This window comes from Schistocerca americana, chromosome 8 (genome assembly GCF_021461395.2).
Source record: "Schistocerca americana isolate TAMUIC-IGC-003095 chromosome 8, iqSchAmer2.1, whole genome shotgun sequence".
NCBI classification, from domain to species: domain Eukaryota; kingdom Metazoa; phylum Arthropoda; class Insecta; order Orthoptera; family Acrididae; genus Schistocerca; species Schistocerca americana.
The window spans coordinates 212,804,853-213,093,210 of record NC_060126.1 but is presented as its reverse complement, the minus strand read 5'-3'; the positions used below and the strand labels follow the sequence as shown (position 1 = coordinate 213,093,210).

At 42.0% G+C, this 288,358-nt stretch overlaps 2 protein-coding genes and 1 non-coding gene across 3 annotated transcripts; 2 read left to right on the top strand and 1 right to left on the bottom strand.

The window, feature by feature from the left end:
* Window positions 1-57,708: 57,708 nt before the first annotated feature.
* On the top strand, window positions 57,709-214,638 carry LOC124545281 (clathrin coat assembly protein AP180-like). Its single transcript, XM_047124164.1, has 6 exons — window positions 57,709-57,737; window positions 105,872-106,068; window positions 148,357-148,537; window positions 154,231-154,449; window positions 203,975-204,129; window positions 213,289-214,638. Exons 1-6 carry the CDS (start codon window positions 57,718-57,720, stop codon window positions 213,450-213,452), a joined length of 936 nt encoding a protein of 311 aa, XP_046980120.1. The 5' UTR covers window positions 57,709-57,717; the 3' UTR covers window positions 213,453-214,638.
* On the bottom strand, window positions 181,560-181,634 carry Trnat-ugu. Its single transcript has one exon. It is a non-coding gene; the product is annotated as a tRNA-Thr (tRNA).
* A 35,026-nt stretch (window positions 214,639-249,664) lies between the features above and the next one.
* Window positions 249,665-287,998, top strand: LOC124545231 (zinc finger FYVE domain-containing protein 21-like). The gene is made up of 7 exons (XM_047124102.1): window positions 249,665-249,953; window positions 250,033-250,083; window positions 250,314-250,482; window positions 260,912-260,993; window positions 265,805-265,899; window positions 276,019-276,146; window positions 287,606-287,998. Exons 1-7 carry the CDS (start codon window positions 249,834-249,836, stop codon window positions 287,648-287,650), a joined length of 690 nt encoding a protein of 229 aa, XP_046980058.1. The 5' UTR covers window positions 249,665-249,833; the 3' UTR covers window positions 287,651-287,998.
* Window positions 287,999-288,358: the final 360 nt, after the last annotated feature.

The following is a 288,358-nucleotide window of genomic DNA, read 5'->3' as shown; positions in this document are numbered from 1 at the left end:
ACGAGCCCTTCGTCAAGCAAGCGGTTGTGTATGATTGCTGAAAGTGGAGATATTTCATTATCATACTCCTAAAGGAATTCAACTGGTATCCAGTCTGGACTTGCCTTTATTAAGTGACTTGTGTAGCTTTGTTACACAGAGGGGAATTACTTTTAAGTTATCTAGGTTAGAAGCTGTTCCAGATTTGAATCTTAGAATACTTATTTCATCCTCTTTGGTGGAGGAGTTTCGGAAACTGTGTTTAGTAACTAGGCTTCAGTGGCGCTGCCATTGGTAACATTACGATTGTTATGAGCAGTGAACTTATTATGTCACTGGTATACTTACATATGACCAGAATCTGTTTGGATTTTCCCTCGGAATTTCGTTGTGGATGCTGTTAGTATCGTATACAATATTACTGTGCAATTTGTGAGTGTTAGATCAATGATGTTACCTACGGCTGCCTGAACGGTAGGTCCTAAAGTCTACGAGTTAAGAGCTAGGCAACCTACTGATCAGGAGAGGCTCGACATTGCGACTGAGGCCATATAACTAGACTGATGTAGTAATGTCTTTTCTTGCAGGATGTACAACGTCAGCTGCCTTGCTCGGCGGTACTGGCTGTTCATTGGTGGCGGTCACAAGAAGTGAAGCTGCCCACTGGAACAAGATGCGTGCTGAGTATCCATGCTGCAGGACCGGGGATGGACACTGCACTTGCCCTCAGACTCAATGGCTCCCAGATAAAGGTCTTCGCTCCCCACCAAGGCTACCTCTGGCGTATCGCTAGGTGGGAATACGTCTGTATTTTATCTTTCGCGTTATGTTTGTCAGAGAAATACACGAAGTACGTGAAATATTTTACTTTATCGAGCTATCCAGTCACGAGTGACGACCTATCCCCAATGCTTCACTTCCGCTCGTATGTGTCTACTACGAGGGTCACTCCAAAAGAAATGTACACTATTTTTGTAAAAATACAGTTTTCATTCTGCATGTGTGAAAGTTTTACAATGTGTAGATACGTCCTTCCCACTTGTTTTCAAACTTAGTTCAACCTGTTCCCGTGAGTGGCGCCGTCACAGCACGTTTTCAAGATGACTGCTACACTTGAGGTTCGTCAGAAGCAAAGTGTTGCCATAGAATTCCTGTGCTGTGAAAACGAGACAGTGGGAAACGTCCACAAGAGGTTGAAAAAGGTGTACGGAGATGGTGCTGTCGATCGCAGTACAGTTAGTCGGTGGGCAAGCAGGTTACGTGATGAAAGCGGGCACGGCAATATCGAGGATTGTCCTCGCAGAGGGAGGCCTCACGCTGCATACACTTCAGACAATGTGCAGAGAGTTAACGAATTGGTGACTGCTGACAGACACATCACAGTGAACGAATTGTCAAGCTACGTTGGGATAGGGGAAGGAAGTGTTTGCAGAATACTGACAGTGTTGGGCGTTAAAAACGGTTTATGCCACGTGGGTTCCCAGGATGTTGACAGTGGCTCATAAAGAAAAAAGAATTGTGACAGGTGATAAAACATGGCTCCATTATTTTTCACCAGAGACGAAGAGGCAATCAATGGAGTGGCATCATGCAAATTCACCCAAGAAAAAAAAAAAAATTCAAAACCACATCATCTGCTGGAAAAGTTATGGCTACAGTGTTTTTTTGATTCCGAAGGACTCTTGCTTGTGGACATCACGCCAAGTGGAACCACCATAAATTCTAATGCATATGTGACGACACTGAAGAAACTTCAAGCTCGACTGAGACGTGTTCGACCACATCGGCAAAAGTAAGATGTTTTTCTGTTGCACGACAATGCACGGCCACATGTCAGTCAAAAAACCATGGAAGTGATCACAAAACTCGGATGGACAACACTGAAACACCCGCCTTACTGTCCTGACCTGGCTCCATGTGACTATCGTCTCTTTGGGAAACTGAAAGAGTCTTCGTGGAACAAGGTTTGAAGATGATGACTCCCTTGTGCACGCTGCCAAATAGTGGCTCCAACAGGTTGGTCCAGAATTTTGCCGTGAGGGTATACAGCCGCTGGTTCCAAGATGGCGTAAGGCAGTTGAGAGAGATGGAAATTATGTGGAGAAACGAAAATATTGTTCCTAAAGAATGTATCTATACACTGTAAAACTTTCAGACATGTAGAATAAAAGATGGATTTAAAAAAATAGTGTGCATTTCTTTTGGAATGACTTCCAGATAAAAACTGTGCCCTGGTAGACAATAACTGTACCCTGGGTCGGCACACAGTTTTAATTTGGCAGTAAATTTCAAATCAGAAATCACTCCTCTGCAGAGTGGAAATTCATTCTGGAAATAAAGTGCACTACATAACTGTCTTAAGTGTGGATACTTCTAAAGGTCTGTATAGCTGAGCAATTGAATTAGAGATGGCTAATAGATAGCACGTAAGAATGCTCTTCTACCTGACGGTGGTGATCTATCGTGACATGGACTCTATGGGAAACGAAAAGACTCAAGCAATTATCCTCGTCCGTGACTGGATATTATACCCCATCAAATAAAATGTACTTTAAGAAATATTGCTCACAACTGAAAAAAGACTGATTGAGCTGGGTGGCAGGCATGCACATACTGATCGATCGTGTCTGAGTATTGCGCAATAGTAGTGACCATTTGAGAGCGGTATTGGTGGTTTGCGCAAGGTACTGGAGGAGACTGCAGAGCTTTAAAAATATTGACTGTCGCTCAATATATTGCCCAGTATATTGTATGGTATAACAATGACAACGCGCAGTATACGCCAGTTCCTGCGAAGATTTCATGATTTCCCGACGTGTAAAGAACTGATACAACGACGCCAGTGGATAATGGCACATCAGAAAAGACAGATGAAAAGGAATCGTCTGCTGCTTGATTATATATTTAATACTTATTCAGTAATTAACTGTAGAAACATTCGACAAAAGTGCTTAAGTGTAGGGAAGTAGCACTGTAACTCCTTGTTCGTTTCATTGGCTTGAATTATTTGTTGGAGAAATACATAACAGCGCTACCAACTGATCCACTACAATAATATAAGCTACTTTTCTCGGGTTTAGAGATCGTTTCCACCATTGCGGAAAGTGAAAACCAACGAGAATATGAACAGTATCTTTTCTGAGTAAATAATATGTACCGAAGTTCACTAATTTGTTGAGAGATTTCTCGTTCATCCTCACAAAATTTCGATCGCCATCTAGCTCTGCTATAATTTCTCTTAACATGTTAGTATGGCCATGTGTAGAACGCCTTCCAAGACACTTTTCCCACATCACCGTTTCCTCTTGTTTTTCTGTTCACAGCATGTAGCAATAGAAATCGCAATACAAGCAATTTCTACAAAATCGAGCTCTCACTTGTTCGCTACCAGGACCGAGTTCTAACTGACGCGTCCCTGGCAAAAACATTGCACAACAATATAGGGCCACTCTTGGCCTCGCACTTTCGTGCAATGTATTGACACAATATTATGGCACAATAAATATTGAGCACGTGATGCCACTTAAATTGCCTATCCTTGTCCATGACCATAAAACTACATCTCACAACTAACAGATACTGACTGAGCTGCATGACAGACGTGTACACACAGCGTTCCTGATTTGATCATTGTAATTGGCCAACTCCAGCAGCGTCATGTCCGTGGAGTGCTCATCATACCACCTTGTCACATTGTTTAGCTAAAATTACAGGCTGCCTGTAGACTGTTGGAGACGAACAGAATGATGCACATCATCAAAAAAGTACGTTTCTACGCCTGCATGCATACTTTGCAAATTACACTTAAGTGCTTGGCAGAAGGTTCGCTGAACGATCCTTCATAATAGTTCTCTATTATTCCGCTATCGAACAGTGCGTGAACAAAGAAGAACAACTGTATCTTCCCGTGCGAGCTCTGATTTCCCTTATTTTATTACGATGATCTTATCTCCCTAAGCAGGTCGGTGTCAAAAAAATATTTTCGCATTCGGAGTTGAATTTACAGCCTTAGATTTGACTGATTAATCATGTAACCGAAGTTAACGGAGTCCTTCTAGCACTCGTGTGGGTGACCTCACGCTTTTCATTATTTAGGATCAATTGCCAATTTTAGCACCATACAGATGATGGCGTCCTCTTGGGTAAAATATTCCGGAGGTAAAATAGTCCCCCATTCGGATCTTCGGGCGAGGACTACTCAGGAAGGCGTCGTTATCAGGAGAAACAAAACTGGCATTCTACGGATCGGAGCGTGAAATGAAAGATACCTTAATAAGGCATATAGGTTACAAAATTTAAAAAGGGAAATGGATAGGTTAAAGTTAGATATAATGGGAATTAGTGAAGTTCGGGGCAGGAGGAACAAGACTTCTGGTCAGATGAATTTAGGATTATAAATACAAAATCAAATAGTGGTAATGCAGCAGTAGGGGTAATAGTGAATAAAAAACAGGAACGCGGGTAAGCTACTACGAACAGCATAGTGAACGCATTATTGTAGCCAAGATAGACACGAAGCCCATGCCTACCACAGTAGTACAAGTTTATAAGCGAAGTAGCGCCACAGATGACTAAGAGATTGAAGAAATGTGTGATGAGATATAAGAAATTATTCAGATAGTGAAGGGAGACGAAAATTTAATAGTCATGGGGGACTGGAATTCGATATTAGGAAAAGAGAGAGAAGGAAAAATAGTAAGTGAATATGGAATGGGGGTAAGAAATGAAAGAGGAAGCCGCCTGGTCGAAATATGCACAGAGAAAAACTTAATCATAGCTAACACTTGCTTTAAGACTCATGAAAGAAGACTGTGTACGTGGAAGGGGCCTGGAGATACTGGAAGGTATCAGATAGATTACATAGAATGGGGAGACAGATATTTAGGAACCAGCATTTAAAGTGTAAAACATTTCCAGCGGCAGAAGTGGACTCTGACCACAATCTATTGGTTATGAACTGAAGAGTAAAACTGAAGAAACTGCAAAAAGGTGGCATTTTAAGGAGATGGGACCTGGATAAACTCAAAGAACCAGAAGTTGTAGAGAGTTTCAGAGAGAGCGTTAGGGGCCGATTGACACGAATGGGGGAGAGAAATACAGTGGAAGAAGAATGGGTAGCTTTGAGAGATGAAATAGTAAAGACAGCAGAGGATCAAGTAGGTAAAAAGGCGAGGGCTAGTAGAAATACTTGCGTAATAGAAGATATATTGAATTTAACTGATGAAAGGAGAAAATATAAAAATGCGGTAAATGAAGCAGGCAAAAAGGAATACAAACGTCTCAAAAATGAGATCGACAGGAAGTCTAAAATGACTAGAGGACAAATGTAAGGATGTAGACGCATATATCACTAGAGGTAAGATAGATACTGCCTACAGGAAAATTAAAGAGACCTTGTATGAATATCAAGAACTGAGATGGATACCAGTTCTAAGCAAATAGGGGAAAGCAGAAAGGTGGAAGGGGTATATAGAGGGTCTATACAAGGTTGATGTATTTGGGGGCAATATTACGGAAACGGAAGAGGATGTAGATGAAGATGAAATGGGAGACATGATACTGCGTGAAGAATTTGACGGAGCATCGAAATACCTAAGTTGAAACAAGGCCCCGGGAGTAGACAATATTCAATTAGAACTACTGACCGTCTTGGGAGAGCCAGCCTTGACAAAACTCTCCCATCTGGTGAGCAAGCTGTATGAGACCGGTGACATACCCTCAGACTTCAAGAAGAATATAATAATTCGAATCCCAAAGAAAGCAGGTGTTGACAGGTGTGAAAATTATAGTACTACCAGTTTAATAAGTCACAGCTGCAAAATACTGACACAATTCTTTACAGACGAATGGAAAAACTGGTAGAAGCCGACCTCGGGGAAGATCACTTTGAATTCCGTAGAAATGTTGGAACACGTGAGGCAATACTGACCCTATGACGTATCTCAGAAGATAGATTAAGGAAAGGCAAACCTACGTTTCTAGCATTTGTAGACTTGGAGAAAGCTTTTGACAATGTTGACAGGAAATCTCTATATCAAATTCTGGAGTTGGGCAGGGGTAAAATACAGGGAGTGAAAGGCTATTTACAATTTGTACAGAAGCCAGATGGCAGTTACAAGAGTCGAGGGGCATGAAAGGGAAACAGTGTTTGGGAAGAGAGTGAGACAGGGTAGCCTATCCCCGACGTTATTCAATTTGTATATTCAGCAAGCAGTAAAGGAAAGAAAAGAAAAATTTGGAGTAGGAATTAAAATCTATGGAGAAGAAATAAAAACTTTGAGGTTTGCCAATGACATTTAATTCTGTCGGAAGCAGCAAAGGACCTGGAAGATCAGTGGAACGGAATGGAGAGCATCTTGAAAGGAGGATGTAAGACGAACATCAACAAACGCAAACCTAGGATAATGGAATGTAGTCGAATTAAATCAAGTGCTGCTGAGGGTATTAGATTAGGAAATAAGGCACTTAAAGTGGTAGATGAATTTTGCTTTTTGGGGAGCAAAATAACTGATTATGGTCGAAGTAGAGAGGACATAAAATGTAGACTGGCGAAGACAAAGAAAGCGTTTCTGAAGAAGAGAAATTTGTTAACATCGAGTACAGATTTAAGTGTCAGGAAGTCTTTTCTGAAAGTATTTGTATGGAGTGTAGCCATGTATGGAAGTGAAACATGGACGATAACTAGTTGATACAAGAAGAGAATAGAAGCTTTAGAAATGTGGTGCTACAGAAGAATGTTGAAGGTTAGATGGCTGGATCACGTAACTAATGAGGAAGTCCTGAACAGACTCGGGGAGAAAAGGAATTTGTGGCACAACTTGAGCAGGGATCGGTTGGTAGGACATGTTCTGAGGCATCGGGGGATCACCAATTTAGTATTGAAGGGCAGCGTGGAGGGTTAAAATCGTAGAGGGAGACCAAGAGATGAATACACTAAGCAGATTCAGAAGGATGTAGGTTGCAGTAGTTACTTGGAGATGAAGAAGCTTGCACAGGATAGAGTAGCATGGAGAGTTGCGTCAAACTAGTCTCTGGATTGAAGACCACAACAACAACACAGATATCTTTTCTAAAACGTTTTGCAGTTGGTTTTCGTCTTCTGATGACTTTACTGGACGATAAACGACAGTATCATCTGCAACCAAACTAAGATGGCTGCTCAGATTTACAATGATAAGGAACAGCGAGGGTCTACAACACTACCTTGGGGAACGCTAGAAGTCACTTCTGTTTCACTTGATAATTTTCCGTCAGTTGCTACGAACTGTGACCTCTCTGACAGGAAATCACGAATCCAGTCGGATAACTGAGACGATATTCCAGAAGTACGCAATTTGACTACAAGCCGCTTGTGAGGTACAGTGTCAAAGTCTTCCGGAAATCTCAAAGCACAGAATCAATTTGAAATTCCTTGTCAACTGCACTCATCAGTTCATGTGAATAAAGAGCTAGTTGTGTTTCTCACGGACGATGTTTCCTAAATCCGTGTTGGATATGTGTCAATAGACCGTTCTCTTTGAGGTAATTCATAATTCCAAAATCCTGCTGCAGATCGATGTTAATGATATGGGCCTGTAATTTAGTGGAATACTCCTATTGCCTTTCTTGAATAATGGTGTAACCTGTTCAACTTCCCACTCTTTGTGTACAGATTGTTTAGTATGGCGCTATTGCATCAGTATATTCTGAAAGGAATCTAACTATTATACCGTCTGGACCAGAAGACTTGTAAGTAATTTAAGTTGCTTCACTACTCCGAGTATATTTACTTCTAAGTTACTCATGTTGGCAGTTGTTCTTGATTCGAATTTTGGAATATTTACTTTGTCTTCTTTGGTGAAGGAATTTTGGAAGACTGTCTTTAGTAACTCTGCTTTAGCAGCACTATCGCCGATAGTATTTCCATTAGTATCGAGCAAACGAGGCATTGTGTCTTTCCGCTACTATACTTTACATGTGACCAAAATTTCTTTGGATTTTCTTCCAGATTTCGAGACAAACTTTCGTTGAGAAAACTATTATAAGCATTTCGTATTAAGTCCGCGCTAAATTTCGAGCTTCTGTTAAAGATCGCCTATCTTGGAGATATTGCATTTGTTTATTTAGCATGCTTTTTTCGTTGTTTCTGCAGCAGTTTTCTGACCCTTATTGTGTACCATGGAAGCTCAGCTTTGTCTTTTGTTATATTTGGTATAAATCTCTCTTGCCGTCGATACTATTTCTCTGAATTCAAGCCACATCTGGTATATACCTACAGGGCATTGTTAATTTTGGAGGAGTGGAGATTGTATCTCAGGAAGACGTCAGGCGAATTTTTATCTGCCTTTTTGAAAAGCTACATTTTTCATTTATTTTTGAAGGATTTGGGAGTTCCAATATTCAGTCTCTCTACGAGAACCCTTTATTCGTTAGTGATATCCGTTTTGATGCTCGTTATTAGCTCAGGATTATTTGTTGCTAATAAATCAAGCGTGTTTTCAGAACCGTTTACTGTTCGAGTGGGCTCATGAACTAACTGCTCGAAATAATTTTCAGAGAATGGGTTTAGCACAATTTCGGACGTTGTTTTATACGTACCTCTGGATTGAAACATGTATTTTCGCCAACATATCGAGGGTAAATTGAAGTCACAGCCAACTATAATTGTATGGATCGGGTGCGTGTTTGAAATTAGACTCAAGTTTTATTTGAACCTTTTAGTAATCGTATTGTCTGAGTTGAGAGGTCGGTAAAAGAATCCAACTGCCGAGAATGACAGCTACCCATACTAACTCACAGGAACCGCCTACATCAATTTCGCTAGAAGATAAACTACTTCTAACAGAAACAAACACGCCACTGCCAACTGTGTTTAGCCTATCCTTTCTGAACACCGTTAGGTCCTTCGAAGAAATTTCGGCTGAACTTATCTCCGGCTGTAGCCATCTTTCAGTGACTATGCCGATTTGAGCACCAGTGCTTTCCATTAACGCTTGGAGCTGAATCCCTTTTTGTGTTTTCCCGACACCCTCTTACCTAAAAAATCGCCCACGCCATACCGCCTCTGCTACCCGTGTAGCCGCCTCCTGCATGTAGTGGACTCCTGACCTATTTAGCGGGACCCTATGGCGCAAGTCGAGGAATTTGGAGCCTACATGGTCGCAGACCCGTCTGAGGCTCTGAGTCAGACCCTCCACTCGGCTGCGTGCCAGAGGTCCGCAGTCGGCCCTGTCGATTATGTTGGGAATGGTGAGCTCTGCTTTCGTATTGCAAGCAGGGCTGGCAGCCTTTACTTCTGATAGCCACTCGAAACAAGGGAATCTCTTCCGATCCAATCCAAAATGACACACGTCGTTGGTACCGACGTGAGCAACCACATGCAGTTGGCTGCATCCTGTGCTCTTCATGGCATCTGGAAGGATCCATTCCACGTCTGAAATGATTCCACCTGGTACGCACACGAAGTGCACATTGGCTTTTTTCCCAAGCGCCGCAGCCATGTACCTAAGGAGCCCCATAACTCTCCTAACATTGGAGCTCCCAACTATCAGTAATCCCATCCTCTGTGATTGCCCAGATCTCGCAGTCTGAGAAGTTTCCCCTGAAACAGGTTAAACGACTGCATCTGGCTGAGCCAGCACTTTGAAACTGTTGATCAGACTAACGGAAGAGGCCTGAAGTTCGACCCCCTGGGAATTCTTTCGCTGCATGCCGCGCCCTGACGCGAGATTGCACTCGAACACGGGTGAGGGCTCAACGTTACTGCAAGCATTAACTGGACTAGTGCGGACCGATCGGCCGTCTCAGATGTGCTGGATGTCCGTTGGATCCCCATGGCCGGCCCGCAACAGATTGTGTATCGTTCGACGATGAAAGACGATAGCAGACGCATCATGAGAACCGTATTATCAAATGTAAAAATCCTGACAGGATATAACTTCCATTTCCTGCATGAACGGTACGCCGCTGGCATGCGGAATGCCTTAACTCGTGGTGTTTTCGACATACTTGTACCGAACGAGGTGGGGTTGTATTTAAAGTAAAACGCCTCGCATTCGGGAGAAGTGGGTTTCTAGTTTCCTTCTGGACAATTACATTTTGATTTTCAGTGGTTCCTCTAAGTGCCAAAATGGGTTCTTTGAAACGAAAAAGATCAATTTTCAACCACTTCTTTTTCTATTCCAATCTTGAGCTATTACGCTGTAGTCACTAAACATTAAATACTAACAGGGCTCTTCCAGCCAGCCACATTTTTCGATCCTTGAAGATTTAGAAAGTAGGGCAACGGTTGGTCACCGAGAATATTGAAGTAAACGCTCTGGTTCATGTTCACGTAAGCTGTATTAATGGGCTCAGATCATGGTATGAAACACTCCCCTAAAACATCACAGGATCACATCCTACCTGAAGTGGACCCTCTATATAACTCAACGATTTGCAACTCAGCTTGTCCTTTCCTAACAACTCACAACTCACTTGGAGATACGCACTAACAAGGATTGGCTAAAAATATGGAAACACTGCGCGAAACGCGTGCATGAACATTAATGCAGATTCTAGACAAGCCTGCAGGTTGCGCTGTTATATTTGACCATGAACGGCATCTGTGCAATGTCCTCAGTACATTGTATGTGCCAGTCGTTGTCAGAACAGCGTTCTGTGTAGTTGTGAGTGCATTATGTCGGAGCTAAGTGAATTAAAACGTGGGCACATGGTTGGGGCTCGCGTGGTGCGTGTTGCCATAACCGAAAGAGAGAAAATGTTTAGTGTTTCAAGAGGCACCGTATCAAAGATTTATACTGCATACAAGGGAAGCGAAATATCATCATGCCCTAAGGCATGAGTGGTCAGGGTGGACGATCATTGAAGAGCATTATGCCGAGAAATAAGAGTCACAGAAGAGCAAAATGCACTCGCGAATCCTGTCGGCCCCAAAACAAACCGAAGGGACCTCCATACGGAGGGAATTGCAGGGTGAGCTGGAATTTCAAAACTACTCATCACTGATGAAAATGTCCACAGTAGGAGAACGTGGTGTTGAAGTTGTAATACCTGGTATATGGAACAGTGGAAGAAAGTCATTTCATCCGATGACTCTTGTTTTACTGCTGACCGAGTTTACGCCCCAAGAGTGAAACATGGCAGGGTCCGATGACGATGTGGTCATCTGTATCGTGGTACTCCATGGGCCTCATAGTAACTCTGCCAGATCGCCTTACTGCCAAGGATCACGTGACTATTTTGGCCGATGAAGTCCATCCCATGACACAATGTTTGTTTCCCGATGGTGATGATGTGTTCCAAGACGACAGGGCCCCTGATTACACAGCTCGCATCGTCCAGGACTGGTTTTGTGGGCACGAGGATGCATTTTCACATCTCCCCTGGCCGCCACAGTCAACAGATCTCAATATTGCTGAGCCTTTGTGGTCTACTTTGGCGAGAAGAGTGCATGATGGCCATAGACCTCCACCATCGCTTCCTGAAGTTGTCACTATCTTGCAGCAATAACGATATAAGATTCCCTTGAAAACCATACAGGACCTGTATTTATTTAGCCAATCCGAGACGACTGCATGCTGGTACGAATGGGCACGGGGTTCCTATACCCCATTAGGTTTGGAAGGAAGGAGAAGGAAGATAAGCGCTGAACGCTCCGTCGACAACGATATCTTTAGAGACGGAGCACAAGCTTGGTTTGTTCTCAGGATGGGGAACGAAACCGGCCGTGAACTTTCAAAGGAACCGTACCGGTATATGCCTGGAAGGTCTCAGGGAAATCACGGAAAACCTAAATCTGGATGGCTGGATGTTAGGTTTGGTATTGTGTTGTGTTTTTTGTGTTCCAATATTTTTGTGCATTCTCTGTATTTCAACAATGGAGGGTCACATAACAGCCTGGTACCAGTCGCACACCATGTAGAACGACTCAAAGTGACCAGTTTGCTATATTAAGTGCTGTGAGCCATAGTACTTGGAGGACGAACTCTGTCATCTAAAAACTGCCTTCAGAAGAAACGGCTTCTCTGAGAAAGAGGTGAATAGAGTACTACACTCTATAAGATCTGGAGCTTCGAATGAAAAAGAACCAGCTAAAGGGAAAGTTTTCCTCCCGTAACTAAAATCAGTCTGAGACCGCGTCACCGGCCGCTGTGGCCGAGCGGTTCTAGGCGCTGCATTCCGGAACCGCGCTGCTGCTACGGTCGCAGGTTCGAATCCTGCCTCGGGCATGGATGTGTGTGATGTCCTAAGGTTAGTTAGGTTTAAGTAGTTCTAAGTCTAGGGGACTGATGACCTCAGAAGTTGAGTCCCATAGTGCTCAGAGCCATTTGAACCATTTGAATTACGAGGCGTGTTTTTTAAGTACCGTTTTGAAATGAAAAAAAGACGTGCTAAGATATCTCAATAATTTTATTTTTACATGAAAGCCTGTACCTTAATCTACTTTTGTACATAATTTCCGTCAATATTGAGACAAATGGTTCAAATGGCTCTGAGCACTATGGGACTTAACTTCTAAGGTCATCAGTCCCCTAGAACTCAGAACTACTTAAACCTAACTAACCTAAGGACATCACACACATCCATGCCCGAGGCAGGATTCGAACCTGCGACCGTAGCGGTCGCGCGGTTCCAGACTGCAGCGCCTAGAACCGCTCGGCCACCCCGGCCGGCTGAGACACTTGTCATAACTTTTTTTGAATACCCTCCTCACAGAAGTCTGCCGCCTGACTTGTTAACCACTGCATCACCACTGTTTTGACTTCGTCATCGTCTTGAAGACGCTGACCGCCCAGGTGTTTCTTCAAGCGCAGGAACAGATGGTAGTCGCCGGGCGCAAGATCGGGGCTGTACGGAGGATGATCTAAAGTTTCCCATCGAAAAGATGTGATGAGATCATTGGTCTGATTCGCCACATGCGGATGGACATTGTCTTGCAGCAAAACGATGCCCTTGCTCAACATCCATGGACTGTTGCTATGATTCTGGTGTGACGTAGGACACCCATGTTTCATCGCCCGTAACAATTTGGCTTAAGAAATCATCTCCGTCGTTGTGGTACCGCTCAAGGAAAGTCAGTGCACTGTCTAAACGTTTGGTTTTGTGCACATCCGTCAACATGTTCGGTACCCAACGTGCGCACAGTTTTCGGTAATTCAAGTGCTCGGTCACAATGCCATACAAAACACTACGAGAAACATTAGCAAAGTCATTCCGCAAGGAGGAAATCTTAAAGCGTCTGTCTTCTCTCAACTTATTTCCCGCTTCCTGCACCAGACTTTCATTTACGACCGAAGGACGCCCACTCCGTTGTTCATTATGCACATTTGTGCGGCCATCTTTAAATGCTCTCACCCACTTTCTTACCATTCCATCACTCATAATGTTTTCTCCGTAAACTGAACAGATCTCACAGTGAATATCGATCGCTTTTAGGCCTTTAACACTAAGAAATCTTATAACAGCCCGTACTTCACAGTCGGCGGGACTCACGATTATCGGAGGCATCTTAAACACTCAGTGCACAACGAAAACAAGGAAGAATCAAGACTGTAATGGCGTCTATGCGTAGATGAAGGTACAGGCTTTCATGTAAAAATAAAATTATTGAGATATCTTAGCACGTCTTCTTTTAATTTCAAAACGGTATTTACTTAAAAAACACGCCTCATATTTATCAACCTTTTCAAACAGTTACGTGAATGTATTAGTGTAACACCTAGACAACGTAACGGAAGGAAACAAGGTACGACAGAACATTAATGTTCTTGATACTGTTACAGTTGATACGCACGTTAGCGCCCGCGCAAGCGCACGAGGAAGTGGCATGATTCAGGTAAGTGTTCTATGCGTTCTCCTTCGACATAGGTTAGATCCCTTTTACATCTCTCTCCAATAAGAGCTGCTTGGAAACGATTATGAGAATAATCTGTATTAAGACAGAATACTCCAGGTGTATCATGTATCTTGTTTGGTGATGAAGCCACATTTACCAGTCATGGCCAGGTAAAACGCCGAAGATGCGCTGTTGGTCTCCTGGGCGTCCCCGTTGGCTTCGTTAGGCGGAACGTCAGCTTCCATTGAGTGTAAATGTATGGTGTGGGCTACGGTGTGGGAGAGTGAACCATCAGCTCATAGGCCCGTTTTTCATAGACGCAACACTGAACACGCACACGTCTCGCAGTCTCCTAACAGACCACCTTCCACGGATGCTAGAAGACGTTCTCTTGCAAACAAGGCGAAACCATGGTAGCAATATGATGGCTTCGAGCCCATAGTGCACGGAATACTGCAGCACGTTTTCACGAATTGTTCCCAAATCGTTGGACTGGACACAGATGACCTGTATCTTGGCCGCCCCGTTCCCCTGATTTGACGCCTGCAGAACGTTTTCTATGGAGAAAACTGAAAGATGTTTTCTACAAAGACATACCAACTACACCCGACGGTACGCAATGACGTATTACTGCAGCCTGCTCGGACATCTCCGCTGAAATGTTAGCATCTGTACAGTAGTCGTTCCATACCAGACTGGAAGCCGATATTGCCGCTGCCGGCAGTCATTCTGAATGCAGCCTGTGATGGTAAACTGTCTCGTTACTGGTCAGAATCCACATAACTACTTACGTAGTTCTTTTGTGTGCTACCACGGGTACTGTACAAGTGTGGGTGTGGGAGCGTTTCAAAATACTGACTCATAAACGACTCGCACTAGAATCGTACAGCACACACGAGTGACATTTTAATTTACCCTATTTTTAGTTTGCTAATGCCAATAGGCATTGTTTCTCTTAAAAAGTGTATGTTTACACAAAAAATACAGTTTGTAAGTATTATTACAATCTGTTGATTAACTTAAAATACGGGCCCCTGATTAGCAATCCGTTCTTTGGAAGACCGCACATTAATAGCACTTTCCATTTCTGCAATATTTGCGGTGCAAGTGTTAGGTGATTCACCCCGCACATAATCCCTTGTACACAGGGTCAAATGCACATAGGAATTACGATGGCTTTTTTTATTTCCAAGATCCGATCGGTCGCGAAATGGAAACCACAATGAAACTCAAAAATGTAACATTAACTGCTTCTCCCAGCTACCTCTTTACGAAGTAGCCGCTTTGACTTACACATTTGTCGTAGCGTTGTACCAAGTTTCCAGTATCCTCGTGACAGAAGTCAGCCACCTGTGTTTTCCGCCAATTCTGTACTCTGGGAGCAGTTCGTTGTCTGTGCTAAAACGGTTTCTGAGCCGTGGCTTTCTCATGCTATGCGCTGGGTTAAACCTTCGTTGCGATTCTGTTTTAGTCTCCCGCGGTTATCGCGATTATACTGTTATGCTCTCCTTCCGCGGGTGGCAGCAGCGGTGTGTATCGATATTCGCACACTGGACTATCTTTGACCTGGCGCTCACAGTTTCCGGCTGGGCGGTGTGCGACCAGTCGGTCGGTTGGCGTGGAACAGTGAGGATTTCTCGGGGCGTAGTTTGGCCGGTGCCTGCTGGCGGTCTCTACGCAGTGTCAGAGTGTGTGGCGCTGTTCCCATTGCTACGAGGTCCGTGCTCACCGATCCTGGCCGCGAAAGTTGTGTTTTGATTTCACCTACCAGCAAGCCACGACTGTTCACATGGTGTCGTTTGCAGTTCGTTGTCGGCTGTTGGGATACGCCCGCGAGCAACAACTCCGGTGGAATTTCACTGTATTTGATTATTTGAATTGAAGTGCACCAGCAGAATCTTCTGCCTTGTGGCCGTTAACGTTCTGGTTACTTGCCCTGGCCGTCGACGTAAATTTCAGGGAGTGTTGTGGCTGTCCAGCACGGTGTGTGATTTGACAGCTCCGTGTATCATTGCTTGTGGGCGCCAATATCTTCTACGTTGTTCCGTTCAACTCCTTATTGTGACCTGGTTGGGTGAAGTGGAAGTTATCTTGTCGGTGGGTCCTCTGACTGTCGGTCGGTTGGGTTGTCGTCGGATCGTGAATGATTGGCCTGACTGCCTGTCTCACCTAGGCGAGCGTTAGTGTTTGAATTGCAGGCCGACCCTCAAACATCTGGGTGCCCTTGTGTGGACTACCTTATTTTGTTTTAATTTGTTCTTGTTGTTGGTACTTGTATGGCTTCTAGCCGGTTTGTGTTTTAAATTAGAGTTGTTTTACTCTTAAGCCATCAGCCTAGTTTAAGGTACTGTTTAACGTAAGCCCTTTGGCATTTAAAATTTTTTTTAATTTTTTTAGTCTTCGGCCGATGTGAATTTAACTTGTTTACTTCAACCATTGAATTTTTAAGTCTTCAGCCTTCAGCCGGTTTAAGTTTCAGTTGTCTGTCCTTAAGGCCTTCAGCCTAATTTACAGAACTGTTTCACGTAAGGACTTTGGTATTTAAAAGAATAAATATTAATGTTTTGGAGTTTTAACTGCTCGGCCTTCACTCGATTTGAATTTTACTTGTTTACTTCAGCCTAACTAAAGCACTGTTTTAAGATAATGCTTGCCTTTTAAATTTCTGATTATGCTTGCGTTTTAAGTTATTGGCCTTCAGCCGTTTTTAAATTAAAGTGGCTTTCAGCTGGTAATTAAGTCACAAAGATTAAAGCTGTGTGTTTAAAAAAATTGTTTGGGGCTCTTGTAATGTTTGATCAATTAATAAAGTTGTAGGTTTGAGTGTAGCTGACAGCCCCTTATTTTGGCCCCTTTCCACAATATATTCTATCTGTCCTGTCCTGGGGGTTTAGCAGGGCGTTTAAGTTTCATCATAGCCAGAGCAAAGAGATGAAAAGTCATGGGGAGACAAGTTCTCATCGAAAACGCTGCAGGGCCGTCTTCGTTGCAGCTGCAGTATGGGTCCGAGCATTGTCATGGAGAAGGACAATGCCAGATGACAACATTTCTCTTCGCTTATTCTGAACAGCCCTTAGTAAACGATTTTCTCGAGTCGTCCCATCCGCTCACTGAACCAAATCATCGGTTGACACTCGCTTCCTTCCCTGACAACCTGCATCACGAACGTCTGTGCGTCCAGCTTCAAAGTTGCTACACCATTGCCACACTTTGCTGTCACTCGTGACAGTTACGTTATGTGCGCTGCATGAAATCGGGCGGAACATTTCAGTACGAATAAACTGAATGAAACCATGCACTTCATACTTGGAGGGAGACTATTGCTCTAGGCATCTTTATGTGCTCACTCTGCGCTCAGAACTGATGAGCGTGACGTGACACGATTGACGAAAGTACAAAGGGCACTGCGCAACACATCTGCACAAAGCTTCATCGGATTTTCGCTGTGATTTTCATTTCGTCACCGATCGGACCTAAAAAGATGCAGCAATAATTTTCGTTTATGCAACACGCATAAATCGGTATAAAAATGCACAGGAACTAGGAAGTCATCAAAACCTTTTTGCTGACATCACAGTTTTATCAAGATCGAATAATAGGAAGTACAGAGAGGCCATAAAAATTCAAAAACACAAAAACAATTTTAGCAGAAAATAAGGCGGATTGATTTTGGACATATTGTTTGCTTTAGTACTAAATTAAGCTCCATAACATACGTTAGCGCGACTCGACGATCTTACGCAGAGGACTGATGACACCACGACATGACCGTATTTCGGCAAGTATAAACAGCTCATAATGGTGGGCTCCATGTGGTTCCCAAGTCGTGCAGCGACCGTAAACCATAAAATTACCAAATATGCAGCAACCAGTCGCAAAATCATGTTGTATTTATTCACTTTTGCAAATCGATTTCAACTGATTATCAGCCATCATCGGTGCTACAAATACAAGAATAAAAATAATTAATAACAGTGACCAAATGAATAAATGTCTAACATTCTGTGTGGTGTCTGTTTGTTCTATATCGTGTCTCCCTACCACTTGCGCGCAACGACGCTCTGAGCGTGTTTTTTAGGGAATTGACTAGTTTGAACCTGGGACCTGTTGCTGGTAAGGAGACGCCAGACCACACATGACATGTAGAGTTCAGGAGAGTTCAGTGAGACTAGCGATGATATAACCAAATACTTAATGATTTCAGCGTCAGCTCCACTGCACTCCCTGTAAAAGAATCTTAATACTAACTAAATTTAGTGGAAGGGGTTCAAGGCTTTTCTATTTTTAGTTAGCTGGTAAAATAACGTCGAAAAAGCTGTTAAGTTTACCATTGGAAATTTTATTCTACTCACAAAACATTGTTTATAAATTGCACTATTGATAAAAGGAAATGTTTTAATACAGGATGGTAAAAACCAACTGCGTTCAACAAATATGTGAACGAATATTCCCTGAATGGGTTTCCAAGTTCTACAAGGGATCGAAGGATGACCTATGCCATATCACATCTATAATCTAGGTTTAAATTAAGTTTCACAAGAGAGAAAACTATCAAAATGGTCTACAGTGACCCTCAATTATCTTTAATTACTTATCTAACTTGTCGTAAATTACAGTGGCTGATGTGGCTTCTCAATAACTATATAACAGAAAAATGATCGCGTTTCACATTTTTACTTCAAGTGGCAAATGTGAACACCAGGAGCTTTAATTGACGATCGACACTAGTATTACGCAAAAAAGGGGGTGTAACAGATGAGACTTCTGCAGTTCTGACTGAAGCTTTATGCGCTGTTATGCGGCATCGCGTGTGTTCATTACCTTGTCGGTGTTCGTCAGGGGGCGGCGTGCAGCACAGCTCCGCTCACCTCGCCGTCTCGGAAGCAACCCTTCTCTAACTTCTCCTTACTACAATTTACCGAAGTTGGTTTAAAATAACTATCTGGCTGTGTTTTCATCTGACTAATCAGGGTCTCAATGTTAACCTTAAGCTCCGCCTACAAAAATTCTGTCTATCCAATGAGAAACGTTATACTTTTCGTGGTGGGGCAATGTTTTTAAAGTTTGCAACATAACAGAGACGCGAAAGAGTCTCACGCTAAAACTTGCAGCTGGGGTGGTCATTTTAGTGTTATCGTAAGATCTGTACTGTTCTTCTGGAGGGCTCTATCTTTTAACATGGGCTGGGGGGTGGTCCTGACGTAACAGGACGCGAAAAAGTCTCACGCTAAAACTTGCGGCTGGGGTGGTCCTAGCGGTTAGCTGGCGACGTGGGTGTCCGTCCCTTATTGTAGGGCCTTCTAACTTAACACGGTTCTGCTCTCGGCTTCTGTTCTCGTTTCTCCCCTCGGAACTGCGTCTGTCTCACGGTGGGAAGGTATGACATGCATTTAGGCATTCTTGTGTTAGTCTGTGGTATTCCATTTGCTCACTCGTTACTCGTATTACTTTGGTTAATTTAATGTCACGATTTATTCGGAGCTATGTGACATACTACTTGATTTGCTTATCATGTCAGGGTTTTCATGGAAGGTGTTGGATTTGCCTGACACCTTGCAAATGTACATAAAGCAACGTAAACCAATTAAATCTATATCAGTGCTACAAATACAAGAATAAAAATAATTAATAACAGTGACCAAATGAATAAATGTACATAAAGCAACGTAAACCAATTAAATATATATAGACGCATTAAACCATTTAAAATGAACATACAAATTTACCTTTAAACCAATATGTGCCCTGAGAAGTAGTACTGTCTTAAGCAGAGGTCAAACATAAAGTGATACATCGGGAATTGACTATGACAACGAGAAACCGTAAGGGGGTGCTGCAAAGCAAACCCGCCCTCTATGCGATAAGATACAGCTAAAATAAAAAATTTCATGAAAACATTTTAGTATTATATCATATTATACCTCACTTTGTATGTCATATCTCTTTCTTCTTCTTCTCATTCTTATTTTAGCTGTATCATTTCGCATAGAGGGCGGGTTTGCTTTGCAGCGTCCTCTTATGGTTTCTCGTTGTCATAGTCAATTTTCGATGTATCACTTTATGTTTGACCTCTGCTTAAGACAGTACTACTTCTCAGGGCACATATTGGTTTAAAGGTAAATTTGTATGTTCATTTTAAATGGTTTAATGCGTCTATATATATTTAATTGGTTTACGTTGCTTTATATACATTTATTCATTTGGTCATTGTCATTAATTATTTTTATTCTTGTATTTGTAGCATCCATGATGGCTGTTAATCAGTTGAAGTCGATTTGCAAAAGAGAATAAATTCAACATGATTTTGCGACTGGTTGCTGCATATTTGGTAATTTTATAAACAACTCGGCCTGGTGAACTTGTTTGAGGTTGTAACTGCTTTATGAGTTGTTATAACCTCTGACAATGTCTCCAGCATTGTAAGACGAAACGTTAGGCAGGGAAATATGCCTTGGAACACGACTTAATGCCCAAGAAACACCAAAAACACAAATACTAGCGTTGACAGCCGTCATTGGAAGTGGAGATCATTTCTTCTTGTACTACTGTCCTCATATCTCCATTACTCTAAGGCTGCAGTGCAATATTAACAATAAATTACATGAGTCAATAAATGTATTGAGAGTCTATGGTTAATATTAAACAGACACTTCCAAGATGTGTATGTGTGAACTCCATATATAGCTCTCATTACTTTCATATGTGCATGAATACTTTTTTTTCTAAGTAAGTAGTAACCCCAGAATATTATCCTGTAGAACATTACTGAATGAAAATATGGAAAATGTGTTAAGTCACAGATATATGCATGCTTCCAAAGTTGGTATTTATTCTGGCAGCAAAAGCATGTAGTATAAACATTTTAGCAGATCTACTAATGGATTTCCCTATTGACGTTTGTTGCTTAGTACACTGCGAGAAAAACGACCTCAAGGACCGTTCAGTGTCACCAGGGTATAATACATGCATACTGAGGGGTTTTAGTGTTAGTATTTCATTTGTTATCCTCGATTAGATGGCGCTCAGGAAGCCTGCCTGCGCACCCTCAGTTTTGTCTCTGCAGACAGCAACTGTGCTGAGTTTAGAGTTGAACAGCGTTTGCAATATTCATTCTAGGGTACCATCGTGTCCCACTAGCGAGTATGTACTGCTGTTGAACGACTTTAGCGATTTGAAGGAGATCGTGTTGTTAGCCTGCAGGACACTGGCTGTACGTATCAGCGGATTGCTACACGTGTTGTGCACAATGTATCATTGACGTTTAGCTGCTTTGAAAAGTGGTCTGTGAAACATTCCCACACCTATATACCAGATTCTGGACGCACGTCAAGATCGACGCACCGTGTGAGCAGTGATGAGCTATCAAACAACATCCAAGGAAGAAGTTATCAGGAGTCATTGGGAACAGTCTTTTTGCATTGGAACTAAGAACAGGTGCGAATTTGACCAGACTACCACTGATATCACCACACCGCCAATCAAGACTGCTCTGGTGTCGGGAAAGATTCGACTGGACAGTGAAATGGCGCTGTGATGTTTTCAGTTTTCAGTAATGAGAGAGTAGACTCTGTCTGTATGCGAGTGAAGGTCATAAACGTGTATGATGTGGAACTGGTGAGCTGTTTATTCCTGAGTGCATTCGTCCACAACACGCAGGTCCCATCCAGGCTTCGGTCGGGCGACGGTGGAGTGGGGGGGAGGTGGGGCATAAGTTACAGCTCGCGTTACATTCGGTGTTTCTGCAGGGTAAATTAGCCAGTACCCGCTACATTGCAGGCTGATAAACAACTGCACTGGTCATCAAAATAACCAGCTCTTGCGCCGACTGAACATTCGTGGGACTTGATGAAGTGGGAACTTGCTCGTCCTCCAGGACCGGCAAGACCCATTGCCGAATTGCAACAAAAGGTGCAAGATGCTTGGGACAGTCTATCGGAGGATGGCATTCGGCGCCTTTATGATCTTTTGCATGCGATAGTACACGCCCGGTTGCTTTCAGACGGGGCTGCAATGTGTAATGACGCTATTGTTTGGGCTCCCTTTACTGTGGCAAGCGAGTTGCATTTGATCTGAATTTTTTATAGTGCACTCCTTCAGTAATGAATTAACTGTCGCTGCACTTGTCAATGAAACTATCTTGTCCTTGAAGTTGTCGCATTTTTTCTCGGCAGTGTACTGGGCGATTTTTTCCACGGTGTGCAAACTCTAAGAATTGATCGATGAGGCGATACGGAACAAAAAATGTCTAATGAACTCATGTCCGGAAATGCATGGTTTCCATCCTAGAGACCATTTATTCAGTGATACTTTATTACAGAGACTGCGGTCTAATACACGCTGTATCATACAGCCACAGTTACAGCTGTTCCTCATACGGCATGTCCTAGTACCCTCTCCAGCCATAATTATTGGTAATGCTGTGTCCGATTCACTTCTCTTGCTGACACACCTTGTAGTCGATGTAATACAGCGCTGTACACAGTGGTTCAGTATCATAATAGAGAGCTTACGGAAAAGTAAATGGGAACGTGCGGCGAGCAGCAAGGTTGTATCAGGAGACCTATCCCCACCGACAACAACCACAGCAATCAACGTTTGCAGCACTGTTTCGCCGTTTGTCTGAGACACGGTCGTTTCAGGAAGCGGGAAAACATGAAGAACGTATCCGAAATGTTCGGACATCAGACTTGGAGGAAAATGTAATTGAGACTGTGGAAGGCGACCGCTGTGTCAATATCAGTAAGTTGAGCCACCAGAACAGGGTAAGCCAGACAACCGTGTGGCACATTCTCCATGACAACTTTTACTACCCTTATCGCTTACAGCGAGTGCACACCTTACTACCTTACTAGCGACAGATTCTCCACACCGGCAGCAGTTTCGTCACTGGTTTCTTCACCAGCCAACTACGATTCCAGGATTCGTGTCATCCATCCTGTTCACAAATGAGGCCATCTTTATACAGAGCGGTATCTTCAACTTTCATAACAGTCATCTGTGCGATAGTATGCAGAATCCCTATGGTATGGTGACAGCGAATCATCAACATCGGTGCTGCTGGAATGTGTGGGCCGGGGTAATTGGCGACCGTATTTTGATTCAAATGGTTCAAATGGCTCTAAGCACTATGGGACTTAACATCTGAGGTCATTAGCCCCTAGACTTAGAACTACGTAAACCTAACTAAACTAAGGATATCACACACATCCATGCCCGAGGCAGGATTCGACCCTGCGACCGTAGCAGCAGCGCAGTTCCGAACTGAAGCGTCGTATTTTGGGCCAGTCTTCCTTCCAGGTCGCCTAACAGGCCGGAACTATCGGCGTTTCTTGCAGGTGACTGCCTCCCCTGCTGGAGAAAGTGACATTGATAATTCGAAGGGTTATGTGGCTACTACATTATGGTGTTCCAACCCACGTCGGGACGCATCTGAATCGTGTCTTCCGTGGACGGATCGGAGGAGGTTGTCCAGTTGCATGGCCTACTCGTTCACCGGATCTCAACCCGTGTGATTTCTGTTTATAGAGCCATCTCAAAAGTATCGTTTATGCAGGGCACATTCCTGATGTGGAGACACTGGAGCAACATGTTCATGCTGCGTTTGACACTGTTCGGATGCAGCCTCCCCGACGTAAACGTCTGAGGCAGGACATGCTACGGCGCGTACACGCATGCGTTGAGGCACATGCAAACCATTTCAGCACATACTGTAACTGTGGCTGCATGGTACAGCGAGTATCAGTCCGTAGTTCAAATGTGTGTGAAATCTTATGGGACTTAACTGCTAAGGTCATCAGTCCCTAAACTTACACACACACCCATGCCCGGGGGAGGACTCGAACCTCCGAGGGGACCAGCCGCACAGTCCATGACTGCAGCGCCTAAGACCGCTCGGCTAATCCAGCGCGGCTTAGACCGCAGTCTCTGTATTGATTGAGTAAATGGTCTGTAGCATGGAAACCTTGCAATTCTGGACATAAGTTCATTAGACCTTTCTTGTTCCATATCCTCCATTTGAACAGAAATCAGATGGCAGTTATAAGAGTCGAGGGGCGTTAAAGGGAAGCAGTAGTTGGGAAGGGAGTGAGACAGGGTTGTAGCCTATCACCAATGTTATTCAGTCTCTATACTGAGCAAGAAATTTCTGAGGATGTACGTCTGGAGTACAGCATTGTATGGTGGTGAAACATGGACTGTGGGAAAACCGGAACAGAAGAGAATCGAAGCATTTGAGATGTGGTGCTATAGAAGAATGTTGAAAATTAGGTGGACTGATAAGGTAGGAATGAAGAGGTTCTAAGCAGAATCGGAGAGGAAAGGAATATGTGGAAAACACTGATAAGGAGAAGGGACAGGATGATAGGGCATCTGCTAAGACATGAGGGAGTGACTTCCATGGTACTAGAGGGAGCTGTAGAGGGCAAAAACTGTAGAGGAAGACAGAGATTAGAATACGTCAAGCAAATAATTGAGGACGTAGGTTGCAAGTGCTACTCTGAGATGAAGAGGTTAGCACAGGAAAGGAATTCGTGGCGGGCCGCATCAAACCAGTCCAAAGACTGATGACCAAAAAAAAACTGAGCAAGCAGTAAGGGAAACAAAAGAAAAATTGGGAGTAAAATCCATAGAGAAGAAATAAAAACTTTGAGGTTCGCCCATGACATTGTAATTCTGTCAGAGCCAACGAAGGACCTGGAAGAATAGCTGAACGGAATGGACAGTGTCTTGAAAGGAGGATATAAGATGAACATCAACAGCAGCAAAACGAGGATAATGGAATGTAGTCGAAATAAACCGGGTGATGCTGAGGGAATTAGATTAGGAAGTGAGACGGTTAAAGTATTAAATGAGTTTTGCTATTTGGGGAGCAAAATAACTGATGATGATCGAAGTAGAGAGGATATAAAATGTAGACTCGCAATGGCAAGGAAAGCGTTTCGGAAGAAGAGAAATTTTTTAACATTGAGTATAGATTTAAGTGTCAGGAAGTCGTTTCTGAAAGTATTTGTATGGAGTGTAGCCATATATGGAAGTGAACCGCGGACGATAAATAGTTTGGACAAGAAGAGAATAGAAGCTTTCGAAATATGGTGCTACAGAAGAATGCTGAAGATTAGATGGGTAGATCACATAACTAATGAGGAGGTATTGAATAGAATTGGGGAGAAGAGAAATTTGTGGCACGACTAGAAGAAGGGATCGGTTGGTAGGACATATTCCTTGGCATCAAGGGATCACCAATTTAGTATTAGAGGGCAGCATGGAGGGTAAAAATCGTAGAGGGAGACCAAGAGATGAATACACTAAACAGATTCAGAAGGATGTAGGTTGCAGTAGGTACTGGGAGATGAAGAAGTTCGCACAGGATAGAGTAGCATGGAGAGCTGCATCAAGCCAGTCTCTGGATTGAAGACCACAACAACAACATCCTCTCATCGATGAAGCCCTAGAGTTTGAAGACGGTGGAAAAAATCACCCTGTATTTCTTTGTTGGTAAAATTACATTCGAGTTGGTGTGATGTTTTTTACAGTACAAATCTGAATCAGCTACGGTTTCCAAACTTTAAAGCTGGTCCTTTCGAGCAATATCAATTAATAATTTTGGCAAAAGCATCATTGGATTGTAGTAATTATAGAGGGATATCGCTATTACCAGTATGTTCCAAAATTTTCTCGAATATTCTGCTAAGCAGGCTTACACCATAGGCAGATGAAATTGTGGGGGATTACCAAGCCGGCTTTCGGAGGAACAGATCAACTATAGACCAAATGTTCACCCTGCGTTAAATTTTGGAAAAGAAATGGGAATACAATAAACCAGTTCATAATCTTTTCATAGATTTTACAAAAGCATATGATTCAGTATTGCAGTCAAAATTGTACAGAATTCTTTTGTAACTTGGAATACCAAAGAAGTATGTTAGACTTATAGAAGCGAGTTTGAAAAACACAAAAGGTAGAGTACGCGTGGGGAAATTGGAGTCAGAAGAATTTGTAATAAAGCATGGACTTAAGCAGGGAGATGCCCTGTCTCCGCTACTTTTTAATTTAACCCCAGAATATATTGTACGAATGGCAGCAGATAATTCAGAGGGTGTGGAGTTAAATGGAAATACTAAGACATTAGGGTATGCAGATGATCTAAACATCATTAGCGATAGGAAAGAATCTGTAACAGCAAATGCGAATGCGTTAATCAAGGCTAGTGAAGATGTAGGTCTAAGGATAAGTGAAGACAAAACTAAATACCTGGTTACTACTAGAATGCCAACAGCAGTAGATCAGGAAGTGTTAAGAGTTGGAGACATGCAGTTTGAAAAAGTGAACACATTTAAGTATCTAGGCGTGGACATCACTTCGAGGAATGAGATTGAATCTGAACTGAAGAAGAGATTACGGGCGGGAAATGCGTGCTACTTCTCACGGAATAGATTACTTTCATCAGGGATATTGTCTAGGAATTTAAAGATTAGAATATACAAAACTATTATTCTACCAGTTAAGCTGTATGGGTGTGAGACTTGGTGTCTCACTGTGCAAAATGAAAAGCCGTTTCGAGTATTTGAAAACAAAATTTTGAGGAAAATTTTCGGAGCAAAAAGGGATGACATTAGCGGAGAGTGGCGAAAACTGCATAATGAAGTGGTTCACGAACTCTATTCAAGCCCTGACATAATCAGTATTATTAAATCACGTAGGCTGCGATGGGCGGGTCACGTAGCTCCAATGGATGAGGGCAGGGCAGCGCTCAGAGTACTGGTAGGGCACTTAGAAGGAAAACGTCCCGTGGGGAGACCGAGGCGTAGATGGGAGGACAATGTGAAGGCTGATTTGAGGAGCCTAGGTATTGAAGGAGAATGGAAGGAAATAACCCAAGACAGGGCAGATGGCGAAAAAACGTTGCTGCGGTAATGGACTCTCGAGTCCGGTATGACCAGTGAGTAAGTAAGTAAGTAAGTAAGACAAATGCGTCATGTGATCCTACTTCAAAATTGAAAGTGCGAAATTTTCCCATTGAGCATTGGTAGAGGGTGGATGAGCCTGTTTTTGTCAGAGAGCTGATCACACTGTGTGGTGACTGCAGGTGCTGCGACTCAGGACAGCCGTCGGCCGTGCTGATGTCGGGCAGTCGCTGGCTGCTGGTCACGGCAACGGGAGGCGGCTTCAGCCTCGAGGCCTTCACCTACGTCTCCAGGGCCAGCACCGACCTCCTGCCCCCACCACACGACACGGATAACGCTTCCGCGGTCGCGAAATACAGCGACCTGTGAGGAGAACTGTCTGTGCTGTAGCATCTCGATCCTGTAACTTACTGCTGACTTTCGCTTTAGTGCACCAAGAGCCTCGAATTGAGATCTGAAGTCTGCCCTTTGTTTCGTACACTATAATTTTCGCTGTCCTTGTGATTTGTTACTTTGAAGATACTCGCAGCTTTAAATTGGGGTAAATGTTAATGTTCGTAATAAACAGGCTTCAACTGTATCAGTTTGCAAGCAACCGATCATATTCTGTGTAGAGTAATTCAGGGTGTTTCATGTTACAGGCTTCTAGGGGTTTTAAAGGGGACTGGGCAGATAAAATTCTGATGAGAAGTCCATGTTCGGAAATGTACCGCTTGGATATAAAATAAGTGTGAAGATCGGATCAGTTTCATATATCCCTCTTCACAATACGCACACAAGCTGAGAAAAGGGCACCGCCGTCAGTTCCTGTTTTAATTATGACATCAAATACTATTTTCGTCGACTACAACGTCGGCTGTGAGAAACTGGTACGTTCACACCTAGGAAGGTTGACTGCGGTGCTCCACAGATGCACTTCACTCTCAAATTTGAAGAGGACGTCCTCCGTCACGTAGAAGGAACCGGACGACTCGTACTCGAAACATTGCTCATGCCATGGCCTCCTCCTTCTCTCCGTTCTGTGCCTACCGTGAAGTCAAAGATTTGAAAGTGATCCGTTTCTTATCAAAACTTTAACAACTAAGTTCCCTCTGCAACCACTAGAAGCCTGTAACAGGAATTGTCAAACATCCTGTATAAATGCTTACCTTGAAGTATTGTATACAAAACAGCAGCTGAGGAGTATAAGAGAAAAATCAGTGATCTTTTTGACAGTAGCTGCCTTTCTGCTCGTTATAATTCCCGCAGTTATCAATGTGAGTAAATCAGCTAGAATAGTAATTTGTTGTTGGTGTACTTTACAGAAGTAGCCTGCTGTGGCTGGTTCTCCCAGTTAAACCTTCAATCAGAACTATATTAAAACTCAGAGAAAAAATTATTTTACTGTTTTTTTTTCGAGTAAATAGGACTTCCTGAATTTAATGATGTATATTTATAATTTAATGTTTTATTTATTTGAGAAATATAGGATGTTGATTATTGGCAGTCATTTCTTTTCAGAGCCTAAAATATTAATAATATGTGTTTGATGTACTACAATCAGCTGTCTCTACTTTTTATATTTATACATACATTATGTTATCGATTTGAGACATCCAATTTCAGGCACCCTACTACAACAGAGATAACAGAGGTACCATAAACTCATTTCATTGAATGAATACACACAACGTCACTTATTAATAACATATGTCTTTAAAGTATTAAATTATAACAAAAAACCATCCTCGCAGTTGCCGGCTCAGATACTAGGTACGCTCTTCTCTCAACACAGGAAAGGAAAGAAATTATTTAAAATATATAGTTTTGTAAATAACTTAGGCTATTGCCTTTAGTAACGCAGTCGTAGCTATTGTTAGTACCCACTACTGACCTGGTCACAGAATAGCGTGCATGAATCAGTCACACAAGGCAACATGGATGTCTAAGCTCTTCAACAGCAAAAACAATACTGTCCTCTCTTCACTTCTCATGCACTTCCTCCTTCACTGTGACAGCTGAAAGTGATATGAGCAGCAAAGGTAGAGCCTCAAATATCGTTCGTCAATGAAATCAGTTTTCTGCGTAAGATGTTACTTCCTTTGGAGATAAAGTACTTCACTACTAATAATTTGCGTGAATCGTGTTACGGTAGACTTCCATATCCAAGAATGAAGAACAATTAGACGTCTGCTATATACCGTGTTAAGCGTGCCGCAGTTTTAATGGCTAGCATGAAACCTTTGCTCATTCAGCCGGGCAGTGATATTTTGACTCACTCAGTTGTCATAACGACATGCTTTCGGAAATTAAACTTATGAACTTTTCCGTCTCCATTGGACACAACTGGAAAGTCGCACGACTACACGAAAAAATTGGCCATGTGCGAATAGGACTTAGTTATAGACATTTTGTCAATTCTGGGACTCGAGTTCCTCAACGATTTTTGCATGTTATGGATACTGATACTGGCAAGATATCAGTCCCGGAGTTCAAAAATTTTGAGAATCTTTTAATTTTAAGTTTAAAGTCGGATAACAAATGACACCGCTCGACCGCTGCGGTCGCAGGTTGGAATCCTGCCTCGGGCATGGATGTATGTGACGTCCTTAGGTTAGTTAGGTTTAAGTAGTTCTAAGTCTAGGGGACTGATGACCTTAGATGTTAAGTCCCATAGTGCTTAGAGCCTTTTGAACCTTTTGTCATTTGTTCAAAAATGGTTCAAATGGCTCTGAGCACTATGGGACTTAACATCTGAGGTCATCAGTCCCCTAGACTTAGAACTACTTAAACCTAACTGCCCTAAGGACGTCACACACATCCATGCCCGAGGCAGGATTCGAACCTGCGACCGTAGCAGCAGCGCGGTTCCGGAGTGAAGCGCCTAGAACCGCTCGGCCCCAGCGGCCGGCATGATAAAAGAAATACGTTTTTCGTGTGATATAATAAGTGATTAACAATATTCTGTTTTTTTTCCGTGACCTGTATTCTGAGACCTTGTTTCTTGCTACATTTCGTGGTCCCAGGCAAACGGGAAGTGCTGTGTAGGTTTTGATTAGTGAGCTTGCTAGTATCAGAATATGTGATACAACTGATCGTATCATTTGATTGCATTAATTTAGGAGCTTCAATTTCTTACACTGACAAGGGACCGTAGGCCGTAGTGTGCGACATAAATTTCAACTTGATTCGTCTATCACGATTCTGACAACAAGCGTTTTTAACAGACGGACAACAACGCAATCCTATAAGAGTTCCGTTTATACCGACTGAAGTACGGAACCCTAAAAATCCCAGCAGGGTTGGGGCTGGACGCACGTCGCATCTATAGGCACTAGCCGTTAATTTCTGCGTACTGTGGGCGCCTCCAGTGCTGTGCTCGAGTTGACATCGATGATACGACATCTTGTGACTTTGTAAGACCGAAAATCACGCGACTGCGGAGGCACAGCCTAAGGGACAACCCGCTACCCGTGTAAAATTCTGAAACAGTGCAGAGACTTTCTTCGGGATGTGAATGTTATCTCACTATTCTAGCCTGCATGCGGGACGTTTATTACGCCACACGCTTTCCAAACGCTGTAAAAGCTGATGTGAAACAGTGTGTGAAATGTGCAGCTCTAATAGATAGGTTTCCCTTGGATTCCTAATGTTAGGTTTCTCTTAGATTCCTAATGTTCGTACTGTTTCGAATAAATTTAATTATTTTGGATTGTGGCCGATTGCTTGTAATGTGCTTGAGATATTTACAAGCAAACTGCGTGTGTACTCATACATTTGCGCAGACGGTTCAGACGTCTGGCAGCGCACCTCCTGATCCGTGATCCTGGAGAACTAGAGATATTGCCGAGACATCTGATACAGGGCAGGTTTAAAGCCATGCGGAGGCCGTAGCAGTGACAAACTGCGGGATTCATGAACAAACAATATGTAACCACTTTTCTTGAATATGTTTTCTATGGTTCAAAATGGTTCAAATGGCTCTGAGCACTATGGGACTTAACTTCTAAGGTCATCAGTCCTCTAGAACTTAGAACTACCTGAACCTAACTAACCTAAGGACATCACACACATCCATGCCCGAAGCAGGATTCGAACCTGCGACCGTAGCAGTCGCGTGGTTCCGGACTGAAGCGGGTAGAACCGCTCTGCCACCGCGGCCAGTTATGTTTTCTATATAAATTTTGAAGGTAACTTATAATAATTTAGGGAAATTAAAAATGAATACAACAATTGAAAACTGCTGTACCACATTGACGGAAAAAATCGCAAAGCCAAGAAATAATTTACGTAGAGTAGCGAAATTTCGGGAATACATTTCTAGGCAACATATTTAACTGACTAAAATTGCAAGATCACAGGTTAATTTAAACGCGTGGTAAGCCATTTCAAATGTGGCATGCTTGTACACTAATGACCAGTGTAATCGGCAGAATGTTGCTTGGAAGCATGCAAATGTGCACGAATTGTTTTGCGCAAGTCCAGGATGTCAGTATGTGTGATGGAATTCTATGCCTGTTGCATCTCATCCGTAACACGGGGATGGTTAATGCTATTTGTGGTTGACGCTGAAGTTGTCGTCTGATGGTGTCCCACAGGTGTTCGACTGGAGACAGATCTAGTGATCGGGCAGCATGTCGACAGTCTGTAGAGCACCATGGCTTACAACAGGGTGATCGTTATCCTGTTGGAGCACACCCCCAGGAATGCTATTCATGAATGCCAGCACTACAGGTCGCCTTACCAGATTGATGTAAAAATTTTCAGACAAGGTGCGTGGGATAACAACGAGAGTGTTCCAGCTGTCAAACGAAACCGTTCCCCAGACCATAACACCAGGGGTAGGTCCGGTGTGCAGCACACAGACAGGTTGGGTACAGGTCCTCAAATGACCTCCTCCTAACCAACATAGACCACCACTGGCACCGAGGCAGAACCAGCTCTCATCAGAAAACACAATAGACCTCCAATGAGCTCTCGCTTGACACCACTGAAGTCTGAAATGCCGGTGGTTTGGGGCCAGTGGGATGCACGCTACAGGGTGTCTGGCTCGGAGCTGCCCTTGAAGTAACAGGTCTGTAACAGTTCGTTGTGTCACTGTGGTGTCAACTGCAGTTGCAGACGCAGTACGATGCGTCAGAGCTATACGCCGAACACGACGGTCTTCCCTCTTGGTAGTGTCACGTTGCCGTCCAGAGCTCGGTCTTCTGCGACCGTATAATCTAGTGACCACCGCTGCCAGAAAACATGTACAGTAGATACATTTTTGCCAAGTATTTCATCGATACTACAAAAGGAATATCCAGCTTCTTGTAGCCCTACTGCACCACTTCATTCAGACTGAGGTGTCGATAATGGCGTCTTTGTCAGGCATTCTTGACTGACATCATCTTTCCACATCCGTTCTCAAAGGTAACTAACGCTCACGACCGTTACGTCGTATATTTAGAATAAACCTGATTTGCATCCTTACAGTGATGATACTAGCGCCACTCTTACGCGGCCGGCGCGAAATTTGGAGAGACGTCATCTTTCAGATGTAGAAACAGGCCTGCCAACTTTCGTTTCTGTCGCACAACTCCTTCTTAATATTGCAGTTTTTTTCCGACACTGTATATAATGCACAGTGACACATCGATAAGAACCGCAGAGAATACAAAAGAAAATTAAAAATTTTGATCGTTGCGCAAGCACACTGAATTGGAAGCCTGCGCATGCAGAGTGGTGTATAAGTGAAAAGTTCCGGGTCGTAAGATAATGTGGCGGAGCCCGTGCAGATGACATCAGGCGTTTTAGAGTTTAACAACTGCCATTCTATCACCACAGTGCACAGAACTCCTCGTCAGCTATGTAATGTAGCATCTCCAAATGCTAGCAACAGTCCCAGATGAATGGGCACTTTGAAAAAACTGGATGTTTCAGCAAACAATAAAGTGTCCACCGGCCACGTGTGGAAAAAAAAAGGAGAGAGAATTCGACGTAAGATACCAGCACGCAACTGCAAATGACACAATGACACAAACAACCGTGTAGCGTGTTGTTAAGGAAGATTAGGGTTTAACGTTCCGTCGAAGTCATTAAGGCGGAGCACAAACTCGGAATGTTTCAAGCACGAGAAAGAAAATCGGTTGTGCCGTTTTAAAGGAAGCGTCCGGGCATTTGCCTGGAGTGATTTAGGGAACTCATGATAAACCTAAATCTGGATGGCCGGACGCGGATTTGAGTCGTTGTCCTCCCGAATGCGGGTCGATTGTGCTAACACTGCACCACTTCGCTCGGCGGAATCCACAGCGGAAGAAACATTTGCTGCACATCCCATTGTTAGCGATGGAGCAACCTTGCGCAGAATTAGGAACACCCCAACACTGGGTATGGATCTTAAATCTGATCGTATTGTTTCATTTCTCATTTTACCCATTTTATTACAGCCTCCTACACATCTCACGAACTTCATCTCTGCTGCTTGCATATGTGATTTTTCCTTTTTTGTTGCTGTCCATGGTTCGGAACCATACACAAGAATAGGTACACCATAACTTTACAGAGTTTCATTTGAGTTTCTTCTCATGTTTTTCGTTCCAAAATTTTTATAATTGTTCCACAGATATCTCGATATTTATTAACTTTCTTTTCAATGTGTTTTTCATAGTTAAAACTAATATCAGATCCTGGATAACTGAAGTGGGATTCTTGTTCTAAGATTTTCTGATTTGTTATTATTTTCGATCTGATTTCTTCACTTTGAAAGCCTTTATCTTACTCTTGTTATCAGGTATAATTAAGTTGTTATGTATTGCGCTTTCGCTCAATCTATGCTGCTCTTTGTAAATTATCTTCTGTTTCCTGTATAATTATCTATTCATCATTATATAACCGAATACTAGGTACGTTAGATCCTGTTTCAATTGCTAAGTGTATTTCATATTGCTACTTCATAACTACATATAAATTAAATAAAGTGGGTGATAAACTGCATCCTTGTCGTACACCTTGGTTTTTTAAAATTTCATCTAACGTTCTTGAACCTGAACTTATAACGATTTTTGTGTTTGCATTTAGACTCTTTATGGTCTTAAGAAGATGTTTAGGAAAACCTTTTATTTCCAATATTTTCCACAAAAGGGGTCTTTCCACCTTATCACAGGCTTCCTCAAAATCAATAAACTCTAAATGTGTTTGTTTCTCAGTAATGTATCTTAATACAAATATATTATCAATAAATGAACATCTGTTTCTTGATTAAGAATTTTCCCATAAAGTTTATATCCTGCATTTAGTAAACTTGTTCCTGTATAATTTCATGTGTCTTTCCTATTGCCTTTTTTAAAGAAAGAAATTACTTAAGCTGTGTTTCATTCGTCAGTTATAGCACAGTTCTTCCAACACATTTTTAGGAAATGGAGGAAGTAAAATTCAAAAATGGTTCCTCCATATCTGATTAAATCAGCATCAATGCCTTTAAGGCCAGTAGATTTTCTATTTTTTGTTAATTTAAGGATGCTTTTAATTATTTTTTGCTTATTTGATGTATAGAATTATTTTCAATTTTTATGGAATAAATTTCTTCGCTGTGTTCATCATATCATAAATCTCTGTAATGGTGTATCCATTGATTTTCTATTATTTCTCTAAGGAATAAGCCCAATTATAGTAAGAGAAGAAATAACTAAATTATAAAATTGATAGTTCGTTGGAGATCCGCCCAGATATCACTCCTGGGATTCAGGGAGGCGCGCCGGTCCCGGACGGAATCTACCCTGCAGATTAACGAGGAGGGCCGGTGTGCCGACCAGTCTGGACACGATTTTTAGGCGGTTTACCACATCCCACTAGGTGAATACTGGGCTCATACCCATGTCCTGCCTCAGTTACACGATTTTAAAACATTTTGAAAAACGTTCTCGCACTTTCATATGGATGACGCTAAACGTAAACAAATGTGGTACACGATTTCTGTCCCTGGGGTAGTGGTAGAGGGTGGAGGGATGTGTGTGTGAAAGGCAAGACATCTGGCCATCCTCTGCAGTTAACTTTGCCAAATCTGGGGTTAACACGCCGATCCCGTAAAAATGAAGGCCAAGAAAAAGAAGACGAAGAAAGTGGGTTGGAGATTATTTATTCTGTGAACATAGCAGTTACGACCACTGGAAATGGAAATGTTTTGCAGCTGCAAGGGAAACACAGTCAACTTTATAACAGTCTGTGAACCTTGGGGACAATGCGAAAACCTAAATAATGAGTATTTTGTGCTCATCTTTTTATCGCCATGAAACTATCATAACTAAATTTTCTATAATCTGCTTTGCCAGTTCTAATCGTTTTCACTCTTCCTATTTTTCTCTTCTGCTGGTGTGGAGTGCAGTATTGTAGGAAAGTGAATTATGGACTGGGGGAAAGTAAAAAGAATTGTGAATCGAGACAACTAACATGTGGCATTACAGAAGGATGCTGAAAATAAGTATGCTGATAAGAGTAGAATAAAGAGGTTCTCCGCAGAATCTCAGAGGAGAGGAATATGTGGAAATGACAGACAAGAAGAATGGGTAGGATGGTATGACGTCAGGATATAGCTTCCATGGTACTAGAGGAAGGTGTAGAGAACAACACTGGAAGGTGAAGACAGATATTGGAATACATCCATCAAATAATCGGGGACATTAGGTGCAAGAACTACTGTGTGACGAAGAGGTGGTGGCTTTCCCGCCAGCTCCTTTCGTATTTCGTTCGTTCACGCGATGGGTAAGTCACTTACCGACTCACAGACGATCATTCGTAAACCGTTCCTTTCTGAGTGAGCAGTACGTCTTTGCTGAGATGGAAAGTGCAGGAGTCCATTGCATCAACGCTAGAGCTTTGCCCTGTGCAGGTCAATCAGAGTGTTGGGCGTGCGTAGTTCGGTTAGTCGCCTTGTGCAGTTTGAAACACAAAAGTAGTTTCGTCTCGTCTTCCGTCCTGGGCATCACAGCAGGGCAGAAAAATTCAGACTCATGTCTTGTGTGTTTGATATGGACAAATTCGACCAGCAACTTTCAGCAGAATTATGAGACTGGAGCAAGATGTCAGTATTCACGTTGTATTCACATGATTAAAAAGCCTCGAGAGTGTTGAAATTGTATAAAGTTGCCTCCTTTCGGGTTGTGTTGTGTATTTTGACTTTCTGTGGATAATGTTGTGCACTCGTTTGCGTTCCAATTGCTTCAGAAAATGTGGTGGTCGCAGTTAACAACCTATAAATTCAAGTGACTTACACACAGATACTAAAACCTTCTATTTACGTTTCAAATCTAGACTTCAATAATAAAATGGGAAGGTACTGTTAATCAGAACTCAGGGGAAGTTGTGATCTAAGTGATTTATTCATCCTTAACGTCACAAGACAACAAAATTGACTAAAGAAACGTCACACAAACATTTTTTTTTATTTGACAAACGCTTTCAGTAACATGGGGTCTATGGTGGACAAAGTTATCAGCTGGGGATCAACACATGACACTAACCGGAACACTAATCGCTTTATCGGACTTCATACACGTGAATCGGAGTTATGGCACAAAAACTACGCCACCATCAAGCATCCATATTCTACCATTCCAGAAAGAAAAATATGGTTCGAAAGAACAGGGTGCTGAGAAACACATATTGGAGCCCTACGCCATAGCAGCGAATACTTTACCCTCCTGCTCGTCAGGACGGCACACCACGATGAGTTCGGCGACTGAAGTCATGGACGGCTGCAATCTGTTATTAATGGCGCGCCCCCGAAAAATGCAAGTATGCGGTCTCACGTTCGGTTAATTCGGAACGCAGGTACTTTCCTATGAGCCTCTGAAACATCGGTGGACTCCAGTGTGCAGGTGGACCCGTTTGCTGATCTGCCAAACCAATTTGACTCCAGGCCACGACTATGCATGACGGAATATGCCAAATGTTTAGATGGCCGACTCAAGACAAATAAGTACACCCTCGCATCACTCATTGTGTGCATGATGCTAGAAGCAGAACCGCTGACGGTTCAGAAGGAGACTGGCACACGCTCTGAGTGACACACTAGCAAAGTGTATAAGTCTCACTGTTTAGGTAGTGACCTGCAGTTCTTTACTAGCGAAGCGCCAGTATAAGAGTGAGATCTCTTCTCTTCCTGTCCACTTCCACCTCAGCTCGGTAGCAAAGCACATTTACATCTTAGACTTCCCCCACTTTAGCACGAGCCAATCATGAGCTGGAGCCTGGCATTCGAAGGTGTGAGAGCGGCCTTCGCTCTGCATACACCGATTTGACCAATCAGACACTTTAAAGTTAATTGGGAGAAAAGGAAACAAGAGTCAGCTTCCCGGCCTCTTTCCCACACGTTTACCATGTCTTTTGCTAACAGTATGACCAGGATGGATCTATGTCCCTTCAAAAAAGCTTGTTATCTCTTCTGTTGCATCAAAGTTTCCAAAGAATGGCCATAAACTCGCTAAAAGCCTCGTGCTTTCACAAATATGTTTTGTAACAGAGTCTGGACGTCTGTGCGTCAGTGGGCATGTCCCACGGAAATTCGTAGAACGCTCAATGTCGTTTTGTCGGTTTCCTTCCTAACAACGGCCCATCCTCTGCTTTATTGCCAGTCTACAATGAGCTGGCCATTGGAGTGGCGGTTTCTCGGCGCTAGTCAGTCTACCTGGAAGACTGCCTCCCAACCGGCGCCAACCAACGCGCCTGCACAATGAGACCGCAGATCTCGGCCGTCCGGATATGTCACCCCTAGGTTCCGCAGAAAGAACACGCTTCTCTCGGCTCACCGTCACCGTGCGCTTTTACTGCAGTCGTTTAGATCGGCACCCTATTTACGCAGGTAAAGCGTACCGTTATTCCTTCCCTAGAGCACACAAGTAAGAGCATTAACTACTGCCCACCATCATCATGACGTATGAAGTCAAAATTGCAATAAAGACCATATTCCCTAAGAACATGAAGTGGCGTAACACCGAATCAAAAGTGAGAGTGCCCTGCAGTCTCTTAATATTATCATTTGTAAAGCTTTTTCTGAACTGTTTGTAAAATTATTACTACCTAATGTCGTGTTATAATTTTCAGGAAGGTTTTACATGTTGTTTACGATGATGATAGAAGCTGAAGAAATGAATTAATATTTGTGCCATACCAAGGGACTTGAACCCGGGTCTCCTACTTATTAGGTAGCTGCATTAGCCATTACATCACTGTAGCACTACAGGAACATCACTGTATGGCCTACCTTAGTCCAATGTCCTCCCTAACACAAAACTCAGCTAACACCTCCAGTCTATTTTCCCGTTCGCAAATCAAATTCTGGCGGCGGCACAAATTTTAATTAATTTCTTCAACGTCATTATCGTAAATAAAGTTGAGACTCACATGTCTCAATAAATTTAATTATATAATGTCTATGGATTGCATGTTATTAGTCGCTGTTTGTTCTTAATCATAACAGTTGATTTGTATATCAGATATATTCAAATATTATACTGAATTTTTCATACATTTGGAGTTTGCGAATTCATTGTCTTATACATTTCCTTTTCTCATTTCCATGCTTGTATATTTAACATTTATTTCATATTAGACGTGTCGTATTTACGTCTATAGAAATTTTCTCAGGATTTACGCTACGCATGTTTGCAGTGCTTGTGTTTATTTTCTGTAAATCAGGTAAGGAATCAGTAACGTAATTCCTCGAGTCACACGACGCCGAAGACATCATCATAAATAACTGCTTTCGCCACATAAGCTCTCTGTTTTCAGGTTGTTTGGTAGTGCAGGCAATAGACATAAATACATTCGTCCTTGCACAAGCACAGCCTGTTCAAATGGCTCTGAACACTATGGGACTTAACTTCTAAGGTCATCAGTCCCCTAGAACTACTTAAACATAACTAAGGACATCACACACATCGATGCCCGAGGCAGGATTCGAACCTGCGACCGTAGCGGTCGCGCGGTTCCAGACTGTAGCGCCTTTAACCGCTTGGCCACCCCGGCCGGCGCAGAGCCTGTGAGGAGCGATTTTAACACATTGAGTTCATGTGATAAGAGGTTCGCAGTTAATACCCACGTCATATTAAATATCTGGTATTTTAGAGCATAAACTGGGTTCATAATCTTGTATAATACTCAAATACAGTCCCAAAAGAAGTGGCGGCTTATAAGGTTAGCATAAGAGAGGAAGTGGAGATGGGCCACATTAACTCTATTGTTCAGGATGTACGTCGATGAAGTAATGGAGGAAGTGAAGAAAGAAAATGTGAAATTAAGGTTTAACGTTCCATTGACCAAAAATTTATTTAGTAAAAGGACGAGGCCATGAATGACAAGGTAGTCAGTTAGCGCTTGACAGTACCCGAGGAGTACTGGCCGTATGCTTTCTCTCATCAACTCGGCATTCATATTTAGAGAACCTAAATCTGGACGGCCGGATGGAAATTCGAAACGCAGTTTTGCCGAATGCGAGTCCAGTGTACTGACCACTGTACCATCTCGCTCGGTAAAAAATGATGGAAGTGGGACAAAGGATAAAAAGTGAAACAGCAGCATGTACCAATGCTAAGACTCGCAGACGACATGGCTGTGCTGGACGTGTGGAGCAAGATTTAGAAGACCTGTCGAAAGGGATGGATAGCATTCTCAGCTCAGAACGTGTTAGAAAGATAAATGAAGCAAAGATGAAATTGGCGAGGAGTACTGTAAGGAAGAATAATGAGCTGCTTAACATCAAAATTTGGAACTTCGACCATCAGATGTAGAGAAGAAAAAAGTTGAAGTGTAGGAAATGAGATCTACCGAAGAACGTTAAAGAGACAAAACACAAAATGAAGAAGACGTAAAAAGAATAGATGAAGAAAGAAGTCTATGAAAGACCCTTTGTAGAAGAAGGTACACATTGAAAGGCGGCTGTTTTTTGACACCTTTCTGCATAATCGCGCTCGAATCTATAGGATCTTGCCTGTTTCAAAGATTTGTAGTCACTTAGCCCTCTGCTAGGGTACGATACCCCTTAACAGAAATTGTGGATTATCTCTTAGTGTTAGCAAGCCGTTCGAGCTTTCACTAGACTGAATCAATTAAGAAGATTGGTAGCTTAATCCGTTCGCAATGCCGTGTGACTGGCAGACAAAGGATCACTCTTCTTTCTACAGTCGTGCCTTCCGTTTACTGCTGTGAAGTGATGTGCCGATTCTACCTCCTAGTGTAGACGCTTGTCTTGTGATAGTGAACTGCGCATGTTTAACCGGTTACGTTTTGTAGTATTGTGAGATGGCTGCTAGTTCACGCGCTTGTATTACATTTACGTGATTGTACATCGCACGGTTTTCAGATTATACAGATATAGACTGATCAACCAGAACGTTATGACCACCTACCTAATAGCCGGTATGTACACCTTTGTCACGGATAACAGCGGCGGCGCGTCGTGCTATGGAAGCAATGAGGCCTTTGTAAGTTGCTGGAAGGAATTAGCACCAAACCTGCACACACAAGTCACCTAATTCCCATAAATTCAGGGGATTGACCGAGGACATCGAAAGGGTGCAAAAAAGGGCAGCTCGTTTTGTTTTATCGCGTAATAGGGGAGAGAGTGTGGCAGATATGATACGCGAGTTGGGATGGAAGTCATTAAAGCAAAGACGTTTTTCGTCGCGGCGAGATCTATTTACGAAATTTCAGTCACCAACTTTCTCTTCCGAATGCGAAAATATTTTGTTGAGCCCAACCTACATAGGTAGGAATGATCATCAAATTAAACTAAGAGAAATCAGAGCTCGAACAGAAAGGTTTAGGTGTTCGTTTTTCCCGCGCGCTGTTCGGGAGTGGAATGGTAGGGAGATAGTATGATTGTGGTTCGATGAACCCTCTGCCAAGCACTTAAATGTGAATTGCAGAGTAATCATGTAGATGTAGATGTAGATGCGATCGACGGCACGTTCAGTCACATCTGAGATGTGTTCTACCGGCTTCAAAATCTTCCAAGTTGGGGTGGGCCAGCACATCGACTGGAACTCGCCACTGTGTTCCTTGATCACACTACTGGCCTTGTGACATGGCGTATTATCTTGCTGAGAAATGCCGCTACTGTCAGGAAACATGATCGTCATGAACGAGCGTTCGTGGTAAGCAACCAGCGCACGATACTCCTCGGCTGTCATGGTGCCTTGCACGAGCTATACTGGTCCCTTGGATGCCCAAGCGAATGTACCACAGAGCATAATGGATCCGCCGCTGGCTTGTCTCCGTCCCGCTGAACAGGCCTCATGGAGCTGTTCCCCTGGAAGACGACGGATTCGCGCCCTCCCAACGGCATGTTAAAGAAGGTGGCGGGATTCATTAGAACATGCAACGCTCTGCCTTTGTGCCAACGTCCAGTGCCGATGGTCACGTGCCCATTTCATTCGTAGTTGCCGATGTCGTGGTGTTAACATTGGCACATGCATAAGTAGTCGGCTACGAAGGCCAGCGTTAGGAGTGTTCAGACACATTTGTACTCCGCTCAGCATTAAAGTCTGATGTTAGTTCCACCACAGTTCGCCGCCTGCCCTGTTTTACGAGTCTACCCAACCTACGACGTCCGACAACTGTAATGAGGAGTGACCGTACAATCCCACCAAGTCTGAACGTGGTTTCACATTGGCTTTGCTGCGTGTTGAAGGCACTCACCACAGCACTCCTCGAACGCCAGACAAGTCGTGCAGTTTCCGAAATGCTCGTGCTGAGCCTCCAGGCCATCACAATCCGCACTCGGGTCAAACTGAGGTAGACCGCGCGCCTTCCCCGCTGCACACACGGGCAGCACACTCACTGATGCTACGTTCACCGTACGTGTGTCTGACGTGCAGTCATTCCTCGCTGTCGCCTGGATGGGTTTATACCGATAACAGATCGGCGGTCATAATACTTTTACTGATCAGTCCATATTTCTTTCTGCGATGCAACCGAAGATAACGTGAGAAATTTAAAGCCTTCGCTCTTTCACTCAACTTTTCAGAACACATGGACACGTCTTTTCAGTGTACTAAGTGTTGGCCGGCCGGGGGGGCCGAGCGGTTCTAGGCGCTACAGTCTGGAACCGCGCGACAGGTTCGAATCCTGCCTCGGGCATGGATGTCTGTGACGTCCTTAGGTTGGTTAGGTTTAAGTAGTTCTAAGTTCTAGGGGACTGATGACCTCAGAAGTTAAATCCCATAGTGCTCAGAGCCATTTGAACCATTTTTTTACTAAGTGTTGTGGGATATACAGAGCAAAAAACATTTCCATCGCATGAATTGCATTTATAACATGAAATTCATACGCATGTATAGTGAGTAGCTGCATGAGAACTTTGGTAACGATTATGGTTTCACTTTACTCTTGGTCAACTACTCTTAAACCTACCTTTAATTATTCCGTGGTGGATCGCGCAAGTTCTTGACACTGCTGTTGTTGTTGTTGTAGTCTTCAGTCCTAAGACTGATTTGATGCAGCTCTCCATGCTACTCTATCCTGTGCAACCTTCTTCATCTCCCAGTACTTACTGCAACCCACATCCTTCTGAATCTGCTTAGTGTATTCATCTCTTGGTCTCCCTCTACGATTTTTACCCTCCACGCTTCCCTTCAATACTAAATTGGTGATCCCTTGATGTCGCAAAACGTGTCCTACTAACCGATCCCGTCTACTAGTCAAGTTGTGCTACAAATTCCTCTTCTCCCCAGTTCTGTTCAGTACCTCCTCATTAGTTACATGATCTACCCATCTAATCTTCTGTAGCACCACATTTCGAAAGCTTCTATTCTCTTCTTGTCTAAACTATTTAGCGTCCATGTTTCACTTCCATACATGGCTACACTCCATACAAATACTTTCAGAAGAGACTTCCTGACACTTAAATCTATACTAGATGATAACAAATTTCTCTTCTTCAGAAACGCTTTCCTTGCCATCGCCACTCTACATTTTATATCCTCTCTACTTCAACCATAATCAGTTATTTTGCTCCCCAAACAGCAAAACTCATCTACTACTTTAAGTGTCTCATTTACTAATCTAATACCCTCAGCATCACCTGATTTAATTCGACTACATTCCATTATCCTCGTTTTGCTTTTGTTGATGTTCATTTTGTAGCCTCCTTTCAAGACACTGTCCATTCCGTTCAACTGCTCTTCCAGGTCCTTTGCTGTCTTTGACAGAATTACGATGTCATCGGCAAATCTCAATGTTTTTATTTCTTCTCCATGGATTTTAATTCCTACTCCGAATTTTTCTTTTGCTTCGTTTACTGCTTGCTCAACATATGGATTGAATAACATCGGGGATAGGCTACAGCCCTGTCTCACTCCCTTCTCTACCACAGCTTCCCATTCATGTCCCTGAACACTTGTAACTGCCATCTCGTTTCTTTACAAATTGTAAATAGCCTTTCGCTGCCTATATTTTACCCCTGTCCAACACCAGAATTTGAAAGAAAGTGTTCCAGTCAACATTGTCAAAAGCTTTCTACAAGTCTACAAATGCTAGAAACGTAGGTTTGCCTTTCCTTAATCTATCTTCTGTGATAAGTCGTAGGGTCAGTATTGCCTCACGTGTTCCAACAGTTCTACGGAATCCAAACTGATCTTCCCCGAGGTCGGCTTCTACCAGTTTTTCCATTCGTCTGTGAAGAATTCGTGTTAGTATTTTGCAGCCGAGACTTATTAAACTGACAGTTCGGTAATTTTCACACCTGTCAATAGCTGCGTTCTTTGGAATTGGAATTGTCACATTCTTCTTGAAGTCTGAGGGTATTTTGCCTGTGTCATACATCTTGCTTACCAGACGGTAGTGTTTTGTCATGGATGGCTCTCCCAAGACTATCAGTAGTTCTAATGGAATGTTGTCTACTCCCGGGGCCTTCTTTGGACTTACGTCTTTCAGGGCTTTGTCAGATTCTTTTCGCATTATCTTATCTCCCATTTCATCTTCATTACTGTCTCTTCCTTTTCCATAATATTGCGCTCTAGTACATCATCCTTGTATAGACCCTCCATGTACTCCTTCCACCTTTCTGCTTTCCCCTCTTTACTTAGAACTGGTTTTCCATCTGAGCTCTTGATATTCGGACAGGTGGTTCTCCTTTCTACAAAGATCTCTTTAATTTTCCTGTAGGCGGTATCTATCTTACCCCTAGTGATATATGCTTCTACATCCTTACATTTGTCCTCTAGTCATTCCTGCTTATCCATTTGCACTTCTTGTCGGTCTCATTTTTGAGACGTTTGTATTCCTTTTCGCCTGCTTCGTTTACAGCATTTTTATATTTTCTTCTTTCATCAATTAAATTCAATATCTCTTCTGTTATCCAAGGATTTCTACCAGCTCTCTTCATTTTACCTACTTGATTCTCTGCTGCCTTCACTATTTCATCTCTGAAAGCGACCCATTTTTCTTCTACTGTATTTCTTTTCCCCGTTATTGTCAATCGTTTCGTAATGCTCTCTACAACTTCTGATTCTTTCAGTTTACCCAGGTCCCGTTTCCTTTAATTCCTACCTTTTTGCAGTTTCTTCAGTTTTAATCTACCGTTCATAAACAATAAATTGTAGTCAGAGTACACATCTGCTCCTGGAAATGTCTTACAATTTAAAACCTGGTTTCTAATTCTCTGTCTTACGATCATATAATCTATCTGAAACTTTCTAGTGTCTCCAGGCCTCTCCCACGTATACAACCTTCTTTCATGATTCTTAAACAAAGTGTTACCTATGGGTAAGTTATGCTCTGTGCAAAATTCTACCAGCCTTCCCCAGTCCACATTCACCTGTTACTTTTCCTTCTCTTCCTTTTCCTACTATCGCATTCCGCCCCGCCCCCCCTCCCATGACTATTAAATTTTCGTCTCCCTTCACTATCTGAATAATTTCTTTCATCGCACCATACATTTCTTCAATCTCTTCATCATCTGCGGAACTAGTTGGTGCATAAACTTGAACTACTGAGCTAGGCGTGGGCTTCGTGTGTACCTTGGCTACAATAATGCGTTCACTATGCTGTTCTTAGTAGTTTACCTGTGTTCCTACTGTTTTATTCATTATTAAACCTAGTCCTGCATTACCCCTATTTCATTTTGTATTTATAACCGTGTATTCATCTGACCAGAAGTCTAATTCCTCCTGCCACCGAAGTCCACTAATTCCCACTACTCGTATATCTAACTTTATCCTATCCATTTCCATTTTTAAATTTTCTAACCTATCTGCCCGACTAAGGGATCTGACATTCCACGCTCCGATCCGCCTGAGTACTTCCCTCCCGGAGATCCGGATGGGGGACTATTTTAACTCTGGAGTATTTTACCCAAGCGGACGTCATCATCATTTAATCATACAATAAATCTGCATGCCCTCGGGAAAAATTACGGCTGTAGTTTCCCCTTCCTTCCAGCCGTTCGCAGTACCATCACAGCAAGGCCGTTTTGGTTAATGTTACAAGTCCAGATCAGTCAATCGTCCAGACTGTTGCCCTGCAACTACTGAAAAGGCTGCTGCCCCTCTTCAGGAACCACACTTTCGTCTGGCCTCTCAACAGATACCCCTCCGTTGTGGTTGCACCTACGGTACGGCTATCTGTATCGCTGAGGCACGCAAGCCTCCACACCAACGGCAAGGACCATGGTTCGTGTGGGAGGGGGTTGTTGGCACTACGGTACTTAAAATAAAGTTAGTCAGATTGTCTTTCTTGGCACTACGAAACTTAAAATAAAGTTTGTCAGATTGCGTTTATTCACATATGAGTCAGATCTTTAATAAAGAGGTAAAACGCAATGTCATAGTCTGTTATAAATCCGCAGGCTAATGAAAACAGTAGTGGCAGGCTTTCATGGTTAATGGGATATTGCATTCAGGAATAGTTATCTTGGAGCTGGAAGAAGCAGTAGAGATGAGGACTATTAGCTTCAAACGAAGACTAGGATACGTAAAATAAATTACAAAACACGATGAGTGTAGAAGTTACGTAGATATGAAAAGATTAATGGAAAACAGCAGAAGATGGGAGACGGTATAAGACTATTCGATATACTGATGGCATAAAAAAGAAGATGTGGAACCAACCTAAGTTCTTTTTCATTGTGACTCTTCCTGTCAAACTGCGTATACACAGGGTGATTCTGTGATGTTACATACTTTCAGGGTTGATGGAAAAGGATAAATCTATTAATTTGAGGTGAGGGTTCCTGGTCCGGAAACGACCGAGTCGAAATTTGTAAGCGACAGTTGTTCTGATTACACTGACAGTGGAATACACGTACTGGTACTGTTCCTGATAAGACCGTAGCGTAGGTAATTTTCAGAGGTGGTACTATGGACCAAACCAAGAAAAAAAGTCCTGTAAATATGGACAGTAGTTTAATAGAAGAGATGTGTTTCACAGCAGCGAAGGTAGAGAAGTGCTCATAGCTCTCAAGGGATGCATTTTAGTGTCCATGTTTACTGGACTTTTTTTCTTGCATTAGTCCATACTTCCACGTCTGAAACTCTCCTACCCCACAATTTTAGCAACAACAGAACCGGTACATGTATTCCACTGTCAGTGGTACCTGAACGATTTTCGCTTATAGCTTTCGATTCGGTTGTTTCCGGACCAGGGTCCCTCACCCGAAACTGTTACATTTATCCTTTTTCATCACCCCTGAAAGTTTGTAACAGCATGACTGTATCACCCATATTAGCGTGCCTATAAAATGTTTTCTTCCTGCCGACTTTAAGGAGGCCTTCACTTTTTCATTGTCTCTGTATCTTCACGTCTATACATCACGTAGATATCTGTACCTCTGCGGAAAAGTTATGTACTTGTGTCCTGTCGCCTTCTGATTCCCAGATTTTGTGGACATTTCACAATGGATTTTTAATTTTTTCCAGATTTTCGGACAGATCTATAACGTTGTCGCGTGACATACAACATTCCATATAGTTAAAATAATAATGATTATTTAGGGACACTGCAACTGACCAGAAATACTTCCGGGAAACTTTATTTTATTGACATGGCTGGTTTCGAGCCATTGTGCCCATCCCATACGCCTACACTTGTTTTAATGCTGTGTCATAATCATCGAAACCTTGCTATTTGTAGTGGTGAATAATACTTATCTACCAACGGCCTTGCCACAGTGGTAACATCTATTTCCGTCAGACCATCGAAGTTAAGCGCCGTTGGACGTGACTAGCACTTGGATGGGTCACCGTCCGAGTCTGCCGAGCGCTGTTGGCAAGTGGGGTGTACTCAGCCCTTGTGAGGCCAATTGAGGAGCTACTTGATTGACAAGTAGCGACTGCGGTCACGAAAACTGACAACGACCGGGAGAGCGGTGTGTCCCTCCTTATCCGCGTCCTTTGAAACCTGTCAGTTGAGGACGACATGGCGTTCGATCGGTACCGTTGGTGGCTTCCGAGGTCTTTTCGGACTGAGTTAAACAATGTGGCACTGTTGTTCATTAAAACTGGAACCCCAGGAAGAGTAAAGCAACGAAATTTTACTGGTTTTCCGTGTAGAGTTTAGTGTGGAGAATACATGATTAAATTTATAGGTAATTCAGGGGAATTTACAGCAATGAGCTGCCACCTCTGGCAGCAACAATGGTTCTAAACAGGCTGGTCATCGAGTCGAACTGAACTTGGACGACAGACGACTGCTACGTCATTCCGTACTGTTTCAACTGTATGCCTGAGTTCATCAGTCGTGGTAGCTGATGAGTAGTGGCGTGCCGGTCTGGTAGTTACTGAGTGGTGGCATGCCGATCTCTCGGCAGACCAAAACCAGATATCTTACTGTGGGTGACAGGTGTGGTGAACGTGCTAGCCATGAAACAGTCGAACATGCACTTCCCAGAGTGGGGGACTCCCGGCCCACAATGCCGTACGCTCATTTCCATTTCCGATTTAGGTCGCTCCAAAAGGTTACTCCAAGTTATTTGTCGCCAAAAGTGTAATGGTACAGCACTATGTCTCTTCTTCTATTTATGCACAGTACGTTACATTTATTTACGTTCAGGATCAACTAGCTATCAGCCGGTCGCTGTGGCCCGAGCGGCTCTAGGCGCTTCAGTCCGGAACCGCGCTGCTGCTATGGTCGCAGGTTCGAATCCTGCTTCGGGCATGGATGTGTGTGATGTCCTTAGATTGGTTAGGTTTAAGTAGTTCTATATCTAGGGTACTGATGACCTCAGATGATAAGTCCCATAGTGCTCAGAGCCATTTGAACCATTTGAACCATCAACTACCAGTCTCTGCACCAATAATCGATTTGCTGCAGACTTCTGGTGTTGTATCCTCTACGAACAACATTATGCGCCTTCCGACGATATCCAATACATATTTTATATACGGAGGCTCGACAAAAACATCGAAACACCAAAAACACACCACATTACCTTGCCTAACATGGTGTACGAAAACTGTATATAGTCTTTCCACCCTTCATATTTCCCTATTTTGCTTAGTACTGGTTTTCCATTTGAGCTTTTGATATTCATGAAGCTGCTTTTCTTTTCTCCAAGGTCTTGTTAACCTTCCCATAGGCGGTATCTATCTTTCCTCGTATAATCTTCTGTATCCGTACATTCGTCCTCTTGTCATTCTGCTTAGCCTTTCTGCACTACCTGTCAATATCATTTTTTAGACATTCGTATTCCCTTTCGTCTGCTACGTTTGCTGCATTTTTTTTTAATTTTCTCATTTCATCAGTTAAATTCAATATCTTCCGTGAATGTAAGGTTTTCTTTTATGCCTTGTGTTTTTACTATTTGATCCTCTACTGCCTTTACTATTTCATCTGTCAAATCTATCTTTTTGTCTTTTGCTGTATTCCTTTCCCATGTTGTAGTCAATCGTTGTCTAATGCTTGTTCTTAAGTCTCAACAACCTCTGGTTCTTGAAACTTAGCCAAGTCCCATCTCTTCAATTTCCTACCTTTTTACAATTTACTCATTTTTAATTTATAGTTCATATAAAATAAATTGTGAGGAAAATCCACATCTGCCCTTGGAAATGTCTTATAGTTTTAAATGTGGTTCCTAAATCTCTACCATTATATAATCAACCTGAAACTTCCCGGTGTCTCCATGTCTCTTCCACGTATACAGCCTTCTCTTATGAATCGTAAACCAAGTGTTAGCAGTGATTAAATTAAGTTCTGTGCAATATTCTACCATGCTGCTTCCTGTCTCATTTCTTTTCCCCAGTCCATAGTCTACTATTTTTCTTTCTCTTCCTTTTTCTATTATCGAATTCCAGATCCCCTATCATAATTAAATTTTCGTCTCTGTTAACTGTCTGCCTAATTCATGAATTATAAAGTGCGGCAATAAGTCGTCCTTCTCAGATTTTATTATGCAAATCCAGATTTCGGCTAATAGCTAGCCATTCTCAATGCGCTATTTTTTATTGTCAATGCACGTAAGTCCCTGTTGTTCGGGCGTCAGTATTCAAAGAACTGTGACTGACGCGAGAAGTGAATGCTTGAACATAAATGCATATGCGAGCTAAGCTTGCAGGTTGCGCTGTTGTACACTCCTGGAAATTGAAATAAGAACACCGTGAATTCATTGTCCCAGGAAGGGGAAACTTTATTGACACATTCCTGGGGTCAGATACATCACATGATCACACTGACAGAACCACAGGCACATAGACACAGGCAACAGAGCATGCACAATGACGTCACTAGTACAGTGTATATCCACCTTTCGCAGCAATGCAGGCTGCTATTCTCCCATGGAGACGATCGTAGAGATGCTGGATGTAGTCCTGTGGAACGGCTTGCCAAGCCATTTCCACCTGGCGCCTCAGTTGGACCAGCGTTCGTGCTGGACGTGCAGACCGCGTGAGACGACGCTTCATCCAGTCCCAAACATGCTCAATGGGGGACAGATCCGGAGATCTTGCTGGCCAGGGTAGTTGACTTACACCTTCTAGAGCACGTTGGGTGGCACGGGATACATGCGGACGTGCATTGTCCTGTTGGAACAGCAAGTTCCCTTGCCGGTCTAGGAATGGTAGAACGATGGGTTCGATGACGGTTTGGATGTACCGTGCGCTATTCAGTGTCCCCTCGACGATCACCAGTGGTGTATGGCCAGTGTAGGAGATCGCTCCCCACACCATGATGCCGGGTGTTGGCCCTGGGTGCCTCGGTCGTATGCAGTCCTGATTGTGGCGCTCACCTGCACGGCGCCAAACACGCATACGACCATCATTGGCACCAAGGCAGAAGCGACTCTCATCGCTGAAGACGACACGTCTCCATTCGTCCCTCCATTAACGCCTGTCGCGACACCACTGGAGGCGGGCTGCACGATGTTGGGGCGTGAGCGGAAGACGGCCTAACGGTGTGCGGGACCGTAGCCCAGCTTCATGGAGACGGTTGCGAATGGTCCTCGCCGATACCCCAGGAGCAACAGTATCCCTAATTTGCTGGGAAGAGGCGGTGCGGTCCCCTACGGCACTGCGTAGGATCCTACGGTCTTGGCGTGCATCCGTGCGTCGCTGCGGTCCGGTCCCAGGTCGACGGGCACGTGCACCTTCCGCCGACCACTGGCGACAACATCGATGTACTGTGGAGACCTCACGCCCCACGTGTTGAGCAATTCGGCGGTACGTCCACCCGGCCTCCCTCATGCCCACTATACGCCCTCGCTCAAAGTCCGTCAACTGCACATACGGTTCACGTCCACGCTGTCGCGGCATGCTACCAGTGTTAAAGACTGCGATGGAGCTCCGTATGCCACGGCAAACTGGCTGACACTGACGGCGGCGGTGCACAAATGCTGCGCAGCTAGCGCCATTCGACGGCCAACACCGCGGTTCCTGGTGTGTCCGCTGTGCCGTGCGTGTGATCATTGCTTGTACAGCCCTCTCGCAGTGTCCGGAGCAAGTATGGTGGGTCTGACACACCGGTGTCAATGTGTTCTTTTTTCCATTTTCAGGAGTGTATTTGACCGCGAATGACAGTACGTTGCAAGTGTCAGTGGTGGTCAGAACAGTGTTCTGTATAGTTGTGAGCGCCTTATATTGGAGATAAGTGAATTCGAACGTGGGCAAATTTTTAGTGCTAGCCTGGTGGATGGATCCGTAGCCAAGGCAGCCTAGTTGTTTGGTATTTCAAGAGGCACCGGATGGAACATTTATACTGCTTACAGGGGATGCAGGGAAATGTCATTTGCTAAGTCACAGCGCTGACGGTAGTGTTTGTTGAGTTATTGTGACAGATGGTCGTTGAAGAGGATTTTGACGAAAAATATGAGGACAGCAGCTGCAAAAGTCACTGCATCGCCCTCGCCATCTCTGGCAGCACGAAAACAACGCAAAGGGATCTCCATAATCTGGGAATTGTAGGGTGAACTGGAATTTCAAAACCACTCATCACTGGTGCAAATGACGTAGCAGGAAAATATGGTTCGGAAGGCATAAAATCTGGGCTATAAAGCAATGGAAGAAAGTAATTTTGTCGGATGAGTCTTTTTTCGCAATGTTTCCAATTTCTGGTCAAGTTCACGTCCAGAGAGTGAAGCATGGCGAGGATTGGGTAATAATGATTTGGGTAGCCGTACTGTGGCATCCTATGGACACCAGTTATTGCCAAATGTTATTTGTCCATTTTGGCTAACAGGTGCGTCCCAGGGTACAACGTTTGTACCCAAATAGTGATGGCACGTTATAAGAGGACTGGGTCCCTGTTCACACAGCTCGCATCGTGCGGGACTTGTTTTATGAGCACCAGAATGAATTGTCACATCTCTCCTGACCACCACAGTCACCACATCTCATATTATTGAGACTTTGTGGTCCGCTTGGGAGAGAATTCTGCTTGATCGCTATCCACCGTTATCATGATCACCTGAAGCTGCTACATTTTGCACGAAAACTGGTATAAGACCTATTAAAAACTGTAGAGGACCTACTTTTATCTATCCATTCCGAGACGACTGGTAGTTGTATTGAATGCCAACTGTTTTCGTACACGGTGTTATAAAAGGTAACTTGCTGTGTCTTCGGTGTTTAGATGTTTTTGTCGAGCCTCTGTACGTAAATTATGTAGTGAATAACGTCGGTAGCTGCGTAAGGCTGTTCATAGGAGATACAGTTGTCCATAAGGACGTAGCGACATCAGAAGACTGTAGCAAATCGATTACTGGTGTTGGTAACTGATCCTGAATGTAAATAAATGTAACTTATTGCTCGCACGTAGAAGAAGAGATCCTCTACTGTATGATTACACTCTTGGCAATAAATCACTGGGAACTGCAACTGCCGTTTAACACCTTGGAGTAACCATTGGAAGCGACGTAAATTGGAATATCACATAATACATACTGTAGGAAAATCAGATGCCCGGCAAAAACTTATTGGAAGAATCTTAAGGAAATCACGTCTTCTGGTCCAGACTGTATACCAGTTAGATTCCTTTCAAAGTATACTGATACAATAGCCCCATACTTAATAATCATATACAATCGCTCGCTCGACGAAAGATCCGTATCCAAAGACTGGAAACTTGCACAGGTCACATCAATAGTCAAGAAAGGTAGTAGGAGTTGTTGTGACTTGGCAGGACAGCCAAGTCACAATGAGAGGAAGCCGAAAGGCACGCGTTAAGCTCACGCAGATTGGCGTGAGGTCTGGAACAGTTAAAGGAATTAATAGTAGCAAATAAAGTACGTAGTTGATGTAATACTTAACTTTAATTCACAATTGTAGAACATCTCTCTTGACGGTACATGTTATAACCACAATATAAAATAATATCAAATGCTATGGCGCCTTGCTAGGTCGTAGCAAATGACGTAGCTGAAGGCTATGCTAACTATCGTCTCGGCAAATGAGAGCGTAGTTGTCAGTGAACCTTTCTTAGCAAAGTCGGCTGTACAACTGGGGCGAGTGCCAGGACGTCTCACTAGACCTGCCGTGTGGTGGCGCTCGGTCTGCAATCACTGACAGTGGCGACACGCGGGTCCGGCGTATACTAAGGGACCGCGGCCGATTTAAAGGCTACCACCTAGCAAGTGTGGTGTCTGACGGTGACACCACAGGAGTAATCCCCTAAATTTAAGGCCCTTGTCATTAACATCGATGTGCAGCAGGATTTTGGAACATATATTGTTTTCGAACATCATGCATTACCTCGAAGAGAGCGGTCTATTGGCACACAGTCAACAGGACTACTTCTTTACTCACACGAAGTGTTGAGTGCTATTGTCAGGGAATTTCAAACTGATTCCGTATTTTTCGATTTTAAGAAGGATTTTTACACTGTATTACAGATTCGGCTTGTAGTGAAAATGCGTGTTTATGGAATACGTCTTAGTTATGTTACTGCATTCGTGATTTCCTGTCAGAGAGATTACAGTTCGTAGTAACTGACGAAAAGTCATCGACTTAAAGAGAAGTCATTCTTGGCGTTCCCCAAGGTAGTGTTATAGGCCCTGTGGTGTACCTTATCTATAGAGACGATTTAGGAGAGAATATGAGCAGTTGTCTCAGGTTGTTTGCAGACGATGCTGTCATTTATCGTCTAGTAAAGCTATGAGAAGATCAAAACAAATTGCAAAAGATTTAGAAAATATATCTCTATGGTGCGAAAGTTGGCAATTGACCCTAAATAATCAGAAGTATGAGATCATCCATACGAATGCTAAAAGGAATCCGTTAAGGTTCGAATACACGATAAATCATTCATAAAGGCCATAAATTCAACTAAATACTTAGGAATTATAATTACGAACACCATAATTTGGTAAGAACAGATAAAAAATGCTGTGGGGAAGCCAAACCAAAGACTACGTTTTATTGCCAGAATACTTTGAAAATGTAGCAGATCTACTAGAGACACTGCCAACACTACGCGTGTCCCTTCTCTTTTGGAGTACAGCCGCGGAGCGGTCTGAAATCCTTACCAGGTACGACTAACGGAGTACATCCAGAAAGTTCAAAGAAGAGCTGCATATTTTTTATTATCACGAAATAGGGAAGAGAGTATCGCTGACGTGATACAAGATTTGGGGTGGACATCATTAAAACAAAGGCGCTTTCCGTTGTGGCGGAATCTTCTCATGAAATTTCTTTCCCCACTTACTTTCTCGAATGCGGTAATATTTTGTTGACGCCGGCCTACGCTCGGATTAACGAGCATCATAATAAAATAAAGGAAAGCAGAGCTCGCACGGAAAGATATATATGTTCGTTTTTCCCGAGCATTGGTCGAGATTGGAATAATAGAACATTATTGTCAAGGTGGTTCGATGAACCGTCTACCAGGCACTTAAATATGATTTGCAGAGTATCCATGCAGATATGGGATGTAAGTAATTCATGATATGTCACTGCCAAGGACATAGCTCGATGAAACTTGGACCATACATAGTAAGAAGTGATGTAGTATGGTGCGCAAGGTAACTGAAAGAAACACGCAATGAGACGAACAGAAATGACATTTTCATTCAAAGACATTAATTACACTGATGTCACCGCGATTCATGATGGTCCTCTGAAAATTAAAAAAAAAAGTCTGGAAATGGTTCTTAAAAGGTGCGTTGTTACCATGGACGACAGTACATGCTCTGGAACATGCTCCAATCCTGGCCACGAGGAGTTCTTGTGATAGAGCGCTCCATTCCTCCACCAGTGCGGTTGACAACTGCTTGCTGGTCTCTGGTGCATGTGAACTTACTGCAGTATGTCTCCACAACAAACCCGATGCGAGTTGGACGGGATTTAAGTCGGGGGAACAGGTAGGCTAGATTTGGCGAATATCCTCTCGTCCAAAACCTCCTCCACCCGCGCTGATCGATGCGGTCGCCCACTGTCAACCGTAAAAATGAAGCGAGGAAGGCATGCATCCCTGAAAAGACGCGCTACTTAAGGATTACAGTGTCACAATAACGTTGACCTGTGGGTAAACTGTATTCAAAGTTTTTCGATATTGCCAAAAGCTTAAGGATGAGACCAACGAGTGGGTCGCCTGCTCTTCTCGGCTGAGAGCAGATTCAGATTGAGTAGTGAATCTGGACGCTCCCTCACATGGTGAAAAGTGGTAACAAGTAATGCAACCAGGAAAATTGTCGAACATGATCGTTTTAGTGGTGCAGGTGTTATTGTGTGGGGAGGCATAATGTTTCATGGCCATACTGACCTCCATATCTCTGACTCAGTAAACTCATTGATCAGCATTATTGTGACACTGTAGTCATGCGGGTGCATTCTACCCTGACTTCATTTTGATCTATGGGTCGCGCGGTTCAAGATTGTAACGCCTAGAACCGCTCGGCCACTCCGGCCGGCGAATGTGGATTGGATTGGATTGGTTGGGGGAAGAGACCAAACAGCGAAGTCATCGGTCTCATCGGATTAGGGAAGGACGAGGAAGGAAGTCGGCCGTGTCCATTCAAAGGAACCATCCTGGCATTTGCCTGGAGTGATTTAGGGAAATCACGGAAAACCTAAATCAGGATGGCCGGACGCGGGATTGAACCGTCGTCCTCTCGAATGAGCGCACGTGGAAGAGTTCTTGGAACGAATTGATCTGGACTGGCCTGCTCGTTCCCCCCATCTCAATTCCATGAAGCGCGTGTGGGATGCGTTGGGGAGACTTGCTGCGGCTCATCCACACTCCACATGCGCCACCGACCATCGACCAGCTGTCAAATGCGCTGACGGAAGAATGTAACACCCTACTATAAAAAGCCCTTACCAATATTGGTGCCAGCATGGCAGCATGTTGCAGAGCATGGATTGCTTCGAACCATGCCATGCCTTTTGTAATGTCCAGGAGACAATCACGAATGGCGGTGACTTCATTGTTATTATTGCCTTTGAATAAAAGTGTTATTTCTGTTCATGTTATTACGTGTCTCTTTCAGTTACCTTCTGTACATACTGCAGTAGTTCTTTCTATGTACGGCCCAAGTTTCATCGACCTATAATAGTTGGCAGCGGTACATCAGGTAAAAGTTTTCGTCCTTAGGTTTCAGGCACCAGTATACTTAGAAGCGATATGAAATGGGGCGATTACGTAATATCAGTATTAGAGAATGGTAATGGAAGACTAAGATTCGCTTGAAGGATTGTGCGAAAACGGAATGCATCCGTAAAGAAAATCGCATGAAAGAGCTAGTGCGACCAGTTCTCGAATACTGTTCCGGTATTTGGAGTCTTTCATCTAGTAGCCATGACAATTCACAAAGGCGCTGCTATATTTACATCGATGCTCCGAAAGCTACCACGCGGTGCATGGCGAAGAGTAACCTGTACCATTACTAATCGTTCCCTATCTTGTTACATTCGTAAATGGAGCGAGGAAGAAACGACTCTCTACATGCTTCCGTACAAGTCTCTAAATATTCTCAGTAGTCTTTCACGCTGGAATATCGTCTTCGCTCCGTGGATTCCCATTTGAGTACACGGAGCATTTCCATAATGTTTCCCCCTCCTCGGTAGCTGAGTGGATTTCCCGGCACGGTAGCCCAGCGTGTTCGGTCAGAGGGCTGCGTCCTCACTGTAATAAATAAAAAAAACTGAGTCAAAGACTCAACGATAAAGTTGAACGGATGTCTTGTGAAGTCCGCCCAGACAAAACGCAAGGAACTACATTGAAAAAAAAAAAAAAAAAAAAAAAGAAGTGGTCAGGGTGACAGAATGTCAACCCTAAAGGCCCGGGTTCGATTCCCGGCTGGGTCGGAGATTTTATCTACTCGGGTACTGGGTGTTTTGTTGTTCTAATCATCATCATTTCAACCCCATTGACGCGAAAGTCGCCGAAGTGGCGTCAAATCGAAAGACTTGCGCCCGGCGAACAGTCTACCCGACGGGAGGCCCTAGTCACACTACGTTTGTTTTTATTTGCATAATACTCACGTGTTGATCGAACCTACCAGTAAGAAATCTAGCAGCACGCTTCTGAATGACTTCCATGCCTTCCTTTATTCAAGACTCACGGGGAGCTCGCTCTCGAGCAGCAGTCAAGTGTGGGTCACATTAGAGTTCTATAGGCGATCTCCTTTACATATGAGCTACACTTGCCTAGATTCTCCCGATAAACCGAAGTCGACCATTAAACTTCTGTACTAAAGACATTACATGGTCGTTCCATTTCGTGTCGGTTTGCAACGTTACGCACAGGGATTTAATCAATGTGAGTGTGTAAAGCAGCACATCACTAATTTTGTATTCGAATGACAGATGATTATTTTACCACTCGTCTTCATTAACTTACATTTTTCTACATTTAGCGCAAACTGGCATTCATCACATCAAATAGAACTTCTGTCTAAGTCATCCTTATCCTCCTATTATTACTCTACGATGACACTTTCTCAAACATTACAGCGTCATCGTAACAAGTCCGTGTAGCCCATACCAAAGTGTAACAGAAATGTGTGGGGATCTTAAATGGAAAGCCTTGTAACAAAGACAGCGCAGTTCTCACAAAATTCTGTTGGATAAATTTAGACAACCCGTATTCGACGAAGATAATATGACGATTCTGCAGCCACCTGCGTGTTTCTCACATAGGGATAATAAGAATGAGGCAAGAGGGACTTAGGGAAGTTGAGAGGAATACAGACAGTCACTTTTCTTCTCTCAGAACGCGGATGGCATAGATAGGAAAATTAATGATATTGGTACGATATGCCATCCGCAACGCACTGTAAAGCGGCTTGCAGAGTATAGATGTAGCTATAAATGATGTACATGTAGATGTTGACAGAACAGGAGAAAACTGTTGGATGGTTGAAGGAAGATTAAGGGAATTTTGCGCAGTTCAGCAGTAGAGATTCTAACTGTGGAGACCGTTGAGGTAGCATTGTGGGGTATCAGGACGGTATGGGCGCCCGCTTTACCACAGGGGGCCAGCCGTGACATGGGCGACAGGTGGATGGAAGAGAAAAGCGGAACAGAGGAAAATCGGCGGGCAGGGGCAGAAGATGCGGGCAGCGTCGAGCGCGCACCAGGCTGCGGGCTGCCGGGGGCGGAGACCCCCGCGCTACCACGCCCAGTGCAGGCTGCGACGTGGCCAAACATGGACGCGCTAAGCAGCAGGTGAGTGCTCAGTAGGAGTGGACGCTGCTAAAACACGTCGATGTTTTTATCGATGCAATATCGTGACGATGTGTGAGAATATATCGAAAAATATTTTTACGTTTCGAAATCATCGATTGTTATTTACAGCCCAATACGGATATATGTTGGGTAAGACTCGATTTGAAACAGAAACAAACTTTCATAATGATCAAACCTTTTGTTAGAAATAACAAAGAAAGTTACAACAAAAAATAAGGTTTCAAAAACCATCTCAGTACAATGATGATGACGTCCCATACTCCTCGACAGAGCGTTGGGGACGATGCAGGAGATCCGCACTGCTGTACTAGGCAAGGTCATAGCGGAGGTGGTCTGCCATTGCCTTCCTCCGACCGCAATGGGGATGAATGATGATGATGACACAACAACACCCAGTCATCTCGAGGCAGGTGAAAATCCCTGATTCCGTCGGGAATCGAATCCGGGGCCCCGTGTTCTGGAAGCGAGAACGCTACCGCGAGACCACGAGCTGCGGACTCAGTACAATAGAAGCTCATTATAAAGCGGGTGTCGACGGACATGCTTCACCACCGCATTATACAGCGTGTTACGAAACGATGCCGACAGACTTAGAGGGTTTGTAGAGGGCGTCTTGAGGAACAAACTGAGGATACTATTACGTGTCTGGAAAAATCATCCAAGAGTCTCGAACTTACAGGCGCTGAAACCTGCCGCTAGGTCATCCCCTCGGCAGTAAACGTGACTTTTTATACTGACAGATCGTAGGTGGAACATCTCACACTGTAATCTGTTACTAATTAAGCGCGACTGATTGCCACGATTTCCAGTGGAGAAGATGGAGCCAGCTGCTGCGTGAACAGTCCTATGAATGTCGCTGATGACCTTGCCGTTGGGCGGCTATAAAATCCACCCTATGAATGTGATGCTCTGTTGCCTCGGTGGTTAGCGATTTCGGACATGTGTTTTCATCCGCAGTTTATTTTTCTCCTGAAACCCTCTTAAATCTCCAGTGTTTTTCGTTACATAGGAGAAAAATAAACTGCAGGCTGAAACCTGTGTCCTAAAGCGTCATCCACAACGACGACAGAGCGCCGCATTCATAGGAGACATGTCTACGCAGCGGCTAGTTCCGTCGTCTTCACTGCCGATCGTGATAATCACTCGTCATCACTGAATAACAAACAACATTGCGAGAAGTTCCAGCTACCATCCGTCAGCGTACAAAGTCACGTTTGTCGCCGAAGCGGTGGCTAAGTGGCAGGCGCCGATGCTCTATAGCTTCGTTCTATGACTTTTCCGGGCACGAGTTCCTATCCTCAATGTATTCCTCAATACTCTCTCTGCAACTCCTCCAAGTTTGTCGGTATCGTTTTGTAACATCCAATGTAGTCGGTCTGCAAACGAAAGAGCAAGTAGCGCTAGTAGTGGGGGAAGTGTCTTGCACCAGACGAATGCCTTACTGGATGACTAAACCAGACTTCCTAGGAGATATGACAGAATTAATGAACGACAGTTTGGTCGAATTTTGTCACATATAGTGGATACTGAAGATTTATTCACAGGAATACACTGAGGTGACAAAAGTCATCGGATAGCGGTATACGCATATACAGATGACGGTAGTATCGCGTACTCGAGGTATAAAAGGGCAGTGCCTTGTAATTTGCACTCAGCTGAGTCGTGTGTAAATGTTTCTAGCGCGATTATGACAGCACAACGAAAATTAACAGACTTTCAGTGCGGAATGGTAGCTATAGCTTGATGCATACAACATTCCACTTCCGGAATCGCTGGATAATTCAATATTCCGAGATCCATAGTGTCAAAAATGTGCTGAGAATACCAAATTTTAGGCATTATATCTCACCATGAGCAACGCAGCGGCCGAAGGGTTTGACCTTGTGGAAGAGATGTTCTAGGCGCTTCAGTCCGGAACCGCGCGACCGCTACAGTCGCAGGCTCGAATCCTGATTCGGGCATGGATCTGTTTAATGTCTTTAGGTTAGTTAGGTTTCAGTAGTTCTCAGTCTAGGGGACTGATGACCTCAAATGTCAAGTCCCATGGTGCTTAGAGCCATTTGAACGACCAAGAGCAGCGGCGTTTGCGTACAGTTGTCAGTGCCAATAGTCAAGCAACACTGCGAGATATAACTGCAGAAATCCATGCATGGCGCACGATGGACGTATCCATTATGGCATTGCAGCGAAATTTGTCGTTAATTGGCTATGGCAACAAACGACGAACGCAAGTGTCTTTGCTAACAGTACACCGCCTACAGCGCCTCTCATGGGCTCGTGACCATGCCGGTTCGATCCTAGACGACTGGAAAACCGCGGCCTGGTCAGATGAGTACCGATTTCAGATGGTAAGAGCCGATGGCAGGGTTCGAGTGTGGCGCAGACTCCACGAAGCCATCGATCTGAGTTGTCAACGAGGCAGTGTGCAAGCTGATTGTTGCCCTGTAACGGTGTGGGCTATGTTCGCATGGAATGGACTGGAGCCTCTGGTCGAACAGAACCGATCACTGACTGTATATGGTTATTTTCGGCTAGATGGAGACCATTTGAAGCCATACATCGACTGCATGTTTCCAAACAACGATGAAATTCGCAATGACATCGGAACATAATTGGTTTGAACAGCATTCTGGGCATTTCGAGAGAATGATATGGACGCCCAGATCGCCCGACATGAATCCCATCGAACATTTATTGGACATAATTGAGAAGTCAGATTGTGCACAAAATCTTGCAGAGGCAACACTTCAGCAATTACGCACGGCTGTAGATGCAGCATGGCTCAATATTTATGCAACTGACTTCCAACGACTTGTTGAGTCCATGCGACGTCGAGTTACTGCACTACGCCGGGCAAAAGGAGGCTCGACACGCTATTAGGAGCTAATCTATTACGTTTGTCACCTCAGTGTATAGTACCAGGTCACTGTAATATAGTCGATGGAGGTGTTCTGTTGTGAATTCAAACTTAATTAGTTCTTGTCCTGCTATTTACTGTATAAATAATATGCAGCCATCTCAACAATGGAAGATACGACATAGTTGCATGTACGCAGACTGCAGCAACGAATGAAAATTTGTACAGTCTGCATTTCGAGCCCAGTTCCCAAGCGGGAAAACCTCCGACCCAGACGAGAATCGAACCCTGCTCCCTTCGATTAGCAATGTGCCGTGCTGAATGCACACCTATCGAGGCGGACATCCTACCATATTCAAGCATTTTTAATTCATCTTCGTGCCTTCTAAGAGATTCTAGGCATCTCTTATTAATTTAACAGAAGTATGTTCCGTGATATTCGATGCTACGTATAAGAGCACCTTTTCTCCAGAGTGGGTTTATTTGATTCTGCTAACATGGAATATGGTCTAACGAATTACAAGTCTGATTTCTCTGTCGTGCATGATTCAATCGCAATTCAGTATTCATTTATCCAAAAAAACTTTCTAAGTTTTGGGGTATATATTTTGTTATAAATTAAATATTGTTTGTGATCGTATGTGCACACACACACACACACACACACACACACACACACACATATATACACACACCAATGAAGAACAGAAAACTTAACGTCAATATTGCAGTAAATAAATAATTTTTTTGGCTTTATCTGCAAGAGAGCTTGTACTAATTGCAGTAGGATTTTCTGCATTGTCTTGTTTCAAGTCTTGTATTTCTCATCTTCTAACACTTCTGCTACTGGAAAAGAAGGAGAAATCTGGTAAGGACGACGTTAGGGCTTCACTAAAGAGTGAGAATAATGATATAACATTTATTTTATGTACAAGACTGTTGTAAATTTGTGTCACAGTTAGTAAACGAAATTTTAAAATCTGATGTCCTTTGTGATTGGAGGTGGAACTTACCATTTTGTCTTCTATCATGTTTGTGGACATTAAAGTTTTTATTTATATATAATATAGACAGAACAAGATGGCTAACACATGGAACATGGAGGAAATACGCGTCTTAGTAGAACGAACATAGAAATTTTAGGCGCGCCCGTTTTCATTGACAAACTAATTTGCGCACGAGACACAATCGACAACTGCCGTTGGAGACCGTTGAAGTCGCAAATCATGATGAAACACATTCCGTGTTCTGTACCACGCCGTGTCCACTTGTACAGCAACCATTATGAAAACCATGCCTGGAGTCCTTCACAATGACACACACATCCTATCTGAGGAGGGCTGGAATCAGTTTCCCAACTAGCAGTGCAGCGCGCAGCGTGCGGTGATTCGCTTAGATTCTGATGTTGTGAATTTCTTGCAAAAAATGATTCAAATGGCCCCCAAACACTATGGGACTTAACATCTGAGGTCATCAGTCCCCTAGACTTAGAACTACTTAAACCTAACTAACCTAAGGCCATCACACACATCCATGCCCGACGCAGGATTCGAACCTGCGACCGTAGCAGCAGCGCGGTTCCGGAATTTCTTGCGTTTGTTATATTAGTCACTAGTTTTGTATTATGTATTATAGTTAACGAATTTAGTGGAAAATAAATACTCCCGGGCGTGTTTGAGCATTGTGTTGCCATTTATTTAAAGGGCGCGCTGAGGACAGGCACGTGTCTCTTTGGTAAACTGTCTGTAGGTGCTTCTTGTGTCAGAGCATGGCAGAGAGAGAGTGGCGACTCGCCCGCTCGCTCTCAAGTTTACACCGAATAGCGTAACTGTGATGCACGGAAAGTAAGCTGTGGAATGACAAGCTCCATACAGAGAAGCTTGGAAAAGCACGTAACGCTATGTTATGATGTACTGTGTGTAGCAGTAACTAGTAACTCGCCCATAGGTCCTCGCAAGCCTATCGGTACCAACCGACCGCCATGTCATCTGCCGTCAATAGCGTCATTGGATGTGGCATAGAGGGGATTGGGTCAGCACACCGCTCTCCAGGTCGTTGTCAGTTTCGTGACCTGGAGCCGCTAGTACTCGGTCAAGTAGCTCCCCAGTTGGCATCATGAGGCTGAGTGCATCCTGTTCCACTCCTCCCATCAATTAAAAATACCACGTAGTACTGAGGATCGAACCTAGGTCCTCCACATGGCAGGCAGCCATGATGACCACTTTCTTCATTTCGTTCGTCAATATTCTCGTCATTTGATCTGTACGAACATCATACGACACTCCTCAGGTTCATGTTGAACACTTCACTGAGTTTTTATTTTTATTTATTTATTTTTTATTTTTTATTACAGAGGATAGCCAGCCCTCCGATCGAACACACTGAGTTACCTTTCCGGAACAACTGAGCTACGGAGGCGGACAAGATATATTGTGCAGTATTTAAACAACGTCAACAGTAAAATATTTAAAAATTTATCAGATACAGCAATTAGATAAACTTTTTACAACAAGAGTTGTGGTTGCAAGCTGTCGATGTTAAAGCGCCATTTCATCACAATTATACGAAAGTTATTTACCATTACTTTGGGCAGGATTTTAGGAAATTGCGAAACAGACTCACCATCAGAAGACCTTGCTTCTCCTTCAGTGCCGGTTTGTTTAATTTGATGGCGACATTTCCAAGTCGGAAACAACCCCCCGGAAGCAATAAAGTCTTTGTTACCAAGTAATTTTCCTGCTTGGGCTTCAATATTAACCCGGAAATCCACCTTCACTTCACTTTAGTAAAAACCACTTGTAAAAACATTCGTCAAGTTCACTTCCTTCCCTAGATTCGTCAATTTTATGACAATTTCCACATGACTTTTAACTGTTTTTGCGAAATTTCTAAGTGAACGCTTTTCGTTCATCACTCCCCTGACTGTGACTGTTCCTTGAGATACGCCACACTTAGGTGCTATACTTGTTTTTGTATCACCATTCTCCACACAATCAATGTTTAACTGATCACTCACAGCATATGCTTTCCGTTACCGTGGCATCGTAACAAGTACGCTGAAATCTAAACTTTGAATGATAAGGTATGTTGCGTGGAGTGGATATGTTTATTTCGATTGCTGTCGAGCATTATTGTGTTGTCCCTTTCTGGATTGTGTCACATTCTTATCTGTGGTACGTGTATTCAGGTTTGTATGCAGCGTCAGTCCTGATATAACGATAATAACACAAATCCTTATCCCTTTCAGTTACTGTTTTCATGACTTGAAGATTATGTTAGTAAACGATACTATAGAAACGCTACACGCTGACTGTAATAAGATTTTTTCACCGCATTGTATTCAAATCCTCGTTATATCATACTGTGGTATATCGAACTTTCACCTTATTTTTTTTTCTAAGTTTTCTAAAAACAGAAATTGATTCCATATCCTGTCCTTCGACTGATTTCGATTTTGAAATTATATTTAATAATCATTTATGATCTTTCCACATTCCCAACGTATTTATGTTTATTCTTTCGACAAGAGTTGTCAAATAAATTTACAAGTTCATCACAATAACTCTCTTCAGATTTATTCTTCTTATAATTAACGATGTACTAATGTACGGTGGTCATCCTCTCAGGTGACAAAAATAATTTTAGTTAGAATAACAAAACAAAAAAGAAAGTAAGTACACTCAGCCGATGTTTCAATTAATAAAAACATCGAATATATCATCGAAGCGTTAACAATAAATCGGTTTAATTCGGAGGAGCGATACTATACACCGAATGTTTTTAATACATCGATGTAAAAGGCTCATCACGGGGGTTGAAATCATGTAGGGACTTCTGGTGACACGATATTGTTTCGCTGCCAGATCACTTGGAACGCTACAAGTTTTTCATTCCACCACATCGTTTTCTTATTGACTGACATTTAGTTTTCCGTGTTTGTTTTCTGGTTTCGTCATATTGTTCGTCTGATTCCGACTGCTCGTATGTACTACACTCTTTAAATTTCGTTGTAAGTATGTTTTTCATATTTTGATTGTGTCCTGCTCGCATCCATAGTACTGGGTCGGTAAATAATTCCATATTTGTTTTCGGTTCATATAAAACAGCCTGCTCTCGTTGCCTGATGTTCTGTGGACTTATGTGTATTTGTTATTGTTTACGAATTTGTTTGTGAACTGCTGGATTTAAATGCACTATAGTATCCTGCTCTTATTCTACTTCGTTTTTGTTTGCATCCGTTTTCCGTAATTTCTCTCATTTGCTGGAGAATTCTGTGTTAACTGATTTTGAAAGTACTGGTATTCAACTTTGTTATATCTTGTCACGGAATCAGTATGTAATTCTGCTTTGAATGGTATTGATTCTTGCCAATGAGTGCTATGCATTTCACAGTGGATTGCAGAGGATGAATGGGAGATGCAGGTGAGTAGGTACTGTAGTCTTGGTGACGAGGGCATTCTTCCTTGAAAATGTTGAAAATGCGACAGTAGTCACGCAAAAATTTTCACACGTTGTTAACAGGTACTACAAACAGCATATTTTAGGAGATGTCAATGAAAATTTTGTGGTCGCCATTAAATGCGAGAGTAAGAAAAACAGATGGGAACAAAAGTAACGTAGAATACGAGCAGTATACTTACAATGCATTTAAATCGAGCTGTTCACACTCGGATTCGCAAGCAGTCCACACAATATCATGTGATGAAACCAGCTTCTGTTTTATATAAGACAAAAACAAATGTGAAATCATTTATCCCACGCAGACTTACGGATGAGAGCAAAAATTAAGCACAATACGAGCAATATATTTACAATGGAATTCAAAGTGTGTGATGCAGATAAGAATGTCGTAATCAGAAACATAGTTTCCGCTTAGTAACAGCCAAACGGTAAAAACTGCATATTGTGTTTTACAGATAAATGCACTTTATCACCAAACAATCAGAACAACCCATGAAGTGTAAACGAAAAATATTATCATCTATTACTCGTATTTCGCAAAGCAGGAATATATTTTATCGCACCATATTTTCCCGAATTCGAAGTTAACTGCTAGGACACTTGGATCGCTACCGTCCGTCCCTGCTTCCATATCGTTAACACTTGCACTTCTGTCTGATATTCTGTGTTCTGTGTCGTTCGTTCCTTGTTTTGCAGCAAGGCGTCTGCCCGCTAGCCTCATAGTTAAAGGTCTGCATTACAGCAGTTGTGAATGGGCGCTCCGTCTACAGTTCAAGAACTGCAGCTCCATCTTTAGACGAGCGCAAATAAGCGTAGGCCTCAGGCTTTCTGGGGTATCCTTGAAGATTCAGTAGAAACAACATTCAACATTACCAATGCGGAGCTGCACGTTATTACATTCTTCAAGCACTATAGACAAATTGAATGCAAATTTTTTGAGCGATACTTTTCTAAAGTTAAAAATCGCAGACTATACCCAGACAAGTGCAACCTTTTGGATAGGCGAAGATAATGTAAGAAAATGACACGTGTGATTTTCTCCTCCACACTTGCCTTATCTGACTTTGTGCTCCGACTAGCGACACCGCCGTCGACAGCGCGTTAAACTTGATTTCTTTTTATTTACTTTTTTGTAGTTGACCAAATCCTCGCTACTTTTCCTCCTGTGATGTAACCGGCCATTGATCTTTTATTCTCTTTATCTTCAAGATGTTAGCTATTCTGTTGGACAGCCTACCACCTTTAAAAATAACAAGTTGTGGAACACTGGCAAAATATTGGCTGATCTCGTGAAATAATACATTATTTGTGTGGAATTGTTCTTCCGTAAGGCGCAGTGCTTAAGACACTAGACCCGCGTTCAAGAAGACGGCGGTTCAAATCCCCGTTCGCCCATCCATATTTAGGTTCTCTCTCTGGTTTCCTTAATTCGTTTAGGACAAATATTGAAATATTTCCTTTGAAAAGCTCTTGGTCGATTTCTTTCCTCTGTCCTCCTTCAATCTCAGCTTGTGCCTCTAGTAACTTCGCTGTCGATGGTACTTCAAATACCTGTCTTCCTTGTACATATCTGCATCAGCATCTGACGGTGTGTGGAGGAGGATACTTCTGGTACCATTAGCTGATCTCCCTTTTCCTGTTCAGCTCGCAAATGGCGCATGGCAAGAATGGTCGGTAAGCCTCAAATTTCTTGAACTTTCCCGTCGTAGTCATTACGCAAGAGGTATGTGGGGGAAAGTAATGTAACGTCCGACTCTTCCTGGAAAGTACTCTCTCGAAATTTCAATAGCAAATCTCTTCGAGATGCACAGTGCCTTTCTTGTAGCGTCTGTCAGTGGTGTTTGTTGAGCATCTTTGGAACACTCTCGGGCCGACCAAACGAGCCCGTGGCGAAACGCGCCGCTCTTCGTCGGATCTTCTCTATCTCTTCTGTGTCTTACCTGGTAAGGGTTCCAGACAGATGAAGAATAGTCAAGAATCGGTCGAATAAGCGCGTTGTAATCCACTTCTTTCGTGGATGAGTTACGTTTCCTTAAGCCTGTTCTTGTGGATCTCGAAGTGGCATTTGTTTTGTCACTATTTCTTTTATGTGGTCATTCCTCTTAAGGTCTCTGTGGATAGTTACTCCGAGATATTTTACGGTCTATAGGCTCTACTGATTCCAGCAATTTATCACCAATACTGTAGTAGATTTCTTTTCCTATATATGCGCAATGTGTTAGATGTATTTACTTTCAGAGTCAACTGCCAGAGCCTGCACCGTTTATCAGCCCTCTGTAGGTCGTTCCGCAAATCGACACTGTCTTCCGATAGTACTACTTTATTACAGACAACCGCATCATCTGCGGACAATGTTAAAGAGCTTCCGATGCTTTCCAGTAGATAATTTGTATACAATGTATACAACAATCGTTTCATCACACTTCCTTGGGGTACACGCCACATTACCTTTACATTAGTCGATTTTGTTCGATTATCGCGGTGTGTTGAGTTCTATCTGCAGGGAAATCTTGAATCCGGTTGCAAATCTGGTCCGATACTCGGTAAGCTCGTTTTTTTTTCGCTAAACAGCAGTGCGGGATGGTGCCAAATGCCTTCCTGAAGTCAAGGAACTCGGCATCAACCTGACCGCCGTTGTCTACAGAGCAATGGATGTTACAGAGAAAGAGAGCGAGATGAGTTTCGCAAGATCTCTGTTTGCGAAATCCTTATTGATTTTAATAGAGGAGATTTTCGATCTAGAAAAATGTCGTAATTTCTGTACATAAAACATGTCCCACAATTCTACAACAGATTGACGTCAAATATTATTCCTTATTTTTAATTACGTGTTTCACTGATCACGTATCCTACACTCCGCATAAATTTCTTGGAACAACACGTAACTTGTGATTTATGATTGAGACTTTGTGTAAACGCGTGTACTTACCGAAGAGGTGTAAGCAGAGCGGGCACAATACTCAATAATTAACCGCCTGGAAGGCCTCGTCTTGCGCAGGGAAGAGTTGCAGCCGTTCATACTTTTCGAGTAAGCTGTACGTCAGCCGTGGACTGGCGGGCATCTACGTCGTCGCCTAGCGTCTCCCCTTGTACCGTAATCACTGGGCGATCAGCGGCAAGGCCGCGCGCTGCGGCGGTCATTAAGGATGATGTGGTAACTCTGGGCGCCCACCGCTGCACCTACACCTCCTGTGGATGCCCGAGGGACGGTTCTGCGGTGTAAATTACAAGCATCTGGAACTGATGCTATCTGAGACTGTCTACCAATGCTCTACATCCTAATGTGCACTCCGCAAGTCACCTCACGATGAATGACGGAATGTATTTGTGGTATCAGTGTATCCTTCCCCCTCTCTCGTCCATTCACGAATGGCGGAAGGGAAGAATGATTCTCTGTGAAACTTCGTATTACATCTAAATTCTTTGATTTTTCTCGTTGTGATCTTTACAGGAGATGTAGGAGGGGCATTCAATAAGTAATGCAACATTTTTTTTCTGACAGCAGGTTGGTTTTATTCAGGATTCCAGAACAAGATATTATTTCCCACTCTTTAGGCTACAAAATCCTATTTTTTAACAATATCTCTGTTCAATGCGGCGGATTTGCGCCACTTTACTGAGAGGGCGTTTATACCCGCATGATACCACACTACTGGTCGATGTCGGAGGCAACGTCTTGCTGCATCAGTAACCTCCCAAATCATGAACGTACTGCTTTCCGCGGGGTGCGTCCTACATTGGGCCAGACAGAAGGAAGTTAGAAGGTGCGAGATCCGTGCTGTTGGGTGTATCAGGAGGAACAGTTTAATGAAAGTTTGTGAGCTACTCTTGCGTGTGCAGACTTGTGTGAGGCTTTGAGTTGTCATGGCCAAGGAGAAAGTCGTTTGCATTTTTGTGGAGATGAACACGCTGAAGTCGTTTCTTTAATTTGCAGCACCATGTACTTCAGAGTTGATTGTTCACCATGAGGGAGGGCATCAAACAGAATAAACCCTCCAAACTGTAGCGCCTAGAACCGCAGGGCCACTCCGGCCGGAAATAAGAACTGTAGTAACAGGTCTATCTTAATGGCAAGTTGGAGGTATTTCTACAACACGACACAATAACAGGCTTTCTTATCTGTTATGTCTTTAACAAACAAACTTTGAAGACACAACAAATTGAGTTCCAATAACCAACGCCCATCGCTGTTTTGCTGAGCTGAAGCGCCTAGAACCGCTCGGCCACAACAGATGGCCCACTTTTACATCTGTCGATTTTGTTGCTTTAAGGACACCAGAAGAAGGATGAAATTCGCCCGTGGTCTAGGAATGCCGGTATGGTAGCTCAGAATACTCGGCCAGAGGACTGCCTGCCATCTGTAATTTAAAAAAAAACTGAGTGAACTATTCAACGCCGAAACTGAATGGGTGCTATGTGATGTCCACGCAGACCAAATGCCAAGAACAACGATGAAAAAAAATTAAAAATGGGTTAGCGTTTTCGAGTAGTAATCAGAACATCTTGGGTCCCGGGTTCGAACCCAGCAACTGTTTATATTTTAATAAAAGTCATCAGCAATGGCGGGCAAAGACTTCCAGCCTAAGCAGTCGCCTTCGTTCTGCCAGCGGCATTGTCAAAGGGGGCGCACGAGCACACAGAGTTTCCGGCACTTTCTTGCCATTGGGAAGGGAAACTACACCTAAAAGGTGGAGAATCAGCAATGGTCAATGGCATGAGGCAGCAGTAGGCAATGCATTAAGGACACATAAAGTGTATCCACGGGACATGTGACCTGTAATTGAGAAAGTGTCATGATGCTCTCTCCATTGGCTGAAGATTCCCGATTAGTCCTCCATTCGGATCTCCGGGGGAAGGGGATGCCAAAGGGAGACGAACATGAGAAGAAAAAGACAGAATAACAGAATAACCAACGATGGGATAACATTCTACGAGTTGGAGATTGGTATGTCAAAAGTGAATATTTGAAAAGTGAATGCGAAGGTCCAGTCTGGATATAGTGGGGACCAATGAAGTGTGATGGAAAGAAGATAAGGATTTCTGATTAGACAAATACAGAGCAAAACCAACAGCAGCAGAAAATAGCGTGACTGGAGAAGGATTCGTTGTGAATAGGAAAGTAGGACAGAGAGTGAGCTACCGTGAACAGTTTGGTGATACGGTTGTTCTCGTCACTTTCGGCAGCAAATCAAAGCCGGAAACACGGTAACGTTGCATGCAGAAGATGAAGAAATAGAGAATACGGAGTGGATAAATTGAGTATGTAATGAAAGATAAAAATGCAATAATGATGGGGGACTGGAACGCGGTTGTGGGGAAAGGAATAGAAAAAAGGGTTATGGGAAAATATGTATTTGACAATAGGAACGAGAGAGGAAAAAACCCAACTGAGTTCTGAAATAAATTTCAGAGGGCAATAACGAATATTCTGTTCGCGAATCACACTGCTGGAGTACATTATAGTGAGAGAGATTCCGAAGTCAGATATTGGATTGTAAGGCGTACCTAGGAGCAGACATCGACTAAGATCACAATTTAGTAATAGATAGAAGTTTAAAGGAATCGTTTAGAAGAACCATTGTGTAAGGAAGTGGGATGCTGCTGAGGTACTGGGAGATGATGAGACGCATTTTAAGTTCGCTGAGGATGTGGGTACTGCGGTAAGAAGTACCAGAACAGGCAGTTCAATTGGAGAAGCGTGGGCGTCTCTAACAAAGCAATTGCAGATATTAGACACTTAAACACAAGTACTAGTTAATTACGCAGAACCCTTGGGTAACAGAATAAATACTTCAGTTGATTGAGGAAAGTAGGAGGCGCAAAAATGTTATGAGAGAGAGACACGAATAGCCGGCCGGGGTGGCCGAGCGGTTCTAAGCGCTACAGTCTGGAACTGCGCGACCTCTACGGTCGAGACTGGCGGATACTCGGGGAAATCTCATCCACACAAGTTCGAAAATAGCAAGGGCAGGTAAGTGCGAGAACTGTTGCGCAATCAGCTTAGTAGCTCAAGTTAGTGACAAGGATAATATACAGAAAAACGGGAAAGAAAACTGAGACCACGATCGGTTTGGCTTTAGGAATGGTAAAGGCGCCAGAGAGGCAGTTCTGACATTGTGAATGATAATGGAAGCAAGACTGAAGAAAAATCGAGACACGTTCGTTGGTAATGTGTTCTGGAAACAGCGTTCGACAATGTAAAACGGTGGAAGATGGAAACTGGGAGAAAATAAGAGTGAACTATAGACGGGTGATATACAATATGGAGGACCAAGAACAAAGTGCTGGGATTGAAAAGGGTGTAAGACAGGGATGCAGTATTTCGCCTGTACTGTTCAGTCTATACGTCGAAGAAGTAATGACGAAAATAAAAGTTCGAGAGTAGGATTGAAATTCAAGATGAAAGGATGTCAGTGATAAGATTTGCTGATGACATTACCATCCTCAGTGAAGGTGAAGAAGAATTACATGACCTGCTGAATGGAGTGAACAGTCCAATTAGTACAGAATATGGGCTGAGAGTAAACCGAAAAAATACAAAAATAATGAGAACTAGCTGAAATGAATTAGTGATCACCAAGTAGGCGAAGTTAAGATATTCTGCTACCTTGGAAGCAAAATAACCCTTGACGAATGAAGCACGTAGGACATAAAAAGCAGACTAGACAGGCGATGAGGGCATTCCTGGCCAAGAGAAGTCTACTTATATCAAACATAGCCCGTAATTTGAGGAAGAAATTTCTGAGAATGTATGTGTGTTGGTGAATCATTAATAGTGGGAAAACCGGAACAGAGTGGAATCCAACCGTTATGTCGAAAATTAGATGAGCTGCTAAGATAAGCAAAGAGGAGGTTCTCTGTAGAATCGGCGAAACAAACGGAAAACACTGACAAAACGAAGGGGTAGAATGGTAAGACGTATGTTAAGACATCAGGGAATAGTCTGCGTGGTGCTAGAGGGATCTGTAGAGCGTAAAAGCTCTAGCAGGAGACACAGATTGGAATACACCCAACAAATAACTGAAGGCGATGGGTGCAACTGCTACTTTGAGATGAAGAGATTAGAGCGGGAAAAAGGAGACCTACGTTTCGAGATGTACCTGCACGGAAATATTGAGTCCATTCACAAATCTGGTCCGATACTCGATAAGATCCTATTTTTTTCACCGAACGGCAGTGGTGGACAGTGTCAAATGCCTTCCTGAAGTCAAGCAACATGGCATCAACCTGAGTGCCGTTGTCTACAGTAGTATGGATATCTCATGGAGAAATAGAGGGAGCTGGTTTTCGCAAGATTTCTTTTTATAGAGATTTTCGTTCTTCAAAACCATCATAATGCGTGAGCATAAAGCCTGTTCCAAAATTCTACATATATTGACGTCAGCGATACAGGCCCATAATTATGCACTTCTTTCCGACTGTCCTTGAAAACGGGAATGACCTGCGTTTTTTCTAGTCTCTAGGACCCTTCGTTATCCGGCGACTCACAATAAATTACTGCTGCAAGTTCTTCCGCATTATGTTTGCAGAGTCACACGGGTATCTTATCTGGTCCAACCGAACGCCTTTCCACTGTTGACCAGTATCAGCTCATTCTTCCCACGATCTCTTGTCTCAATATCTGCTGTTTCGGTGTTCGTGCGATGGCGTGAAGGACGAAACGTCTTATGATCTTCTGTAATAAAAAGGAAAAAAAATTGAAGCATGAATTCAGTTTTCGGCCTTCTCTTCGTCATCTTTCGCGTTGGTACCAGTATGGTGACTGAGCGACTGAACAGATGAACTCGATCCACTTACTGACTTAAGGTAGGACACAAACTTCTTAGGATTTTGGGTTTGGTTTGTTAGCAAGTTATTGCCTTCGAATTGAATATATTTCCCATTGGTCTACCGACAGCCACACCAGCAGAGGCCCCTCGACCTTTCGGACAAGACCTCCCGGTAAACAGATCGGGTGCACACTGGCCTTTTTTGCTGAACTGCTCTTTATTTCTCCGAGATGCTACTTACCTAGTTCATCAGAATAGAAGAAGAGGGTCGCTGTTTGGTGGGGAGTGTGCAGGCTGAAGGTGAGAGCTGATGCTGGGTGGAACGACGGTAGGGCTATGGGAATAGTGGTGTGGGATTTGGATCTTGACTAATGGAGAGGCTATGGAGGGTATTGTGAGTATATGTTAGAGAGGAGTTCTGAACCAAGTCACCTTAGAGATGAACGTTAGTATATGCTTGTCGGGCTAAAGGATTAATACAGGAGCAGAAATCGTTCATGGTTTGACAGATAGAGGAGGAAATTCGATTTGCTGATACAGATGAAAGTACGAGACGATAAATGGATGTGCGCAATGAAGAAAAGTGTACGGAATTCCCAAACGTACCGGGAGTAGTAGAATTTAAAAAATAAGTCAGTCATCAATCCGAAGATTGTTTTGAACGCTACAGTGCTTTCAAGGCCATGGTGCTGATGGAGGTGGTATGCCGTTCCTTTCCTCTGACCTACGATCTGACTTATCTACAGATTAACCTGGGTTCCGAACCACAGTGCAAGTTGGAATTTTTCATATCAACAAACACTGCGAGAGGTGAAAGACGTTGTAAATGGCTGATAAAAATAAAAATCCTTAGGTACTTCACCACTTTTTCTGTTTTTCGTTCTTATCTGTCTATTTCTCCGCCATTTTTGGTTAGTAAAATGGCTCTAAGCACTATGGGATTTGATATCTGAGGTCACCAGTCCCCTAGAATTAGAACTACATAAAACCTAACTAACCTAAGGACATCACACACATCCATGCCAGAAGCGCGATTCGAACCTACGATCGTAGCAGCAGCGCGGTTCCGGACTGAAGCGCCTAGAACCGCTCGGACACTGCGGCCGGCTTTTGGTTAGCAGTTCTACGTGGATGTCACTGGACAACACTTTCATTCCACAGATTTTAACTTCAGTCACTTTTTTATTACAGAAGGGGACCAGTTCCCTGAATGAACACGCTGACTACCGTGTCGGCTTGACACTGAGCCACCGAGAAATTAGGAGATATGAATGTCCAAGACACGTTGCTGGAGAAGAACATGTTTAATAAAAGATTTCTAAGCGTGGAGACAATCGAAAGGGAATAATTAGGAACTCTTACCAAGTAGTATTTGATGTTTCAGCAGAGTAGTTATATCTCATCCTGGGAGTTCTGGACACCAGCTTCCCATTGCAGGCTCACATTATACGTACGTCACGGGATTGTTGCAGACAGGCAGCCATTTGTAAAGGCTGAAACGCTGGTTGCGCCACAAATGTGATAAACCTTAAGTGGCCTTAAGTGGGCATTTGCTTCCACGCGGTGTGCTGCGGAGTGCGTGGCCATTTTTGCTTCAGTGGTATATATGTAGCTGGCTGCAGCGGCAGTGGCGTATTTCTTACAAAACGGAAGTGAGGCACCGGGTTAATAAATTTCATGAACGATCGGTCAGTAAGCTTTTATAGAAAAGGCGACAGCCCAACGGAGTTTGTTTAGTGGCAGAGGAGCCGAAAGAGCAAATTAATTATTAAAATAAAAACTTTGTAATGTAACACCATTTTTAAAATGGACTAAAAATATAAAATTATTTCTCCTAGCCCCATACAGATTCCTAACCTCAAATAGATACTCCTAAAAAATTATGCTTGTGAATTTTTAATAGGTGAACGTAACTTTAAAAACGTAAAATTTGAAGCGAAAAACGAAGCATGCGATAAATAGTTGATGCGTGAATAGTTCACCTAAGTCACTAACAATTTTATTGCATTGCGAATGATGTGAACTGTTGTGTTTTTTTTTCTCAACGACAACTGCTCTCCATACTATTACCTACTGCATGCGTCCCATCTTTTTCTTTTTAAATTTTACAAGTGTTGTCATAGCTATTAAAAATAGACAAGCGCAGTACTATCTATGTGGCATCAGGAATCAGTATTGCGCTACAAGAAATTATTTTACACTTTTTAGTCTGCTTTAAAAATGTGTTGCATTAAATAGTTTTTTATTCAAATAATTAATTTCTGCTTTTTAGTCTTGCGTGTACAACATTTTTCAATCGATTTCAAACCTGTGCTGAGATTACAATAGAGACCTTTCGTAAATTTCAGATTTGTTTCAGTTGTTCTTCATCTGAGTCAGTCAATATACTGCTTCCTCCCACGTACACCTCGTGAAAAGACCTTGAAGATAAAAATTAGATTCGAGCTCATACGGAGACTTACCAGCAATTTTTCTCATCGCTAAACATTCGCGAATGGAACCTTTGCAGTCGTACATAAAGTACCCTTCGTCACACAACACACAAGAAAGCGAGTCTGCATTGTACTGCCATACTGCTCTGAACTACGTTGAAAGTTTCAAGCCTCTAGCTAACTGGGAAGTTAGTTTGAAATGAATTCCAAAATTTGTACAGAACAGACAGATAGACAGAAAAACAAAGTACCTTCCACCGCACACTAGATTAGAAAGCGAGCTGATATCGAACTGAAAGTTTCAAGTCTCTAGCTCATCCAGAAGTTATTTTAAATTCAGTTACCAAATCTGTACCGAACAGACAAGTAGACAATGAAGCAACATAATAAAAACGTGTTAAAAAGCCAAAAGGGCATTGAATATCGTGTATTTTTCGTGTACATTGTCTGTAGCTGTTGCTGCTTCGTGAGGTTTAAGCAATAAATACTATAGTTTTATTGCTGTATTAGTCGACCACAATATTGTTGCACCTGGGAATGAGGGACCTTCGGTCGGCTTATCGTGAATTTTGTCGTGATATTTCGTGCATACACGCTGATCCACTTGCTAGTATATGCACAACTATCTTGAAATCATTCACAATGCGAAGCGTTTTCCTCAGTCACCACTGTACTTGTTTACATCTACATCTACATGAATACTCTGCAAATCACATATAAGTGCTTGGCAGAGGGTTCATCGAACCACCTTCACAATTCTCTATTATTCCAATCTCGTATAGGGCGCGGAAAGAACGAACACCTATATCTTTCCGTACGAGCTCTGATTTCCCTTATTTTATCGAGGTGATCGTCTCTCTCTATGTAGTACGGTGTCAACAAAATATTTTCGCATTCGGAGGAGGAAGTTGGTGATTGGAATTTCGTGAGAAGTTCCGTCGCAACGAAAAACGCCCTTCTTTTAATGTTGTTTGGCCCAAATCCTGTATCATTTCTGTGACACTCTCTCCCATATTTCGCTATAACACAAAACGTGCTGCCCTTCTTTGAACTTCTTCGATGTACTCCGTCGGTTCTATTTGGTAAGGATCCCACACCGCGCAGCAGTATTCCAAAAGAGGACGGACAAGCGTAGTGTAGCAGTCTCCTTAGTAGATTTGTTACATTTTCTAAGTGTCCTGCCAATAAAACACAGTCTTTGGTTAGCCTTCCCAACAGCATTTTCTATGTGTTTCTTCGAATTTAAGTTGTTCGTAATTGTAATACGTTGGTATTTAGTTGAATTTACGGCTTTTAGATTAGACTGATTTATCGTGTAACCGAAGTTTAACGAATTCCTTTTAGCACTCATGTGGATGACCTCACACTTTTAGTTATTTAGGGTCAACTGCCAATTTTTGCACCATTCAGATGTCTTTTATAAATCGTTTTGCAAATTGTTTTGATCCTCTGATAACTTTATTAGTCGATAAACGACAGCTTCATTTGCAAACAACCTACGACGGCTGCTCAGATTGTCTCCCAAATAGTTTATATAGATAAGGAACAGCAAAGGGCCTATAACACTACCTTGCGGAACACCAGAAATAACTTCTGTTTCACTCGATGACTTGCCGTCAGTTACTACGAACTGTGACTTCTCTGACAGGAAATCATAAATCCAGTCACGTAACTGAGACGACATTCTATAAGCACGAAATTGACTACAAGATGCTTGTGTGGTACAGTGTCAAAAGCCTTTCGGAAATCCAGAAATACGGAATCGATCTGAAATCCCTTGTCAATAGCACTCAACAATTAATGAGAGTAAAGAGTTAGTTAGGTTTCACAGGAACGATGTTTTCTAAACCCATGTTGACTGTGTGTCAACAGACAGTTTTTTTCGAGGTAATTCATAATGTTTGAACACAATATATGTTCCAAAATCTTGCTACATATCGACCTTAACGATATGGGCCTGTAATTTAGTGGATTACTCCTACTACCTTACTTGAATATTGGTGTGACCTGTGCAACTTACCAGTCTACTATAACGCCACCACGTATTTCCGATTATGGCCACGTGAGACCAAGTGCAACAATATATCGCGGTCGGGTGGTACTGTAGGTGGTGAGGAAGTCGTTGTTGTTGTTATTGTTGTTGTAGTCGCTGTGGTCTCCACCCGAAGACTGATGCAGCTCTCCACACTAATCTCTCTGTTCAAGCCTCTACATATCTGAATAACTGAACCTGCTTACTGTAGGGTAAAGTGCTTATATTTCGGGTGGATGCCTAATTCCGGGGAGCTGAATATCTCCCTTGCTTGGTGCTACACTCCGTAACTCGCTCCGACAAGCAGTAGCGAAGGTCATTCTGCTACGCCATTGTGAATTTGGTGTCTGTGTTGTTAACGTTTCGTTCTCCACAGGTATTATTGCATTTTTGTCAAGATAAAAATTTTCTACAGAGTCTACTTGGAACTTTCCCTCAAGCCAGGTAAGAAGTACTTTCAAAATATAGGGGTTGTCCGGAAAGTAAGGAACGATCGGTTGCAAAATGGAAACCACAGTGAAAATCAAAACTGTTTTCTTTTGCACATTTAGCTACACCTTACAGGTACTTCTCTACATAGTCGCCGCTCTGACTTAAACGTTTGTCGGAGCGTTATACCAAATTTCCAACACCATCGTCATAGAAAGCAGCCGCCTGTGCTTTCTGATAATTCTCTGCACTGGTCTATAGCGCGTAGCCTGCGCCCAAGTGTTGTCTTCGTATCCAGCATTTCATATGAACAGAGATGGTACTCAGGACGAGCCAATTAGGGCTGTGTTGTGGGTGATCGAACACTTCCCATCGAAAAGGCTGCAGGAGCATCTTCACTGCCCCTGCAGAGTGCGGCTGACAATTGCCATGAAGAAGGAAGTGCGTGGCAGTTGTGTTAGGTGGGCTGCATTCATTCAGGAGAAGTGTCTCATCGGGAACTCCTACTTGGCGGGGGACATTATTGTTCTAGGCACCTTTACTCGCTCACAGCTAAAAAGAGTGCCTTGATGCGATCGACGGGCATACTAGGGACACTACCCATAGGCTCGTCGGATTTTCACAGTGGTTCCTATCTCGCGAGCGATCGTTCCTCACTTTCCGAATAGCCCACGTATTTCACATGAGACAGTAGTTTCAATCATGCTCTTTCTTATCTAATTAACAAAAGTATCGTCCAGCGCTCGCTTAGTGGTTAGGTTGTGCCTAAATACAAGCAACCAATGGTCCCTAAATCCGGGTAGTGAGAGGCTGCACTATTTCGGGTACCCGAAATTTAGTGTGAGTTTATACAAACAAATGTTCCGAACTTTATTCCAGATTCCACCTTTGTTGTGTTTAAGAGACAAAGACGGTGGGCCATTGATGGGTTGTGCATATTACAGAGCTGAAACAGTAGAAATGCTGCAAATGCTTTCGAAAAATGTGGGATCTATCGTTATGACCCTCTGACTTTTCATCTGACTTTTCCTTACTGACGCCTAAATCTCTCTAAAAAAATTTTACCCTTTTCATTACCAAACTGCTTATTCCTTGACATCTCAGGTCGTGTAAAAAAAATTTTTTTTCTCCTATGATCGGACCGCTGGCCAACAGATGTCGAAGTATGTTTGGAAACTGTTTTTCCTCGCTAAAGCAGTCTGACTGCCATCGTTGATCAAATGGATTACCAGATGTTGTTTCGGGGTAGCTACTGTCCATGTTGGACGGCGCAACTAAAGACGCGAGAAGTGGAGGAAGCACTAACTTTCAGCATTTCTTCGCAACAGAAGAGGATTGTTTAGAATAGGCTGTGAAGGGGAATGAAACCTGCCAGGATCAAAGCACTCAATGAAATACCATCACGTGAAAACACATTTCAAATATACTGATGAGCCAAAACATTATGAGCACCCGCTTAATAGCTTGTTTGTACGTTTTTGGAAGGAAATGCATCACTGATTCTGTGCATCAGGAATCCGACAGTTTGTTGGTAGGTATGTGGAGGTTCAAAAATGGTTCAAATGGCTCTGAGCACTATGGAACTTAACTTCTGAGGTTATCAGTGCCCTAGAACTTAGAACTACTTAAACCTAACTAACCTAAGGACACCACACACATCCATGCCCGAGGCAGGATTCGAACCTGCGACCGTAGCGGTCGTGCGGTTCCAGACTGTAGCGCCTAGAACCGCTCGGTCACCCCGGCCGGCTATGTGGAGGCGTATGGCATTATATGTCCAGGTACAGGTCATGTAATTCGCGAAAACAAAGGGCCAGTGATTTGCGACCGCGGTGATGGCACCCGATAGCGACCCAGATGGGTTCCATAGAATTTACATCAGGCTAATTTATTCACCAAGACGTCAACATGATTTCACTATAATGTTCCTCAAACTGCTGTACAATGATTCTGACTCCGAGACACGGACAATTATACTGCTGAAAAATGACATCGCTGTAAAGGAAGAGATAAAGCATGACGGGGTGCAGGTGGTTCGCAACTGTCAGCGTCTCTTCTATTACTGTCACAGGTCCCATACAAGCGCAGCAGAATGTCTCCGACAGCATAATACTGCTCCCACCAGCCTATGTCTGTGGCGCTTTGCGCGATTCGAGCCGCCGTTCACATCGATGACGGCATTTGTGGAGCCAACCACCAACTTGTTGTTGTTGTTGTGGTCTTCAGTCCTGAGACTGGTTTGATGCAGCTCTCCATGCTACTCTATCCTGTGCAACCTTCTTCATCTCCCAGTACCTACTGCAACCTACATCCTTCTGAATCTGCTTAATGTATTCATCTCTTGGTCTCCCTATACGATTTTTACCCTCCACGCTGCCCTCCAATGCTAAATTTGTGATCCCTTGATGCCTCAGAACATGTCCTACCAACCAGTCCCTTCTTCTTGTCAAGTTGTGCCACAAATTCCTTTTCTTCCCAATCCTATTCAATACCCCCTCATTAGTTATGTGATCTGTCCATCTAATCTCCAGCATTCTTCTGTAGCACCAAATTTCGAAAGCTTCTATTCTCTTCTTGTTCAAACTATTTATCGTCCGTGTTTCACTTCCATACATGGCCACATTCCATACAAATACTTTCAGAAACGACTTCCTGACACTTAAATCAATACCCGATGTTAACAAATTTCTCTTCTTCAGAAACGCTTTCCTTGCCATTGCCAGTCTACATTTTATATCTTCTCTACTTCGACCATCATCAGTTATTTTGCTCCCCACACAGCAAAACGCATTTACTACTGTAAGCGTCTCATTTCCTAATTTCCTCAACATCACTCGACTTAATTCGACAACATTCCATGATCCTCGTTTTGCTTTTGTTGATGTTCATCTTATATCTTCCTTTCAAGACACTGCCCATTCCGTTCAATTGTTCTTCCAAGTCCTTTGCTGTCTCTGACAGAATTACAATGTCATCGCCGAACCTCAAAGTTTTTATTTCTTCTCCATGGATTTTAATACCTACTCCGAATTTTTCTTTTGTTTCCTTTACTGCTTGCTCAATATACAGATTGAATAACATCGGGGAGAGGCTACAACCCTGTCTCACTCCCTTCCCAACCACTGCTTCCCTTTCATGCCCCTCGACTCTTATAACTGCCATCTGGTTTCTGTACAAATTGTAAATAGCCTTTCGCTCCCTGTATTTTACCCCTGCCACCTTTAGGATTTGAGAGAGAGTACTCCAGTCAACATTGTCAAAAGCTTTCTGTAAGTCTTCAAATGGTAGAAACGTAGGTTTGCCTTTCCTTAATCTTTCTTCTAAGATAAGGCGTAAGGTCAGTATTGCCCCACGTGTAGCAAACATGTAATTCCCCTGAAGAGCCTAGACGTTTCCGTTGATCCACGGTCGAATCCCGACAATCCCGTGCCCACTGCAATCGTAATTGACGACATCGTTGGGTGAAGATGTGAGCACGGTGGGGTGGTCTGCTGTGGAGCTCCATGTTCAACCATGTTCCAAGGACAGTGTACTCTGAAACACTTGTGCGTGCACCAGCATTGTGCTCTTTCGGCAGGGATGCAACAGATCACCATCTGTCCTGCTTTACAGATCAGACAAGCCTCTGAACCCCAAGTTCGGTGAACAGTGGTGGACGTCCAACCATTTGGTGCCTAGTGGTAGTTTTACTATCCTTCTACCTCTTTCCGTAGATGCTCTCGATAGCAGCACGTGACAATTCGACCAGCTTCGCCGTTTTCAAGATACTCGTTCACAGGCTTTGCGTAATAATGATCTACCCATTATCAAAGTCGCTTATTTCAATGGATTTCCCCATTTGCAGCCCATGTCTTCATTAGAGTGACCCCTGTTGTGTTGGCAGGCGAGCCAACACCGTGTTACTAGTGGAGGCCGAAATGCACGCGTTTTAGCTCACGCAGGCTGGCGTCAGGAGGGAAGGACTATACTGACGTGAGGTCTGGAACATGACAAGGAATTAGAATTCAGAAAGCGGACGTAATTAGTTTGATACCTAACTTTAATCCATTAATGTTGAACGTTGCTCTTGACGGTACTTGATTCACAACATTATCTGTTCAGAATACATTCTTGTAACTGAATATGGCGCCTTGCTAGGTCGTAGCAAATGATGTAGCTGAAGGCTATGCTAAACTGTCGTCTCTGCAAATGAGAGCGTATATAGACAGTGAACCATCGCTAGCAAAGTCGGCTGTACAACTGGGGCGAGTGCTAGGGAGTCTCTTTAGACTAGACCTGCCGTGTGGCGGCGCTCGGTCTGCAATCACTGATAGTGCCGACACGCGGGTCCGACGTATACTGGCGGACCGCGGCTACCACCTAGCAAGATTTAATATTCACTTCTATAATGTAGGAAAGTATTTCACAGTTCCAAAACCCGCATCCAACTCATTGTCCTTATACTTAGTCGCTGACCAAAAATTTTAGCTCAGAGTGACACCAGTTTAAGTAACCTAATGTAGCGAAGACTGTTTGCCAGTGCTCTTTTTCACCGGAAAATACGCAATTCACTCATTAGGCTCCAATAGTACACTGTAACAGTAATTTCTGTGTGTATGCAATGCATGCGGATTGTGGAATTTAGTGGTGCTCTCTTGTGGGAAACTGTAATCGTTATGGAAGATAATACACCTGAATGTTTGACACAACTGGTAGGCGAAAACGCTGCATATTAACCAAACCATACGCCTCTTCTTCGTATCCTGGTGTGACATGAACGGGGGATTCTCCTCACATACCGCTACAGAGCTGTTCCTAGCACAGCTTATAATTGGCAAAACCGTCACAAACATTTGGCAACACTGTGACAGTTCAATCACGTCCACGTATGGTACTGAATTGACTCGCTAAATTCGCTTGATATTTCCTTTCCATTTGAATGACTCGTGCCATATAATCCTCATGTAAACTAAGACGCCGAGACTGAAAATTCAAGTTTTTCGCTAAAGAAATGCTGTTCTTGACATAAGTGACAACTTTTATTATCTTTCACGGTGTGTTACGAGGCTGAGCGACCAATACCATGATGAAAGTGGAGTGCTCGCAGCAGTGTGTCTGTAGCAACGTGGTACAGCCCGCGTCTCGTGTCGCAATGGCTCAATGAATCGTCAGTTCTAACCGTGGTAGGAGCCAGCGTGTGCGAGCTTTTTTTTCTGATTTATTTTATGGAGCTACGAATTTCCAGAAAAAAATTCTGTAACGAAATCGGAAGAAAAACCTTTACACTTCAAGTCCTCTTGGTAGCTCGACCCAGTAAGTTGTGTTAATGGTCATAGATCTTGGCTTTCTGACTGTCAAGCTGCTTCACAATACAAGCGTCTCTGAAGAACTTCGAATTGAGCGTCAACGATACGAATTTCAATCTTGTTCTTCACATAAGACTCACATGCCAGGGTGACAAGAATGAAGGGAATGAACCTCTTGATTACTGCAGGGCCACTATGCTAAATTTCCACAGTAGCAGTCAGGAACTCCCTGCAGACATTTACTAACAGCGGCTCTAGCGACTTACTTTTTCTCTGGGTAGCTTCAAATATGGGAAACTTTGTCGCCTTAAATCCAATTGAATATTTTAAATATCACTTCTGAACAGCGTTCACTTCTCCATTAATTAATGTATAGACCTCAAAACAAGCAATATGCCTGAGTAGCTATGTAGCAGGTTCTGCAAGGTATTGACACTATGTTTTGCATCCATTTACCAGAGGGAATCAAAGAAAGGAACCAAACACATTACACTGCATTTACTCTCTGTGCCTTGACTAACACATATGAATCCATGAGAAGAATAAATTATTTGAAGAATCTCTTGTGAAAGAAAAACAACAGGATATGACACTTTAATTATAGCGCACTGGATCACAATGAAATTAAATCTGTGCCAAATTGATGTATCGCATACTAGTGAAATAAAATACTCACCAAATAAAAACGGTTTTGTGCCCCTGTTGCAATAGAGTGTGAAACACAAATTGTAGACAGATTTTATGGGTCACCACTCAACAACATTAAAGAATTTCACATCGTCGAGATGAGGAGTGGAGCAGCCGTTTCCGGTAGAAGGCAGCACAGTGCCTCAGCGCCCGCCGGTAGGCAGCACACGGGTCCCAGAGAACTCAGGCGCATGCGGTGTTCAGAGGCGGATGGTCGGCCAAGAAATCTCTCGCTCAAATATTGTTGAACCAAACTGTTATTACCAATGTGACAGAAAGTGAAATATTTTGTAGATTCGCTTGAAATACACTCATAGCTTCAGCAGCGAGACGAAAGGGGCGATAAAAATTATGTCAACGTGTGCTCTTGGTTGCCAGATGTCGTAGTAGCTAGTCCTGCGTCTTACCTCAATACTACAGTCGCAGTGGAAAATGATGCACTCAGACTGCACTCAAAACTTCCTCCAATAAGTGACGCAGTCTACAATATAGCCAGATCGAGCATATTGCCGGACATAGAATTCTGATGGCAGCACGATTGTATTGTCCAACTTTTTTTGTTTAAGACTGTATTTACAACACATATTGCACGCTGAACACCCAGAAAAATTAACAAAACAAAATTATTTTATGAGAGCAACGTTAGCTACAGCGTTCGAAGTATTCATAGTATTGTATAGGTGTGTGTGTAATGCCCACTCAAGGAAGACAAGGATACACAGTCTAGCTACAGTATTATAAATACGCCTCAGTTTGTGGATGAACTCAGACTTAGGTTGATAATCATTTTGAATATTTGGCAGTACTGTACCCATTGGTGTTAAACTCGTTTTCAACCAATGATTCCCACAGCTACAGGAACACTACTTGTGATACCTCTTAACCAAATACTTATGCAGTGCTACCAGACGAAAAGATCAACCTGACACAAGCTGTGGGAAGTTTGTCTCAAAACCTTCGTACCTGGATGAAGAGCTTTCCCTATTTGAGATATCTGTGAACGTTGCTGCATAAGACGATTTAAGAAGAAACTAAATTCCTTCAGCTACGACAATGGTTAAAGATATCGTCTTAACGGCACTTAATCGTGTTATGTGAATCGTTTACTGGCTGTACTCTGCCGCATTTCGCTGGTTGGAGGGCAAAACGCTTACTGACAAATTTCACACAAGGAAAAGGGGGACAAAATGTCTCCCACTAGAAGGTCATGTTGTTCTATTTAAATGATTACAAAATCAGCTAAAACGAACAGTGAGGCTGTCAGTATAAGCACATTACTGTTGTCAGTCTGACGTTGCACTGCCCAGGGCCTGTAATGATAAAGGGCCCGTTTAGGTCAGGCATATTGTATACAGAAGTGGAAGAGAGAGCACCACTAAATTCCACAATCCGCATGCATTGTATACACACAGAAATTATTTCTACAGTGTACTTACAGACCCCAATGAGTCAATTGCATATTTTCCAGTAAGGCAGAGCACTGGCAAATGGTCTTCACTACATTAGGTTACTTAAACTGGTGTCACTCTGAGCTAAAATTTATGGTCAGCGACTAAGTATAAGGACAATGAGTCGGATGCGGGTTTTGGAACTGTGAAATACTTTCCTACATTATAGAAGTGAATATTAAATCTGAACTAATAGTGCGAAAGTTTTGAACTTGGATAGCTTACAATGAAAATCTTTTTGTTTATTGCAAAGGAAAACAATTGATTTTCTACAACATTCTCTGCCATACACAACTTGAAACAGGTCACGTCGTCAAATCTTGTGGAAGAACTGACAGCGACGTATAACGGAAGGCAGTTAAGATCCCTTGGCTTTTGGTTTGGCAGTATTCGACAGCCATTCCTAGGCGCAAGTAAATTAAGAACGGCAGTGCGTTTTTGTTATCAAGTAACGTCTTCATCAATTACTTTAGTTTTAATGTAATCTGCGAGTAATTGCTGATGTTTGATATTAACATGAAAAGGACTCCGTAGACAGGGAGAGAACCTCTCTTGGGCAACTACTTCTATAATGACCAAAAGGCATTAAATGATCTTCAAGGACAAGTGTTCCAGCAACGGTATGAATAAAATGATAGTAACAATGACGGTAATAATCGAATTATCCGGTAACTTCACACTTCACAGTGGATTTTCTCGAACTAAGAAATTTGCTGAATTAGTGAATATTTCAAAATGGCTTTACATCGAAGCTATGATGCCTAGAAGAGTCTTTACGTCCTGCTGACATGAGAACAGCATAATCTCCACGTCAGAAGATTGCTTCTACTTAACCATTTAATAGACTCGCATTTTTTCCACCGTGACTAATTTTGTAAGCTAAGCACATCATCCGTTACAGCACACTCCTGGGGCTGGGAAATGTGGCCACAATGGTCTGGTGGAACGAACTATCACAGGTGCAATGCGTGGGTTCAGGCATTTACTTTTAAGAGGCACAAACAGATTTACTTTACCTCTGGTAACCTCAAGAGAAAGACGTTATAATCCAGAATCCGCATTAAACATCACGTTCCTTTATTACCAATTGGGCAGAGCCGGTTTACGTTGGGAAATGACATAGGCGGAAGTCATCGTAGACAGAAATACTGTCTGCAGTAAACTTACTTACATTAGAAAATTTTATTTTATTTGATGAAACGATAGCCATTTAAAGGAACAGGGCTCTTATTTTTCTTGTACTTGACTGAACTAGAGACGTTGAAATACTTGGTGCTGGACTGTGATTCGAATTCGTATCTCATCTTCCGAGGATCTGAATTTCGTTACTTTTCCCAAGACTGCAATCTTGTCTAGGTCTCCTCCAAAGGTAAGTGTGTGGGTCCGAATCCTGATCCAGTACAAAAATATTCATCATTTCATTTCAAGCCCTATCACTTGCATACCAGTCTGCTAGTGACATTTAACGTGAATTTTTAATGTCTGTTCATGTGTTGCCAACAATCGCAATAGGTGTCGTTATTTCTGGTCTATCACGCACACATCTTACTGTCGGTGAGTAAGCAAGTGTTACTTAAGCTATGGTCGTGGATGATAAAGAAGGACGGTAGGTGTGCGGTTACATTGTCGCTCAGGCACAAAAATTTGTATCCTTATTTTAGATTCAAACATCTAGCAGTTGGTAAGAAAAACCGATACGTAACATTTGATTTTACTTAGTTAACAATCCGATTGCGTGCTGGGTTCGTATCTCCGTCACAGAACTTCACATCATGCGCTTCATCTTTAAATGCATGAACACTTTGTTCCTTCTGAATGGAGGTATATCACACATCATTCGTGGTTAGTTAACAGGGACGAAAAGGTCTTTAAAGGAGTCCCGGTTTATTACAAAAACTATCGTCTTTTTTTTTCACGTTTAGATTTGGTTACTGATATTGGCGAAAATTTCTGTAATTCGTGCCTCTTCATGATTAGTCAGCAATATGATATGATTAGATTAGATTAGATTCATACTTGTTCCATGGATCATGAATTCCACATTTCGTAAATAATAAAACGTGTCATTTTAACGAAAGATTTCTTTACATACCAAGAGTCAGTTTCTTTGCAACAATTTTTTACTCTCTCTCTCTCATTCTTTTTTATTTTTATCTCTCTCCCTCACTCTCTTTCTCTTCTCTCTCTCTCACACACACACACACGCACACACACGCACGCACGCACACAGTCTTTTTTTATTTTTATTTGTTTGTTGTGCTCGACTATCGGCGAGGCACGAAAATGTTCGTCAATGATTTCCTTAGTTTTGAGTACACTTACAAAAGATATATAAAAACAACTATGAGAGTTACTGATTTATGAAGCTTAGTTTGCAGTCAGTTCTGAGTATTATTAGTAACTACGTTCCAGTCTCTAAACTCATTTAGAGAAATGTGAATCAGACGGATTACGTATTGCAGGCCGTAGCAGCCTCGTCTTTGAGACGTTAGCTATGGTCACTTCCCAGCCCACTGTAGGATCACATCGGTTCGTCTTCTTCCTGCTGGTAATGTAACTGAGATTTGGCAACAAGGCAAGGTATATTTGGCAACTCTGTGATCGACGAGTTACTTCCTGGTGTGCACGGAATTAAGCCTCAAAGTTCACTTGACTTTACCTGTCATTTCCATTGAATAATCTGAGTTATTATCGCTTGAGGTGTAACAAAAGATTGTAAATTTACGGTTTTCAGCCCAGGAAAGTCGTTGCACGTGGAAATCGCAACTAATCTCGTCCTTCAAATAGCGGTTTACGAGTTCTAGCCACTATTGGTCTCGTAAGAAGAGACCTAGACGCATGCCTACCCTATCTCTGTGGAAACGTGCTAACCTGAGAAAAAGCGTCTGTTATGGTTTGCGGTTCCAGTCTTGCAGACTATAACGTTTTTATCCCTTCAGTGAAAAAGCTACAAGCAGTCAGATCACACATCGATAAGAAAATCGCAAGAAAATACTTTCGGCTCATAGTGCAATGGTGAAAAACTTACAGTGCTGCACAACAGGTAATGACTCTTTCCGCTGCTGATGAACAAATTTTGGGTTTCTAGGAATACATAACTTTATTTATGAAATGCCACATTTGCATACCACTGGAGTATGACACAGCATACCAATCAAACACAGACCCAATCGAAATCTAAGTGATTAGTATTTTACTAATTCGTGCCGATAGAGGCACGCTTGTGTACAGATACGCAGTTTTACTGAAACAGACTTTCGTCGTAAGGTTATCGTGGGTAATTTTATTTCGTTTCTTATAATACAGTGCACAATTTTCGTACACTTTCTTTTAGTGTTGTTAAAACATTAGTTAACACGAGAGAGAAATTAATCATCAACGATATATGCGAATTCTTTGATGTTATCTATACCAGTCTGACAATGCACGTGCAGTTTATTGATTATATGCATGTAGAAAACTTGTTCTGAGTTAAAGCTGTCAAACAAGGTTTTATGAAGAATAAAATGCCACTGCCACACGACAGCTAATGTAGAAAATACTTTTCTGACGTATTTTGGCACGATGCGTTCTCCCCATACATAATACAAAAGTTTCGAGATGCATCTGCAGCCTGGCCATCTATTAAACTTAAAAAGAACAAAATGTCGCAGAAGTTAGCCCTGTTTCCACATGCGACTATTTTGGGTTGCGAAGTGAAGGGAATTATGTTCAAAGTTCCATTAGATCGACAACTTCAGCAGACAACAGTATTGCGTTTTAAAAAATGTAGCAGTGAATGTACCCAAATTCGCAACGTCTTAGCAACAGTGCGCGACGCTTACCGTTACGCTACTAGCTGACAGATAGCTGCAGCACCTCCAGAACTCAACAAAAATTCCTCCAGAACTTGCGCATTGCACAGTGCTGTGAGATAATGCATATGACCGGATCTAGACTTCTGAGAGACAGACAGTTACAGCTTTTCTTTTGCACTGCACGACGTTTTGAACAAACAGATAGCACAATAGAGTAGCTCAAGTCCAAAGGAACACTTCCTGTTTAAACTTCTGCATCCTACACTGTTGGCAGTTCTGTGTAGGTGTCAGTTACGTGATTTTATTTCGGTGATTGCAAAATAGAGTCGAATGTATGCACTGGGTAGCCGAGGCAGCTAGTTCATGGCGATTCGGTCAACCAAGTAAATGAATGTACTGAACATGCTGCAAACCACTACAGGGAGTCTGTGTGTCAGAATTCTCATCCAGTGTGGCGCAACATTGTTATGATAGAAAAATGAGTGATAGAGAAGAGAATTTGGTGGTGTCTCGGATTCATGCTGGGTTCATATCATTATGGTCTGGGTTCGATTCCGACTTCTGCTGATGATTTTTGATAAGGAGAGACAGATTCTGTTCTCTTCTGGCTACGCCAAGTGAAGAAGGTATAATGGCATTGTGGTCTGACACTCATGTTAAACATATTCGTTCTCTACCAAGTAGACGTTAGGTTGAACCACAATAAAGTCAGGAGTCGCGTCACGTAGAAACTCTATCACCAGTAACCTTTCTTATACAAGTTATTTATTTCTAGTGACGAAACAAACGCTATGTAGGGTCACAGATCACTTATTCCATTTTTTATTTGAGCTTCTGTGTGACGATAAAATTGGTTCTGATCTGGGAATGCAACTCAGACCGCCCTTAACGCGGAATTTGATCCCTACAGCTCGCCTGCAATTGTTGTTTGTTCAAAACCGCGGATTCCTCAACATCTCCGCATATTGCGCGTGAAAGGGTTCGAATCCTGGCCCGGCACTGAAGCTTTCATTATGTATTATCAAGCTCTGGCATCAGAACACTTATCGCTGGTGGGTAATAATTTTGATTTTTAATGTATTTTCATTCGTTGTCAACATTAACGGTATCTGACGTTTTTGAGTCCCAGTGCGACACAGAACTGTTTGCGAAATCATTGTAAATTCAAGGATGTTATTCCGAGCTGCTGGTGGAGAAAAATTCGGTAGCGGACGTCTCTTTGTGTGTAGTCAACAACGATATGTGTGGGGTTCGATTCCCAGTCAGCACTGAACTCTTCGTCATATTATTTCTAGTTCAAGCATGCTCACATGTCGCTGCTGGTGTGACAAACCCATTTTAACGTTCATTTTCTCTAGAATATAACAGCGATAGGTGCCAGGTTGGGGTCCTGGGAAAGAAAAAATTAATGTTTCGACTCGTCATTTCAGTTAAAACATCTAGCTACTGCCGAGAAAATCCGACATGTCACAGTTGATTGTGCTTCGATGACAATCCAATTAGGTTCTGGGTTCGAATCCCTGTCCAACACAAAGCTTTATCTCACGGCATTTCAAGTACGTTACTTGTGAAGAAGCAGTATTTAACATCTCTCGTAGTTCGTTAACAAGGACAATAGATGCTGGGCAGGAATTCGCGTCCGTTAACATTTACGTTATGTAATTTAAAGTTGATATTTGCTAACTGATACTGTCTAAAATCGAGGTATATCACTCTCTGTATGCCTAGTCAGGAATGACGGTTAGTTTCCGTCAGTCACGAAGTCTTTGCTTAGTCTGCATGACCTGGGTTTGAATCTACATGCAGAACGAAGCGATTCGTCGTGTCATTTGAAGTTCATACATATTCTCAACTAGCTGCTCGTGAATAACTTAAATTTTTAATGTCATTTTGTGGTAAATAATAAGTACGGTATGTTATTTTGAAGAAGAAATCATGAATACGACGAACTTATTACGTGAATTACCTATCTGACGTAATAATGAGAGTGGTAACATTTCATGTATGCCATTTATTGTAATAAATGTGAGCTTACAAGCCTGAAGAACCGTCTTATCTGTGATAAGATATTGCCTGACATTTGTAGTACCTTGGTATTACTTTACATCTTGAGTTATTGCGATATAGAACAATGTTTTCTGGTGGTGACTTGTTGGAACCATTTTCAATAGTCAAACGACTGTACCGAGGGGCGATTAGAGGACCTGCTAGACAGCTGCGCTATGTGGGTTGCATTCGAATCAGGCAAAATGCAATTCAGGTCGTTCGGATACTTTTGAGCTCGACTGTACCATCACCATAAAAGATTTTAAAGCATATCTTAACTGACCTCATCCATCAAAAACGGCGGTTCATATCGCCGTATGGCGAAACACACATAGGTTTATAGTGATTTCTATAAATTGTTTATGGTAAAAATTGCCAAGATTCTTTTGAAAGGGCGCGACTGATTTTCTTTCCCAATCTATGCTGTAGCTCCGTCTCTAATGACGTCGGCGGCGGGATATTAAACCCTAATATCTCTTCTTTCCTTTCATCTCTTCGGCTCAGTAAAGGAAACTCATTCCCATCGTCACTCTGAAGGCCTGGACACTTCAAAATTCCACGTGGCCATGGCTGAGAAGCCGAAGTCGTAATTTTTACCGTGCGGAAATACATTGGTCAATCAACCAGAACATTACGACCACCTACCTAATAGCCGGAATGTCCGCATTTGGCATGGCTAACAGCGGCGACGCGTCGTGGCATGGAAGCAATGAGGCCTTGGTGGGTCACTAGAGGGAGTTGCCACGACATCTGCGCACACAAGGTATCTAATTCTGGGGGGTGGGGAGTAGGGGTGTTCTGAAACCATGTTCAATCACATCCCTGATGCATTCGATCTGCTGAGTTTAAAGGCCAGCACACCAATTGGAACTCGTCACTGTGTTCCTCCAACCACTCCATCACACTCCTCGCCTTGTAATATGGCGCATTATCTTGTTGAAAAATGCCACTGTCGTCAGGAAACACGATCGTCACGGAGGAGTGTACATTGGCTGCAACCAGTGTACGAAATCCTTTGGCCTTCATGATGCCTTACACTGTACCCATGGATGATCACGTGAATGTTCCCCAGAGCATAATAGAGCATCCACCAGCCTGTCTCTGTTCTGCAGTATAGATATTAAGGAGCTGTTTCCCTTGCAGATGACAAGTTCTCGTCCCCCCCCCCTCCCCCTTTCAGCATGATGAAGAAGGCATCAGGATTCATCAGACCACGTAACGCCCTGCCTCTGCACCAGCATTCAGTGCCAATGGTCATGTGCGCATTTTAGTTGTAGTTGCCAATGCCGTGCTATCAACATTGGCACATGCATGGATCCTCGGCTGAGGAGGCCCATCGCTAAGGGGGTAGGACGTCAAACGGGCCGTCTTGGAGCAGGAAAGACGCCACAGGACATTTTAGTTTCCACTGTCTATACTTTTACTAATAAATTCATAGAACTTTGTCAGCATGACCAGGATGGATTCAGGATTCACAATCATAGCAGTGGAAGTTCAAAAAAATTACAAAATAAATTTTTTTACATGTGAAAGGTCATCATTTTTTCATTTCTATTGGTTGCGTTTGTTGCTATAGGTACACGTTTCTTCATAAGTAAGAGAGATTCTTCGACGAATTTTGCACAGTATACAAACCATACTTACAGGTGTATGAAACTCTAGAAATTATTTAATTTATGAAAAAATGAATGTGCTGTGTCATTTTAAACTTCATGCTTAGAAAAAACTCAAATTTTATAGCTAATTATCTCAATTTTTAACACAGTTTTTAATAGATTTGGAAAATTCTAGAGTTTCATACACCTGTAAGTATGGTTTGTATGCTGTGCAAAATTCATCGAGGAATCTCCCTTACTTATGAAGAAAAGTGTGCCTATAGCAACAAATGCAGCCTATGGTAAGTGAACAATAGGTGAAATACAAATGTAAAAAAAATAAATTATTTTCTTATACTTTTGAACTTCCACCACTATAAGGGTAAATCCTGAATCCTTTCTGGTCATTCTGACAAAGTTTTATGAATTTATTTTTAAAAGTATAGACAGTGGAAATTGAAAATTCCTGTGATGTCTCTCCTGCTCCAAGTCGTCCCGTTTGACGTTCTATCCCCCTTAAGAGAGTTCAGTGCACTGTGTGTTCAGACACACTTGTACCCTACCCACCATTAAAGCTGGATGTTAGTTCCACCACAGTTAGCCACATGTCATGTTTTACCAGTCTGCCCAGCGTACAACGTCCAACATCTGTAATGAAGGGTGGCCGCTGAACCCCATGATGTCTCTATGTGGTTTCACCTTAGTTTCGCTGCGTTTTGAGGACACTCACCAGGGCACTCCTCAAACACCTGACAAATCGTGCAGTTTCCGAAGTGCTCGCGCTGAGCCTCTGAGACATCACAGTCTGCCTTCGATCAAAAACATTGCTTGCCTTCCCATTCCTCACGCGGACAGCTTGCTCACTGATAGTACGAGCACCGTGCGTGTGACTGGCTAGCAGTCATTCTTCGCCAGGTGACGCTGCTATAGCTCGCGCACAGCCGATGCACAGTCACCAGTTTTCATCCAAAGTGCTGGGCGACTTCATTCGTTTGTTCGGAGGGGGAGGCCGATAATTAAGCGTTTTCCATCTTTCGGCCGGTCAGCGATGACAGAATCGAGGCACGCACACTGTAATCTTTCTCAGACGATTTCACAAAATCTATTTGGTAGAAAAAAACAATTTTGCTTTACTACATCTACACCACATCTACGTGATTACTCTGCTATTCACAGTAAAGTGCCTGGCAGAGGGTTCAATGAACCACCTTCAAGCTGTCTCTCTACCGTTCCACTCTCGAACGGCACGCGGGAAAAACGAGCACTTAAAGTTTTCTGTGCGAGCCTTGATTTCCCTTATTTTATCGTGATGATCAGTTCTACCAATGTAGGTGGGTGGCAACAGAATGTTTTCGCAATCGGAGGAGAAAACTGGTGATTGAAATTTCATGAGAAGATCCCGTCGCAACGAAACACGCCTTTGTTTTAATGATTGCCACTCCAATTCACGTATCATGTCTGTGACACTATCTCCCCTATTTCGCGATAATGCAGAACGAGCTGCCCTTCTTTGTACTTTTTCGATGTCATCCGTCAGCCTCATCTGACGCGGATCCTACACCGCACAGCAGTACTCCAGAATAGGGCGGACAAACGTGGTGTAAGCAGTCTCTTTAGTAGACCTGTTACACCTTCTAAGTGTTCTGCCAATGAATCGCAGTCCTTGGTTTGCTCTACCAACAACATTATCTATGTGATCGTTATAATTTAGATTATTTGTATTTGTAGTCCCTAAGTATTTAGCTGAATTTACAGCCTTAAGATTTGCGTGACTTATCGCGTAATCGAAATTTAGATGATTTCTTTTAGTACTCATGTGAACAACTTCACACTTTCCTTTATTCAGGGTCAATTGCCACTTTTCGCACCATACAGCTATCTTATCTAAATCATTTTGCAAGTCGTTTTGATCATCTGATGACTTTACAAGACGGTAAATGACAGCATCATCTGCAAACAATCGAAGACGGTTACTCAGATTGTCTCCTATGTCGTTAATACAGATCAGGAACAACAGAGGTCCTATAACACTTCCTTGGGGAACACCGGATATTATTTCTGTTTCACTCGATGACTTTCCGTCTATTACTACGAACTGTGACCTTTCTGACAGGAAATCACGAATCCAGTCGCACAACTGAGGCGATACTCCGTAGACACGCAGTTTGGTTAGAAGACGTTTGTGAGGAACGGTGTCGAAAGCCTTCTGGAAATCTAAAAATATGGAATCAATTTGACATCCCCTGTCGATAGCACTTATTACTTCATGAGTATAAACAGCTAGTTGTGTTTCACAAGAACAATGTTTTCTGAATCCATGCTGACTATGTGTCAATAAATCGTTTTCTTCGAGTTACTTCATAATGTTCGAATACAGTATATGTTCCAAAACCCTACTGCAAATCGACGTTAGTGATATAGGCCTGTAATTCAGGGGATTACTCCTACTTCCCTTTTTGGGTATTGGTGTGACCTGAGCAATTTTCCAATCTTTACGTACGGATCTTTCTGTGAGCGAGTGATTTAAGCTGCTTTGTTACACCGAGGATATCTACTTCTATGTTTCTCATCTTGGCAGCTGTTCTTGATTGGAATTCAGGAATATTTACTTTTTCGTCTTTGCTGAAGGAGTTTCGGAAAATCGTGTTTAATAACTCTGCTTTAGTGGCACTGTCATCAGTGACTTCACCGTTGTTATCGCACAGTGAAGGTATTGATTGCGTCTTGCCACTGGTGTGCTTCGTGTATGACCAGAATCGCTTTGGGTTTTCTGCCAGATTTCGAGACAGAATAGATTTATATGTCAGATTCATGATTTCGTTAATGGTTATAGTTATTGTGATATTGACGCGAAAAGTAAGGCACTGCGCAAAATTCGGGAAAGCGTGCAATGAAAAGTAGAGGTTGCTACGATTTTGTGTTTTGGTGCATATTATACAATATGTTGTTGTGCGTATGAAATTTAGCTAACATATTGAATTTTTCTTTAGATTTGGGTATAGTTATCTACCTGTCACAAATTTAGAGAAAACTGACCTGATGTAGTACACTTATTTGCAGTCGCGCCGCTCCAGCGATAAAGACAGAATGAAATATCCACAACATTTCTCACGCTTCATAAACGGTTTCAGATATCGAAATGAGATTTTGACAAATGATAGCATGCAAAGAGGAGACAATTTTCCCATATCGTTATTATGTAAAACTTCATTATTTACCGTGTTATTCTAATAACTACATTTTTGGTGAAAGAATGTAATTTTTAGAGGCCATCGATAGCTCGTGAAACGAGAAATGCTATGGTTTTTGGAACAACATACGTGAAGAAATTAGATATTTTTGCATTTTCATAAGCTACTGACTTTACTTTTCCTCAGTTTCTCACTTAATACACTTATAAAGTACTGATTCAGAATTCTCTCGCAATTATGTCTGCACAACATGTGAGTGTGAAGAGAAAGTGCAAACTACTGATTGAGAATTCTCTCGCAATTATGTCTGCACAAGATGTTAGTGTGAAGAGAAAGTGCAAACTCCGCTGAGTTTTGGCGAAAGAAGCAAACTTTGATATAGCAGCCAGAGAATTGTGTAGGTTTTGCTCAAAATTCTCCACTCATGACACTTCTCTGAAAGTTATAATTGGTTAACAAGTCAAGCGCTGCATTTTCGGACGAATTTCTTTTAGATACTAACGAAAACGGAGGTGACAGTAAATACTTTTGAATGGTCACCATCCAAGTGTGGCAGTGGAAGAGCCCCACTTAATATTTGCAGAAACTGTGAGCGTAGGCTTTAGTTTAGACCGGTACTTTCCCTATAGTCCTAGGCATGTCTCCTACAGCGCTCTGAGCGGCCTCCCGCCACTGCCTCTCTTCCCACGCTTACCCAGCCGACTGCGCATCTAGCGGCCATTGCATTCTGCGTGCACTATTTCACCTGGACAGGTTTATATCGATTGCAGTTTGCTGCTCATAATGTTCTGGCTGATCAGTGTATGTTCATACTTCGAAATTGGATAGAAGCTACTGAATAAGCCGGAAATTGTACTAAATGTTAGGCAACAACTCACGAGGAGTATGATTTTGCAGTGCGTAAATTTAGCTTCTTTTCTTGTGAACTAAAAGAGAAATAAATTAGGGTACCTTACTTTCTGACCTATCCTCGTGCTACTAACAGTAGTCTTACTTAGATTTTTTCATTAATTATTCAGTATCAGTACGAAATACTGACAAGCTGTCTGCATAGGAGAAGTAGTTCTTTTGCTTTTTACGCAGTATATCCTACCTCCATAATTTAAGTCAGCTTAAAACCGAGTGCAGCGTCGGAATTAGAACGCTACCTTTCGTGGACAATGCTCTTATAATTGAACAGTCCGAACTAGTATCACGGGTCGTCTCAAAACGCCTACAAGACCAGGTACCTCATTGTTGCTTCCACAGCAGTGGGAAAACGACAGGAATCCAGGAAAACGGATTCAGTTAACACAGAAATGGAACTTATTGTTACCACAGTAGTGGTCGGTGAAACCATCACTTGGAAACCGGCAGCACTACAAACAGTTTGCAACTACTTCTTGTCGTATTGATTTATTTGATTTTTAAGGCGACGGCAACCACAGGACTGAATGGCATGATTAGGAAGCTAGCCAGTGTCACCGGACAAAAAACCTAATGACTGAGTCAAAGATCTCTTGTCCTATGCCACTGTAACCACATGCCTACCTAGTGTATCCAATTCAGGCAAATGAAAGATTTATAGATATCGAAGTCTCTATACAACTTCACTGTACGTTTCTATAATGGTCTATTTTGTTGGACCTTACGCACTTCAAGACGTTAACTGAAAACGGTGACGACGGTGTAGCCCCTTCTTAAGCGGAGCGCTGATTCCACAGGGAAGGAAAATCAGCTCGCAACATCCCGGCAAACTTTCCAGAATGCCATCAGAGTAGGTGATAAGTTACGGTTGCCACGAATCCTGTGTCATCTTGATCTCCCTTAAAATGTGTGATATGTGTACTTCTTACCAGTAAGAGTATTTTTATGTTCTTCATTCCACTCGAGTTTTAAAACGTGTAATTGGATCATATATTGTAGTCCAACCTGTAACGAACGAGCTATGTTTTATCTCTTGAAACAAGAGCCGCTCTCGTGAATAGAAATAGCTACTTGGAACGCCAAACTTTGGCAATATATTCAACACAACTGTGAAAATACATTGGGCAGACGCTACAAAATATTCAGTGACAGATTAAACAAAATACTAATCAACCATACATGGATAGCTCCTTCGTTTGTGCTAATCTGCAAGGACAGCTGTCATACTAACTCCGCAGAAAACCTCGGCGTTTGCTGTATTGATAATGGCAGACATGAAAGTAGCGCCCCACCGAAGTTATCCTGCGCCTCTGGCACAATTGCCCCCCCCCCCCCAAATATCTTTCTTCTTTCCCACACAAAACTGCCTTTCTGCAATTTTTATACACAAAGTTAGCAAATAGTATAATTATGTATTTAGCTTTAACAACAATTAAGCATTATTGCGCAGTATTACTTAAATGAGCTATAATTATGAAAAATAATACACAGTACAAAATATATATCTTATTCTCTATGGTAACTACTGTACATTGATTTATAATAATAATAATAAATTATCAGTTGTAGATAAACTATTCATTCGAAATAAAAGAAATGCGCTACAGTTACGATTTCCTTTTTCAGAAACTGTGTTTTTGCAGTATTTTAGTTTTACTTTCCATTTCCTTGCCGCGCGGAGTGGCCGCGCGTTTTGAGGCGTCATGTCACGGGTAGCGCGGCCCCTCCCGCCGGAGGTTCGAGTCCTCCCTCGGGCATTGGTGTGTGTGTTGTTCTTAACATAAGTTAGTTTAAGTAGTGTGTAAGTCTATGGACCGACGACCAGCAGTTTGGTCCCTTAGGAATTCACAAGTTTGAACATTTCCTTGCTCTGATCAAACTATTTGGTTATGTTACCGATGTCACGTTTAGCAATTCTGTCCTGTCTATTGAGAAGGTAGTGAAATCTGATAGTTTGTTTTCACCCCCACACTCGACCTTAGGTAGCTTTTTTTATCATCTTGAATTTTCCGAAACTGCGTTCACAAGATTCTGCAATCACTAACACTGCCATTTATATATCCTCAAAGCTATTGATACGTTTGGATAAGCGTCTCTTATAGTGCTGGAGGAAATTGGCATCATGCATCCTGCAGAACTGTCCATAAATCCGTAAGAGTACGGGGGGGGGGGGGGTGGAGATCTTTTCTCAACAGCACGGTCAAAGGTATACCAGATATGCTCAATAATGGTCATGTGTGGGGAGTTTGGTGGCCAGCGGAACTGATCAAACTCAGAAGAGTGTTCCTGAAGTCACTTTTCAGCAATTCTGGACGTGTGGGCTGTCGCATTGTCCTGTTGGAACTGCCCAAGTCCATCGGAATGCACAATGGACATGAATGGATGCAGGTGATCAGACAGGATGCTTATGTACGTGTCACCTGGCACAGTCGTGTCTAGACGTATCAGGTATCCCGTATCAGTACAACTGCACATGCTCCACACCATTACAGATCCTCCACCAACTTGACCAGTCCCCTGCTGACATACATGGTCCATGGATTCATGAGCTTGTCTCCATACTCGTACGTCTCCATCCTCCCGATACAATTTGAAACGAGACACGTCCGACTAGGCAACATGTTTACAGTCATGAACAGTCCAATGTCAATGTTGACGGACCCAGGCGAGGCGTAAAGCAAGGGTACAAGAGTGGGTGTTCGTCTCCGAAAGTCCATATCGATGATGTTTCGTTGAATGGTTCACTTGTTGATGGCCTAGCACTGAATTCTGCAGCAATTTGCGGAAGAGTTGCACTTCGGTCACGTTGAACGATTCTCTTCAGTCGTCGTTGGTCCCGTTCTTGAAGGATCTTTTTCCGGTCGCAGTGATGTCGGAGATTTGATGTTTTACCGGATTCTTGATATTCGCGGTACACTCGTGAAATGGTCGCACGGGAAAATACACGCTTCATCGCTACCTGGCAGATGCTGTGTCCCATCGCTCGTAAGCCGATTATAACACCACGTTCAGACTCACTTAAATCTTGATAACCTGCCATTGTAGCAGCAGTAAACGATCTAACACCTGTATCAGACACTTGTGGTCTTATATAGGCATTGTCGACGGCAGCGCCGTATTCTGCCTGTTTACGTATCTCTGTATATGAATACACGTGCGTATACCAGTATCTTTGGCGCTTCACTGTAGATATAGATGTAGATCTTATGAAGATAACTGTAATACTTCACAGCCTGACACACTGTACAAAAGGGCACAATTAAGTCGTGCCTTGTCGACAAGAGACTTTCCTCAAGCCACGGAAGATGGTCAACTGCGATTTACAAGTGTTGTGCTTCGCTCTGTATGGGGTGTCCTGTTTAATGACTGACTGATAGCTGAGAGACGCCACCGATCTCCCCAGGCCCTAGCGCACTTGCAAGCAAACCTCCGAGTTCTGACACTGATGGGCTAATCGGGATCGACCGACTGCCGTGTCATCCTCTGCCAGTGGTATCATGCAGATGCGGTATGGAGGGACGCGGATCATCGCTCGGTACTCCTGGCTGTTGTCAGCTCTCTTGACCTCCAAGCCGCTACTTCTCACTCAAATGGCTCGTCAGTTGGCACCACGATGCTGTCCACCCCAGTCCAGTCCTCTCACCAAGGAAAAATCATTTGCAGTACCGGGAATTTAACCTGGGTCCTTCGCATAGCAGCTAGATACGCTGACCACTGAGTTACGGATGAGGACCTAGAACACTCAAAGGTGTTCTTATTGCGGACACTTGGACGCATCACACGCATTTTTTTGAGAAAATCAGGCGTTTGTGATGCTGAGGATCTCGCAAAGGGCTGTGAGGCTGGCGCCACGAATTGAGACAGCGTGAGAATCGCTGCGAGAAACAGCGGCGTTCTTAAGTGCACCACACAGGCCGTTGATGATAGGAAACTCTGCCTCTGCGAAGAAGACTAAGGATTTTTCCACAGCCGAATATAAATGATTGGCGCTCCGTAACCAAGACTGGCAAGATGGAGCAAATGGTGCCGTTTGTTAGGGGACGTTCCAAATTGAGCCCACCAGTGCTGAGATGATACGATGGGAAATTGTCCTGAAGGACAAGAGCGAGGGTAACGAGATCAAAACTCCCATGTTGGAGCATTCGAGCAGTCATTCGCATTCTACGTCTTTTATCATTTTGATGATTTTGGAGTATATTCTCATTCTCGTAGTGCTTTTATATTGTGATACTTAATATTATTCCTGATTCTACTCCCTGCGTGACTTTGAGTTCTGGAAACATGTCAGTCTGTTTTCTAATCTGACTTCACATTTATGATTTCCGTATTATTCCCAGTTGCCGCTGAAATTTTATGACATCCTCGATTTCCATTCTAGTTTAGACAGTTTTACTTTTGGTGTAATGTTTGAGTACATGCGCATTCAACTGTGTTTCCACTATTTGATCTCAATCTCCAAATATAGTTTCGACACAACGTCTGTTGTCTACACTAGAGGTACGAGACTCTGTACGATTATCAAGAAACCCCAAACTTTCGCTGTGATTCAGAGAGTAGAGCATGGCTGGTCGCAGATGGTGAACCACTTTTTACTTGGATAAGTAACTGAATATGAAATAGCAAGCAGAACACAGGTTAAGCTACTCTGAAACCTGGGTACACAGAGATGCGGAGATAAAAACTGTTGGCTGTCAGTCAATGCGCACGTGACTACCACCACCCTATCTTGACATCAACATGTCATCTGACACTATGCCACCTGCCCAACTTCGTTTAATTCATACTCCATGAGTGCTACATTTTTGGTGCCCAACATGGGCCATTTAATTTAATTTGCTAACCCCAGTGTTACTCCATAACATAGGAGATTGAACTACAGTGATGTGGAATTTCCGTGAGCTTTCTCTGCGTGCAGGAGCACTGAACCATCTGACGAAATGCGTGTATGAGCCTTTCTGGAAATAACGCGAAGCAAAACGCGAGCACGTGATCAACCTCAGTTTCAGCGCGTGCGATAACAACTCTGAGGTGAAAACAAAGATATGTAATGTGTAGGAAGAAGAGTGGAAAGCAAAACACGATAACACAGAAGCTGCCAGCGCTATAATCTTCAACCTGGTGCCTCCCGTCAGCAGTTCGTATAGACCGAACATGCAATAGGTGATGCCTACTTTCATTGTAAGAATGGTCTTCAGTCAGAACATTTGTGAGTGATCCTCACAGTACAAGCACCAGAACCTCCCCTGCTTTTTCACCTGCTTAACAGCCAAGGGTGATCTAAATCATCTATTTTTCTGCGTGTGAGTTGGTTCGAGACCTGCAAATCCCTTTGCGCAAGAGACCAACCGGAAAGATCAGTTTTCCACTAAATGTAACGATTATCCTCGTATCAAAAAAGCAAAATGCCACAAAACAAGCATGGACTGTTAAATAGAATGTGACCTATATAAACAGGATGTCCCAGGAGGAATGGTCAATATTTGGGGATTGACAGGAAAGACCATTCGAAGCAAAGAAGCCTAGTACACATGGTCTCTAAAATAGATACCTTAACAACTATGAACACTTGTTCACCTTAGATATTGTGAAACAAATCTCTTGTACTGCAAACTCTTTGCTTTCCATATTTTGAGAGGTGACAGTATGGACCAAAACAATAAAAAATATCGAGTAAAGTTCAGACCTTCAAAGCTATAAACACTTGTTCATTTTCGCTAGTGTGCAACACATCTCTTTAGCTGAACGAAGGCTGATAGCTCTTAAGGTGTGCTTTTTAGAGCCGTTGATTACTTGACTTTTTTTCTTGTTTTGATCCATAGTACCTCCTTCAAAAATATGGAAATCAAAGAACTTGTGGTAGAAGAGTTTTGTTTCACAGTATCGGAAATAAAGTGCTCATAACTTTTAAGGTATGCACTTTAGAGCTGATGTTTACTAGACTTCCCCTTCAGGGTAAATGGAATACTTCTTGGCTAATCTACACATCACTGTAAACGCTAAGTTAAATGCAGAATCAGTTAATCAAATACTGTGTGGTCTGACCGGGATTCGAGCCCAGGGCATTTAGATTCCAAGTCATCTACTTTACAAAAAAAATGGCGCTGATAACTATGGGACTTAACATCTGAGGTCGTCAGTCCCCTAGAACTTAGAACTACTTAAACCTAACTACCCTAAGGACATCACACACGTCCATACCCGAGGCAGGATTCGAACCTGCGACCGTAGAAGTCGCGCGGTTCCGGTCTGGAGCGCCTAGAACCGCTCGGCCACCGCGGCCGGCCATCTACTTTACAACTAGTCCACTAAGCCTGATATTATTTATGGTAATCATAAGACGATGATGGTACTGGCTGGCTTTACTGTATGAGCAGCAAATGCCGGTAAATTTAAATAAATAAAAATGTTGAAGAGCTAGTCTTCATTCGGTATAAAAAAAAAGACCCACCCAAATATCCGTGGGCGTTAGCACGCCGTTTCCGGCATTCGAGGAGGTGCCGACGAGGGCCGGTGGGCTGGCCAGTCTGGATGAGGTGTTTAGGGGGTTTCCCACATGCAATAGATGAATACTGTGCTGGCACTCACGTCTCGCTTCAGCTACGCGATTCGCAAATATATAGAAAACGTTCAAACACAGTCACGTCGATATGAAACTTCCTGGCAGATTAAAACTATGTGCCGGACCGAGACTAGAACAAGGGACCTTTGCCTTTCTCAGGAGAGCTTCTGTAAAGTTTGGAAGGTAGGAGACGAGGTACTGGCAGAAGTAAAGCTGTGAGGAGGGGGCGTGAGTCGTGCTTGGGTAGCTCAGATGGTAGAGCACTTGCCCGCGAAAGGCAAAGGTCCCAAGTTCGAGTCTCGGTCCGGCACACAGTTTTAATCTGCCAAAGTTTCATATCAGCGTACACTTCGCTGCAGAGTGAATATCTCATTCTGGAAACAGTCACGTCGGACAGCACAGATGTAGACATCTGGGGTACACAAATTCTGCCCACACCGTGGGGAAGGGGGTGGGCAGGGGTGCCGACAGAAAGGCCATCCGAGCACCCCCTCCCGCAAACAACTGACTTGCCGACCTGTTGATGATATGGGATAAAGTTCAGAAAAAAGGGCTTGCTGTAAAAAGAAAATTAAGTCGTGCGGCATTTTTGCCAGGGAGAACCTCGAGGGGATGTTCAGTTGTCTACTTGGAAAAGCTTTCCGTTGTGAAGTGTGTTACGAGTCCTAATTGTATCTGTGCAAAGACAAGGGAGAGGATAAAACCTGATGCTATGGCATAGATAAACGCCCTAGAATAGCACCTTAGGGTTACCAAACTTGATGTCTCCAACTGTTGGTCGGATTGCCATCAACATCGTCACATGTCTTGACTCCATGAGGATACTCACGAGATTGACGGACAGTCTAATGATCATTAATCGTACACTACCAGAGCTCTTCTTCCCTCTGGAGTCTAATGCTGGCGATGAAAATATCTTTCGCGTTCAGAATTCTAGCTGGATACCTCTAGCTCGAGTTTCAGCGACAGCGCTTACAGAGGCGAGTATTCGGAATTGAAGAAGCGACGCTGCTATCACGTGCATGCTGACAGTAGACAGTACGCGATGTAATCATCTTGCTGGCGATGCAAATTCCAGTTGACGTTTTCTCTGTATCGGTTAGTTAAGTTTGGGTTTTAAAACCCTCCATCTACGAGACACAATGGATTTCTTTTTGTGTTTACCCAAACATATTTCGACAACTATGTGTCGTCTTCTGTGGGTCTCGATTTATTTCTGAAAAATGTTGTACAAAGTTCATGGTTGTTTTTCTATTCTCGGCTTAAAGACTATGACGTGTGCATTTTGTTTATATTGTTTCTATTGCTCACCTGAAACTATACTACTTATGAAAGTGTATTTCTACGGGCTGGCTTGTTTTTATGGTTTTTTATCGTTCGACGAAATGTCATCTGCAAAGTAGTCGTAAGGACTTTGCTTATTTTTCAAAATACTTTTCGGTGAGTAATGTTTGTGTACGTCTAATACTTACATTTTTCGTCTAGTTGTACTTGTCTAGTATGAATCCTTTTTCCTTTACCATGATATACACTGTTTTCTACACCGTTTTTTAGTTCTCTAGCCTGTCTTCACTCTATTTTTACAAATGATAACTGAGAAAACGCTTAGGTCACCATACTCATAGAGAAACTCTACATCATTTTCGCAGCTCACTTGTTCATCGTTTTGTTTCTGTTCAGTGTGGCGTTAATTTAGAACGTTTTGTGAAAACTTTTTGTAGTGTGTCTGCTGGGGAATGGGGAAGAATTTATTTAGTGTGTGTGTGTGTGTGTGTGTGTGTGTGTGTGTGTGTGTGTTTGTGTTTGTGTGTGGGAGTGTGTACATGTGTGTGTATGTGTGTGGAATTACAAAGAAAGAGAGAGAGAGAGAGATAGTAAAAAAGAGGAGGATTGGGAGCGGATTCAGAAGCAAGTGTTTTTGGATATTCGAGGATGTTTGAAATGAATGTTTTATTTGGGGAAGTGTCCTTGTATAATTCATTAATTGCTGCAAACAGTGTTTTCTTGCACAGTGTTGTGTATTCAATCAAAACATTATTTCCTTCTATCCCTGCTTTTTGTATTGGTAGTTCTCCTCTTCTGTATGTTCTTTGACAAGAACCTATGCTTGCTCTGAGGATCTTGAGATCAGATTCAATATTATTTTAGTGGTGCTTTTCCTCTATTCTATTCTCTGCAAAAGCACAATGTGTAGTGTGAGCCCGCATCTCGTGGTCGTGCGGTAGCGTTCTCGCTTCCCACGCCCGGGTTCCCGGGTTCGATTCCCGCCGGGGTCAGGGATTTTCTCTGCCTCGTGATGGCTGGGTGTTGTGTGCTGTCCTTAGGTTAGTTAGGTTTAAGTAGTTCTAAGTTCTAGGGGACTGATGACCATAGCTGTTAAGTCCCATAGTGCTCAGAGCCATTTGTAGTGTCAGTTTTGAAGGCTCTGAGAAGCTCAGAATACCTCGTTTTAAAACCTGGATGTTTGGCCTGTGTACACAGATTGACATCAGCCAGAAATTAAATGATAGATTCCAACGTTGGAAAATTTATCCGTGGAGTTATTGTTAGCGTATAGATTTTTTCTGTACTGCGTTGTTTGCACGAAATGATATTTGTATTCCTGTATGATGTTTGCAGGTGTAGCACAGTGGCCTTCGTTGCGGCAGTGGTGGTGCCACTGCTGGTGGGAGAGGTGGCAGCCCTGAAGCTATCCCGGACGGAGCCAGACGCACAGCCAGTTGGTGGGGCCACGCACCTCTATCCCTGCTTCTCTGTCTATCAAATAGACCTCAATGAGACGAGGCTCTTCACTCACATCGGCTCTCCTGAGAGCGGTACGTGCAACAGAGGTAGTAGCATTGCTTTTAATTACAAATATGTACATGCAGGACGTGTCGCCAGCCTCATATTTTATAGTGTTTCGGCAATTATACGCAGTTTCGTTTTTGCAACGTGAGCTAATAGCCAACCGCAAAGAAATACTGCTATCACGTGTTCGCATGTTTTACACACTATGATGAGCCAAAACATTATTATCATCTGTTTAGTAGTGTGATGGCCCACCTTTGGATCACAATATAGCTTCGATTCGAACATTTGTTGAAGGTTTCAGGAGGTGTGTGGCGTCAAACATGTAGGCACAGGTCGCGCAATTCCTGTACATTACGGGTCGGTGGTTTGTGGGGTTCGCTCGATAACGTTCCAGATGTGTTCCATCTAATTCAGATCAGGCGATTCTGATGTCCAAGACATCAACGTGAGTTCACTATCATGCTCCTCAAATCACCGTAGCACGACTCCGGCCTTGTGACACGCATAATTAATACGCTGGAAAATGTCATCGCCGTCGGGTAAGACATCAAGCATTATGAGATGCCATTACTCTGCGTTAATGTTCACGAAGTTTACAGCTGTCATGGTGATTAGATCGCTACATCAGGTCCCAGGTTTCAGACTGCCATCGCCTGGATGACAGCGTATGTGGACAAGACCATCGACATGGTGTACAAATAAACGTGATTCGTCCAACAGAGTGACACGTTTCCATTGATCTACTGTCCTATCGCATCAGTTTATCAATCTCATAATTGTTTTTTTTGCAGCTCATCGGGGCTCCCTCTCCTGGGCCAATTTCTTCACCTTAGGGTAACGCTTACAGCCAAACGTTCTCAGTTATTTCTTTGTATATATTCTCATCTCTCTTCCCAAACAATTTTTCTCATCTGCAGTACCTTCTAGTTCCTAACGTCTCTCGCGTCCGTCGGCCGTCGTAATTTAATATATTATTATTGTTATTATTATTTTTATTATTTTGATTGTTGCCGACTTACGTGGTGGGCCTTGATAAAAATGATACTTCATTCAATTTTGATTTACGATTAGATGCTTTTGTGAAGTTCTCCTTTTTAACAATATTAATCTTAAATTATTTGTTACGTTAATGAATGTCAGACTCGCTGGATCTTAAAATATGAGCATATAAGCTGAACAATGTAATAAACTTTTCATATTAATTTCCTCGGCTAGTCAACTCACTTTAAAGCAAAAGTTCTCTAGTTATTAATTACAATTGCGGCCCACACACGCGCGAGAGTATTTTTTCTTACCTCCGTTAACCATTGCCTTGTAGTCGGAGTTCCGGCTCTGGCTGTCGGCTATGATACTGAAAATAAGAATCTTAAAGCTACGTATTTCTGCAACGTCTGGCGGCTGTGGATAAAGATGTTTATTATGTTAATAGCGGGCAAATATTTCGCTTCCGCTAAATTTTATAAGTTAATATTGCCACGTAATGGCTGCATCGGCCGCTGCGATTGTTGAACTGTAAATTACTTGAATGCAGGTTAATTCAAGGAAGGCGGACATGAAATCGGGATCACCTCTTACAAATTAAAAGTGCACAATAATATTATATCAATATATTATCTGCTTAACTCATATGCTTACATTTGCCAGCTCTCGCAAGATGTCCGTCTACACACAACCAAGACAAGAGAAGAAGTGAAGACGACTAAAAAAATTAACAAAAGAGCGTATCTTGTCGTCTCTTTAGATCATTTAGTTATGTTTCATTGCACTCGAAACTCACACAGAGAAATTATTATTTTACGGCTACATGATAAAAACATATTATTCAATTTTTAAATGTCGCTTCTTTATAAATACTGTTTTTTAAGTCTTTTCGTAATATAACACTGGGGACGCTATATTGCCCCCCGAAATGTTTATGTCATAAAAAATGTTCGTGGTTTTTGACATAAATATTTCCTGTTTCATGTCTACAGTGTCCACACACAGGTTTTTCTTTCACAGTCTATATATGTCACATCGTATGTTTAAATCGTTGTAATTACTGAGGTTTGTTGCCCACACGTGTAATACATATGACGTTATTTACATAACAATATAATATACAATTGGTTACGTATACAGTCATGTACAAATGGACATAGAACACAATTAGTTCATTTTGGCTGCTTCTTGTTAGGGTTGCAACTTTTGCGGTGTTCAAAGGTATACAATCCCGAGTTAGTCTGTAATACTTTAAGTCCCAGGGGTGTCACCTGTTCGCTCCCCATTTGGCACGGCCGTAGGGAGACCCTGGGGAAAACCTCGGCGGAGCGACAGACTAACTGCTTTGGTTACTTTCACTTAATTTTTTTTTGGGATGTCATTGGAGTACCGGATGTGCATACTTTGTCAACAATTTTTCGTTGCACTATGCAAAGAAATGAGGTCATTATAACAATTGATTGCGGTGTCGTTGATGATCTACGCCGCGACGTTTAGCTCGCGACGGCGCCGGTTGGTGTGTTCGGTGCTCGGCGTTCACGGCGGCTGCGGAGAGGTCAACGCCCGCTCGACGCCAGCGTGTCTCTCGCCGTCGCGGAACGTCAGAATCAGCTGATCGGCTGCACGGTTGGCGATGCGCTTCTGTCTCGCCCGGGCGTGGCGGAGTGGGATGATATTCGCCCCCCGCGCTTGTTGGCAGGAGTCAGCTCTGCTACGCATCTCCGACGTAGTACATGAAACATACACACAACCAACGTAATATTTGTTTCCTGCTACAGATGGTTACGCTAGTGGGAAAGAAACATTTATTAGTGCGGCAGTTGTTAAGTTTTCGCCAGTTTCCGAGTGTCAAGCCAGCACTGTCCTGCAGAATACATGACATGGATCTTCTCCCGTGAACGCAGATTTGATGCTCCACTGTTTCCATTATGCGTCAGTTTTTGTCTTGATAAAATTATTTATGTTTTCGCCGCACTCGCAGGCGCTGGTGAGTGTCCCAACACGAGCTTAGCACAAACATTCGCCGTTTCTGCGGTCGCTGTTTTGCAACAGTCTACGCATCGCATTCCAATCTCGCATTTATTGTACTCACTGAAATTACAGTCTGTCCCAAAAATATTGACTGTGGGTTCACTTCACGTTAACCGTTCACATTTGTAAGCAAATTCACAGTTTTTCGTGCGTAATATTGGCGTTTGTTGTTTTCACCGCTGTTGAACGTTCAATACTAGCACTTCACTGTCCGTATCACAGTTTCACCTTCACAGTTTTTCACACTGCTTAAGAGTAACTGTTTCGAATAGTACACAATCAATAATGTATTTCATTCAGTCTGAACTGGATTTTGGCTCGTGCTGGATTTTACCAGTCTCTCGCACTAATTATCTCTTTTCATTTTCCACTTAGAGTCGTACTTGCCTTCAGATTTTTTGACTATACAATTGTATTTCCGTCTCATCTGAGGTAAGTCCCCATGTCATGTCTGCCCACTCATTGCGTACTTGCCCTCCAGAGCCAGGCTCGACTTTACAAAACTTTGCCTCTCGCATTATTGTACACATTTTATAATCTAGGCCCAGCGTGCAAGTTCCTAGATTAGTGTTAGATTTGTGACTTTTGTTTACACGATAAATTAGTGCAAATCTCTGCCTTAGCAGATGGCAATATATTTTAACAGTGCTTAGCGGTAGTCGCGTATACTGATTTGCTTTGTATCTTGTCCACAACACATGAGGTACATCTACATCTACATTTATACTCCGCACGCCACCCAACGGTGTGTGGCGGAGGGCACTTTACGTGCCACTGTCATTACCTCCCTTTCCTGTTCCAGTCGCGTATGGTTTGCGGGAAGAACGACTGTCTGAAAGCCCCCGTGCGCGCTCTAATCTCTCTTATTTTACATTCGTGATCTCCTCGGGAGGTATAAGTAGGGGGAAGCAATATATTCGATACCTCATCCAGAAACGCACCCTCTCGAAACGTGGCGAGCAAGCTACAACGCGATGCAGAGCGCCGCTCTTGCAGAGTCTGCCACTTGAGTTTATTAAACATCTCCGTAACGCTATCACGGTTACCAAATAACCCTGTGACGAAACGCGCCGCTCTTCTTTGGATCTTCTCTATCTCCTCCGTCAACCCGATCTGGTACGGATCCCACACTGATGAGCAATACTCAAATATAGGTCGAACGAGTGTTTTGTAAGCGACCTCCTTTGTTGATGGACTACATTTTCTAAGCACTCTCCCAATGAATCTCAACTTGGTACCCGCCTTACCAACAATTAATTTTATATGATCATTCCACTTCAAATCGTTCCGCACGCATACTCCCAGATATTTTACAAAAGTAACTGCTACCAGTGTTTGTTCCGCTATCATATAATCATACAACAAAGGATCCTTCTTTCTATGTATTCGCAATACATTACATTTGTCTATGTTAAGGGACAGTTGCCACTCCCTGCACCAAGTGCCTATCCGCTGCATATCTTCCTGCATTTCACTACAATTTTCTAATGCTGCAACTTCTCTGTATGCTACAGCATCATCTACATCTACATCTACATCCATACTCCGCAAGCCACCTGACGGTGTGTGGCGGAGGGTACCTTGAGTACCTCTATCGGTTCTCCCTTCTATTCCAGTCTCGTATTGTTCGTGGAAAGAAGGATTGTCGGTATGCCTCTGTGTGGGCTCTAATCTCTCTGATTTTATCCTCATGGTCTCTTCGCGAGATATACGTAGGAGGGAGCAATATACTGCTTGACTCTTCGGTGAAGGTATGTTCTCGAAACTTTAACAAAAGCCCGTACCGAGCTACTGAGCGTCTCTCCTGCAGAGTCTTCCACTGGAGTTTATCTATCATCTCCGTAACGCTTTCTCGATTACTAAATGATCCTGTAACGAAGCGCGCTGCTCTCCGTTGGATCTTCTCTATATCTTCTATCAACCCTATCTGGTACGGATCCCACACTGCTGAGTAGTATTCAAGCAGTGGGCGAACAAGCGTACTGTAACCTACTTCCTTTGTTTTCAGATTGCATTTCCTTAGGATTCTTCCAATGAATCTCAGTCTTTCATCTGCTTTACCGACGATCAACATTATATGATCATTCCATTTTAAATCACTCCTAATGCGTACTCCCAGATAATTTATGGTATTAACTGCTTCCAGTTGCTGACCTGCTATTTTGTAGCTAAATGATAAAGGTGATGTGTTGGTAAATGTGCCAACACCTTGTAGATAGAATAGGCCGAAATGCACGCTATCTAACGCAGACGGGCGTGAATTCTGGAACAGGATAAGTAGTGAATTCTCATAAGAAAAGTATGCAGCTCCTCGAATACTTATCTTTTATTCTTTGATGTGAATACAGCGTTCTTGATGAGACATTTCATACGATCACTATCAAACTATGTAAGGCTAATGGCGCCTTGCTAGGTCGTAGCCATGGACTTAGCTGAAGGCTATTCTAACTGTCTCTCGGCAAATGAGAGAAAGGCTTCGTCAGTGTAGTCGCTAGCAAAGTCGTCGTACAACTGGGGCGAGTGCTATATCGTATCTCGAGACCTGCCTTGTGGTGGCGCTCGGTCTGCGATCACACAGTGGCGACACGCGGGTCCGACATGTACTAAATGGACCGCGGCCGATTTAAGCTACCACCTAGCAAGTGTGGTGTCTGGCGGTGACACCACAAAAGGATCTATCTTTCTGTGTATTCGCAGCACATTACACTTGTCTACATTGAGATTCAATTGCCATTCCCTGCACCATGCGTCAATTCGCTGCAGATCCTCCTGCATTTCAGTACAATTTTCCATTGTTACAACCTCTCGATACACCACAGCATCATCTGCAAAAAGCCTCAGTGAACTTCCGATGTCATCCACAAGGTCATTTATGTATATTGTGAATAGCAACGGTCCTATGACACTCCCCTGCGGCACACCTGAAATCACTCTTACTTCGGAAGACTTCTCTCCATTGAGAATGACATGCTGCGTCCTGTTATCTAGGAACTCCTCAATCCAATCACACAATTCGTCTGATAGTCCATATGCTCTTACTTTGTTCATTAAACGACTGTGGGGAACTGTATCGAACGCCTTGCGGAAGTCAAGAAACACGGCATCTACCTGTGAACCCGTGTCTATGGCCCCCTGAGTCTCGTGGACGAATAGCGCGAGCTGGGTTTCACATGACCGTCTTTTTCGAAACCCATGCTGATTCCTACAGAGTAGATTTCTAGTCTCCAGAAAAGTCACAATACGTGTTCCAAAATTCTACAACTGATCGACGTTAGAGATATAGGTCTATAGTTCTGCACATCTGCTCGACGTCCCTTCTTGAAAACGGGGATGACCTGTGCCCTTTTCCAATCCTTTGGAACGCTACGCTCTTCTAGAGACCTACGGTACACCGCTGCAAGAAGGGGGGCAAGTTCCTTCGCGTACTCTGTGTAAAATTGAACTGGTATCCCATCAGGTCCAGAGGCCTTTCCTCTTTTGAGCGATTTTAATTGTTTCTCTATCCCTCTGTCGTCTATTTCGATATCTACCATTTTGTCATCTGTGCGACAATCTAGAGAAGGAACTACAGTGCAATCTTCCTCTGTGAAACAACTTTGGAAAAAGACATTTAGTATTTCGGCCTTTAGTCTGTCATCCTCTGTTTCAGTACCATTTTGGTCACAGAGTGTCTGGACATTTTATTTTGATTCACATACCGCTTTGACATAAGACCAAAATTTCTTAGGATTTTCTGCCAAGTCAGTACATAGAACTTTACTTTCGAATTCATTGAACGCCTCTCGCATAGCCCTCCTCACACTACATTTCGCTTCGCGTAATTTTTGTTTGTCTGCAAGGCTTTGGCTATGTTTATGTTTGCTGTGAAGTTCCCTTTGCTTCCGCAGCAGTTTTCTAACTCGGTTGTTGTACCACGGTGGCTCTTTTCCATCTCTTAGGACCTTGCTTGGCACATACTCATCTAACGCATTATGTACGACGGTTTTGAACTTTGTCCACTGATCCTCAACACTATCTGTACTTGAGACAAAACTTTTGTGTTGAGCCAACAGGTACTCTGAAATCTGCTTTTTGTCACTTTTTCTAAACAGAAAAATCTTCCTACCCTTTTTAATATTCCTATTTACGACTGAAATCATCGATGCCGCAACCGCTTTATGATCGCTGATTCCCTGTTCTGCGTTAACTTTTTCAAATAGTTCGGGTCTGTTTGTCACCAGAAGGTCTAATATGTTATCGCCACGAGTCGGTTCTCTGTTTAACTGCTCAAGGTAGTTTTCAGATAAAACACTTAAAAAAAATTCACTAGATTCTTTGTCCCTGCCACCCGTTATGAACGTCTGAGTCTCCCAGTCTATATCCGGTAAATTAAAATCTCCACCCAGAACTATAACATGGTGGGGAAATCTACTCGAAATATTTTCCAAATTATCCTTCAGGTGCTCAGCCACAACAGCTGATGAGCCAGGAGGCCTATAGAGACATCCAATTACCATGTCTGAGCCTGCTTTAACCGTGACCTTCACCCAAATCATTTCACATTTCGGATCTCCATCAATTTCCTTCGATACTATTGCACTTCTTATCGCTATAAACACGCCTCCCCCTTCACTGTCCAGCCTGTCTCTGCAGTATACATTCCAATCTGAGTTTAGGATTTCATTACTATTTACGTCTGGTTTCAGCCAACTTTCTGTCCCTAGTACTATATGAGCGTTGTGACCGTTTATTAATGAGAGCAGTTCTGGGACCTTTCTGTAGACGCTCCTGCAGTTTACTATTAGCACATTAATATTGTTATTCCCTGTTGCATTTTGCCTACTCCTACCTTGTTGCGTCTCAGGAGGCGTCTTGACGGGCCTAGGGAGGGGATTCTCTAACCTATCATCCGCGAAAAGCCGCATGGAACTTCCGACACTATCTACTAGGTCATTTATATATATTGTGAAAAGCAATGGTCCCATAACACTCCCCTGTGGCACGTCAGAGGTTACTTTAACGTCTGTAGACGTCTCTCCATTGATAACAACATGCTGTGTTCTGTTTGCTAAAAACTCTTCAATCCAGCCTGATATTCCGTAGGCTCTTACTTTGTTTATCAGGCGACAGAGCGGAACTGTATCGAACGCCTTCCGGAAGTCAAGAAAAATAGCATCTACCTGGGAGCCTGTATCTAGTATTTTCTGGGTCTCATGAACAAATAAAGCGAGTTGGGTCTCACACGATCGCTGTTTCCGGAATCCATGTTGATTCCTACATAGTAGATTCTGGGTTTCCAAAAACGACATGATACTCGAGCAAAAAACATGTTCTAAAATTCTACAACAGATCGACGTCAGATATATAGGTCTATAGTTTTGCGCATCTGCTCGACGACCATTCTTGAAGACTGGGACTACCTGTGCTCTTTTCCAATCATTTGGAACCTTCCGTTCCTCTAGAGACTTGCGGTACACGGCTGTTAAGAGGGGGGGCAAGTTCTTTCGCGTACTCTGTGTAGAATCGAATTGGTACCCCGTCAGGTCCAGTGGACTTTCCTCAGTTGCTTTTCTATTCCTTGGACACTTATTTCGATGTCAGCCATTTTTTCGTTTGTGCGAGGATTTAGAGAAGGAACTGCAGTGCGGTCTTCCTCTGTGAAACAGCTTTGGCAAAAGGTGTTTAGTACGAGTATTTCAGCTTTACACGTGTCATCCTCTGTTTCGATGCCATTATCATCCCGGAGTGTCTGGATATGCTGTTTCGAACCACTTACTGATTTAACGTAAGACCAGAACTTCCTAGGATTTTCTGTCAAGTCGGTACATAGAATTTTGCTTTCGAATTCACTGAACTTTTCACGCATAGCCCTCCTTACACTAACTTTGACATCGTTTAGCTTCTGTTTGTCTGAGAGGTTTTGGCTGCGTTTAAACTTGGAGTGAAGCTCTCTTTGCTTTCGCAGTAGTTTCCTAACTTTGTTGTTGTACCACGGTGGGTTTTTCCCGTCCCTCACAGTTTTACTAGGCACATACCTGTCTAAAACGCATTTTACGATTGCCTTGAACTTTTTCCATAAACACTCAACATTGTCAGTGTCGAAACAGAAATTTTCGTTTTGATCTGTTAGGTAGTCTGAAATCTGCCTTCTATTACTCTTGCTAAACAGATAAACCTTCCTCCCTTTTTTTTATATTCCTATTAACTTCCATATTCAGGGATGCTGCAACGGCCTTATGATCACTGATTCCCTGTTCTGCACATACAGAGTCGAAAAGTTCCGGTCTGTTTGTTATCAGTAGGTCCAAGATGTTATCTCCATGAATCGGTTCTCTGTTTAATTGCTCTAGGTAATTTTCGGTTAGTGCACTCAGTATAATGTCACTCGATGCTCTGTCCCTACCACCCGTCCTAAACATCTGAGTGTCCCAGTCTATATCTGGTAAATTGAAATCTCCACCTAAGACTATAACATGCTGAGAAAATTTATGTGAAATATATTCCAAATTTTCTCTCAGTTGTTCTGCCACTAACGCTGCTGAGTCAGGAGGTCGGTAAAAGGAGCCAATTATTAACCTAGCTCGGTTGTTGAGTGTAACCTCCACCCATAATAATCCACAGGAACTATCCACTTCTACTTCACTACAGGATAAACTACTACCAACAGCGACGAACACTCCACCACCGGTTGCATGGAATCTATCCTTTCTACTTTGGGTGATGTACACCCCGCACTCATGTTGTTTAGTAAATTATGATTGAGCATACTTCAGGATCGGTATAGACCTAAAGACGTGGAACAACATATACAATATAATATTGAATTTTCATAAGTGTCATTACTACTACAGTTCAAAAATATTCATGACACACTAATGAAAAATTCTTTCATCATTACATGCTGTAGAATTTTTTTAAAAATGTTTTTAAAGCATTTTTAAAAATGAAATTTGTAAATTATTCTTAAACTTACGTTCATTTTTTTCTTTCAAAATGCAATTGCTTAAAAATACTGTTATTCCTTAACATCTACAAAATTGAATCGCAGTATTCTTATGTGCTTCATTGTCTTTAAATGTTACACTAAAATCTGAACATGTACACACAGAAAAAATACACTCTAAACTTAACCCAGCATTCACATATGTAAAAGTTGCTCTACTGAGCGAACGTCTTTAAGTCTTTGTAAGTATTTTTCTTGTTTCCTTCGTAACTGCCTCCTTATTTGACCACGGGATGGTGTAGTTTGCGTGACAGAAAGTATCGTGAGGTACCACTTCGATGTTATAGGGGTAGCCCTCGATAACACCGGGTTTTTCCGAAAACACATTCTCATAATCTGTAAGTAGCTGAGTCAATTCGTTTTGTTGTGCTTCTGTCAAATGTTCTGACTCCCTGACTTTCATGGCTATCAGTTTCCTTTTTTCCTCTTTGTCTTCAGTAATGAATTCTTTATAATATGCTTGTCTTGTACTTAAGTCAGAATATAAATTCATTACCTGTATTCCTTCGAATCTCGACTGAAAGCTCCGGCAATATTTACCGTGCACTTCCAGTGTCCTCAACAATGGCAAAATTACACGTCTACCCTCATTCATAAGGCTTACTTCTCCGCACAAGACGTCGATTTTTGCGTCCCTCTGACGTAAAAATTCCATCCCCAGGATGCAAGCAACACCTAATCCCTTAACTACTAGGAACGAGCTTTTCTTTGCTTCATTTCCTACCGTAAACTCGACTTGCACCTGGTGCTTTATGATATGAGATTGTGCACCTATTGCACCTGTTACACGACAATTCTTCACTGGCAATACTGGTATTCTATTATTTTGACTCAAGTACTTGTAAAAATTTGCACTCATGACATTGGTTGACGCACCGGGTTCGACTATTATCTGTATTGGTGCTCCGTACATATCTGCTTGCAATATAGCCTGCACAACACTTTTGTCGGTTCGGTTACATTTCTGCGGTATGTCTACAAGTTCCTTTTCTATTTTTATTCCCTCATTGTATCCCAGCATACAAAGTTTATGGCTGTCATCCGTGAATGTGCCCTCACTACACCATCCTGCAGCCAACAACGGAGAGCGTATTGTGGCTGTCTTTAGTTTAACGGATGAGCGTTAATGGGTTGACATTTGTCTGTCACTTCCACTAACCTCACATTGTGGTTCTGGTTGTTGTTGTTGGTACTGTTGGCCGCCCTGCCTCCCCGATGGCGTAGTTTGATACTGTGTATGGCTCTGGTTTTGCGGTGGTCGGTTGTAACTTCCTGACATGTTCTGTGACGGACCTGGGTTGGCGTTCCAATGTGGCGCTGTGTTTTGTTGCCACTGTGGTGTCGGTTCATTACAACCACGCCACTGGTTTCGGTTGTTCCGCCATTGCGGATTGCCGTTACCATTATATCCTTTCGTCATGAGTCCATCATGTTGTCTCTTCCGATTTTGACGATTATAACCGTTGCCGTTATAACCATTGCCATTGTTTGTGCCTCGATTCTGTTGCCGGTGCTCTTGCCTATTCCCGTTACCATTTGGTACTAAGTTTATACCGTTACTGTGGCTGCCATTGTAATCGGCTTTTTGTTGATTACAGCCTGCATGGTTCCACTTGTTTTCGGTTTTCATATCTTTGATCAATAAGTCAACAGAATCCACTGTTTCCATGAATCGTTCTATATCGTATTCCGGCAGATTAATGAAATATCTTTTAATTTCACTGGCGCATTCATTTTTATTAATCTGATTATGTCACGATAGGACATTGGCTCGTCCCAGTACCTGGTTTTGTTTATATACATTTCAAAATATTTGCGTAACGTTCCCATCTTAGGATTGTACATTTCTGGACTGTATAGCTCCTTTCGTAGTCTTTCTTGGACGCTATCGGACCAGAATTTTTGCAAGAAAGCACCTTCAAACTGTTTCATCGTTAGACATTTTTCGGACACGTCGGTGGCCCACAGTGCCGCGTCACCTTGAATAAAGGAGACCACGAACTGTATTCTTTGTCTTTCCGTCCATGTCCTGGGAAACACATTCCTGAAGCTCTTAATAAATACAACAGGGTGGACATTTCGTTTTTCGCTATTGAAGGGTTGGAATGTCCTGTGTTTTATTACATTGTCCTCTTTTTTGCACACCTGATTGCTACATTCTGTGACCTTCATTACTTCGTGATGTGCGCTGCACGGTATCGCATGTTGTTCGTGCTCATAATTCACATTAGGTTGCGGTTGCACACTCGCACCCTGCATATTATAGTAATCAGTACGCGGAGTCGGATTCATTATCTGTCCGCCACTGTTGACATTGCTTTCCAACACAGACAGTCTCCGCGCGACCTCCTGTTGCCAATTTGGCGACTTCGCTGTCACACGGGATTTGATCTGTGTTAATTCGGCATGTAGTGCGGCAGCGCTAGCGTCAATATTTAACCTCGCGGCCGCAGTCGCTTGTCCTACAGCTGTTTTTGCGTCGCTTTCAATCTTTGCAGATATTTCGCGATCCTTTACTTCTAGCCATTCATTTAATTCTTTTTCGACTTTTTGAGCATGCACTTCCAAATATGCGTCAAGACTTTTCCGTGCATCTATCTCCACATTATCAACGCGGTTGGTTAAAGTCTGGACATTTTCTTCAAGCATAGAATGCGATATCCGTAATTTTTGCATCTCACCGGCTAAACTTTGCACAAGATCGGGTATTTATTTGCAAGCGTCCCGCATCTCGGCAAGTTCGCTTTGGATACTGTCTAGCTTCGCTTCACTGCGCTGCTCCTGCTCAATGAGCTTTTGCGTTAATTTTTTCTCCTGCTCATGTAGCATCTGAGCCAGTTTTTCGTCTCTTTGTTTTTCTCTCTGTTCTGACATTTTTTCTTTTTCCTTTTCTTTCTGTTCTCTTTGTTGCTCTTGCTCATAGAGCATCTGAGCCAGTTTCTGATTTCTCTCCCTATCCCTTTCTTCTAACCTGCGCAGAAATTCTGCAAATGGGTCTGCAATCGGTGAGCATACTGGTGCCCCGCTTAATCTAGCACTCGATTGGCCCCCCTCCCCAGGCAGTGGAGTTGTTGTTATTCTGTTCCCATTCTGCTGTGGAGCGTCATTCACCGTCCACAGATCCTCGCCCCCCTGCTCTGGAAATTATGTTATCCGAGGCGGTGGCTTGGGATTCCTTTGCGTATTGCAAATGACCCTCACTTTCCATATTAACAAAATTTTGTTCGTCTGGTACGGATGCTTTAGCTTGTCCTATATTGCCCATAATAAATTCACTTTAAGCCACTGACGAATCTTTAACACTGATACACACACGAATAATTATCCCCTACAAAAATAAACATATAAATACACAAAACGAATAATTATCCCCTCCAAAAATAGACACATAAATAAACAAAACACCGAAGGTATCTCAGGTGCACATGGATTCGATATTCCGCACAGAGCTACACAGGATACTTGCACAATAGGCCTTACCTTACTTATTTTTCTTTCTCGCAATCCTTTTTCTTTTCTACACTTTTTCTTCTCCAGCTCTCCTCAGGGTGTGGTTTTTGTTGTTGTACGTGTAAAAGAATTCATATAGGCATTAATATTTTACAACAATTAGACACATACATAATTGCATTCATTACAATAGAGTCAGATTTAGTAAATTTCGTATTTTCTTTGATCGGGCCCCAAAGTTGCGGCGCCAATCTCGCGTCCGTCGGCCGTCGTAATTTAATATATTATTATTGTTATTATTATTTTTATTATTTTGATTGTTGCCGACTTACGTGGTGGGCCTTGAGAAAAATGATACTTCATTCAATTTTGATTTACTATTAGATGCTTTTGTGAAGTTCTCCTTTTTAACAATATTAATCTTAAATTATTTGTTACGTTAATGAATGTCAGACTCGCTGAATCTTAAAACATGAGCATATAAGCTGAACAATGTAATAAACTTTTCATATTAATTTCCTCGGCTAGTCAGCTCACTTTAAAGCAAAAGTTCTCTAGTTATTAATTACAATTGCGGCCCACAAACGCGCGAGAGTGTTTTTTCTTACCTCCGTTAACCATTGCCTTGTAGTCGGAGTTCTGGCTCTAGCTGTCGGCTATGGTGCTGAAAATAAGAACCTTAAAGCTACGTATTTCTGCAACGTCTGGCGGCTGTGGATAAAGATGTTTATTATGTTAATAGCGGGCGAATATTTCGCTTTCGCTAAATTTTATAAGTTAATATCGCCACGTAATGGCGTCGTTGGCTGCATCGGCCGCTGCGATTGTTGAACTGTAAATTACTCGAATGCAGGTTAATTCAAGGAAGGCGGACATGAAATCGGGATCACCTCTTACAAATTAAAAGTGCACAATAATATTATATCAATGTATTATCTGCTTAACTCATACAAATATGCTTACATTTGCCAGCACTCGCAAGATGTCCGTCTACACACAATCAAGACAAGAGAAGAAGTGAAGACGACTACAAAAATTAACAAAAGAGCGTATCTTGTCGTCTCTTTAGATCATTTAGTTATATTTCATTGCACTCGAAACTCACACAGAAAAATTATTATTTTACGGCTACATGATAAAAATATATTATTCAATTTTTAAACGTCTCTTCTTTATAAATACTGGTTTTTAAGTCTTTTCGTAATGTAGCACTGGGGACCTATACGTCGAAACACATTTCTCACCATCCCGTTTCTTCTTCTAATTTCCATTTTCCATTTATTCCTTTCTCCCCGATTCTGCGATTAATCTTCTCATTCTTTATCCAGTCAGTCCACCTAATTTTCAACATCATTCTCTAGCATTATATGTCAAGCGCCTTGGTTCTCCTCTTTTTCCTGTTTTAGCGCAGTTCGTGACTCGGTACAGTACAATGTTGTGTTCCACACGTACACCGTCTGAAATTTCTTCCTATAACTGGTACTTACTTTTGATATTAGGAGACTTCTTTTGACGAGGACTGATCTCTCTGCCTGTGTCTTCTACATCCTACTTCCTTCACCTCTCAAGCGTTATTTTGTTTTCCAGGTTGTAGACTTGTTTCACTTTATCTACTGCTTGATCTCTAATATGTCCCAAATCCCATTTCCGCTGTTATATATATATATACAGGGTGAGTCACCTAACATTACCGCTGGATATATTTCGTAAAACACATCAAATACTGACGAATCGATTCCACAGACCGAACGTGAGGAGAGGGGCTAGTGTAATTGGTTAATACAAACCATAAAAAAATGCACGGAAGTATGTTTTTTAACACAAACCTACGCTTTTTTAAATGGAACCCCTCATGGTAATGTACATGTGCGTCAGTGAAAAAGACCAATAAAAAGGTGTTAGCATGTGGACGTAATGTGCTGTTCCAGTCTCTTCTGTACCTAAGGTCCATCACCGTTCCCTTTGGATCCCTACGTAATTCGGGCTCTCCGATACACACGATCGAACAGCGGAGGAGTGGTACTCAAGCGTCAACTTTAGGTTACAATATCTCCGGATGTAATTAACATTTTACAATGCAACAAACGGCACTGATTACGTATTTGTTTATATGTTCAGATGTGCTAACAAAACTAACTGGGTTCCATTTAAAAAAACGTAGGTTTGTGTTAAAAACATACTTCCGTGCATTTTTTTATGGTTTGTATTAACCAATTACACTAGCCCCTCTCCTCACGTTCGGTCTGTGGAATCGATTCGTCAGTATTTGATGTGGTTTACGAATATATCCAGCGGTAACGTTAGGCACACATCAAATACTGACGAATATATGTATATTGCATGGGGGCTTATTTAAATATTAATGAATGCAATGCAAATACTTTTAATTTTTCGTAGCTGTAAGTCCGATTACGAGGTCTCGTAAACGGTTGGCCCTGACTAGTTTTAGTACGCAATCTGACTGCATAGAATAACAACAAAGAATGAAAGAAAATTTCCGTTAACACAATTAATTAATTAAGTCCCCAGCAACTATAAAACGTACGAAACCAAAGCACAAGTGTAACTGTTCTGTGTGTGGAAGTGTGATTCAACGTATACATCTGACACGGTTCTTCTTCAATAAGACAAGAAGTTTTAAATATCATTTATACTGAAGTAATTAAAAAAAGTAGAAATACTATAATTGCGCAAGAAAACCAGAATTACACTCTAATACAAAAACACAAGCCAGATGCTTTGTTGACTGAACCTGTAATGACGCATTATTTAAGATATTGAAATAATAAAAAGAAAAGGGAATTTTTTACCTTCATATATATTGACGAAAAGCACTCTGATCATTACAATATTTCCATTCGAACAACATCTGCTGTCTAGCCCACCAAACAACTGCATACAACATGGAACAAGCACTCCCTACTACAACATCTCAACACCGACTCACTACTACCACATCTCGATAAGCACTCTCCACCACGACTTCCCGACAAGAACTTTTCACTATGACATCTCAGCAAGCACTGACTACTACGAGTTCTCGACAAGCACTCCAGTGGAGGCGGCGGAATAAAACTCCTTGGCGCAATCTCTGGCGCTGTGGCTCAGTGTAGCCACCTTTCATATGCCCTTCCTCCACGGGCCAGAATTTGATGGTATTTTTGCCAGCATTGGTGGTGAAAATACCACTAAATTCGTCCACAAAAATACAGACAAAAATAAAAGATAATATTAATACGTAAATATCGCATAAGCGCGGTATCCTTGTATTCTCTGCATGTTTACATGTAGCTGTTAGTTTCTCAAAAGTATGTCATTCCACAAAAAAATTTTTTCGTTCGATATATGATGTATTCCCTTAGGGCGCCGAGATTTAAGAGTTTCTACTTCGACAGTGTTATCATGAATGATTTTGCGAACCCTATATGGACCGTTATAAAGCAGAAAAAATTTGCGACACAAGTCTTTTCCTTTGTGAGACAAACGATGAGACTTAATTAACACCTTTTGACCAACTGACAAGGTTTTTAAACGACCAGGACGTTTAGCTGATTTCTCTCTTCTAGCAGCCGCAGATGCAACATTTCGTAGAGCCAGGTTGACAACTTCAGAATGCCGCAGTTTCCGTGAAGGCGGAAAAGGAACGATTTCAGAAATGCGATTTGTCGGTGCTTTATTTTTTAATATCAATATAGGCGGCAAAGAAGTTGAATCATTAGCGAGTTCATTCAGAATGTTTTGAAAAATATGAAGATACTGATCCCAAGTTCTGTGATTCTGATGACAATAAAGACGTCACAATTTACTGATTTCCTTCATCCATCTCTCTGAAGCGTTAGATTGAGGGCGAAAAAGTGAAATGAAAATTGGTTTAATCTTACGATGCAGTAGAGTACGAAGCCAAATTTTAGAGCAAAACTGTGATCCATTGTCTGATATAACCTTATCAACATGACCCACTTCTTTAAGAAAATGTTTGATGAAAGCGTTAGATACTGAACGAGCTGTTGCTTTGCGAAAAGGTGTAAAACACACATATTTTGATGTCAATTCCACTGCTACCAAAATGTACGCAAAACCATTAGTAGAACGAACCACTGGACCGAACAAATCGACTGCAGCCATCTCCTTTAATTTCGCTGGAATGGTAGGAAACAATGGTGCTCTGTGAGAAATAGTTGGCGGCTTAGCCTTTTGACGTAATTTGCATTCGGCAAGAACAGATTGGCAATAGTTTTCTGCACTACAACGCCGTTATCTTCTCTCTCTTGAAATAAGTGTGCACCTAAACCTTTGTATGATGAGTCCATTGCCAAACAAAAATCTTTAGATAAATCCGGAAGTGAAAGAAGTAGAGCAGTAACTAAAGCATCACGAAGTTGTTCAAATTGTGATTGAGCTTCCTCATCCCAACACCAATTAGAATTCTTTCCAGATAGTTCACATAAACGAGGTGTGGCCAAATCGTCCAATCTAACAAAGCATCTAAGAAAATTACAGACACCAAGGAAACTACGAACATCACGTTTTGTAGTAGGAACAGCATAATTACGAATAGCGTCTAGTTTCTCTGGAACAGGAAGACTACCTTCTGTAGAAATAATGTGACCAAGAAATTTCACCTGAGAACGACCAAATTCAGATTTTTCCAAGTTCACTGTAATGCCAACTCTTGCAAAAATACGTAATAATGAATCCAAAATTTTGTTATGCTCACTCCAAGAACGTTTAGCAATAAGAATATCGTCAACATATGAAGTAATATTGTCACGAAGATAAACAGGTAAAATTTCGTTTAAATTGATAGTCGAAGAGTTGTTTTGACAGATGCAAAGAATAGTAGAAGAGTAGGCAGCGGTGCAGAAAACTAAAAGGGAAATAGCACCACTACAGCTCGGGGCCCTATGCACGCTACGGCACATATTCACTTAGTGTAGTGAATCCCCTGAGGACTCTAATTATTCGCGTCATTTCGCGGATCAATTTCTACTATTTGCACTTGTCTCTCTGAAGTTCTGTCACGTGGAGGATGCCAATTAGGTCCCTCCTGTCTGTTACATGTAAATTCTTGGTTGTGTCTGTTATAAAAATCTCTATTTTCCTGTCTATCTGAACGACTACTTCTTGTGTAATTTCGACTGTCACTTCTGAAATTACTGTTAGACCTACTACCCTGGTTATTTCTGTAGTAAGAATTTCTATTATTGTATGAATAATTTCTGTCTTGATGATACCGATTACTGTTTCCGTATGATTGATCATTCTGGTAGGGATTACCGTTATTATAATTGTCTGTGTAATTTCTGTTAGAACGTCTGTTATTGTCATAAGGCTGGTATCTATTGTCCTGTCTGTTACATCTGTCATTCACAAAATTACCCATATAACGCCCGTTCCGATCACTATCCCTTTTCTCTGAAAATCTATTGTAATTACTGTTACTGAAAAATTACAGGAAGTCCCGTCGTCGTTGTCATACTCGAGTTCTTGTAGCAAAGTCTTAAAAGTCTCAATGTCGTCTTTACATCTTCCGGCTAAAGCAATTTGTCTTATTGATTGTGGCAGCTTAGTTAAACAAATGCGAATTAATTCAGTCGGGCTATAAGGGTTGGACAGGAACTGATTCTTTCGAATCATGTCTTCAAAGTATTCTGCTGGCGTGCGGAACTCAGACTGTTTAAAATTACGCTGCATAATAAGACTGTGTTTCACTCTGTCTTGCGTGTTTTCGGACCAATATGCCGATAGAAATGCATGATAAAAATAATTTAGATTATTACAATCTCTAATAAGTGCGCGCATCCGCGTCGCCGGTTCGTTTTCTAAATATCCACACATAAATTCCAGTTTGTGACTTACTGGCCAATTTGGTGGAAGTGCGTACATAAATTGATCTAACCATGAACATGGATGTATGTCATTCTTAGAATTGCGAAAAATCTTAAATTTCCGAACAGTCAAAAAGTGTTTATAGTCAAAGTTTTCGCCTCGTGGCGACAAAGACCTACCGCGTCTGTCCCAGTCCCAATGTCGATTATTGTCAAGCTCGCGCGCCTGGCGCTCTCTTGTTGCTTCTCGTAAATGAAATAAATTATTTTCTTCAAAGCCCTCTGCTATCTGTGATTCTAAATTTCTTCTGCTGTCTTTTCCTACGATTTCGCCTTCAATTTGTTTGACTTACTTTCGTAATGCCTCAACTTCCCTTTTAATGCGTTCATTAAATTTTCCTTGATTTTCAACATGTTTATTTATGTTCTGATACTCTTCGGTTTCTGCAAATGGCAATGGTGCTGTATCATCTGAATCTCTGTCCCCATTTAAACTAAGACTTGTCAATTTATCTGAAATCTCCTCAACTCTTTCCGAGAAGTCACTTAATTGTTCTTTCTGTTTATTTACGTCTTCCGTAAGTGTCGCGACTCGGGTTTCAGTATTGACACATGTGGTAGTTAACTGTTCATATTGTTGTGTTAGGTTATTTATTTTGTCATTTGGTACGGATTCCTCGATTCTCTCAAATATTTCTTCCTTATCGTGTGCACATTGTAAATCTAACTCTGAAAATTTTTGTACTATCACGCGATCTCTTTCTTCCTGTTCTCTATCCTGTTCCTTTTGTCTAATCTCTACTGCAATTAATCTATTATTGTGAGCATTCAAAATCGGTTGCACTTCTTCTCTGATTTTTTCTTTAATTCATCTTTCATATTTTTGAAACATGTCCCTATTCGTGAGTCTAACCGTGTTTCCATTGTTCCCATCTCAGTTTTAATTGTTCCTATTTGTGAGTCTAACCATGTTTCCATTGTTTCCATCTCAGCTTCTAGCCGTGTTGCCACTGTTTTCAATTCAGATCCTAACTGTGATCCCAATGAGTCTAACCGTATTTCCATTGTTCCCATCTGTGTTTTTAATTCAGATCTAAACTGTGTTTCCATTCGTGCTCCCAAATTTAATATAGCACCCATCAACTGCTCCATATTAGCCGGTTCGAAATTCTTTTCGCCCCTAACATTTCCCGCAGAACTAACTTCCTTCTGCATAGCCATAAAGCTATCTGTGTTCGATACTATTTCAGAATCTTCTATCGTTAATCTCGTATTCTGTGAATTTTCTGATTGAGAAAAATTTTGAAATGGTTCCGGACTACCTTCCCGACTTATTAAATTGTTTTCAACTTCATCATTCATCATACTGTTCTCCTGTGTTGGCGAGTTCGCCATGTTAACAATTTCGTCATTCTCACTATTCATCATTTTTGCCTTTTTCATCGATCGCGTAATCATTTACAAAATGTACAAAACTCGTCACTGTACGAAAATTATACACAATGACTCCTTATCTTCAACAATACCATTCACACGAAATGTTTCCCTCAAATACGATTAACGAACAACTGAAATAATTGCACTAAATTGTCAAACCCGTAGACAAGACAACAAAAATTAAATTCTACAAACAAACAAAAAATACCATTAGAAGAATGACAATTACCAAATCTACACATGCAATATAGACTACAATTACTAAACTACAAATTACTACAACAATACTACTGTCTACTATTTTTACAATCAGAAGAATTCCAAGGGACGATCCTGGCAGGGTCGCTACGTGCATGGGGGCTTATTTAAATATTAATGAATGCAATGCAAATACTTTTAATTTTTCGTAGCTGTAAGTCCGATTACGAGGTCTCGTAAACGGTTGGCCCTGACTAGTTTTAGTACGCAATCTGACTGCATAGAATAACAACAAAGAATGAAAGGAAATTTCCGTTAACACAATTAATTAATTAAGTCCCCAGCAACTATAAAACGTACGAAACCAAAGCACAAGTGTAACTGTTCTGTGTGTGGAAGTGTGAGTCAACGTATACATCTGGCACGGTTCTTCTTCAATAAGACAAGAAGTTTTAAATATCATTTATACTGAAGTAATTAAAAAAAGTAGAAATACTATAATTGCGCAAGAAAACCAGAATTACACTCTAATACAAGAACACAAGCCAGATGCTTTGTTGACTGAACCTGTAACGACACATTATTTAAGACATTGAAATAATAAAAAGAAAAGGGAATTTTTTACCTTCATATATATTGACGAAAAGCACTCTGATCATTACAATATCTCCATTCGAACAACATCTGCTGTCTAGCCCATCAAACAACTGCATACAACATGGAACAAGCACTCCCTACTACAACATCTCAACACCGACTCACTACTACCACATCTCGATAAGCACTCTCCACCACGACTTCCCGACAAGAACTTTTCACTACGACATCTCAGCAAGCACTGACTACTACGAGTTCTCGACAAGCACTCCAGTGGAGGCGGCGGAATAAAACTCTTTGGCGCAATCTCTGGCGCTGTGGCTCAGTGAAGCCACCTTTCAATATATATATATATATATATATATATATATATATATATATATTGCCTACATATTAACAAAACCGAAAGTAATATCAAATGAGTATAAATTCATTGAGGTATGGAGAGAGGAAAGCTGCTAGGTATTTCAATAAAAACCGTAAAAGCTGGACGCAAAGTAAAACGGAATTTGTGAAACTGCTTCCAGAATGTCTAGGAATGAACACAGTTCTACAAATCTGAAAAAATTCTGCAATTATTCTACTTCACAAGAAACAAGACAGACAATATACAGGGTGCCGTATGGGGTTTCTTCAGATATTTGAAATTTTGTTTTTGCAGTGCGTACATGGAGTCAGCCTAAGCAAATACAGCACATAACATCTTTTACACGACGGTCATTATCGACGGAAAGCATTGTTTCGTTTCCTGTTACAAACGAAACGATTTTTAAAACGGAATTTTACACGCGTATTCGATAGAGCGGTCCCCAAATTAGTCAAGAGATTTGTTTTCTCGATATGAGTTAACATGGACAGTATAACATAATCAGTACTCCAGCAGCGATTGAGCAGATCTGCTGCATGGCGGCAGCAGTCAGTGTGGGCTAGGGCGGTATTGTCGCTGTTGATGTAATCGTTATTTTTCATGTTTTCTTTCCCTGTTAAAATACATCGATAAAACGAATATCGCACTAGACTAATTTCGGACCGCTCTATCGAGTGAGCACGTAAAATTGCACTTTAAAAATCATTTTGTTTGTAAAGGGAAACAAACCGACGCTTTCCTACAACACGAGGCGTCGCACGAAAGATGTGGTTAGCAGTATTTTTTTGCTGACTCCAGCTACCACTGCAAATCTCTGCGGAACCACCAGAGAAAATGCGCCTGACGACTCTTAGACGAGACAGTCTGTGTAAGGAAGCTGTAGAAGTTTCCTTGCCGCTCTTTTTCACTAAGCAAAATACACACATCAAAAAAAGTTTTGGATCACCTCAGTTCCGAGAGTTCCGGAACCTGTACAGAAAATTGGAATAGAGATCAACATAAACATCATTTCTGCCCTTTTTATTGCTCATGAAAACCACACACTGCATGTTGTACCATCAAACAGCGAGACCTTCAGAGGTGGTGGTCCAGATTACTCTACACACCGGTACCTCTAATACCCACTAGCACGTCCTCTTGCACTGATGCGTGCCTATATTCGTGGTGGCATACTATCCAAAGTTTATCAAGGCACTGTACGTCCAGATTGTCCCACTCCTCAACGGCGATTCGGCGTAGATCCCTCAGAGTGGTTGTTGGGTCACGTCGTCCATAAACAGCTCTTTTCAATCTATGCCAGGCAAGAGTCGATAGGGTTCATGTCTGGAGAGCATGCTGACCACTCTAGTCGAGCGATGTCGTTATCCTGAAGGAAGTCATTCACAAAATGTGCACGATGGGGGCGTGAATTGTCGTCCATGAAGACGAATTCCTCGCCAATATGCTGCCGATATGGTTGCACTATCGGTCGGAGGATGGCATTCACGTATCGTACAGCCGTTACGGCGCCTTCCATGACCACCAGAGGCGTACGTCGACCCCACATAATGCCACGCCAAAACAGCCGGGAACCTCCACCATGCTGCACTCGCTGGACAGTATGTCTAAGGCGTTCAGCCTGACCGGGTTGCCTCCAAACACGTCTCCGACGATTGTTTGGCTGAAGGCATATGCGACACTCATCGGTAAAGAGAACGTGATGCCAATCCTGAGCGGCCCATTCGGCATGTTGTAGGGCCCATCTGTATACCGCGCTGCATGGTGTCGGGGTTGCTAAGAAGGACCTCGCCATGGACGTCGGGAGTGAAGTTGCTCATCATGCAGCCTATTTTGCACATTTTGAGTCGTAACACGACGTACTGTGGCTGCACGAAAAGCATTATTCAACATGGTGTCGTTGCTGCCAGGTTTCCTCCGAGTCATAATTCGTAGTTACCAGTCATTCACTGCAGAAGTAGCCTTTGGGCGGCCTGAGCGAGGCATGTCATTGACAGTTGTTGGCTCTCTGTATCTCCTCCATGTCCGAACAACATAGCTTTGGTTCAGTCCGAGACGCCTGGACACTTCCCTTGTTGAGAGCCCTCCCTGGCACAAAGTAACAATGCGGACGCAATCGAATTGCCGTATTGACCGTCTAGGCATGGCTGAACTGCAGACAACACGAGCTGTGTACCTTCTTCCTGGTGGAATGACTGGAAGTGATCAGCTGTCGGACCCCCGTCCGTCTAATAGGCGCTTCTCATGCATAGTTATTTACATATTTGAGTGGGTTTAGTGACATGTCTGAAAAGTCAAAGGGACTGTGTCTGTGATACAATATCCACAGTCAACGTCTATCTTCAAGAGTTCTTGGAACCGGGGTGATGCAAAACATTTTTTGATGTGTGTAGGTTGTCTCGTATTTTTTAACAACTAAAATTTTATGGTTTATTTTAACACATGCACTAGACGCGTCAGTTTCTCCAAACGGGAAATCAGCAGCTTACACTGATTGTTCGGCGTGTAAATGAAGCACATCATTACTTCCAGCTTCTGCAGGAGGAGGATCTCACGAAAGAATGGGTACCCCGTAAGGCACGAATCAGACATGAAAAAAAAAAAAAAAATGAGTCCGATCATTTCAGTCTTAAGTAAGGATTTGTTTCAAATTGTCGCACTACTCTGTGTGGTACTTAACAGGTTTCAGGTGTTTGTTCATTATATGAACTGCGTTTATACATTTGAAGTACTGCAAATATACCAACGGCCTTGACACAGTGGTAACACCAGTTCCCTTCAGATCGCTGAAGTTAAGCACTGTCGGGGTTGGCTAGCACTTGGATGGATCACCGGATTTGCCGAGGGCAGTTGGCAAACATGACGCACTCAACCTTTGGGAGGCCAATTGAGGAGCTATTTGAGTAAGAAGCAGCGGCTCCGCACACGAAAGCTGACAACTGCCGGGAGAGTGGTGTGCCGACACGATGCCCCTCTATATCCAAATCCAGTGACGCCTATCCTCTGAGGGTGACACGGCGGTCGGTCGGCATCGTTGGGCCTTCCAAGGTCTGTTCGGATGGAGGAGGTCTATTGCAAAAATACGACCGTACGGGCACCAAACGGTTTTGTACTACACTTTTCGTTTGTACAGGTTTTTGAGTACTTGTTGGCCCGTATACGTGGCGCAGATCCTTGTTAGCAGCTCTTATAACAGAGCTTATGACTTTGCTGAACTTAGTACAGTCGTCGCTGCCATAGACATCTGGCCGAGCCATGTTCGGCGATGTTTACGCCTTCGGTGGAGGAGAACCAATGTCTAGCCGCTTGTCTTGCCTTTTGTATTTATGAAATTACGTAGTCATTTTTTAGAAAATTTCACTGTAAACTTCCACAAACGTTAAACAAATTAGCACCTGTGTCCAAAATATTTCGAATACCGTTAAAAAAGTTTATAACACTTCTCAGGGCAATAGGCGGCCGGCTGCTGCCTCCGAGGCAGTACGACGAGTGATCTATGATCGTGGGACATGTGATCAGCATGTTGCCAACCGCTCCAGCCGTTATTGCCAGTAGATGGATCCTGCTATTTATGTAAGCAACTCACGATTTAGCCTCACTAGGCTGAGTGCACTCCATTCCAGACGTCCTTATCCGCACCGGAAGCAGCGACGCTTGCCATTCGTCTACAGAGAAGCTCTAAAGAAGTATACTGGTGTCCAAAAGGAAAGCAACAAAAGGAAGTTTTGCAAGGTTACTTTTATTTTGCCACAAAACAGTATAAACAGGTGATAATGAAGTAGAAACAATGCAAATAATTCAGAACGTAAACAACTACGAGAAGCGCAACGGTAGACAAAAATGTGCTCCGTTTTTTCCATTTGAACGGATTTGCACACTCACTCCGACAACTGGTTAATGCGCTCAGTATGGTGTGCTCCCCTCTGGCGACAATACAGGCCTCACAACGATGGGACATGCTGTGAATGATGTCATCAGTCTCACGTTGCGGCAATAACGCCCCTCCTTTCTGCAGAGTCTCTCGCAGTCTTGGAGAGTGGTTGGTAGATGCTGAAGTGATGCAAGCCGCCTCTCTAGTGTATCGCAGATATGTATTGGATTCAAATCTGGAGAGCGAGTGGGCCCCTCCATCTGTGCAATATCTTCCAAGACAACATCAACCACCTGTGCTCTATAACGTCGAGCATTATCGCCCATCAATACGAAGTCTGGGCCCACAGCACCTCACAACAACCGCAAATGAGGTCCTAAGATCTCATTACGATAGCTCGCAGCAGTTATATCTTGCCGATTTACCCGTACAATTTCATGAATAGGTGTTCGAGTGGTAAACATAATCCCTGCCCACACTTTTAGAGATCCTCCTCGGTAACAGTCTCTTTCCACAATGGTTGTGTCCCGAAATCGTGTTCCACCTTCCCTCCAGATGCGAATCCATCGAGAATCACTCTCCAGACTAAATCGGGAGTGATGTGTGAAAACAGCATTGGGTCGCTGTTCGACCGCCTAGGAGGCATGTTAATGACACCACTTTAGACGTTCCCTTCTGTGAAGACGCGTCAGAGGTAGACGTACAACAGGTCTCTGACAGTAAAGGTCACTCTGCCGAAGCTTTCTGAACACCGTTTGTCTCGATACAACACGTGGATGCTGCTAGTTGCCTTGCAGTACAAATGCGGTACTGTTATGCCCTTATAGCCAATGACGGTCCTTCTTCTGAAGTCATACGTGGTCGGTCCTGCCCTGGTATTCGGCATATAGTTTTGGTCTCTATAAACTGTCGCCACATCCGGGAAACAACAGAATGATTCACATTAAGCCATCGGTCCACAACAGTTTGCGACTGTCCCGCTTCCGTTTTTTCTATGGCCCTCCACTGCAGTTACTCTGGTAGGCATGTTCTCTGTGTCATTCTGCATTACGTTTCACAATATTTCATAAACACACTATAAGTGTTAGGCGCTACGAACAAATGACATATCTGTTCAAATTACATGTCAACACACACTGAGGTAACCACTTTTTGCCCTGCATGGTGCGGCAACTCGACGTGGCATGGACTCAAAAAGTCATTGGAAGATTCCTGCAGAATCGTTGCCTCTATAGCCGTCCACAATTGTGAGAGTGTTGCCGGTGCAATATTTTGTGCACAAAGCGACCTCTCGATTATGTCCCATAAATGTCCAATGGGATTCATGTTGGGCTATCTGGGTAGCCAAATCATTCGCTCAAACTGTCCAGAATGTTCTTAAAACCAGTGGCGAACAACTGTGGACCCATGACATGGCGCATTGTCATCCGTAAAAATTCCATCGCTGTTTGGGAACATGAAGTCAATTAATGGCTGCAAATGGTCTCGTAGTGGCTGAACGTAACCAGGATCTGGTCCATTCCATGTAAACACAGCCCACACCATTATAAAATCATCACCAGCTTGCACAGTGCCGTGTTTACAACTTGTTCAAATGTGTGTGAATTCCTAAGGTCATCGGTCCCTAGACTTACACACTACATTAAACTAACTTATGCTAAGAACAACACACACACCCATGCCCGAGGAGGGACTCGAACCTCCGGCGGGAGGGGCCGCGCAATCCGTGACATGGCGCCTCTAACCGCGCGGGCACTGAGCGAGGCTTGACAACTAGGTTCAAATGGCTCTGAGCACTATGGGACCTAACATCTGTGGTCATCACTCCCCTAGAGCTTAGAACTACTTAAACCTAACTAACCTAAGGACATCACACACATCCATGCCCGAGGCAGGATTCGAACCTGCGACCGTAGTAGTCGCGCGGTTCCGGACTGAGCGCCTAGAACCGCTAGACCACCGCGGCCGGCTTGACAACTTGGACCCATGGCTTCATGGGGTCTGCGCCACACTCTAAATCTGCCATCAACTCTTACCAACTTAAATCAGGACTCATTTAACCAAACCATAGTTTTCCAGTTGTATAGAGTCCAACCGATAGGGCCACGAGCCGAGGAGAGGGGCTGCCGACGACGTCATGCAGTTAGCAAAGTCGCTCCGTCGGTCGTCTTTGCCATAGTCCGTTAACGCCAAATTTTGCCCCACTGTCATAACAGATAAATTCGTCGTTCGTCCCACATTGATTCCTGATGTTATTTCACGCAGTGTTGCTTGTCTGTTAGCACTGACAACTCTACGCAAATGCTGCTCCTCTTGGTCTTTAAGTGAAGACCGTCGCCCACTGCGTTGCCTTGTATTGTCTGAAATCTGATGTCTTTGGCACAGTCTTGACACCGTGGATCTCGGAATATTGAATTTCCTAACGATTTCCGAAGTGGAGCGTTCCATGCATCTAGCTCCAACTGCAGTTCCACGTTCAAAATCTGTTAATACCCGTTGTGCATCCATAATCACGTTGGAAACCTCTTCACATGAATCACCTGAGTAGAAATGACAGCTCTGTCAATGCACTGCCCTTTTATACCTTGTGTACGTGATACTACCGCCGCCTGTATGTGTGCATATCGACATCCCTTGACTTCTGTCACCTCAGTTTATAACCTCAAGAATGGTTTTAACGAAGTCACACTTTGTACTCAACAACAATTATTCTAGTAACACAGCTGTCTCGAAACTCCATCGAGAGTAGCATTGCTATTGGCCACCCTACAACAGGTAAAAAGGGGTACATAACTGTCGCCAACATTTGCAAGTTGAGTTCCAGATGAGACCGGTGCCCCTCACCCAGATGGGATCAAGGTCATACTTGTCTGGCATCTGCAATACTGTCCATCTCGGTTTCCAGACTCCGCATCAACGGGACATGATCTTTCGCTTCGGGCACTGCAGGGACAGTTGCGCCCTCTATGTGACCCAGAGGTGTCTGGGAAATTCAAATTCAGTCCCGACACGACTGCAGCAGTGCCGTGTCGATCACGGCGCACTTACATACCCTTTATTTGGCGACCCCTCCTCAGCCCCCACCCATCGCAGAGTTTGCACTGCACGTCCTGCCCCGTCCACACCCAAAAAGAAAAATAAGTGTACAAAGGATCTTCGATAAGAACTTTTGAGTGCATAAAAAGATAAAAATTTATTGTTGAAATTAAGTAATTTACATGTACTGCTGTGTATACCATCCATCATAGTGAATGAAATATTTTTATTTATTTATCCAAGTCCAAAAAAGCTAAAAAATATAATCCTAAAACTATTGTCCAATTTTAATGAGTGGCAGAATTTCATGCTTTGAGAGTCCAATGTTCAGCACTAAGAACGGCAGGGTCGATCGTTGCAACCAAGTCCTCCATATCATAGTGTTCGCTCAGACGACTGGAAACAACCTGAAACTGGTCGTGTCTTAAATGAATCACGTGCAGTTGTGACTGGTAGCGGATTTCATTATACACGCTATAAAGCAAAGCTCCCAAAAATTTGTAGGTTTGAAATCTACCACATGTAATTTAGTCCATTTAGAGATCTACTGACTTAAAAATTTATATATATTTAAGCACAAAAAGAACACCATAGATAAAATTAACCATTTTAATTTCATAAAATACATAAAACGTAATTTTCTCTCCACAAAAGTTGTGGGCCAACGTCATATAATTTTAAACATGGCTGTTACTCAGCAACCATGTACTAGTTTCAACATAGTATTATACAGCCAACCGGTTGCACACATCGTAATGGTCGATCACAACCGATTGGCTGTATAATCCTATTTTGAGCCTACAAATCTAATTTTCATAACCTGGTTAATAATTTGTCATAATCAATCTTATGCAGTCTGAATGATGAGGCGGTTGTCTGATATCTCAATACAAACAACAATCTCGGTTTTGAAAACACGGTTATTTGACTGATCGTTACCTCCGTCGAGGACATTGTCGTTTCGTGAAAACTGGAAAACTGAGGTATGTGTTGCCTACTGGAGGCGGAGCTTGTTCCCTCCCACACCGTGTGTCACACTTCATCCCGCAGAAAACCCTGAGTGCTCTTCCCTCTCACCGCAAGACCCGGTCACACAACACGTTAATTTACAGTTTGCGAGTAGCAACCTCACCATGGAGGAGAAAAGACTGTTGCTTGGCGCGAGCGTTGAAGGCGGTGAAATGTAGATGGACACGAAAGAAGCGGAGGCAGTGTTGCTGGATTTACCGCTAAGTACCGTGCAAAACACTTGTTGTCAAAAAACTGAAAGTTTGGAAAAGCAGCTCATCTAAACATATTTCGGACATAGGTATTGCAAGATCGACTCATAAAGTCATGTCAATCGACTAGTCGATCCCGATCGACAGGTTGAACACATCTGCTCTAAACGAACAGTCACTGAGTTCAACAGGACCCAATATGGAATGAGATTTTCACTCTACAGCGGAATGTGCGCTGATATGAAACTTCCTGGCAGATTAAAACTGTGTGCCAGACAGAGACTCGAACTCGGAACATTTGCCTTCCGCGGGCAAGTGCTCTACTAACTGAGCTACCCAAGCACGACTCACGCCCCCTTCTCACAGCTTTAAATCCGCCAGTACCTTGTCTCCTACCTTCCAAACTTCACAGAAGCTCTCCTGCGAACCTTGCAGAACTAGCACTCCTGCAAGGAAGGAGAGCTTCTGTGAAGTTTGGAAGGTAGGAGACAAGGTACTGGCGGAATTAAAGCTGTGAGAAGGGGGCGTGAGTCGTGCTTGGGTAGCTCAGTTAGTAGAGCACTTGCCCGTGGAAGGCAAAGGTCCCGAATTCGAGTCTCGGTCCGGCACACAGTTTTAATCTGCCAGGAACTTTCAGGACCCAATATGGATAAAATTCACTTAAGCCAACAAGTGTTCAGAGATCTCCCTTGCCCCACACTGCCAAAGTTCATCGCTGACATCTAATCCTTCAAATTAATTTTGCACATTGTCACTCGCTAATCTTCGGAGGGTCTTCAGAGACCCGTGTTGGAGATGGCATTGTGATGATTCCTTCCGTTTTGTTGTCTATAAACCTCCAGAAAACTTTGCGCTCCGCTACTCAGTTCGGCGGGTTTCTGCTAATGGTGGAATTCTTGCTGTTGTAAGGAGGAAACTTCTTTCGCATTTCAATCGTGATGGATAAGCATAATTTCCAAACCATGGATGCCTTGGATCTATTTCTCGCTTTTTCTTTTCAATTTCTGCTGCTAGCTTTCTTTTTAAATCCAGAGCTGCTACTCTCACAAGTGAAAAGATCTTATTAACTGGAGTTGGTCTTAGGCACGCTGTGACTATGCGTCCTGTATCATGAAGAACAAGTCAACCTAGCATGTGCGGAGTTACTCCAGACTGTAGCAGCGTATTACGCAGCAGACAAGTGCAGAGCAAGAGCAGATGTGAGGAGGACCCTGGACTATGCTCCCCACTTTGTGTTTGTCAGTCTGCGGGCGAGATTGTCCCTGGTGCATATCTTCTGCCTGGTATCTATACAGCATTTGTAAGTTAAGGTACGATCCAATTTGAACCGAGGTATTTCGGGTGTTCACAGTGGCTATAACTTCATAATTCCAGGTCGTGTTCATTCTTTTTCTTGCCTCCTTCTTGCGAAGATGGAATGCACACACACCCAGGTTTTATCTGGATCGGCTTAATGCTTTCCAGCAGAACACTCGTTCTTTCAATGAAATTTTCTATAACCTTTCGGCACATTAACTCCGCTAATTCTGAAATTACACTCTGAATCTCTGGAACCGTGGAAGCGATCGTGTTTAGTTGGCGTACACATGAGATTTCAGATACCCCACAAAAAGAAATCACTTGGCGTCAAATCACAAGTGGCGGTCAGTTCATATCACAGTTGTGAGAGTTCAGTCATTCAGGGAACATCTCTCGTAACAAGGCCGCTAAAACTACACGCTATTCCGTCCACCATGAAGCGCTCCATTGCTTACCACAAAAGAAAAGAACAAAGGAAAAAAAGTCTCCAACGATCAGTGCTGCCAACTGACGAGAGAATAAACAGCGAGCATTTTACAAGTAGCGTTCTTTATGGGACACCCTTTTATTAAGTTGCTGAGTTGGGTAGTGCAGTTTCAGAAACGGTTTCCCACACGACGCATGCACTGTGTGACGTCACGCGAGAACCAAATGGTTGGGACGTCGGCTCCGATTGCCAGTGACGCTTCGGCCCGTTCTTCGGGCTCTGGGGCCCGTTGTTCGGGCTCTGGGTGATGGTGCACCAGGACAATGAGCTGGAGAGTCATGCGGTGATCGGCGCCTGCCACACAACACTGGATACAGAGCATGCGTTGTGCCTGGAAGATCCTGGCCTTTCTCAGCAGCATTTACAATCTGCGATACGTAAGCACAAACAAAATAAAAAATTTGGTATCACCCTGCACAAGCGCGTATTGCTTTAGAAGTTCGTTGAAGAATGGTTCGAAAATGGCTCTGAGCACTATGGGACTTAACATCTATGGTCATCAGTCTCCTAGAACTTAGAACTACTTAAACCTAACTAACCTAAGGACATCACACAACACCCAGTCATCACGAGGCAGAGAAAATCCCTGACCCCGACGGGCATCGAACCCGGGAGCCCGGGCGCGGGGAGCGAGAACGCTACCGCTTCGTTGTAGAAAATGTGTTTTATTTTACAAGGGGCGTTCAATAAACAATTCCTCACAATTTTTTCCTCAGAACATGTTTGTTCTTGAGAGTTAGAATTTAGTGTCAAAATCAGTCAAATGGCTCTGAGCACTATGGGACTCAACTGCTGTGGTCATTAGTCCCCTAGAACTTAGAACTACTTAAACCTAACTGACCTAAGGACATCACACACATCCATGCCCGAGGCAGGATTCGAACCTGCGACCGTAGCAGTCGCACGGTTCCGGACTGCGCGCCTAGAACCGCGAGACCACCGCGGCCGGCTAAAATCAGTCAACATTTCTTTTATATGGACTATTCGGTTGGTGCGTAAGTTCGAAGCGTTTTTGCGTAACTTTAATAAACAAAACAGGTAAACACAACAGAGACTTTGATCATCAATAATATATTTTCATTCACTATTTACAGCATTCTGTCAATGCTGGGGTAGCTTTTCGATTCCGTGACTGTAGAAATGACGTGGTTTTGAGGTGAAGAACTCGTCAAGTTCGAAGCGCATTTTCATCCGGAAAGGAAGTTCCTTGTAGATCTGAGGGTGGAAGATCAGGTGAATAAGGTGGATACGGAATGACTTCCCACCCAATCTCCTGTATGTTGTTTTTGTCAGTCTAGCAGACTGCGAGCGAGCGTTGTCGTGGAGTAGCGTAACTTCACGCAATCTTCCTGGTAGTTGTTCTTGGATTGCATCTGCAAGACGTCTTACTTGTTGACAATAAAGATCAACGGTGATGGTTATACTGTGGGGAAGCAACTTGTAGTACACCACACTTTTATTGTTTCACCAGATGCTTAACATTATCTATTGTGGGTGTGCACAGGTCTTTGTACGAGGAGCTGCTGTTTTGTTTGGGCTCACCCATTCTTTTCCTTTTTTTATATTAGCATAAGACACTATTTCTCGTCACCAGCAACTATACACGGCAGCAATGGTCGGTGTTTTAAGAGCCAATCGATGATCACTAAGCAGAGATGCACATATGGTCACATGCTGATTTTTATGATTTTGGCTTAGAACATGCTGTCGCAAAACACTGAATTTTTGAACCATCTCCATTGCATGCAAATGTTTGGCGATGGTGGTGATCACAGTTCATAACTTTTACGATTTCTCGAGTACACTAGCGTGGATCATTGTGGATTATTGCTTTTGAAAGATCTTTCTCAAACCCTGAAGGCGGAGAGCTACTACTATCAAAACAATCCTACTTAAAATCAGAAAAACAGTTTCTTGGCCGGCTACAGTCTGGAACCGCGTGACCGCTACGGTCGCGGGTTCGAATCCTGCCTCGGGCATGGATGTGTGTGATGTCCTTAGGTTAGTTAGGTTTAAGTAGATCTAAGTTCTAGGGGACTGATGACCACAGATGTTAAGTCCCATAGTGCTCAGAGCCATTTGAACCATTTTTAGCCAGTTTCTTGCCATCCTCTTTCCAACGGCATTATTCCCACGCAAATGTTTTTGGCTGCCTCTGCTGCTATCAGCCCTCTATTGAACTCAAACAGAAGAATACTTCGGAAATATTTCTCCGCTTGGTACTCCATTTTATAGCGTCCACAGCTCCGCTCACTATTTCCAAATGACAGAATGACAATATACAAACTCAAATAACAACAAGGAACTACAAATGGAAAATGAAACCCAAAGCAATCGCAATATGAAAATGCGAAACAAAAATACCTCGCACTTATTCGCCAATCATATATTTTTCTGCATAGTCTCTATCACGCTCTTGGCCTTACGTGAGGGTTATGTAAGAGCAAGATTCCCTGTTGGTAAAATCTCTTGTCCAGTGCTCTTAGACATGTTTTAACTGCATGAGTTACGCTATCGTCATCTTCAGACTGTGTCACACGTAGAAAATCCGTAAGTGGTCCAACAAATGGGAATCTGAGGACGCCAGGTGGCTGAGACAATAATTTCCAACTCACTTTGGTGATTTGTTCTTGGATTCTGTAATTCGTGTGTGAGCGCGCATTTTTATATTGTGTCAACATTTCTTTTCGATTCTTATCTGAGCAAACTCGCCGGAAACAGTTCGCCCTTGAATTAGTGGTTGGAGCTTTTGGCAACACACTCACGAGAATGACACCATCACTACTGCAGAATGTCAACATGATTTTGCCAGTAGAGGGATCTGCCTTAAATTTCGTGTTTTTTGGTGACTGAACTTGTTGCCACTCAAGTAACTGATTTTTTGTTTCCTGCTCAAAGTGATGCACTCACGTTTCGTCACCTGTAACGATCCGTAAGAGAAAGACATCTTCCATTGGCGTCAAAGTACTCCACTAGTTCACATGAAATGGCTCTTCTTTAGATCTTGCGGTGTGTTGTGAGCAATCGTGGAACAAATCGCAGAGTCTGAACCACTGTACACGCATTTACAACGTTCAACGATAGCGGAAGAATCAGTCGTCGAGTTGTCTGCTCAAATAATGGCATCCAAGCGATCTACCACGTCGGCAGCAGTGGCTGCGACCGGACTTCCTGAACGTGGAGCTCAGTTTATGCACATCGTGATGCTTTAATTCTCTGTACCCATCATCCAACAGTACTCCGATCATCTACATCATTACCACACATTACACACAAACTTTTATAAATGTTCACAACGGTTTCTTTTTCCGCAACCTAGAATTAAAATACAACAGGTTGCTAGTAACGAGTGTCTTGCGTATACATCATTTTGATGGTTCAGTATGGCTCTGCTATCTGTTAGGATTGTTAGAAACTTCGCATATCTGCAGAAAAAACATCAGATGTGAAGCGCTTGTGGGGACGTTTTCATCCAGGGTGGACATTAAAAAACTGACAGAATGTACGTACGGATTCCTGACAAGAAATGCAGGAAAATGGGTCTTATGTGTCAGGAGATGCATCGTTGCCACAGTAGTTGGTGCTGACGAATGAAAGTTTCTCTGACCACGTGCCATGTGGTGCTTGTGTGTTGCAGGCCGTTTGTCTGACGCAGCGTACTATAAGTAGCAGAATGTTCCGGTATTCATGTCGGGAACAAGTCGAGATTGTGTTTGCGTCCGGTCAAGCAAATGGAAACGGTCGAGAGGCAGCACAGCTATGGTTCAAATGGCTCTGAGCACTATGCGACTTAACTTCTGAGGTCATCAGTCGCCTAGAACTTAGAACTAATTAAACCTAACTGACCTAAGGACAACATACACATCGATGCACGAGGCAGGATTCGAACCTGCGACCGTAGCAGTCGCTCGGTTCCAGACTGTAGCGCCCAGAACCGCTCGGCCACTCCGGCCGGCGCAGCACAGCTATACCAAAACAACTACACTCACAGACACCAACCACATCACACAACATTTCAAGCCCATTTTGTGCGTCTGGGTGAGGGTATTTTCAGACAGACGAACGTGGAGGAAGGCGGCGGAGTGTATGTATACCAGATTTGGAGGACCAGGTTCTACAGGATATTGAGAAGAGCCCTAGTACAAGTTCCAGGGAAGTGGCCCGCGAACAGGGTGTAAGCGAATGTACAAGTGTGTGTATCCTGCATGACAACTGCCACTACCCTTATCACCGGCAACGAGAGCAGAGATTACTAGCAGCGGATTTCCCCCTAGGGTCAAGGTTCAAATGGTTCAAATGGCTCAGAGCACTATGGGACTCAACTGCTGAGGTCATTAGTCCCCTAGAATTTAGAACTAGTTAAACCTAACTAACCTAAGGCCATCACAAACATCCATGCCCGAGGCAGGATTCGAACCTGCGACCGTAGCGGTCTTGCGGTTCCAGACTGCAGCGCCTTTAACCGCACGGCCACTTCGGCCGGCTAGGGTCAAGGTATTGTCGATGGTTTTGCACCACACCATCAAGTTATGGGATTTTGTCATCAGTCCTCTTTACCGATCAAGCTACCAGAATTGGCATTACTAATCTGCGTAATCGTCATCTGCGGGCTGCAGACAGTGGCTCGTCAGCATCAGATCCTCACCAGTGTGTGGGCTGGAATTCTCGGCGACAACATTGCTGGAACGGTTATTATTCCATAACACCTCGGCGGAGGAATGTACCTGGGCTTCCTGCGGAGTACTCTGCCTGGACTGCTTGAGAATGTGTCTTCGGCAACACCACAGGCCATGTGGTTTCTGCATGACGGAACACCACCCCACTTCCGAATTACACGTGGCCGTCTTCGTGGAAAGGACGCGGAGGTCCTGTAGCGTGGCATGTGTAACACCCCAATTATAAAACCCATAATGAACACCCTTATTGTTGCAAGAAGGAATAGAAAAATCAGTCATCCTGACAGTGATGACAGCTAATGACAAAATTTATACTCTTGACAGTTTAATTAACAAGAATGTTATGTAAATACTAATGCTTATCATAAAGACAGGACTGAATGAATGAACACCATATGATACGAAACAGAAACTTTAAAGAAAGAATTCAAAAAGATTATTATTTACGAAGGTTAAAGCCCAGACCATAAATTGACCAAAGATAACATTTATCCTAGAAGAGAGTTGTAGCCGCACCGAGATGTAAGTTCGCTGCGACTACAATGTAACTCGGCAATGGAGATGTTAACTTCACTTCTCTCTTGTACTCTTGCAGTAATAGTACGCATGTTAAGCGTCACTAGATTGTTTTAAAACCAATCTGAAGCGTAAAAGTTTTACGGTTGGAAGTATTAGTCAGAAGTCGGACTGAAGTAAAATCATCTTTACCGTTTAGACAGATATCGGGGTGGTTGGTATATGTGCCAGAAAAATAACTCGGGTGTTTGCTGATTTCTGATGGGACTTAGCCTTCGTGATACTTAATAGTCACGAACATCAAAGGACACAGAAAGAGACTGATCGCCGACATAACTCAATTATTAGACTTGAGTAGGCTACAGATAAACTCAATCACCAAGAACTTACAATTGTGCCCTGTTGTCAGAGGCTATTGTCAAAGTCAGAATTGCTGATGCTAACAGACGCATTTCCCTGAATGAAAAATAGGTGTGTGTGCTCAGTGTAGGGACAAATAATTACGAAGAACAATAAACTTTAATTCAACTTTAATTCTTCGTGTCTCATACATCATTTAATGGACATTTAAAGTGTATTTGTGGAATTAACTGATTCTTCGGATAACATTAAAGTGAATAGTGATTTAGTGACAATTCACCTGTAAACAGCAATACGTTTACACCGCAATACGACGCATTCTGAACATTACTCAAGGGTATGTTATCTCTGGAATTACGTCGTGTAGTTGTTGAATACGCGACGTAGCGACGCCTTGACGACGGGATAATAATTTACAACTCCTCGCAAAAATTATGATGTGTCATCGGCTTGGGTGATGTATTGATGATTCAAGACATTTATTCTCAGCGTTTGAATACCCATTCTCAAACCGGGCATAAGAACTACAGTCAGCAACTTCGCGTAAACTGAAGAGTCTGTAGCGAACACCCAAAGGAATTTTAGTTATCATTTCAGATCAAGGGAGTCATCGCGTTATCGAGTGGGGCAGTCGCTATATTTATAAGTGGAGAAGATCGATAGCCATCGAACACCATTGCTTTAATTACAAGCAAGGGCGGTGCACACACTCCGGTGTGCTGCTCCATCGAGACGTTGATGTCAATTTTGAGAGACAGTCTCTGAAAAATAACCAAATCGCGCGAAGAGTTTGTTTTTACAATAGTTACAGACTTGTGTTGTCGTGATCGACGGACGCCATTCCACGTCATCTCGACTGGGACAACCATCACCATCGAGCCGAGACAAAACGAAACGTCACACCTGCTAGATCAGTGGACTTAAATCCCCTGTATTTTTACCTCTGCGTTAGTTAGATAGTTAGTTAGTTACGTGTTCCATTGATCAGTAGCACGGAAAACCGTTATGATGTGGAACGTGTCAAATGCACAAGAAATGCGCACAGGAAACAAGTATCTTTTGTTTACATTATAGTGTTATACCTAAATATTTCTGTTATCTATCCCATTCCCTTAAATGGCACAAAATGCGTATATTATATCTCCAGATTTATTTACTCATATTCAAGAATTCATCTATGGTATAGAAGGAGTTGTCAAGGAGGTATGATTTCGATTTGTTTTTGAAACTATTACTGCTGTCTGTCAGACATTTTATTTCATCTGGTAATTTATCAAAAAGTTTTATAGCAGCATATTTTACCCCTTTCTGTGTCAAAGATAGATTAAGTAAAGGGTAGTGTAGGTCTTTCTTTTTTCTGGTATTGTAATCATGAATGTCGCTGTTGATTTTAAACTGATCCATGTTGTTGAGAAAAAATTTCATTACTGAGTAAATGTACTGTGAAGCAGTTGTAAGAATTCCTAACCTTTTAAACAGATACCTAAAAGATGTGCGACTATGAACCCCACACATTATTCTAACTATTTTCTTTTGAGCAGTGAAAACCTTTTGCCTAAGTGTTGAGTTGCCCCAGAATATTGTTCTGTACGACATCAGAGAGTGGAAGTATGTAAAGTATGTTAGCTTACTAATTTCTACATCTTCAAAATTGGCAATTATTGTCATTGCAAAAGTTGCTGAACCTAGTCGCTTTAGCAGGTCCAAAATATGAATTTTCCAATTAAGATTCTCATCAATATGTACACCCAAAAACTTAGTATGCTCTACCATGGCTACTGACTTCTTTTGATATGTTTATTGAAGGAATTATACTTTTTGCAACAGAAAATTGGATGTACTGTATTTTTTCAAAGTTTAGAGCCAGCCCATTCTCAGAAAACCAATTAATAACTTTTCCAAAGACCTTATTTGTATCATTTTCTATCGGACTTCCTTTTGCTGGATCAATAATTATGCTTGTGTCATCAACAAACAGTGTCAGTTCAGCGTCTTGTTTCACGTAAGAAGGGAGGTCATTCACATATATCAATAACAGGAGGGGACCCATGATCGAACCTTGTGGAACACCTAATGTAATTTCACCCCAGTTAGATGAAGTGGCAAACTCCTTTGAATCACTTGAAGCATATAAAGAGACTTTTTGCTTCCTGTTCTGTAGATATGACTTAAACCACTCATATGCTGTTCCATTTATAACACAGAATTGTAATTTCTCTAACATAATGTCATGGTTCACACGATCAAACGCTTTGGATAAGTCACAGAATATTCCTACTGTTGGCATTTTACTATTTAAAGACTCTATTACGTGGACAGTGAAATTGTATATTGCTGTCTCAGTGGAATAGCATTTCTGAAATCCGAACTGTGAAGTATCCCATTACTGTTGAGATGGCTAACCACTCTTGAGTACATCACTTTATCAAAGGTTTTTCAAAATGCTGTAAGCAAGGATACTGGCCGGTAATTATTGACATCTGTGGTTTCCCCCTTTTTGTAGAGAGGCCTGACAATGGCATATTTTAACCTGTCTGGAAAAATACCCTGAGTCAGTGATACATTACATATGTGACTCAAAATCAGCTGTAATTGCTCCACATTGTTTTAATAACTTGTCAGAGATGTCATCTACTCCAACAGAACATTTATTTTTCAAAGATTTAATAATTTTCCTTATTTCACAAGAGGTTGTTAGATGAAACTTAATCTGACTAAAATTTTTCAAAACTGGCTCTTCCATGTAGTGCCTGCCTTTTTCTTTTGAACTATTCTCACCAATTTTTTCTCCTACACTTAAGAAGTGATTGTTAAATACCGTGGCTACCTGTGTACTGTTGGTTAAGATGGTCTCATTCTCTTTAACAGTAGTACTACCTACCACAGTGGTTACTTTTCCTGTCTCCCTTCTAACAACATTCCATATTGATTTGATTTTATTGCTGGAGTTGTTAATTTCTTCTCTAACAAAACATATTTCTTGACGGCATCTGAATAGCGTTGTGTTGCTGAACTGCTTCCCGATCTGTAGACCCTTCAACAGCGTATTCACGACGCCTATGACGCTATTCGGAGAGAGGTCTGAACGTGCGACACAATGCGATACTCATGATGCGACGTGCGAACGCGTGCATTGTTCATCAGTTGCGACATGGAGGCGATACAGTTCTGTACTGCGTTCCGGAGCGATTTTTCGTCGTTGCATGTGCACCCTCCATTTCCGGACACATGTTCACGGGACCTTTTTTTTCCATTTCCAGTCAGGAATCCGTCCCTGCAGTTTGTCCGTGTTATTGATGTTCACCCAGTATACAGTGTGTCCCTCCCAAGAGTCGGTAGGAGAATTTTCTCTGTTATTTCAGCAGTATTTACGATTTAGCTTTTTCAATATGTAGCTGGAGTCAGCTGAAGCAAATACTGCTCATCACGTCGGCAATGGCCAGGCCCACACTTACGGCACCGCCATGCGGCAGCGCTGCTCGGTCGCTGCTGGAGTAGGCCTCCTGGTTTTTCCTCGTGTTCACTGTCGTTGTTAATACGTGTTGGTGAAACGAATATCGCACTACACTATTTGGGGCCGCTCTAGAGAATGGACATATAAAATTGCGTTTTAAAAATCATTTTGTTTGCCACAGGAAACAAACCGGCTCTATCTGTCGACGGTAGGCGAAGTACGGATAAAGTGATGAGCGGTATTTGTTTGAAAATTGTTAATGCTTTCGAGGCCGTCTGTTTCGGGTTCTTCGACCGATGTTCGTTTGGTGATTTTTCTGGAGTTTTACCAGCTGAGTAGCTTCACTCTCCATTGATGGTGGTGGACAGGGATCGAGATCGCGGCCGCAGACTATATGAATGGGAATTCCGAGAAATTCGACATGTGCAAAAAACTAACCTTAACAGGACATATAAAAAATTCCAGGTCTTAGAATTATGCTGAAATTCGGTTTTCTTCTCATTTTTCATTGCAATGGATGTAGAAGGAAGAATGACAATGCACTGTAAGCAAGATGATAAGTTTTATTGACGTTAAAATTTATTTGGTGAACATGTGGGCTTCCTCATTATTTTGTAATAAATAAGCTCATATACTTACGTAACACGTAGTTCATTGGTAAAATGGCCAACAATCAAGCAAATTATAACTATTTTTCGTTCTCTTTGCAATTATACTCCACACATGGTTAATTCTTTGACACGTGTTGAGCAGTTGCAAATGGCAGTGTAGAAGTTCTGGATGATTTCATCTTTTAGTAGGAATCGTTGAAATTGCTTTAGCTCACGTATTTTCTTGTCATTTATAGGTATATATCGATTATTCTATTGTTTAAAACAGTGCTGAAAACACAGAATTTTGAGAAAGCTCATATCTTTTGTACATGTGGGGTTTCTCTTTCTTTAGGTAATACAATAGCTGCATGATAACACAGGAAACGAAAGAACATATGGATTTTCTCTATACCATGATCGGCCTAGATGTTTAAAGTATTAAATCACAGGTAACTGTTTTGTCAAAAAATAGACATTTGGGGTGTCTCAATACTCCCATTTATATGTATCTAGGGCACTGACGTCCAAGGACTTTCACGTGGGGAGAACCTCAGCGGCAATGACCACGGGAAAGCCCTTGGCGTTAGTGCGCCAGGTGCGTATAATCTGCATTCGAGAACTCAACTCCACCACCAGCAATGGAGGGTGAAGCTCTGAAAATGCCAGCCACTCGAGCTGGCGAAACGTCAGAGAAATGGGGGCAGCGGAAGAACACGAGACATAGGCCAACAGGCTAATAGTCAGTTTCGTTGGGGCTGACTGCAGCTATGCATTGGAAAAACGAAACTGTAAATATTGCCGAAACACTAGAGAAAAAGTGCTGCGGACGATTCTAAGCAGGGACACCCGGTACATGTGAATTAATCTTCAGAAGTTTTGGAGACACTATTTATTGAACGGCTTTTGTAGGTAGCTGACTTCTTTTTTGCAGCGGACTGCGCGTACACGTTCGAAGCTCCAGAGGAGGCGTCTCTGGAACTAGAGGTGGGCAACATCGCGGCGGCGCCCTCTGGAGGTTCGGCGTACAACTACGGCTACAGCTACTCGTGTGGACCGCAGGCCGTCCGCATCTTCGACTTCCGCCCGGACGGCGCACTCGTCGTCGCTGCTACGTGAGTCTGCGCCAATTCCTGCTTATATGCACCCTCTAGTGAAAAGTTCCCGTACACTTCTATGTAACGTGAAATCAGTTAGTAGTAGTCACTGGACAATGGATGACTAGACGAGTGATTTAGAGTGATGGATCATGATGTATCTTCTGGCAATCCGCTGAAGAGGTTTGGGTTCGCGAATGCCTGGAGAAAGTTACCTGCTATCATCTGCAGTGCCAACAGTGAAGTACGGGGAAGATGGTGATACAGTATGGGGGTGTTTTCTGTGGTTGCGGAGTGGTCCTTTTTTACGCTTAAGAAAACGCTAGACGCTGAAGAATATAAACATTACAGCATTATGTGCTGCGTACACTACAGGAAGACCTCGGAGACGATGGTTGCTTTTATTAGCACGACAAACAAAACTGTGGACGACAAAATTTCTAAAATGGGCTAGCCTACTCAAAGCCTACTACTGAACCCCATGGAAAACCTTTGCGTTGAGTTAGAATTTTGATCTCACTCCAGAACTCAACGTCGTACACCCCTACCTTACATGAATTCGGCTCATCATAGAGAATGGGCTAGCCAGCCGTTGTGGCCGAGCGGTTCTAGGCGCTTAGTCCGGAACCGCGCTGCTGCTACGGTCGCAGGTTCGAATCCTGCCTCGGGCATGGATGTTTGTGATATGCTTAGGTTATTTAGGTTTAAGTAGTTCTAAGTCTAGGGGACTGATGACCTCAGATGTTAAGTCCCATAATGCTTAGAGACATTTGAACCATTTAGTTTTTAATCAAAATATCCACGGGTGTACTGCCGGTCTACAGTGTCCAACGGGCACAATATTTCGGCGATCATACATGTCGCCATCATCAGGTGAACTGACGGACTGAGCTCCTGTTGCGTGCCGGCACGGAGATCCGTACACTATGGCTGCTCAGGGGGAACTGGGTTCGGTCGCGGCGGCGGACGATTTAAATACCCTCCGCCCGCGGCGCGCTCACTCCGCCGTCCGCGCCCCGCGCCACGGTCGCGCGGTGGAACAGATTGCGACGGCGTCTGAGATGACGTCGGTGTGATGACTCTGTCCGCCGTGGTCGTCACAACTATACATTTGCTCGATTTACTCTTGATTAACCCAATCGCTGGTTCCCAAGCCTTGCTAAGATTATAGCCACAGTCACGGTTTATGAGGTCGTCATACGCTATGGAGTATGAACGCACGAGGATTCTGGTACAGACGTCGAGATACTGGGACAGCGTTGTTAGAGAGGCCATCGAAATTCGCACCAATGACGACCTCATAAACCGTGACTGTGGCTATAATCTTAGCAAGGCTTGGGAACCAGCGATTGGGTTAGTCAAGAGTAAATCGAGCAAATGTATAGTTGTGACGACCACAGCGGACAGAGCCATCACACCGACGTCATCTCAGACGCCGTCGCAATGTGTTCCACCGCGCGACCGTGACGCGGGGCGCGGACGGCGGAGTGAGCGCGCCGCGGGTGGAGGGTATTTAAATCGTCCGCCCCCGCGACCGAACCCAGTTCCCCCTGAGCAGCCATAGTGTACGGATCTCCGTGCCGGCACGTTCACAGGAGCTCAGCCCGTCAGTTCACCTGATGATGGCGACATGTATGATCGCCGAAATATTGTGCCCGTTGGACACTGTAGACCGGCAGTACACCCGTGGATATTTTGATTATCAAATACGCCGGGAGAAACTCAAGAATCACATTTAGTTTTTATTTACTTATTTTTTTATTTTTTTTTGACAATGGGCCACCTTTTCTCCACAGACATTTAGACACCTTACTGAAAATGTCCCCATCAGAGTTCAAGACGTCATAAATGCGAAAGATGGCTACAGTCCTTGTTTAAATCCCTAATAAGTGTCCAGATGGTTTTAATCAGAGAGTGTACGTCTCTAGAGACATCAGTTCAGAGACGACGTACTCATTCACAGAACGATGACAAATATCAAGCCGACCACGGACAATGAAAGCTTTTGAAATACAAGGGGCGTTCAAAAAGTAATGCAGATTTTTTCTGCAAGCAGGTTGGCTTCTAACACACTATGTTAGTCCTTATTCTTTTGACTATGAAACTCTATCTGTGAACGTAATCGTTCAATTGATGGCCTTATACCACCTTACTGGGAGGGTTTGTATGCCCGCAGTGTACCATACTACTGGTGGAACGTCTTGCAGCATCAATAACCTCCACATCATCCACATACTACTTCCTGCGAAGTGCATCCATCATTGGACCAGATAAATGGACATCGGAAGGCGCGAGATCCGGCCTGTAGGAAGGATGAGGAAGAACAGTCCAATGAAGTTTTGTGAGCTCCTTTAAGGTGCGTTTGCATTTTTGTGGCGACGAATATGCTGAAGTCATTTCTTGAGGGTAGCACAGTACACTTTATAGTTGATCGTTGCACCATGACGAAGAATATCAAACACAATAACTCTTTCAGAAGTCCGTCGCCGGTGCTTTATCGGCTGAAGGCGCAGCTGTGAACTTTTTCTTTGTAGGAGGTGCGAAATGGCGCCAATCCTTAGACTGCCGTTTTGTTTTCGGTTCGAAGAGATGAATCTGTGTTTCATCGCGTATGGCGATATTCGACAAAACATTGACACGATCAGCCCCGTAATGTGTCAGCAATTACGCATAGACGATCCTCCGTTACTCTTTATGGTCTTCTGTTAGAGGGCGAGGAACATTTGAGTTCCCAACTGGTGGACGAGTACGCCAGCACTACCAACAGAGACGTCCAGTTGAGAAGCAAACGACACATCAGTCTCCACCAGTCCACAAAATCAGAAATAGCTGAACGTTGCCTTCAGACCAACCATAAAGTGCAATGCGAAGGTAGAAAAACGTTGCACAACCCGCCCCACTGTTGGGTCTGTGTATACAAGGAAGCCATCGAGACCAGGCTACCACGTTAACAAGGACAATGGACCCAGAAGAAGGCCACTGCAACCGTGGCCCAAACGTTGGTTTTTCTCCAGCAGCAGTAGTTTTATACATTATGACGCGGTACCGTACCCAGAAAACTTTTATGTCGACTGACTCTGGTCGCGGAAGCCTACGCAATTATAAGGACAATGGACTTCAACTCAGTCAAGCGTGGGCTCCGGCACTGAAAATTCACCAAACGCAGCGGGAATGGAACACCGCCCACAGCGAAGGCGGAACGGAAACTGAGGGTCGCCACTCGATTCCCGAGCGCGAGCTAAACCATCACCGTGTCCTGCACATCGCGCGGTCCAAACACCTGGTGAGTGGAGGGGGAAATGACCGGTATATATATCGTTCCAACTAGTCCAGGATGCTAGTCAGCAGGAGTAACCTGACGATGATGGCACGTTGCGACGTCAAAAATTCGTTCTACAGCGATCAATCAGTCCGACTGCATACTAGAGACCTTCAAGCAGAATATTCGCCCGGAAAACCTACGAACACAATTCTTGGACATCGATGTGCAGAGATGTTCCTGCAACGACTGAGTGTTTAAAAAAATGTGTATAAACTTTGTCCCGTGCACCTTGGCTCCCAAACAAGAACGACATGTGCAAAATATGAACAATGCTTTTCCGAAAAAGACCATGGTGGGTGACGAGACTTGGTGTTATCAATTCAAATCTACCACAAGACGAAGTAAAAAACTTCACATGAAGGGTGAACACTTTTGCAACATAACCGACATTCAAACCCATATGAAGAGCGTGTTGAACAACATCCAAAAGGGGAGAGTATATAGAACACATGAACCTTTGGAACTACCATCATAACTTTTCTCTATTTTTTTATTAGTTCAGTCTCGAAACATTTTGAACTGAGGGACATCTACTTAATTTTGATATCCGACACGTCCTCAAACTGCCTACAAATTTAACCATTTATTTTTCGTCCTATACCAGTGGCCGTCAAATTGCGGTCCGCATTATGTATTCGTGCGTTCTGCGGTTCTTAGCCGTACGTACCAACTAACAGTAGAATACAAAAACGCCAAATAAAGTTAGGAACTTCTTAAAAGTGTAGTTTTCATGCTCAGTAAAAAACAAAAATTCCAACAGAGACATTAATATTTCAATATGTGCTTGGGGTAGTACAACTACTGCCGGGTTAGAGTGACTAATGACTACACTACTGACCATTAAAATTGCTACACCAAGAAAAACGGAAGATGATAAACGGGTATTCATTCGACAAATCTGTTATACTAGAACTGACATGTGATTACATTTTCAAGCAATTTGGGTGCATAGAGACTGAGAAATCAGTACCCAGAACAATCACCTCTGGCCGTAATAAAGGCCTTGATACGCATGGGCATTGAGTCAAACAGAGATTGGATGGCGTGTACAGGTACAGCTGCCCATGCAGCTTCAACACAATACCACAGTTCATCAAGAGTAGTGACTGGCGTATTGTGACGAGCCAGTTGCTCGGCCACCATTGACCAGACGTTTTGAATTGGTGGAGATCTGGAGAATGTGCTGGCCAGGTTAGTAGTAGAACATTTTCTGTATCCAGAAAGGCCCGTACAGGACCTACAACATGCGGTCGTGCATTATCCTGCTGAAATGTAGGTTTTCGCAGGGATCGAATGAAGGGTAGAGCCACGGGTCGTAACACATCTGAAATGTAACGTCCACTATTCAAAGTGCCATCAATGCGAACAATAGGTAACCGAGACGTGTAGCCACGGTCACCCCATACCATCACGCCGGGTGATACGCCAGTATGGCGATGACGAATACACCCTTCCAGTGTGCGTTCACCGCGATGTCGCCAAACACGGATGCGACCATCATGATGCTGTAAACAGAAACTGGATTCATCCGAAAAAATGACGTTTTGCCATTCGTGTATGCAGGTTCGTCGTCGAATACACCATCGCAGGCGCTCCTGCCTGTGATGCAGCGGCAAGGGTAACCGCAGCCATGGTCTCCGAGCTCATAGTCCATGAAGCTGCAAACGTCGTCGAACTGTTCGTGCAGATGATTGTTGTCTTGCGAACGCCCCCATCTGTTGACTCAGGGATCGAGACGAGGCTGCACGATCCGTTACAGCCACGCGGGTAAGATGCCTGTCATCTCGACTGCTAGTGATACGAGGCCGTTGGGATCCAGCATGGCGTTCCGTATTACCCTCCTGAACCCACCGATTCCATATTCTGCTAACAGTCATTGGATCTCGACAAACGCGAGCAGCAATGTCGCGATACGATAATCCGCAATCGCGATGTGCTACCACCCGACATTTATCAAAGTCGGAAACGTGATGGTACGCATTTCTCCACCTCACACGAGGCATCACAGCAACGTTTCACCAGGCAACGCCGGTCAACTGCTGTTTGTCTATGAGGAATCAGTTGGAAACTTTCCTCACGTCAGCACGTTCTAGGTGTCGCCACCGGCGCCAACCTTGTCTGGATGCTCTGAAAAGCTATCCACTTGCATATCACAGCATCTTCTTCCTGTCGGTTAAATTTCGCGTCTGTAGCACGTCATCTTCGTGGTGTAGCAATTTTAATGGCCAGTAGTGTATTTGTGTAGGTTACAGATTAATTTAAAGATCGGTAAAAGGGCCAGAAGTGACGGCACACAACATCAGCACTGGCTCTTGTGCAAAAAAGTTTGACGACCACTGTCGTATATTGCAGATGCAGGAATGAGTTGGGGGGCGTGGTCGCGTTGCAGGTGGTGTGGGTGGCCGGTGCAGGGGGCGGCGCTGAGCGCCCGCTCGTCGCGCAACCTGGCGGTGGTCACCTCCACCGTGGCCCGCGGCTCGTTCGACCTGCGGGTGTCCGCCGCCCCACTGCCTCAGGCCGGCAACACCACCGACCTCGTGCCCGTGTCCGACCTGGTGCCGCCGCCGCCTCCGTCCACAGCCGCCTCCACCAGGGGAGACACTCCCAGGTACGAGCGTAGCGATTCTTTAGTATTTCCAAGGGACTCAGCAAACGATCAAACAGTCTGTCAAACTTCACTGGTTTCCTCAAATACTTGTGAGTGTGTGGCTTTGTTTGACCTGTTTCTCAATAGTTTATATTTCGGCGCACGTGTTTAAAGAAAATGAGTTTTATTACGAGCCGCAGTAAAGTTATCTTTGAAAAGCGCGCTGCTGCGCGTAGCGTGAAGCAGTAACACCGACTCAAAGGAAGGCTTCGGCACACTCCCAGGTACAGGAATAGCGATTCTTTAGCATATCCAAGGGCCTCAGCAAACGATCAAACAATTTGTCAAACTTCACTGGTTTTCTCAAATACTTGTGAGTGTGTGGCTTTGTTTGACCTGTTTCTCAATAGTTTATATTTCAGCGCACGTGATTAAAGAAAATGAGTTTTATTACAAGCCGTAGTAAAGTTAGTTTTGAAAAGCGCACCGCTGCGCGTAGCGTGAAGCAGTAACAACGACTCAAAGGAAGGCCTCGGCACACTCCCATGTATGAGCATAGCGATTCTTTAGTATTTCCAAGGGACTCAGCAAACGATCAAACAATTTGTCAAAGTTCAGTGGTTTCCTCAAATACTTGTGAGTGTGCGGCTTTGTTTGACCTGTTTCTCAATAGTTTATATTTCGGCGCACGTGTTTAAAGAAAATGAGTTTTATTATGAGCCGTAGTAAAATTAGCTTTGAAAAGCGCGCCGCTGCACGTAGCGTGAAGCAGCAACACCGACTCAAAGAAAGGCTTTGGCACACTCCCACGTACGAGCGTAGCGATTCTTTAGTATTTCCAAGGGACTCAGCAAACGATCAAACAATTTGTCAAACTTCAGTGGTTTCCTCAAATACTTTGTGCGGCTTTGTTTGACCTGTTTCTCAATAGTTTATATTTCGGCGCACGTGTTTAAAGAAAATGAGTTTATTACGAGCCGTAGTAAAGTTAGCTTTGAAAAGCGCGCCACTGCACGTAGCGTGAAGAAGTAACACCTACTCAAAGGAAGGTCTCGGCACACTCCCAGGTACGAGCGTAGCGATTCTTTAGCATTTCCAAGGGCCTCAGCAAACGATCAAACAATTTGTCAAACTTCACTGGTTTTCTCAAATACTTGTGAGTGTGCGGCTTTGTTTGACCTGTTTCTCAATAGTTTATATTTCGGCGCACGTGTTTAAGGTGAGTTTTATTACGAGCCGTAGTAAAGTTAGCTTTGAAACGAGCGCCGCTGCGCGTAGCGTGTAGCAGCAACACCGACTTGGTCGGGACACACACGTCTGGGCCGTGTCAGGGCCGAGCGTCGGACGAGTGACAGCCGTGCTCCGGTCCATTCCTGCAGGGGTCACACATGACCGGGGCACGTCTGTGTCTTTGTTGTTCCTTGTAGTAACTCGGACGCGGTGATCTGTTTCTGTTTGTGAAAGCTGTAATACATGTTCACCAATTTTCGTAATAGTGAATTAGGACTTATAGCACTTGCTTTAAACGAAGAGGAAAAAGAACGAAAGCAAACAAGAAGAAGAAAATTATGGATCCACAGTGCCTCGAAAACAAGACCAGTACAGGGCTAGTTCGAACATTATTTTCTCATCTCATAGAAGATGAGACTAAGTTTTATCAGTATTTTAGGATGACGCAGTACACCTTCTGTGAACTTTTAAAGAAACTAGAACCAAAACTGAGAAAAAACGACACTTTCTGGAGAGTATCAGTTTCAATCTAAGAACGACTGGATTTTTTTTAAGATAGGTTAAAGAAAAGTACACAGAACACAAATAAATAATAAGTTTTAAGGACAGCATTTTTATTTTATGACTTTAGTAATTGAAAGATAAATACATAAGTTAGTAAATAATAGTTAAATTTCTACTACCCTAAGAAAAACAAATGAGGACTATTCAGCGAATTAGTTTCTGAAGCTGATGAGGAACGTGGGGGATGATGGCTTTGGTTATTTATATACGAATTGTGGGAATCCCTTTGCTGATCCAAAAGCTGCTGTGTAGGTTCTGTTGACTCGTTTTCCACAGGTGAAGGATATGGTGTTGAAACAGATTTTGCTGAGGAATTGGAGGATGATGGAGTGAATTGATGGACTGATACGTCATTCATGAGTTGCTTCAGTTCAAAGTCTTGTGCAATTGAAAAAATCCTAATTTTTGCTTGATGAAAAAGTAGTGGATGCAATGATTTTAGGGCTGGTGCTATACCAGCAAAAAAAGCGTCAACTGGGTTTTGTACTTCTCTCTGTTTTCCAGCTTTTTTTTCTGCCAACTCAAAAAGTTTCTTAATTCTCCACAAGGGACTGTGGAATGGCAAGAACGTGTCGTCTTGGCAATATAACGATGACATAAACCAAACATCTGTTTGTAAAATAAAAAGTAAATAAATATATTTCGGGTATTAAAACTTGTATAGTTTTTATCTTACCTTTGGCTTGTACATCTGTTGCAATCGTCTCCCAAACTCTGTGTTTGTACTCGATATTCCTGTAGTTTTCACTTCCCTGATCGTAAAGAACAGGAAACTTACGACGTTCTTCTATTAGGCGTTCCACATCCATGTTTTGTACACATAACAGTTTTCCACAGTTGCACAGTTCACAAGACAATTAAGCTCGGAACACACATGCCCGGGCCGTGTCCATGCCGAGACACGTCCGAGTATCGGCCGTCACCCGGACAACGAAATACATCATTAAAACAAATGTAACGTAGCACGCCCCACTTGACCGGGCTGAGCACGGGGAATGTCAACGGGCCGGGGCCGGGCCGGGCGGGATTCGCTGTGTCTGATTTTTCACGTGACGGACACGGCCTGACGGTAGAATTGTCTTGTGAGCTGTGCAAGTGCGCAAGACTGTTCTGTGTACAAAACATGCATGTGGAACAACTAATAGAAGAACTTCGTAAGTTTGCTGTTCTTTACAATCAGGGAAGTGAAAACTATGGGAATATCGAGTACAAAGACAGAGTTTGGAAGACAGCTGCAACATATCTACAAGCCAAAGGTAAGATAAAAACTATACAAGTTTTAATACCCGAAAAATATTTATTTACTTTTTATTTTACAAACAGATGTTTGGTTTATGTCGTCGTTATATCGCCAAGGCGACATGTTCTTGCCATTCCACAGTCCCTTGTGGAGAATTCAGGAATTTTTTGAGTTGTTCTCGTACAGCAAATGCAGCATCTGTTGATCTCCCACGAATTTGAGGTAGATTTCGAAGATCTGATGATCTTCCGGATCCCTCAGCAGCTTCCTTTTGATCCATCCTCTGTTCGGGCACCCTATAACCTTCCATTTTTCGAATAAAGTTGTACAGTACACACGCAGCCATCACGATCATTGTAAGGTTATTAGGATCTCCCTGAAGGATTCTTCTAAATATTCAAAATTTCTGTTCCAATATACCGAATGCATTTTCGGATAGTCTTCTTGCCTGACTCAAACGATAAATATATTGCCATGTCAATTGTTAATTTCCTGCCAGGATATGGTCACTTCAAGTATGTTTTGAGAGGGAAAGCTTCATCGGGTAAAGTTTTACTCCTTGGGATGCTAAGTGTATTGTTTTCCAATGACTTTCCAAGGTTTCAATTTACTAGAGTGCCTCCATCAGAACTTTTTCCGTATGCTCCCACGTCTATTGCAATAAAATTATAACATGGGTCAACCAGAGCAAGAAGCACAATGGAATATGTTTTTCTGTAATTCCAATAGACTTCCTGAGTTGTTTGGAGCCTGTATTGTTAGGACGATAGCTCCAACTGTCGAGTTTCCCCAACCTGTAGTTGAAGGAAATAGTTTTAAAGGAATCTACTGTAGCAAGGAACCTGAAAAAAAATTGAACTGTATAAGATGAGAAATACTGTATAATCTAAATAATCTATAAAATATTGCAGCATTTTAAACCTTATAAGGAATAGAGGAATGCAAAAAAAAAAAAAAAAAAAGAAATGGGCATCTGTTCGTGACCAACTAAGGAAGACCCTGCAGAAAAGGAAAACTGTTTCAGGACAAGCTGCTGTTCATCAACATAAATATAAGTATGAAGATCTCTTAAAATTCCTACGACCTTACATGGTAGAACGAGAAACAGTTTCCAATGTTCCTTACACGCAAGACAATAATGAACATAAACAAGTATCAAATACAGATTCCCAAGAGGAGCAGTGTATTGATGAAAACGAAAAAGAGTCTACACAAGAAGACATTGCAGATGAAGAATGGATCATTAAAACCCAGGGTAGTGAAACAGAGAATTTGATACAGCACACTCGGCATTCCCAGACGTCCTCAGTTCATTCGTCCGTCACTTCAAATAAGAACACGTTTATGAAACCACCACTGAAACGAAAATTTCAGCGTGAGGTGAAAATTAGTGAACATGTTTTACAGCTTTCACAAACAGAAACACAGATCACCTGTCCGAGTCACTGCAAGGAACAACAAAGACACGGACGTGCCCCGGTCATGTGTGGCCCCTGCAGGAACGGACCGGAGCACGACCGTCACTCGTCCCGACGCTCGGCCCTGACACGGCCCGGACGTGTGTGTCCCGACCTTTATACCATCAGTTGTGTCCGTCACGTGAAAAATTAGACACGGCGAATCCCCCCCGGCCCGGCCCCGGCCCGTTGACATTCCCCGTGCACGGCCCGGTCAAGTGGGGCCCGCTACACTACATTTGTTTTAATGATGTATTCCGTTGTCCGGGTAACGGCCGATACTCGGACGTGTCTCGGCACGGACACGGTCCGGACATGTGTGTCCCGACCTTCAAAGGAAGGCCTCAGCGCTTGTTCGTGACGTCACGTCAGCTAGGCACGGCGAACGCCAGGTCTGTTGCAGGCATACTCATAATGGTGGTGTCTCCCTCCCAGACACAGGAAAATGTGAAACTATTGGCGGTAGTTGACCAACACACATTGTTCTGAGAGATTTCTGCAATCAATTAATTGTGCAATTCATTACACTTCTCAACAAATAGTGTACTCCTGAACTTAAATTTCCACCTGTTTTAAGGATTGACATACAAAAACAACTTCATGGTCCAGCAGCAACAGAATTCGTGCTTCTTTACCTTATTTGTAAATCTGAGGAAGTTACGTTTGTACTGGATTGCTTTTACAAGAAACTGTGAACATACTGGTGCTCTTCTTTAGGTATCTAGGTTGACTATGGGGTGAGGAGCACTGAATGTTAATGAAATATCTTGCGATTGTACACGTTGGGGGAGGGGACGGGTTACAGAAGAAGAGGCAAAAGAGAGATACTTGTTTCATTAAATAAAATTTTTTTTATCTTATAAAGTTTCTCCTTTCAGTTGCAAGAGGGGAATATTTATCTTTTCTAATGTGCGTGTTTAAAAAAGTTTAAGCTCAGCAGTATTTTCTGATGTATGAAGCTATTTTGTTTCCTGTTTAGAATTCCTTTCGTTGAAAACGACTGTAATCTAATGACTGGCAACAGTTGGACATTTACACATGTAAATTAGTTCACATTTCCAGTGACGATGTCGAACGAAAATAAATAAAAGAAACGATTTCATTGTAAGGGGGTTGGGGTAAGTTTCGATAACAAAATGGATCAAGTAAATATAGTTACTTGAATGTAAAATTTCCGAAGCTTGCAATGGGGCAAAGCGTCTTCTCATATTGATCTACGTTTGTTTCGACAGGATTCAGTAATACAGAACGATCTTCATTTGTAGCTTTACGATAGTAAGAAAATCTTTCATCTAAATAAAACTGCAGAATCCAAAACAATACCAAACATTTTGTCCAAAAATAAGAGATTTATAGTGATAAGCACGCCCAGGCGTTTCTGCCTGCAACAGACCTGGCGTTCGCCGTGCCTAACTGACGTGACGTCACCAACAAGCACCGAGGCCTTCCTTTGAGTCGGTGTTGGAAGCAGTCGCCCTTCGTTTTCTGGCGGTGGCGCCTTTGTCGCAATTGAAGGCTTCGGTGTCTCCCTCTAGAGGGAAAGGGGAAAAGTGGGCTGTTCGCACGGGTTTAAGAGGTGGCTGGATGGGCTCTCGTAGAGAGTTGGCAGTCGGGGCATCAAGAAGCGACTTTTCCGCCGGGGCTAGAGCGACAGCACGCAGACCGCGGGATCAGCGTAAGCGACGCGAGCAGCGGCTCCGTGGTATGGGGCGTTAACTGCTCGTTGCGAAAGGAATCTTCCTGAGCGTCGGTCCCCAAGTTCGGCGGTATGATGTCGACCGGCGAGGAGGTTCTGAAAATCGGCGCGCATTCCTGCGTCCGTTGAAACGGCTACAGTGGCCGGCTCGGCAGAGCATTTGGAGGTGCTGCGTTGGTTCAGTCCTGGGAGTCGTAACACACCAGAAGTTGAGTATTGGTGTTAACAGATTTTATGAAGTTTAATTGAATTCAATTTACGTATTCTTGGCCGGCCGGAGTGGCCGAGCGGTTCTAGGCGCTACAGTCTGGAACCGCGAGGCCGCTGCGGTCGCAGGTTCGAATTCTGCCTCGGGCATGGATGTGTGTGATGTCCTTAGGTTAGTCAGTTGTAAGTCGTTCTAAGTTCTAGGGGACTGATGACATCAGAAGTTGAGTCCCATTGTGCTCAGAGCCATTTGAACTTACTCTTGTTAATTACACCAGCCTTTTTTTGGGGGGGGGGGGGGGGCGGGATGGTTTCCCGCCATTCATTCTCGTCTGCCCACCCGCGGGAAGGTTGTGATATTAGGAAGGATGGTCCGTTTGTCCCCTTTTGAGGACGAAAGGGGGGGCGGGGGATCAGAGTAAATCTGTGGTTAGGATTTCTTCTTTCCCCTCCCAGCTTACCTACGGATTTATTCGACTGTTAGCCTCTGCCATGTCTGTGAAAGTCTAAGGCAGTAATGACTGTACTGTTTAAAATGCAAGGCACTAAGACCTGATCCATTCTCTCGCCTGCCATAACTAATGTTACTAGACTCACGTGTAAAAGGTACTCTAAGAAAGAAGAAAAATTCCTTTTGACTCGTGGTAAGAACTAGTCAATTGCATAACGAATTCCTGCTCATCTGGAAGCTGTAACTTACTTAAATTTGTGTTTATGTATATTTGGCTACAATAAGCAAGGTTGTTAATGTACGCCGTAGTGGATTTTTTATATTGTTTCTAGTCAGCAAAAACTGTGGTGTGTTTTACCAATTCACTACCTTTAAGACTTTTACTCATCGTGCTTATGTGTTTTACGCAGGTAGTTGGTTATTAGTGTTTTTTCTTGCCATGCAGAAATTTGCCATTTCATTACGGGTAGAAATTGTTGCCTTGAAAGGAGAATGTTGTAAAAGTTCGCAAGTCCTACCTGGCGATCGTGTGTGTTTGCCGTAAGTTAACTGGCAGAAATTTGTAAAATTTTTTTTATTATATATTTTGGAAATGTTAATGTTATTAACTGTGAGAGTCCCCCGTGTGCATGACTCATGCGTTTTGGTTTTTCTATATTGAGAACTTTTGTAAACAGGATTGTCTTTATACGTTGCAGACAAGTTAGATTCTGCGCCATTTAATAAATGGAGTGAAATTCACCTGTAATTTAACTGATCTTCAAATATTATACAGCGTCGCGTTGTATACGTTAAATTGATTGCCTGTACTTGCCTTTTACTAGCGTGAAATTTTTTATAATAATTTAATAATTTAAAGGTCCTTTCCTATCGTAAATTGTGACTTATTTGTTAAATGATTGTTGGTCTTTTTTTAAAAAAATACCCTAAAGTCTTGCACCAAATTTAAATAAAGAGTGTTATTGAAAATTGCGTGTAATTTCACCTGTTATTCCTTGGCACCTACTTCCACTTTACATTTTGTGTTTGATTGAGATTAATAACCTTTGGTGAACTAGTAGTAATTTTACGGTTCACCATCTCTTTCACAACCATACATTGAGGTGACAAAAGTCGTAGACTACCTCCTAATTTCGTGTCGCACCTCCTTTTACCCGGCGTAGTGCAACAAATCGACGTAGCATGGACTCCAAAAGTCGTTGGAAGTCTCCTGCAGTAATATCGAGCCATGCTGTCTCTACGGCGGTCCATAATTAGGAAAAAGTTACCGGTGCAGGATGTTGTGCACGAACTGATCTCTAGATAAATGTCCAGCCGGCCGCGGTGGTCTAGCGGTTCTAGGCGCTCAGTACGGAACCGCGCGACTGCTACGGTCGCAGGTTCGAATCCTGCCATGGGCATGGATGTGTGTGATGTCCTTAGGTTAGTTAGGTTTAAGTAGTTCTAAGTTCTAGGGGACTGATGACCTCAGATGTTAAGTCCCATAGTGCTCAGAGCCATTTGAACCATTTTATCGTGGGGTTTGCGCCACACTAGAACCTTACCATCAGCTGTTACTAACTGAAATCGGGACTCATATGACCAGGTCACGATTTTACAGTCTTCTAGGATCCAACCGATATCGTCACGAGCCCAAGAGACGTGTTGCAGGCGATGTCGTGCTGGTTAGCAAAGGCACCCACGTCGGACGCCTGTTGTCATACACTATTTACGCCAAATTTCGCCGCAGTTTTCTAACGGATGCGTTCGTCCTACGTCCCACATTGATTTCTGCGGTTAGTTCGCGCAGTTTTGGTTGTCTGTTAGCACTGACAACTATACGAAAACTCCGCAACTCTCGGTCGTTAAGGCCTTCAGCCACTGTATTGTCCGTGGTGAGAGGTAATGCCTGAATCTGGTATTCTCGGCACATTCTAGACGCAGTATAGCTCCAACTACCATTCCGCGATCCAAATCTGTTATTCCCGTCGTGCGGCCATAATCACGTGTTCGCGTCTGAAACATTTTCGAATGAATCAGCTGAGAACAATTGACTGTTCCGCCAGTGCTGTGCCTTTTTCCATCTTGTTCACTCGATACTAGCGCCATCACCATATGAGCATATGGCTTTCAGATGACTTTTGTCGCCTCAGTGTATATTACGAGGGCTTACATTTTAACAGTTGGAACTATTTACAGCTAATACAAAGTAGATAAATTTTTGAAAGTTTTACTGTCCTCCGAAGTAGTTACCTGCGTTGTGGATAATCAATTGACAGCGATTTGGAACTCGTAGCATATCCTTTGCAGCGGCAGTTGCGTTGATAGTTCCAGTTGAGCCGCATATTACCCAACGAATCTCTGTAATAATTCTGAAGTGTACGTGATGAAGTGTTTCGGTCGGCTTAGGAATCAAGTTTTCACGAGGGCTTAAGTCCATGCAGTGCGGTGGGTGTTACAGCAAATCCCAGCCCCACTTATCGAACAAATCAGTCACAACTTGCACCATATGCGGCCGAACGTCGTGCTGCAAAATTATGGGCGGGACCTGCAGAGAGAGCAACCACCAACTTAAGTCTGTGTATTTCAGCTTGGTTCCTAAATTGAAGGAAGCACTATTACAGAGATTCGTCGGGCAATAGACCGCTCCATAGATTCTATCAGCAGAACTGGCGATGTGAAAGGTATCCTACGAGTTTCACATCGCTGACGAAAGACTGTGTACAATGCTGATGACTACTTTGAAGGACCTATCTTCTACAAGTTGTAAATAAATAGATGCCGCAATTAATGTTCCAACCCTCGTACACAGAAAGAAGTAAGAAGGAAATCGTATTTTATGCAGAACACACTAGTGGGAATGCAATAGAGCAACAAAAAAAAATAAATAAATAAATAAAAAACAACAACAATAGCCATCCGGTTCTTCCATGGGCGATGTGGTATTTTAATGAATTTACATCAGAGGGCGAAGTTGGAGAGAATAAATTTCCGCATACTTGTGTCGCGAAGTAATCCTAACAAGTTAATGTTAAGCTTGGCTGTGCGGTCGGAGAAAGTTAATGTGATCATACGTTTCTTACATACATATTTTTTGACAAATCGTATGGGTATATTTATCCCTCAGTTTCGACCACTCCTTGGAGCGGCGCCTAGTTTTCTTTTTCTTCCTTATATACAGTTCTGAAAGCAATGCAAAAATGCTTTGTCTCCATTGGAAGCCATTACCACTAGCGTCAAAATACGTCGCCACACAATACGCACAGTGCGATAGTTGTCTCAAACGAGAGGTTAAATTTGGCAGACCCGTATGGTAGGTTTGCGCGCTTATTTGATAAAACCGTAGTTAGGAAACAGTGAATTTAACAGGAAGTTTAATCGTTACCGGGGGCCTTACGCTACCTGAACAAATAATGAATCAACCTCAGGATACGTCACGCTAATACCTTGAAACACCGCCTCTAACGTTGATAATGACTTGAATTCAGCCAGGAAGAGGGCCCAAAATTTTCTTGAAGTCTGTAATATCCAGCTGGGCCCACCCGTTGTTATTAGATCCCGTAGGGCTATCATATTGAGTGGATGTTAGATCCTACGTATCACAAGCTGATGTAAATAGTCCCAGACATCTTCTGTGGTATGAAACAGAGTGACTGACAAGGGGACGCCACGACGTTTGGAACGCGGATTTACTTCAAACTTCGTACACTCGTAGTACTCCATTAGGACAACAAAATGTGTAACCAGTAGCGCGTACTCCTCAAGAGTTATTGAGAAAAACGCAAGATAATTTCGGTCGTCAGATATATACCTGTGCATGGCCGTTTATACTATGAAGCGGCGGCAGCCGAGTGGGTAGGAGGCTAGGAGCATCCTTATGTCGTAACGGGACGACTTCCTATTATTCTGTTTATGTAGCCGAAGAGGAACTGCTTTCCTTTATCCATTTGTATATAAAAAAAAGCGGGTAGCGTTCAAGCCCCGAAATCGCTGGATCGAGTCCAGTTCGTCACTTTTTTTTTATTTTCAACACAGTCATTTTCTTTACTATTTATATTACAATTGATATAATGGGAAAAATACGTGTAATCGGATGAACTTTTATTAAATTTGCAATGTTATTTGACAGTCAACAAATTTTTATTATCCCAAATAATATAATATTCATAAATATCGACTAGTAAACGAACAAACGCATAAAGTGATACTGAAAATGTATAATAAAAGTTCATCCGATTACAAGTATTTTTCCCATTATATCAATTGTAATATAAATAGTAAAGAAAATGACTGTGTTAAAAATAAAGAAAACTGACGAACGGGACTCGATCCAGCGATTATGGGGCTTGAACGCTACCCACTTTTTTAAAAATCTCATTTTGTTCGTCTTCGTTCTTTGTGTCTGCTCGGGGCGGACGTTGCAACACACCCGTTTCAGTTCGTCGTTGATCCATTAACTCAGTTTTTTTACTACAGAGGGCAGCTAACCCTCTGACCGAACACGCTGAGCTACCGTGCCGGCACCCACTCTCCTGGCGCTACTTCCTGGTAAAAACGGCCTCTCACAGGTATATATTTGGCGACCGAAATTATCTTGCGATTTTCACAATAGCGCTTGAGAAGTACGCGCTACTGCTTACACATTTTGTTGTCCTAATGGAGTACTACGAATGTACGAAGTGTGAAGTAAATCCGCTTTCTAAACGTTGTGGCCTCCTCTTGTGAGTGGGCCAGTCGTGGAAGATTACCTAAGCGAAAGCTCTTCAAACTAGGAACATATGCGTGCAGTGCTGTGAACAAGGATAGTGTCTGGAATGATATAGTATCCGCAGCGCATTCATCCAGAGGATGCAGAAGAACGTGCAACATTTAGCTACGAGAATGTTGAAATAAACATTGGCATTCATGTTCCCGGTAATGGAAATCAGCGTTCGGCGTCGTTGGCCGGGAGACCCCTTGCGGGACAGGTCCGGCCGCCTCGGTGCAGGTCTTATTACATTCGACGCCACATTGGGCGACCTGCGCGCCGGATGGGGATGAAATGATGATGAAGACAACACGACAGCCAGTTCCTGAGCGGAGAAAACCACGACCCAGCCGTGAATCGAACCCGGGCCCGAAGGACGGCAATCCGCCACGCTGACCACTCAGCTATCGGGGCGGACATGTTCCTAGTAAACTGAATGAAGTAGCCGCTGTGACTTGATCTACGAGGGGCGTTCAACAAGTAATGGAACACTTTTTTTTCTGAAAGCAGGTTGGTTTTATGCAGTATTCCAATACACCATGTCAATCCCCACTCTTTTGCCTACAAAAACCTTATTTTCGAACATAATCTCCATTGAGTGCGACGGCCTTACGCCATCTTGCTGGGAGGGGCTGTATGCCCACATGGTACCACTCTACTTGTCAACATCTACATCTACATCCATATTCCACAAGCCACCTGACGGTGTGTGGCGGAGGGTACCTTGAGTACTTCTATCGGTTCTCCCTTCTATTCCAGTCTCATATTGTTCGAGGAAAGAAAGATTGTCGGTATGCGTCTGTGTGGGCTCTAATCTCTCTGATTTTATCCTCATGGTCTCTTCGCGAGATATACATAGGAGGGAGCAATATACTGCTTGACCCCGGGGCAGCCGGCCGGAGTGGCCGAGCGGTTCTAGACGCTTCAGTCTGGAACCGCGCGACCGCTACGGTCACAGGTTCGAATCCTGCCTCAGTCATAGATGTGTGTGATGTCCTTAGCTTGGTTAGGTTTAAGTAGTTCTAAGTTCTAGGGGACTGATGACCTCAGAAGTTAAATCCCATTGTGCTCAGAGCCATTTGAACCATTTTTGACCCCGGGGCCAACGTCTTGTTGCATCAGTAACCTCCGCATCATCCACGTACTGCTTCCCGCGAAGTGCTTCATTCACTGGGGCAAACAGATGTAAGGTGCGAGATCCGGTCTGTAAGGTGGAAGCGGAGCACTATGGGACTCAACTTCTGAGGTCATCAGTCCCCTAGAACTTAGTACTACTTAAACCTAACTAACCTAAGGACATCACACATATCCATGCCCGAGGCAGGATTCGAACATGCGACCGTAGTGGTCCCGCGGTTCCAGACGGTAGCGCCTAGAACCGCACGGCCACTCCGGCCGGCGAAGAACAGTCCATTGACTTTTTTTTGAGCTCCCATAGTGAGCGCAGACTTGTATGGCTTTGCGGTGTCATGGAGAAGGAGAAGTTAGTTAGCATTTTTGTGGCAACGAACAAGGTGAAATCGTTTCTTCAGTTTCCTGAAGGTAGCACAATATTCTTCAAATTGTTCATATGGCTCTGAGCACTATGGAACTTAACATAAGAGGTCATCAGACCCCTAGACTACTTAAACCTAACCAACCTAAGGACATCACACACATCCATGCCCGAGGCGGGATTAGAACCTGCGACCGTAGCAGCAGCGTGGTTCCGTATTGAAGTGCCTGGTACCGCTCGGCTACAACGGCCGGCTATTCTTCAGAGGTGGTCGTTATATTATGAGGGAGGACATCAAACGGAATAACTCCTACTGAGTTCCAGAAGACCGTCGCCACGACTTTACCAGTGGAGGGTGCGACTTTGAACCCTATCTTCGGAGGAGATATGGCGTGGCGCCACTACATGTATTGCCGTTTTATTTCCAGTTCGAAATGATGAAGTCGCTTTACATCGCCTATCGCTATTTTCGACAAAGAAATTGGCATTATCAGGCTCGTAACGCGCAAGCTATTGCGCACAGATGGTCCTCCGTTGCTCCTTATGGTCGTCTGTTAGGCGGCCAGGAACTCACCGTGTATTGAGTTCCCCAACTGGCGGACAAATGTGTCAGCACTATCAACAGAGACGTCCATTTCTGCAACGAGGTTTATGATTGTGATCTGTACGTTTCAGCATCGCAGGAGTCAAGCTGCATGCGGCCGGCCGGTAAGTGGGGAGATCGGACAGATTTGCGCGACCTTGTTGCAATGAGATAACAAACGCCTCACCCAACGACTCACCGTGCTTTTGTTCATTGCCGGCCCTCCTCGACATTCTGCAAGTGCTTATGAATACCTTCGATGCTTCAGTTTTCCGCCAAAAGAAACTAAATGACAGCTCTCTGCAACAAATAATGACGAACAGGCCGGCCGAAGTGGCCGTGCGGTTAAAGGCGCTGCAGTCTGGAACCGCGAGACCGCTACGGTCGCAGGTTCGAATGCTACCTCGGGCATTGATGTTTGTGTTGTCCTTAGGTTAGTTAGGTTTAACTAGTTCTAAGTTCTAGGGGACTAATGACCTCAGCAGTTGAGTCCCATAGTGCTCAGAGCCATTTGAACCATTTGAATGACGAACAAAACGAAAAAAAAAATTGGAACTTCATGAAGTTACAGGGCCTCAAGCGGGAAGCTTGACGAACCCCTACAACAAATTCCGTATCTTTCAAGCGAAACTAGATGACAAAAAAATGTGTTGCATTACTGAACGCCCCTCGTATATTCTTTCGTTCATGAAGTATGAGGTGTGATCAAAGAGTAACGACTTTTTTTTAATTTCATGGGTTTTATACATCCGATTTTCAATTTTTTTTATTTTTTTGGTACACATGCTTCTGATGTATGTTTGCAGTTTCAGCTGTTTTGAGTATTTAGTTTATTGTTGATAGTAGAAAAGGTTATATGTGTTTTGGAGTGCTCGGCGAATTTTTACTGTCGAAAAAGGTGGATTAAAGAATTTGCATTAAATTTGCGTGAAAAATGTAATAACCTTCGATATGTTGACTGTGGATTTTGGTGAATCTACTACGAGTAAAATTAGAGTTCTACGAGTGGTATAATCGTTTCAAAGAGAATCGAGAAAGCGTTGAAAACGACGACCGGCCAGAACGCCCTAGCATAGCAATTATTGATGATTGTGTGGAAGAAGTAAGGAAACTGGCTCTGTAAAATCGCCCAATCACAATCAGAGAGGATGCTGATCATGTCGGCATATCCTTTGGCTCATGACGCGCAATTTTTTCAGCTCTTTTGGGCATGAAATGTATCAGCAAATCTTGTTTCGAAACTGTTAACTTCTGACGAAAACCGAGCTCGCGTATACATCTCTCAGAAACTGCTGAATGAAGTCGACGACGATCCGGAGCGTCTAAATAAGGTTGTGACAGGTGACGGAGTATAGGTATGCGGGTATGACGTCGAAGCCAAGGCCCAGTCATCGCAATGGCAACTGCCTGAAGAGGCAAGACCGAAAAAAATTCGACAAGTTCGATAACATGTGAAGGTTCTTCTCACTGTTTTCTTCAATTCCAATGGGTAGCGCATCAAGAGTTCCAACCTTATCGTCGGACGGTCAATAAGGAATACTATCTAGAATTACCTGTCGTTAGCATGAAGCAGTCCGAAAAAAACAACTGGAGTTGTGGCAAAACAATTAGTGGAAACTGCATCACGATAATGCTCCCGCTCACGGCTCAATGTTTTTCGCGATTTTTGAAAAAAAAAAAGCGTTATGTTGCCTCAGTCACCGTATTCACGGACCATGCACCTCTACGATTTATTTCTATTTCCGGCACTAACGAGAACCATGAAAGGACTTCATTCTGCCACCGTTGATGAAATAAAAAGAGAATCGCTGAAGGATTTGAACACCCTCACGAAAAGTGAGTTCCAGAAGTGCTTCCAAGATTGGAAAAAGTGCTGCCACTAGTGTATTTGATGATGAATAAACACCGATTCTTTAAGAAAAACAAAAATTCTCGTTACTTTTTGATCATACCTCGTATGTTATAAAAAATTTAGTACAATTCAAAGTAACGACGATGTGCCTAATTACAATACCATAACAAAAAGTTGACAGTCATTACTCCACATTAAGGTTGCCTTTAGCACAAAAAGGGGTGCACAGTGCTGCCACCTGAATTTTTATCATTCATCAAATGATATTAAATGCCTGACAGATAGCGAACGTAAATTTGGAAACCAAACTAGAAACGTTTGTCCTTACAGCTCTTCTATTGCGTCGAAAAATACCTGTTTATGTAATAAGTAAAAGGTGGTGAACAGGAATTGTTAATTCACAACTGAAAACGAAAACAAACGGAATGGGGAAGAAAACTTCTAAATTGTCAGCATGTAGCCTTATTTATGTATGACTCTGTGATATGAATGTATCATGACCCGGTCCACATCATTATGATTAATCACAGAAATGATCCACGGAACATAAAATTAACAAACTTAGTAAACATGTCGGAAAATGTGTCAGTCACAGCTTACGGCTTGTTCACTGGATTGATTATTTTCTTTGTAGAGGAACCTGAACCTTGGCAGCACAACGACTGGCAACGATAAACGTAGCGTCTGACCGTGGCCGAGAGCGGTGTATTTGAAATTCAAGCTATCTCTGCACGCCATCCGCAAACAAGATGTTGCCAGTACGGACAGTGTCACGGCAAAGCACGCAGATGTGCATTCGTGTTAGCGTCCCATCAGCAAACTGCTAAAGCATAACGTTCCAGTGGGTAGTAACACTAGTTCTCCTCAGGAAAGTCACCACATGTGGTCCTCACATGTCATGTAAAATCTCCCCCGCTGCTGGAAGTAATAGCACTTTTGCAACTCGAAGCGAAGACGGAGCTGCACTCGTTACGGAAGGAGATCAATGGAGTTCCGTGTGGCCGTAACACCGTTATACAGATTGTGGCAGCTGTGTGGATTGGCCCCTATACCAGAGACATGCTGCAAGAATCGAAAGAAGAATCTATGCAGGAAACTAATGACCCCCTCCTTTTTCTGGTTCCTGGTATTCCTCATTTCTTCAGCACGCTTGCGAAATATCGGTGAGACGTCAGAGGTCCTCACACTTGTAGAATTAGTTGATGGCTTATTAGGGACAGTCCAACTTTTTTTGACGTTGGGACTGTGCACCGTGACAAGCTTGGATCATCTACAGAGTTTCTCCAGAGAGCTGAAATATGCGGATCTCCACCTGCCAGCAAAGGACAAAGGAAAAGGGAAGATAATAGGAGGTTTTCTCCTGGCTGTTAACTGTACGGCTGTAGCAGGAGCATTACTCACCATGGTTCCAGAGTGTGTCGGAATCGGTTTGCCCATCTTCTATGCCATCTATGTGTGTTTTGACTCACTGATAACCTTGCACTTTGTCATGATGGTACTGGAACTGTGGACCAGACTTTGTACGCTCAACTCCACTCTCCTGGAGGTACTTCCAGTGGCCGTCGTAACGTCACCAGTGGGGGTGTATCGGTCACTTCCAGCCCATGGAAGACTTCGCCAGCTGCTGGCGGCGCATATGGCTCTACGACGCGCTGCCGAGTCCCTCCAGAACCACTTTGGGCTACCAGTGGCTGCCGTCGTAGCATTTACCTTGTGGGACGCCACAACTACTGCATACGGAATGCTGCTGCTGGTGCTGAGACCGACGCCGTTTTCTGAAGAACGTGTGTGTTGGTCAGCGATCGGCTTGATCATGTGGCTCTTCTTCCATTCGGTCAAGTTCTCCACGACGGCGTTGGCGTGTGCGGCGATCAGGGATACAGACGCAGCCATCGGCGTTGTCCTCCTGAGGGCGTCAGTGTTAAGTGATCGATGCTGCTCGGCCCTGGGAGCTTTCCTACGGTGGGCCATGTACAGTCCCTCGCTTTGCTTCAGCGCTGCTGGATTCTTCACCATCGACCGCTCACTACTGGTCAATGTACTGGCCATTATTATAACTTACGTTGTCATCCTGGGCCAGCTCATCCCAAAGCAATAACCATCAGTATGATTATCTTTATATCTAAAAAGCATATATTCGTAAACTATTTTTTTCATAGGTATTTCTATCACTGTGACGCGAAACAACTGCTGTGCAAACCACTAATGGGAAGATTACAGTAGTGTGTCTACATATGGGCATGCCCCCTACGTGTTCTTGCCTCACGGACAGTGCTACATTTTTTTGTGGTGGTACGGCAACTATTGCCTCCTGGAGGTGCTCCCAGTGATCCTTGCGACATTCCTGGGAGTGTTTCGATTGCCTTCAGCGTCTATAAGACTTCACCAGCTGCTGTTGGCTCACATGGCTCTACGACGTGCTGCCGAGTTCCTCTAGAACCACTTTCAGCTTCCAACGGCTGCCATCTTGGCATCCAGCTTGAGAGGTCATGGTCACTGCATATAAAGTGCTTCTGGTGGTAATGAGAATTAAATGGAACTCTCGAGTACTTAAGCGACCAGCTCCACAATGTGGTTCATGTACAAAAATAGATCAAGCTGTCGATGATGGTAATGCCATATGCGATGATCAGGGATACAGACACAGCAACCGGTGTGATCCTCCTGAGGACGTCTGTGTCATATAGTCAACGCTGTATAGTTTTGGGGTCCATCCTGTGGTGGACCACAAAATCTGCATTGCTCTGATGCAACGCCACTGTATTTTTCACCATCGACTACTCGCTGCTGGTCAGTGCACTGGCTGTCATTATCTGTTACCTTGTCATCCTGGTCCAGTTCACCCCAGTTGAATGAATGTGAGTTTTATTATATATATATATATATATATATATATATATATATATATATATCAATAAATGTTTGTAAGCTTACTTTTCGTAGACAATTTCTGTTATTCTCATATAGAGGAACTGGTCTGTGAAACGCTATTAGGAAGATTCCAGTTTTTTGTCCCTATTGGGCAAGGCTGAAGACTAGGAAGGAAGGATCTCACCAGAAAATGATGTCCCTTGATAGTTTTTGGGGGGAGCGAGATTTTATAGCCAGGGAGCTTTATTGGCTAAACTGTTGACACTGTATTTTCATTTGACACAGTCGCAAAACGCTTAATAACGTTAACTTCTGTTACCCTACACTGGACATCAACAGACTCGTAATAAAGGCAACGAATGATGAATACAATGACACACGGCGACTTTTTCATCTGGTGTATTACGAATTACCTAATTACCTATCTGATACTTGTCTGTCTGTATTAAAGTACTTAGTACCCAGGCAGGTGAGACTTAAAATTCAGAGACTGGGCGTTTTATTGCTTTCTTTGTACTTTAGTGTAAGCTAGAAAAATACGAATTGGTTTTGATTCAAAGATTGAAGAGTTAATAACTTAATTAATGAATGTAATGGTAAGTTAATAATAATTCTTAAAAGTAATTGCTTTAAATGACTTTATTAATATTGTATAATTAAACCAATATATTTGTAATTAAAAATAGATAATTTTGTTGAAATAAAAACAGTTATGATGTACTTTAATCATGTTCTTGACGATCACACATTCTGTCATTTTTACTGATTTCAATTGCTGCACTTGCGTGCATTTATGCAACTAATAGGGGAAAACGGAGAAATATCGGAAAGCTAACACTCTAAAGCCATTTAGAGCTACACTATTTAACCTAGAGACTGTCAGATTTAGTATAAGTAATCATTGTTCAATTGGGTACAACATATTATTCCTCAAAAGTCATAGCTTCAGTATTTTTTTAATGAGAGTTCTTTTATAGCAAAAGTCAAATCACCTGGTCTTACTCCACTACAGTTGGAGTCAAGAATAATGGCGGTTGAGTTTCGGCTTGTTCTGCGCACGTACGTCACGTGATCTTCGACAGCCAACGAGCGTTTAGTAGTGTACTGAGCGCTCTACTGCGAATGCTGTAGCTAATATGAGCATTAAACGTGATAGTAGCGAGTTGTTCAGTGAATTTCGATTCCATTTGTTGCGCGTTGTCATCGCTGACTGCAGCGATAAGTGATAAATTCTGCATACACAAGTGAGAGACATGATTTGCAGGATATACGGGAACTGTCGCTTGGAATCGTCAGCAATGCAATCCCCGGCTGTGCCTCGACATGCGCGAATCGCCATTGTTCGTGGATCGGACTGTAGTGGCGTGAGAACGACTACACATACTAACTTATAGGACCGAGCGAGGTGGCGCATTGGTTAGCACACTGGATTCACATTTAGGAGGACGATGGTTCAAACGCGGGTCTGGTCGCCCTAATTTCGGTTTTCCGTGATTTCCCTACATCGCTTCAGGCAAAAGCCGGGATGGTTCCATTGAAAGGGCACGGCCAACTTCCTTCCCTAATCCCATGGGATCGATGACTTCGCTGTTTGGTCCCCTGTCCCAAACTAACTTTCGAGAATACAGAAAAACAAGATTTTCAAGTAAACAATCACAGTGGAAAATCAGAAATATTTATTGAAATATAATTTAACTAACAATACTATTCACAAAAATCACATATAAAGCAACACTCCCCATCATCCGCTCCACTGCAGCTTTTGTGACAGCACATTTTCTGCATTGAATCCAACCTTCACATTCTTCAGAGTTTCGAAATACGTCGTCACAATATCCGCAATTGACACCTGATTTGTTTCTATCGTCTTCATGCACAGAATCATTGTTCGAGAACTGATAATTTTATGATAACACTCCGTTTTTATGTTGGCTCTTTACATGCGTCTCTTTTTGATTGATTTGCTTTGATAATATCTTTTTCTGCGGTGTTGAGCTTCCATAAAACAACTTTCTCTTCCGTGATAGCATTTTCTCATTTATTTGCTTCTATTCTTTTAACCGACATTCCCGGTCCTAGCCCCACTCAGTGTACCCCGTCTTACCCCAGGTGCAGAGGTTATAAAAGCGAAACAACAGTACGTTATTGTTAAATCCAGCCCCTATTGTTTATTAGTCTATACACACTCACAAATCAACTGATAATCCTAGCTAAATAGAGTTCTTAGAAGTGTAATGGCTATGAAATATTCGCAGCTTAAAAATAAAAGAACATTATTCGGTTGACCCCGTAAAGGAAATTTATCTTCGTAGACGCGGTGAACAGAACAGCAACAACACGCCAATATAGTAGCTCTTTCATCTTGACTCGTGGAATGTAATTGTTTATATCTCCAGCACAGGGCGTTGTCACATGAGAAACACGGTACCCGGTTGCATCCCGGTACCCAGTCTTACCCCACTATCCTCTAATTAATTGTAAACAACAAAGGTTAACTTCCATAATGTATATTATAATAAATCCATTGCCACATAAGTAGCTCCCTCTTGTCTTATGCAGTCGTACAGAGCGAGGAAGGCGCAGTGCTTAACATACTGGACTCGCATTCGGGAGAACGACGATTCAGATCTGCGTCCGGCCATCCCGATTTAGGTTTTCCGCGATTTCGCGAGATCAATCCAGGCAAATGCCAGAACGGTTCCTTTGAAAGAAAAACTTTCCAAGCTTGTGCCCCGTTCCTAATGATCTACACTCATGGTCATAAATTAAGGATAATTGTAGGCTAGTATGTGGTGCTACACAACGTGGCACTACACAAAACTGGCGCTAATAGCATAGGCACATAGGGAACACAGACGACGCAGATCCGTAAGTCCACAGTATTGGTGATAAGTTGAGAAAACCGTCCTGAAACACATGTGCTACAAAGCGCCACTGTTTCCTGCGCATGTACCCCGACATCAGTATGGGATATGATTGCCATGCACACGTACACAGGCCGCACAACGGGTTGGCATATTCTGGAGCAGCTGCTAGGGTATAGCCTCCCATTCTTGCACCAGTGCCTGTCGGAGCTCCTGAAGTGTCCTAAGGGTTTGAGGACGTGCAGCGATACGTCGACCGAGAGCATCCCAGACGTGCTCGATGGGGTTAAGGTCTGGAGAACAGGCAGGCCACTCCATTCGCCTGATATCTTCTGTTTCAAGGTACTCCTCCACGATGGCAGCTTGATGGGGCCGTGCGTTATCATCCATCAGGAGGAAGATGGGACCCTCTGCACCCCTGTAAAGGCGGACATACTGGCGCAAAATGACGCCCCGATACACCTCACCTGTTACAGTTCCTCTGTCAAAGACATGCAGGGGTGTACGTGCACCAATCATAATCCCACTCCACACCATCAAACCACGACCTCCATACAGGTCCCTTTCAAGGACATTAAGGGGTTGGTATCTGGTTCCTGGTTCACGCCAGATGAAAACCCGGCGAGAATCACTATTCAGACTGTATCTGGATTCGTCCGTGAACATAACATGGGACCACTGTTCCAATAACCATGTACTGTTTTCTTGACACCAGACTTTACGGGCTCTCCTGTGACCAGGGGTCAGTGGAATGCACCTTGCAGGTCTCTGGGCGAATAAACCATGTCTGTTCAGTCGTCTGTAGACTGTGCGTCTACAGACAACTGTTCCAGTGGCTGCGGTAAGGTCCCGAGCAAGGCTACCTGCAGTACTCCGTGGCCGTCTGCGTACACTGATGGCGAGATATCGGTCTTCTTGTGGTGTTGTACACTGTGGACGTCCCGTACTGTAGCGCTGGACACGTTTCCTGTCTGCTGGAATCGTTGCCATAATCTTAAGATCACACTTTGTGGCACACGGAGGGCCCGTGCTACGACCTGCTGTGTTTGACCAACCTCCAGTCGTCCAAGAATTCTACCCCTCATAACATCATCAATAAGTGTTCTTTGAGCCATTTTCAACACACAGTCACCGTTAGCAGGTCTGAAAACGTCTGCACACTTACTCGCTACACTGTACTCTGACATGCACCAACACACCTCTGCGTATGTGGACTAATGCCAGCGGCACCGTGCGACGACTGCAGGTCACATGCTCCGTATGGTCATACCCCGAGGTGATTTAAACCCGCCAACCGCCCACCAGAGCGTTGTTTCGCCATGTATCAGCATTATCCTTAATTTATGAGCATGAGTGTAGTTGTCGACTGGACATAAAACTCTAAAGCTTTCTTCTTTATTCTACGCAGTTATATTCTGGCATAACACATCTAAAGTAAGTTATGTGCTTGTCCAGCAGAAGCGAGTAGTAAGAATAATGGGTGACTTAGATCACTGTACCTCTTGCAGGAGCCTTTTTAACAATCTTGGAATTTTTAAAGTCACTAACGCATATGTTTACTCCTTAACGGTATTTGTTGCTGATTATAAAAATTAGTTTCAGTTCAACTATGATCTGCAAAATCACAATACAAGATAATCTAATAATTTTCATGTTGACTGTACATCCTTGTCTGGAGTGCAAAATTGAGATGGGTACGCAGATGCAAAGGTATTAAATAAGTTTAGGATCCCTGCCAGTTGAAACGAAAATTTAAAACATTCCTCATGATCTGTTCCAACAACAAGTTATCTGAATATCTAGATTCAAGGTTTCTGTTACCTACATGGTCCTTAGCAGTGTTTGTTGTAGAAATGCGTGATGAGTCGTAATGTACCGCACCATAGTACTTACAGGTGCAGGTAACTACACTGGTGTGCAAAATTTAAGAATGAAAGTAACTTTCGCGTGATGCATCACTGCCAAGCAATATGCAGCTATGAAACGTGGGTCTTACATAGAAATAACTGCTAAAGTATAATACTGAAGGTAACTTAGAGAAACACGCAGTGAGACTAACAGAAATGATTTATTTAGAGGCAATAATGTGCCGATTTTCGGCACGATTGTGTTCCGGCCGCGAGTGTTAAGGTCGATATTGGCCTCGCCAGAGATACTGGGGCGCCGAGTTGGCGGCGAGTGGCCCCTTGGTGATGAAGTGAGGAGGGTTGGAGAGTACCGAGCGAGGAAGACAGAACGGCAGTGTGTTGGGGTACGGATGGTCCGAATTGTGCATTGAATAATTTACGCACTCTGTGGTTGTGTACTGATGGTTTCACCGAGACGCTTGGGAATTCAACGCTGCTGTGGAACGGTAAGCCGTGGGCTCTGCAATTGTATGGGCGCAATTATGGCGAGCTGTGGCCGATGTCGTTTGTGGGTGTTTTGCCACAGCAGATAAACAAGACGGCGTGGGCCCAACCTGGACACGCTGTGCTGTAGCATGTTCGGTCACAATAAGAATACCATGATATTGGAGAAGAAAGTAGTGGAATACGGTACGTGTATTAACCTTCAATGACTTCTGCGGTGTTAGAGTGCTTAACTGTGTGGAGACTGAGCAGTAACTCACTTTTCAAAGGAACTGACGAGTGTGTAAAGGTGTGGCCAATGCCGGATGGGCGTTGTCTTAAAGTTATTATATTTCTTATTTGTGAACATAATTGTATCAGGATTACTCATTGGATAGATCTGAAATTCAGTTTTGTATATGTTTTTATATCTGCGTGTTAAATGAAAGTTAATTTTGAAGTTTGAAAGGTACCTTTCTACCATTACGATTCTGTAAGTTTTTATTTGGAAATGATGTATCCTACTGTTATTGGTTGAGAATTTATTACCCAGAGAAGCAGTTTTTTAATCAATCTTTTATGAAGTGTTTTAAGATTTGTTGTTCATGGTGAACTATTACTAATAAATTACGTAAATTAGTAATGTTGTGTAAGCAGTTATTGAAGGCACCTATCTAGCCAATCAACCATGGCCAGTTGGGAACGGGCATTGATGTAACATCAGGGAACTAGAGTGTGTTTGTTATAGTGTGGCAACGCTAATCCTGTTTGTTGTTATTGTTCATCTACATCTACGTCTACATGGATACTCTGCAAATCACATTTAAGTGCCTGGCAGAGGGTTCATCGAACCACCTTCACAATTCTCTATTATTCCAATCTCGTATAGGGCGCGGAAAGAATGAACACCTATATCTTTTCGTACGAACTCTGATTTCCCTTATTTTATCGTGGTGATCGTTCCGCCCTATGTAGGTCGGTGTCAACAAAATATTTTCGCATTCGGAGGAGAAAGTTGGTGATTGAAATTTCGTGAGAAGATTCCGTCGCAACGAAAAACGCCTTTCTTTTAATGATTTTCAGCCCAAATACTGTATCATTTCTGTGACACTCTCTCCCGTATTTCCCGATGATACAAAACGTGCTGCCATTCTTTGAACTTTTTCGATGTACTCCGTCAGTCCTATCTGGTAAGGATCCCACACAGCGCAGCAGTATTCTAAAAGAGGACGGACAAGCGTAGTGTAGGCAGTCTCCTTAGTAGGTCTGTTACATTTTCTAAGTGTCCTGCCAATAAAACGCAGCCTTTGGTTAGCCTTCCCTACAGCATTTTCTATGTGTTCTTTCCAATTTAAGTTGTTCGTAATCGTAATACCTAGGTATTTAGTTGAATTTGCGACTTTTAGATTAGACTGATTTATCGTGCAACCGAAGTTTAACGAGTTCCTTTTAGTAGTCACGTGGATGACCTCACATTTTCGTTATTTAGGGTCAACTGCCACTTTTTGCACCATTCAGATATTTTTTCTAGATCGTTTTGCAGTTTGTGTTGATCTTCTGATGGCTTTATTAGTCGATAACGACAGCGTCATCTGCAGACAACCGAAGACGGCTGCTCAGATTGTCTCCCAAATCGTTTATATAGATAAGGAACAGCAGAAATCACTTCTGCTTCACTCGATGACTTTCCGTCAATTGCTATGAACTGTGACCTCTCTGACAGGAAATCGCAAATTCAGTCACATAACTGAGACGATATTCCATAAGCACGCAATTTTACTACGGGCCGCTTGTGTGGTACAGTGTCAAAAGCCTTCCGGAATTCCAGGAATACGGAATCGATCTGAAATCCCTTGTCAATAGCACTCAGCAGTTCATGTGAACGGTTGTATATGATTGTTAAGTATGGAGCTAATGCATCAGCATACTCCTAAAGGAACCTAATTGGTATACAGTCTGGACCAGAAGACTTGCTTTTATTAAGTGATTTAAGTTGCACTACTACTCCGAGGATATTTACTTGCTCATGTTGGCAGCTGTTCTCGTCTTCTTTTGTGTTGAAGTGTCTAGTCGCCCCTAAATTAAATAATAATTCTGCATAATAATTACACAGATACACCGCGGTTTGTTGTGTCCCCTTGACATTCCAGAAGGACGGTAGCGGCTTTTCGTAGAGTATGAGAACAGCACAAGGTTGGTAAGGAGTTTTTAGGGTGGGGCATTACTTCCTCCAGCAATCCTGAACTACGCTGCTGCTAAGGTCGCAGGTTCGAATCCAGCCTCGGGCATGGATGTGTGTGATGTCGTTAGGTTAATTAGGTTTAAGTAGTTCTAAGTCTAGGGGACTGATGACCTCAGATGTTAAGTCCCATAGTGCTAAGAGCCAGCTGAACCATTTTTTGGACGTAGTGAAATACGTCTCCCCAACGCAGCCCACACGTCCTCGATAGGATTTCAGTCAGGGCAACTGTAAGACCAGTCCATTCTCCGAATATCCTCTCGTTACAAGAGCTCTTGCACGTGCTCTATTCGATGTGGTCATCCATTGTCACCCATAAAAATGAAGTCTGGCTGAATTCACCCCAGAAAAGACGCACACGAGGAAGGAGTAAAGTTCCACAATAACGTTGACTGGTGAGGGCACCGTGTTCAAAGATTTGGAGCCCACACACTTTATACCTTCCCAAACCGTACCAGCCACGCGGGGTAGCCGCGCGGTCTCAGGTGCCTTGCCACGGTTCGCGCGGCTCTCCACGTCGGAGGTTCGAGTCCTTCCTCGGGCATGGGTGTGTGTGTTGTCCTTAGCCTAAGTTAGTTTAAGTGGTGTGGAAGCCTAGACATCAACGACCTCAGCAGAGGAACTTCACGGAAATTTCCAGATTACCACCACACCGTATTACCTTGACCTTCAACACGACCATGTTCGACAGTGTTTCTGGATGCATTACGGGGTATGTCCAGCAATATTGCATCCCCATGTGGCGCTTACTTCATTTTTGTGGATGACAGCCCGCGTCTGCACAGGTGGCTGAATGGACCGCCCTGCCTGTTTCCCTTACTCAAATCCCATTGGGAGCGCGTGGGTGCGTCGAGGAGCTGTATTGCAGCACGTCGACATGCATCAACGACGATCCAGTAGTCGTCAGTTGGGCTCGTGGAGGAATGGATCGCCCTACTACAAAGCCGGCCGGGGTGGCCGAGCAGTTCTAGGCGCTTCAGTCTGGACCCGCGCGACCGCTACGGTCGCAGGTTCGAATCCTGCCTCGGGCATGGATGTGTGTGATGTCTTTAGGTTAGTTAGGTTTAAGTAGTTCTAAGTTCTAGGGGACTGAGGACCTCAGATGTCAAGTCCCACAATGCTCAGAGCCATTTAAACCATTTGAACCCTACTACAAACACTCCTTACTAACCTTGCGGCCATCACGGGAGCAATCACTACGGTCCGTGGTAATTTCTTTCTAATTTTCTTGTTAAATTTAGTTACCTGAAGCGTGAATAACCTTAATCAGAGATACGAAGATGGCATCTGTTCTTTCGGACATCAACGGGGGCACTTGGAAATGTGTGTCCCGACCGGGACTCGAACCCGGGATCTCCTGTTTACAGGGCAGGCGCTCTATCCATCTGAGCCATCGAGGGCACAGAGGATAGTGCGACTGGGGGGACTTATCGCCGTCACGCTCCTCGTGAGACCCACATTCTCAACTTATACTCCGTACACTACATTCGTATCGCCCCTGCCATTATACCCATTACTCGCGGCAGACAATCCACCGAGTCCCGTAAGAGTTCAGGCAATTCGAGTGCATCCTCACTGAAGAAGATCATCAGCCGGTTAGCTTTTAACGATATGAAGATGGCATCTGTCTTTCGGAGATGTCCGAAAGAACAGATGCCATTGGTGGCCGCGCGAGTAATGGGTATAATGGCAGGGGCACTACGAATGTAGTGTGTGGACTGTAAGTTGAGAATGGGGGTCTCACGGGGAGCGTGCCGGCGATAAGTCCCTGCAGCGCACGATCCTCTGTGCCCTCGGTGGCTCAGATGGCTAGAGCGTCTACCATGTAAGCAGGATATCCCGGGTTCGAGTCCCAGTCGGGGCACACATTTTCAACTGTCCCCGTTGACGTATATCAACGCCTGTCAGCAGCTAATGGTATTGATTTAATTGTAATTGAATCAGAGACAGTCTATTGTTAAGTTTCTATTATGAGCTATTGTTTTGTTAATGTATACCTTGAATCGTTCCACGTCCCTGAAGGCTCTCTTTCCACATGAATCTACAAAACACGACCAATGAGTGAATGAATGAATGAATTTACGAAACGTTTTGGATCTGTAATGTTTAATCCATTCAGGTATGTCAGTATATTCGTTTCCTTCCGCCGAATATCACAGTGCTTTGGTTTTCACATTCCACTGATGAGAACAACGTAGATCACGTTTTCCAAACATCATGAAGTATAGTCCCATCGAGTGTGTCGCAAAATTTTATTCTTTCAAGAGTCTAAACTTGTCCACCCCCGGTAACTAAGTGGTCAGCGGGACAGAATGTCAATCCTAAGGGCCCGGATTCGAATCCCAGCTGGGTCGGAGATTTTCTCCGCTCAGGGACTGGGTGTTGTGTTGTCCTAATGATCATCATTTAATCCGCATCGACGCGCAAGTCGCCGAAGTGGAGTCAAATCGAAAGACTTGCTCCCGGCGAACGGTCTACCCGACGGGAGGCCCTAGTCACATGACATTTACATTTTATTTAGGGTCTAAACATGGTATATTATTACTTTTTGAGACGAACTGTAATATGCAGAGAAGCCACAACATAGTGATCACTGCCCTCTGCGACAATTGATGCGACTTGGTGGCTTTAGGCATGTAAGGACGTGAGGAAATTATAGAGGGTCTGAGGTGTTTAAGTAATGATATTTTTATTAGTGACTGAGGGCAATGTACTGTACAACATTAGATCAGTATTTACTTCATTTGTACACTAATTATTACGGCTGTTACGAATAGTAGGTTGGTCAATACCTCGAAGTACATGTGACAAGAGCATGCCACTGATGGTTATTTTCCCCTGGGAATCAGATCGAATGGTGAAGTGTGGATGTGTGGACGCAGAACATCTGGTCTTTACTGACAGGCGCAGTCCTCTTAATGCTGCAGCTATAATCATACAGAAAATACTGTATCAGGCAGTAAATTATGTGAGGGGTTTGTGGAAAGACCATTAGACACAGAGAGAAAACAACTAACACACTGACAATTATAGAACTATATGAAATTAAATCGTCATAACTTTTGAACCAGTTTGCATTAGGACTTTCAAACTGCATGGTTTGCCTCGGGGCGTGGTGGGAATTAGTATGTGCATGCACATGGGCCTTGTTGTTGTCGGTCATTTGCACATGAAAATATCACGGTACAGCGTGCCTGAGCGTATAGCGCTTGTGAAGGCCTACTATTCGAGCAATAACAGCCCATGTGCGGCTCAAAGGAAGTTTGCGACCAAGTTCCGGCTGAAGACAACCGGTCCAAGTGTGCTAACATACACGAATTTCATTCATAGGTTTGAGAGAAAGGGTAGCGTTCGTGATGACAGTGTTGCTACGTTGGTCGTCCGAAAAGGGTGAACACGCCTGAAAACGATGGAGAAGACACGCGCTGTGTTACAAACCAGCCCTAGGAAACAGATCAGACGAGCTGCACAACAGGTGGGAATCAGCCGGAAGACACCGCTTCAAATTGTTGCCTAAGACCTACATCTCTTCCCATACAAAATTCAAACCCATAAGCCCCAGGGCCATGGAACAGATGTTGTGTTTCACCAACACTACTGTTCCCAGAATTGACGAACCGGCTTTTGATGTGAATATGGTTTGGTTTAGCAATGAAACCCGTTTGCAAAAAAAAAAAAAAAAAAAAAAAAAAAATGTGTGTGAAATCTCATGGGACTTAACTGCTAAGGTCATCAGTCCCTAAGCTTACACACTGCTTAACCTAAATTATCCTAAGGACAAACACACATACCCATGCCCAATGGAGGACTCGAACCTCCGCCGGAACCAGCCGTATAGTCCTTGACTGCAGCGCCTTAGACCGCTCGGAACCCGCTTTCATTTAGATAGTTTCGTCACTAAGCAAAATTTTCGCATTTGCGAGGACTGAGAATCCGCATTTCGCGATCGAGACGTCTCAAAAGTGGCTCAAATGGCTCTGAGCACTATGGGACTTAACATCTGAGGTCATCAGTCCCTTAGAACTTAGAACTACTTAAACCTAACTAAGCTAAGGACATCACACACATCCATGGCCGAGGCAGGATTCGAACCTGCGTCTGTAGCGGTCGCGCAGTTCCAGACTGAAGCGCCTAGAACAGCTCGGCCACTCCGGCCGGCGAAACGTCTCTTCACCCTCAACGGGTGACTGTGTGGTGTCCAATGTCTAGTCACGGAATAACCGGTGTGATATTTCTTGATGGGACGGTGATTACCGAACGCTACGTGAAGGTTTTGGAAGATGATTTCATCCCCACTATCCGAAGCGACCCTGATTTCAACAAAATGGGGTTCATGCAAGAAGGAGGCATCGAAGCAGGAAAGTGTTTGATGTCCTGGGGGAGCACTTCGGAGACCGGATTCTGCCTCTGTGGTATCAAAAGGCCACTGGCATGGGCCTCGACTGGCCGCCATATTCTGCGGATCTGAACATATGCGACTCCTTTTTGTGATATTATATTAAAGGCAAAGTGTACAGCAATAACCCGAAAACCATTTCTGAGCTGAAAACAGTCATTCAGGAAGTCGTCGACAGCATCGATGTTCCGGTTCATGCAGAATTTCGCTATTCGTCTGCGCCACATCATCGCTTATGATGGCAGACATATCGAGCATATCATAACCTAAATCCGAATATCTCTAGTGATGTCTACATGTTGAATAAAGCGTGTGCACGCCGTGGTTCGTAACTAATTTACGTATTCTTCATATTGTTCAATAATTGTTACCATGTATTAAGGTACCAATGATCACAATATCTGCACTTCCACCACTAGTTCCCTGTACAAGCGCAAAAGACACAAATAAGGGAGTCGTTATAACGACGATAGGAACCGCAAAAAGGGAAAATCACTGAAATAAGCGACTTCGATAAAGCGTGGACTGCTACGACACAGCGCCAGGGAACACGCATGGCGAAAATGGCGAAGCTTGTCTGCTGCTCGCGTGTTATTATGACGAGTATCTATAGAAAGTGGTTGAAGGACAGCGAAACGACGACTAGGCCGTAAGGTGTTGGACGCCTCATCACAGAAGTTGGCGGCATGACCACCATGTAAAACAGGAAAGGCAGCGATCTGTTTTAGACCTGATGACGGAGTTCAATGGAGGTGCAGGCACAGATATTTCGGAACACATCGTTCGACACACGTTGTTGAATATTGGGCTCTGCAGCAAACGATCCACACAATTTCTCATAACGGTATTGTACGAGTAAATAACAATTGCAGTGGCCATGGGAATGTCAAGACTGGACTGTTTACTAACGGAAACGTGTTGCTTTGTCAGTTGAATCATATTTCTTGCTACACCACGCCGATGATCGTGTCGGGACACGCCGTCATCCTCAGAACGGCTGCTCTTGAACACGCACCGCGACACGTACTTAGTCTGGTGGGGGCAGTTTTATAGTATCGAGAACATTCACCTGGGCCTTCATGGGACCTGTGTTAGTAATCGAAGGTCAGTAAATCAGACAAATAAACGAGTAAAAGATCAGACTCGAGCCGTCACGGCTCAGTCTTCCATGACGTCGATGGCGTCTTCTCACAGCACAAATGACCGTGTCACAAGCCAGAGTCTTGCTGCAGTCGTTTGAGGAGGACACCGAACTCATGTTTTTATCTTGGCTGATTCTGATGGAACACATCTCGGATCCTATCAACAGCTACCTCAGAGTCCAAAAACTACCAGCCCGCCGGCCGGTGTGGCCGTGCGGTTCTAAGCGCGTCAGTTTGGAACCGCGTAACCGCTACGGTCGCAGGTTCGAATCCTGCCTCGGGCATGGATGTGCGTGATGTCCTTAGGTTAGTTAGGTTTAAGTAGTTCTAAGTTCTAGGGGACTGATGACCTCAGTAGTTAAGTCCCATAGTGCTCAGAGCCATTTGAACCATTTTTGAACTACCAGCCCGTAATTTAACTTTTCGAAACCGTGCAACGCAGAATTGCGTCTCAAAGTTGGAACGACAAGCTATTAAACAGGTGATCATTATCTTCTGGACCAACGTATGTAAGGATCATTTTTTGTGTAATTAATATTCATGTGGATAACATCTTTTTGATTTAACGAATTAAAATATATACCGTCATCTGATCAAATATAACGTATACGTCGAGCCAGGAGCCTGTTTGAAAGATCCATGAGTTATATTTATATTTGTGTATCAGGGACGTAAGGCTGACAATAAAAATTAAAAATCTGAAAGAGAAGAAAAGAATGGATGGAGAAAACCATGTTGGAATCTTGCGCTATCTGACACTGTCCAACGCTTTTCCATTCTTCTGTATATTATTCTTGTCAGCAACTTGGATACATGAAATGTTAAGCTGATTGTACGATAATTCTCGTACTCGTCAGCTCTTGCAGCCTTCGGAATTGTGTGGGTGATGTTTTTCCGAAAGTCTAATGGTATAGCGCTAGTCTCATACATTCCTCACACCAGTGTTAATAGTTTAATTATCCTTCTCCCCCCCCCCCCCCCCCCCAATGATCTTAGAAATTGCGATAGAATGTTTTCTCTCCCTTCTGCCTAATCTGATCTTTTGTCTTGCAAGCCTCTTTTAAATTCTGATTCTAATACTGGATCCCCTATCACTTCACCATTGACTACTCTTCCTTCTTCTATCAGGTCATCATACAAGTTCTCCCCCTTACATAAGCCTTCAATAGACTCTTTCCACTTATCCGCTGTCTCCTTTACATTTAAAAGAGGAACTCCCATTGTACTCCTAATGTAACCATTTAATGTCATCGAATGTTGTTTTGGCTATTGTGTATGCTGAGTCAGTCCTTCCGACAGTCGTTTCTTTTTCGATATCTTCACATTTCTCACACAGCCATTTCACCTTAGTTTTCCTTCACTTCCTATCTACTTCATTTCTAAATAAATTGTATTTCTGTACGCCTGAATTTACCTGAACATTTTTGTACTTCCTTCTTTCGTCGATCAAATGAAGTATTTCTTCTTTTATCCATGGTTTCTTCGAAGTTATCTTCTTTGTACTTACGTTTTATTCTCCAACTTCTGTAATTGTCCTTTTTAGAGATGTCCATTGCTCTTCAACTGAACGGACTACTGATGTATTGAAACTTCCTGGCAGATTAAAACTGTGTGCCGGACTGAGACCCGAACTCTGGACCTGAGTGGTAGAGCGCTTGCCCGCGAAAGGCAAAGGTCCCAAGTTCGAGTCTCGGTCCGGCACACAGTTTTAATTTGCCAGGAAGTTTCATACCAGCGCACACTCCGCTGTAGAGTGAAAATTTCATTCTACTGATGTATTCCTTACAGCAGTACCTATAGCTTCAGAGAACTTCAAATTTATCTCTTCATCTCTTAATATTTTGTACATCCCACTTCTTTGCGCATTGATTCTTCCTGACTAATCTCTTAAACTTCAACCTACCTTTCACGATTATTGAATTGTGACCTGTGTCTATATCTGCTCCTGGGTACGCCTTACTATCCAGTACCTGATTTCAGAATCTCTGCCTGGTCATATTGGAATCTAACTGAAATCTTCGGTATCTCCCAGCCTTTTCCAAGTATACCTCCTCCTCTTGTGATTCTTGAATAAAGTAGTTGCTATTACTAGCTGAAATTTATATCAGAACTGAATTATTCTCCTCTCTCATTCCTGCTATCAAGCCCGTATTCTCCCATAACCCTTTCTTCTACTCCCTGCCCACGACCGCATTGCAATCACCGGTAACTAATAGACTTTCATCTCCCTTTACGTGCTGAATTACCCATTCAGTATCCTCATATACTTTCTCCATCTTTGGCTTGCGACCTCGTATTGTATACCTAAAGTATGGTTGTCGGGTTTGGTTTGATGAGAACAACCATATCAGTGAACTGTTCTCAGTAACTCACTCTCTGCTCTACTTTCCTATACATGACTAACCCTACACGTGTTATACCATTTTCCGCTACTGTTGATGTTACTGTATACTCATTTGACAATAAATTCTTGTCATCTTTCTATTTTCCTTCACTGACCCCTATTATACCTAGACTGAGCCTTAGCATTTCCCTTTCCAGATTTTCTATCTTCCCTAACAAGTTCAACGTTTTGACATTCCATCACTCAACTCGTGGGACGCCATCTTTCCGTTCATTATTCAGACTTTTTTCTCATGAACAGCTACCGCTTGGCAGTCCCCTAGTTAAGATCCGAATGGGCCACTCGTCCAGAATCTTTTGCCAACGAAGAGATCATCAAGACACATTTTTCGATTACATGCCACATGTCCCGTGGATACGCATTATGTATCCTTAATGCAGTGGTTGCCATTGCCTTATTCATTCTAATGCCGTTAATCGCTGCCGAATCTTCCCCCTTTTATGGACAGTTTCGCGCCCCACGGGTAGGAGATGGCTGGCTCTGAGCACTATGCGACTTAACTTCTGAGGTCATCAGTCGCCTAGAACTTAGAACTAATTAAACCTAACTAACCTAAGGACATCACACACATCCATGCCCGAGGCAGGATTCGAACCTGCGACCGTAGCGGTCACGCGGTTCCAGACTGAAGCGCCTTTAACCGCACGGCCACACCGGCCGGCTGGGTAGGAGAGTGCCCCCGATCTCTGCCCGCACCTCCGCCCTCTTTGACATCAACTACCAAGCTGATTCTTTAGCATTCTATAGCTATGACACATGTTAGTAAAAATATCATCCTTATGGGAGCCTACCTTTAGTACCGAATAAGCTATTCCTATAAATGAAGAATTGAGATCGTAATAGAGAAGACGCTGTGAATGTGCAGGGTATTGCCATCTTTCGTAATCTGAGAAAGGTCGAATCACTGGCCTGAGGGACGCGGCAGCATCATGCCGACAAAGAACATAGACCGTTGTCTGCTGTGTAGTGACTGCAGAAGGGCATGAGGAACAAGCATGGAAGCGTGGATCCTTCCAGAACGATTACAACACGTGAAGATCGTAGGATTAGCCGACTGGTTCTGACGAATAGTAGGACAACAACAGCTGAAATCCAGGCCACGTTTATGGATAGACTGTCACCACACAGAGTGGAGAATGGATTACTGGAAACTGAATTGAGATCTTGGTTGCCATGCTTTATTGGTAACATTTTAACACAGACAGTAGAGACTTGCATTTTGTGGAGTCAACTGGTACATTTGGTGGCATTGTGTTGTGCTCAGCGTTGAATCTCGCTTCTGTCTGTTGAATCCATCCCCCTAGCTGAGTGGTTAGTGCATCTGTCTGCCAAGCAGCAGGTTCAATTCCTGGCTGGGTTGGCGACTTCCCCCGCTAGAAGACTGGGTGTTGTGTTCTCCTCATCATCCGAGAACGGGGCTCACAACCCGAACCACACGCCACTGTTAAGCACTAATGAAGGACTGGGTCCCTTATTCGATTGCACATAATTCATTAAGGTCAATCCAACACATTTATTTCAAACAACATAAATGAAGTTACATTTGAATCTGTCTGACGTTAAACAGGAATAAAAAAAAACAATTTCAATATCAGCTGATTTAGTGCGTGAAGCGCGAGTTAAGCCAATAACCAGATAAACTAAACAATTCTCTGTAGTTCAAAGAAAGAGAAAAACAAAATTGAATCAATACACCCCCACTGAAAAATATCCAAAAAACCTTACAATACTACTCAAAAGAATACACTGAAGTGGGGAGCAGTCATTCACCCTACAGAACACTTCAAAATGAGTTCAATAACACAGCTGCGCGCCCAAGAAAACTGCATGACATAAAATACACTTTACATACAATTAACATTACGCCACTTCTGTTTGAACTGCAGTGTCCCAAAGAAACAGGCGCTTATTCTTTCCCCTTTCTAGGCGGAGGCTGAGCCATAAACGCAGATTGCCACAGAAACACAGTTTTGCTGTGAAATCTTACCGGACACCCGGAAGCAGTTACAGACAAGGGGTCGGCACCCACAAATAACACAGTGTAAGTCAGGCTGGGAGCACACCCTACGAGACCCTGTTCACTCTATGCTCACCACAAACTGTAGATATTCCGGCCGAAGATCCGCTTGCGGTGGCTGCAAGAAGAACGAAGCAAGCAACAGGCCCACGCCGTGCTTCTCATACAGGCACCTCAATTTGTACAAACATCTAGGCCAACACCAACTCCGGACTCCCCTCTCACTGCGAGGCTTGGCACAGTTTATATTAAATGCCTTCCAGGCAACCGCCGCAGGAGTTTCACGATTAGCAAACAGCCCCAGCGTAACAGGCATCACACATGTACTTACGCCCGAGCCACCACTCCGCTAGTCTCACCGGCCGCCCCAAACCGACTGCCTCTCGCCGTCCCGCGCGCCCCAGCCGAAAACGCAAAGATGCTCATGCCCGCGGACGCGCCAAAGATAACAAGCCGATCGCTGATGATCGACCAGCGATCTGGCTCAGTCCTCACAATCAAAAAAGGGCTGAAATGGCTCTGAGCACTATGGGACTTCACTGCTGAGGTCATCAGTCCCCTATAACTTAGAACTAGTTAAAGCTAACTAACCTAAGGACATCACACATATCCATGCTCGAGGCAGGATTGGAACCTGCGACCGTAGCGGTCGCGCGGTTCCAGGCTGTAGCTCCTAGAACCGCTCAGCCACTCCGGCCGGCCCTCATCATCAGCTCATACTCACCGACATGCGACGTGCCCAATATAACGTCACCTAAAAAGACTTGAAACTTGACAGCCGAACTTCTCCAGCTGGCAAGTCCCGACCATCAATGTCATACGCCCATTTTCATTTTCTGTTTGTGGCGGTCATTTCGACACCTGTGTGTCTGTAGAAAACTTGCTGAAGGATCACAGGAAGCAGCATTTCTCGAGGACCACACCTCTCTAGCTTCTGGAACCGTGAAATGGTGGATTGTTGGGTGTGACAGAGGACTGATTTGGTAGCTGCTGGAGGGAAGCTGAATGCTCGCCGGTAAAAACTGTTCACACGGAGCCACTGAGATGCACTCTCGATCGCCCTTCTGCTGCTGAGGCACTGGTTTATATGGGCGCCTTCAGATGGGCAGCACCACTGCGCACTTCTGTGGCGCTCAGTGGCGCAGTACCGCCACCGGCGGTGTGGAAGCGCCACTGGGTCACTGGTGGCGAAACATTGCTTCAGGGCCTTCACACAACGCCACTTGAGGGCGCTGCTAGCCGAGCATAAAAAGGTGGAGTTCCTCACAGAATTCGAACGCTGAATGTCGCTATTTTCGCGTTCTCGAAGTATTGCACCTAAATTATTACAATGGTTCAGAACGTCCTCCTTGATAAAGACTTCAAATAAGGGGTAAGGCTGCGTTCACATGGAGCCACTCAGAGGTGCTTCTCAGTAGCAGTTCCACTGGCGAAGCATTGGCTTAGATGGGCGCCTTCAGATATGCAGCACCAACACGTTTCTGTACCAGCGTTTTAAGTATCACATGCACATTTTACCGTATTATGTAAAACACGATTCGAACAATGAACCTGAGCCGTGCGCGGCTCGTGTTCATTCCGTTTATTGTTTGTCATCTTCTCTTACCGAACGGCCGCCTCATGTTCTTATTCCATTTACTGGCGTCACTAACTTCCTGCCTTACCTACCCGGGAGTGGCAGCAACAGCGCTTATCGATAAGCGCACTGTCGTACTATCTCTGGAGCAACCGATAGTACCGGGTGATCAAAAAATCAGTATAAATTTGAAAACTTAATAAACCACGGAATAATGTAGATAGAGTTGTGAACTTTTATAATTCTGAAATATACGTGGATAAAGTATTATTATGGTAGACATGAATGAAAAAGATTGTGATCGTTTTCTTTAAACGCTACGAATTTTTCAATTCGAAAGAAAACTGGTTATACAGGGTGTTACGAAAAGGTACGGCCAAACTTTCAGGAAACATTCAGTACACACAAAGAAAGAAAATATATTATGTGGACATGTATCCGGAAACGCTTACTTTCCATGTTAGAGCTCATTTTATTACTTCTCTTCAAATCACACTAATCATGGAACGGAAACACACAGCAACAGGACGTACCAGTGTGACTTCAAACACTTTGTTACAGGAAATGTTCAAAATGTCCTCCGTTAGCGAGGATACATGCATCCACCCTCCGTCGCATGGAATCCCTGATGCGCTGATGCAGCCCTAGAGAATACACATGCTTGGAATGACATGGGGTTTTATTAGAACAAAAAAAAAAAAAAAAACAAAGTTCACAAAATCTCCGACAGATGGCGCTGGACAGCAAAACGTCAGTGACTGCGCATGACAATCGTGTATAAAAGGATCTGTAATCAGAAAGAGAATCAGATGCGCCAGCAGTCGCAGTATGTTAACGTAACCTGAAAAGGCGCTTTTAATGAAGCTGTATTATCAGAATGGGGAATGTGCTAGTTCAGCGTTACGATCCTATCTCCATAGGAAGGGGATTCGAACGGGTAAAGGTCCGTTGACAAATGCAGCAGTGGCGAGTATGATTTCGAAGTTCGAAGCCACGGGTTGTTTAGACGATAGACCCCGTAGTGGCCGACCGAGCACAAGGCGTAATGCTGCTGAGACAGTTCAGGAAGAAATGGAGACTGTAGTGGGTTCGTCTATGCACGGGGAAGTCAGCGCTCGTGTAGTCGCACGTCGCACCGGCATTCCATACACTACTGTTTGGTTGGCAATTAGGCGTACCCTTCAATGCTATCCGTACAAAATCCGTCGGCATCATGAACTGTTACCTGGCGATTTAGTGAAGCGGAGGGGATTTGCGGTGTGGGCGTTTCAAAATATGGTGGAAGATGACAATTGGTTCAGTAAGGTGTTGTGGACCGACGAAGCTCATTTCACGCTCCGAGGGTCTGTCAACGCGCACGACTGCAGAATTTGGTCTACCGAAAATGCTACAACTGTCGTGGAAGCTCCACTGCACGACTAGAAAGTCACGGTATGGGTTGAATTTACCACATCTACCGTTATCGGGCCTTTTTTCTTCGAGGAAATGCGTGATTCTGGTTTTGCAACTGCTACCGTGACGGGTGAGAGATACGCCAATATGGTACAGAATCGCATCATCCCCAGCCTGGCTGATAAAGACCTGCTGGAACGTACGATGTTTATGCAGGACGGCGCTCCATCCCATATTGCTAGACGTGTGAAAGATCTCTTGCGCGCGTCGTTTGGTGATGATCGTCTGCTCAGGTCCCCAGGTCCCCAGACCTCAGTCCGTGCGATTATTGGCTTTGGGGTTACCTGAAGTCGCAAGTGTATCGTGATCGACCGACATCTCTAGGGATGCTGGAAGACAGCATCCAACGCCAATGCCTCACCATAACCCCGGACATGTTTTACATTGCTGCTCATGACATCATTTCTCGACTACAGCTATTGTTGAGGAATGATGGTGGACATATCGAGCATTTCCTGTAAAGAACATCATCTTTGCTTTGTCTTACTTTGTTATGCTAATTACTGCTATTCTGATCAGATGAAGCGCTATCTGTCTGACATTTTTTGAACTTTTGTATTTTTTTGGTTCTAATAAAACCCTATGTCATTCCAAGCATGTGTGTCAATTTGTACCTCTCTATCTACATTATTCCGTGATTTATTCAGTTTTCAAATTTATACTGACTTTTTGATCACCCGGTATTTCCGGTCGTCGTGTGTCTGGAAGTCGGGTACTGAGCAGCAGTCGAGGACGGAGCGCTGGCCACATACATGAACTGTCCGACGGAATGAGATTGGAGCGGAAACGACCGCTGGTTGGTCGTTCGGTTGGTCGTATCATTGGGCGATGTGTATTTGGTCTTTTACCATTTTTGGGCCTTGTCAATGGATCATCTTACCGGATGTGCAATTGGTTCAACTGGCTCTGGGCACTATGGGACTTAATAGCTGAGGTCATCAGTCCCTAGAACTTAGAACGACTTAAACCTAACGAACCTGCGGACATCACACACACCCGAGGCAGGATTCGAACCTGCGACCGTAGTGGTCGCGCAATTCCAGACTGAAGCGCCTAAAACCGTTCGGCCACACCGGCCGGCTTGCCGGACATGGGTCGGTTCCTTCCTTGTGCAGAGATGTTGTGGCCAATGGGCAAAAGTTACCTCTGCATGGTTGGGTCCGAGCCAGTGTGCCAGTTATCAAGACGTAGTGCTACTGAGATCTAAGTCCTCGCTGATATTTTCGGTTGTCGTGCCGTTGGTTTGGTGGAAGGGAATTGATTTGGTTGTTGGTTGGTTCGTCAGCTGTCCCTAGATCGTGCTGCCACCCGATTATTATTTAGTGTTACACTTGGCTGCCTGTCTCACCTAACCTGTTGTTTGAGTTTCCTACCCAGGCCGACCCTTGGAACACTTCTGAGCACCACTGTTTGTTGTTTGTGAGTGTCGTTTTATTTGGTCGTGGGTAGTGCGTCAGGCCTTCAGCCGCGTATTAATATTGTCTGTTTTTGTGTAGTATATGGCCTTCAGCCAACTTCATAACAACTTTAAGATTAGGCCTTCAGCCGTGTTTCATTTAAAATTCTAGTCGCTCTGTATTTAGGCCTTCAGCCGCGTTTGTTTCAGAATCTGTGGCTTTAATATGTAAATCTTTGTCTGTATGGTTTCTCTTTAATTATCTTGAATTCTTGGCTCAAATGGCTCTGAGCACTATGGCACTTAATATCTGTGGTCATCAGTCCCCTAGAACTTAGAAATACTTAAACCTAACTAACCTAAGGATATCACACACATCCATGCCCGAGGCAGGATCGAACCTGCGACCGTAGCGGTCAGGCGGTTCCAGACGGATCGCCTAGAACCGCTCGGCCACACCGGCCGGCCTTGAATTCTTGAAACGGCCTTCAGCCGTGTTCTGTAAATGTTTATCTTAAGGTTGTATTTAATTATTTGTGAGTAATTGTTTGGCCCTTCAACTGACAAGATACTTCAAGTTTTCATAAGATGTTTTTTTGTTGTACTGTGTAAAAGCTTATCTTTACAGCCTCTCCTTTACTACGTAAAAAAAAATTTTATTGGGCTTTCAGCCGAAGAACTAACTTGAATTTTCCTTAATATGGACTTTAGCCGGAATTTGTAAATGCTTGGCTTTTAAAAAATTTCCTTAGCTGATCTGAAATATTACGAGGTGCAATTAAGTTCTAAGGCCTCCGATTTTTTTTCTAATTAACTACTCACCCAAAATCGATGAAACTGGCGTTACTTCTCGACGTAATCGCCCTGCAGACGTACACATTTTTCACAACGCTGACGCCATGATTCCATGGCAGCGGCGAAGGCTTCTTTAGGAGTCTGTTTTGACCACTGGAAAATCGCTGAGGCAATAGCAGCATGGCTGGTGAATGTGCGGCCACGGAGAGTGTCTTTCATTGTTGGAAAAAGCCAAAAGTCACTAGGAGCCAGGTCAGGTGATTAGGGAGCATGAGGAATCACTTCAAAGTTGTTATCACGAAGAAACTGTTGCATAACGTTAGCTCGATGTGCGGGTGCATTGTCTTGGTGAAACAGCACACGGGCAGCCCTTCCCGGACGTTTTTGTTGCAGTGCAGGAAGGAATTTGTTCTTCAAAACATTTTCGTAGGAAGCACCTGTTACCGTAGTGCCCTTTGGAACGCAATGGGTAAGGATTACGCCCTCGCTGTCCCAGAACATGGACACCATCATTTTTTCAGCACTGGCAGTTGCCCGAAATTTTTTTGGTGGTGGTGAATCTGTGTGCTTCCATTGAGCTGACTGGCGCTTTGTTTGTGGATTGAAAAATGGCATCCACGTCTCATCCATTGTCACAACTGACGAAAAGAAAGTCCCATTCATGCTGTCGTTGTGCGTCAACATTGCTTGGCAACATGCCACACGGGCAGCCATGTGGTCGTCCGTCAGCATTCGTGGCACCCACCTGGATGACACTTTTCGCATTTTCAGGTCGTCATGCAGGATTGTGTGCACAGAACCCACAGAAATGCCAACCCTGGAGGCGATCTGTTCAACAGTCATTCAGCGATCCCCTAAAACAATTCTCTCCACTTTCTCGATCATGTCGTCAGACCGGCTTGTGCAAGCCCGAGGTTGTTTCGGTTTGTTGTCACACGATGTTCTGCCTTCATTAAACTGTCGCACCCACGAACGCACTTTCTACACATCCATGACTCCATCACCACATGTCTCCTACAACTGTCGATGAATTTCAATTGGTTTCACACCACGCAAATTCAGAAAACAAATGATTGCACGCTGTTCAAGTAAGGAAAACATCGCCATTTTAAGTATTGAAAACAGTTCTCATTCTCGCCACTGGCGGTAAAATTCCATCTGCCGTACGGTGCTGCCATCTCTGGGACGTATTGACAATGAACGCGGCCTCATTTTAAAAGAATGCGCATGTTTCTATCTCTTTCCAGTCCGGAGAGAAAAAATCGGAGGCCTTAGAACTTGAATGCACCTCGTATTTCGGCCTTAGCCGAGAAGATATAGTAATTTTGCTTAAGTAAGGCCTTCAGCCGTTACTCTAAATCCTGAATTGATCTTTGTTGTTTTAAAGAGAAAACTGTGCATTGGTTTGAGCAATAAAGTTGTGTGTGTTCTTGTATATCTAACAGTAATAGACCATGTCCCCTTTCCACAACTTGGTCCTCTCTATCCTGCGAAACCAGATTTCAGAACCTGGAAAATATTTCTGTTACCATCGCTTAGCGCTTTCATAACTGAATTGTGTTTTCCAAAGTTTACATCTGTATTATCTGCACAGTACATACTACTATTGGAAGCATGTAAACCGGGAGACTCAAGGGGAGTTATCAGCAAGTTGTGAATGCCTATGGCTGTTTCATCACTTTGTTTTATAAAGTTTAAAAGTTTATGTTGTACGCCAAGATCTGGATTAAAATATCGTAAGACTACTGGGAACATCTTCCTGTTTTATGGTTAGATGCATCAGAACAAATAGAGAAAAATAAGCTCGACTTAGATGAGTCTTTCAAAATTTCAATAAAATCGGACACACTTTTGGCTGTCAAAACATTTTGCATGAGACTTTCAGCTTTGTGCGACCATACTGCATTGTTCTTTTTTTAAAAAAAAAAATTCACGAAAACTTCCTTATCTAGTTTCACGTTGCAGTCCACGCTATTGTAACTGAGGCTATGTTTTACAGTGTGATACACAAACGCCTGCAGTTGCGCTGCATAAATCTTTTTGTGATGTGTCGCTGAATAAGTTAGATATCTTGTTTGTCTGATTGACTTCCCTTCCTCTCTCTTTGTGACCTACCAAGACATAAAAATAGCTAATCAGTCTCAGCTGCATGTCGTAGATTACGAAATGAATAACATAAAATAAATAATGACTACAAGCTTGTAACACATACTACTTACCCAACGTTTTCGAATGTTAAAGGTAGTCCGTGTTGTCACCATGTGCAATACTGAAATCCTTCCTGCAGAAAGAACAATGCGCTTTATGACGATTATCCCTTAGAAGTGCAATCCGCGAGTGCGTTCCCTCCCAGTTAGTTCGATATTCATAACTTTTTTATTTTATTCTTTGGTGAATTTTGTTCTTCACTATACTCACCAGCATCACTAACTTTAACTCTTCATAAAATATATCAGTGCCAAAGTGGTACATGTTGTTCTCTTAGAACACAGCTACAACGATTCACCGATAGTGAAAGAGGAATACCTCGTCACCCATCGAGATGTATCGGCCCGACGCAACACCGAACGGAAGTCACATTGGCGAGCATACGCAGCATTTTAATTTTTGGCTGGGACAACGTTCTTATCGAAGAACATTGTTCCAGTAATAAATTAAGATGGTTCCAATCTCCCGGTTCCAACCAACGTTTTCGAGAAGTTTTCCTTGGTTGTAGGGCGTATGACGGGACTGGGATCTCCCATTTGCCACACAATCAGCTTGTCTGATATGTGGCTAAATGGAACCGCGACATTGCAATGGCCCGGTTAACTCGATCAGCCCGCTCCACTCCTAGGACTTGAGAAACATAATAAAAGAAATTCCATTACCTGTCATCACACAACACTCCAACACTTCACTCCGTTCAGAAACGCATACACACACACTCACACACACACACATTATACACCTTTCATACACACAATATTTTAATTTTTGGCTGGAACAACGTCCTCAGTGAGGGATCCATTCAGTAACACACACGTACACATATGTTCACGTACATACACTTCGCACATACACAACACAACGTTTTGATTTTTGGCTGGGACAATGTCCTCATCGAAGGATGACGTCCAAGATAAAAATTTATAATATTCCAATCCCCCACTTCCAGCCAAGGTTTTTGAAAGGTTTCCCTTGCTTCTAAGGCGAATGCCAGATCTGGAAAGCACCTTCCATTTATTCCCAGTTGGCATCCCCATCTGCCCCACTAACAGGTTATCCGATAATTAACTGGCGAATAGAACCGTGACTCTTTAATGGGCGGATCCATAACAGATTTTTTTAAACGTAGTCTTTCAATAGATATGAGTATTATTTTTTAAGAAATTGTTCTTTGCTCTCTCCACCGCTCCCCCATCTTCAAAATTAATATTAGTTTAATCCCTTATACACTAACCCAGATCAGAACCTTGGTGCGCTCTCTGTGGTTTCTATTCATTGTTTTAATGCATGATAGTTGCCACGAGGTAATAAAGACGGGCATTGTATAACTCATAATGTGTCACGCTGTTTAACATGAATATTGTATTTCAAGCAGTGCATGGCGTGACTGGAGAATAGATAAGTAGATTGATGTTGAAACGTGCGTGGTAGCGGCAACATGCAAGGGCTTCAGACAACACACGTTTCTGTGCTTTGCTCCTTAACGAACATTCATTAGAATTATCACCAGCAGTTTAGAAAATAAAACGAAAGTTAATGAACTGGAGGTATAAGCTGGCTTTAGCAGCAGCTGTGGATCATTTCCAAGTCGAGAACTAAAGCATGTAGTGGTTCAGAAGATTTTAGGAATGCTTTTGACTCAGTTTCAATCAAATCTCTTTTAATCCTCTGTGGACGGAATTACTTAATGTTCACAATAAACATATTCTGATAAAAGCAGATGTTGGTCATATTTACATAATATATTTTTTAACTTTACATACTTCTGATTGGAAGAATTTAGTGATACAGATTAATTAAATGTTGGCTTCCGAATAATTAATCACAGATATACTTTTCTGACATTTGAAAATATACAAGATTTCGTTACTTTTGACGTATTCTTTGTGGGATTCCAGAATACACTTCCTTTTCTTCTCTATCTACAAATAAACATTACACTTCTCGCAGATAGTCGATGACCCTCCCTTGCAGTTCGACATTTTTCTTCTGCCTCTCTTCTCAATATATACAGGGTGTTACAAAAAGGTACGGCCAAACTTTCAGGAAACATTCCTCACACACAAATAAAGAAAAGATGTTATGTGGACGTGTGTCCGGTAACGCTTAATTTCCATGTTAGAGCTCATTTTAGTTTCGTCAGTATGTACTGTACTTCCTCGATTCACCGCCATGATTTCATACGGGATACTCTACCTGTGCTGCTAGAACATGTGCCTTTACAAGTACGACACAACATGTGGTTCATGCACGATGGAGCTCCTGCACATTTCAGTCGAAGTGTTCGTACGCTTCTCAACAACATATTCGGTGACCGATGGATTGGTAGAGGCGGACCAATTCCATGGCCTCCACATTCTCCTGACCTCAACCTTCTTGACTTTCATTTATGGGGGCGTTTGAAAGCTCTTGTCTACGCAACCCCGGTAGAGACTCTTCGTGCTCGTATTGTGGACGGCTGTGATAAAATAAGCTATTCTCCAGGGCTGCATCAGCGCATCAGGGATTCCATGCGACGGAGGGTGGATGCATGTATCCTCGCTAACGAAGGACATTTTGAACATTTCCTGTAACAAAGTGTTTGAAGTCACGCTGGTACGTTCTGTTGCTGTGTGTTTTCATTCCATGATTAATGTGATTTGAAGAGAAGTAATAAAATGAGCTCTAACATGGAAAGTAAGCGTTTCCGGATACATGTCCACATAACATATTTTCTTTCTTTGTGTGTGAGGAATGTTTCCTGAAAGTTTGGCCGTACCTTTTTGTAACACCCTGTATAACCAGTTTTCTTTCGAATTGACAAATTCGTAGCGTTTAAAGAAAACGATAACAATCTTTTTCATTCATGTCTACCATAATAATACTTTATCCATGTATATCTCAGAATTATAAAAGTTCACAACTTTTTTAAGGTCAGTAATATTAAATATCAACAGTCGAATAAAACGCGTCCACTCCGTATAGCACTCCCAATATGCTGTTGATAAACTAGTTCTATATATTTTTACAACAAGGCTTTACTACCTACACTTTTCATCTGAAGCATTACAAATCGGCGACTTGTAGCAACTGCGGGTAAATGTTCCTCACTATACAGATACAACAAGATACTGGAAGTGTTACAAATTTTTATGCTCGTCCATAAAGAGTTAACATCACAAAGCAACCGAGCATTATGGTATGATAGTCAATAACAGAGGCCGACGAAAAAATAGGTTTAGGTCACTTTTATAGCAAATATCAAACCTGTGGTTTTTCACGCTGTAAATCTGCACCTAATCTCAATTTTTCCCCGTTGTATACATTAAAAGATAAAAAAATATCCCTAGGTGCCACGAGAGGTGGACCCACGAGTAGAAAAGGAGGCAGGTGGTATTGTGTTGCAGGTGATCTGTTGCATGAGTATAGCCTGATTAAAATTACTTAATAGTTGATACTTCACATGTTGGAGATGTCTTCGTCCAATCAGAGCGCTCAACGTCACGCCTAAACTGTTCGCCATTCCCAAACTGCCACAAAAAGCGGTCAGTTCACTTCTAATTCTTTTCTTTTTTTTCTTGTTGTGTTTGAATTACGAAACCTGTATCCGGCCCATTTATTTGGCGTTTAATCACACGTAATAAACACACCCAAAACAAAACACACAAGAAGATGGTAACGGGACAATGTACATTTCGAAACTTCCTGTCTCGAGTCCCGGTTCGGTACACAGTTTTAATCTGCCAGGAAGTTTTATATCAGCGCACACTCCGCTGCAGATTGAAAATTTCATTCTGGAAACATCCCCTAGGCTGTGGCTAAGCCATGTCTTCGCAATATCCTTTCTTCCAGGAGTGCTAGGTCTGCTGCGTTCGCAGAAGAGCTTCTGTGAAGTTTCGGAAGGTAGTAGACGAGGTACTGGCAGAAGTGAAGCTGTTGGGACGTGTCGTGCGTCGTGCTAGGGTACCTCAGTCGGTACTGCCGGCACTGTAGCTCAGCGGGTTCGGTCGGAGGGTTAGCTGCCCTCTGTAATAAAAAAAAACTGAGTAAATGGATCAACGATGAACTTAAAGGGGTGTCATGGGACATCCCCCCCCCCCCCCCCGGAACAAAATAAGATTTAAAAAAAAAGTCGGTAGAGGACTTGCCCGCAAAAGGCAAAGTTCCCGAGTTCATACCTCGGTCCGACACACAGTTTTAATCTCGTGTAAAGTTCATTCTTGAAATGTACATTTCGTACACATTACTAGCCAAAGGCTGCTGGATTCTTCGCACAACACGCTATTCGGCTCCGCATATTCTATTATTTTCGTCACAGAGATCGGCTTACGGCAGTTAAACTTTTACGACATGACATGAAACCGAACTTTGTGAAGACAACAACTGATGGTTAGCACAGTGGTAATTTTACAGTGTGAGCTGCAACAGGTCGTGGCTTCGTATACGGTCAAGCGGTAATAGTCTTTCATTTTTAAATCTGTATCAAAATGAATGGTTATTGTTATTTTCAATTAACTGGTTTCAATGCAATTTTTTTCATTGTTAATCTTTCGTCGCGTCATTTTCGTCGTGTTATTGACTTTTTAATTGCTCTCATTTTTCTTCCTTTCATTCGTTTTTCGTTTGGAATCTCCCTGTGTCGTCTATAACTTGCAAATGAGTTCCAATCAAGACTACTCACTGACCGCTAATCGTGTTAACTCACGTTCCGAAAGCGAAATGTTACATTTCGCTTTTAGGGCTCAAACTGAACTTTTTGTATCTTGAGTTTGCCTGTACGGATCAGCTTTAACCGCCGCGACCAAAGCGAATATGATCAATAGTTCTACCGTAGATTGCTGACCGCCGTTTTGTCAGATACATTGCACATCAAGAGATTGTGGTTAGGTTAGAACAAAAGTATAAGCTCAGGGCTAAAAAATACGTTGTCTGCCTCGGTTGAGTCATCGCTCATTTCAAATCAACTGTCCTGCCATACCTGATAGCAGCATCTTCCAACGTTGCTCATGAACAGTTTCTCAGTACTTCTGAGGTGGCCCGCCATGCTAGCGTGTCGCCTTTAACCGAACGGTAGCCGATATGACAACGCTTCAGCACCAAGTGACAGATTTTAATCGGACTACAGTCACGCCATGCAGCAAAAGTTGAAGAAATCACCAACTGACATCGAGAAAAGAAAAACCACACCGACAGGCCATACAATCCAATCCCAGGAAAAAGCAGGAACAGCAACAGCTGCTTAATTGTTTCCTGCCCGACGGGTCTTAGAAGTCCCATCAATTTCTGGAATCAGACGACGGCATGAAATTTAATTAATGCACTGGCATCCACAACAAACAGTGTGTCAAACTATGCGCCCTCCTGAAAACGTCCTTTTCTTCAATTAAGAAAGGTGGTGCAAAATGAGATTTTCACTCTGCAGCGGAGTGTGCGCTGACATGAAACTTCCAGCCAGGAAGTTTCAAGAAAGGTGGTGGCTAGTGCACAGGTACGCCACGTTTCTCTGAATAAAAAGAAAATTTTCCAGTTAAAAACGAAAAAGTGAGAAAATTTAAGAATGAACGCGATTTCCTAGACTCATGTACATGTGCAGAGCGGAAGTGCGTTAGCTGCGTATCCTACCGATATCTCCCAGGTGTTGCCTAGGTGCACTTTGGTGACGTCATCGGAGTAGTAGTATAGCCGAACGACGACTGCTTGTGGTCTGTGGGCTGGGGCATACACAACCCCACGTATTTGCCATTCATGCTGCACTAATTTAATTATAAATGAAATAGCTACTTGTAGATTATTATTTACTCCAGAAGCAGTAGCAACACTACTTTTACTAATTGCTTCAGTTGTAACTTAATAGAAAACTGCGTTCTCAGTTATCCAAAAGATCTTATTTCAGTTATAATTTTAAAAAAAAACTTAAACCATAAAGATTCTCTCTACGTTAGAATATTGAATAACACAAGAAAATGAACAAAATATGCTTTGATTACTTTTTCAAGTAATGTCGTACTCTTGTGATCTTTCGCACATTAAATCCATATCTAACCTCAATTTTTCTGTTGTATATAGTTTCATAAGGATCTGAATTCGCCGAAAAGTGGAAAATTACAATTTTTAGTCTGAAATGTTAATTCGGTATTTTTAGCAAATCATTTTCAGAAATGCATGAGAATTGCGTAATGATTAAGAAGTTACAATTATCCTAGATTCCAGGAGGAGGCAGTGTCTCATTCTAGATACCCTCCCGCACCCATTGCGGACCCCAATGTGAGGTCACACTTTTTTCAGAATAAAAGGCATGGCTTATTTGTCCAAGTTCTCGAGCGTGGGGTTGTATCTTGATGGGCAATGGCGTTGCATACGTCCCTTTGTGCTTCAGCCCTCCGGCAGAGCAAGAACAACCCAGTGCTGCGCCGACCGCCGCTGCAGTGGAGGGGGTAGAATCGGAGACGACCACCATGACAACCACCACGACTACAAGCACGACCACAGCGGAAGCCGTTAGCGTGCAGGACTCGCCTCCAGCCACCACAGGTACGTCTCAAGGTTTCTCCACTGCCTCTCAACATCTTCAGCGTAACTAAACTCTGGCTCAGATGGTTCAAATGGCTCTAAGCACTGTGGGACTTAACATCTGAGGTCATCAGTCCCCTAGACTTAGAACTACTTAAACCTAACTAACCTAAGGACATCATCACACACATCCATGCCCAAGGCAGGATTCGAACCTGCGACCATAACAGCAGCGCGGTTCCGGACTGAAGCGCCTAGAACCGCTCGGTCACAACGGACAGCAACTAAACTCTGGAAATTTCACATTGAAATGGAGCTCTCCCACTTTTTTGAGCCTGCAGTGGTTGTTGGACGTCTTATGCCCCACACAGGTTTTATACGAGTTACAATACAATCTCGTTAGGAATTCGTTATTAAAATAATTGGAAGAAATGAAGGTAGAGCCATGACTCAAGGCAGTCAACAAAAACTGTAAAGAGAACTGGACAAACACAGCAATTAGTTGCTCCCCCCCCCCCCCCCCAAGGATACATCAACTCATACAGTGTTCAGTGTTACACGCACGGCACGGCATCTAGCCTGAAAGTAGACCAGATTTGGTCAGGAAGAGAGAACACCAATTTCTTCAGGTATGCTATGTCCAGTTAAAACCTCTCATTGGATTTAGATCCTGTATCCGTTTGTAGAGACTCTGAGGAGAACGAACATTGCTAGATTAAATTCGTCACCCTCCTTTGACCCCAGCATCTGGCACGATGGTACAGGGTCTCACTGGGTACACAACACGGTCAATCTTGGTTAACAGAGCAGGTTGTTTAGATAGCAGCTGTACGATTTCTGACGCGTTAAGGCCGATTTACGTGCCCTATTTTCAAAATGACTGAGTTATCTTCCAACACGATAACGTTGTACTGCATTTTGCCCAAGCTGTCCTAGGCTACATCGATACAGAGGGTTCTCGACTGTTGTCCTAGGCCACACATTATCCGCATGTATCACCCAGTGGATGCCGAGGTACTGCCAAAGCACCATTCAGCAGCCGCTACAACGGACGAACTCGGGCAGAGACGGTTGAAGCAGTGTGGAATGACCTTCTCATATCTGTCTGCCAAGATCAGCTCGACTCGATACCCAGCTGGATTTAAGGCCATATGTGGTAGCTCTGTATACTAAATTTCGCACCCTGAATGTATCTACATTTGCACACAAACTCCGCAAGCCACTATATGGTGCGTGGGGGAGAGTACCTTGTATCACTACTATTCGACGCGCACATACAGGGTGGTCCATTGATCTCACGAAATAAGCGTCAAACGAAAAAACTACAAAGAACGAAACTTGTCTAGCTTGAAGGGGGAAACCAAATGGCGCTATGGTTGGCCCGCTAGATGGGGCTGCCATAGGTCAAACGTATATCAACTGCGTTCTTTTTTTTAAAATACGAACCCCCATTTTTTATTACATGTTCGTGTAGTACGTAAAGAAATATGAATGTTTTAGTTGGACCACTTTTTTAGCTTTGTGATACATGGTGCTGTAATAGTCACAACATTCGTCTGTAGCACCACATCTCAAATGCTTCGATTCTCTTCTGTTCCGCTTTTCCCACAGTCCATGTTTCACTACCATATAATGCTGTGCTAAAGACACACATGCGCGGAAATTTCTTCCTCAAGACCTATGTTTGATACTAGTAGACTTCTCTTGGCTAGGAATGTCCTTTTTGCCACTGCTTTCGATGTCCTCCTTGCTTCGTCCGTCATTGGTTATTTTGCTGCCTAGGTAACAGAATTCCTTAACTTCATCTACTTCGTGACCATCAATCATGATGTTAAGTTTCTCGCTGCTCTCACTTTTGCTAGTTCTCATTACTTTCGTCTTTCTTCGATTTACTCTCCATCCATATTCCGTACTCATTATACTGTCCATTCCATTCAGCAGATCATGTAATTCTTCTTCACTTTCATTTAGGATAGCAATGTCATCAGCGAATCGTATCATTCATATCGTTTCAGCTTGAATTCTCATTCTACTCCTGAACCTTTCTTTTATTTCCATAGTTACTTCTTCGATGTACAGACTGAACAGAAGAGGTGAAAAACAACATCCATATGTTACACTCTTTCTAAATCGAGCATTTCGTTCTTGGTCGCCCACTCCTATTATTCCCTCTTGCTTCTCGCACATATTGTATATTGCAGGTCTCTCCCTACAGTTTACCCCTCTTTTTCTCAGAATTTCGAATATCTTGGACTGTTTTACATTGTCGAACGCTTTTTCTAGGTTGACAAATCCTGCGAACGTGTCTTCTTTAATCTTGCTTCCATTATCAACCCAACTTCAGAATCGCCTCTCTCGTGCCTTTACCTTTCCTGAAGTCAAACTGATCGTCATCTAACACATGCTCAATTTTCTTTTCCATTCTTCTGTACATTATTCTTCTCAGCAACTTGGATGCTGAATGTGCTATAATTCTCGCACTTGTCATCTCTTGCAGCCTTTGGAATTGTGTGGATGATATTTTTCCGAAACTCAGGTGGTATATTGCTAGACTCATAAATTCTCCTCACTAACGTCAATAGTCGTTTTGTTGCCACTCCCCTTAATGATTATAGAAATTCTGATGTAGTATTATCCATCCCTTATGCCTTATGTGATGTGAAGTTCTCCAAAGCTCCTTAAATTTTGATTCTAATACCTGATCCCCTATCTCTTCTAAATCGACTGCGGCTTCTTCTTCTATTACATCAGACGAACCATCCACCTCATAGAGGCCTTGAATGTACTCTTTTCACCTATCCGCTCTCTCCTCTACATTTAACAGTGGAATTCCCATTGCAGTCTTAATGCCACCCTTGCTTTTAATTTCACCGAAGGTTGTTTTGACTTTTCTATATGCTGAGTCATTCCTTCCAACATTCATATCTTTTTCGATTTCTTCACATTTTTCTTGCAACCATTTCATCTTAGCTTCCCTGCACTTCCTATTTATTTCATTCCTCAGCGACTTATATTTCCGTATTCCTGAATTTCCCTTAACATGTTTGTACTTCCTTCGTTCATCGATGAACGGAAGCATTTCTTCTGTTATCCATGGTTTCTTCGCAGTTGCCTTCTTTGTATCAATGTTTTTCTTTCCAAATTCTGAGATTTCTCTTTTTAGAGATGTCTATTCCTCTACAACTGTACTGCCTGCTGAGCTGTTCCTTACAGTTGTATCTATAGCCTTAGAGAACTTCAAGCCTATCCCGTCATTCCTTAGTACTTTTGTATCCCACTTCTTTGCATATTGATTCTTCCTGACAGATTTCTTAAACTTCAGCCTACTCTTCACCACTACTGAATTGTGATCTGAATCTCTATCTGCTCCTGGGTACGCTTTACAAACCAGCATTTGATTTCGGAATCTCTGTGTGACCTTGATGTAATGTAATTGAAATCTTCCAAGTATGCCTCCTTCTCTTATGATTGTTAAACAGAGTATTCGCTATTGCTAGCTGAAATTTATTACAGAACTCAAATATTCTTTCTCTCCTCTCATTCTTTGTCCAATGTCCATATTCTCCCGTAACATTTTCTTGTAGTCCTTCCCCTACAATTGCGTTCAAGTCTCATCTGTCTTCCTTCCATTTCACCTCACTGAACCCTACTATATCTAGATTGAGCCTTTGAATTTCCCTTTTCAGATCTTCCATTTTTCCAACCACATTCATGCTTCTGACGTGCCACGCCCCGACCCATAGAAAGTTATCCTTCCGTTGTTTATTCAAACTTTTTGTCATTGTCACCTCCCCCTTGGCAGTGCCCTCCCAGAGATTCGAATGGGGGGCTATTCCGGAATTTTTTGCCAATGGAGAGATCATCACATTCCATGTGGATACACATTGTGTGTCTTTAATGCAGTGGTTTTCATTGCCTTCTGCATCCTACTGCAGTTGATCAGTTGATTATTCTGCCTTTAGGGGCATTTCCCCACCCTAAGGGCAAGAGAGTGCCCTGAATCTCTGTCCGCTCCTCCGCCCTCTTTGACAAGGGTTTGGCAGAATGTGGGTGACTTCTTAAGCCGGAAGTCTTCGGGCGCAAATGCTGATTATTAATCAAAATTTAAGCGGGGGCGGTTTTCGAACGCAGGGCAGACCACATTTTGATTATGAAACAAAGACGCTACCTCTAGACCACTGTGCGTGTAACAGAACTGCACCTTAACAGTTTTCAGACTTTTTCCTTGATTCTCATGATTCTAAGGGCACCCTGTACGTTTTGATGAGTGTATACCAAAATATGTGACATAAATGGCCGTATCTTTTGACTGAAGTGACTTAGAAGCTTAAAATAGACCTAAATACGTGACACAAATATGGACTTGAAGTGTCTACCCGTTCCTCAGGGAAAGGGTTCTTAACAATCGGAAAGACAGATAGACAGACAGACGAACAACAAAGCAATCCTGTAAGGTTTCCGATTTTACAGTCTGAGGCACAGGAACCGAAAAGCCACGAAGAACTTAGCAACATACACCAAAAGAGAGTATGTTGTTACCATGGTAGGCCAGACAAATCTTTGCAAGTGACCAGAAGTTCTACATAATCTGCACTCCTTCCCTTGAAAATTATGTCAGGAAGCTCATCAATTAACAAAATTTTCTTATCGTGCATGTGCAACACAGATTAAATTTGTAGGTGATTTGGGAGTATGTCCCAAGCGACTGGGAAAAAAAACGCAAATATCTCCTGTGTTAAAAGAACGGGCCCGAAAAATTGCGGGCCAGTACCCTTAACGACGCTTTCCTGCAAAATTCTTGAACATGTTCTGAGTCAGAATATGAAAAATTTCCTTGAGACGGAAAAGCTTCTGTCCACAAATCAGCACTGATTTAGAAATTATCTCACTTATGAAACTGCTTCTCTTATTCCCGCACGATGTCCTGCAAACCAGGGATGAAGAGAAACAGGCAGATTCCATATTTATAGATTTCCGGAAAGTATTTGTCATGGTGACCCACTGCAGATTGTTAACGAAGGTAGAGTATACGGAATACATTCTCAGATATGTGCTGAGTGAACTGCAGACTTCTTAAGTGCTGAAAACCAGTAAGTTGTCCTCGACAGCGAGTGTTCATCAGAGATAAGGGTACCGTCAGGGATACCCCACTCTTATTCTGTATATACCCTCGAGGTCTCTTCAAAAAATTCCAGAACTTTGTCCACAATTTTTTTCTACGCTTCCCTTTTACTTATTGTGCATGGTCTCCTTCGAAATACTCTCCCCCATAGCTGATACACCTCTTCCAACTCCATTTCAACCTCTGGAAGCAGTTTTGATACACTTCTTGCTGGATCACGCGAAGCGCCGTCTGCGAATTTTCTTTTATCTCGTCTATCGTTGCAAATCTATGTCCTTTCAACAGAGTTTTCAACTTCGAAAATAAAAAGAGGTCCGCTGGGGCCAAACTGTGAGCTGCAATGTACTACTCAATACAGTACTGGACATTAACTAACAGACGTACAACAATGAAACTTCCGGCAGTTATGCATTAAACACAGTCGTGTACAGGGATGCCAACCACATTTGGCTCCAATACACCATTGGTGCGATATTACTAATGTTCTGGAGTTTTTTGAACAGACCTCATAAATGATCTGATGAATAGGATGAGTAGTAATCTGTAGCTGTTTGCTGAAGATGCTGTAGTGTACAGGAAGGTGTCAAAGATGAGTGGCTGCAGAAAGATACAAGATGACCTTGACAGAAAACCTAGTTGATTAAATGAAAGGTAGCTTGCTCTAAATGTCGAAAACTGTAAATTAATGCAGGTGAGTAGGAAACACAGACCCGTAAGGTTCGAAAACAGCATTGGTGGTGTGCTGCTCGACACCGTCACGACTATTAAATATCTAGGTGTAACTTACAGAGCAATATGTAATGGAATGAGCACGTAAGGACGGTAGCAGGGGAGGCTAATGGCCGACTTCAGTTTATCGGGAGACTTTTACCAAAATACAGCTCAGCTATAAAGAAGATTGCGTGTAGACCTTGTGACTACTGTAGAGATTTTGATACGCTCTTGGAATTCCCAGGACTAGTATTCTGCCAGTATCAATACCAGTAAGAGTAAAAATCATTGAGATTCTCGATTCCCAAGAGGGATGATAAATGATGGACCCATTATCACGACTTCGTATTTATTCAAGTACAAATCCAAAATGAACAAGCTTTATACCAATGAAAAGAGTAAGTTTCAAAGTTTGTTTTCATAATGTTTGATATCAATTTAATAAATTTATTAATTTGTAATTAATTACTTTTTACACACATGAAACTGTATCAGCTTATAGTGATTGCACGGCAGCAGTGATACGGTTCCGCAGATCGCTCAGAGTGGTTGGTAGAGGCGGGACATAAACAGCTTCCTTTACATAACCCCATAAGAAATAGTCGCAGGTGTGAGATCAGGAGATCTCGGTGGCCAGAAGTGCCGAACCAGGTCCTCAAGTCCCCTGTGACCGATCCAGCACTTAGGAAGCTTACCATTCAAAAAGCTTCGTACATCACGGTGTCAATGGAGTGGAGCTCCATCCTGTTGGAAGATGAAGTCCTGGGAAACTTCCATAACGTGAGGGAACAGTCTTTGTTTCAACATGTCCAGGCACACGACTCTCGTTGCGGTTCTTTCCACAAGGAAAAATGTCCATACACCTTTGTACAGGATATGGTACAGAACACGTTGATCTTTGGTGAGTCTCTTTCGTGTTGCAATGCTGAATGTGGGTTTTCCAAACCCCATGTGCGAACACTGCGTCTGTTGACTTTTCCACTAAGTTGGAACATCGCTTCATTGCTAAAAATTACACGCTGTAGAAATACATTATCCTCCATCTTTGCTAGCACATAACAACAAAATGCGCGACACTTCTCTTTGTCATTGCGTTTGCGAGCCTGCACAAGCTGTAATCGGTAGGGCTTGTACAGAAAATGCAGTCTCAGAACTTTCCGTGCGGTTAGTTGGGGTATTCCAAGTTCTCGACTGGCTATATTGATAGATTTACTGGGACTGCGCACAAAATTATCTCGAATCCGTCGGACATCATCCTCTGAGACACGTGGTCACCCTGTGCTTTTTTGTTTGTACACGGTCCCAGTCTATTAAAATTGCTTAAACTAATGGCTAATGATTTAGCGAGTTGATGGTTCAATACCGAATCTGGTATGAAATGCCTGCTGCTCTGTAATTTGCGACTCACTTTTCGTGAACTCGAGAACGCAGAAATCCTTGTGCTCCACAGTCGCCTTATCACCATCACCGCCTGTCCGCGCCACCTGCCAAAAACTTTGAAACTTCCTCTTTTCATTTATATAAGGCTTGATCATTTTGTATTTGTACTTGGATACATACGAATTTTCGAAAGTGGATAAATCATCTAGAAATACCCTGTATATATATATATATACACTCCTGGAAATGGAAAAAAGAACACATTGACACCGGTGTGTCAGACCCGCCATACTTGCTCCGGACACTGCGAGAGGGCTGTACAAGCAATGATCACACGCACGGCACAGCGGACACACCAGGAACCGCGGTGTTGGCCGTCGAATGGCGCTAGCTGCGCAGCATTTGTGCACCGCCGCCGTCAGTGTCAGCCAGTTTGCCGTGGCATACGGAGCTCCATCGCAGTCTTTAACACTGGTAGCATGCCGCGACAGCGTGGACGGGAGCCGTATGTGCAGTTGACGGACTTTGAGCGAGGGCGTATAGTGGGCATGCGGGAGGCCGGGTGGACGTACCGCCGAATTGCTCAACACGTGGGGCGTGAGGTCTCCACAGTACATCGATGTTGTCGCCAGTGGTCGGCGGAAGGTGCACGTGCCCGTCGACCTGGGACCGGACCGCAGCGACGCACGGATGCACGCCAAGACCGCAGGATCCTACGCAGTGCCGTAGGGGACCGCACCGCCACTTCCCAGCAAATTAGGGACACTGTTGCTCTTGGGGTATCGGCGAGGACCATTCGCAACCGTCTCCATGAAGCTGGGCTACGGTCCCGCACACCGTTAGGCCGTCTTCCGCTCACGCCCCAACATCGTGCAGCCCGCCTCCAGTGGTGTCGCGACAGGCGTGAATGGAGGGACGAATGGAGACGTGTCGTCTTCAGCGATGAGAGTCGCTTCTGCCTTGGTGCCAATGATGGTCGTATGCGTGTTTGGCGCCGTGCAGGTGAGCGCCACAATCAGGACTGCATACGACCGAGGCACACAGGGCCAACACCCGGCATCATGGTGTGGGGAGCGATCTCCTACACTGGCCATACACCACTGGTGATCGTCGAGGGGACACTGAATAGTGCACGGTACATCCAAACCGTCATCGAACCCATCGTTCTACCATTCCTAGACCGGCAAGGGAACTTGCTGTTCCAACAGGACAATGCACGTCCGCATGTATCCCGTGCCACCCAACGTGCTCTAGAAGGTGCAAGTCAACTACCCTGGCCAGCAAGATCTCCGGATCTGTCCCCCATTGAGCATGTTTGGGACTGGATGAAGCGTCGTCTCACGCGGTCTGCACGTGCAGCACGAACGCTGGTCCAACTGAGGCGCCAGGTGGAAATGGCATGGCAAGCCGTTCCACAGGACTACATCCAGCATCTCTACGATCGTCTCCATGGGAGAATAGCAGCCTGCATTGCTGCGAAAGGTGGATATACACTGTACTAGTGCCGACATTGTGCATGCTCTGTTGCCTGTGTCTATGTGCCTGTGGTTCTGTCAGTGTGATCATGTGATGTATCTGACCCCAGGAATGTATCAATAAAGTTTCCCCTTCCTGGGACAATGAATTCACGGTGTTCTTATTTCAATTTCCAGGAGTATATATATATATATATATATATATATATATATATATATATATATATATATATAAGTGTATGTATTTAATTAATTTTGTGCAGAACCTTAAGTGTGCGAGTCCATTTTGTATTTCTACTTCCATACATATTGATTTTCGAAAGTGAATAAATCATCTAGAAAAACCCTGTCCTTGCACTAGACCAATATTTGTTTTGTTTCCCTACTTATTGACACTTCTGTTGTAAACTGCGATGAATGTTGCGACATTTGCCCACCATAACACTGGTTGAAACCTCATTGATCATGGAGTGAAGAATGTTTCTTTTGCAGCTGTGCCACCTCGAGTGCCGCCCGCCAGCCCAACAGATGACAGTACCAGCAACGACGACCCAGAACGGTCTGCACCGCCTTCCACTGCTGCAGCTGTGGTGGAAACCAGTGAAGACTCGACGCAACCACCACCCCCACTGCGGAGTGCTGCTTCTGCTCTCTAGCCCTGATAACTCTCGTAACTGCATTGCACACTTTGTAACTCCTTCAGGAGTAGTGGAGATACGAGGTACAAAGAGTTGTCAGTAGGCAACTGTTCTCTCTTACCTCCTCCTTTTTCCTCTTCTTTGCTTTTCTGTTTACCAACATGACATCCCACAGGCAATGAGTTTGTTAGAGACAGAGCATGGCTCAGTTTGAGAAGAATGAGAAACAACTTCTGTAGTATTCTTTGGCAGAAATAATCCCAGAGTATGCCAGAAATAGTGTCAAGCTTTTCCGATCACCAGAACACTTCTCCATACCAGAGCTGATGCACTCTTTGTTGGCAAGCAACTGCCTTCTATCTGGGGTAGTAGTAACCTTGAGACCTGTACTGGGACCTCACAATACTACAGACACAAACAGTCACATTACTTTTAGTCAGATTATTGTTAAGGGAGACGCCACGAACAGTCGAATAACACCTAAGGATTCGCTACAGAATCTTCTATACACAACCAATGTTCTGCTTTCAGTCCTCTTTCTTCATTAACTCTGAATTATCTGGAAATTTTGTAATCATCCTACATAAGGAATGTCAGCCCTTTGCCAGAAACTGTAATAACTACTTTAGCATCATAGAAAATGTTTTAGTAAAATGTTTAATAAAAAGTAATTTAAAAGCATTGTAAGCATGTTTCACTTTCTTTGTATTAACACTTCATGTTTCTTGTGATGATATAGAGAACTTTCATGATGTGTCCTGGTGTTGTTTGTGTGCACTAGTTACATTATTTCATTAAGCTTCTTTTCAAATTCCATAATGCTTGGAAAAATTTCTGGATATATCTTGACATTAAAATTTAATATCTCTAGTTTTGTACTTAATCATTTTTTGTTTTATGTTCTGTGTAAACCAAAGCACAGGTGAGTTTTTTCTGTTAATCATTTGGTACAGAATAGTGTGAGAGGGAAGTACATGTCTGAGACCCTGTTAGAAAATTTTTGTGGCATTTGGCTGGCAATGTACACACAGTTGTTAAGTTCAGTCAACTGCGACATTCATAACTTATGACTCAATTATGTTGTCAACAGAACACTTAAGTATATGTGCATGAGATAATAGATTTCAACCAACCAAAAACAGCTGCAGTTAGATGTGTCATCTGTATTACCACTTTCTGTTCAAGATAATAAATCATTTATAAATGCTGCACATATTCTATGGTTCTGTAACTTGTTCATATTAATGATAGATATCTGAAGTTCCTCCTACATCTTGTTGACCAAAATATTGAATATTATGATGTTATCATAATGGTGATTTACCTGCACCTTCAAGTGTGAATATGTTAAAACACCAGACAGTTTCAAATTAACAACTAAACTCAGCCATTTACAATAGATAGTCATTGTAAGTAAAGGAGGCAGTAAATAAATTGAATAATATGACACAACAGATTGCATATGATAATGATTATGAATAAATGGCAAATATGGACAAAATTTCAAAATTTATAGATAACAAATGTCTTCAGAATTTTAGAAGAAAATAAGTAGGAATAACAAGTAAAATCTTCCTAAATATACCTACATATGATTTTTATCCCTATACAATGCTTATATTCACTTTGCTGTGACCATTAAGATAAAATTAGTCTATTTCAGTGAAAGGTCTCCCCATTTTCTAAACACTTGACGAATATAAAATCTGACACCAAGCCAGATAAATCAACATTTGCATGGAGATTGTTTTAAACTTCTTTTCAGGCAATTTAGGTATTTAGTGTCTAGGGTTTCCCCTAAATCACTTCAAGCAAATGCTAAAATGGTTCCATAAAATAAGTTATGATGGACTTCTTACCCCACTGAACTCCAGTCAGAGCTAATCTTTTATCACTAAAAGTCTGACAACTTCGTATTTTCTTCTTACAATCTAATGTACAATGTGCAATGTTGTATATGATACTCACAATCAGCTAAGAGATACTGAAATTAAAAATATTGAGTATAACACTGCTTTGAACTTCAAAACTACAAAAATGATGAATAATAAAGCATAGGTTTATTTCTTCAACACTGGGCTTACACATCCATCACAAATTCAGCTTAATCAGTATGCATACTAAATTTAAGTGTGGTGTGTCACTAAAACTTTGCAAGTGAATTTCGCAGCCACATTGGGATTATATGGTGTGATAGCCCTCCACCCCCCATCCACAAAGAAGGTTTTACATTGGAACAACAGGGATTGGTTATGAAGAGATAGGTGTCTAAAGAAGGCATTTGTTCATGATGACATGTTGTTGTTGTGGTCTTCAGTCCTGAGACTGGTTTGATGCAGCTCTCCATGCTACTCTATCCTGTGCAAGCTTCTTCATCTCCCAGTACCTACTGCAACCTACATCCTTCTGGATCTGCTTAGTGTATTCATCTCTTGGTCTCCCCCTATGATTTTTACCCTCCACGCTGCCCTCCAATACTAAATTGGTGATCCCTTGATGCCTCAGAGCATGTCCTACCAACCGATCTCTTCTTCTGGTCAAGTTGTGCCACAAACTTCTCTTCTCCCCAATCCTATTCAATACTTCCTCATTAGTTATGTGATCTACCCATCTAATCTTCAGCATTCTTCTGTAGCACCACATTTCAAAAGCTTCTATTCTCTTCTTGTCCAAACTATTTACCGTCCATGTTTCACTTCCATACATGATTACACTCCATACAAATACTTTCAGAAATAACTTCCTGACACTTAAATCTATACTCGATGTTAACAAATTTCTCTTCTTCAGAAACGCTTTCCTTGCCATTGCCAGTCTATATTTTATATCCTCTCTACTTCGTCCATCATCAGTTATTTTGCTCCCCAAATAGCAAAACTCCTTTACTACTTTAAGTGTCTCATTTCCTAATCTAATACCCTCAGCATCACCCGACTTAACTCGACTACATTCCATTATCCTCGTTTTGCTTTTGTTGATGTTCATCTTATATCCTCCCTTCAAGACACCATCCATTCCGTTCAACTGCTCTTCCAAGTCCTTTGGTGTCTCTGACAGAATTACAATGTCATCGGCGAACCTCAAAGTTTTTATTTCTTCTCCATGGATTTTAATACCTACTCCAAATTTTTCTTTTGTTTCCTTTACTGCTTGCTCAATATAGAGATTGAATAACATCGGGGAGAGGCTACAACCCTGTCTTACTCCCTTCCCAACCACTGCTTCCTTTTCATGTCCCTCAACTCTTATAACTGCCATCTGGTTTCTGTAAAAGTTGTAAATAGCCTTTCGCTCCCTGTATTTTACCCCTGCCACCTTTAGAATTTGAAAGAGAGTATTCCAGTCAACATTGTCAAAAGCTTTCTCTAAGTCTACAAATGCTAGAAACGTAGGTTTGCCTTTCCTTAATCTTTCTTCTAAGATAAGTCGTAAGGTCAGTATTGCCTCACGTGTTCCAGTATTTCTACGGAATCCAAACTGATCTTCCCCGAGGTCAGCTTCTACTAGTTTTTCCATTCGTCTGTAAAGAATTCGTGTTAGTACTTTGCAGCTGTGGCTTATTAAACTGATTGTTCGGTAATTTTCACATCTGTCAACACCTGCTTTCTTTGGGATTGGAATTATTATATTCTTCTTGATGTCTGAGGGTATTTCGCCTGTTTCATACATCTTGCTCACCAGATGGTAGAGTTTTGTCAGGACTGGCTCTCCCAAGGCCGTCAGTAGTTCCAATGGAATGTTGTCTACTCCGGGGGCCTTGTTTCGACTCAGGTCCTTCAGTGCTCTGTCAAACTCTTCACGCAGTATCGTATCTCCCATTTCATCTTCATCTACATCCTCTTCCATTTCCATAATATTGTCCTCAAGTGCATCGCCCTTGTATAGACCCTCTATATACTCCTTCCACCTTTCTGCTTTCCCTTCTTTGCTTAGAACTGGGTTTCCATCTGAGCTCTTGATGTTCATACATGTGGTTCTCTTATCTCCAAAGGTCTCTTTAATTTTCCTGTAGGCAGTATCTATCTTACCCCTAGTGAGATAAGCCTCTACATCCTTACATTTGTCCTCTAGCCATCCGTGCTTAGCCATTTTGCACTTCCTGTCGATCTCATTTTTGAGACGTTTGTATTCCTTTTTGCCTGCTTCATTTACTGCATTTTTATATTTTCTACTTACCCCTATTTCATTTTGTATTTATAACCGTGTATTCATCTGACCAGAAGTCTAATTCCTCCTGCCACCGAAGTCCACTAATTCCCACTACTCGTATATCTAACTTTATCCTATCCATTTCCCTTTTTAAATTTTCTAACCTATCTGCCCGACTAAGGGATCTGACATTCCACGCTCCGATCCTCCTGAGTATTTCCCTTCCGGAGATCCGGATGGGGGACTATTTTAACTCTGGAGTATTTTACCCAAGCGGACGTCATCATCATTTAATCATACAATAAATCTGCATGCCCTCGGGAAAAATTACGGCCGTAGTTTCCCCTTGCTTTCAGCCGTTCGCAGTACCAGCACAGCAAGGCCGTTTTGGTTATTGTTACAAGGCCAGATCAGTCAATCATCCAGACTGTTGCCCTTGCAACTACTGAAAAGGCTGCTGCCCCTCTTCAGGAACCACACGTTTGTCTGGCCTCTCAACAGATACCCCTCCGTTGTGGTTGTACCTACGGTACGGCTATCTGTATCGCTGAGGCACGCAAGCCTCCCCACCAACGGCAAGGTCCATGGTTCATGGGGGGGAATCTTTTAATAGTCATACGACAACCGGTGATATATATATATATATAAAAAAGAGAATTTAAATAATATAATAATAATGACATAATAAACGTAAATGTGGTTTGTTTGCACATGGTACTGGAGTTTCATCACACACTCCTGCAGCCCAGTGAGGGTTATACGGTGCATTAATCCTCCATCAATCATCCAGGAAAAGGTTCGTTTGGAACTGCAGGGGTAAAGTTCGAAGATATGAGTGTCAAAAGATGGCATCACACTAATGAACTTCTTATAGGAAGACAGTGAAGCAGCTTGAAATTGAGTGCTGAAGTGGCTGACACTAGTCAGAAGTCTCCTTCCAGAATGTTTGAGAATGCTGGAGAAAGTTGTAGAATATTCAAGAATGTTATAGAATCTTCCATAAAATTCGAAATTAGAGACTCTTCTAGATACAGAGGTAATCCAGAATTAACTGGAGGTACATTACTTACACATTCTGGGCATTTTCGGCAAACATTGCCAGTTATTGCAAAACTAACTCCAGTGTATGAAATCAATGCATGTTTGAAGAAATCATTTATTTGCCCTGGAATGAAGAAAGTAAATTAAGAACAAGCATGATAGTCCAAGTCACCAATGATGAAGAAGCGAAACGTTCTGTCGAAAAACTCTTACAAGTTAGTGAAGGCACTCACCCAGTTGATTGCATAACAGGTCAAATCCAACTTACAAATGATTTATGGAACATTGTCAACAGCCTGAATGAATTAATAGTTTTTCTGAACATTGTTGGTTGTTTGAAAGAACCATTCTTGCAGTAAGAAATAAAGTAACTGTCGATAGTGAAATGGTCATGACAATTATCAAACAGTATAACTGAAGCAAAGATACTACCAGGAAAATATAAAGAAAAACCAGCAGTTATTCTAAGGATTTGCTTGTATCTACCAATCTGATGTATCAGTTTGAAAGAATTAGGCTTTCCTCATGGTGAGTGATTTGAGGGTTGGGAATAAGTTAATTAAGTATGAAATATAGAGAAAACAAAACAGACTTTTCTTTCATTAAATTAAATGCATCTGTGTTGATAAGCTTTATAATTTCTATATATTAGCACATTTTACTTCCAGTCGCTGGTGTTTCTGTCACATACTACCCTGCATACTATAGTGCTTGTGTGGTGGTAGCTATTTCTGGAAATATGAGCGTTTGAAGTGGTCACTATCACACTGTGGTGGTTACCAAAACATCTTCCATCTCTTCACATCAATGTACAATTGAAGGAAAAAAATCCGAGATTTATCTGTGTTGCTAATCTTTTATGAACATCTTTCAGGGTTAATTAATATTTTTGAATGTTGTATGCGATTCTCAAATGTTCTAGATTTTAGAATGTTTTAGTAAGTTCCTGAATTTTTTAACATTCTCAGATGTTTTGGAATGTTCACTATGTTGTATAAAGAAAAATTAGGGTATTGTTAAATACTTCAGTGGATTTAAGGCTACTAGAGATGACTTTTGAGCATTCAAGAGTACTTTTTAGTGTGGTACACTAATATATTTAAAATTTTTTGCATGTTTATTTTTACTGTGATCTCAAATGAACTGGATGTTCATAGAAAACTAATGAAAACACAAACCATGTGCAGTTTATCTTTTTCAGCTACAGAAGTATAAAATCTATTGGAGTGTTTAGGTGAGAGATATTCTGTGACCAAATTAATCTTATGACATAATCTCAATTCAGTTGAAAATATTAGATTACTAGATATAGAAATACAGTACAAAAAAATCAGAAATGAACTTTAAAATTAAGAATTATAAATATCGTAGGATCAGTTTGCCAAAGGTTTCAGCTTTCGCTGTATCACAACAGAAATAATTTTCAGTAATACTATTCTCAAATTGATCTATATATTGAAACATTATTGAAAGTATATTAATTTAAAATTTCACCTTTTATTTTTATTCACTTTGCACCAGAATTTATCACTTCCAAATCCACAATAATCATCACTTATTTGCAAACCTCAAGGGGGTAGCCCTGTTTGAATGCGTGAAAACTAGACAATTTTTCGTGATTTTTTCAAGTCAAATAAAATGTATTACTAAAACTGATGAAATAGTTATATTGCTTACACTTTTGTCTTTAATAAATCTTTTTCATGTCCTAGTCATGCACTTCCTGTAACCACTGAACCAGGTAGAAGGACCCCTTACAGCCAGAATACTGGTCATCGACAGGAACCCCAAAGCCTTCATACTGGACCTGCAACATATTAATTTTGCATAAGTCATTTTATATACATTTTCTTTCAATATCTATGGGATAACTAGAAAATTATCACTTCTAAGAAAATGGTTGCATGTTGAAACAAATGACATTTTCTTTCCCACAAAAATCGAGACAAAATCGTTCATCCAATATACACTTTTGAAGATATCACAAAACCGCTGTTAACACTGACACCGAATTCAGTCCAGACTGACAGCTTTAAATTCCGATCAAAATCGTATGCATCATTCTCACATTACTTTTCTTCCCAATTGAGAAGTACGATTTCGAGGAAAACGCAGTTAAAGATTTGGGTTATATTTTTTGCAGTTAAGTTAAACATAACTCTAATCAGCGATCCCTGTATCATACAGCAATTCTTACAGATCTAAAAGGAGGTCCTCCTCCAACTTTTCATGATTATCGTGGTTCTGCAGACCTCTTTAGTAGCTTCTGTCATCTGCTGCTCTGCTCGCTCGATATGCTTTTCGACTGATTTTGTGTAGAAGTTGTAACAGGCTGGTCAGATCTCAAGTTCGAGCACATCCATAATTTCCATAATGCCTGATAGGCCACCACTGATATGACATATGGACTATTTTTGCCCCACTGTCTTAATAGATGTCATATCAGCCTGTACCTTCTACTTATCAGTGTTTTCCAATATTCCTTTCCTCTCCGATTCTCCACAGGACCTCCTCATTCCTTACCATATCAGTCCATTTCATTTTTAACATTGGTCTGTAGCACCACGTCTCAAATGCTTCGATTCTCTTCTGTTCCAGTTTTCCCACAGTCCATGTTTCACTACCATACAATGCTGTGCTCCAAAAACATATTCTCAGAAATTTCTTCCTCAAGACCTAGTAGACTTCTCTTGACTAGGAATGTCCTTTTTGCCAGTGCTTTCGATGTCCTCCTTGCCCCATCCATCATTGGTTATTTTGCTGCCTAGGTAACAGAATTCCTTAACTTCATCTACTTCGTGATCATCAGTCCTGATGTTAAGTTTCTCACTGCTCTCATTTCTACTAGTTCTCATTACTTTCGTTTTTCTTCGGTTTACTCTCAATCCATATTCTGTACGCATCAGACTGTCCATTCCATTCAGTTGGTCATGTAATTCTTCTTCACTTTCATTCGGGATAGCAATGTCATCAACGAATCGTATCCTTCATATCCTTTCACCTCGAATTTTAATTCCACTCCTGAACTTTCTTTTATTTCCATAATTACTTTTTCGATGTACAGACTGAACAGAAGAGGCGAACGACTACAGCCCTAAGTTACAGCCTTTTTAATCGGAGCATTTCGTTCTTGGTCGTCCACTCTTATTATTCCCTCTTGCTTCTCGCCCGTATTGTATATTACATGTCTCTCTTTACAGCTCACCCCTCTTTTTCTCAGAATTTCGAATATCTTGGACTATTTTACACTGCAGAAAGCTTTTCCTAGGTTGAAAAATCCTATGAACGTGTTTTCTATAGTCTTGCTTCCATTATCAACCCCAGTGTCAGAATCGCCTCTCTCGTCCTTTTACCTATCATAAAGCCAAACTGATCGTCATCTAACACATGCTCAATTTTCTTACCATTCTTCTAGAAATTATTCTTGTCAGCAACTTTGATGCATGAACTGTTAAGCTGATTGTGCGATAATTCTCGCACTTGTCAGCTCTTGCCATCTTCGAGATTGAATGATGTTTTTTCCGAAAGTCAGATGGTATGTCACCGGACTCATACATTCTACACACCAACTTGAAAAGTCATTTTGTTGCCACTTCCCCCAGTGATTTTAGAAATTCTGATGGAATGTTATCTATCCTTTCTGCCTTATTTGATCTTAAGACCCCCAAAGATCTTTTGAATTCTGATTCTAATATGGGGGCCCCTGTCTCTTCTAAATCGACTCCAGTTTCTTCTTCTATCGCATCATTAAAATCTTCCCCCTCACAGATGCTTTCAATGTATTCTTTCTACCTATCTGCTCTCTCCTCTGCATTTAACAGTGAAATTCCCATTGCACTCTTAATGTTATCACGCTTTCTTTTAATGTTGCCAAAGGTTGTTTTGATTTTCCTGTATGCTGAGTAAGTCCTACCAACCATAATTCCTTTTTCGATTTCCCCACATTTTTCATGGAGCCATTTCTTCTTAGCTTCACTGCTCTTCCTATTTATTTCATTCCTCAGTGACTTGTTTTTCTGTATTCCTGAGTCTCCCAGAAAATTGTTGTGCTACCTCCTTTCATCAATCAATTGAAGTATTTTTTCTGTTGCCCATGGTTTTTTCGCACTTACCTTCTTTGTACCTGTGTTTTCCTTCCCAACTTCTGTGATCGCCATTTTTAGGGAAGTCCATCCCTCTTCAATTGTATTGCCTACTGAGCTATTCCTTACTGCTGTATCTATAGCCTTAGAGAACTTGAAATGTATCTCATCCTTCCTTAGTACTTCTGCATCCCACTTCTTTGTGTATTGATTCTTCCTGACTAATGTCTTAAACTTCAGCCTACTGTTCATCACTACTGAATTGTGATCTGAGTCTGTATCTGCTCCTGGGTATGCCTTACAATCCAGTATCTGATTTCGGAATCTCTGTCTGACCATGATGTAATCTAAATGAAATCTTCCAGTATCAACCAGCCTTTTCCAAGCATACCTCCTCCTGTTGTGATTCCTGAAAAGAGTATTCACTGTAACTAGCCGAAATTTATTACAGAACTCAATTAATTTTTCTCCTCTCTCATTCCTTGTCTTGAGCCGATATTCTCCTGTAACCTTTTCTTCTACTCCTTCCCCTAGAACTGCATTCCAGTCCCCCATGACTGCTGGATTTTCGTCTCCCTTTACATACTGTATTATCCTTTCAATACCCTTGTACACATTCTCTTCATCTTCAGTTTGTGACATCGGTATGTATACCTTAACTACCGTTGTCGGTATTGGTTTGCAATAACCATGCTAGTTAACTGTTCACAGTAACACACTCTCTGTCATAACTTCCTATTCATAACGAATCCTACTCACATTGTACCATTTCCTGCTGATATTACCCCATACTCATCTGACCAGATATCCTTATCTTCTTTCCACTTTACTTCACTGACCCCTACTATATCTAGATTGAGTCTTTGCATTTACCTTTTCAGATTTTCTAGTTTGCCTACCATTGTCAAGCTTCTGACATTCCACACCCCGACTCATAGAAAGTTATCCTTCCATTGATTAACCAACCTTTTTCTCGTGGTGACCTCCCCCTCCCAGAGATCAGAATAGGGGACTATTTCAGAATCTTTTGCTAAAGGAGAGATCATCATGATACTTCTTCAGTTGCAGTCCACTTGTCCTGTGGATAGACATTATGTGTCTTTAATGTAGTGGTTTCCATTGCCTTCTGCATCCTCATACCATTGATCTTTGTTGTTTCTTCCACCTTCAGGGACAGTTTCCCACACCTAGGACAAGAGTGCTCTGAACCTCTGTCCACTCCTCTGCCCTCTTTGACAACGCCATTGACAGACTGAGGGTGAATTCTTATGCCAGAAATCTTCAGCCACCAATGCTAATTACTAATTAAAATTTAAGCATTATAAAAGGATTTCTTCCACCTCTTGCTACCTAGATATTAACAAGATTTTACACATTAATGTTCTTCCCTATTAATTTAAAATAACCCATAATTATATTATCAAAGTGACCATTATCGCAGGTAAATTAGCATCAAGGAGGCAAGAAAACTAGGTTGTCTCAATGATACAATCATTAGAGATAAAGTACTTAGCTATATTGTGTTAGAATGCTCCAATAGGAACTATTCTGGCAGTTGACTTAATCAGTCCAGAAAAGCACAGAATATCTAAAGGTAAACAGATTGGGTTTGAGAGACACTTTACTGAAATGCAGTTTGAATTAACTCATTAATCCACAGTATCTGTTAATTCTGTATCTACATTGTGCAATCCTCCATGAACATTATATCTGTAATTTAAATCTTTTTAATCACCTTGACCATTTTCTCTTCTTACCAGATTCATCTAATAGATAAACTCTTTAGACTGTTTTTCGAATTTTTCTTGTTTGATTTTAGTGCAAAGTTATCAGTAGCCAGGTGCAACCTTTTTAAAGTAGAGTTGTAATTTACATCTTAACTTATCTGCAGTTACACTGCCCATAATTCCTCAAGTTTGCTGCTGCTGTGGCGAATGCAACCAATTGAAATGTATAGAAACATGATAAAATTGCAATACAAACATTATTAACACAAAATTTCAACTTAGTTTTTTAAATTATCTTAAAGGACTTTGGGTTCCCTTAAAGAATCACTGATACCATAAGAAGTATCAGTATGAGTCATCTTTCCCTTTATATAAATTGACTGAATTTTATTAAAGGAATGGAGCAATTTGATGTCACATATACATCAAGGCTCTATAGATGATTAAGGTAATAAATATGAGTAAAAGAGTGCTTCTAACACTATGTCCTAAACAGTTCAAAAGCAATGGCAAAACTGACATATAATAACTGCAATCTTATTGCCAGTAGTATGTTCCTTTGTAATAAAAAAACCTTTAGCCAATTTACACAAAATGTTGCAAAAGGAATATTTTTGTGTAATGTAGTTTTCACTTATACACTCCTGGAAATGGAAAAAAGAACACATTGACACCGGTGTGTCAGACCCACCATACTTGCTCCGGACACTGCGAGAGGGCTGTACAAGCAATGATCACACGCACGGCACAGCGGACACACCAGGAACCGCGGTGTTGGCCGTCGAATGGCGCTAGCTGCGCAGCATTTGTGCACCGCCAGCCGTCAGTGTCAGCCAATTTGCCGTGGCATACGGAGCTCCATCGCAGTCTTTAACACTGGTAGCATGCCGTGACAGCGTGGACGTGAACCATATGTGCAGTTGACGGACTTTGAGCGAGGGCGTATAGTGGGCATGCGGGAGGCCGGGTGGACGTACCGCCGAATTGCTCAACACGTGGGGCGTGAAGTCTCCACAGTACATCGATGTTGTCGCCAGTGGTCGGCGGAAGGTGCACGTGCCCGTCGACCTGGGACCGGACCGCAGCGACGCACGGATGCACGCCAAGACCGTAGGATCCTACGCAGTGCCGTAGGGGACCGCACCGCCACTTCCCAGCAAATTAGGGACACTGTTGCTCCTGGGGTATCGGCGAGGACCATTCGCAACCGTCTCCATGAAGCTGGGCTACGGTCCCGCACACCGTTAGGCCGTCTTCCGCTCACGCCCCAACATCGTGCAGCCCGCCTCCAGTGGTGTCGCGACAGGCGTGAATGGAGGGACGAATGGAGACGTGTCGTCTTCAGCGATGAGAGTCGCTTCTGCCTTGGTGCCTATGATGGTCGTATGCGTGTTTGGCGCCGGGCAGGTGAGCGCCACAATCAGGACTGCATACGACCGAGGCACACAGGGCCAACACCCGGCATCATGGTGTGGGGAGCGATCTTCTACACTGGCCGTACAACACTGGTGATCGTCGAGGGGACACTGAATAGTGCACGGTACATCCAAACCGTCGTCGAACCCATCGTTCTACCATTCCTAGACCGGCAAGGGAACTTGCTGTTCCAACAGGACAATGCACGTCCGCATGTATCCCGTGCCACCCAACGTGCTCTAGAAGGTGTAAGTCAACTACCCTGGCCAGCAAGATCTCCGGATCTGTCCCCCATTGAGCATGTTTGGGACTGGATGAAGCGTCGTCTCACGCGGTCTGCACGTCCAGCACGAACGCTGGTCCAACTGAGGCGCCAGGTGGAAATGGCATGGCAAGCCGTTCCACAGGACTACATCGAGCATCTCTACGATCGTCTCCATGGGAGAATAGCAGCCTGCATTGCTGCGAAAGGTGGATATACACTGTACTAGTGCCGACATTGTGCATGCTCTGTTGCCTGTGTCTATGTGCCTGTGGTTCTGTCAGTGTGATCATGTGATGTATCTGACCCCAGGAATGTGTCAATAAAGTTTCCCCTTCCTGGGACAATGAATTCACGGTGTACTTATTTCAATTTCCAGGAGTGTATAACTGCATGTTACAGTGTCTGAAATACATATTGAGGGTATAAGAGGAAGGAATTGTAATGTAAATGTCTGTAATACCACTGTAAGAAACACTAAATAACCATGAAATAAGCACTTAGGCAACTTTGAAATTCACTTACTAACACAGGGAATTTGTGCAGTGTGGTGGTTAAGGAGGATTTTGAAATTCATTAAATGAGCTTAAGACTATACTGGAAGGAATAAAAAAAATTTATTTGTACGATTTTTCAGGATCACAAGCATTGCGTAATCATGCAATTAATATTGAATAAGTTGGTGTATTTTCAGAGTGACACTTTTCATCACTTTCAGTATCATACAACCCATTCTGGAAAACACTTACTGTATCCCTGTGAAAGTGGAGCTTGTCAGTAATCCTCCAATTATTACCACAATGTTTTGTTAAAACTTGACCATATCTGACATTCTGTTTTGATCAGGTTCAGGTAAATGGTATTGACTGGACCTAGTTTGGTATCCAATTCAGTTTTCTCCACCTTTGTTCCATCTTTTGTTATCATACATCATTTCTGTATGGTTGTTACCCATGATCTTTAATATTTTACAAAATATTGTAATATAGAATCTCTTCCACTGACTAAATTTGAAGCACTATGATGCCAGATTCTTGAAATACTAGCTGCTTGATCTTTTTAGTGGATCACTTGTTATATTTAATGTGTACCATACAGAAAATTATGCTATAATTTCCCTCTATCTTAGTATTTCTATTATTGCAAAAAAACCTGCCAGTTTCATTGTGTTAGCAGGGTCTCTGAATGAAGAAATTTACTCCTGTGTTTACAAATGTAGGCTTCCATGGCCATTGTCACATTCAATAAGATTTTTCTGTGTTTGTGGTCACAGAGTCAATAGACAAAACTACTGACATTTTGGTCCCTGTTCAGACGTGAAGAAGGTCATTTACAACAGGGACCAAAACATCGTTAATTTTATATATTAACAATGCAGTCACAAACCCAGAAAATATTTAATGCTTCTGTGTTTCTCTTTTTACCCTCTAAGCCAGTTTATCAGGGCCAGCTTTATGGTCATAGGAAAAAACCACTGATAGTTATTCACAGAATAGGCTAACTATGGTATAAACGTGAGTACACACAATATGATACCATAACTGAAACAGTATCCTCATTCAATTACAATTAAATAAAGAGTCCAATATATTCTTTATTCTGTTGGGTCAGTAAGTGATATGTCATACATCTGTGAAACTCAGAAAAAAATGGGATAAAACATGTGAGATTTTCACACCCAAATGTTTGTACATGGACTGGGTGAACAGCTGAGCCAGAAGTATGACAGACTTAAAAAGGATTAAGGAATATTATGTCTAGCAAAGGCAATAGTGTTTGCAAACCGGTGGTGACCGGTGCATGGACCATTTCGCATTATAAACAATATAGTATGTGAGAGGACAAATATCTTATGCATTCCAAGACAAGCTAACATGCCCTAGCTCCTGTGATTATTATAATTCTACATACTGCAGTATCAATTTGAAATAGTGATTTCTTTGCCTAAAAGTGATTCTAGGCTCTTCATAAAATATTGTGGATTATGTAGTATTTATAGAGTATCCTGCTATCTCCAGTAACATAAATATCAATGAGCAACTCATATAGACTCGCAATTCTGAAGTAATACTAATTGGCTAGCTTGCTGTATTTACATAATTGAATGATTAATTAGTGGAAGTAATAAATTCTTGCCCTATGTTTCCACATTCACTTTTCAACTACTTTTGCAGTTCTTGCAAAAACACAGATCCAATTTTTATCATGTGGTTCTTATAATAATTACACTACTGGCCATTAAAATTGCTACATCACGAAGATGACATGCTACAGACGCGATATTTAACCTGCAGGAAGAAGATGCTGTGATATAAAAATGTTTAGCTTTTCAGAGCTTTCACACAAGTTTGGCGCCGGTGGCGACACCTACAACGTGCTGACATGAGGAAAGTTTCCAACCGATTTCTCATACACAAACAGCAGTTGACAGGCGTGGCCTGGTGAAATGTTGACGTGATGCCTCATGTAAGGAGGAGAAATGCGTGCCATCACGTTCTCGACTTTGATAAAGGTCGGATTGTAGCCCATCGCGATTGCGGTTTATCGTATCGTGACATTGCTGCTCAAGTTGGTCGAGATCCAATGACTGTTAGCGAATATAGAATCGGTGGGTTCAGGAGGGTAATACAGAACGCCGTGCCGGGTCCCAACGGCCTCGTATCACTAGCAGTCGAGATGACAGGCATCTTATCCGCATCGCTGTAACGGATCGTGCAGCCACGTCTCGATCCCTGAGTCAACAGATGGGGACGTTTGCAAGACAAAACAATCTTCTGCACGAACAGTTCGACGACGTTTGCAGCAGCATGGACTATCAGCTCTTAGACCATGGCTGCGGTTACCCTTGAAGCTGCATCACAGACAGGAGTGCCTGCGATGGTGTACTCAACGACGAACCTGGGTGCACGAATGGCAAAACGTCATTTTTTCGGATGAATCGAGGTTCTGTTTACAGCATCATGATGGTCGCATCCGTGTTTGGCGACATCGCATTGAACGTACATTGGAAGTGTGTATTTGTCATCGCCATACTGGCATATCACCCGGCATGATGGAAAATGGACAGTGGACGTCACATTTCAGATGTGTTACGACCTGTGGCTCTACCCTTCATTCGATCCCTGCAAAACCCCTATTTCAGCAAGATAATGCACGACCGCATGTTGCAGGTCATGTACGGGCCTTTCTGGATACAGAAAATGTTCCACTGCTGCCCTGCCCAGCACATTCTCCAGATCTCTCACCAACTGAAAAAGTCTGGTCAATGGTGGCCGAGCAACTGGCTTGTCACAATACGCCAGTCACTACTCTTGATGAACTGTGGTATTGTGTTGAAGCTGCATGGGCAGCTGTACCTGTACACGCCATCCAAGCTCTGTTTGACTCAATACCCAGGCGTACCAAGGCCGGTATTATGACCAGAAGTGGTTGTTCTGGGTACTGATTTCTCAGGATCTATGCACCCAAATTGCGAGAAAATGCAATCAGTTCTAGTATAATGTATTTGTCCAATGAATACCCGTTTATCATCTGCATTTCGTCTTAGCGTAGCAATTTTAATGGCCAGTAATGTATATTGGACATAAATGGAGAAGAACAACGGTTGCTAATATTTACAATGAGTAACAATAGCTCTTTTTATTTCAGCAGTATACTGACACACATCCATGTTAATATAAATAAATATTTTGATTCACCTGGACATTGCAGGAATAGTACCTTTTGTATTTATAACTTTGGCTTTGGCAAACGTTTCTAGCAGCTGAGGGAGAGAGGCTGTTCCACTCATTTATCTCTTGGCTTAAGGTTTTATGCTGGCTATGCTATGCTGCTGACCATACTGTTACTATTTATGTCTGCCATCAGATAATTAATTGATATTCTGTTGATAAACCCATCAATTTTTTTATTATCCGGCAGCTAGTTTCAGCAATGCAATTTGACAACCCATTTAAATCACTAGGGTCTTATTTTTAAAATTTTTGATGATGCATACCACATGTCTTCAATTTTGAAATGTAAATTATATATGACTGTGCATGTATGTGCCCATTCACATATAATGTATAAATGTTGCATGATGCTATTGTTTGTTACAACAATACGTCATTTACAAAAGCTGTCCAGAACTATTTTAAGAAGATTTTATGTGCAATTAATTGTTGCCACATAAACCACAGTCAAGAATCATAAAAGCTTCTTCATAAGCAATTTAATCCACTACACTGTGGGACTGCATATATTTAACAGCCACAGACAAATGTCTGAAGTGTGAATATTTTAAATGTTCTTGTACAGTATCTACTGTATCTACTTCTTGTAAGCTATAAGACTGCACAGTAGATTGTCAGATATCTCTTACTCATAGAATTATAAGTTGTCAAGTTGTATATGATGCCTCATGGTTACAGGAACAAGCTGTAAACATATTTCGCCACATACAATTTGTTATTGTTCATGTACTAATGTTATCTCAGATTCAAATACATTAAATTCTCTACTGTAAATGAGTATAGGTCATTGTATAAAATACATGGTACACTGACGAGCCACAACGTTTTGACCACTGCTCACCACAAGATTGTTCACAACTTGGTAGTTGTGCAAATGTGACATGGTAAGGGAAGTATATAAGTAGTATAGAGATGGTGGAGAATAATTCTAGAAATGGTATGGGCCACAATTGCGGAAATTCACTGACACAAGAGACTCTGACGAAGGGCAGATTCTGATGGCCCAGTGCCTGGGAACAAGCACCTCGAATATGGTGAAGGTGGGTGGCTGTTGGTGTGCTATTGTTGTGAGCATCTGAGGAAAGTGGTTGAAAAACAGTGAAACCACGAGCAGGTATTTGACGACTGCACCTCACAACATGGAGGTTGGAGGACGTCCTGCTCTGTAAAACAGGAAAAATCTGCAGTACATCCGGTCAAAGAGTACATTGCCAGTGCAGGTGTAAGTCTTTCACTGCATGAAGTTCAGCGCACCTTTTTGAATATGAGGTTCTATAGCAGACAACTGCTATGTCCTCCCATGTTGACCCAACTACATAGTCAGTTATGACAGCAGTGGGCACAGGTTGAGTGTGATTGAACTGTAGATCAATGACAGCAAGCTGATTGGTCAAATGGATCAAAAATATTGTTACATAACATCAATGGTCGAATTCATATATGCCATCATGCAGCTGCTCGAAACATGCACTGTGCCACGAATGCAACTAGCTGAGGGCTGTGTTACGCAATGGGGGCCATTAACCTGGGTTTCTAAGGGATCTGTGGTAGTAATGGAAAGTACCATAACATCTGTGGACCATATGAACATCAATGCAGCACACCTGCATCCCGCCACGTTCGATGTTATCTTTGACCTCAGTGGCATTTTGTAGCAGGTAACAGCCCATGTCACAAGGCCAGAATATGCTGCAGTGGTTTGATGAGCTTACACTGATGTCTTGGCAAGCACATTTTTCTTATCTGAACTTGGTGGAAAACAGCTGGAACGTTATTGGGCGCCAAAATCACACTCACAAACCACCAGCCTATAATTTGCAGGAATTGTGTATCCTGTGTGCAGAAATCTGGTATCTCATTTGTTCAGAAAGTTACCAAAGATCTGTTGAATCTACGCCACTCGGAAATGCTGTTGTACTGCATTCCCTAGGTGGACCAGTATGCTACTGCATGCTCATAACATTTTCGCTCATCATTGTATTGTGTGTATTGCAGATTAAACCAAAATTTCACTACCTAGAGACTTAAGATTTATAAGGAGTTATGTGTGGATCAACATGCTGGTGCAAATGAAGCTAAGTTGAAGAAATGTTGTTGTACTCTGCTATTTTCTTTAGTGTGTTTGAAAACTCAGGAGCAAGGGACACAACGAATTGTGAGACTCTTAAAAATAGTCATGCTGGCTTTCCACTTCTTAATATCAATGGACAACTCCAACTGATGGAAAGAATCCGCTCAATAAAAGTACCTGAGTTTTTGAACAAAAAAAAAAACCTGAGAAACCTGTTGTATGCCATAGAGCTCCAAGCAACTACTCACCTCATACTAAATTCGACCCAAATCGAAAGACAAATTCTTCAGTAAAGGGTAGAAATAGAGTATATGGTTCACAAAAACCTATCTCTGACAGTAAAAGTGATGAAAATCGATGAGAAGTTAGCGCCAATTTTGTTTCTTTCAACACTAACGAGCCTGTCGTCTTAATAACTCCAGTAAAAATGATAATGGTTTTCTGTCAGTATTAGGCTGTTTGCAAAAAGACACAACCGGTAATGGGATAGTGTGGAACAATATTTTCTGCTGTAAATATACTGTTACTGTGGAAACAGAAGAACTACCCTTAGCATCAGAGGATGGAAGAAAGAATGCTGACTTATTCTGTTCAATGAGTCTCCACCGAGCAGATTTTTTGCAGTATTGTTGGACCTACTTTTTGCTAAATAAAAAGGCGAACAGTGAAAAATCTCTAGCAATGACGACACAGTGACACGAAAACGTTCAGCAGGAGATAAATTTGTGGCTCAGCCAGCTTGACAGACATAATCCCAGTTTTTATATTAAATAAAATAACATGATATTGATTTCTTCATTCTCTTATGAAGTAATGACACGAATTATTGAAATAGCAGTAAGGAAAAACACGTGTCCAAGTTAATGCTGGATACTATTGACTTAATGAATAATGCAGTAATGCTGAAGAGACAGGTGCAGACTTATTTGTAAGTTATACTACTCACATCCTCATTTAGAAGATCAGGAAGACTGTAGATCCCTCCAACAGACGAAATATAGCAATATATTCTAAATCGATGTAGTCTTCGAAATACTTTGCCCTACATCCGATTTTCTTATCGCGTTCTACTTTGACAAACAATTTTGGAAAATCTCATTATCACTATTTGCTTCTATAGTTATTTCTACTACTATGCGCTCTTATGTATTTGCCAGGTAACCTCTCTAATGGTGCAGTTCCATTTCGGCAGCTGAGATGACTACACCTGCATGATCTAAGCTTACAATTGGAGCTGTGTGAGTTATGAGCCCCCTATGCAAACACCAAAGCCGCGCCCCTCAGATTCTCTATGACGTCGTGGCACAGAACGGAAATATATTTTTCTGATTTTCATGCTGTAAAAACACTTGGTCATACACAAAACTAAGCCACATCCGTTTCTGCGCATATATTTTTAGTAAATGTTTTACATTTCTCGTGAAACAACAAAAATAGGAACTATTAATTTCATATGTTTCTTAGTTCTATGGCGTTTCTCGACTGACATCTAATAAAGCAGTTAGGTAAAAATCTGCCTTTGTATACATTTGGTAGTGCAGAATATCAGCTTTAGAGTAAGCTACTTATCTTTTCCTAATTTGTAATTCTCATTCAGAAATGAAGTTGTTTGTGAAGCATATGTAGTTAATTTACGATCTTCTATTGAAAATATATGATAGTGTGCAGCTTATTATTCGCTTCACTTCATTCGAGGGTCACTCGAAATGAAATACATACTATTTTTGTAGAAATACAGTTTTCATTCTGCGTGTGTGAAAGTTTTACAGTGTGTAGATATATCCTTCCCACTTGTTTTCAAACTTAGTTTAACCTGTTTCCCTGAGTGGCACATTCACAACATGTCTTCAAGATGGCTGCTACACTTGACATTCGTCAGAAGCAATGTGCTGTCATAGAATTCCTGTGCTGTGAAAACGAGACAGTGGGAAACATCCACAAGAGGTTGAAAAAGGTGTATGGAGATGCTGCTGTCGATCGCAGTACAGTTAGTCAGTGGGCCAACAGGTTACGCTATGAAAGCATGCACGGCAGTATTGAGGATTGTCTTTGCAGTGGCAGGCGATCACAAAACTCGGATGGACAACACTGAAACACCCGCCTTACAGTCCTGACCTGGCTCCATGTGACTATCATCTCTCTGGGAAACTGAAAGACTCTCTTCGTGGAATAAGGTTTGAAGATGATGACTCCCTTGTGCACGCTGCCCAATAGTGGCTCCAACAGGTTGGTCCAGAATTTTACCGTGTGGGTATACAGACGTTGGTTCCAAGATGGTGTAAGGCAGTTGAGAGGGATGGAAATTTTGTGGAGAAATGAAAATATTGTTCCTAAAGGATGTATCTACACACTGTAAAACTTTCAAACATGTAGAATAAAAGATGAATTTAAAAAAAAATAGTGTTCATTTCTTTTGGAGTGACCCTCGTACCACTCAGACACACTTTATATATTCAGAGGGAAAATAGCTGAAAGTACCACAAAGTTTTTGAACTGGTAGTTTTAAAGGCACATTTGCATGCTGAGCTTTTATTAGCAAAAAACGTAATTATAATGAAATAAAGAAATAATTTTAGCTGCAAATATAGTCCACAGTTGTATAAATATTGTATGCAGGCGCTGGAAACATTTGAAGATTTCTGATCGTCAGATTATTAACAAAATAAGAGGCACCTTTTGTTTTCTAGATCTTGTCCAGATCGGACATATTTTGGCACACCACCATTAATACTACATTATTTTATTAATGCATTCACGAGTTGCAACCAAACGGCACTTGTAATTGCATAATTCAAGTCTCAATGTAAGTGTAGTAATTTAATTGTGTTTTATTTCAGGATATACTGTAATTACTAACCTATGCATGTTTTTTTTATTTTGTATCTTTAGTCATTGTAAGATTGTTGGGTGACTATGCATAGCAAAATGTTCCATACTTCTAAGCAAAAAGTCGTCAGGCTCGATCCACCATCGTCTTTGGGTGCTGTCTTATTACGAAGTCCGATTGTAGTAAAACACAGAGAGAAGAAACACGGTTAAAAAATACTAGAACGGACCTATAACCAAAAAAGCCATGCTCAAGGGCCGAAACTTTGCATGATATATAATTCATTGTATTGCCTCGGTCCAAGTACGAACGAGCTAAAATTAAATATGCAGTTCAATTTTAGTTCTCGTTTAGACCAGATAAGAGTGTCTATCATTTCCGAGAACATTTTGGTCACTGTGGACCCATCCAAAATTCCTCCACCTGTCGAGTGGTCTTCATTGTTTTGGTTCAACGTGACTGTAGGTGCAATAGTGAATCAGTTCTTGCTATTCAGACTTGCAGAGAAGCAGATATACAGAGATACAACAGAGTAAATGTCAATTTGCGATGCACTCAAAAGTGTCTGCGCACTTCAATATGACAGTTTTTTCATGTACTCAGTTTGTCTGGCGATATACAAATATTTGTACACAAGTGGTTGTGACATAGAACAAATGTCCGCTGACAAGTCTTTATGGAAACAGTTCGTAACACAACTTTACATTAACAGTGTGTAAACAAATTTCAAACATAAATAGTTCATCACATCTATACACATAGCACTATATCATGAACATTCTTTCTCAAATTGCGGTTTTGCACACCAATTTCCTCGTAGTTACAACTTCAGCAACGTATAGTAAATGTCCACAAATAGTTTCAGGTTATGTAGGTCCTATAACTTTTCGTATATGAGTACATGTTACAAGTACAGATAACATATACAAGTGAACATATATCATTTAGCTTTACCTAAAAACAGATGAAACAGAGAAACATTTACATGTAAGTTTTTACATAGGTACAAATACATACAAACATATTACATATTGCCTTTTCATAAACATAGAAACATATTTCTCTTCTCTTCACACAAGTATGATTGGTCACCTAGAAATATTTTTCATATAGCTTTACTTAAGTTTACAATATTTACAGTATTTACAATCATTACAAGTTTAGATCCATGCTTTGGTTTTGCAAATGATGTCACCTGAAATAGAGGAGGATTAGACACGACATCCCACACCAGCAATAAGACCAAGCACACAACTACAAATGTGCAAAACACAAGAGGAATGGACTAACATCAGACATAAAAAATACTCGCGAAACGAGTGTGAATGTAGAGTCTAAGCATGGCCTTAACTACTTGCAAGTGTGTGTGTTCAATGGTGAGATGTATATCCAACCAGTTTCAAGGTGAAAGTGTAAGGGTGTACAATGATTAAGCATTCACGTCAATCAGTCGTTAACAGACTGATGGTGCAGATAGCCAGTCTCGTCTTCTTCACACCTGTATAAAAGTTAATATAAAATTTGCTTTAAAATTTTAAGAGGCTGCTGTAATTATTTGGCAAAGACGAATCTCTTCTTTCACTTCTACTGCTGACAAGAAGAGCTGAAATAATACTCTTGTACTATGTAGCTTCTCTGTAGAAGTACTGTGAGGTATGTGTATTTAATAGTTGTGTCTAACTTAAGCATGATCCATAGATGTTTTTACTATTGAGCATGATATACTAATTTCTTAAAGGCCCAGAGAGTGTTTCAAGTTCTGTGATAGAGTAAGTGCATTCACATCAACTAAGTGTGCAGCCGCAAAACCAATATCCCTAAGCCATGGGATAAGGCGTCACATTCATACAAAAATCTAAATTAAAATCAGGGTGATCCAAAATGTTTGCGTTAACCAAAGCATGCTTAGTACTATCAAAGTGTTTCTAACATTGGTCAGACCATACCCATACCTGATTCTTTTTTAATATGTTCCATAGATGTTTGTTGTTTTAATGTTGACATGGTAAAAATGTCGAAAGAAAGAACGAAGTCCAAGGAAAGATTTCAATTGCTTTCTAGTCTATGGACTCGAAAAATTCCTGATTGGCCCTAATTTACCTGGGTCAGGTCGTATACCCTGAGTATTAATAACATGTCCAAGATACTTGATTTCACTGAAAGCAAATTTTGACTTTTTGAGATTAGCTGTCACTCCAGCTTGTGCGAATTTATGCAGAATCTTTTGCAAAGTATCAATGTCTTCAGACCAAGTCTAGAAAGCTATGAGCAGGTCATCAGTGTAGTGAGTAACTGATTCAACCAATTCATTACCACATACAGTATCCAATGCGGTGATAAACAGGCCTGAACCGACATTCAGAAGAATACAAGGGAAGGATACAAGATTGATAGGTTCACCCCTCAAATATAAATGCAGTATACTTTCTAGAGTCTGGCATGATTGCGACTTGCCAGAACGAATTGGTCAGATCTGTCACAGAAAAATACTTAGAACCTAAAAATTTCTAGTGTCACTCCTTGAAATTCTCAGGTTTCGTGCAAACAGGTAAAATGATCTCATTAATTGCATGAGCATCCAAAACAACTCTGATATTTCCATTAGGTTTCTTTGCAACAAGTAAAGGACTGCAGTAACGTGACGTGGAAGGTTCGATGATTTTCCACTCTAACATTTGTTTCAACTCATGTCACATAGCAGATCGTTGGGATAGTGGATCATTATAGGTTTTGTGGAAGAAAATCTAGTGAGGCTTAACTTCAATTTTATAAAAATATGTGTTGATCACACCTGGTCGTTTGCTAAATACTTGTATATACTTGGACAAAATATCATAAAGTTCGTTACATTCATCATGTGTAACAACGAGGAATGGCCATTTTACGATTCCATTACCTACCTCGTCTTAACCCTAGAAGACTTATTGCCGATGGCAGTTAAAATTTTATAGTTCTTGACTGGACACTCTGGTACAGGTTCAAACTCACACATTTTCTCGCAAAAATCATAGGACAAGACACTAACAGCTGCTCCTGTGTCAAGAACAATAGTAGTGAAAATACCAACCACAACACCAGTAGTAGAGGCCAAAACAATTTCATTGGGTGATGAACGATATTGTGTGTTCTCTTGTAACAGATTGTCAGACAAGTTTTCATCATGATTATATCTTCTGCATAATAATGGTTGCTGTATTCAACTGTCAGGTTCATGATCATTGTGCTGTTGCAAAGTGGGTGTGTCAAATAATAAATTTAAATTGAAGTCGCCCCTCCCCCTCCCAATCTTCGACAGCCACGACGTGGGGCACAGTAATGACTGTTTTTAGTTTGACGTCATCACCTTTATAGTGGGTGCAGGCACAGATACAGTTGGAGTATCACTAGTTACTTCGATAATATTTACATTTGGGAATTGTTTAGTCCAGTCTCTGAACTGTGGCGGTCGTTGCGTTTTCACGTTTTGGCTCACCTGCAGGTTAGTAGATGCATTCCAGTTTTGAGTTTCCATTTGCGGCGGCGGCAATTGCCACTGGACTATATTATCGTTTTGCTGCGGCGGTGTCGCAGTGTTTTAATACTGAGAAGCGTAGTTGTTGTTACTCCAGGTCCTTAGTTTCTGTAGTTTCACAAGACCCTTTAACCTAAAAAAGCGCCAAATCCCCCCAAACAGCCCCCACTGTCCACGTAACCACTTCCTATGTCTAGTTGACACATTACCTATTAAGCAGAACCGGAAAACCACCACCTTAAAGGGCACTTCGAGGAATCTGCAGGAATCGTTTGAGCCTCTGATTCAGATGCTCTATTTGGGTCTGTACCAAAGGTCCACAGTCAGTCCTATCTACGACGCAACAGATTGTGAACTCCACTTTCATCTCGCAAGCAAGACTGGCAGTCTATCGTTTCAGATAGCCTCCTAAAGCCAGAAAAAATCTCTTCTGATTCAAAGCGACAAACACCAATGGTTCCAATGTGACCCACCACCTGCAGTTGGCTGTACCCTATGCACTTCATGGAACCTGGAAGTACACATTCCATCTCTCAGATAACTCCTCCTGTTATGCACACAGAGTACACATTGGATTTCTTCCCTTCCTTGGTGCCATTTAGCCGAGAGGCCTCATTATGTACCTTGCATTGGACCTCCCACCCTCATAACTGTCCAGAACTTGCAGGTTGAGAGATTTTTGCTGAAACACAGCAAGCGACTGTATACATATGTTATGAAGTTAGTATTGGCAATTAATATTCTTAATCGTTGCCAGCATCTCAATTCTGGTACTGTACTGTGGCTTTTTGTATCATGGACGATAACTTGTAACCTCACTTTCAACGTTCAGTACTGGGCTAAGTAAACTGACATGATGTGGCATAATGGACAGTTCAGTACTGTCATACATTCTGACGTGATTGTGGCGTGAGATGACATGACATGATGGTCATATGAATTGCCCTTAACAGAACGAAGCTGACGCCTACACTGTGTATAAATATGAAAATAAGCAGATGAAGCAATTTTCATCAAATAACAATTGAAAAAATCAGCGCTGGCAAAGGAGAAAAATACAGTTGTTCATGACATTACTAATTACACAAGAAAAAAATTGACTTCAGGCTCTATATTTTCCTTTATAAATTTCATTTGATGTGTTTTTATGTTAAATAATCGCTAACAGATGAATAACGGTATTTTGAAATGTTTTACTTCTTAGCGCATTATCACACATAATTGATCAGTAACGTACATTATGAGGTTTGCTTTGGCTTTAATAAACTTAATTGTTGCTACTTTTCTAATTCCGATACTATGCTCCAACTTTTTGTATCAAAGAACATAATTCATGAACTCACTCTCACCATTTGGTAATGGGCTGAGCGAACTGATGTGATGAACAGTGTGAATACACCCGGATGTGATAGTGACCTGCCATGATTGCCAGTGTGGATTAACATATAGAACTGACTTATTTACTGTTTAAAAGTGTTTTTAATGAAAAACGTTCCATCAACTTTCCTGTGAATTATGTAGTTTTTTTGTCTGCACTACTGGCCATTAAAATTGCTACACTGAGAAGAAATGCAGATGGTAAATGGGTATTCATTGGACAAATATATTATACTAGAACTGACATGTGATTACATTTTCAAGCAATTTGGGTGCATAGATCCTGAGAAATCAGTACCCAGAACAACCATTTCTGGCTGTAATAATGGCCTTGATACACCTGGGCATTGAGTCAAACAGAGGTTGGATAGCGTGTACAGATACACCTGCCCATGCAGCTTCAACACGATACCACAGTCCATCAAGAGTAGTGACTGGCGAATTGTGACGAGCCAGTTGCTCAGCCACCACTGACCAGACGTTTTCATTTGGTGAGAGATCTGGAGAATGTGCTGGCCAGGGCAGCAGTCGAATATTTTCTGTATCCAGAAAGGCCAGTACAGGACCTGCAACATGCGGTCGAGCATTATCCTGCTGAAATGTAGATTTTCCATCACGCCGGGTGATACGCCAGTATGGCGATGGCGAATACACACTTCCAATGTGCGTTCACCGTGATGTCGCCAAACACGGATGCGACCATCATGATGCTGTGAACAGAACCTCGATTCATCCGAAAAAATGACGTTTTGCCATTCGTGTACCCAGGTTCGTCCTAGAGTACACCATCGCAGGCGCTCCTGTCTGTGATGCAGCGTCTAGGGTAACCGCAGCCATGGTCTCCGAGCTGTTAGTCCATGCTGCTGGAAACGTCGTCGAACTGTTCGTGCAGAAGATTGTTGTCTTTCAAACGTCCCCATCTGTTGACTCAGGGATCGAGGCATGGCTGCACGATCCGTTACAGCCATGCAGGATAGATGCCTGTCATCTCGACTACTAGTGATACAAGGCCATTGGGATCCAGCACGGCGTTCTGTATTACCATCCTGAACCCACCGATTCCATATTCTGCTAACAGTCATTGGATCTCGACCAAAGCGAGCAGCAATGTCGCGACATGATAAACCGCAATCGCGATAGACTACAATTCCACCTTTACCAAAGTCGGAAACGTGATGGTACGCATTTCTCCTCCTTACACGAGGAATCACAATAACGTTTCACCAGGCAACGCCGGTCAACTGCTGTTTGTGTATGAGAAATCGGTTGGAAACTTTCCTCATGTCAGCACGTTGTAGGTGTCGCCACCGGCGCCAACCCTGTGTGAATGCTCTGAAAAGCTAATCATTTGCATATCACAGCATCTTCTTCCTGTCGGTTAAATTTCGCGTCTGTAGCACGTGATCTTCGTGGTGTAGCAATTTTAATGGCCAGTAGTGTAGGTGCAATAAAACCTGTATTATATCTTCCACGAATTTGACCCCTTTTGTGGAAGAACACTCACAGAAAAAATATCCGAGACCTCATAGAACCTTCGCAGAGAGTCGCGAAAAAAAATCGTACAATAAAAATAAAGATTTAGAAGAAACAAAAGCTTGAAGTCCACTACTATAACTAGAACGAACGTGTGAGTACTGGGCAGTGTTACATTACATTACATGACATTAACACTTGTTCCAATCTACTCAATATACATATATATATATATATATATATTTATATATATATATAGGAGTTTTTAAATATTGATTGGACATATACCAGACTTTTAATACAATTTGGCAAATCGACAAAGATTTTTGTGACAGCATAATTTATCCTTTCCTGGGTCACAGTCAGATTTAATCCACAATAGTGAAGATCACCCTTTCTTCCAGTGTTGTGGCTATGTAATTTCCCATTATTTTTGAACTGGAGTTAATTATTAATAACAAATTCATAAGTGAATATCTGTATTGCGAGGGTACTGGGGATATGCTGAGTTCCTTAAATAAATGTCTGCAGCGTGAAAACACCTGCACTGCCCCTTCACACATTTGGGCTCAAGCGGATAATCAATAAGCCAAAAATTGGTTATTTTAGGACACTCTTGAGAGACATTCACTGGAGTGACATTTAGAATGCTCATGGAATGAATGAAAAATAGGGTCTAGTGTAGCAGGGGATACAACCCGTCGGCTTTGAACAATGACGTCACAAGTCGCCAGAGAGCATGTATTACAAAGATGAAAGAGCTGAGGAGAATGTTGAGAAACAAAGGAATGCGAGAGAGATAAACATTGATCTTGTCAAAAGCCGAGAAGCGATTCTTCTTAGTGTTGTAGCTCCCTTCAGTAGCTGATAAGTGTTTTTTGGCTTTTTAAAAAAAAATCTCACGAGATAGAATAAACTGATCCTACTTTATTAAGCAATCAATAAAAAACTAAAGTAAAACGTAACAGCAAAAGCTGTTATGTTTTAGTTTAGTTTTTTTATTGATTGCTTAATGAAGTAGGATCAGTTTATTCTATCTCGTGAGATTTTTTTTTAAAAAAAGCCAAAAAACACTTATCAGCTACTGAAGCATCTGTATCTTAGGATCACTTTATTCTATCTCGTGAGATTTTTTTTTAATAAGCCAAAAAACACTTATCAGCTACTGAAGCATATTGGTGGAATAAGAAAGTGAAATATGGTAAAATAGTGAAATATAGATAAACAATCGCTTTTAGATTCACATTCAATTATTTTAATGATAGCGCTTATTAGAACACAGAACTGCTTTATTATCTTTTTTCTTACTTGTCACTTCTTCTTCCATGTGTTTTTTCCTTTAGGAAGCTTTAATTTTCGAGCGCTAGTAATAGTGTTCCATAGATTTCGCGTTTGTTTTGAATGCAGTCAGAGAGAGTCCCTTTAGTCTGTTGTTGTGCCAGTAGTGCTAGTGTTTGTTTTGAATACAGTCCAGAGACAGGTAGTGCTATTTTCAAATTTTCAACAAGAAGTGTCTAGTAACCACAGTTCAGTCAGCTATCAGCCGCCTTTAGTGAATTAGCAGTCTAGTTAAAAGTTGATTAACTCTCTACAGTAAATTGATTTCTTAGGGTGGATAGGGTGTGTGACTGCTGTGTACGGATGCAAGAGGAGCTGGCCACTGTTCGCGAACAGCTGAATGTGTTGATGGCCGCGGTCAGCCGTCTTCAGGCTGCTGCCTCGGAGTGTAGCGGCAGTGAGGAGTCTGGTGCGTCGCATGGTACACCCCAGGTGTCACATGCTTCACACATGGTCCCTGCTGTCGAGACATCTTCGTGGGTACTGGGCACGGTTGGACCACCCTCTCCCCAATGGGATTGGCGGGTTCAGCGGCGTTCGCGGCGCATGAGGCAGAGGATCAATGTGGAGGCTGGCCGTGTGGCATCGCCCGCTCTGCCTGTGAGTGGACATGTGGCCGCTCCTTCAGCAAGGCCCAAGCAGGCACACGGGGGGAGCGGTTTATTAGTGATTGGGAGCTCCAACATTAGGCAGGTGATGGAGCCCCTTAGGGAAATAGTGGAACGGTCGGAAAAGAAGGCCAGTGTTCACTCTGTCTGTTTGCTGGGGGGTCTCATCCGAGATGTGGAGGAGCCGCTACCGGCGGCGATAGAGAGCACTGGGTGCATCCGGCTGCAAATTGTTGCTCATGTTGGCACCACTGACTCCTGCTGTCTGGGTTCAGAGGTCATCCTCAGTTCATACAGGCAGTTGGCGGAGTTGGTGAAGGCGGAAAGCCTCGCTCGTGGGGTGGAATCTGAGCTAACTATTTATAGTATCGTTCCCAAAACCGATCGCGGTCCTCTGGTTTGGAGCCGAGTGAAGGCTTAAACCAGAGGCTCAGACGATTCTGTGGAGATCTGGGGTACAAATTTCTCGACCTCCGCTATCAGGTGTAGAAATGTAGGGTCCCCCTGAATAGGTCGGGTGTGCACTACACCCAGGAAGCGGCTACAAGGGTAGCGGAGTATGTGTGGAGTGCACATGTGGGTTTTTTAGGTTAGAGAATTCCCTCCCTAGGCCCGACAAGATGCCTCCTGAGACGCGGCAAGGTAGTAGTAGGCAAAACGCAACAGGACATAACAATATTAATGTGGTAATAGTAAAATGCAGGAGCGTCTATAGAAAGGTGCCAGAACTGCTCCCATTAACAAATGGTCACAATGCCCACATAGTACTAGGGACAGAAAGTTGGCTGAAACCAGATGTAAACAATAATGAAATTCTAAACTCAGATTGGAAGGTATACCGCAGAGGCAGGCTGGAAAGTGAAGGGGGAGGCGTATTTATAGCGATAAAAAGTGCAATAGTATCGAAGGAAATTAACGGAGATCCGAAATGTGAAACAATTTGGGTGAAGGTCACGGTTAAAGCAGGCTCAAACATGGTAATTGGATGTCTCTATAGGCCCCCTGGCTCAGCAGCTGTTGTGAAAGAACACCTGAAGGAAAATTTGGAAAATATTTCGAGTAGATTTCCCCACCATGTTATAGTTCTGGGAGGAGATTTTAATTTGCCGGATATAGACTGGGAGACTCAAACGTTTATAATGGGTGGCGGGGATAAAGAATCCAGTGAAATTTTTTTAAGTGCTTTATCTGAAAACTACCTTGAGCAGTTAAACAGAGACCCGACTCGTTGTGATAACATATTAGACCTTCTGGTGACTAACAGACCCGAACTATTTGAAACAGTTAACACAGAACAGGGAATCAGCGATCATAAAGCGGTTACTGCATCGACAATTTCAGCCGTAAATAGAAATATTGAAAAAGGTAGGAAGATTTTTCTGTTTAGCAAAAGTGACAAAAAGCAAATTTCAGAGTATTTGACGGCTCAACACAAAAGTTTTGTCTCAGGTACAGATAGTGTTGAGGATCAGTGGACAAAGTTCAAAACAAAACAATATGCATTAGATGAGTATGTGCCAAGCAAGATCGTAAGAGATGAAAAAGAGCTACCGTGGTACAACAACCGAGTTAGAAAACTGGTGCAGAAGCAAAGGGAACTTCACAGCAAACATAAATATAGCCAAAGCCTTGCAGACAAACAAAAATTACGCGAAGCGAAATGTAGTGTGAGGAGGGCTATGCGAGAGGCGTTCAATGAATTCGAAAGTAAAGTTCTATGTACTGACTTGGCAGAAAATCCTAAGAAATTTTGGTCTTATGTCAAAGCGGTAGGTGGATCAAAACAAAATGTCCAGACACTCTGTGACCAAAATGGTACTGAAACAGAGGATGACAGACTAAAGGCCAAAGTACTAAATGTCTTTTTCCACAGCTGTTTCTCAGAGGAAGACTGCACTGTAGTTCCTTCTCTAGATTGTCACACAGATGACAAAATGGTAGGTATCGAAATAGACGGCAGAAGGATAGAGAAAGAATTAAAATCGCTCAAAAAAGGAAAGCCCGCTGGACCTAGTGGGATACCAGTTCGATTTTACACAGAGTACACGAAAGAACTTGCCCCCCTTCTTGCAGCGGTGTACTGTAGATCTCTAGAAGAGCGTAGCGTTTCAAAGGATTGGAAAAGGGCACAGGTCATCCCCGTTTTCAAGAAGGGACGTCGAGCAGATGTGCAGAACTATAGACCTATATCTCTAACGTCGATCAGTTGTAGAATTTTGGAACACGTATTATGTTCGAGTATAACGATTTTTCTGGAGACTGGAGATCTACTCTGTAGGAATCAGCATGGGTTTCGAAAAAGACAATCGTGTGAAACCCAGCTCGCGGTATTCGTCCACGAGACTCAGACAGCCATAGACATAGGTTCACAGTTACGGTCCGTGTTTCTTGATTTCCCAAGGCGTTCGATACAGTTCCCCACAGTCATTTAATGAACAAAGTAAGAGCATATGGACTATCAGACCAGCTGTGTGATTGGATTGAAGAGTTCCTAGATAACAGAATGCAGCATGTCATTCTCAATGGAGAGAAGTCTTCCGAAGTAAGAGTGATTTCAGGTGTGCCGCATGGGAGTGTCGTAGGACCATTGCTATTCACAATAGCCATAAATGACCTTGTGGATAACATTGGAAGTTCACCGAAGATTTTTGCGGATGATGCTGTGGTATATCGAGAGGTTGTAACAATGGAAAATTGTACTGAAATGCAGGAGGATCTGCAGCAAATTGACGCATGGTGCAGGGAATGGCAATTGAATCTCAATGTAGACAAGTGAAATGTCCTGTGAATACATAGAAAGAAAGATCCCTTATCATTTAGCTACAATATAGCAGGTCAGCAACTGGAAGCAGTTAATTCCATAAATTATCTGGGAGTAGGCCTTAGGAGTGATTTAAAATGGAGTAATCATATAAAGTTGATCGTCGGTAAAGCAGATGCCAGACTGGGATTCATTGGAAGAATCCTAAGGAAATGCAATCCTGAAACAAAGGAAATAGGTTACAGTACACTTGTTCGCCCAATGCTTGAATACTGCGTGGGATCCGTACCAGATAGGGCTGATAGAAGAGATAGAGAAGAGAGCAGCGCACTTCGTTACAGGATCATTTAGTAATCACGAAAGCGTTACAGAGATGGTAGATAAACTCTAGTGGAAGACACTGCAGGAGAGACGCTCAGTAGCTCGGTACGGGCTTTTGTTGAAGTTTCGAGAACATACCTTCACCGAGGAGTCAAGCAGTATATAGCTCCCTCATACATATATCTCTCGAAGAGACCATGAGGATAAAATCAGAGAGATTAGAGCCCACACAGAGGCATACCGACAATCCTTCTTTCCACGAACAATACGAGACTGGAATAGAAGGGAAAACTGATAGAGGTACTCAAGGTACCCTCCGCCACACACCGTCAGGTGGCTTGTGGAGTATGGATGTAGATAGATTTTTTTTTTTTTGGTCACCAGTCTACAGACTGGTTTGTTGCGACCCGACACAAATTCCTTTCCTGTGCTAACCTCTTCATCTCAGAGTAGCACTTGCAACCTACGTCCTCAATTATTTGCTTGATGTATTCCAATCTCTGTCTTCCTCTACAGTTTTTGCCCTCTACAGCTCCCTCTAGTACCATGGAAGTCGTTCCCTCATGTCTTAGCAGATGTCCTATCATCCTGTCCCTTCTCCTTATCAGTGTTTTCCACATATTCCTTTCCTCTCCGATTCTGCGTAGAACCTCCTCATTCCTTACCTTATCAGTCCATCTAATTTTCAACATTCGTCTATAGCACCACATCTCAAATGCTTCGATTCTCTTCTGTTCCCGTTTTCCCACAGTCCATGTTTCACTACCATACAATGCTGTACTCCAGACGTACATCCTCAGAAATTTCTTCCTCAAATTAAGGCCGGTATTTGATATTAGCAGACTTTAGATAGATAGTAGATACTATCTGTAGGTAAATAGTAGATAGATACTGCAAAATATTAAAGACAGTAATATGGACATCAAAGCAAATATATTACTTGGAAAAGATAGTCATATCAGATAACAAAATGAAGACAGTATGGGATATAGGGAAGGAGGAGACCAGTACAACCAGACATGAAGAGGGGCAAATAGTATTAAGTGTAAATGATACGTTGGTGACAGATGTGTATAGTGTTGCAGAACGTTTTTATAAACATTTTATAACTGTTACTGAAAAGATGGATGCTGCAATGGAATACCTCAGACCAGACATTTCAAGTAACTTCCATAATATTAATTTGACCCTCACTACCCCAGCAGGAGTAATGTCCATCATAAAATATTTAAAATCAAAAACATCTAGTGGGTATGATGAAATACCAACAAAGTTAATTAAAGAATGTGCTTCTGAGTTATGTAACATATTAAGCTATCTATGTAATCAGTCTTTTAACAGTGGAATATTTCTTGAATGATTGAAATGTCTTGAAGTTAAGCCATTGTTTAAGAAGGGAGATAAAGCAATAGCATCAAATTTCCGTCCAATTTCACTTTTGCCAGCATTCTCAAAAATTTTAGAAAAGGTAATGTACAATCAGTTTTATAACCATCTTGTCACAAATAACATACTGTCAAAGTCGCAGTTCGGATTTCTAAAGGGTTCCGATATTGAGAAGGCTATCTACACTTACAGTGAAAATGCGCTTAATTCATTAGACAAAAAATTGTAGGCAACTGGTATATTTTGTGACCTGTCAAAGGCATTTGACTGTGTAAATTACAATATCCTTGTAAGTAAATTAGAATATTATGGTGTAACAGAAAATGCTGCAAAATGGTTCAAATCTTATATCTGCAGCAGGAAACAAAGAGTGTTATTAGAAAAGAGACATGTATTCAGCGATCAGGCATCATCCAACTGGGAACTAATTACATGTGGGGTCCCACAAGGTTCCATCTTAGGTCCTTTACTTTTTCTTGTGTATATCAATGACCTTTCATCAGTAACATTACCAGATGGCAAGTTAGTTTTGCTTGCTGATGATACAAACATTGCGATAAATAGCAAATCAAGTGTAGTTTTAGAAAGATCCTCTAATAAAATATTTGTGAACATTAATCACTGGTTACTTCCCAATTCTTTGTCACTGGCTCTGAGCACTATGGGACTTAACATCTATGGTCATCAGTCCTCTGTCACTAAACTTTGAAGAAACACACCACATGCAGTTCAAAACTTGTAAGGGGTGTCCCATGAGTATATGCCTAACATATGATGACAAGCAGAGAGAAGAAGTGGACAGTGTTAAATTCTTGTGATTACAGCATGATAATAAATTCAACTGGGAGGAGCACACCACAGAACTGTTGAAGTGTCTTAACAAATCTTTATTTGCAATGCGAATTGTGTCAGACATAGGGGATATAAAAATTAAGAAGCTGGCATACTATGTTTACTTTCGTCCATAATGTCATATAGGATTATTTTTTAGGGTAATTCATCAAGCCAAGCTAAAGTTTTCCAGGCACAAAATCATGCAATAAGAGTTATAGTGGTATGTACTCAAGAACACCCTGCAGAAGCCAGTTGGGGAACTAGGGATACTAACTACTGCTTCCCAATATATTTATTCCTTCTTGAAATTTGTCATTAAAAATATAACTTTTTCAAACCAACAGCTCAATTCATGGAAACAATGCGAGAAATAAGAATAAACTTCACAAGGATTTAAAGTGACTTACTCATGTGCAAAAAAGTGTGCATTATTCAGAAACACACATTTTCAATAACTTGCTGGCAGCCATAAAAAGCTTAACAACCAATGAAATTCAGTTTAAGAGAAGCCTAAAGGATTTATTGGCGGCCAACTCCTTCTACTTCATTTATGAATTTCTCAGTAGAACCAACTGATTTGTGTGTGTATATATACCATTTCACTGCAGTAATGTGTTCATTGTAAATAAGTATTATAGTAGATCTATTATATATTTATAACGTTATAAATAAAAAAAACATTTATTTAAATTTTAAATTCAGTGCATTAATACAATCGTAGTAAATGAGTGTTTGTAAAATGATTCTTTCATACTGTGTTCATTAAAAAAATGACGATCATTCCACTTGGGACCTGTGGAAGGACATTAGTTTATTTGTTTCAGTTCTAAGTATTTGTTATGCACTATTGTTTTCCTGACATGTTCTACATCCTGGAGGACCTCCTCACTACGGATCAATTGGAATGAAAGTAAAACTAATCTAATTTACACACACACACACACACACACACACACACACACACACACACACACACATCACCAAATATAGAGTCAAAAATTTCCCGAGAAATCCTTGAAACTGATTTCCTGTTCCGTTGACAGAGTATGCTATTGCTGAAATTGAAATTAGTTTTAAAATCATTTTGAGTTCCGAGCAACGACGACCAGATTGAATCGACTTTTAGGGAATTTTGAGAATTTATTTGAACTTTAACCGTATTTCACAGTAATAAAATCGTCCAACAATACACGTCTAGAATAATTAACGAGTAACACGTATCAAAAGTACGTGATACATCGTAAATTATGTGTTCGAAATTTTTGCAGAAATATCGATTTTTCCGTAGAAATAAGGACGACTGTGACTTTCACGTAACTTCAATTTTGTCAGCGACAACTATGTAAATTGTCATTCTGAAAATCTGTGGAACAGGTGTTTGCGTGTAGCAACTTTGACATGTTTACATCTCTTGGGTGATATGAAGGTGAGGCTAATTGACGTGTTATCAGTGTGGGAAGTATGAAAAATTGTACACAAGAATGGAGAAGACAGCACCAAAAAAACTCGTGAAGTCTAAGTCGGGATTACGATTAGTAAATCTCGACGGCAACTTAAGTCCATTTACTCTGCAGGAACCTTCATGGATACCCGACAGCGAGGTACGGGAATTGCAGTTTGACATAGAAGCGGAAATGAAATACCAAAGAAAGTATGTGAAATAAAATATTTTTGTTTCAGGCAGCACATTGTTCAAACTGCGAAGTCAAGTTCGATATGTTACGCAGAAAGGTACTCATATTGCAGACACTAATTAAGCATATCCGTCATATTGCTGTTGTTAATATATATGTATTTTCATTTGGGAACTGACAGCTGCTACCTATACATGCACATATTTCCGATAAATACTGGGCGGAAAGTTTTTCTTCCACTACATGTGCTGATTAAGTATTCCACCATTAGTAGTCTAATTTTGTTACAATAACAACGAAATGAAAGTATCAAAACTGCGGTTGCAGCATCACTGCCGACGCTGTGGTAACATCTTCTGTAACTCATGCTGTGCTACCAAGTTGGGACTTCCACGTATGGGCTTCGTTGATCCAGTTCGTCTGTGCAAGCCCTGTGCTGATGTAACTGATCGCGAGAACGATTTCTTCAACAATCAGCTGAAGATACTGACAAATGGTGAGTGCTTAACAAAGCCACCTTCTGTTAGAGTGAAAAATAAAAAATCATCGAAAGCAAGTAAATTAGATCTTTTGTGTCATATGAAACTACTGAATAGATTTACATATTCAGTAAACAAGGTAACAAAGTAACGTCGTATCTTAAAGAACAACTCAAAATAATTACCTCTAGACAAGTACATGTAAGAGAACTGTGGCCTCGTTTAGAAGAATGGTTCTCAAAGTACTGGACATAAACCTGGTAGAGCAGTCAATGTGACAGGAGATACCCTCCGTGGTGTATAGTCTTTGTGAGAAAACTTCTTTTAAATAGAGACTATTCAAATGTGCAAAGCAAAGCATAGAGCTATATATAGATACGCTGAATAAAACACCTTTGCCTGTCAACAGAACAATTCAAGAAGTCTTCAATGATTACCATGTCATCTCTCACAAAATGCAAAAGAAGTTGAAGTTATGTATTGGGCCGGCTTCCCCCCACGAAATCTTGGCTGCAGTGACAGATGACATGCACTGCAGCCAAGATCCAAATTAAGTGGAAGGTGACAGTTGAGTTCTGAGATGATGGAGCCAATGCCTGTGAAAGGAGAAATCCTGGCCATATGTAAAAGACTTCATTGGTGCCGAAGTTAGTGTCCAGATGTAGGAAATCAAAAGAAAATTAATGAACTGTTATTTTTAGTTGGTTGGTTGGTTGTTTTGGGGAAGGAGACCAGACAGCGAGGTCATCGGTCTCATCGGATTAGGGAAGGAAGTCGGCCGTGCTCTTTGAAAGGAACCATCCTGACATTTGCCTGGAGCGATTTAGGGAAATCACGGAAAACCTAAATCAGGATGGCTGGATGCGGGATTGAACTGTCCTCCTCCCGAATGCGAGTCCAGTGTCTAACCACTGCGCCACCTCGCTCGGTGTTTTTTTTAGTTGCGTCTTTACAAAGAGAGATATAGAAGGGGTATCCTAGTTTAATTCTCATGGCATTGCGAAGATTGGTGACACAGGCACTAGCACCCATGGTGTTGAGGAACAGATGAGTTTGCTCCCATGGTAACAATGATATATTTTAGATCCCCTGCACTAAAAACTGTGCACAGTGGTGGGAAGAAAGGACAGGTTGAACACATCTACAAGAAGGGTATGAGAAGAGATCCACTAAACTACGAACAGATATCATTAACATCCAGCTGTTGTAGAATTCTAGAACATATTCTGAGCTCCATTGTAATGAGGTATTTTCAAATGGAATCACCTTCATGCTAACCACCATTCCTGAATATTTTGAAACCATTGCTCTTGAGAAACCCAACTCAGGCTTTTCTCACATGATATTCTGGAAACATGGATCAAAGCAATTAAGCAGCAGCAGTATTTCTTGACTTCAGTAAAGATTTTTACTCTACTACATGGCAATGTTCATTATAACAAGTATGATTGTAAGACGGTATCAAACAAAATTTCTGGCTGGTTTGAGGGTTTATAGGTAGAAAGGGTACAGCATGTTATTTTGGATGGAAATTCATAAGTAGTAGTAGAGACAACTTAAGTCAGGCATTACTGAAAATTAAACTAGCAGGACAACCATGGGAAACTGGGGATTTAGGGCAGCGACAAGCTAAATATACAACAATAAAAAATGCCGCACAATCCCAAAGCAAACAATATAAAAAAAACCAAAATCATGGTATTCCCTTAAACCAACAAAAACCGGAGGAACCGGACTATTCCCTTGACCAATGCAGCTCAACCACAACTGAACCAACTCCTACAACTATGAAACATAGAACCAAAAGACCATCACCTCAACAACCCAAAAATCAGACACCACTACATCAATTAAAACAGTCAACCTACCATAAATACACAGAACTTCACAGTTACTTTAGAATATAGCCAAAACAAAAATTACTTACCAACAACAGATTCTGGTGATAAAATCTATATTGACAACCCCAAGCACACAAGTGCGCGCCCGCGCCCACACACACACACACACACACACACACACACACACACACACACACACACACACACACACACACCAAAAAAAATTAAAAAGAACTCGTAAACCACCAACAGCCTACCACCCATTAACCAACCTCAAACCACACACATCACCCCCCTCCCCCCCCCCAAACAAAGAACACAAAATAAACCAAAATCAATCACAACTTACAAATCAACAAAAACTGCAACCAAACTGGTCTTCTACAACATAATCATAAAACAATCCCCCTCCCCACACCCACACAAACCCAACCCCCTCAACTCACCACCCTCTGCCTATACATCTTACCCACAGCCCTAAAAAGATGCAAAAAATTCAATAATCCCCAAGGACGCTCTTCAACCAGCAATACTCCTCTAAATGGGATTGCAAGTTGGAAGAGCACCTCTCCCCCCTTCCTGTAACGGAGTAAATTGTCCCCCCCCCCCCCCCCCCCTCCCCAGAAAAAAAAAAAAATCCTCAATCATACTGGTACATGCCCCATTTTCTTGATATTTAAATTGAATACTGTGATTAACAACTAAATGCTCATAACCCCTCTTCTCCAACTACCTATAGGATGAAAATGCATCTGAAACTATAGTGCTCCCTCCCTCAATATATTCTTCCATCAAACCCACCAAGTCCCTCTTAGTATGGCCCTCCAAAACCCTAAAACCACAATCTGCACCCCCCTCCCCCTCCTCCCACCCGCGCAAAATAACAGCCCTCCACACCCACAGATCAACCTGAGAACTACCCCTCCCATACTTTCTCTTACCAGACTTAGATTCGTTGATATCAATGACCATACCTGGCCCATTCAACATCCCTTTATATTTAACATACTCAGAACAAACCTCTCGACAAAAAGAAAACCAATTGAACACTATTCTCTCACTCACACCGGTCTCATGCGCATAAAAACTGATAGAGCCCCTATAACAAAAATAAGTCGGCAAAACATTCTCCTTCATGGGCAACCTAGATTTGTTGAACCAGGTACCACATCTAATCCACTGCCAGATATCCTGCTAACACTCCACACATAGTCGTCCCTGATCCAAAATGCCAGAACTCTTGTAAGACTCATATTATTACCACAAATAATCTGCAATCAGCCCAAATAACTGCAGAAAGTTAATAATAGACATAATGTTCTCACCCATCTCGGCATGCAATGATGCACTATTAAAATTCACAGTCATATTCATCTCCAACAACAGAAGCCATACAACAAATTAAACTTCTTTCTGCACAACAAACAGTAAACTAATAAGACCCAACAAAAAAGTCAAACGCATAAAAAAAAATCTTAATAATTCAGTGAAAACACTTCCAAACCACATTATACCATCAACTATGTACACACACAGCAATGTTGCAACTGTCAAAACCAAACCACAAATGAACCCAATACAACAGGTTACACTCGGCACATATACATACGCCACCATCAAACTCAACAAGACATCATCTACAAACACAGGCAACTCAAAAACTCTGCGCTGTAGTGATGTCACACAAAACACCACCATTATGTCACGGTTCAAAGCAGACGGTTGGATTCGGACACTTCTGTTGACCCATTAAGTCATGCACCAGTGAAGTGTATTGGGACCCTTGCTTCTCATGTTTTATATTGATGACCTGGCAGACAATAGTAATCTTGCAGATGATACAGATAACTTTTAATGATGTACTATCTGAAAAAAGCTACACGGATATTCAGTCATATTATGAAAAGATTTCAAAGTGGCACAAAGGTAGGAAACTTTCTTTAAATGAACAGAAATGTAAAATTGTGCACTTGATAAAATACAAAACTTTGGTATCCTGTAATTACAGTATCAGTGAGTCACAATTTGAATCAGTCAATGAAGACAAATACTTAGGTGGAACAGTTTGTATAGATATGAAGTGCAATGTTCACATAGGCTCAGTCATAGATGACAAACTAGATTTCATTGGCAGCACTCTGAAAGTGCAGTCTGTCTGTGAAGTAGACTACTTTACAAAACACCTGTGCATCTCAGCTTAGAATATTGCTCAAATGTATGAAATGTGGTCTAACAGGAAATATTGCATGTTTACAGAAAAAGACAGCAAGAATGGTAACAGGTTTGTTCGACATGTGGGAGAGTATCGAGGGGTGCAAAGAACTTACAAGCAGGCCTTTGAAGGTATACAGATATTACCCTGAGAAGTGCTAATTACAAAGTTTCAAAAACTGGTTTTAAATCATGACTTTAAGAATATACTTCAAGCCCCTACATATCACTTCCATAGGTGTCATGAGGACAAGATTAATTAAGCACACAGAGAGATATTTAAACAGTTGTTCTTTTCCTACTCCATACGTGGATGGAAAGGGGAAAAGCTATAATAACTGGTACAGTGCGACATATCCTCTGTAATGCTCTTCACAGTGGTTTGCAGAGTATGGATGTAGATGTAGATACCTAGTAGGACTAACAGAAGATATGCATATTCAAAGAAAGGCAGCATGCTAGTTTGATGGTAATGCTGAAAACTCTGAATGGCAGACTCGTAGATGGATAGCAGTTATGTCACTTAGAGTTTCAGGAACCAGCATTAACCCATATTCAATACGTGACAGGAACTAGAAGAAACATTTGCATGTGACACAATGCTTAACTCTCTCACTTGCCCTTCATACTTCCAAAGTTATAAATGCTAATTAACCAATAGAAATGCTTATTGTTCGCTGTACATTGTGTTGTGAGCAGTTGCTATGGTAATTTTGGAATGGGGCCCCAACTACATTGATTGTTGTAAGAGGTTTTTTCCCCATCTGAGAAGTTTACTTACAGCAAGTGATGTTATGTTGGTAATTTGTAACACAGTAGTTTGAGATTACTAGTTACCAACTTTCTGGCATACAGTTTTAATATACCAGGAAGTTTCACAACAGTGTGCACTCTACTGCTGAGTGATAGATTCATTCTGGATGCTTCTCAGTTTCGTACAACATTGTTTGTAGTTCAGAATTAAATGTGAGTTTCCAAGGTGGCTAAAACTGTTCATAAGACCTTGTATATTTTGCATTTCTTCTTTGGCAATGACAATGTTATTTATGTCAGCAGGGAACAGTTCAGTTTTATCAGATCTCAGATTAGATAACTTGTGGAAAAAAGGCCCGTTTATTCACTTGAAACCATACGCTTTGTGTCCAGTCCACTAAGTGCCCACAGTGGGGATGATGTAAAACTTCGACACTGCAGGTGTTTCTTGAAGCAGTGATAGGTGTCTCAGACATGTATTGCTATTTAAAGTATTAGCTAAAACTAGCTGCTGGGTAGTGTAAGATGAAGAGTGGCCACTATTTTCTCTTAATATGCATGTCAGGTAATATGTAACTACCATAATTATTAAAAGTTTTTGCAGATTAGCACTAGTTATAAATTACTGTTAGTAAATATGTCTGTAGGCTTTTGTGGCAATTTCCATTGAAGGTAAAATCTTCTGGGTTGTTATGCTGCATTATATTTATTCCGTATGATCGATGTTTTGATCCCTCTGCTGGTATCTTCTGGGTGTGGTGTCCATGGTTCACTGAATACTGTTAGTGTAGTGTACTTTACAGAAGTAGCCTGCAATGGGTGCTTCTGGCTGTTCATGTATAGCTTGATTTAGCAAAACTGACGTACTGTCTTTAGAGAAAATCCACACTCACTACCTTTGCAGCATGTTTTATTGTCCATGTGGATTGCTTTTATTTTTAAAATGTATTTTATTGTGTATCATAGAATGTAAATTTTGCTGATAGTTGGATGGGTTACTCTGAAGACTCATCATGTGGTATCAAAACTGTTCATTTTAAAAATGAAAGCAGTCTGGATGGATAATGAAATCTGTTGCATGACTTGATTTGTTTCACATCCCTAAAGGCTCTCATTCGTGGTGGTTTTTATGGGTCAATATGTGGAAGTGAATGAATATTTTGAAATTTATTGAGGGTTGTCAGGTGTCTTGCCAGCCACACATTGGCAGTGAATGGTGTATTTGTGCTTGGGCTCATCTCCTACTTCTGGGAGACTCCTGTCACTCTTTGTTCCTTGCCTCCTTGACCCAAATGGTAACTGCATAATAAACATGTAGCATATATTTGACAAAAATTTCTACTGTGTAATATTGCAAGATGCCTTTATATCCAGCAAGTTGTTTGTCCTGTCAAAGGCACTACAATAATGGTTTTTAGGCCATATATGTTGGATGCAATAGGGTAACAATAATTTGCACTTGTATAAACACTGGAAGAGAGCAAGTGCTGATCTAGAATCCAATAACATGATCAGTTCTTTCACTTATTGGCAAAGATGCTGGAGACATTGTAGCTTTGCTATTGTAATAGTGTTGTCTCGAGGCAGAACGCTGACAATATTTGTTTCACTTCTACATAATTTTTTTGGATTGTACGTTGCGGTGACATACTGAATTGAATTGTTGTGTAGTCCAGGATGTAGGTTTAGTTGAAACCCAAGAAATTAATTATAGATTATGGAACCAGTGAATGTGATTTCATGAAAATAACTATAAAGGTAGAGTCACACATCATGGAACAAGATTTCAAAACGTTCCGTAATGTGTTTCAAATGACGGCATTCTGATAGGTTGTCAGCAGAATGGAACAGATATTTATGTCAAGGTTTCTCAGAAAATAAGTTTTGACAGTGATATTTGTGTGGGGGATGGTAACATTGTCTGCACTCATGTTATATAAGTGGATTTTGTGCATTTGAGCCTTTTTAGTCTGCATTTTATTGTATACTTTGTTCTTTCTCACACATTGCAGAGGTTCTAGGACAACATGCATGTCTGTCCAATGAGTGTTATTGAGCAGGACTCAAGCACTGGGTGTTCTATATAAACATAATTATCTATATAGATATTATTAATAAATTTGTGTGGCTTACTGGCCTGGTGCAAGATTTTCTGTTGGACACCCTTTGTGTGATCTGTGTGTCCTCAGCCAGCCCCAGTTGTCCAACTGAACAAGTGGGGCGTACAGTTTAATGTGAAGTATGAATCACATATTGTACCTCGTGGCACTTCATATCATTGACAGGTGAAGACTAGTCAAAGCAAAGACTGAAATATCTGTGGTCCATCCGAGATTTGTTCCTGTGACCTCTTGGTTTCCTGCCACGTGCTTTACCACTGGATCACCCTGCCCAACCTATGTACAGATAAATCTGTAGGTGTGATGAGCAAGTTTGCGAATATCAGATTATGTGACTTATTTGACCGTATCTTGTGATGACGTTGGCTTAGAAGCTAAAAATTATATACATCACCCCGGGACATTCATCTCTACCCGTTCCTGAGAAAAGGGCTCCTAGCAAATGGACAGAAGCAGGTGGGCAACAAACAACAAAAAAATATTTTTGTGATATAATTACAAATTAACAATTTTAGAAGTTTTTCCTTTGCTTACACTGTGAAACCGTGCTCCTTGGCAAAATTTGTTTCAACGAAAACAGGAAGGCTTTGATGAGTGAGTTTGTGAGTATCAAAATAAGTGACATAAATGGTCATATCTTTTGATTGCATTGAATTAGAAGCTTAAATTTTTGACTCTGCCAAGAGATCATAGACTGTAGTATGTGACATAAATTTCAATTTGATACCTCTACCCATTCTTGACTCTTAACTGTTGGACAGACAAACAACAAAGTGAACCTATAATGTTTCTGTTTTTACTGACTGATGTACGGAACCCTAAAAGCCAATTTTTTTTAATGTTATTTGGTAATTAGAAAGAGAAAGCAATTGAACAGACATGATAAAAGGTCATACATATTGCCTTGTAAATATTGTGTAATGTGTTTGTATGTATATATTTTCTCTAGTAAACAAATGTTGAGGTTTTGGAATGTTTGGATAGCACTTTTTCTGTTCTTCAGTTTCCAGCAGTTTACCATACAAACTTTATCAAAAGCGTCTGCTATGAATTTTGCTTTCACTGTTAATAAATTCTATTATTTCTAGTTCTTTAATTCTGGTTGTACATTCTGATTCTATTACACAGGTTGCATCTCGTAACCTACTATCACTGTTGGGTACTGGAGGAGGAGGAGGAGGTGGAGATTAGTGTTTAATGTCCTGGCAACAATGTCATTAGAGATGGAGCATCTACATCTACTTAGTGGTGACTTTGTCTTGATGTTCCATCTAGTATGAATACGCCATGATTTAACAGTGACATCAGCTTCAGTTCTGTTGACATCCGTTGTTAATTGGCCATAATTATTATGACCTGTAATTTATGCATGTTAAATTTATATGAGTTACTCATGTCTGCCGTTGAGATAACATCGAGTCGTCAAAGTGGAAATCAGGGATGCTGATGTTATTTGGAGAAACTGATATATAATTTTTTTAAAGTTAGCCATTTTTGCAGAATGGAGTATTTGTGATGGAATCTGGAGTTGATGCGAGGGGCACAGCAGCACTTTCATTGTCCAGGAGTCGTCATTGGATGCCTTAGTTTGTGTGACAGTGAATAGTGGAACTGTGTTTTGCATTGCAAGTAACTGGGAACAGTCCAGTAGTCATCAGATCTGCCCTAAATTTGTGTGGCACTGAAGAATGAAACTATGTTTTATACTGCAAGTTACGTGAAAAAAGTTGTGTATAAATCAAGAAACAATCAGGAAACTATATGAAAATAGTAACTGTTCCGACAGAAAAGATATCAATGATGACCGTGCAGCTTTTCTTAGAAAGAAATGATAATTAATCGAATCCTTTAGCTGCCAACAGGTGTTGTTGATATAACCTAGTGGGAACAGTTGAAAATGTGTGCCCCAACTGGGATGAATTTAGGTTGTGGACAGTTGGGCATGTGGGTCTCATGGGAAGTGTGCAAGGGATAAGTCCCTGCAGTCGCGCTATCCTCTGTGCCCTCGGTGGCTCAGATGGATAGAGCATCTGCCATGTAAGCAGTAGATCCTGGGTTCGAGTCTCGGTCGGGGCACAATTTTAGGACAATTTTACGAAAGAGTGGTTGACGTCTAAAGGAGGCCACATGAAGGACACTGGTGCAACCTATTCTTGAGTACTGCTGGAGTGTTTGGGATCCTTACAGGTCGGATTGAAGGATGACATGGAAGCAATTCAGAGGCAGGTTGCTAGGTTTGAACAACACGTACATGTTACGGAGATACTTCGGAAACTCAAATGGGAATTCCTGCAGGGAAGGCAATGTTCTTTTTGAAAAATTTAGAGAACTGGCATTTGAGGCTGACTGCGAAATGATTCTACAGCCACCGACATACATTGCGCATAAGGGCCACAAAGATAAGATACGGGGAAATTAGTGCTCCTACAGAGGTGTACAGATAGTCGTTTTTATCTCGCTCTATTTGCGAGTGGAACAGGAGGGGAAATGACAAGTAGTGGTACAGGGTACCCTCCGCCACACACCATACGGTGGCTTGCGGAGTATCTGTGTGGATGTAGAAACATTGTACAATGGGGGCTTGCTGAATGAGACAGTGCAGCTGTTAAGACACTGACCTCATATTAGGGAGGATGGAATTGCTCTGTTTAGCCATCCTGATTTGGGTTTTCTGTGGTTTTCATGGATCCCTAAGGCAAATGCCGGAATAGCTCCTAAATCAAGACCACAGCTGACCATCTGTTCTATCTTCATAAAACATGTTATGTATGCTGTATGTTGTATATTTTGGCCTATTGAATTGCATTGTATTACCTTGACAGATCCTGTATGTCTATTGTGTGATGATCCTTGGATGAATAAAAACAAATAAATAAATTTTTGTGAAAATGCAGGCAAAAATCAAAACCTGCTACATGTTGCCATTACAGAACTTTCGTCTAAATAAGGCATACCATATAAGGAAACCTCTCTGTAATGACATATTGAATTTAGCTGTCTTCTCAAAGTAAACTTATACACACCCAATTGTAAACATGCAGTATTACAGTAGGCTGCCCTTTAAATGAAGGGAAGAGTGAGTAAAAAATGGTGTCAGGTGACTTAATTGGCTTTTATGTCATGACAAAATGGCTTTAATTAGTACATTCTTAGATTTTAAGTCTCATTTAATTGCCATTTTTGATGATCATTGTGGTAATATCAAGCATAAAATATTATCCTACGTCAGATTAGTCCTGCAGTGGTGAAAGAAGCATTGGACAAGGCCGTAAGTATATTTGCTATAGCAGTTTTGACTGGAGCAGTACTCAAACCGATGTACATCATTGTACATCATAATATCAGAAGTTTGAGTGAATGTGATATGGCTTTCCAATATTTTTTGTAAAGAACTATATTTATCATTGTAGCAGAGTTTCCTTAATTCTAGAAAACATGTATTTATTGAAAGAATATTAGCTTTTATGAGTATTGTACTTAATGTGTAATTGATTTCTGTGATTGTTATTTACTCCTTTTAGGGGCAGCTTTCTTGATTGAAGATCTGGGTCAGAATGCCAGTACATCTGGTTATGTAAGGTGCAAGCTATCTCGCGACCACAGGTATGAGTGAACAACTTTAGTTGATAATTTCGGTATTTCTGGTGATTTTTCATAGATTTAATTGTTGCACATCATTAAGCATGTTACAGTGGTTTAAACTATTTTTAATGAAACTTTTTTAATTTACATGAAAATACTACTTTTACGCGCGCACGCACGCGCCTGTGTGTGTGTGTGTGTGTGTGTGTGTGTGTGTGTGTGTGTGTGTGTGTGTGTTTTGTTTGGCTTAATTTAATTAGAATGAGATGGTGGCTAGAGTTGTTCCCTGAAAAGGCCATGATTGATTGTGCCACCATCCTTGCCCAATGTAACTAATTATCCATATTATATATAAAAACAAAGATGAGGTGACTTACCGAACGAAAGCGCTGGCAGGTCGATAGACACACAAATAAACACAAACATACACACAAAATTCAAGCTTTCGCAACAAACTGTTGCCTCATCAGGAAAGAGGGAAGGAGAGGGGAAGACGAAAGGAAGTGGGTTTTAAGGGAGAGGGTAAGGAGTCATTCCAATCCCGGGAGCGGAAAGACGTACCTTAGGGGGAAAAAAGGACAGGTATACACTCGCACACACGCACATATCCATCCACACATACAGACACAAGCCTGGACATCAGGAATGGGATTACCTTGACAAACTTTGTAAGTAGTGTTGTCTGAAAGGTGACGTAGTCCCTCAGCCAGATACTCCCGACGATCAAGTACCACGGTCGTGGAACCCTTGTCCGCCGGAAGAATGACGATGGATCGGTCAGCCTGCCACCCATTCCACATCAAACGGTCCCTTCCCTACAGCCTAGGTCTTTGGTCTTCGTGGCAAACGAATCTGCTCCAGTCCGGAATCCCTGAACCATTACACCAACAACCTGAAAACAGCTTTCGCATCCCGCAACTACCCTCCCGATTTGGTACAGAAGCAAATAACCAGAGCCACTTCCTCATCCCCTCAAACCCAGAACCTCCCACAGAAGAATCCCAAAAGTGTCCCACTTGTGACAGGATACTTTCCGGGACTGGATCAGACTCTGAATCTGGCTCTCCAGCAGGGATACGACTTCCTCAAATCCTGCCCTGAAATGAGATCCATCCTTCATGAAATCCTCCCCATTCCACCAAGAGTGTCTTTCCGCCGTCCAACTAACCTTCGTAACCTCTTAGTTCATCCTTATGAAATCCCCAAACCACCTTCCCTACCCTCTGGCTTCTATCCTTGTAACCGCCCCGGTGTAAAACCTGTCCCATGCACCCTCCCACCACCACCTACTCCAGTCCTGTAACCCGGAAGGTGTACGCGATCAAAGGCAGAGCCACGTGTGAAAGCACCCACATAATTTACCAACTGACCTGCCTACACCTCACCTGTCTTTCAACATCTTTGCCTCTTTACTTCCACCTCAACTGACATCTCTGCCCAAACTCTTTGCCTTTACAAATGTCTGCTTGTGTCTGTGTATGTGCGGATGGATGTGTGTGTGTATGCGAGTGTATACCTGTCCTTTTTTCCCCCTAAGGTAAGTCTTTCCACTCCCAGGATTGGAATGACTCCTACCCTCTCCCTTAAAACCCACATCCTTTCGTCTTTCCCTCTCCTTCCCTCTTTCCTGATGAAGCAACCATTGGTTGCGAAAGCTTGAATTTTGTGTGTATGTTTGTGTGTCTATCAACCTGCCAGCGCTTTCGTTTGGTAAGTCACATCATCTTTGTTTTTAGATATAACATTTTTTTCTGTTATTTATGAGGAATGGGTCCTGAAAGTTTCGCCATACCCTTTGTTGCATCCTGTGTCATAAAGTTCATTCCTGTTTCCCCTGTTTCTTAAATATTTATCATGTTATGCAGCTATTAAGGCAAAATTAAATCTGATTTGGGCAATAACAAACATACTGTAACTTTAATTTCAACAGTAATTTATTGTGCAATTTGTGTATGTTATGTAGGCTTCATGAGGAAACCACTTTGTGGCACCATTATGAGGTGTGCTCACAAGGTAATGGGAATTTTAACTTATCGTAAAGAATCTTTATTTGTTCATCAACTTCGTTCCCTTCAACGTAATCCCCCTCAGATCCCACTTGTGGCAGCACTTTTTCCAATCTTGGAAGTACTTCTGGAACTCACTTTTCGACATGATGTTCAACTCCTTTAGTGATTCTGTTTTCATCTCATCAATGGTGCCAAAACGATGTAGTTTCATGGTTCTCTTTAGCCTCAGGAATAGAATTTGCAGAGGGCCATGTCCGGTGAATACAGTGGCTGAGGCAACACAACGATTTTGTTTTTCTGCCAAAAAATCACGAACAAGTATTGAGGTGTGAGCAGGAGCATTATCATGATGCAATTTCCATGAATGGTTTTGCTGCAATACTGATTGTTTTCTTCAGACTGCTTCATGCAAACGGCACATAACTTTCAGGTGGTATTCTGTATTGACAGTGCTACCATAACGCAGGAGCTCACGATGCACTATCCTGTTGGAATTGAATAAAACAGTAAGAACAACATTCACATGTAATCGACTTTGCTAAGTTTTTTCTGACTTGCTTTTCAGGCAGTTTCCATTGAGATGATTGGGCCTTGGTTTTTATGTCATATACCCATGTTTCATCACCTGTTGTAACCTTCTTCATTCAGCAGTTTGTGAGTGATGTATATGTAACGTCATTTTTGGTCGAGATTTAACAATTTTAGAAAAAATGTTGCTGCTACAAGTTTCATGCCCAAAACACCTGAAAAAAATTGTTTGGTATGAGCCAAAGAATATACTGACATCATCAGCAACCTCTCTGATGGTGATTTTCCAGGACAATTTTCTTTACTTTTTACACGTTGTTGTCAGTATTTGATGTGATAGGGCATCCAGGGCAGTCATAGTCTTCAGCATCTTATTGGCCCTCTTTGAAACATTTTTACCACTCATAAACTCTTGTCTTACTCGTAGCAGATTTGCAAAAAGCCACAGCCATTATTTTGAATGTGGTGCTGCACTTTATTCCATTTCCAAACAGATGTAATGCAGTTTCTTTGATCAACCTTTTTTGAAAGTAAAAACTTGCCGAGCACTTGAAAACACACACAAGGTTTTGACTGTCAACAATAAACTAAATATTCAAAACAGCTGAAAATGCTAACATACATCAGGAACATGAGTACCAACAAGATGAAAAAAATTGCAAATCCAATGTATAAAGCCCGTAAAATAAAAAAAAATTCCTGTTACTTTTTGATCATGTCTTGTACAATGATAATCTTATGCCTGCACATACGTTGATTACTGGAGATTTGAAAATTATTTTAACTGGAAAATGAAGTAGTAGATTTATTTTGATAATGATGGTAAGTCAGTAAATAAGTCACAAATGTTAGCTTTCCTTATACTGTGTTTAAATTACACGTGCATATTTTGCCAGAAGATAGCAGTATATGTTTGCCTTTTTACAGAGGCTGCAGGACATCACGTGGCAGCCTATGCTAGATGCCTGATGTGTGGCATGAGTGTACAGTATTAGAACAGTATTTGGTTGTGCATTTTTAGGGGCCAAAAGACTCTCCACAAAAGAAGTACATCTTGAAATACCTCCCATGTATGGTGACAATATTCTATTGTGGAAAGTTGTCTTCAATTTGATACTAGGAGTTAAACAAGGATTGGCGAAGCATCAGAGACTGGGAGCATCCTGATGTCCCTGCTGTAGTGGCAACTGAAACCACAGCACATTGTGTGGAACAAATCATTTGTAATGATTATAAGGCTCAGTGACATAGTTCATACTGTAGGCTGTTCACATGGAACTTCTTATAGCGTTATGCATGAGTTGTTGAAGTTTCATGAAGTTTGTGCATTGTGGGTGCTGCACAAGTCAACTGAGGAACACAGAATGAAGCGAATGAGTGTGTCTTTCCAATGCCTCGTTCGATACTCAGAGGAATGGGAGAACTTCATGACATGAACTGTTGTAGGGCACGAGTCTTATGTTTGCCATTTTCAACCAGAAACCAAATGACTGTTCATGGAATGGAAACATTCCACCTCCCCGACAGCAAAAAAGTTAAAGATCATTTCATCAGCCCACAAGGTTATATGCTCACCAGGTTTCTGGACATGCAAGGGATTGTACTGATGACATTCCAGTCTCACAGTGAACCAGAGAATGCCACCTCATATTGCACCACTGTGCAGGAATTCCAACAGGCCATTCTTCTCCAGTGGTCTGGCATCCTGACAAAGGGAGTGATTCTTCTGGATGACAATGCTCTTACAGAAAGTGACTTTCATTTGTTTGGGTACCTAAAATTTACTTTGGGTGGCCAGTGTTTTGAAACTGATGATACCATAGCCGAAGAGATATGTTGGCTGTGACAGCAACCAAAAGACTTCTTTGCTGCTGGCCATCAAGGAGTTAGGATAAGTGTCAGAATGTACAGGGTGGACAGGTAGAAAAGTAAAATAAATGTCAGGAAATTATGTTTATTATTGTTGTCTCTGTCCCATTTTGTGACTTATTTATTGAATTATCCCCATACTTGGAATTTCTGTGATAAAATTTAAATCATACATCCTAACTTTCTTGGACAAGTACATGTCAGCTGTTAGTATTTTTCATACAGTTCCTTTCCCCCATTTATAATATATTATTTATTGCATAATGAAATAGAAATGTGATAATGTCAAATACCAATCACCATTATGTTGATAAAGTGGTGATGGAAGTAGGTTTCACAATTAATTCTCCCTCTAGCAAATTTTCTGTCTGGTAAGCTGTGTTGAAATATGGTGTGGTGTGACTTACAGTATAATGTTATTTATAGGTACCTTCTCTTTGAGGGACATGAAACAGACAAACCAGAACCATTGAAGCTCTCTGAAATAAAATCACTCTGTGTTACCCGTTATCAAGATTCAGGTAAGGAACTGTCATTATGTGATTGGAAGCTGCTATATTGCGGATTTGGTTTCATAGTAACACTGCATGTCTGGATGCACAAACTAATAAAAATAGTTTTTAAGCCACTAATCATAGGTAAAAGTCTAGACCAGGAGCAGTGCCATTACTTCCATATTTAGCATAGCAATTTTGGCAAGTGCACACTTAGAGGTGTAACAAGAACAGATGGGAATGGGTCAACAGCTCATTGTTAACTTTTTGCTAAATGTAGCCGAGCGTCCCATCATATCACTCCATTGGCTTTACATGTTCTCAGTCAAAGTGTAACCTTTCAGCCTAACCTAGATCTCTCTTTGTCCTTCAGCCCACTGTATTGAATGGTTTGTCTTTCATTGGTTACCTTAAAAACATCCTACTATGGTGGCACTTCACTGCACATTGATTTTAGCAGTCTGGCCCCATTTTATATGCATCTGCCTTGCTTTGGCTGTTGCTTGATGCAGCAAGGCTCTTTCTTTGTCATGTGATGGGACACCTGTCTACTATGGTCACTGGGCTAATGGCGCCAAGACAGTAGCTTCAGATCTAGATAAGCTTCCATTGTCTTAACCTCACTCTTCAAGACAAGAGCACTGGAGTTCAGTCTCATGCAAGCTCTGCAATGGATGTGTTAGGTAGCTCTGGACTTTGTATCTCTAATAGCGCAGTACATGATACCAAGTTCATTCTTGGGCATTTGTTGAGAAGTTATACCATCTTTACACCTACATCTTTACAACTACAGCGCAGCTTGGTATATACAGCAGTGCATCGCACCGCAAGACTTTCTATCCAACAGGTAAATGCATGTTCCCACTTAGGTAGTAGCCAGGGTTTGAGCTCCTGCCCATCATGGCTGGTATGTTCACGAGAAGACTGTGTATCATTCTACAGAATCCTGCCCTGCCAATTTCTCTGTAAGAGACATTTGTCTGTCCCATGGCTTGTGATGACATTTTTCGTTCTCTGCTTCTCACAATATTAAAACGTTTGTTGATAGCTCGAAGTGACAAGTTAGTGACTTTATTTTGTGTCTCCATGCTACTGTTGAACTGTATATAGTGTGTTTATTTTCTGGGCAAATCGGTACTAAGAATGCTAGTCTTACTGCACCTTGTGGCAGCACTATTTTCTTTAGTATGTGTTGTATTAGTAAGTGGCATCAATACTGTGTATGGCTTCAGGTATCGCAGAGAACTATTAATTTATGAAATTATTTAAATGATCCTTGTAGTATTTCGTTAATTGTCTTAACCTATTGTAAACGTTATTCATTGTGTCTGTGAGGAACATACCTGTTCCAACATGCTCAGTTTTAGCTAATTTTATGTGGATTATTTAGTTAGGAACGAGAAGTTGCCAAATCGTGTGCTTTAGAGGGAAACTGCCCTGTCTGGCATTGTCCCTTGTTTTAGACTTTAGCCCAAATATCATCATTCAAAATAGATTATATCTCAGATGTTTTTAAATTGTTGTAATTTCATGAAATTGGATTTGGATTCTGCATTATTGTCAAAAGCACACCATTCCACAGCAGTGGAGGTGAGGAACACTGAACACCACATATTTACCATGGAAATGTGTAAAACTGTAGACCTGTTGATCCAATTTCGGGACCAGTATTTTGGTGATTGATGTAGTAGTCTTTCTCAGTTTAATTATTTTGGCTGTAGTCACTATCTGGATCCTGCCAGGCTGTGTGTTATTGTTAACAACATACTGCCGTTTAAGCCTAACTTTGATTCACAGTACCTACCAGGCACATAGTTACATGTCACATTTGTTTTCTGGTATCAGCATTTCATAACATTTGTCTCGACATTTTTAATTCTTAAAGGATCATGGCTGTGCAATGCTGGCTATCTCTCATAATCCTGTTGGAGTCCAATCAGCAAATGCATAACTTGCAGTGACTGATGAAGATGACTAGGTATTTTTTTTATAATTTTTAGATACATGGTTTAGGGAAACATCACAATCAACTGAAATGTAAATCTTGTAGAAGTTCTGCATCTATATATCTTGTAGAAATCATCCCAGAAAACCCCAGAAATTAATTAGGAGGAACAGTTCACTAATTGACATAATATCTATGCTCTTACTTCTATGGATGAAAAGAAATCCTGAGAGCTGCTTCTGTTTGTAGGAAGAAATCACGCAGATCTAGGGACAGCATACAGCCTGCTGGAACTCGATAACTGTTATGGAGTAGTGCATAACACGTTGTAAGATTTTCCCTATTTTTTTAATAGTGTCATTTTTTTCCCGCAAGTGTTAAGCTACATTCACTGCAGTAGCAAAAGAAATTTGTTAGTGGTGTGATTCTAACATCTTGATGCTGCATGTTTTCCCTATGTATAATACATGTGCCTCATGTAATGAGACACAGTTGAGGTCATAGTCTCACTTGGCAGTACACTGCTATCTCTGCTGTACAAGTAAATTTTATAAAAGTCGTGGCTGATAAAGTACACTGCCATAAAAACAACCTGTTGGAGCACCTTTTATCAGTAAAGTAGAAGCAGCATTCATGCCAACAGGGTTTATATTAGTGTGGTTTGTATTTTGTTCTAAAGGGTACTTTACTACCAGATAAAGGATTGTTACATACTTGATGATGTTCTCTTGAGCTCATCATGTGAATCATGTCCTACTGGATGATCTTAACGTGCAAAGCATATATTCATGCAGGTAGGGACTTGGGTGAACTTGATGCTGTAATGCAGGGTGCAATGATGCAAACAGTGATCCAAATTTGCATGGATAGCTTGTAGAGTGCTGTGAAAATGCAGAATACATGTAGTCTGCTACTCAGTGTTTTCTCTGTGTGATGAGTATTGTTGATCTCTCACACACTCTTATTTAAAAGATATTCCCATATGTAATAAAGCATAATGCACAGTTAGTTTCATTTTACAACTGTACTGTTACAATAAAATCATGTAACTCATGGTCATGAATTTCTCTGTAAAAATTATATTTTAGATCTCTATATCATAAGTGTTAACAAATAAAGTATTTTTGTTTTGTCTTAATTTTTGTAAATGGTAGTGCCCTTTGAAAAATGTTTATTTTGTAAATAAACCAAGAGTACTTGAGACCTGGCAGATGTTTTGCATTAAAGCCTCCTCTTAGTGTGTTGAAATTTAGTTGACACCCACACACTTATGGACTTTCTTTAACTTACAAATTTAAGATGAAAATATGAAATTTAAGTTAATTTTTCCACTAAATTTTTTTTTTTTTTTTTTTTTTTTTTTTTTTTTTTTTTTTTTTTTTAAAATTTGGAAAGTCACAGAATGCTATCTTTTCTGTCATGTTACCAGATATGACTGATGTAATTGTAAGCAGTATCTCCTCTGCTCCAGCTGTCTTTGTTATGTATATATGTATTACTAAAAATGTAAAAATTTTCATATTTATAAGTATTTATGAATTATTTACTCGAAAAACGCCATCCAAAAACTTTTGAGAATTATACAAAATATTGTGTGGTTGATATGTTAGTTGTCAATACAGAGACAGTGGAAAATATTTTTGTGTATAAAGTTTCAAAAATTTTTCAGCATTATGTATATTTCACATCACTGAATTTCTAGTGTAAAATATGCATGTTGGCAACACTGTTTCCAGGCTCTTTTATTTATAAAAAATGAGTGACAATTTGCATGTAATCCATTCTGCATCGAGTGTTGTGTTTGGTTCGAACTTTTTGTTATATACAGTGTCAGTGAGGAAATACAGTAGTGAAAGAGTGAGGTGTGTGGACTATGAAAAAAAGACACAATAAGGTAGTGTTTCAGAAAGGAGAAAAAACACTTCAGTTGTTGGAAATCTGTCAGAGGTATTGCAGGAATATCGTGGTCCTCGAGGAATGATTCATTGTGCAGGAATTGCGACACTCACTACAGCTGCACTACACTCGCTATGTGAAGAAATTTAGTGACAACCCACCTGAATGATCACCATCACCTGAATGCAAAACTGAAGACGACAGTGCAGATAAAAAGAAAAGTGAAAGAAATTGAAACAAGGTTTACACAAGCAACATCTTCAAAACTTTATGAAATGTGTAATGTAGATGCACTTTGTGCAGAAACTGAAGATAGTGATATGTGCATGAAATGTGATATGTGGTTTCAGAACCTAAATACTGCTATCCCAGCTGCCACCTATGCTGAGAAGGTACAGTTACTGACACTGATACCAGGTAGCTACTGTAAGCAGAAGTTACAGAAATGCTTACCCATTTCCTCACATTATTTAAACTCCAAAGGTAAAATAAAGAATGATAGAGGTACTTGGCCATGCCCAGATTCTTATTGTGGGCATCCGTTGCAAGATGATACTGTTGCTCTGGAATATTACCTAAGTGATGACAAAGATTGCAGCAGGCGAAGTCCTAACTAGGCTGATGTTATCTCTGTTAGTGAAAATGGTGAAAGAGTTAAAAAAGTAAAAATATATGTGAAAAGACCAATAAGAGAAGCATACCTCCTAATGAAAAAGGAGAATCTGAATTTAAAAATTGGTCTCACAAAATTCTTCCCCTTACGACCAAAATGGGTAAAATGCCTGCCAGTGAAGGAAGTATGCATATGTATTTAGGGTGCACTAATTTGAAATTTGTTTGTTTTGATATAAGCAGTGTCACAGGAAAGAAGTAAACAGAGATGGACCTGATGCTTTTCTGTATATGTCAAGAACCGCAGATAAATGTTGGTGGCAGGAGTGTGCAATGTGTCCTGGTGCTGAAGTGGTGACTGTTAAAGCGTTACTCCTTATGGATACTGATAATGATGAAACCTATGCATTGTGTGAGGGAGGAGAGCCACAGAAGTTTGTTACAAAGGTTAGGCATTGGGTCATGAAAGTAATAGCTCACCATCATATCTGGAGGTTTTGGAGACAGGTCATAGCAGAAGTAAAATCAGCCACATCCCAGAATATTGATGCATTAGTTCTTCATTTTGACTTTGCTGGGAACTGGTCTGTTGCTTTGCAGAATGAAATTCAAAGTTACCACTGGTACGCATCACAGGTATCAATATTCACATGTGTTACTCACTTCCTTGGAACATCACACTGTCTTCCTACTGTCAGTGATCTCATAAGTGGCAGTACACATGCATGCTACACTGTCAGCATGAAAATTGATGACATAGCATCTAGAGGCCATGCATTTCCTAAACATGTGTATGTGAATGATGGTGCAGCATCTCATTTTAAAAACCGTTTTCAGCCTTATGAGTTTGGTCAATACTGTAGTGCAGGAATTAAGGCGAAAAAGGTATTTTTTTAGTAACAGGTGATGGAAAAAGTTCATCGCACAGGGTAGAAGGTCTCTGTAAACATCTTGCAACAAGATTTAATCTCCAGCATGAAGCTGTTGATGATATAAGAGATGCTAATGGATTTGTACACACCATGTCAACATTAGTAACACACATGAAACTCTTAATTCTAAATGAAAGTACATTAAGGGAATTCCATTTAAAAAAGAGAGAAGAGTGATCTGCTATGAAGCCTGTTGTAGGAATTCAATCAAGACACTATTGGGTTGCATCCTGGAGTGGCACATACATTGCAAGAACGGTTCTCCATGAAATGCAGCCTATTACTATGAGTGAGATGCAGAGACCACAGTATCCATTAGAAGACCTTGAAGTGAGCCACTTCATTTCTTGTGTGTATGACAGTGGTGGATGAGAAAGATAATAATTGTCTCTCATGAGCTGCAAACTACAACCGTGTCCTTTATGACACCTCTTGCTCCTGCTAATGTTTTCAAATAGCTGTCCTCAAAAGATCGGTGTGCAGTTCCCATTTTCCAAGTACTGATCTCGTTGGGTCATCCATGTCCATGCACAAATTCAACTCGGCTATACAAGCAGATGGGGAAGAAAAAAAAAAACTCTTTTCAACAGTACATTGTTGATTGTTATATTGTATGTAATTTTAATTCATGGGAAGTCATGAAGAAATAAAAGCATGACAGAAGACAATAATAATTTGTGAATAATACCATAAAAAGAAAAATGGATATAAATATTCTATATCTCATTTTTGTTATAAAATGCTTTTGAACAAAATTATGAGTTATTTTCCCCCCTTACTTATAATGTTATAAAGTAATTATTTTGATTCAGAAATGCCAGTTTTACATGACATTTACTTAAAATCAGTGATCAGTTTAAATATTTAAATGTCCATGATTTTTGGCCTTTAGAGTTGAGCTAGGTCTACCTAAAAAAATTCTCACATTTTGTACAGACAAGTATTGTCCATTCTGACTGTACTTTCCTTAAGTACAATGACCGTCTAATGTACCATGAAATTTTAGAACATTTAAGATGGGGGTTTTGGAGAAAATATCTAAATAACCAAAAATTTCAGATTCTTCCATCTTATGTACAAATATTTTGACAGTTTAAGAATTTCATGTATTAATGTCATAGCTGACATTTAGCAGTTCTTGCACTTTATCATTTCTCAAGACAATTACCATGCTGTGACTATTCTTATTTTCAAAACATAATTTTGAAATTCACAAAAAGTTACAAATTTTCATAGTTTATTCTTCCAGAATAAATGGAAAAATAGCTCAGAAGTGTATACAGTGTGTAAACTTTTAGATGGCAAGCCTCTCCCTAGTCCTGAATCGGTAGAAGTCGGTAAACTTCGGGAGGCTTCGGTAGGTACGCAGTATCGACTGCTGCCAACATTACGTAGCTGACTGTGTTGTACAAGGTAATCATTGTCGTCTGCTTCGTTATTGTTTTGCGCTGTACTCTTCTGCGTGTTTTTATTGTGCAGTGTGCTAAACATTATCAAAATGAGTGAAGAGGCAGTTGCTGGCCTATCTCGGGAGTCACCAACAACCCCTACCGGTAGGCCTATGGTTAGAAGGAAATTAGTATTACATAGCGATGCTCGCAAAATTATATTGCGTGTGATTGAATGCTGCGAATGGGAATATTTTAATCTACATGACGATTTCAGTTTCGTTTACGAACAACATTTAAAGCGAGTTTTACTTCCAAGCCTTTTGTCTGCTTTTGTGTAAGCATGACGTGCAATTTGTAGTGCCGGCACTGCAACTGGTAGGCGTTCCTTCCCCCCCCCCCCCTCGTCCCCCCAACAACTCATCATCTCTCACCAGCCAATGCTTGCTTCCTCCTCTCCCCGCACTCCCCTCACAACTCTGCCATCTTACAGTTAACACACTGTATGTATTAATCATGTCCCATAGTATTGGGAACAAAGTATTTATTGAAAATAAATTCAGATTTCTATCACATTTGGTTTCTTTATTACATTTTTTTTTAATTTTCACAAATACTCTCATTTAGAGAGGTCTGTAACATTTTAACAAATCATCAGAAAATCAAAATATTGTAGTTTTGGTGGGATATTATGTATAACTTCAACACACATTTTTCTCAGCAAACTTTGAAATAGTGATGTGGCACATTCGCTCTTGACCTGTGTGATTTGAGATGAATCACCCAGCCGTCAGTACACTGCATTATGAAATGTCAGTAAGTTCACAGTAAAGTAATTGTCTTGATCCACAAGAAAATTAAATCAATTCGCACTACTAATATACTGTATATCAGTTTATAAACCGAATACAAGCTAGCAGTTTACAGTAAAACAGGTGTCACAATATTGATACATGATGGTTAAAACCACTGCAGTAGTTAGTTCACGTGACTGAATAAGTATACCAGTCTGTAGGCACTGAACTTTAACTTCACTCTAGTAATCTCACAAACAGGCATCTTTGACTTGCATGGTGGTAACAGCAATTTGTGTCATTGTTCTGCGGAGTCCATAAATACAGCATCGTTGTCTAGGGAAGCATCTGTTAGACCAAGACACGACAATGGCTGACTCGCAGAGAATGAGAGTGGGCTCATGGCTGCCAAGGCTTAAATTTGCCAGGTAGCTGGTCTCGCTTGATTGGCCAGCTGGAGATGTTTCCTTGCTAATAGCAGCCTCGCTGGATGTAGATGTAATAATGGTTGTTGCTAGTTCCATGTCTTCCATCGATCCCATCACCTGATATCACTGAAAAAAAGAGTACTGATACAGTTTTTCAAGATACCCTCCCACCTCCTCTATAAGAATGTGCTGAATTCTAAGTGTCACTGGTTGGATCTGTGATTGCTCTTTTACATCGTTATCATCAGTGGTTGATACTTTGTTTACAAAAGCATGCAGAAGAAAAATGTGCCCTAAGAAGATAAGAAAGATTCATACACACCATATGTATTGAATGGTCCCGGTAAGCAGTGGAGACATATTCCAAGGAGCACACAAGCTATACTTCCAGAACTTATGCTCTTTGACAAATTTTGCATAAGAAACAAAGTATATTTCCAAAGAAAATGCACATACGAGGGCTATCCACAAAGTACATTACGTTTTGGAATTATAAATAATTGGAAATTTTTTTTATTATATACGGATGAAAGCCACACTTAAATAGTACTTTTCTACATAGTTTCCATTTAAATTAAGTCACTTATCGTAGCGATGGATGAGCTTGGAAATTCCTTCGTCATAAAATTCGGCCGCCTGCGCCTTCAACCACGTGGTTACCTCTTCTTGAAGCTGTGGGTCGTCATCAAAACGCTGCATAGCCAAGCACTTCTTCATTGCTGGGTATAAGTAGAAGTCGCTCGGTGCCAGGTTGGGACTGTACGGTGGATGAGGAAATAACTCCCACTTAAAAGATTCGAGAACTTCACGATTGGCATTTCCCGTGTGGGCCCGGGTGTTGTCGTGAATCAGCAAGATCTTTGAGCCCAACTTTCCCCTGCGCTTGTTTTGTATTGCTCTTCTGAGGTTGTGCAGAGTTTGGCAATACTTTTGAGAGTTTATTGTAGTGCCTCTTTCCAGGAAATCCACAAAAATCACACCTTTTCTGTCCCAAAAGAGGTAACCATGTGGTTGAAGGTGCAGGCGGCCGAATTTTACGACGAAGGAATTTCCAAGCTCGTCCATCGCTATGATAAGTGCCTTAATTTAAATGGCAACTATGTAGAAAAGTAGTATTTAAGTGTGGCTTTCATCTGTATATAATAAAAAAAAAAATTCCAATTCTTTATTTATTTTTAATTCCAAAACGTAATGTACTTTGTGGATAGCCCTCGTATTTACTGGTTGTGCTAGTAAATTTCCTTGTTTGAGCTTTCAGAATAATTATAACGATTTTATTGCTGTTTGACACACACTGCCATGCCCATTCACACATTTATCTGTGCCAGAAATGATTAATCAGTGTACCTCAGCTTGGTCTTAGTGTTATGAAGGCATACTGAAAATTAATGCCTCTGAATTTTTATGTGAAAACTCGTAAAGATTTTTAAATGAAACAGATGTGATTAGCACTCTACATTTTTATTCTTCATGTCTACATATTTATTTCTCAACGTAGTCCACCTGGCATGAATACATTTCTCCCAACGAGAGACCAATTTGTTGACACTGTCACCATAGAATGTTTGACTTTGTTGATGGAGCCACAACCTTACCTTTGCTTGCACTGATTTATCAGTATCAGAATGAAGTCCTCAAAAGTGTTGCAAATGGATGAAAAATCAGATGGGGACAAGGTCGGGACTGTATGGTAGATCATCGATGACAGTGAACCCAAGGTGACAGATTGTTGCAGCACTTGTGTGTGGTATGGCATTGTCATGCTGAAGGAGAGGATTCTCAATATGCTGACAAACTCTTTAAATTCCAAACTTGGTTACAGCTCACTGATCTTTGCACACCAGAGATAGTTACGTTATGAGCTACCATGCTATACACAACAGTTTGTTGTCCTTTTACAGCAGAGGGCTTCAAATGTGTGGGCATCAAGAATAAAAATGTGGAGTGTTAATAAGGTTTACTTCATTAAAAAAAAAAAAAAAAAAAAAAAAGCTTGCAAGGTTTTGACATAAATTTGGAGGAATTACTTAGTTAGGTGTACTAAATAGTAAACTGCCTGTAATATATGATGATGTATTTTCAGTGATCTCATTTGTTGACAGGTACTGTGTGTGCTGTGCTTCTATATTTTTGAATGCTTATTGTTTCAAGGTCCATGTGGTGTGAAGATTGTTTACGACAATGGTGAGAAGGATGGGACCTATCGGCAGCTAAAGTTATCTTGTGGTCAAGAAACTGATCAAACAGCATCTGGTCTGTGGGTGTCGGCCATTCATGAGGTCAGCATAAACAAATCTTCCATATGTAACAATGAAAGTTGCCACTCACCATATTGCAGAGACGCTGAGTCGCAGATGCACATAACAAAAAGTTTGTCACAAATAAAGTTTTCGGCCAGTAAGGCCTTCGTCAACAATACACACACGCCGCCCCCCCCCCCCCCCACCCCCTACACACACAAAATTAGCAGTTTGCGGATAAGAATTTCATTAATAAATCTCATCTGTTCAGTACATTTTCTTTCAAAACCAAGTTAGTGGCCCTATATACGGATATCAGAGAGTGGCAGAATAATTCATTGTTAGTGTTGTAGCAAGTGCGTTGTTATCATCTCTCCTCACCACACTTCCGCACAGCTCTGACTGACTGTCCAACTGAGTTCACACATAACATATGTATTTATATTCACTCATAAATGTTGGTGAGCTTGTAGCTAGACACACAATGATGATTTTTTTTTTTTTTAAGAAAGAAATAAATTCGCATAAAACACAACACAGTGGAATATTACTACATACTAATGTCCAAATAATCGTAACAAATTCTGGTCTTTCGAGATGAGTGACAGTGATGTTGCTTGAAAGAATTCTGCCCATGGGGTTGTACATTGAGTTGTTAATCGTTGGTAGCTAGATTTGGACTGATTGCGCACAGATGTTATTGTCGTGATTTCCGAGTGCAGACAGGGGTATATAAAGATGGGTGTATGGATTTTCAGTGCCATTGGTAATTTTATGTGCAATTATAATGATATAAGGTTCAAGTTTAGGAGGGGGTCAATCTGTTCAGCCCAACAACAACATTGCTTAACTGTTTGATAGATAATTAGAAAATTATTAAAGTCTGAAGTATTGTTTGATTATTACACTTTATACCAGTGCGGTGGGTTATTGATTTTCATGTAAAATTTCCAGGTTCATAATTTCTTTAATTTCTTCGACTTCTGGATGTTGAGGAAGGAAGATGAAAGAAGATTGGAGGCACTAGTGATGTGGATATGGAGAAGAATGGAAAAAGTGAAATTGGAAGACAGAGTAAGGAATGAAGAAGTATTAAGAAGAGTTGGAGAAGAAAGAGAAATGTTGAAAGTCATCAGAAAGAGAAAACAGAAATGGATTGGACATTGTTTGAGAAGGGACTGTTTATTGAAGGAAGGGAAAAAGGGAAGAGGAAAAAGAAGTTATCAAATGCTAGACAATGTCAAAGGAAACAAATATTCAGAAATGAAAAGACTGGCTATGGACAGACAAAAGTGGAAAAGGCGTAACCCATGACAAGACCTGCCATAAGGCAGAATACCATACTACTACTCTAGTTTTTGGCTTGTTTGAGTAAACAAAGACAATGTGATTCAGAAAAATTAGGGCAACAAAAGGATAATGTCAAATCTAGGTAATAAAGATAGCTTGAAAGTTCAAATAATGAAAGTATTTTTGGTTCAGTCCAAACTTTAATTATGAATTTTTTCTTGGTTAATGAGTTTTCAGAGAAAGTAAACTGATTACAGGAAATAACAAAACTAGGACTATCGAAAGTGCTAGGTCTTTTTACAAATGAACTGTTATTAACTCACATAATCTTTTATGATTACATACTACAGGAACAACTTAAATTATCAATTTCTCTTAACTAACAATCTTTTAGAGAAAACTGAAATATACCATTGGAATCAGGAGATTGTAAATTATAATATGAATAGCAACATTATGTAAAATACTGCGTGAATAATTATTTGGAAATTTTGTATATGAATCTGCGTATGATTGGAAGCAGTTGGAATAGAATGATAGCAAATGGAGTCTTGCTATATTTGAACTGGACTTGTGTTCAGGAGTGATATTCAAATGCCAATACAACTATTTTGATTTGATTTGTCTAAACTTTTTTTTTTTTTTAATTGCTTGAAATGTATGCTGAGATTTTTTCTTAGATAAGACTGGTACTGGTTTTTCTGCCCCCACACCAACTTTATTTTTGAAATTCTTTCTCAGCTGTGACAGTGCTCTTTGATAAATGATCCTGTTATTGACAATATTTTGGATTCTACATTACGTGGTGAACTTTTGGAAAAAGCCTTTGTTATAGTCAGTTAAAATTATTTTAAAATATTACTCTTAGGCATTTACACATTTTTCCATTCTCTAAAGAAACTTAAAAAGCCTCAGCTCAGAGCTTAATAAAATAACTTTTAGAGACTTCTGATATGTGGACACTGACATTGTCCAAAAAGGCAGTGCCCTGAGCTGTGATGGGGAAAATCACAGAAAGATGTCCTCTAGGCAGACGAAGACTGTTGTTGATGGGGCAAGCTAGTAAACAGCTCAATGAAGCAGGTTGCTGAGGACCACTTGTTACCTGAACGTGTGGTCTTAGGGGTCAGTGGTCACATAACAAGGACAGTGGTACATTATTACAACTATTTGAACATGTAAGAAGCACATTTGCACTTAATTTATTTACACATCAAGTTCCATAGGACCAAATTGAGGAGCAAATCTCCAAGGTCATGGAATGTGTCAGTACATGAAATTACAACATAAAAGTAATAACGGATAAAAATAAAATGTTTATGAACCCAAAAAAAGTTTAGCCATAAGTTTAAGTAAATGCAGTCAACAATAGAACATAAGAATCAGCTTAATTTTTCAAGAAACTCCTCAACAGAATAGAAGGACCAACCCATGAGGAAACTCTTCAGTTTTAATTTGAAAGTGCGTGGATTACTGCTAAGATTTTTGAATTCTTGTAGTAGGTTATTGAAAATGTATGCAGCAGTTTACTGCACACCTTTGTGCACAAAAGTTAAGGAAGTCCGATATAAATGCAGGTTGGATTTTTGAGGAGTGTTAACTGAGTGAAAGTTGCTTATTCTTGGGAATAAGCTGATACTGTTAACAAGAAACAACAGTAAAGAATATATACATTGAGAGGCTGATGTCAAAATACCCAGACTAGAGAACAGGGGTTGACAAGAGGTTCGCAAACTACACCACTTGTTGCCTGAACCGACCATTTCTGAGCCAAAGCTATACTTTTGGGAAGAGTTACCCCAAAATATAACACCATATGACATAAGTGAATTAAAATAAGCAAAGTGGGCTAATTTCTGTGTTGAACAATCACTTACTTCAGGTACTGGTAGAATAGTAAAAATAGCAGCATTAAGTCTTTGAACAACATTTTGAATGTGGGCTTTCCACGACAGTTTACTATCTATCTGAACACCTAGAAATTCAAACTGTTCAGTTTCACTAAGCATATGCCCATTCTGTGAAATTAAAATTTTGGGTTTAGTTGAATTGTGTGTTAGAAACTGTAAAAACTGAGTCATAATGTTGTTTAGCATTAGTTTACTTTCTACAAGCCATGAATTTAGGTCATGAACTGCACTATTTGAAACCGAGCCAGTGTTGCACACAACACCCTTTACTGTCAAGCTAGTGTCATCAGCAAACAGAAATATTTTAGAGTTAGCCGTAATACTAGAGGCGTATTGTTTATATAAATAAGGATATATAAATAAGGAACAGGAGTGGCCCCAACACTGATCCGTAGGGCACCCCCCCCCCCTCCCCCTCATTTGACCATACCCCACTCAGACCGCACATCATGGCCGTTCTCAAGACTGTGAGTCATAACCTTTTGCTGTCTGTTGCTAAAGTAAGAGGTGAACCAATTGTGACCTACTCCCCGTATTCTGTAATGGTCCAACTTCTGGAGCAATAGTTTGTGATCAACACAAACAAACACATCAGTTAAATAAAAATATTTGTCTAGCATTCAAAACCTTTTGTTTAACTCATCCAGTACTTCATAGAGAAAAGAGAATATAGCATTTTCAGTCGTTAAATGACTTCTAAAACCGAACTGTACATTTCATGGCAAATTAAGTGATATAAAATGATCAATACACAGCCTTTTCAATAACTTTAGCATCTACATCTACATCTACATCCATACTCTGCAAGCCACCTGACGGTGCATGGCGGAGGGTACCTTGAGTACCTCTATCGGTTCTCCCTTCTATTCCAGTCTCGTATTGTTCGTGGAAAGGAGGATTGTCAGTATGCCTCCGTGTGGGCTCTAATCTCTCTGATTTTATCCTCATGGTCTCTTCGCGAGACACTGATGGCATACAAATAGGTCTAAAATTATCTACATTATCCCTTTCTCCCTTTTAATAAAGTGGCTTTACTACTGTGTACTTTAATCGTTCACGAATCTGACCATTCCTGTAGGAAAAATTACAAATATGGCTAAGTACAGGGCTAACATGTACAGCAAAGCACTTTAATATTCTGCTAGGCACTCCATCGTATCGATGAGAGTGATTTAATTATTGACTCAACCTCCACCTTGTCTGTATCACAGAGGAGTATTTCAGACATCAATCTTGGAAAGGCATTTGCCAAGAGTGTTACATGATTCCCTGTAGAAACTAAATTTAAATATTTAATTCACCAGCAATGCTCAGAAAATGATCATTAAATACTGTACAGAAATATTTTTACTATGAACTGACTTCATATCGTTGACCTTGTGCTGCTGACCAGACACTTACTTCACAAGTGATCATATGGTTTTAATTTTATCATGTGAATTAGCTATTCTATTTGCATGCCATATACTCTTTGTCTTCCTAGTAACATTTTTAAGCACCTTACAATACTGTTTGTAATGGACTACTATAGCTCGATAGTGACTACGTCTAACATTTTGGTATAATTCCTGCTTTGTTCTACATGATACCCTTATCCCACTATACCCGGGCCGATGAAACATGTCACTTGACAGCTCATGTGGGGTTAGCTACACTACGATTGCGAGGTTGCAGTAGCTGCCAGCGCACACGCCCACAACTCCGAAGTACGTTTTGTAAATGTAAGCTACAATCAACATTTATATGTTAAGTGCAACAAAATACGTTATTCTAACAATGGATAGAACGATGACATTCGATAGTATATGAAACTGGGAAGTAAAAACATCTGAAGTTAATGATAATATCTATGAAAAGTCGTTCTAAATCATTACAGTAATAGCTGCATGTACAACGGCGTATAATAATGTAAATCTAAGCATACCAAGTAACACGCTATCCACACTCATAGAAAGAAATAAAGTAAAACATGCATAGCCTATCCGATTGCTGAGAGAAAAAGAATTAATTCTGTACACATTTACACTCACCAATTTACGATGTCAATGCCGCAATTCCATCCAGTTCTCCTTCACTATCATCGGAATCAGTGCCAAAATCTTTGTCTTCGTCATCATTAAGAGAAATCATTAATTGTTGGTTTTCATTTATAATGCTGTCTATAGTCTGTGCTTCTCTTGTCAGTTTAGCAACATGGTCTACTTTCTTCCTCCATGAGGTAGCGTCTACAGTAGCAAGACCTTCACATAGCAGTCTTTCCACTTCTGTTAAAGTAAAAGTCTTGTTGTTACTTCTAATGTATGCCTTGACTTCACTCCAAACCAGTTCAATTGGATTAAAATGGCAGTGATAAGACTCTAGCCTAATTAACAAGTGACCCTGTTTGCTTGCAATTTCATCTACGATGTAGTTAGGCATCACAGGCTTATTTTGTTTCACAAGTGAGTATAACAGCAGCCTTGTCATGCTCATGTCCGCAGCAATGTCTCTGCCTGCAACCACTGCACCATAGTTTCATTACGGTCCCTAGTGGTGGGATTTTTATCTGAAATCACGGAATGGTACGGTGCACTGTCCATCACAAAAACTGTCGGAACACTAAACTGGAGCAACAAATTTTTAAACCACCTTAGAAACAGTGGGCGGTCCATACCCTCATACCAGTGTTTTTTCGATCGAAAAACTAGAAGTCCTTCAGGCACAAAGCCGTTTGAAGATCCTGCATGGGTCACAAGTAATTGGGACCCTCTTCCTGTTGGCTGATGATCACTGCTATTCGGAGTATCATCTGTCCAGCATTTCTCAACTGATTCTCCAACATTGACCCAGGTTTTGTCTAACCATATGACTGAGTGTATATGCTTTCCTACAGTTTTAGTCAATCTAATTTTTTAAAACGGAAGCCTGTACGTTTTAATATCATTTTAAGTGACCTTTTTTCCCCCCTGAGAAAAGTTCACTTTCTTTTAAAGAAATTAGCAACTTTGCTATTGTGGAATATTCTTTCCTTTTATAGTATCCGTATAAGTGCCGACGAATTGCATCAGATTGGGAAGAATCAATATCTGTAACAGGATGAGGCTGCTCTTTTTCGTGCCCGGAGTACTTAAACACACACTCTTTCTTCCGCAGGGGCTTTCTTCCACACTGTTTACTTCACTGTCTTGTAAGTCTTGAAGTAGCACACCTTTCCTTATAACTGTTCTTTCAGTGAGTCCTATCGTTTTTAAGGTACGATCTAAAACTTTATTGGCAGGAATCGATGCATGCCCATGAACAGAAACAAATTCTTTGTCTTGTCCGTAAAACTCGTGCTTCCTCCATAGCAATTCCAAAGCCTGACTATTTAATGGCACTCCACGGCACAACGGATTGTCGCTTGGTGAACGATGTCATTTTGGTGACATGGTTTAACAAACAACACAACAGCAGGCGTTCGCGCACTAACATACAATGTTTACATGTAAGCCGGCAACGTGGTAGCATCGACGCCGGAACCGGCTTTTGTTCTGTGCTGTTATTGGTTCAGAAGACGCGGCACCTCCCGTTCCTCACTTGTTCGTTAGTTCTACCACCAACTCTACAGCGATTGAGGAATGACCTCGAAGTGACATGTTTCAGTGGCCCGGGTTTAGTCAGCCAGCCAGGTGCCCTTTTACTGGACCCCTAACCCCTTTTAGAACGTTCTAATGGAAGGCAGCTCTCAAACAGCATGAGAAATGTGTTAAGGAAAGCATTACATTGTCAGCTATGTTACTGGCACTATAAATGTCCTGCCACTCTTGTTCCTTGATGAGTTTTAGAAAACTCTATTGCCGTTGGAGTAAGTTTCCTACAAAGTTTGTATTTACATGTGACATTTATTTGAGTACAAAAGCCTTTTAGTGTCAAAATTTGTGCATCACGGTCTGAAATGCCATTCACCATTTTGCTAACAGAATGCCCATCAAGTAATGAAGAATGAATAAAAATATTGTCTATGGCTGTGCTACTGTTCCCCTGCACCCTAGTTGGAAAGACTTTGGGATATCTACCAACATCCTTTTTCTTGCACAATCATATACAAAATTAATATTGAAGTCACCACATATAACTAATTTCTGGTGGTTCCTATAAAATCAATCAAGAACCCTCTGTAGCTTGAGCAGAAATGCCCTGAAGTCAGAGTTAGGGGTCCTATAAACAACAATCATCGTGTGTTTCCATTATTATTGAGAATCAGAATCTTATTACCATTTTTCTTGTCTCCCAAACTTCTCTGTGACAATATTGTTGTCAGCATACCCATGCTAATTGATCTCTACCTCTCTTACGTCTCCCACTCCCTAACATCTCTGCATTCCTCATACCAATCTCTGACTTTCTCTTGTTTTTCATTTATAGTCTTAATGTAGTGCCTACATCACACTTTTTATGTTTAAAATTCTTTATATTAAACTAGTCTTTAACAGTGGAATTTCAGTTATGATAGTGGTTTTATACAAACAACTACTCATACACTAGTGTCCAAAATTAAAGCAACACACTACTATTTCCCCATCCTGCATCTAATTCACAATATAATCATACAAACTGTCAAAAGATTTCCGTATGATCGTGTCCTGCATGGTGATGACGTTATGGTCAATGGACAACCACACCAACGATGACATTGGCTGTAATGGCATGATGGTACCACCTTAGTATTGCACAGCAACTGGCATCTGACCTCCCAGCATCCACTGGATGTGTTGTAGCAAGGCAAACGGTGCACAGAAAGCTTCAGAAGAGTGGCCTTTATTGTTGGAGACCTGTTGTATGTGTACCCCTGATGCGTCTTCACAGAAGGGAACGTCTAGAGCAGAGCTGTTACCATTCTTCCAGGATGGTTGAACAGTGGACCAGTGTTCTTTTCACAGAAGAGTCCCAATTTAGTCTGCATATGATTTCGATGGATTCTCACCTGGAAGGAATGTGGAACATTATTTCGGGACCTAACCATTGTGGAAAGATACTGATATTGAGGATTGTCCCTAGTGGTGTGGGTAGGGATTATGTTGACCACTTGAACAACTCTTCATAAAATTGGTGGTTAAATTGGAAAGGTTTAACTGCTGTCAGGTATCATGATGAGATCTTGGGACCTCGTGTGGTTGTTGCAAGGTGCTGTGGGCCCAGATTTCGTGTTGCTGGACGATAATCCTCAACCTCATAGAGCACGCGTGGTTGATGTTTTCTTAGAAATGGAAGATATTGCAGCCGTGGTGTGGCCTGGTAGTTCTCCTGATTTTAATCCCATAGAGCACCTCTGGGATGCACTAGGGACATGGGTTGCATCACTTCAGCATCCACCAACCACTCTCCATGACTTGTGAGCAGCGCTGCAGGAAGAATGGGAGTTATTGCCTCACCAGAGGTTGACATCATTTGCAGTGTGCGCCATTGCTGTCAGGCCTGTATTGCTGCCAGAGGTGGTCACACCCCCTACTGATTGCATTACCCTGTTGTTGTGTAAATTTTTTAAGTTGGGAAAAATGAAGAACATTTTTGTCTACTGTCTTGCATGCTGCTGCTGTTTACATTCTTTATATAACTGCCTTATTATCACCTGATTATACTTTTTTGTGGCAAAATGTATGCAATCTTGCAAAATTTTGGTTTGTTGCTTTAATTTTGGATACCAGTGTATTTATTCACATGTTCTTTGATACTGAAAATGTGCATCAGCTCAAGTCACTGTACTGAAAAGAAACCCACTGCTGCTGGAACAGTGATGACAAATTAAGGTGCAGGTCAACTGATGTATTATTGAACCAGGAGAGATAAGGTTTTGAAAAGTGACGGTACATTAACAGTATTGCCCCGATTCTAAAGTACTCCTAATAATGAGCTGTTGATGAAAGATGAATTTTAATCACCAAAGAAACTAAAAGATGAATTAACGTAGACAAAAATGGTAAAAAGATGTATGAGGGACAGAACAAAGGAAGAAAATAATGGTGATGGACTGTTAAGGAGAGAATGATAATGCAAAATGCAAAAAGAAAAAAGAAAGGAAGACTATGGAAGAAGTTGTAGGAATCAGGAAATAAGAGATTGATGGTGATTGAGAGTAACTATTGCCTATAACAGAGAATATGTTTGAAGGACTTCTTTGAGCTCTGATCCTAAAAGCACTGCTGCTCTTGTCCAAACAACTCAAGTTGAGACACTACAGCCAGATTAAAATTACTTGATAGTTGACATTTCATGGCTGGTGCTAGTTTCCACCAATTAGGGTGCTCAACATCACTCCCAAACCATTCGCTGTTGCCAAACAGCACGCGCACACACACACACACACACACACACACACACACACACACACACAATGCTAGCAATATAAATATGTTTCGTGCACAGCAGTAACCAAAAACTACTGGATCCTTCGCCACTAGATTGATTCAGTGGCACATATATTGTTATCATAATCACAAAGATTGTTAGAAGAGTTTCGCGTGGCATTACATGAAGCTAAATTTTTGAAGGCACCAATGCATTGTTGCGTTTGGAATATCAAAGTCATAAATGTAACAACTTTATGTATTGTAGTGTCATAGAGTAGTGGTTAGCACAAAACCCTGGCGTGTAGAAGGTTGTAGATTTCAAACTTATGAGCAAATTTTATTTTATTTTATTATTATTTTTAATTTCAAAATCTAATGAAAATACTTTTATTATTATTTTTACTCAGTTAACTCCTTTAAATGTATTTTTTTTTTAAATTTCTAATACTTCACTCCATCATTTTCAACATTGTTTTGACTTTTTTATTTGCAGCAGTTCGTGTAGACAGTGGGAGAATAGTTCCAGGTAACCAATGAAAGATGACGAGAAATTACAGTTTGTTTTTTAGTTCTGAAACTGAAATTTTGCTGTCTTGAGTTTTCTCATAGAGGTTGGTTTTAATTGCCATGAACAAAGTGATTGTGATTTTAGTTCTGCTGGTGTTTGTTGACTGCCATGTCTCAGATACAGTGCACATCACGAGGTTGTGGTTAGGTTAGAATGTGAGTTTAAATTCAGAGCTACAAAACATGTCATCTGCCACAGTTCACTTAGTTGACACTTAAAATCAGCTGTTGACAGCGCATCTTGGATTTCCATTGTACTTTGTGGTGACCACTTCCAAGATTGCTCCAAGTTACACATTAATAGCATTTGTGAAGTGACTTACTATGTTTGTGTGTCACCTATAAGCAAGCTCTAACAGCCAGCCAATGTGGCGACACTGTAGCTGCAAGTGGCAGAGTTCAACTATTAAGTAATTTTAAGCTACATATTTTCAAATTGTTTACAAAACAACATTACCCTTTTAAAATACTCTCCATTACCACTAATACATACACCCCCCCCCCCCCCCCCCCCAGGTTCTTCCACAGTTTGAAATATTTTTTGTAGTTACCTTTAGAAATGGCTGACAGATCCTCCATTGTTTTTCTCTGTGACTTCTTCAATGTTGTCAAATTGGTGTCCTTTCATGCCCCTTTTTATGTTTAGGAATAAGAAAACGTTGCATGGAGCTGGGTCAGGGGAGTAAGGTGGGTGGGGCAGTGGAACCATGCCATTTTTAGCCAAAAACTCTAACAGAGATGGCTGCGTGTGTAGGTGCATTGTCTTGGTGGAAGAACCAGTCTCATGTCTGCCACAAATTGTTTTTTAGAAACACTGTTGTGTTATCTTCTTACTACTTCCTAAAATGGTCTGTGAGCACAAGCTCTCGAATTTTTCAATGCCTTTGCCGATTCAGGCTGTTGATGGGCGTCCAGAACGAGGTTCATCATCAATCGACAAGTTGCCATTTTTAAAATGAACAAACCACTGTTACACTTGTGTTTTCCCATAGCATAATCTTGGTAAGCTGTTTTCAACATTAAAACAATTTCAGCAGCATTTTTACTGAGTAGAAAACAAAATTTCACAGGTGCAGTTGTTCACTTAAACTTACCATCATAAAAAATGAAATAAGAACAAAACAGCTCTAGCAAGCACAATCATTGTAGATGAACAGAACAAGCCAGGTCAACAACACAGGTGACACTGGACTGTCAATGAGTTGTGCTATACACACCTAGTGGCTGAGATGCGTACTACACAAGCTCTGGTTTTTATTTGGATACCCTTCGTATAGTACCCAGTTTCAAATGTTTTTGTGTAGATTTGTCTCTTATAAAAGACATTTTGAGTAATTTTATAGATCACTTAATATATTTAAAGTAACTTTCTTAATCAGTGGAATTTGCTGTTGATTCATTTTTTAAAATTTTACTTTTGTTTTAGGCGTTCAAGCTGATTTGTCGGCGCACCACGGGGGAGAACAGATAACTGAATCACAAAAAGAAAAATATTTTTAGAAGATGAATTTACATGAAGACAGATTTTATGATCTATCTTGCATCGTGTGGCAAATGTTTAGATCAGGCAGTTTGTAAAATACTGTTGATAAGGGAGATTTATGAAAGTACAACCAAATTTTAAGTGCCTTATATATGTATATCTACTTAAACCAATAGAAATTGTTACCTACAAGCAGTTGTATTTAGAATGTTATATTTTATATGTATGTTTCTTATGCATTCCTGTTTATTGAATATTTTGTTTTGTATTTAATCAGAATACTATATATTCTTATTCAGAAATATAAATTATAATGGTGTATTCCATTTAAAACAATGTTTATGCATTCATAACCTGTGGCCAGTTGTGTGTTATTACTTAATTTTCATTGAGACCTATACCAGGAAAACGATCAACAAAACATAAGTTAGCTTGAATTTCAACAGAACAAATTCTACTTAACAAATATGTGAACAAAGGTGGATTTATGTTATGACATATTCTTAGGTCACACATGGAGGCTGCTCCGACGTGATGTACCTTCAGCCTGTGTGGAACTCACTCGCAAACATTGACATTGCCACAAATTGTCAAGAGAGCTGATAGTATATTGTCATGGTACACCATTACAATAATATTATTTGTAAGGAAAGACTTTTTTGTCAAATTACAAAGTGTATATACTCATATTCAGCA

Bases quoted from the DNA above. Each gene is read 5' to 3' on its own strand.
- LOC124545281 (XM_047124164.1), top strand. From the start codon at position 57,718: ATGGACGCGCTAAGCAGCAG. The intron at 154,450-203,974 runs GTACGAGCGTAG...TTTGTGCTTCAG, and splicing joins ACCAGGGGAGACACTCCCAG to CCCTCCGGCAGAGCAAGAAC. The intron at 204,130-213,288 runs GTACGTCTCAAG...TTTCTTTTGCAG, and splicing joins CTCGCCTCCAGCCACCACAG to CTGTGCCACCTCGAGTGCCG.
- LOC124545231 (XM_047124102.1), top strand. From the start codon at position 249,834: ATGGAGAAGACAGCACCAAAAAAACTCGTGAAGTCTAAGTCGGGATTA. The intron at 260,994-265,804 runs GTATGAGTGAAC...TGTTATTTATAG, and splicing joins AAGCTATCTCGCGACCACAG to GTACCTTCTCTTTGAGGGAC. The intron at 265,900-276,018 runs GTAAGGAACTGT...TATTGTTTCAAG, and splicing joins TACCCGTTATCAAGATTCAG to GTCCATGTGGTGTGAAGATT.